Here is a 204,484-nt window from a genome sequence, read left to right as displayed (position 1 = left end):
TGGAAAATAGTACCATCCTGTGTGTGTTCGACTACGGATTTTTATTTTTGTTTGTAGTTTGACAGTTTAAACAGAAATTTTGTTGCTCTTTTATTTGGCAGATAAGATGCAGGTTCAGGAAAAGACAAAAGTAAATTAATAATATACTGCAAATAAACAGCTGTGACTAAGGAGTTTTAATAAAGGAACTCATGGACGTGAGTTTGCTTGCAGCTTTTCCCTGTAGCACAGAGAGAACTGGGACAGTGATTTTAAGTTCCTAACCCGTCTGCTTTGTTCTTGAGTTAAACCTGTTGACCAAAAAAGTTACTGAAAAAGTTTTTAACTGAATGTCTTGTCTCTAATGACTTCTTTTCATGTGTTCATTAATTTGTGTGAATATTATTTACGGTAATTCTTCATTACAAGACTGATGTCTTAATATTTAATAAAATATTAATAAAAACAGGAGTCATGTATTGTGTGGAGACTTCTTGTCTGCAAAAAAACTAAATTAATTTATCGAGACTGGGGTCTAAGGCTGACATTCTCTCAATCTGTTGATAACACTGAGAGCATGCAAACTATTCTTGTTACAAAGTCTGCTTCAATGTCCTTTCTGCTCATTTAATAGTTTATTTTGTTAATGTGCCAGGTGGGGGCAGTGTTTGTTGAATTGAATGAACACAGTACAACATCATTCTGTTTAGAACAGAGACGACTATTGTTAAAATTGACAAAGCGTTTTTATTTAGTTTAAGGTATAAATTCTAAAAGACCATTGATGTAGACATCAAGAGTGAAAATATTAGAATTAGATAAATAAGAACCTGCACTAAAACTACAAGGTACTTATGGTGGCATTATTGTTTTTCAGTATTTTTATTTTTGCAGCTGCACAGACAAGCACAAAACATTTCAGCCAGCCAATAGCAGACAGATAGTATTGAGTGTACTATTACACTCATCTGTCCATTTCTCATATCTTTTCTCTTCAGTTATTCTCTTTACAATTGCATGCAGTTGTGACTATCACTGTTATTCTCAGTCATTGTAAAGCACTGCTGTGTGGAACAGTGTTGCTAAATGAGCGAGTTTTCGTTAATTGTTTTGAGCTTCCAGCTTAACCCAACTGTGTTCCTCTAGGCATTTTTTTGGGTGACTGACCAAAGGATGCATGAGAGAGAACTTATATATTTCTCTCTCAACCAATGTCCTTGTGCTTTGTTTGCCAAGTTTGTATTGCAACCATTGGCATGCATAATTTTGCTCTTTTTAAAAATTTTCGATCTTCTTTTTGTCTACAGACACTTATTTTGTTCTTTTCCTCCAGGCTCAAGACATCCTTTTCTTCAGAGGTTTCAGCTAGATACTGCACAAGCCCTTTTTCTCTGATCTCCTACTATCCTATTACTGTTCCTTATGTGTTTTGACTTTGGATGCCTTTAGATTTTTTTTTTATATTTATATTAATGATAGGAGCTTTCTAAAATGAGCATCCTGTTTGTTAGCACTTGCTTTAATCTCAATCACACCATGAAGATATTCCATTTCTAAATATTTGACCTGTTTCGACTCATTGTGAGTGGATATTTACGTTACCATGAATCCATACTTTTCTCACTGAATGGTCTCTCTCGGCATGTACATTTTAACATTTTCAAATTATTGTTCACAGCCAGGAAATGCGGCGCATCAATGTAAGCCAATTTGTTCAATCTTTCCTATTCTTTTTCTATATGAAGCGTGGAACAGCCATTTGATTGCATGTTCTGATGCAATAATCGTCCAAAATACATGGGAACAAGACCATTGCTTTCTGTTGTGTGGTTGTGATAAGAGCATGAGACCACAGAGATGATGTGAAACCTGTGAAGGGACCAGTCCACAGTAAAAGTATCTTCCTGTAGAGTCAGTGGAAAGAGAGCTTTTCATTGGTGCTGATGGTACCGATTACCTCAGAAGGGATTCAGTTAGCACATTGACCTCAGATGGGTCCAGCTGTGTGATTTTGGTTCATGTTCTTTTTAAGCTCAACGGAGGAATTCACCAAGAATAACCTGCGTCAGTCGATGTCATTATTTCTAAAATAAGCATCAAATTCAGGTAATAGTGCACACAAGGCCAAACTGTTTACTGAATGGTGATTCTTAAGCTTCTGAGCACTAGAATGATCGGGATGTAGCTGGCTTTACACTGTACATTACTTGGACTGTACAGCACCGATCCTCTGTCATCCAGACACCCAAATTGGCTGTTTAAAATGACAAAAGTGCACCTGTCCATATCAAATGTCTTCCCATGTTTGAGTACAGCAAAGTGCTATTCAATGCAGATAGCATTGCTAGAGCTTTTTGCACTGACGCAGCTGTTTAGTGACTTTTTTCCAAAGTGCAGAATTGCCCGGTTACAATTATCCAAAGTAAATGACAAAATGTCACATTTATGTTTGTTTATAGTTTATGTAAGAAAAACGTTTAAACATGCCTGTCAGCTGTTCAGACAGCTTTCCCTTCCCTGTATGGTGCTAAATATTAAATAAAAACAATAGATAAGCGTTACTAAACTGCATCTTTTTTATAGTATTTTGTTGTTATTTGATAAAATGTTCTTTACATTGGTCTCATTATAATAACCTGGTTTAATCAAAAATATTTAATAATATTAATCAAAACAAAATCATCCATCTGACATCCAGTCTTAAAAAGGTTTTTCATATTGAAAATTCTAACTCATGCAAAGTTGTGTTCTCAGTAAAGGTCACTATGGTGTGTTACTGACACCCTTTGGTGTTACTTCTCCTCATCCTGGCATTTCATGTCAGACACATATATCACTTCTCAGTTGCAGATCACGTTGACGTCTGGTGCTTGATAGCTTAAGAGGAAAGTGTCTCGCATGTAAAAAATACAGGACTTGAAAAGCGAATTCTGTCAAACTGTGTGTTATTAAATACGTTTTATAGATTTTTGTGCAACACATAACGCTCTTGCTTTATTCATAATACTGTACTTACAGTGAGAAACTGTGTTTTTTTTTTTTGCCTCTTTCTCTCTTTGTTGAACAGGTGCCACTTTGAGCTTAACAATAGTGCTTTAAGTTTGTCGTTCAATTGCTCAGTGGGAAGTTTTCTGCTTCCGTTTGCCATTTGGAAGACGGGATGAGGACGGGGAAGAAGAGAGAGAGGCTATGTGGCACATAACTCTGGTTGCTTTGCTGTTAAAGAAGAGTTGAGTTTTTTGGTAAGTATGTAAATGATGCACTGTGAAGACATCCTGCCTGTCACGATTCTTAAGGAACATAAAGACGTGATTCAGAAATAACTGTCAAAGGAAATAAAAAACAAGGAAAAGAACCATGTTGAGGTTAGGCAGGCATTGTATGTTGTGTAAAACTGTGGCTGCACGTATATAGACAACAATTTCCTTCAGAATGTGGACAACATGACCCCCAGAATTTATTATCATTTGCTTCATATCAAATTTTAAAACATATCACCCTTTCCCCCAAAAAATATAATATTTTATTTATAAAAATAAACCCTTTCCCTTTCAATAGGATTATTATTAATTAATCATTTAATTCAGCTCTTCCTTTTTCAAAAGTTGCATAGCAACCAACAGAAAACAAAGTTTGTCCTCCGTTCATCAAGATATACAATTTTACTGAAGTTACATTAAAAATCCAAATCATTTTCTGTTCAGAACACAGATTTATGTAGTTAATATTAATATCAATCAGCAATATTGTATCGTTTGATTTGCCCTTTAATGTATATGCACAAAATGTGCTCATTGAGAAAGAAACTCATTATAAGTTAATAAAGGCTTGCAAAACTAATGTAAACCTTAACCAGGGCCGTTAAAAAAATTCTCGGTCTTTTCCAGAGTAGATGAAGGACATACATTAATTAAAGTCACGTTACCCACATGTGCCCTATTACTTGCATTGTTAATATACATACGTTGATAAATTAAATTTCAAAATATACTTTTAGCCCTTGGACATGCGATGTTTCTTTCTAAGCTATTTAGCTTTGGTATTTTTAATCGACAAGGAAAGACTGTAAATCGACATTTTATAGAACAGAGCAATTATTAAGGGTCATGATATTTGTCAGGATGGAAAGACTAAGACTTCCTAGATAAGAATCCAACTTACAATTAAGTATCTTGGTTTATTTAATTAAAAATATTGTCTAATCGTTACTTGAAGTTTAATTTTCTTTCTTTAATTTAATTTGCAGTGCCTTGAGCAAGATGTTTAAGAACAATTGAACATTGTTTCTCTTCATAAATTCGATCAAGTACCTGCGTCAATAAAATCACGTTGGAAAATGTATAATTATTCAATATAGGCTATACATTTATAATAGTTGTCGTACTCTTTAAACATTATGTGTTACAACGGCAACACGACTCTAGGATTTTCAAATTAAACATATCGTATGTTTTTGTTGCTAATTCTAGGCTATAAAACATGATTTAAGAAAGATGCCTTTTATGTTGGCATGTAAACATTGTCGTCTTTTTTTCAGCGGCACACTGGCTCCATTCTGGAGTTTCCGTGCGCGGATGGTTCGAGTGGCCCGCTATTGTCCCACATCGGGTCGGATGGGGTAAGCACTAGGCCTACTTTGGGTGGTCCGACAGGCCCCCTCGGTCCACAATAGCTTCGTGCCCAATTATGATGAGGACGTTTTTGTACTTGAGGTTGTTGATTTACGGCTTGCAGTTCAACTGCCTCCAATTATCATTCTGAGTGCATCCAAGGTGAAGCGCGCAGCTGTGCGCATGTAAATACATTCTGTAGGATGAAGAGTACACGTCCGTTTTGTTGTTCAGGTGAGAAATTACTTTTTTTAAATTATACATTAAAATAAATGGTTAAAAACCCTAAGTTAATATGAAGTTTGCTTTAGAGTTATGTAGGCCTCTGCAGGATGTTAGTTGTGAGACGATTCTGTAATGTAACGTTAAGCACGAATAATGTTTTTTTTGGTTTCTTAGCAAAATATATACACGTAAAGCTGATATACAGTTAAAAATGTTCATGGTGTTTGACTTCAACGTGAAATAAATGTTACAAGACTGATATAGACGTAAATTCAAGTCAGTGAAGCCTATAGGCTATTTTCTATTATTTTAAATTAGTTAGTCTGTAAAACTTGGAATCATTGAATTTGTATAATAATATCACTATTATTATATAAAATACATTACTCGATCTTTTCGTTCTTTTGAAATGTATATTAGAGAACATTTTAAATGTTCTGTGTTTGTTGGCAAAAGTTGTAGCCTAGTTCTTGGCCCATTTAGTCGGTAAGACTAATATATATATATATTTAGCAAAAATCCTAGTTTCTATTTGTTGTTCAATTTTAGAATTTCTTTGTTGGCTGTATAGCCATCCACATTTTTCAACAGTATGAAATAAAATAAAAACAGCGGCTTTCAAACATTAGCAGAGAATATTTTGCGGCAAAAAAATGTAAACTGTTTTCTGAATTGTAATGATGCGTTTTATGCCGTCATTAAACCGTTTTTAATTCATTTGCATGAAAGCGTTGCCTAAACATATAATTAATTATAATCATAATTATAATTGTTGACAATTGAATGTTGTCAACTTTTCCACAAATAGACTTTCAATTTTTTGTTTAGATTATTGAAGTCTATGAAAATCGTAATCGTTTTTGTGTACCTTGACGTTAAAGGTATTTGTTAAAATGTTATCTCGAGCATGATGCATTTTCCTCTGAAGATTATGGTACTCTGACAGGCTGACATTACCCGGGGGTGCTTTTGACACTGAAGGTTTGAAGGTCTCTAGCATCTCATCTTGTGTAAAAGTTGATATCTGTCTGTTTAACCATGAAACATAGCCTTAGTCCTCTGCACCTTTCTCTTGTATTATGGTTCTTATGTTTTCTTTCTTACTTTTTATAGTCTAAAGAACATTTTGTGAACCAGAAAGCTTCTTTGGATGCTTCGGAAGGTTTCACCATTCAGACAAAGATGGTTCTTATGGCATCATGAACCACATTCATGTTGTGTACGTTTCCATCCCTTTTTAAGTGTATATCACTTTTTTGGTATCAATAATTCTTTCTCATTTGTTCAAAACAGATGAATAGTCGGTTTAAAATCTGCAGCCATAGTAATAGCAAAAAGTCTAACAGTCATTGAGACACAGTAAAGACTCGCTCACCACACTGTCATTTATAGCTTTGCTGCACAGGTGGCCTTCACCTCTGAAATGTTCCTTTTATCATACGAGTTCCCGGTTTTGTAGTTCCATGATATGTATCTGCGTGGGTCACTGCTCAAAGTGACAGCATTTCTAAAATGAAATCTTATTCTGAAGCAAACAGTTGATGATAGCAGCCACAAAGAAGAGCTCTGAATATGTAAGTCAGAAAGGTTAGGGGTAACAGACAGTCAGTCATTATTGCACAGATTTACTTTTTTCCATATGGATTTTTTAAATGTGTTTCTGCTACAGTGAGACAGAAAAGGCCACAGAAATTCCTATGCAACATCGATCCTGTTATCTGTTAAGAGAGAAAGCGTGGGATCTCTAGATTCTCTACACTACTCTCAGCCTTTTCACCAGACTAAAAAAAGTTTTACTTTAAAGCAACTTGATTCAATTAAGTACAGTGGTTCCACATAACAGAAATATGTTATCTCTACTCAATTACTTAATGTATGAATAACTAAACTGAATAGAGTAAACTTGTCCAAATAACGTGAAATCAATTAAATTCATCCTACTAAAAGTATTTAAGTACAGATAACACGTTTCCATTATGTGGAAGGCTATACACTTTACTACAATGGTAACTCCCCAAAAACATTAATATACCAGAAACTCTTTTAAATACAAAGATTAAAAGGGAATTAAACATGAGCCAATATCCCCGTTTCATCATTTTGAAACAAAGATGCATAAAATTACAACTTTTACTCTCCCTATTGAAGCCAAAGCATAACTGTTTGAAGTCTGTTCATCAAAATGCAATTGTGTTTAAACATGTTAAAACAAAATGATTTGTTTAAACAAACGGTATCGTAAAATAACTTTTTGGAATGCAGAACTAAAGGGGACTCATTTTGAAGATACTTTTTTTCTAAGCGTGGCTGTTATTGTGATATATGAATTGAAATATGCTTAAAATACACTGCGCTGTCTCTTTTGTTTTATATGTTGTGAACTAAAAGTGTTGACTGCTCTCTTTACCTGTCTACATGGGCACATTGTTCAAGTTATACATCTTGTGATCCCATCACTATCCCATGCGGTCTACCGAGTTTCAGATGTGAGTGAGCAGCAACCTTCATGTGCATGCTAGAAATATGTGTGTTACCTTTTCTTCCATCTGATCTCAGGGTGTACGTATTTTTTGTCATTCTTCACAAAGTTGTCAAACACTTAAGCCAGAAAAGCATCGTGCGCACAAGGAAACCACCTCACAATGTTGTTCACTTCTGTGCAGGTTGGGGGGGTTAGGCTTAGAGAGACACGAAAGTGAAAGAGTCTGTGAGCCTTAACAAGCTCCAAATAGAAAAAGAACATCATTTTCATTAGGCTGCCAAACAATAGGAGAGGCCCCTGTGTTTTTGGGGAGGTCTTCTCTGTTTGTATGTGTGTGTTTTCTTGAGATATGCCACGTCTGTGAGTGTGTGTATGTGTGTGATTGTGAGAGACTGTGTGTGACTGTCCTCTTTCCTGGCTGCTTTGTCTGAGTTGGTATTGTGTTATTCTCACAGAAAGGACTTCCTGGTCAATAGGGAGTAGAGTACTGTGAACTCAACAGCCCCCCCAAATATACACTCAGACACCCCTCTCAGCAGGCCGGGGAGCTGAGAAAGAGACTGCAGGATGGACTTGTTGCTAGGTGACTGACTGGCAAGTGCTCAAGTCAGGGTCCGTTTTTAAAAGCTAAAACCTCTCTTTCAATATGTTTGACTGAGAGGTCAGAAAATGTGCTTGGCTAAATCAATGTAAACAATTAAAATAATCTCTTTGAAAGTGGGCTGATAGAAATATTTGTTATTCTTTCTTCCGAGGATTTCTGTATTGTTAAATATTTCTGAATCTCTAAAGAATACTTTTCTAATTGGCATATATTTTTTACTGTATTTAGTGTATATATTTGTAGACTGCATGATTGACCTTTTTCTCAAGCAAAAAAAACAGCTCTCATGTTACTTAGTGGTCTCTTTCTTCTCGCAAGATAAAATCTTGGATTCTGTGTTCTCATCACCCTGTGCAGGTTTATTTAGCTGCAATGACTCACTCCATTGCCTTATGTCTCACAAAATATATTTAATTTACTAGTCACTCTCAATGACTATTAAGGGATAGTTCCGTCCAAAAAAAAGAAACTGTGCTCATTTGTGGTCGAAATGTGACAAGAGTATGTGACTCTTTCTTTTGTGGAACAGAAAATAATTTATTGGGTTACCAAATTTTCGTTTTTGTGTTTTGAAGAAATTCATAGAGGTTTGGAATGACATGAGGGAGTTTAAATGATGAAATCATTTTCTGAACTATCCCTCTAGGTTTTTGGTAGCAAACTGTTAAAATCTGGATTTTGGGGTAATTTTTATATTATGATACTGATATTGTAAGATATTATTGTTTGCTTTGGATTTACAACCACATGGGAGTATAACAAAGGTCTCTTTCTTTTGTTCTTTTGTTCATGTATTTGTTTATTCTTTCTTTTCTTTTTTCATTTCAATCTGTTCCGCTAGTTTTGACAACTTTTTTCAATTCAAATGTGTGAAATGGACCACAAAACCAGTTTCAAGGGTCAATTTGTCAAAATTGAGATTTATGCATCATTTGAAAGCTGAATAAATTAGCTTTCCATTGATGGATGCTTTGTTAGGACAGCATTTAGCCAAAATATGGAATCTGAGGGCCATTTTTGTTCGCAATTTTACTGCATTCGCATTTGCTAATCTTCATGGAACATGATTTTTACTTAATATCCCAATGATTTTTAGCATAAAATACATTTGATAATTTTGACATATATAATGTTTTGTTGGCTACTGCTACATATATACCCATGTGACTTATGACTGTTTTTGTGGTCCAGGGTCACACACTCCGTGTGTGCAAGGAGTGTAATGGCAATGACAAGTGATCGCTGAACTTTAAAATAACCCTATAACAGATGGCATTGTCTGCTAGCTGATTGGCTAAAAGGATTAACTTGTATGTCTTTACGTGGATAAACTGTCTTGGACAAACCCACTCAACTACAGACCACCTCTCTCTCTCTCTCTCTCTCTCTCTCTCTCTCTCTCTCTCTCTCTCTCTCTCTCTCTCTCTCTCTTCTGTACACTAGAGATGCTGAGAGTGAACAAAGGCAGAGAAAAGCTAAATCCAGAACATTCCTCTATAGCTGAGGGCTTAAGGCTTGATCTCAGATTTATGAGTCCCTTACCACAAGAGTATCACAGCACAGCGCATTCCCTGACAGAGTAAGACCATCACAGAACCCAAAGTGACATGACACATTTTACTCACAACTGTGTGTGTGAAGTGAGCGGAGTCTCCACTGTCACTGGTTGTCAAACTCAATGCTGAAGAAACCACACACACACACACTTTTTTCTAAGATGACCCGTTCCTCGATGTCACTTTTCTTTGTCACTAGTGAGTGAATCAACTGCCTTAAGACATCAAATTTGTGATTCCCTCAACACACATACAGTTTCTAGATTTTCTCATAAAAATGAAAAGTGTCAGATTGGCATTTGACATATGCCCTGAATACACAAATAACTGCCAGCCGTAAACATCTTACTGACACACTCATTACTGACCTTGTCATCCATGCACACGCTCCTGCTCTCTTTCTGTAAGCCGTAGCTAAATTCATTCAGCAACTTTTATCCTCTATCAGATGGCATTCAACGTTCACACAAGCGGAGGCAGAGATTATTTCTCTGAAATGTGCAGCTCCAACAGATGTTAAGATGCCCTGTTTAAAGACAATTTTGTTACGATTATACAAGTACCTATGCACATGCAAGTTATTTTTACGCTTTGTCTGTCTTGAATTCTGATTTCCAATTAGTTGCCTTTAGGATTTCCTATGGGTTTCAGTCAAAATTAAAAACTGCAATTTTACAAACCTACAAGAATGTTTTGTAGAACATGGTAGTTATTCTGAACAAACATTTATTCTTGATATTGTAGCGAATGTCATTCAAATTAGATGAGATCGTAAACTGCCTCTAGACAACGATTGCATTGACTTTAACATTAATTTATTGTAATTTGTAAAACACCATTAATGTAAATAATAATCCTTGAAGTCAAATCATAATCCGTTACATGTGAGGAACACATAGGTCACCAGTAAGTCGTACCACCGTTTTGACTGATTTGTGGTTATCAGAACAGGGGTAAGTGGAGCTTATCCGGTCCTGGTGTGTCTCGTTGCTAAGTAACAGTTAATGTAGACCGAAATGGCTCATTTGTGTCTGGGATAGACATTGCATTCTCAGGTTTAAAGCTAAAGGTTTTTTTTTTGTTGTTTGATTCCTGTGATGCAAATGAAAATGCGAATCATCATGATAATTGAAATTCTCCATCAGATCTTTACCTCGTTCGTTCAAAGAATTTACGTGACTTGTTCATTGCATTGCAATCGTCTATCTTTAAGAAATTTTACAGTCTATTTACATCTGTAAAATACTAAAAACCTTTGAATGCACATTGGTACAGTCGAAATACAGTGGCAAACTAAACATTGGAAAGGGATGTTGCTTATTCATGTCCCGCTGTTGGATACCAGAGAGAGACAGAGAGCGAGAGATAGATAAGCCAGAAGGGTCAGAGGATAAGAGGTCTTCTCTGTTACCACAAATCCCAGATTACATCTAAACGGGACAAGGCCGTGGCTGGACACTGATCTATCAAGACACACCCACACGCACAGAGGTCTTTAACACATCTGGTGTGTCCACGTACTGAAGCAAATGCAGATTTTATTTAATCGAATCCCTCATTCATTTGCTATTATCTGGGCCAGTGAAGTATTAGTAAACCACTCCAGCTCTGACAGACATGATATCTTAATTAGAACGTAAATCCAGGGTCTATTTGCTTCTGCTTTAACTGAGATCTCAGATGAGAGGAGAAAAAGCTACTGTAGATCTTTGCAGAGAAGCATATGTCATTTCAGACTTTTTTTTCAATCCTTTTTTATAGTGGAAATTGTCAGACTGAGTTGTGATATACTTTCACTGGTCTAAATCTAGCATACGGTTGAAAATGATTTATTTGCTGCCTATGATCTTCATTCCAACACTTGTATTTGTGGCCACTCCACTGAAATAACAATGAGAGTTTACACACTGGTGAAATTGTCATATGTAGTTTGTTAAATAATTGGTCATAAAAAGAATGTGGGGATCATCATGTCTGATTTGTTTGTGTTGTAACTGCAAGTAGAAAACAGAACTCTTTGTGTGAGTGTCACTCCTTATCTTTCCTGTCTCGCTCTCTGTCATTCAGGGATAGCGGTGTCAGGCATTACATTATGTGTGTAATCCTTATTATTCAGTTTGTGCACGCTCCATCTCTGACTTGCTCTTTGGCATATACATGGAGCAGGATGTCATTTTGTCAGTGAGGTTAAAGAATGTAAGCAACTGTGAGAAATGGAACAAATGATTTTTCACATTTTATTTGCAGGATTACCGATTCGATTTGATTTTGTTTACAGCACGTATGTTGTTGTTGAGAACATTTTTTTTTAAAGACAGAAGATATTTTTATAAGTAGCCTATTGAATTTTTGTAAAATCTTTACATTTTTGCAGTATGGCAATGTGGAATCACAATCTCTGGTCATATACTTATGTACTTATAAGTATACCATAAGTATATCAACTAATGAACAATTAAATTATAATTTTGTATTAGATTATTATTATTCGATTTTGCATTGTGAAGATGCAGTTATTTTTTAATGAACACAATATTCTGCGTGTGACAAATCATGACATCAAATAACTTGTAAAGATGTCAAAAGAGGCTTCCATTGTGAAAAATGAAAAAACTGGCAACTGGTGGTTGGTTTTTGTTGAATAAATGTGTCTGAAAATAATTTAAAGCTTTTCCGTCAGAAGGAATTTTACCTCTATTGCAGACTTAATGGGCCCGTACTTTCAACCATCTGCACATCTATCTGGATTCCTACCAAGCGAACCAAATAAAGTGTGTTTGATACTCAATCAGGGAGAGAGAGAGATAGGGAGAGAGGGAGAGAGCGAATATGATCTATTTTGATAACATAAGGGTTATATATATATATATATATATCTGTATATAATAAATATCGTAATTTGTAAATACCACCTTCAAGTGTAAACCCAGGCTTTTCAAAACATTCATAAATGCATAAACTATAAAAAAAAATGATCATAATTGTGTTACAAATTTAACTGACGTCTGCTCTGTTTTAACGGTCATTTTATAGACGACTCGGGTGGAATTGCTTACACATTTCCACCAAATGACAACACTACGTTCAATGTGTCTGAGCAGAGCAAACGTAAAGGTCAGTATGACGCTTTCGCTGAAAGGCGCTGTTGCGCGCTGGGTGGTGCTGAAATCCAGTTCAGCTTCACGCGTGATTGGCAAACCTGACAGTGATTGACGTGTGTCCATGGCAACCACATAGCCAATCTGACAAGTCCAATGGAATATCGGCAGCAGGGGCTAAATGTTCTTTTATTTTTTTCCCTCAGAAAACACTTTGGCACCAGTTTTTATGCTTACACGCAATCAAAGAAGAGATTTTGCCGTTCCGGCTGCACGAGCCTGCCGCATGGCATCGCTCCTAAGCTTATTTTTTGAAACAGCTGTTAACTTTTGGCATTTTCTGTTTGTCTGGATTCTGCAGAGACACTAAACAAAAAGAAGGGCGAGACAGACGAGCAGCAACACCGAGCGGCAGGAGCGAAGAAGAGCGAGATTAGAGTCCGGAAGGATAGACAAGTCTCCATGTTCCAGCTGCCTATTCTGAATTTCAGCCCCCAGCAGGTCGCGGGGGTCTGCGAGACGCTAGAGGAAAGCGGCGACGTGGAGAGGCTCGGGCGCTTCCTCTGGTCGCTCCCGGTGGCGCCGTCCGCCTGTGAAGTCCTCGGGAAGAACGAGTCAGTCCTGCGCGCGCGCGCTGTCGTGGCCTTTCACGCGGGCAACTTCCGTGAGCTCTACCACATATTAGAAAACCACAAATTTAACAAAGACTCACACGCGAAGCTGCAAGCTTTGTGGCTCGAGGCGCATTACCAGGAAGCCGAGAAACTCCGCGGACGTCCGTTAGGACCCGTGGACAAGTATCGTGTCCGAAAGAAGTTTCCACTGCCTAGGACGATATGGGACGGCGAGCAAAAAACCCACTGTTTTAAGGAGAGGACACGGCATCTGTTGAGAGAGTGGTACCTGCAGGACCCTTACCCGAACCCCAACAAAAAGAGAGAGCTGGCGCAAGCGACTGGACTCACACCCACACAAGTGGGCAATTGGTTTAAAAATCGGAGGCAGAGAGACCGGGCGGCGGCGGCCAAGAACAGGTATAGACCCTTTATCAACGTGTGCAGTACGGTAAAAATGATCCATAATTTCCCATGTTTATATGACGCTTTTGATCACCTGCCCCATTGGGCACATATCAACTGCTGAGAATAAATTCAAAGATTAGGATTAAATATCCTTGCGTAAATATTTTAAAAAGTATCTTTTCTCTGGACTAGTACTCAACACAAAAGTCCTGTCGTCTCATAGCCTATCTGTCATTCTCATATCATTAGTCAAATGGTTAAATTGTGTAACTCCTGGTTTGCTTTTTTATACTGCAACTTGTTTGTCTTTTGTGGTATAAGTGTTGCCATGTACAGTGTTTAGAAAAACCTAAATTTGTGTCTATGATATTTGGTTTTATTGAAGTAAAAAATTGTAATAGACTGCATAACTTTGATTAGGGTTTCGTAAACAAAACGTATTTTTAAGTGTTAGTTTATCCTTTTTTAAAGAGCAAATAAAACATTTAAAACTAGGCCTTTATATAATAATAGACACATTTTCATTTGAGGCAATTCCTGCCCGAAAACCTTACTACAATAACATTTTGAAATAGAAGATTCGTTTGTCTTTGAATGGTGTGAGGGGGTGTCTATTAATAAATATCGTTTGACTTCATTGCAGTTGAATTGGATAAAAGCAAGACTTTCTAACTGCTATTACAATTATTCTGCGTAACAAAAGACATTCGTTTTCTATTATCATGTTCAAGTTTTGTCTCCATGAATGTTGATGCCAACGAAAATACATCTTACAACTGTTTTCTTCGTCCCTGAAGGCTACAGCAGCAGGTTCTGTCTGGTGTCTCGATCAGATCGCTGGGGGACGATGACACCACAGGAGACCGACTGGAACCCGCCTCAAGCCCAGAGGTCAGTCTCTCGAGCAAGGCCGCCCCCTCCGCCATCTCTATCACCTCCAGCGACAGCGAATGTGACATCTAACCTCACAAGCTTCAAAAGAGCAAACAGGAGAACTGTAAGACTGAGACAATCTAAAAAAACAAACTCCAGTGCCTATAACCGGCCCAAGGAGAGCACAGAGCCTAAAATGTGAAGGATTGAAGGGGCGCGCGAATATTGCATTCGTTCACATGATCGTGGAATAAATGATTCTTATCGAGAAAGCATGCTTCTCACTACAACAGCCAAAGGGATCTTTGGGGGGGGATATCGAAGGGCCGAATTTACTGTTGTATTTGTGTGTACTTCATTATGAAAAGACTAAATACTGTTTTTATGTTCACTTGTTTTTTTTCATATATATAGTGTTTATTTACATATTTAAAATGTCATTGGTCCATTATTTGTGATTATCTTTATTATTAGATTTTTTTGTGGGTCAGTACTGCGCGTTGTGACAGTTCTTGAAAACAGTTAACCGTGATTAAAAATAATAAAATCACTGTTGAGCTATAAGCCATGATTGAAAATTCATAACGGTAATTTATTTTCATGTGAGTACATCTGAGTTAACGTGTCTATTATAATGGACAAATCAAACTGAGAAGAGATATGCAATTGTTTATTTCATGTGAACGGTTAACGTGGCCCATTGTTTGCCCGAAAGTGAACGCATGCAAAGTGTGAACATAACATATTCCACAACAGATTTGGAACAGACGGGGATCAAATATGTTGGATGTTTTAATGCCTCCCTGCGAGCTCAATCTCTTACACACACGAGCAGTAATTGGCTTCTTGTGGTGTAATGCGCTTTGACAGCACAGGGTCAGCGAAAGGCCGAGGCGCTTTCCCGGATGTCAACACAAACTAAGCTGTTACGTGGTGTTTCTTTCAGATTTGTGGAGGTTTCCCTACACACAGAGCGGATAAAAATATATAGCCTGTATGGCCCAAGCTTTCGTAAAGACGGCTTGGCTGTGGGATTTGCTGAAAATAAGTGATTTGTTTGTTTTACATTTTAACTTTCTATTGCTTTATTGTTTATTTTAATAGAGCATCAATTGTATATGTACGCAATTTCATGTTTAATGGGGTGATTTTTTTTTTAAACGTGGTAAACCTTTAGCCTTTATCCAAACTATCATTTCGTTTTTGAATCGATATTTAACAATAATATTAACAATGTGATTTAATATTATGTGATATATTTTACCCGTTTTTATTACGCACAAGCGTTTTTATTCGTACAATTTCACAACTATAGAAATAATTTCTGTCAAGGATGAAGCAAAAAGACAGAATTTAATCTTAATATCTTTTATTGATCGTTTAAATGTTTTTCGTATTTGTAGTAAGAATGCATTTCCGTAGATATTCGGACGAACTTATAAGTTCATACAGTTTGACATACTCTTGATGTTGGAAAAACCCACTCTCAGGAATTGCGTATAATAACACGCGCTGTACAATATCATGTAATACGTACGCCAAAGTTCGATTTTGGGTGCATACAATACGCCTATTTTTGAGGGCATATGATACACCAATTTAGCGTGTGTGCATATTAAACAGCAAATTGTCTCATTTACCTGGCCCCCAACCCTAAACCTTAATGTTAGCGTGTCTGCATATAATAACCTCTACCCAAACCCTAAACCTAACAGTATTATTTTAATTCTCCTCTTCATGTACGTTTAAAAATGGTTGCTCTCCACCCAGGTGCACGCAAAATCGAACTTTGGCGTAAGTATTACACGATATGCAACAGCGTGTTATTTATACGCAATTGATGAGACCGAATTGCAGTAAACATACTCAAGGTGTTTGTGTCGTAAATGATTGAATTTACTAGCGCAAAAACACAGCGCCTCTGTTTCCCAACTGCCTGGAGAGTTCACGGTGTGCACCTGGGTTCAACCCACGCCTTTCATTGACGTTCAATATAAAAAGCACAAGCTTTATTTTTCAATCTTCTTTCAATCTAAACAACAGTGGGGCCAAACTAAGTGTTCCTAGCAAGAAAAAGGGGAGCCAAAGTAAGGGAGGGGAGAGGAGCACGGCTTTATTTACACACTGGATACAGAATGGTGGAAAATTTCCGTTTCTTTTGAGCTCCGGGGAGTGCAGGGTGGGACGATGAAAAAGTCTTTTTAGCAGTCAATAAGGTTGTCAAACTGGTCAACGGTAATCAGCGCTAATGACGAGCTGGAGAGCGCCGAGCTAACAAAGAAGCACCCGCCTTCCCCTCCTCAAAGCCTCGGCTTGAAAACTCTGAGATGGGGTTCCTAGAGGTAGAGAAATCTCAACTTTTTCCCCTCATTTATTTCAGCCGTTTGCTTGTTTGAAAGTATGGTGATATAAAAATGAAAGAAAATAAAAATGTGTAAATCAAAGTGCGTAATAGCTGTTTACAACAAAGAAAACGTTGTTTTAGAAAAAATACTTTTATTATACACTTAGAATAAAATTAAAAAAATCCATGCTCTCTTCAAATTTAAAAGAATGGTGTAATTATCAAGTAATTTTCAAGTTGGTTGAGTGTAGTTTGTTAATAAGCCTATATGTTAACTATGCCTCCCAGGTAGGCTACAGCAACAAATATTACCCAATGTTTACTTGAATCTGATAGTTTGTTGACATATATGTTTTAAGAAAGTAGCATCCTCTGTCAATTATATAATTTGTTTTTTGAGTTCCAGCTAAAACGCCATTTCTTCAAGCAAACACAGTATCTAAACGGTAACCTATACGAAACAATTGGAAATGTTTTAATATACGTGTTGAATGAGTCTAGGATGCCTTTGCATTTTAGACTTGTTTATTTATTTATTCACTGTTCCCACTGGATTACCGAATACTTTCTATGTTTCTTTGTTTGCGACCTCTGGTGGTCAAATATGGCGTGACACGAACCACAGATCATAGTCTTTTTACACTGAACAGAGCTCATCCTCTTTATGAAAAACGTATCACTCAACCTGAGTACTGCTTAATTGAAAATGTATATTTGTTTGATCCTTGCATGTTTTTTTCCGAAAATCTGTAACTCCTATTTGATAAGCACTTTTATTTAAAACAATTTACACTTTCAGAATTTGAGATGTACAACAATGCGTTAACAAATAGGCTACAACATTAAACAAAAAAATGCAAAGTTTCACAGTTTATTTTTAATGGTTTAAGAAGTATGTGATTTGTGAGTGAAATGCAAGGGAGTTAGGTCTCAGCATTACTTTAAGTAGGACTCCGGAGTTTAACAGGTCTTTACACCATAAGGGTGTACAGACAGACTTAATTGTAAGTATAATTTTTTAATGTTATACATTAATCTGTACGACGTTGTTTGAAGAACCGGGTTGTAGGTTTACATTGCGCCAACATTCAGCACCCTGGACAGCTACAGAACACAGCACACCACAGTAAATTAATTTCAACAATAATAGATAGCGAATCAATTCGCAGTTAATCAAAACTATAAAGACAATTTAAGAGATTGATTTTTAATTGTAAACAGAACACAATTGTCTTAAGGTTCACAAACAAAAACTGGAGCCCTTACTGGCTGTGCTGCAGAACTGCACACTCTAAAAAGGTTTGTGCAGCATGCGCTTCATGTGTATGAATGCTTTTATCAAAACTCTTAATATGAATTTGAAATCATTAGGTAAAAGCCGTGGAAGTCATTGCAAATTTCTGACCATGGTATTTAAACATCTAGGCATTTTCACTCAAACATTACACTGAAGCATAAATGTCTTGCTGTATGTCTTGCAGACGTTGGCGCGATCATGTGCATAAAAATAACCTCAGCATAGAAACTAATCTGTATTCAAATCCAGTGTCAATTGTCGAGACTCCGTTATCAGAAAAAACACTGCATTTGTTTTGACAAGTGGTTGTCGTCACTTGCAGTCAAAAAAATTACGGCAGTCGAGAGAGATCGAGAACTGGCAGGAGAGTAATTATTAAAGTTATTGAAAAGCGATCGGCAGCAAGCGACTGTGCGCGATTTAATCTCCATCCTTTTCTCTTCATTTAGCAAGTCAGGTCCCATCCTTGTGAAGCAACATGGGTAACGAGGCTTTCCTATTTAGGTAAAAAGCCACACTAGTGGCAACTCTGCATATCGCCTTCTGGGATTTGAATCTCCTTTGGATCACCAGTTTAACTCTTGAAACTCTTGACACGTTTCAGCTAAACTTGGGCGTTTTCCCAAACGCAAACTGCGATTATGCCTCATTTCAGATTTCAACTAAATACAGAGCTCAATACGCAAATGAAACGGCTCATGCTTGTATAACAGCTGTGATGTCGAGATATGTGGACAGTGATTTTATTAGAAGCATTATTATGATGTAATCCCTCTCGCAGTCGCTAGAGGGACACAAGTACCTTGCAAATGTTTATCAATGAGTGACTTCCGGGTAAAATGTTTCACTCTCTTGTATTCCTAATCTTTAATGTGTTGTAAGTACAGCGTAAAATGTTTTACACCACTTTTTGATACTCTTAGTGGTTTTTCTGAGTTTTTGTGTAAAAGTCTGTTAATAGCTGATACGCAGTAAGGGTTTTGAATTCATATTTGAATTCAGACACCGGCATTGGTAGGCTATTTCATCTTCTTACAAGACAAATAGTCCTACATTTAGTTGAATTCGTCCTGCCAGAAACAAACCTGCCTTTGTAGTGTAATAAGTAAATCTACGCCCCATCTATTCAATATTATTATTGTAGTTTACATTATTGAGTTATTGAATATTGAAGAATGTTCTTTTAACTATGTTTTATTCTTAACACACATTTAAATTAATTGAATTCTTAGATAGCTTTATTTTAGACATCTGCAGATTTTAGAATGTCAGGCATTAGAATATCATTATTGTGATACCTCATATTACCATGAGAGGGAGGAATTTGCAAGGGTCTACTGCTGATCCTACCACCTAATAATGAGATGATGGGTATCATGACCACAAAGAATACAGCTGTTTAAATCCCACAACGAAAAGTTTTTTAAATGTCAATACTTTACTTTACAAGGAGAACAATACAGTTTTTGCATTAAGTGTTGATTGTATTTGCACGTTGGATTTACATGAATTTAGTTAGTCAGTATTCACCACATATTATTGTTAGTGGAATAAAAAGAGAAAAGAGAAAGGGAAAATAAAAATAAAAGAGAGTACAATGCCTGCTGGGATACCTTTTGTAAATCTGTAGTCTGTGGTTCTCCTGCTGATGTCCATTTACCACAATTCCATAGTCACTGTGAATCCAGAATGTTTTGATTAAGACAGAACTGCTTATTCAATGCCAGGACATCATAGAGAAGACTATGAAATGAGTCTGTATCACACTGACCTCATTGTCATAATTATACCCCACATGAGAATGAGTCCCAAAGAAAAACAGAAAGCTATCCTATTTCTGTTTTCATTTCCTGAGTTTTTTTAATGGAGCCATCTAGAGTTTTATCCTGTTTTCTCTCTCCTTCTCCAGGGAGGGAAATTTTGGCTTTATACTTCCATGCAATTTTACATTCAGAGCAATAATGCAGACATACTTTCTATACATATATTAGATCTTCCAATTTGCTTATTTCTTTATGGGGTGGATATCTGCTATGATTTCATAAAATTCATTCCGAAAGTAATCTATCACCCATTTCCCTTTACCACAAACACATGTTGGTCTTCGTCGGGTTGGACAGTTGAAGTATATTGTCAGGTCATGTTGTATTGGTAATAGAATTCCCCTCTTCTGGCTCTCATGATATTTCCTTTAAAAGTTCTTTAAAAAAAAACTGAATGAGCAGCCCACGCTACTGTCACATTACAGATTGGCCAAACCAGCAAAAGTATTTCAGTATTTCAAAAAGCTACATTTTCTTTTTTATTAAAACCATGTGGGAGCAATAGCCATGTAAATTCTGTAATTATTTACTCACCTTCATGTCATTTCACATCTGTATAAATGACTTTGTTCTGATGAACACGAATTTGGAACAATGTTAGCGATTTTCAGTTCTGGAACATTACCGACTACAATAGGAAAAATTAAATGGAAGTCAAAGGTGCCCTAGAACTGTTTGTTTTCCAACGGAACAAAAAATCTACAATATTTTGTATTGAAAGACGTCACAGAACTGAACATTTCTGACATTCTTCCAAAAATCTATCTTGGTTTTCAACAGAACAAAGAAATTTATACAGGTTTGAAACACACCGAGGGTGAGTAAATGATCATTTTATAATTTTTGAGTCGAGGTGTAAGTTTGCATGGAGATAAGGGGTACCCCACTTGACCCGTATGTTGTGCACAATAAGGCGTTAGAATTTACGCGTTAAGGACATTTTCGTTAATTGACTTCAGCGGCAGGACTAAGCTTTAATATCACAGAAGTATCTCATATAACACCAGTCTGAGGTCCCGGGAGTTGGTCAGACAAAGAAAGTTTATAAAAATCTCCCGTTTTACTGATTAACTTTTGTTAGGCTATTTAGATTGATCTTGAGTATAGGAACTGCCAACATGATAATATCCTCATGTTGACGTTAAACAGTTTGCTAAAACGTTGAAATAAAGATTTTGTTTGTTGTTGAATAAAGGTGTATGTTCTTTATTTTGGTCTATAGCCTATATTCCTTCATAATATTCACGAAAAAATTCTGACAGACTGACTGAAGGAAATTCCTGGTGTGCACCACCCTTAGGATGGATGTAGAAGGGTGTCCCCTTCATTCCTGCAATCAAGCCCTTCTACACCCGGAGAATGGTTCTCATTAGTGCCCGGAAACCCTCTGCACTCTCTCTTCACAACCAGTTTCGGTGACAAGGCGATCGAGGTAAGTGAGACAGAACGAGTTGTGGTTGGGCGGAGAATATTGAAGTTTGGATATGTTTCCTACGTGGTCGAATTTCATTTTCCTTAAATAATCTGGAAGTACTACCGTTAGAATCATCCGGTTTAGTTTCTTATGGTTATTGTGTTTTAGTCTTCATTCAAAAACATAACATTTTAATAAAAGTTCACAATTGCTTGTTTTCAGCTGACACGAGTAAAAACTGTTTGGGAAAAATGTATTTTGTATTGGGTTTGAGAGGCCCAGAACTAAACAATTTTACTGACGGTCTTGGAATATTACCTGAAGATTTTTTTTATCAAAAGACTACAAGAAGAGTGATTAGATGTGTTTGTTGACATTTTACATTGAACCCAAAATTTTTTTTTGTAGTATGGCGCCTCTTGATCGTCTCTTTGGCGGCCAATTTTTCTTGTTGACGTTTTAAGGGTTCTCATTTTTCACGCGCTCATGACATTCCCTTCTGGCGTGTCACGCCGCGCGAATTGACATATTTATATTATTATCTTCCATTTTACTTTATTTACTTTCACGAAAAAAAGATTGATAGAATTTCAAGTCACATTAATTTTCACTGTTTTTGTGCAACCTGATTTAAAAATAATTAGGCCTATCAACATTTTGTAACACTAAACAAAACAAAACTGATATTGGAAGCCATTTTTATTAAACCTCATTCCTGAGGTTCTCATTCGTGCTTTCCCAAACAGAAAAAAACATCTATAAATTAATCTTTGAGTAACACAATATAAATAATTCATTTTTACCCAGTACCCAGCAATACTCTGAATATGTTTAAATGATGGCCTTGTTGGTTTCACACCTTTACTTGTCCAGTAAACTCTTTTTTAAAAAAGAAGCTCTTTTAATTTTCCCCGCCGTGCTAGATTTGATTCAGCAAACGTCCTCTGCTTCATGAATATGATATGGAGTAATACCGTAAATATGGGTTATTTGTGTTTTTTACTTGTTCCAGTAATGTCGTTCAAAATGTAAATGAAACATCCTAGGATCCTAAATCCACAAGGCTGGATGTCAGAGATCCCAATAGCGAATCCTGGATCTGGTGCGGATGTCCTTGCATACTGTGTATCGGATGCTGTGCTCCGAGGCCGGGCATTGGGTATGGATTAGGCCCAGTATTGCTCATGTTCCCCTGCAGCAGAAGAACGGAGTTGTGCTCGGGGCTTTGCGGCGGAGAAAACTCATCCTCCGAGCTGGACATGAGCGACTTTACTCCGTCGAGCGGGGACCGCTGGTTCTTATTACCACCAATGCCGTTGTTCTCACTGTTTTCTCTGTTGGATGAATATAACATATTTTACAATTGCATATTCGTACAGTTAGACTTAAAATAGCAAAGTGATTAACTTAGTCATTATGTTATGATAGGCTATATATAATACAAAAACAACTCAAAATGATTTCATTAGCTGACAGAAAAGGTGAAGGATAACGGTTTTAGAGAGAATAAAATTAACAACCCTTGATCCTTCTTTTCTCTTTTCAGAGAAACTGTGTTCGTGGCAAGATAATATTATAATCTTTGTGTGTATTAATTTTTTTCCACTGTCTCAGTCTCGCCTGTTTTGTAAGGACGAGTTTATTTTTTATCTATATGCCAATATGACAGAAAATAAAATCACATGCTCAGAATCTGTCACTAAATGACACTAATGTGGGCCTAAATCCTTACAAAACGTGTCACTTTAACAATCTGTTTCGTTCGTTAGTGCAAAAATAGAAATGCAAAATTAAACTAACGATTAATTTTGGATAAAATAAATAAATAAAATGTATTAAGAATATAAATACACATTTGTAAATACCTCCCTATAACATTAACGTTTATTAGATTCGTGCATTTAGCCAAACTATGAGGGGATATTTTTTTATCAAATCGTATATTTTGTCTCTAAGACTGTCTTCTACACAGAATTGTTTTTACTTTCAAGCACCTTAAAAACTGTAACAAATATTAAAGTTTGACAGCGAGATTTTTATCTGGATCTCACCTCTCTTTCGCCTCGGCTGCTCGGTCTCTTTGCCTCCTGTTTTTAAACCAGTTGCTGACTTGTGTGGTGGTCAATCCCGTTGCATCCGAGAGCTCCCTCTTCTCCCGTGGAGATGGATAGGGATTGTGAGTATACCATTCACGCAGCACGCCCCGAGACTTCTCTTTGAAGCAGTAACTGGTCTCCTCGCCGTCCCAGATCGTACGGGGTAAAGGAAATTTCCTGCGCACACGGTATTTCCCCACAGCTCCGAGCGGGCGGCCTCGCAACTTTTCCGCCTCCACATAGTGCGCCTTAAGCCACAGCTGCTGAAGTTTAGGATGGTTATGTGCGGAGAACTGGTGGCTCTCGAGAATCTTGTAGAGATCACGGAAGTTTCCCCGGTGGAAGGCAACCACGGCCTTCGCTTTAAGTACGGATTCGTTCTTGTGGAGGTGGTCGCAGGCTGGCAGGGACCAGAGGAAACGTCCGAGCCTCTCCAGATTCCCACCCTGCTGCAGCACCTCGCAGACGCATGCGACCTGCTCCTGCGTAAAGCCAAAGGAGGGCAAGATTGACATGATGCCCCGATCCGATCCACCACGTAATTTCACCTAATCCTAGGCTCTGTGCGCGTGCCCCAGGACAAAACGTCCCGTGTCAGTTTCAAAACTCCCCTTTAACGGGATCAATATCCAGGATCTGTTAATAAAGTTAAAATGTTGGTAACCGTGTGTTGTTTGGATTTTAAGGTCTACAGTCACCCTCCCAAGATCTACACGTGAGCTTCGGCCGTGGATTGTCCGTGTAGATATATGACAGAGAAATCCAGCACAGCGTCATTCCGTGATTAACTAGCCCGGTCTGTTCAGGAACCGGCCAGCAGAGCAGAACTGCATCTACAGATCCGTTCCGTTTCCTCCCCGGAGGGCGGACGTCAAGGCCTGAAACTGGAGACCCTGAAAACAGACACGCACGGGCGCGCGCACATACTCACACTGTCGCTGATAGGCCCCTAATAAATTATTAAATTCTCACAGAAGCCTACACGTGCACCTCCGCAACCTTGCATGTGGAATCTAAATGGCCTAAAAAAATTCTGAACAGTTTTAATATGTATTTTTATTTCAGTCGTATGAAACTAGCTGTTGCATATTATTCCACAGTATTATATTTGTATTTACGTTTCAAAATGATTTCAAAATTGCATTGACTTTTTAATAAAACTTCTAAATTCCAAAATTTGAATACGAGGAGATCTTTGAAGGACAACCTGTTTCGTCATAAACATAGATAGATGGATAGATAGATAGATAGATAGATAGATAGATAGATAGATAGATAGATAGATAGATAGATAGATGCATAGATGGATGGATATATATATATTAGATATTTTAGATAAATAGTATACTACTTTTTTATACCCATCTACTTTTTATTAACTTCGAAAAATGTTGACCTTGTGGTTTGTCTGAAACACTAAACCGATCCATTAGCGAATAACTTGTGAGCTCTCTCCCGGTCGCAGCTCTTTATCTCTCAAGATATCTGTAACACTACACCAGGACATCCAGCTGGACCTGCCTGAGGTTATTTTACTTTGTGGAAAAATATTCCCCTAATTTATTTCTATAAAGTTCTAGGACAGTGTGGGGATTGAGAACTGAAAATATCAAAATTCTAATTATTATCAGTGTAATCTTTAATTGGTCCCTGAACACCTGTAAAAACAATCATCATGTTTAGTTAAACAGGGAGCGTTTGTGGGCCCCCTCCCTTTCTCTTAATGGTTTATTAATGTAATTGAACAGACACGGTTTACACAGCATTACATGAAAGCGTTACACAAATTTATTAGAATTTAAATGTTCTAACAGAATTCATATAATCTGAGATCATTTGTATTGGCTGGTTTTATGTCAATGCTTTCTATTAGACAGGATTAAATAACAGTTTAAATATCAACATCGACATAAATGTAAAAAATGCGTTGCTTGTTTTACTCACTGAATTGTTCGATTATATTTACAATAGCTTTCCAAAAATGAACTCAAGTGGTGTTCATAAGTGTATAATGTTTGTGTTAAGTGTGCGTTATTTCAGGTCTATTTCTTACCATAAATTCAGAAAATTTATTGTAAAAAATCTCCAGGCGATTTCTTTGCGCATTTTGCATAAGCCTTTCTCTTCTGTTCCGAGACGTCAACAGGGGCTGCTCAGGTTACGGTAGTAGGTCAATCCACCCCCTCCATCCTCCATCAGAGCCTGTACCAGCCCCCCAGTCACAGCGACATGCCCGCTCTCAGATCATGATCATTTCAAGATGTTCTCATGGAACGAGAGAAGTGCGCATACTTGCCCCAACGTCACCAATAATCCCACTGTGATGAGAACACACAAACGTCATCATGGTTTATGTTCAGTAGCCCGTGTACCACCACTGTGAAGGTGTAAACTGTTTTTTCGCCTTTGGATGTGTGTTTATGAGTTTTCGGTATGTTGTAAATTAAAGTCTGAGCAGAGGAGAATCCACCGCTAATTAGTCGTAGTTGTAGCCGTTGGTGAAATGACAATAAAAACACTCAAGTAGCCTTTACTCAAATAGGCCTATGTGATATTGGAGCTTCAACCCGAATTTGAATATAGTTTAATAGATATATGAATTTAGGAAAGATAGCCAGTTGCATTCAAGACAGAGAATTTGGTCGCTCTTCTTGCTCTTATTAGGCCCTACCTTGTAACAAGCTATTATTTTATGTTAAACATACCAGTTATATACCAATTATTGAGTCAAGAGAAACAGAAATGAAAAATATTAAAATATATTTGGCTTTTGTTTAATAAAAAAATACTTAAAAAATAGACCAGGCAAAGGCTTTGTTTGCCTTGATTTTATACAAACATGTTTACTAAAATATTATAAATTAAACTAGGCCTATATAATGTTATAATATAAACATGATCATCAAAACCCTACTATCAAATTTGAATGGTGTTTTTTTTATTACAGGGGCCAGTTGCATAAACTTAGCCGCTAAGTAAAGACTGCATGCGTCTTAACAACTAGTTTCACTGACTATATGATTTAGGACCAATTAGTCTTAATTTTCAGATTTCAATTAGACCAATATACCTTTTTATGTAAATGACTTTAAGAAGTAATGACCAGTCTTGAATAAAGAAAAGGAGATGACTAACTTGTAAGACCAGTCTAAGTATTTGCAACCGGCCCCAGGAAGAGGGCGCCAGTCGACGAGATCTTCCGGCTATTGCCACAAATGTTAATATTGCATGACACGCCCTTCTGATTTTTTTATTTCTGTACTTAATTTTTTTATTTCACTCGTTTTCTGATGTATGGTGATGCAAATGTGGGCTTTTAAAGGTTTCTCCTCAGAAGCTGGCAACACTGATGCCCAGTTTCACGAACAAGGCTTAAGTCTAGTCCCAGACTAAAGGGCAAGTGTGAGTTGCCTTAACTAAAAATAACTTACTCTGACATATCTTAAAGGAATGGTTCAAAATGAAAAAGCGAAAATTGTGTCGTTATTTACACACCCTCTTGTCGGTTCAAACCTGTTAAACTTTCTTTCTTCTGCAAAACATAAAAGGAGATATTTTGAAAAAGGTTGAACAGAAAACCGTTGGTCCCCAATGACTTGCATTGGTGTTGTTTGCAATAAAAGTCAATGGAGACCAACGGCTTTTGCTTACCAGAATTTTTTCGAAATGTCGTCTTTTGTGTTTTGCAGAAGAAAGAAAATCAAACAGTTTTGAAATAACAATTTGGTGAGTAAATGATGACAGAATTTTCATTTTGAAGGTGAACTATTCTTTTAAAATATATTAGTGTTATTGCTTTGTCTCAAGATGCAAACAGTAATGTTTTAACTAAGGCATTTTTATATAATCCATTTACATATAATTTAACTGTGAAACTGGGCCCAATTATAGGATATTTAAGAGCCGATAAATTAATAAAAATAAAAATAATGATATCTTACATTCAGAAAAAATGGAGTGTATGTGTGGCCTGTTGAAAGTAACTAATAGAACAGTTGCTGTAGGTCTTTCGTTCTCTGTGGTCCAATTTCATTAGGGGGCATGGATTACCCTGGGCCATGTGCGGGTGTGAGAACATACCATACACTGCATTTTTATATTAAGCTATTTACAGACCAGTGTTTATTTCGTGTATTCCTTAAAAACATTTAAGACAAATCCATAATAGTGTAAATTAGACAAAAGCGGGCAGTTATTGTTTATTTCAGTTTACAAGCTTCGAGTAAAATACTTCTGACTTGTAACTGCATCTGTACCTCTCTCTCTCTCTCTCTCTCTCTCTCTCAGCAGGCATACCGCAGAAATTGTGTAAGGCTTGAGAGGTCAAAGTGCAGTAAAGATAATTGACAGAATGACAGCCTCGTATCCCAAAGGCAAAGTGAGTGTGATGTCAAAAAATCATAAGGAGGTTTATGACTCTACTTTAATCTCTGCTTTGTACTCTACAAAGTAAGCTATGCTAGTATAGACCATTAAAGTAATATGATTGAAAATCAAGATACACGCGTATTTGCATTTTCCTGTCAGCACTCATATCTGCCAATGTACATTTACACATTCACACTTACACAAAGCTGGTTATTTACCGTCAATCCTCACCAGTAAAATTCTCTCTCACAGGTATGAAGCACAGCTGAGGAAGCGAGGCATGGAGCTGCGTGTGCCCTTTCACCTCTCATTAGTGGGGGTGTGGGGTGGGGTTCAGGTTACAAATCCAGTTCTGTTTGCTATTCAGGGTTAAACCCCCCCTTCCTTTGAAAACCCTCAGAGGTGAGAGGTCATCGTTTTTAATAAGGCTCAGTTTGAGGGCTTCATATTTTTTTATTATAGGTTCTCTTTGCATTCCCGTTCTTGCACAGTGTGAGGTATGTGTGACATTTAAGTGCGGTTTCAATCACAAACTTTTTCTTTGCATGTTTTAAAAAAGTCTCAAATCACAGAAAAACAGGAGGTACAAGCATGTCTCTCGCTTCATCATTCATCAGCGAATTCATTGTTCAAGCTGGTTACCTGATACCTGGCCATCTCCCATGGCAACAGGGTCACCTGGGCTGTTTGGGAACAGGTGACAATGCTCCTGTTTCAATCACACAATCTGCTCCAATTATCTCTTTCTCTGTCGTCCTTTTTTTGTTCTCCTTGTAACTAAAATGCTGGAATATGCTCTATAGATTCTTCCTTTCCTTCAGTATGTGAAATGCTCATGATGTTCAACAATCAGCTAGACAGTCTGGCATCAACAATTATGTGGCTGGCTAGGCAGTGGTTTTGTGGCATCAAACTGTTTTGATGTGTTTGAAAGACGCATGTCTGTACACATTTACAAATCAGAAAGAATTTCTCTGCCTGTCTGTTTCCCTGCCTCTTTCTGGACCCCCTAACAGGAGACGACAGGGCCTCCAGAAATCGCCCTCCTGTTTATTTGAATTTAGGAGTCTGAGACAAGAGCAGCTTGCTAACAAGCTCCAGACCACCAGGCATGTGCAAACGATCACCATTGATTTTCCAGCACCCGGTCTGGCCTTTCTGTATCAGGTCTCCACTCTCTTCCCCTCCCTAACTACTTAAATCTTTATATTTGCGTGTTTCCTGTCCACTGGAATATTTAACATCCATTATAGAGTATAGAGTAGAACACAAACAAAATAAAGTGAAAACCAGGCACGCTTTTCTCACAGTCATGAACAAAGTGACTCAGGTGAGGCTACATGTAGGCCTATTAAAAATAAATATTTAATCACACACGTTTGTGCATTTTTTTTATAGAAAAATACATGTTTTGTTCAACTTTACTCATTTTGTTCATGCTAAAATAATAGTCACACGAGGCTGTTAAGTGTTCTTGATCATGTTCAACTTCACACATCCTTTTAATGTCTGATAATCCTGTTTGCAGTATATGATGCCACACAGCATTGCTATATCTGTCCAACCAATGGCTGCATAGATGTTGTCATGGAGTTAAATACTGCAGATATCACACCAGCCAAAAAAGTTGGCATTTAAGGTCGCAAACAATACCAACCTTAAAACTCACAGATGGACACACAACACTCTTGTATAAATATTTTTGCCCATTTACAACTGTGCAGTGTTTTTTTTGGGTTAAAAATATAAACAATTAGCTTAATTGTCTTTATATTGCTTTGAATTGACATTCCATTTGTTAGCAGTTTTTGCTCTTGGGAATTTGCTGGTTCACTGTAAAAACCAGATGGCGAGTTTATCACCACAGTTAATGTGGTGGAGCGATACATAACAGCCGGTTCTATGCTTATATGTTAAACCGTTGGAAATGTCTTTCGATCATATTTGAAAACTAAGAAATACCTAACTGTTGTATAATGCAAGTCTCTGACCGGTGTCCATCAAATTACCTAAAATATTATTTAAAATAATGTAATTGTATTAGTACTGATTTGTGTTTCTGTAATGGCTTCCTATTGTTCATAATTCAATGTTACAGTATGCGTAAAAAAACTGTTTGTGCGTAAGTGTTTGTTTGTGTGTGTGTGAATGTGACCTTTAACGTTCAGATGACACTGCAGAGCTGTAGAACATGGATTTCACATGACCAGACGCCCACCTGTCTGCTAAACTCAACTCTTCTTGGCAGAAACTAGCAGGTGACACCCATAAAATACACATATGTCCACACTCCCCACAGTGAGAGAGAGAGAGAGAGAGAGAGAGAGAGAGAGGAAGAGACAGAAAGAAAATGACATCTCTCTGACTTTGACGCTACATTTAGTATATGTAGTTCCAAAATTCACGTAAACACTTTTCAAAGAAACTAGAGCACGGAGAGACATGAAGAAATGCAAATTAAGAATTATCCACAACTAGAGTAGATCTTAAAAGGGTACCTCTGTGTAGAGATAAAAAGAGAAACAAACACTGTGGAAAAATGTTTCTTCCAAATTTGACTTTGCATAGATCATCCAAACCAAACTGGTTGCGCTATTAAATCTGGTGACAGGCTCACCAAAATAATTTAATACTTACATTAAAAACAAAACATTCATAGCCATAAAACAATCAAACTCGATCAACGTTCAAAAATAGTGTAACAGAACATTTTACCTCCTAGTAACAAGTTCATAGGTCATTCATCTCTTCTTCTATATGAACTGTTTTTAATTTAGTCAGTTGTTTTTCCCCTTCTTCCTCCATTACTCCTACCATCTCGCCTGTGACCTTCTCCCTCTCTGAATCCGCATACAGGAAGTCTCCATTTAGGCTCGAGGTCAAATGACCTCTGAACTCACCGGTAATGTCTGTTTGGGTGAGTAAGGGTGTGCTCACTGTGAGAGTGGTGTACCCTTGCTGGGTCGTTGTCACAGTGGTATTAAGTGAGGTTGCGGAATTGTGGGTGGGGTCAGGGGTGTTCGTGTATCCCAGGTGACCAGTCTGCTCCAGGTGAAGCACGGGATGATAAATGTACCCTTCAGCACTCTCCAGCGGTTCCTTCTTTACAGCGGACAGCATGTGTGCGGCAGCCAGGTCGTAGAGTGCTGGGCTGGGCTCGAGTGAGGTCAGTCGCAGCCTATCGTGCTCCTGGAGGTGGCACAGAGATGTTAAAGCTGAAGAGCTGAGAGTGCCATCACCTGATGACAAAAGAGAAAATAATGCTCTTTAATTCTCATAACACAAACACAACAGCCTGCGGTTCTCTGATTTAGCTCACAGGAACGATATCCTCCTTAACAATGTAACATCAGTTACTCACCTTGTGTAACTGATGATGGAGACGATGGTAGTCGCAAAGGAGGAATTACCAGCTTATCTGAAACCACCCCCATGCTGTAACCGTCGAGCTGCAAAGTTCCATCAGACACCGCAGCACTATACGCCAAGCTAATCGATGCATCCCTATCCCGTGCTGAAACGTCCGGGCTCACATTCTCCACTTTCACCTCTGTTTCCATCCCATTTACGCTGCAGTGAAATGAGGGGTATGACGAAGCAGCATCTGTCGCCCCTGACAACAAAGTTTCTCCTTTATCCTGCTCTGCACTGTTCATCTCCACACCTGCAGCAGACCTGCAAGCCAGAGGCTGGAGTCCAACATTCATGCCACTGAAGAGCAAATGTCCTGTGGAAGACAGGAAGGCCGGGGTGCCGTTGTGGTAAATGGAGGTGGGTGTGTTCACAGAGACTCCGTTAAAGATGACAGCAGGTGGGGAGATGGAGTTCCTGCTGTCTCCAACCTGCTGGATGATGACCCCGGCCTCCAGAGCTCCAGAGCAGAGAGGCACTGATGCATTACCCATGGTCCCATCGGCACAGGTCAACATCGGACACGGGGACAAAGACTCCTGACCTTTACTGCTCTCATCCTCTGTACTATGATTTCCATCTGACTCACTACGAGAGGGAGATATAGATCATTATTCACTGATACATTATAACGTATATTATTTTTTTCTTCCATCATAATGCATGAAGTCTCATACTTACAAGTTACTCAAAGGAATAGTTCACTCACAAATGAATAAATTCCTCTAATTTTCTCACCCTCATGCCAACACAAAGGTTTTTTAATACTTTCTATACATATATACTGTATGTTCCAAAATGTTAGTAAAAGTGACTGCCAGGGTTTAAAAAGGTTCTCTGAAGCTAAATGAAAACATTAACATTTTAAATGTGTTGCCATATTTCAATTAAACGCTTGGAACGTTTGTTTGGTTTCGATTTTGACAAATATTATCAAAATATTCATAGTTTTCTCACACAAACCTAATGTTTCAGAAAAAAAGTTGTCACCGAAGTTGTTTGGATTTCATCATTGTGAAAGATGTTGTTTAAGGTGGAGCTTCATCATATTAACTGATTTACTTCAAGTTATGTTACATAAGACAATTATTTTAAACAAAAAACAAAGTCATATCCATGATGACATGAGAATATTATGAGAGATGTTTAGGTGAACTAATCCTTCCCTTTATTTATTTGTATTATCTTGCACCACTTTATTGATTCTAGTATTCTAGTTAATACTATTGTCTTAATAATTAGCTATTGGAAGTGTATGTTTTAAAATAAACACATTGTTAAACGTTTATCCTCATCAAATCCATTCAGATTTACCAGTTACCAAAGATTAAATAAAACCATCAATTTAAATAAAATTAAGAGCATGTTTTCAAGCCTTTTTTCTTCATAATTTGTTCCAATGGGGTGATGTTAAATTTGAAATTGTTCATAAAATGTGAAAAGATTGGTCAACAAAGGACTCGTTGAAAAACCTTAACCGCTTTAATGTGCATGCGTTCAGGATGATGCAGCTGTATGAAGATAGAGACGGGTGTGCGCAGAGACAAATGGGGAGGTGAGTGTCCACTAAACACCGCGGGACCCCCCACAGCCTTAATTTGTGTCAACAGTAATCCTGTCTTTACTACAGACTCTTTCCAGGCACGCACACACCATTTGGCGCAATAAGTACTATGGCGACACAAATTCGGGATCACAGCGTGATTGAACAAATGGTCAGCTTTATTTCCGAAGTGTCCTCAGCCAAACGGGAACGGGTCACAAGTGAGGTTAATTTCACCTGGTATTTTAGAGTCGGTACAGTCCAATACAGCGCATTCCATCCAGTGATGAGGATCAGCTGTGACGATATTTCACAGTAACTTCAGCTGTTCAAACATAAATTCGTGTAGTTGAGAGGGAGAAAACAGCGCGCATCATGAATGACTGGAGCAGCTGCGCGACTCTGACTCCAGTGTGTCTAAACAATGTAATCTTAATAAAGACTCAGCATAATGTTATCATTTAGGGTTTTTTAGTGTCATTATGTGTGCTGACAGACGCATCAACGTGTGACATCAGCTTTCTGTGAATGGAAAGTTGTATGTATGTGTGTGTGTTTGAGGTAGGTCACCTCCGCCAGGTGTGCCTGAGCTTTGTTCACAAAAGAGAAACGCATTAAAGTAAATCCTGTATGCCCAGTCTGTATGTGTGTTTTTAAGTGTGTGTTAAAACAGAGTGCTGAAGATGAGGTTTTCCTATTCCCTCAAGCTATAAGAAATGTAAATAGTTCAGAGTGATTTATATGGTGAGACAAACCTTACGCGTCAATGGAGCCCAAGTACTCACTCAAAATAAACACACACACAAATAAATAGGAGATAGTGACTCGCGCGATATATCTATTCTATACACACATTTTATACGTTGAAAGTAGACTTTTAAAATAGTTTAAGAGTGTTTTAAGAGTGTTTTTTTGTATGATGAAAGGTAATTAGGCAAAAAACAAATGTTCAATGCATAATGATCGAAAGGGCACCATTTCTAAAAAAAAAACCGTATAAATGGTCATCAAATCTATTTAGAACCAATGTGCTAGCAGACAGATGAAGAAGCTGCCAGGTTGTAAATATGCGCGTCACGCAGCCAATATTTTGTGTCTACCTAAAAGATCTGAGAGTAAACCCTGATCTTAAAAGTAACATTATTTCATTGTTAATCTATCTCAAAACGAATGTTTTGTGAACTTGAAAACTTTGCTCACCTCTTGCACTGCGCCTCGGAGGGGTTTCTGTCTCTCTGCCTCCTGTTTTTGAACCAGTTGCTGACCTGTGTCAGGGAAAGTCCCGTGATCTTGGCCAGATTCCTCTTCTCGGCTGGGGACGGGTACCGGTTCTGCTTATACAGGTCCTTCAGCGCGTTCCTGGAGCGCTCTTTGAAGCAGTACACCGTCTCCTCTCCATCCCAGATGGTCCGGGGCAGGGGATACTTCCGTCGCAGGCGATATTTATCCACTGCGCCCAGCGGTCTACCGCGGGCCTTCTCCGCCTCTGTGTACCGGGCTTTGTACCATAAATCCTGCAGGACAGAGTGGCACGAAGGGTTGAAGCTGTGGCTCTCCAAGATACTGTAAAGCTCTTGGTAGCGCGCCTGATGGAAAGCCACCAGCGCCTGTGCGCGGAGGATACTCTCGTTACCGCGCAGTAAGTCGCTCTGGGGTAGAGACCACAGAAACCGGGCGAGCCGATCCACGTTGCCTCCTTGCTGAAGCGCCTCACAGACACAAGCAACCTGCTCCGGTGAGAAAGCCAAAGAGGTAGGAGCAGCTGTGGGTGAACAGTGCGCGGTCAAAGAGTCCATACTGGGCATCTTGCGATCCGATGGAGAGGGCTGCTGCTGCCCCAAAAGCATCACAGTGGACGCCGGAGAGTCTAGACTCAGGAGTTTGACTTGCTCCTGACCAAGAGGTTCCGTGCACTTCACATTTTCCTGTTTGATGTCGCCTGCCACTGTCACTTCACTACAGGAAACAGACATTGTTTTTTTTCTTCACCTCAGATTCCTTTAGTCTATCACCCCGCCTCGTTTTTGCCAAAGCTGATCAGGTTACCCGTGCGCCATGCGAGTGATATCGGGTGTCTCTGTAAGAGGATAGCTTTCGCCTTTCGCTCCTGTGTGTGTGACTTCTTCTAAGCCCGAGTTTGGGGGTGACACACGATTGGCTAAACGAAGATTCAGAGGGGGCGGGCGAGCGCGTTATATTAAAATTAATCTGTCACTCAAGCGTGACGCTTTACCGCGGCTCACCTGCGCTAGGTGAGCCCACATTCGAGTCTTTTGTGAGCTGCTGTATGTTTACTCTGGGCTCAACAGATTAAGACTGTTCATTCAGGTACTCCAAACGACACAAAAATATTGAAAACGACAAGCCCTACCCTTCAGCTGTTCTTCTGCACTGAAGCTGGAGGTGTGTAATGACCTTACAAAATGTGTCTCTCATTACAAAATGTATCGTATATAATGTAAATGTTAACTTATGGGTGTGCAGTAATGTATATATATATATATATATATATATATATATATATATATACAATACAAATATTAATCTTATTTTAACAATATTATACATCAAATTGAATTTATTTTAAATAAATTAATTCTATATGTAATTCATATAAATTATAAAACAAATATATAAATTGTTTATCAAAAAGCACTGGCTGTCTCAAGTTGGGATAGGAACGATATCTTACACCTGTTTGTTTCCTACAGGACACTTTTGAATGTAGCACCGCGGCATACATAGTCTGTAAAAGTGTTAAAGCCGAACCCTTGGTTTGATTATTGTATTTTAAGACGGACTCTTACAGATATTAATAATAATGGATGATCAAGGATGCCCGAGATGCAAGACGACCAAATACAGGAATCCATCTCTGAAGCTAATGGTCAATGTGTGTGGACACACGCTGTAAGTAAATTCGATCTCGTTTTTTAAAACTAACGTTACTTTTAATACTAAATTCAGGTGTGTACACAGAACAAGTGTTTATATGACATGTACATAAATCACTACTACTGCTAACATCTTCGTATGTGAAAAGGTTGTCACGCAGGTAAGGTTACAAAACGTTACCATGGTAAATTAACTATATTTTCGCAGATGATAATAGAAGTCTTACCACAGTTATTGTCGCTACTATAAAACCAAAATTAAGGATTATGTGAACTCTTCCAAACGGTTTTTGTGTCATGTTAATACCATTGTTGTAAGGTGGTTTTGTAAGACCAAACACAAGCAACCTCATGGGCCAATACTGTAGCTTTTCATTTAGTGCACGTGAGCAGTCTGATCTGTATTTTCAAAAGTTTAATAGACAGGTGTGTGTCTGGAAGATGTCTTATTTCATCCAGACATAGAGAAATTGTAACATGTGGAGCTCATGGGTCTAAAGTTATGTGACTCCTTGTTCTCCAGTGCCCTTGACTTGCAGAGAATGTAAGGACACACAGGGGACTGCAGTGCTGACCTGGGACCATATGAATATATTACACACCGATGACACACAGCTGGAGACAGTCCAACACGCATATCTCCCAGTCACTCTATTAGAGCTTACCTTTATGCAAAAAATCTCAAATGAAAGCGGCCTATGATTAAATGCAGTTGATGGAATGGGAGGGTGTGTGTATGTGTGTTTGAGAGAGAGAGAGAGAGAGAGAGAGAGACACAGAGACACACCTTTAAAGCTAGATGCTGACTGTGTCCCTGTGACCTGCAGAACTGAAGAGAGGACACAAGTAAATGTGTGTGTAAGATAGTTGATGAGAAGAAAACAGGTAGCTATTTGTGTGCGTGTCTGAAATGCAGGGGTTTGCAGATTTGGTGTGTGTATGATGGAGTAAGTTTTGCTGATTTAGAGGAGTTTAGTAACCTTTCAGGATGCTGACAAACACCGAATGGGGTTGGAGAGCAAGCGGGATGTGTCTAGCGTCTGTTTACCTGAGAATCTGTGTGCCTGCATGTGAGGTTTGCATGTATTTGTTCAGGTCATGGGGCAGGGAAAACTGTTGTTTAACATCTAAAGTTGAGATATAAAAGTGTAAGAAATCATGATTATGTATCTTATTTTTTCCGAACGTTTCAGAAACAATATATTTTCAATTTTCATTAAACGTTAAAACACAAACTGTTTACAGGAAATAATTGATTCCATTTTTTAAAGGAAGAATTGAAAGCAAACAGAAAGCTGCTCAGTGGAAAATGAAATGCTGTTTATTGTATTTTAGTTAAAAACATGCATAAACCCCACGCTAGATTGAATATTGCTCTGAATGACGCACACCCACGCACATAATGTTTTGTCAGCCCTTAATGTTCATGTCTGGTTTGCTTCAAACCTGAGCTCCCGTCATCACCCTACTATGATTGAATAAAACCACCACAGACCCACACACACATCAGACCTCTGTTATATCCATTAGTCTAACTTATTGCTCCGTTTGGAAAGTTTCTGGATCCAAATTTCACTCTCTGAAGCAGAGAGATGATTGAAATGTGAGTTTGCATGGAATGGCTTCTGAAGGTTTTTCCAGCAGATTTTACATTTCATTACTATTTATTTTCGTACTCTTTATGCAGAACTTCTGCCAGTATTAACAGTCCAGAAGTAACACATGCGTGTGTGTGTGTTTCAGGTGTGAGAGCTGTGTGGACATGCTGTTTGTTCGTGGCTCAGGTAGCTGTGTGCAGTGTAACACTCCTCTCAGAAAGAGTAATTTCCGTGTGCAGCTTTTTGAAGATCCAGCCATCGATAAAGAGGTGGAGATTCGCAAGAAGGTTCTTAAAATGTATGTGAGTGTATTACCATGTGTACATCCAAAGAAGTGATCTATAAAGATATGTCTTGAAACATGTTTTTTTCTTCATTTATTAGTTATAATAAGAGGGAATTTGATTTCCCCACTCTGAAAGAATATAATGACTACCTAGAGCAAATGGAAGACATTGGTGAGATTCTTTTATCAATTAATTAATTTCTTTATTACTATTTTTTTTCAGAGTTTTTTTCAGAGTTTTTATCTTTGTCTATGTGTGTGTCCAGTGTACAACTTGACTAATAACTCAGATGTTGAAAAGACAAAGCAGATGATGGAGCAGTACCAGCGAGAGAACCGGGACGTTATACAGAGAAACAAAGTCAAACTGGTGAGTGTGTGTGTGTTCCTGGTCATCTGGGCAGTTTTGTTTCGGCAAATACCTGATTTGACATGTGATATCCTCGTTCAAGAGGAAATAGATTGTAACACCAATCAGGTTGACATTTTGTCGGAGTCATGACTTGTGACCAAACGGTCAGTACATGTGCTCCAGATATGTTGAACATACTGCATTGTGAATCTCTTCCCTTGGGTGATGTGGTGTAGTGGTTAAAGCCTACACTGTGTCTACACCGGATGTGGCGCGATGCGACAAAAGACTTGATCCGTTTTGTTATTTCTCCCGTGACTCCAGTAGCCTATTTCAGTTTCTCAAGCGAACGCAATTGCGAACGGACCGACGGAGACTGCAAACAGCCCTGGGAAACCCTGTGTGTCTCCTGGATTTTAAATGTGGAAATATGGTCTTGCTTTTGGCACCTTGGCTAGAAAATCAGTACATAATATCCAGTTATCAAGCTGTTCCACAATCATCTGCTCATCTGCCAAACACTCTCTTTATATTCTGTCTTTGTGATCAGCAGTATGTTTCTCATACAGTACTTTGTGCTGTGAGACGAAGTGGACTCACACGCCATCCTGGATTTTGGCCCTTGCTTGTACACACTCTAATGTTCAAAACACCTCTCAAAATGCTTGCTACGGATGCAAAAAACGCAGAAATCGAACCCGGTACAAATTATTTTATGACGGACGAAATTATAAGAGGCAGTGTGTCAATGTAATTGACACAACTTGAGTTTGTATTTATTTTTTAAGGTGCAAAAATTTCGGATGCAAATTTCGGACTTAGAATCCTGTCGTATTCTGTTATACTCTACTCTATTCTAAACGTGTGTTACACCGAAGAAGCTTGTTTAAAAAGCTACATCTTCATGAATGCAGGTGAATAATCATCATTCCATCTCCCTTTGTTAGACGCGTGAGCAGGAAGAGTTGGAGGAGATATTGTTGCTGGAGCAGCAGAATATAGAGCAGAGGAGACTGGAGACCCTTCAGGAGGAACAGAGACAACTACAGGCCAAGAGGAAAAACAAACAGGCCCTGTTGGATGAACTGGTAAACAAAAACATGCATTGAAAATATCAGAGTTTGGTTCACTGGTTGTTCTTTTTCCCAGATTTTTAGCAGACATCTGACAGATGTACCTGAGCTATCGTAGTAGTTTCTTTGTTATTCCAACTGAATCTGTCTGTTCATAAATCTGTAGAGAAATTACAGTGGGACAAAATCTGATCTTGTTGGTTGTGTGACCCCCAAATCATCCTGTAGTCTTATATCCTGATCTGAATGTTGTGTGTGCGTACAGGAGAGCTCTCAGTTACCTGCGGCCTTGCTCTTGGCAAAACATAAAGATCGAGCCTCTCAACTGGAGACTCAGATAGAAAAACAGAAGCAGAACGTCAAACCGACAAACATCTTCTCTACTGGAATAATGATGGTGAGCGATCGTCACATGTACACACAGCAACATCTCATCTGTTTATGGACGTTGAAACCGTTTTCTGTGATAATAATGTGCTCAGTACACACAGACGCTCATGTTTCTAGTGTTTGAATATGTGGTGGGAGTTTGTGCGTGTCTGTGTTTATATAATTTTGTAGTGTGTGTGTTGCAAAACAGGCCTAACTGGTTTGTTCTTTAAAACCCTTCAGCGGTCACTTTAAAGGACACAGACCTGAATCAACATGTCGAATGTGCTGCAAAAGAGGAAGTGTGTGTGCCATTTGAGAGTAAAAACAGTGAAAGAAGCACATAACGTGTACACCTGTTTCAGGAATTGTGTGTGTGTTTGGCACAGTGAGGATAGCACTGAGGAAGAAGTATTTGTTGGCTTGGATTCCTTAACTCTATTACAATCTAGGAGTTATATTTAACACACACACAGCTAAGCAAAGTGTGTGTCAGTGTGGCTTTTAGAGAACTAGTAGAACAGTAGGTTGAGTCCTCAGTATGTAAGGGGCATTGAAAGGACACAGGCTCTCACACTTGTTACGTGAGATCACTCAGTGCCAGCTGGAGGGACCACAAAACCCACATTAATCTGACTGAACCTGTATTTGTGTTCACTAGTGTTACACAGTAAATTCAGGTCCTGAATGAGTGGCTATAATTTGGTCGGTTCATTTAAATGTATTTTATTGTGGTTGGAAATATGAATGTGTGAGGGTTTTTCTTTTGCTTGAATAATACAGGAGAGGGGTGTGCGTGTGTGATGATTTTAAAATGTGCTGATCTGAGGTGTGTGTGAAGGTCAGCAGAGGTGCTGATAGACAGTTTATATTTGTTGACCTTGGAGAGTCCTGAAGACCTGCATAGTCAGTGTCCCGACACTCTTTCCCGCGTGAACAATTTTGTCATTCTCTAATAATCTTGATTTAACAGAAAATGTCATTTTCTGGGTTTTTGTTGGTTTATCTTGGGAATGTATAGCAATGCTTACCAACAAAAGAATGTTGCAGCTGATGCCGTCTAAGGCCGTGTTCACACTTGACTTGATTTTTAAATATGTGATTGGTTATTGCAAAGAGCCTCTCTGTTTATAATTTAAATAGAATTCCGTTACGTTGCCTATAAAGCCTTCGTGCACAAATGCTATTTTTGAACATTGCCGGCTACTATTTGTTACCATAAAGCTGCGCAATTAACTTTTTCTTGTCGAAAATGAAGTCAAATGTGAACAAGGCCTTATATCTCTCTTTAGTTTTACAGTGTTGTTTCCCTACTTAAAGGATCCTATTTTGCCTATTTTTCAAAAGTCTTTATTATGTTTATGATGTGCTAAACAATGGCTATTCATGTTTCGAATTTCAAAAATTCTTTATATATTACATATTTCACATGTGTTTAACACTGTCATCTTGATAAAAAAACAGGCTGTTCAGATCCTGGTTCTATGAAGTCCCTCCTTCCGAAACGCTCTGATTGGTCAAGCTGAGCCAGTCTTTTGTGATTGGTCTACCGCTTAGATTTTGTTTTGAGATGTCCCTCCTGTGTTTCAGGGGACGGAGTCAATGAAAATTTTGGGATTCATGATGTCACTAACCCAGAAAAGTTTGATGTAGTCACCACGAGCCGGTCATTGTAGTTTTCAAAAAGGGTTTTTGTTGAAGAAAATATCTTTCTTTTCTATGTACTTTGAGCAATGCGTCTTGGCAGATGTAGTTTATGCACAAACAGCTATACTACTTACTAACTAAATTAAAAGAAGTGAAATTCCCTCGGATGAGCATATAGCCAGTTATAATTTATTTTTTACATATCACTTCAGTCCTTCTGAAACATTGTATCTCCATAATTCGGTAATTATTACTTTCTGCCATAAATCATACTTATTGGTCATCATTTTGTTTGTCACTGGGTTTGCGTATATTTAACCAATAAAAATATTAAAAAGTGCCCCTGTGAACTTCAATAACAAAGAATTAATCTTTTTAAAAGTACAGTGTCTTTTTCCATTTCCTGAAAAACAGCAAATTAGGATATCCGAGGAAGAACGGCAATATAGAAGTCTTAAAACTATAGTACTATAGCAAAACTGCATAATTGTATTTAAGCCTGTTTAAGGGTCAGAGAGACTGTGGAAAATTTATATAAAACTAAAGTCATTTTTGTAAGATTAATCTTGAGTTTTTGTGGATTTATTAAAGTGGATTTCAATCAAAATCCACAGATGTATAGAATATGGTCCCTTCAAAATACAGAAACTTTTTTGGTCTTTTTCCCAAAAACTAGAAAAAGACCTTGAAAAACATATTTTATAACAAAATCTCTCAAGCTTATTCATGCATTCTTGTCATAGATTTTTTGATTGTGTTAATTTGACGTTTTTGTAAATTTCTTTACCTTTAAGACTAAAGTGGATTAAATGTAATGCTTTTTTACATTTAAGTATCTTTACTCAAAAAAAATATTTAAAGTGTAATATTAATAAATCCACAAGTATTTATTTAATTAAGTGGAGTAAAAACTATGATATCCGTGTTATAATGTACTAAAGTAAAATTCTTAAAAATAAAAAACACTCTGATAAAGTATAGATATTTGTACTTAAATATGTACTCGAGAGTAAATATATTTAATTACTGTACACCTCTGATTCTTAATAGCTGGATGTTGGCAAGAAGCGAGTTAAATATACCTTACAAATGAAACTTGATGTTAGACGGTCTGTTGAGAAAAAAATGATTGGTGTGCAAAAGGAACAAATAAATGAGCCTTTGCATTGTAGAGCCATAACTTCTGTGTGCCAGGTGAAATGTAGTGTGGTTCCCAAGACATCGGTTCTAAATACAGAACCAGGGGAGACGGTTTATTTAAAAAATGTAAAATTTTAGTTCATGTCGTAAAAAGATGTTTACTATGTGTTAATGTTAAACATATGGAGCGATTCGCTGGCCAGGCAGGGGTGAGGTTAAACTGGCGGACGGTAATGATTGTCGAACCACAGCAGATATGATTGATTTGAACACAAGGCCCGTTAAACAGTGTGTAACTGGTTGGAGTGTAACTCTGAACGCACAGAGAACCATAGGGAAGGAGGGGTTCAGCTTAGGGATTTCCTTCCTTCTCCACCCCCGCGCTGTAATGAAGATGGATCGAGCTGGCAGCTCCGTTTCGGGGCGCTGGAGAGGGAATATGTATCTATAGTTCTATAGTCATTCAAGATGCACAGAATCAGCAGCATTTCTCTGAACACTCTCAACAACTTAAACTGATGTCAAGAGCAAGATGTTTATATTCGAGTTGGTAAAGATGGAGCAGTGGTTTATAATCTAGTGTGGGTATGTGCATAGGCTACTGGTGATTTGACAAGTTTTCCATTAGTTTTAGGATGTTGACAGGATAATCTCTGGAATATATAAAGAATGTTGTGTGCGAGATAGTTTGGGTTGTTCATCTTGAAAGAGAGAATTGAGGTACTTGAAATTATTTAAAACTTTCATGTGTACATAAACGGTTGCTTAAATTGAATTGGAAATGTGCGTTTGTAGGATTATAAATCTCCATCCGTACAGGTACTTGCAAATAAACAACAGTAAAAAAAGTTTGAGTGTAATATTATTATTAATAGTAATATATAGTAATAGTACTTTCCTTCAATGTTAAAATACAAATATTTTGACCCCCACAGATGAGCTAGATACATGAAATATTTTTATCTTGAATGTAAGTTGCTTTGGAAAAAAGCAACTTACGTGTCTGTCAAATGTATAAATGTAAAGTAAATTAACGCGTGGGAAAGGGTAAAACCATGACAGTTTCCGAAGGTCTTGTTATTCTGTGGAAGACACAATGACCAGGACTCAAATGTGCAAACTGTCAAATAATTCAGTTTTGTTTGGCCCAAAATTAATAATGTTGATGCAATATACAGTTTCATGGCCAGTAAATTTCCTTTTCATCCACCGTTGTAAAAAATGTAATTTTGCACCCTAGTTTTATCAGATTGGGTTGTTCTATTGCCGTCAGTTAACAGATTGTAAGACGTCTTTTTCAAACACTATTTTTCATTCTGTCCGTTTTGTATTTTTTTCCCACTTTTTTATTGCAGTTTTGGACTTTATTCTTCTTTGCTGTTTGGTTGCCATTTAAATGCATACAGTACAGTAGGCCAAAGTAAAGACAATGTCTCCCATGGAAATTCCCACTACAAACACACACACACACTCCTTCCTTGCTGTGGTTTCTGTCTGTCTCCAGTAAGTTCAGTCTCCCCTGTGTGTGTGTTGCCTTTGTATGTGCGTTGGCAGCAAGCTGTGTTGTCATACGTCTTTAGATCCCCTGCTTGGATCTGGAGGGGTTTGTGTGTTGGCGCTCATGCATCCGTGTGTGCGACTTGATCTCAATGTCTGTGCGCGTTGTTTAAATGAGGTCATCCGCATTAACTGTTCCGTTTAAACTAGCAGTGAGTGTTTGTTACATATGCCCACTTCATTTGTGTTCAATGACACAAAACTGAGAGTTGTTTACAAATATATCAGCAACGTTATAATGACAATTGCTTTTTTTTCATCTATTGTGAAACACAGACAAACAGATAATAAACATGATTGAAGTGATGGAGGTCCAATGCAGATCTCTCACTGTCTCTCTGTCTTTCTCACTGTCTCTCTGTCTTTCTCATTGTCTCAGGGTCAGACGGTGTCTTTGGCTCCTGTGACTCGTGTGGAAGAGGTGTTGTACGTCTATCAGCCTATTCACATCGATACATACGGCCCCCCCATTCCAGAACTGGAACAGCTGGGCCGACTGGGGTAAGAAACACTAAAAACCTAAATTTAAGGCTATTGGATGACAAAACTATATTTTGCAAACAAAGCATAACATGGAATTTCAAATTTGATCCAGATAGAAATAGTCTAAAACTGTGAATATTATATTAGAAGAAACCATATACATTTCATGCGTGTATTGTCCGTAGCTTTTAGAAAGGGAAGCATGGGAGTATCATGTCTTTACCCTCTGCCCTGATGGTGAGTGTGTGTTTGACAGAGATAAATGACCTTTTATTTAGACAAATAAACCACATCTCCCATGGTGCCCTGCTCCCAGGGTAAACAGGAAGTTTGCTGACATATGTGCTATGCTTGCAGTTTCATACTCTAAAAGGGATAGTTCACCCAAAAATGAATATTCTGTCATGAATTGCTCACTCTTGAGTTGTTTCAAACCTGTTTAAATTTCTTTGTGGTTAAAAACAGAGAACGATATTTGGAGGAACCAAACCGAACAGTCCTTGGAACACCATTCACTTAGTATGAACAATTACAATGGTAGCCGAAAGTGTCCCAGAACATTCTTCAAAATATCTTCTTTTGTGTTCAACAGAACAAATATAGTCAATGTGTTGTGATGTTATAAGCATTCTTTCATATACCTTTCCCTGTATTCATCAGAAAAAAAACATTTACACAGATTTGAACAACTCAAAGGAAAGTGAATGATATTCCCTCGGAAAAGAGAATATATATTTTTGGCTGAACTACCCCTTAAACTTGAATTTCTCCTTAAGACACAGAAACACACATGCACGGATCTTTGAGGGTGGAGAAGATTGAATCTTTATTAACAAAATATTGACATTAAATTAGAAACATAACATGATCTGGCCTTTGAGGCTCATATTTTGCCTATTTGCCTATAATAACATTTCTGGGCTCTCAAGAATAAGCCATATCTGTACACATGCACAAAATTATAGATTTTTGTCAATAATTATAGATTTTAACTTGTACTACACACACACACAAACATACTGCATGTTTTTCAGGGTTTCATATACAGCTAATTGTCATTGTGAAAGACGTGAGTGTAAATATCACCCTTGCACACCCTAACTGAAAACATTGGATGTTTAAAATGATTTTCTATAGGTTTATTTTATTTAACATGCTTTTGGAGATAGATGCTGCCAGAGTGTAGATATCTATACACACACACACACACACACACACACACCTACACGCACACACACACACACTGAAATCTTTAGCATTCTTATGATGTGGTTTGGGTTGAAAAGCAGAGTATAGGAGGAGAACAGCATTTGGTTTATGAAAAGAAAGGACGGGGTGGATCTCCGTCTCTTTGTTTTTTTTCCTCCTTCATTCTGGGATCTTTTTACTCTTCTGTATTTTTCATCAAAGAGTTTGACCAGCTTCAGTCTTTTTTGAACTGGAGAGCTACAGTGTGCGGAAGAGTCTCTAAGTGTTTGTGTGTATTTGTGTGTGTGAGGTTGACAGAGAGATTGATTGTTTTTTACTATTTGTCTTAGTGTGTTTTGACAGTGAGTTAGTGGAGATTTATGTTGGAACGGTTCGTGTTTTTGGAGGGTCGTGTATGTATTCACTTCCTTCTCACCCTTGGGGCCAACCTCTCTCTCTCTCTCGCGCGCTCTCTCTCTCTCGCTCTCTCACACTGTTCTGTACCTGAATAAATACAGATTGGGTGGGGCATTTTATTAAAGACAGCTGTGTGTGTGTGTGTGTGTCTTGAAAGGAGGTGATTGGGTTGAAATTTTCTCTTTTCCACATAGAACCGTCGGTGTGTGCTCAGTTGTGTGTGTTCAGTTGTGTGTGTTTGTGAGGGATATATGTAAAAAAAGAGATTTACACTCTCCAATTTAGAAATTTCTCGTTTCGTTTTCACACTTTTTGGGTGATCAGTACATAAATGTGTCGCCATGCACTTCCCCCCAACTCCCCCCCCCGTTTACACTTTTCATTGTTGGACTGTACAAGTCCTTTGATGAATTAATAATCTTGACATCAAACACTTTGAAGACACAAATTTACTCTGTGTTGAGTGATGTTGAATGAGTTTAAGGACATGTTTTCGATGTGTTGGGAAATTAAAGAAGCATTAGTTTTGGTCATGACACAGCTTGTGTGTGTGTGTGTGTGTGTGTTTATATTTTAACTTGATGCTTTGTAAAATGTTTTGAATAAAGTCAAATGCAGTGAGCGAGATTTCCCACAACCTAAGCCTGATGATTTTTGTTTTGGTTTCAAAATGTTTATCACCATCAAATTTTTAGTGAAAATTGAGGAATAATCTTATAGTGGATGGTATTCACTGGCTTTTTGGCATAGTCTCTCGTTTTTGCTTTAATGGTATCAAATGCTTGTTAATGCATCTTATCATTTCTTTTGGGAATGTCTTAAAGATCACTTTGCATATTTCAAAGGAATTAGAAACTCTTTATTTACTGTAAAAGAACAATAGCTCATGTGACTTCACAGATTTGCTTACATTTGGTTAGAGATCCGACAAAATTTCAAGTTTGAACGTTTATTAGTTTTTATGCATTTATTTTGCGTCTGGTGGCATGATTGCTCTTTATAAGCATTAGAAACACTGATGTCATTTATTGCGTCATTTTAGGTTTAGTCTTCTCCTTTAGGTTTCTCTCATTCTTGTTTGGGGGCGGTTGCAGAGGGCTAATTTTTCATAACTGTGGCAATGTTTAGGCTACAATGTCTAGAAAAACACACTTTGCCATACAGGAAGTCATTCTGTGCCAGGCAGGAAGTAATCCATCAGCAGGTCAGTTGAGGGAGTGTGAGTGTGGAAAGGGTCAGTAGCTTTATTGTGTTTTTCACCATAAATCTGTTGGGTAATTATTTAAAACATACTTTATCAAAGCAATTCAAGAGATTTTTCTAGTTGCCTATGATATAAAAGGTTTCAGTTATTAAGTGTATAAATAACAAACCCCATAATGTTGGCAAAGCGATTCTTGTTTTTAAACAACATTATGTTAAGTGCTGATTCTGAGATGGTTGGATAAAGGGATACACACACTAACATAATGCATCTGAAAGAGGTCAAGTACTGTTGACATTAAACTGTGAGTACTCTCTCTCTCCCTCTCCCTCCTTCCTGTCCGTGTTTGAGGTGAATGTTTTTAAAACTGCATTTTGATTCGAAGGGTAAGGGATAGATTGAAAATTTGCATATGCAAACCAGCTTAAAAAAAAGATTCTGGTCTGGGCATCAAGAATACATTTGGCTTGCAAATAGTTCACTGTTTCTGTACATAGAAGAAAGAGTTTTAAATTGTACCTTCGGGGTGCAGAATGGAAAATGAATGGACGTACTAAAGTTGTTTCTCCTGCGTCTCTCTAAATTTGTGAATTTGAGTGAATTTTGCATTTTGCACTGCTGTGGATTTTCCTTTTGAGCAAGGAATGTTCACACACAGCCCCCGGTGTTTTTGTGTAGTGTTTTAGTTTGCCTTGTTCAGACTGCACGTGTCTGTGGTGTTGTCGTTTCCCTTGACAACTGAAGTCGCACAAGCGATGTGATAAACCTTAGCCTCTTCATACACTACAGACACACGCTGCCTCTATAAACAGCAGTATATCTGTGGACCAGTAGGTTTTAATGATGCGTTATGTCCTGGTGGATCCCAAGCTGCCTCATGGCTCCTGCGTAGATGAGTTTGCTCCTTGACCTCTGATGAGAATATTTGTGTCATGGATGAGTTGTAGTTTGATATATGTGTGTGACATAGCAATGCAGGCAACCAGATCTGCTTGTGGAATCTGTGTATGTGTGTGAGGGAGACTGACGGCTAGCACTGACCCTGTTAAAATGACAGATTGTTCAACAGCTGCCCGTGTATCACTTGCGAGTTTCTTCAATTTTCGTCCTAAGGGAAACATTTCTAAGTTGAATTGTGGGCTTAAATGAGAGTAACGGGTAAACTCAGCAACTTTTGATATTACTAGAAGTTTTTGTTTTTTTAAACTTCAAATTTTAATAAACAGCTGCAGAAAAAATTAAGAGACTATTTCAGAGACATTTTTTTCTGGCTTTAAATGAAATATTATTGGGGCGTCTTTACCATAAATTATCATTTTTGTTTCATTCTGTGAACAACTAACAATATTTGAAACGAATTTCAAATAATATTATTGTTTGTATTTGCGTTTATTTGCAGAAAAGGAAGACTGGAGAAACAGGTCAAAATAACAGTAAAGATGCTCTGTATTTTTTTCAGACCTCACATACTGGAAAGAAAACAAGTTCATATTCACTTTTAAGTAACACTTTTCACAGTAATATTTGTATGTATTTAGGAAAAGTTTAGATTTTAGAAAGCTAGATTTTCTCAGTTTTAATGTGTCAATCTTTCACATTGCTGTTGGATGACTTTGTCACTCCTGAGGTTTGATTTGATTCAATCCAGACATTGGACTGAATTGGCCACAATATATCCAGAAATGTTGATTTGAGTGGTCTCATATTTTGTCCACGGCTATATATTAGGAGACACTTACAGGCAATATTAACAATGTGTGTATAGAATTAACATTCCATGAATATTATTTTTATGTTTAAGGTTCGTTATCGATCTTTAATGCTCGTTGACAGTGATTCATCTATGGAATTGGATATGTGTAAGTGTGTGGTTTGTGGATTAATGATTCAGAAGTGAAGCAGCATACTCTATGCATTAGCTCATGATCCAGCTCTACGTCAATCTCTGTTTGTTTAGAAAGTGTGTGAAGCTGAGAGCAGTTTAATTGTTTCTGATTATACCTGATACCCTCTTTCCTCTCCTTCTCTTTCTCGCTCTCTCTCCGTTCCCCTCTTTTCACTGTAGCATCAGTTTACATGTAATTCTCAGATTTCTCTTGATGAATGGCTGCTGTGGAGTCCGGCTGCTTAAGATTTTGTTTAAATGACACATTTTGGTGCTCTGTGACCTCGCAAGCATTAGGTTTTTACAGTGACAGCTTTACATGACGTTTTTATACATTTTTGTTTAATTATACTATGGATTTATTACCGAGTATGCCTTGTGTAAAATCGTGTGTATATGTATTTCCATATAAACACTCCCATATATTCACTATGGGTAAAAAAAATCAATATTTTCTTACGTTCTAATTCATATTTTTTCTAAATTTGAGAAAAACTGTTAGCTCGTCAAAACTGTGGAATAGTACAGAGGCAACTATGAGGATTATATTGTGACATAAAATAAATCTAAAAACGAATAAAAAACTAAAATAAAAGTTATATATTAGCATCTTCAATGTAATCATCTTTTGTCTAAAATTTGCAGGAATTTTCTCTTGGGATTGATTTTATCATTCCATTTTTGGGGATTTCACCCCAAAATGTCTTTTAACAGTTTTAAAGCAGTCCCCATCTATTCTGATCTCTTATTGGCTGCTCTTTTTTTCTTTAGTCAAAGTCATCCATTTCTAAGACTTTATATATATATATAAAATATTAGTTTAAAAATCCATGCACACTTATATTTTCTTAGATTTTAAATCAAATCATTGTACATGCCATGGTAAACAGGACAGCGAGTTGCTCCCTCTAGAGGATTAAATACACACCACACTTGCACACCAGTGATTTATTCCCAAGATTCTCAGTGGTCTATGTTATTCTCTAACTGTCCTCTTTCTGCCTACAGGTATTTGAATCATGTGCGCACAGCTTCTCTAATGGATCAGGCTGGTGGTTATACATCAGGGTTGGCCTGCCATCGTGCTGTCCAGGATGCATTCAGTGGCCTGTTTTTATGATATTGCTAAACTACAATCCCTTCTGGTCTGCTGTTCATCAGTCTCTGTTTATCTAAAGACACTTATTCAAGAAGAGAGAGATAGGTGGTGAATGGATGCACAAGGATTATGGAACTTTGTGAATATGACTGAATTCAGAATACACTGGCTCCAGGGGTTTACGCTGGGGACTAATGTGAACAAGCTTTAATAGTTGTACATATCTTTTTGTTGACAATTTGTCATATTTTTGTAATGCTGTTTCATTTAAATAAATGGAAAAAAAACATTTTCCTTGTGTCAGTGTATTTTGTCTCTTATAGAAATGAAATGCATCAGTACATATCGTCACCCACAAGCCATGATAGTTTATTAAAAATTAAGAAATGAAAAAACAAAACATTACAATATTAGAGAAACAATTTGTTTCTTTAGTCTGTCTGTTCCTCACACTTCTGTTTCTTAGGACACGGTTCCTCTGAGCTGTCTAGAAAGGAAGAAAGACAAACGTTTCAGATGTCTAATACAGCACATAGGCTATCGAGTTTCCCCCACTGTGACCTGACTGCCTGTCCATTTGAATGTCTGGTGTCCGTAATTAATAGTTAAACCAAAACGGAAAATTTCAACATCTACTCATCCTCATGTCGCCTAAAATGTGTTTTTTCCATGGAGAAGACAATATCTTCAGTGAATAATGTCTTAATTTTGGCCCGTTCCTCACACAAAGCTGATGTATGACCTCTGAAGATGTGGAATATAGTAAATCCCTTATGAAATGTAATAAATAATAGAAGAGGTTTCAATTCAAAATGTATTACCAAATGACATTTCAAAATGTGGGTCTCTTACCTCGGTCTTGCGTATGCTGTCTGTACAGAACTTCTTTAGGTAGAGTGAAACTCACACACATCATCTCCTTATTAGGTGACACGTTCCTCACCATGTGCACAGAACACTGGCCTTCAAGTGAATTCTTTAAACTGGCTTCTGCCCGCTCCACTATATCCCTCTGGGGGTCCTCTTCTTTGGAGAACCCGTAGCAATGCACTTGAGGCAGGTTATCCTGGCAGGAAAGGCTTTTGTCTGTTTCTAACAGATCTCTGAAAGCATCCAGGAATTCCAGTGCCAGCGCAGGAAGATTCATCACCACATGAATTTTTTGTGAGCCCTTCATTAGAGCAGGCAGGCGCTCCTTTACTGGTCCTCGGATGAAGTCCCGGCCATCCATATTAAAAGAAGTGATCTTCTTGTCAACCTTGTTGAGTTTACCATTGTGCTGGAGCCAGCGGAAAGAGTCTGGGTTCAAGTCATTAGCGAGGATGTTGCAGCCTCGACGGGCAGCTGGGATCGCAAATGGACCGACCCCTGCAAAAACGTCAATAACGATATCTCCACGTTGAAGGAAAGACACTATGCGCTCATGTTCCGTGCTGAGTCGAGGGTTCCAGTAAACTCGAGAGAAATCAAACTCATAAAACATGCCATTCTCGCGTACCTGAGAGAGATAAATCCAAATGTAAATAAAGATTATTGACTGAATGAAACGCATTATTTTTTATCATTTTGTTGCCTCAGGTGAGCTCACCTTTGCCACCATATTATCTTCTCCTGCCAAAACCTCCATCTGGAAGTTCCTGTAGGTGGAGTCTATGGTGTTGGTCTTGTTGACCACGCAGGTAATGCCAGGGTTCTTATCAATGATTACCTGACCTGAAAAAAAACAATTCAACGTTCATAAACAAACACAAAGGCTTATATTTATTATTTACTCCCTTCTTATGTCCCTCTTTTGCTATTACCGATCAGCTTCCCAAAGGGAATTTGATGGTCTCTCAGGTTCATGTGAGCGATGTGTCCCACTCTGCTAAATCCCGATGTCACATCCTGTCCTTCAGGAAGTACAGCTCGCAATATCTCATCGCTCTTTAGATTCTCATAGGTTAGTTTCAGTTCATATCTCTGGATCTCCTGAGGAACCCCAAATGCTTTTAAAGCTGCCGCCTCCTCATTGCCGAATGAATCTGTTGATGTTATGCTGCTTGGATCTAACAGCACTAGCCGATGCTCACACTTACTGCTTTCATCTTTATTATTTACTTCCAGAACACGTTTAATTCCAGGCCTCTGTAGCACCACTTTCTTCAGACTCTTCACTACTTTGTTGAGGACATTGGTTGGGACATGTATGGCAGGAACGTTGACCGTCTGGGTAAAAGCAGCTTTGTCAAGTTCTATCATGCCCCGGACTGCAGGTGGAGGATTGTATAGCCCAAGATCTGATAATATCTGAGGTTGGTCTGTCATGACTCTCTGAAAACTGACAAGAGTTGACAAATGGAGGGACTTTCTCACAATCTGGTTCAAATTCTCAGTATGCCAAATACTACGAGAAGAGATGCAACTTTGATGTTTCTGCCCCAGTAACAACAGTCTGTAGGTTCTGTCAAGGAGAATGTACAATAAAAAAAGAAGTCATATACAGAAAGGTGCATAAACTTCAATAGATACACACACCAGACACAAATTCATTAACTTTACCACGAATTCAATTTAAAGCAGAAGACTGTTAACTAAATTTAAAATACGGCAGGCAAAACTACGAGCTTTTTAGCAATCCAACGTAAGAACGTATTATTCCTAAACGATTACCTAAAACATAAGCGCAAGTTTTACACAATAAGTACAATATCTACAAATAAAAACTGTCACGCATTACCTTCTCCAGATAGCTGCCATGCGTTACGCGTTCACTTCATTTCTATGCGACGAGCTCTGCGAGATGTGATTGGTTGGCGGGACCTGTGACGCTTCAATAAGGGGACAGGGACGGATTTCTTTGATCACGTGAACGGGGATGTTATTGTTTGTGTAGAAACATTGAAGCCGGTGGAATGAGAGCGTATAATTCCGGGCACATATCCTGACAGCCCTGTTAATATATTTATGACAGAAGACTTTTTGCGAAGGGGAGTGAAAAAGCGGCAAAAGTTGGAAAATGGGGAAAAGCGGAGCAAACCGCAGCGTCCAGGCGGAGAGCGAGTATGAACCCATTGGTGGTGATGAGAGCAGACCGCTGTTGGTGCAGGTAAAACTACACATGCCAAAAACACACAAATGGACACATACGATTACTCGCATTATAAAATATAAATGAAAACAATAAAGATCATGTATAGGTTAAAGTTGTGTATTCGTTGTACCCGCATCCTTACTGCGGCTACATGTGAAAATCAAATAACTAAAAATAAGAAAATCAGATAAGGACAAATTTAATTGAAAAGTCGATTTAAAAATGATTAGTAAAGGCATCATGAAAAGTGTAATAGTTTTATATGACTGTATTTCCTGACGTTAGAAGCTAAACTGTTAGTTACACGTGACAGTAGGCAGTCTTCTAAATATAAAGCTGCACCCTAATACGTTAAATAGAAATGAGTGTTTCTGTATTTCACTTGACATAATGCTGCCTCTGTCGTTTGTTGTCACGTTGACATCATCACATGCTGATCTCATGCAATTTTATTGCTTCCTCATAGAGGTTTTGCTTCCTTATGCCATTCTTTTAGCTTACTTTGTCTTTTCATTTAGGATGCTGGTGCTGTTTTTGCCTTTACAATCTGAACCAGACTTTCCCTAATAATGAAGTCCAGCATTAAAGATGATCATGTTTGATATTTACGTTGTTCACGTGTAGGTTATACTTGTGGATAGTTAATATTTAAATTACATTTACATTTTTTATCCAAAGCGACTTGCATTGCGTTATATTACACATTTGTTTCTAAGTATGTGCAATCCCTGGGTTTGAACCCATGACCTTGGTTTTGCTAGAGCTATGCTCTAACCACTAAGCTACAGGAAAGCAAGAAAATGATTCTGTGTGATATTTATCTGCCTTACAGGATGTTCAGGATGTTCAGGTTAGAGGTGCTTCCTTTGCATCATCTGCCTTTAATCTGATGAACGCCATCATGGGGAGTGGGATCCTGGGTCTCGCATTTGTCATGGCCAATACGGGTATCGTTGGGTTCAGGTACACACTGACACAATGTTAAAGGGTTCAATAAACATGAAGACAGAACATTGACGGAACTTGTGGCATATTGTTAATAAGAGTAGAAAAAAAATGCATTAAAACATCTGCACCATAAATCTATTAATGATTTTGGAATAGAAAGAAGTGGTCAGTTTCTTTTTAAAGCTTCATTTACAATGCGTTTTGAAGTCGGTTTTGGCATGGTTAACATCTCGTATTTAACCCAGAACATTCTTGTAGGCTTGTAGAGTTGAAATTACACAGATCATGTTTTCTCAACCCCGCATGACTGTTTTTCAAAGTATTCTTTTGGTGGTGGTGTCCAGTTTGGCTGCATACTCGATCCATCTCCTGCTGCTCCTTTGTGACAAAACAGGTAACATCAACTCTCCCTTTTGACCCCTTTATTACCCTACTTACTTTTACTGTGTAACTACTTGCTAAATACTGTCTTAAAGAATATGGAATCGTGGGTCATTTTAAACACTCATTTCTAATAAATGCAAAATAAAACTCATCTTTTTGTGAGCCTCAGCATTTTATGTGTGTGTTAGGCATCAACTCATATGAAGTTCTCGGAGAGAAAGCCTTTAACAGACCTGGCAAGGTCAGTTACTATCACAGATCTAATGGCCTGCATATCCAAACAAGACAGTTTATATGATGATGAATTCTTCTAGGAATATGTCTTCATACTACCACTCCTGTTAAACATGTTTATATATATATATATATTTTTTTTTTTTCTTTTCTTTTTTTTCCCAGATCTTGGTGGCCTGTACCATTCTGATTCAGAATATTGGAGGTAAGGCTTTGATTTTTCTGTGTTTCATTGTTATGTGGTAAAATTCACATTAGCTATAATGTTCGTTTTATGAATTAATTTGATATTGGTATTAATGCATATTTTCTATTATCGGATAATAATGGCACATTTACGTATAGGGTGCGTGTGTGTGTGTGTGTGTGTGTGAGAGTAGAAGAAAGAAGGATGTGGAGTTAATAAAGTTGCAAGTTATCACGATGCATTTTCTGCCTGTCTCATCTCATCTGTCTGTCTCAGCTTGAGTCTTTCTTTGAAGGCAAAACCTATAAATCTTTGTTAAAAGTGAGTTTAAAGTTTTGAAGTGAGTTAAAGCATTTAGAGATGCTAGTTAGCTGCAAAAAATAACAGTGGGGTTAAATGAATAATCTCTCTTTTTCTCTTCTTTCTATCTGTCTTTCTCTCCATACTGCTGGCTGTATGAACGGTAGTGAGTATTATATATGTTGTGTGTTCAATAGCAGTAAAACAGGACCCGTCTCATTAATATACCTAAAAGTCGACTATGTACAGGACTGCATATATAATAAGTGCGCAGCTGTATGTGCTTCTTATTATGAGAACAAGTGTTTTGGCTGCATCATGTCATCACCTATGTTTTAATAATATGTAAACGGATGTCTCTCGTGGCTATAGGGCATATTGGTGTTAGTTCAGTGTGCGTATGGTGACCTCAACACTATTCTCTTTGTTATATTGGCTGTATTGCCTGTTGGTTTTTTCAGAGTGGATTGATTTGTGGGAATTTGTCTGAATCTCTATTGTGTGGACATCAGATTTTGCGTAACCTGCATGTGTAATGTTCTCTCTGTTTTTCTCTTTTTTTAGCCATGTCCTCCTACTTGTTCATCTTAAAGTCAGAAATGCCTGCCGCCATTGCCAGCTTCATGACCACAGAGCCTTCTGGGTAAATAATGCCATTGACCATGCCGCATTGTAACACCTCATCATAACTATGTTATATCTAACTATGTTAAATATGTCCCTTTAAATGAGAGACTGTCATACAACATGCATGATGGATGAATCTCTGAATTATTTTGCTGGAAGAAAAGGAGGAGGAGAGCTACAAAAACAGAAATACACTTTTGAACATTCTCTTTTCTCCGCCTTTGAGAAAATTTCTGAACAAGAGAAAAGTGAAAGTATTCAGGGGTAAAGAATGTAGCAGTCATTATTTTATTAGCCTCTGTGCTGAGTTGTGGTTCGCCTGTACCCTGTCCTCGCACAGCTGTTTTGCATTACAGGCCCGCTCGCGTAAACCTCACATACATGTTCCGCCCAATGAGAGTCATGCCTGCCCAGAATCCCCTTCACCAGCACAATTACTGCGACCAGACACACAAACATTGCAACTGAGAGCCGAAAAAATCACAACCCCGCCACAGTATAAACGCTAAAGTTTAGCCATTTACCGTAAAATAACATTTTTCTTTCAGTAAAGCCATTTATCTTCATTTCTGCAAGTGAATCAACTGGGCTGTCTAGTACCTCCCTGTTCCTGAGAGAAGAACCACAGGAGACTAGCTCTTGATCACACACAGACGCATGCACGCCAACCTGTTATAGTTTCAGATTATAAATGGAGGAAAAGCCACCGTGATTCAAACTGTTTGTGAAGAGTTAGAAAGAGAATCAGAGGAGCATTTGGCATTGAATGGGGGGATTTCCAGCACGGGAGTGTTTAAGGGGTAGATAAGGGTGACTGTGCATGAATGAATACGTGGATTTAAACACCACATGAAATCTCTTGTCCAAAATGTCTGTTCAACTTTTCCCTTAAAAAACAGCCAAGACAGTATTTACCTTTCGTCTTATTTGTTCTTGCACTCTAGAAAGTGGTATGAGGATGGAGTTACACTGTTGATTTTAATCACCATTTTTGTGGTCTTGCCGTTGGCTCTACTACCAAAGATTGGTGAGTGTAGTGTTGTTTTTAGGTGTGTGTTATTCTCAGTGTGTCTCTCCGGTATATTTGTAAGCATTGGTGTCTTTTTCCTTCTCAGGTTTCCTGGGATACACTAGCGGTCTCGCATTCCTCTTTATGTTGTTTTTTACTGTTGTGGTAAGTCCCTCTCTCTGTTTCTCTCTCTTTCTGTCACTCTCATGTTCATGTTTTGTTATCTCTCACAGGTGGTGATAAAAAAATGGTCCATTCCCTGCCCGCTGCCAGTCAACTCCACTGTGAGCCTGGTAAAGACCATATACACCTTCACTCAGATCTCAGTTCAGGAGTGTTTAAGAACTTCATTCCATGATATATCTAACATTACGTAAATGTGACCCTGCCTGTTATTATCCAACTACAGTATTATTTTGTGATTTATTGTTTTCTATATACATTTATTTTACACACATGCTGTGAAAATATTTTTTTTATATCTGTAGTATTGACTGAATAAGGACTGGAATCAATGTTTGGGAAGCCAACCTTCGTTTTTTTGTGTTCAAAATAAATACATGCAATGTCAATTAAAAAAATTGCTTCAGCCTTATAAATCTTAGTTTAAATTTATCACATATATTAACAGCGCTAAGCCCATAAAAGGGCTGTATAGTCTGTATAATATTTGAATGCTCTAAATCTAATAGTTACATTATGAGACTTAAGCCTGAATTTCACATGCAGGGTCACAAATATTCTATTCTGTCTAATTTTCATTCCTGATCCTGTTTTTGTGCCAATTAATCTTTTTTTTTGTCCCTAGAGCTTAAATACCTCTGAATGCACCCCACAGCTGTTTGTGATCTCTAGTAAGGTAAGTATATTTCAATGAGAAAGGAGAGATGTTTTGATTGAAAGACCGCCCTACAGGACTATTAGAAACACAAATATTAGTGGTAATAAGATCTGATAACCATACACACAGCAGGAGGGTGAGAAATGATTGTGTCTGTGCGTTGCAGAGTGCTTATGCCATCCCTACAATGGCTTTCTCCTTCCTGTGCCATACTGCGGTTTTACCTATTTACTGCGAGTTACACAGGTCAGTTATTCATGTTTTTTTTAATGTACATTAAACACAGTTTTCGTACTGTTTTAGTTCTGTTTTCTTACTGTATGTATGTGGGTTTTAGGCCGACTAAACGGAGAATGCAGAATGTGACAAATGTCAGCATCTTTCTTAGTTTCGTGCTTTACCTGATATCTGCACTTTTTGGCTACCTCACTTTCTATGGTAGGAACGTTGCACATAAAAGCTACATAAAAAAGGCAAAGCAGAAGTTCAAACATGAATGAATCCAAAGACCTAGATTTAAAAAAAGACATGCTAGTAGGCGTATTATTTTAGTAAGAATGTAGTATTTATACTGTATATACAAGGCATATTTTCCGTACACATAACGTTTTTGGAAGACATGAGTCTTTCGTTTGCCATAATGTTAAGTATATAACAGATACAAAGTCCCAGAATGCAATGGGCTTGCCCTGCTCCTACATTTTTCCTGTCAAAATATAACCACATGTAAGATGATCTCCAATGCAATCTGAAAATGGCCTCAATAAATGTCTTGATGTCTTATTCACAGCCTATGTGGATTCAGAGTTGCTGCTAGGATACGATACCTACCTACCACGGGATGTTTTGGTGATGTCAGTGCGTCTTGCAATCCTATTGGCTGTTCTGCTCACTGTGCCTCTAATTCACTTCCCAGTAAGTTTATCACCAGGCTTTAAAAAAAAATGTGGTTCTGAATTTTTCCAATGCTCAGCTCAACACAGGCTGTCTGTCTCTTTCTCATAGGCACGTAAGTCGGTGTTGATGTTATTCAGAGGAGAGAGAGAGTTCTCTTGGCTCTCTCACTGTCTTTCCTGTTTTTTCATCCTTACTCTTGTGCTGCTGCTCGCCATCTTCGTCCCTGACATCAGGAATGTCTTCGGTGTGGTGGGTGAGTGCGTGTCCATTCTTTGCATACTTCACTCTGAAATTCACAACTGTTCAGAACTTTAACAAGTGTGCATCTGTGTGTTTTCAGGTTCAACAACCTCCACGTGTTTGTTGTTTGTGTATCCAGGAATGTTTTATTTGAGAATCAGCTCTGAACCAATCAAATCTTTCAATTCAGTAGGGGTATGTAAATTCCTTTGCGCTGCTAATGCAAGATCTATCAACTGAGCTACATCTGAATGTTCATTTCTTTACCTAAGCGTCATTACCAAGATTCCACACCTTCTTTATCTCTTTTTCTAGGCTGTTTCTCTGTTGGTGATTGGCCTGGTTGTTGGTGTTCTGAGTCTGTGTGTCATCATCGTCTCGTGGGTTCAAGGTTCATGACTTGTGATTTCATCATTGTGCGCCACATTTCGTGAGCAATAGATTCAACACATCCTGGCTTGAAGAGGCACCTTATTTTTATAGCTTGCACTCCAGGTGAGACTTTGTACAGTATCAAACTCTGCTTGAAGAAGACTCAATGAGAGAATCTTATTGAAATGACATGACTATCAAATGCACTAAAATACTTAACTGAGACAGAGACACAACTCAATGGTTCATGTGAAAATGTCCAGCAGAGCACTGAAATGCCTCATAATGTATGTTTTTTTTGTGAGTCTCTAGAAAAACAAAAACCGATCAGACCAAAGAATTAAAGAATTTAAATGCTGCTGCTAACTGATAATGCAGAATATATCATTTGCACAAATGTTCATCTATGGTTCTAAATATGTTGCATTGAAAAACATTTGAAAAGTTTGCCACTGCATTTATGTGTTATTGTACATTCCATTTTTCCGTGTAACATTTCGAAGACTTTATTAGATATACATTTGAAAAGCATTTTTCTTGGATTGTTTTGATCAAGAACACTGATGTGATGTTGTTTTAACATTGCTACACTAATTATCACAGTGGTGTACTTTTATATCAAATTAAATAAATAAAGGGAAGAAACTATTAGATCTGGTTCTTCAATTGATTTTTTGGTCTCATTACATCACGTGATGGGACATCTGGAAAAGAAGAGTGTGTGATGCATGTTTAGACTAACAGATCCAGGTTTTTGTGTTTTTACTGTTTTATGTGCAAGTAAGATTGATGGGCGGGCTGATTTTTCTTCATTGATTTGGACAGAGGGCTCTCTGTATGTCAGATAATGGAAAACAAATGCTCCGTGTTATGAGAGTGTATATGTGTGAGTGTGTGTGTGTAGTCTTTGACCTTTGCTCTCTCCTGCTGTTTCTAATACGCTGCATTAGCTTGAGAGACCGCCCAAAGTAATGCAGTTGAAAACACATACACACTCTTACATACTTAAATACTTAAATGTGGTAGTTGTTTTATCCCTGAACTGTGCAACTGAAACCGACACCCGTTGCAACACAAAACCAATCCAAACGAATGGATGCCGGTTAACATCATTCTTCAAAATAACTTATTTTGCTTTCTGCTGAAGAAATAAAGTCATACAGGTTTGAAATGACAAGACGGTGAGTAAATGATGATATCATTTTCATTTTTGGGTTACTTTAAGGCTTTATTTAAATCGAAAACTGGAATAACTTAATATTTGCAATGCACTTTAGATTTACTTCAAAATGTTTGTGGGTGAGTAAGGGGGAAAAGTGGGAGATGAGAAAATATTTAAAAAGTCATAACTGGGAATTCTGGCTGAACTTGGATGAGATTGCCCTGGGGGAAAATGGCTTTAAACAACATTTCACGCCGAGTTTAAATGAAAGGAAAATTAGATACACTGTGCCTTTGGGCAACAGGTTTGAATTAATGATTCTGTCTTTTTCTGGCCTCATTTCAGTCCTGATTTCAGATTGCTTTACCTTCCATTCACACACACTCTTTCCAGCAGAAACATCTGCTGACTGTTATCCGCCGCCTACAGGAGGTGATTTTGCCGTATGCCTTTCTGATTTCTTTTCATACTGATTGGTTCTTCCATGGTAACATCTGCTTTTCTCTCTTTCTTCCTGCTCCTCTTTTCTTCTTTCTCCTCAATCGATTTTCATGCTCCATCAGTATCATGCTCGCTGTGTCACAGACATTTAGTAAATCATTCTGAAGACTCAGTTAAGAGGAGTGAGGTTTGCAATAAACACACACAATCCAGGGTCTTCCTCAGAAGGAGAAAATTATCATCATGGGTCCTGTAAAGTGGGCCACTAAAGTATAGTCTACTTATCAGCCCTAGGGAAAGAGGGGCAGACCCCAAATATTTTATCCCAGGCCCCTTGGAATTAATAGTGACAGCCCTGACATAATCACACACTCTCTTACCTCATTTTATTCTTTCTTTATCTGCCTTCAAAAACTTGTAATTTTGTTCTTATGACTGATTTGAACTGAGTCCACATCACATCTGGAGTTCATTTGACCCTCTCACCCTGCCCTGTGTCACACACTTTTGCCTCAGCTTTAAAACCCGTCTGTTCTGTCCTCTCTGCTGTCTCCCCCTGTCACTCTTTTTCAGTTCAGCTCCCTAAACACTCATTCCATCATTCACTCTCTCCTTTTACTCTAAATTTTGTTTTTCTTTTTTTAAGTTCTCTTACCGCAGCTGTTGCCATACCAGTCAGTACACACACACACACACACACACACACTTATGGCCTTTCACCCATAAATACCTCACCCCCATCTCAACAGGGCACACACCCTGTCATGGTGAAAAAAACGGTACTTTAAGGGTTATGGTGTGTTTGTGAAAATGGGAGTTTCAGAGCAGTTTAACGCCATGCTATGTGGATAAGATTCACTTGATGTTTAAGGGTTTGCACCCAGGCTTTTGTGTGAATTTTTATGGTGATGTGACCGGGCACAAAAACACTAGAGAGCCATTATTAACATGAAATGTACATTTGTTCTGTCCTGACAACCAGATATCAATAACAACTCTATGGCTAGTTTTGCTCTCTAAGAAAGAAAACAAGTTCTGCTTGCACAGTGGTCCAAATTAAGCTCACTTTACAATGCTCTCTAGTGGAAAGGGCAGTTCTTTAACGAAGACTCGAGAGGGGGTTAAATTAGGAACACTAATAGAGGTGATTTTTCTTGTGAATATGCATTTTGAATGCTGTTTTAAACTCTAGAGAGGTACATATGTGATGAGATATACAGTTATAACACAACTTTAAAAAAACTGCACTAAATGTTTGCATTTGTAAAATACAGGAAGGCCTTAGAATTTAAAAAAGTTAAACCCTTTAGGAAAGTGAAGCATGACTGCCCCCTGCTGGAATTTCCTGGTGTCATCCAAAAAAGTCAACACCAATGGAGAGGATCTACAAAGTCTTCATTACAACACTACCATAAACTCTTATCTCTGTTTCATCACTTTCTTTGTCCTGTCAGGACACTTACACCAGACACGAGTGTTTGGAGAATTCATTTTGAATTTACACCAGCTGGGAAAGCAATAGAGAGAGGTCAAAGGTCACTTCTGACACTGGTGAGCCATTGATCCCTTGGCTTTATGGATCAAATGGTCCGACTTAGTCAGAGCCCACACACACAACAAATAATTGTGTAAAACGGAGGACCAAGCCTAGAGATACTCTCTTTCCAGATTCCAATTAGTTCGCATATAGTACATACAGTGTGAGATTAAACACACAGTATATAAACGCATATATAAGCACAGTTTCTATGTGTGTACAAAATTAATTCGAGGACTTTTTTTAAAGATAATAGGAAATGAATCCCATGTCATTTATAGCTCTTTACTAAACCTCCTTACGTATAAAATAATAAGAAATTGTTAACTTTAATTATACTTTTTTACATTTTCAATTTGTTGGTTTTATTTAAAACTGGATCATTCTTGTCAACATGAATAAAAACAATCTGCCGAAAGGTGGCGCTGTTGGTCACCTTTTCAAAATTCAAGCGACAGGTTCAATTCAACGTGGAGCACGTTTGTGTTTGTTTGCTTGAGGATCTGCGGCTTCTGTAACACTCTTGAAATCAATTTGTGAGATTGAATCATCCTCGATTTATATGCAGAGACCAATGTATGATCTTACATTACGTACAAGTCCAAACTCCACGACTTTTGAATGGATTGTGAAAACAGTATGAGAGTGCATCTAAAAGAAACACTTAAAGCCGATCTCTACCATTCATTAACAGTTAAAACAGATGTAGTTCTCAGAGAACAAGAGACTATCTTTATATTTTAAGATCGTGCCCCTTGGGGTAAAAGCGCATTGAGGCGAAAACTCCTCCACTTCCCCATTCTGCGCACTCGCTTTACTTCTTCCGCAAACAGGTGATTAATAACAGCGCCTTGTATATCTCAACGATAGCAGGGCCTGTCCAGCACGTCCGTCTATCGCCTCTGGTGGGTTAGTTTTAGTTTTTCACAAAGAGAAGTGCCGGTCTCTTACGAGAGCATCTGTCATCCTACCCTACAACACCTGCGGTGAAGCGCAGAACGAAAGCGACTGAACAAAGCGCGGCTCTAGGCGTTTAATAACAATAATAATAACAATACGGGTTATTTATACAATAAGTTCGTTTTATAGACCGGATATATTTTGCATGTACGCTTTTACATTTTCTCTATTGATACGATGTTAGATTCATAACGCTCGACTTCAAAAGACACAATGAAGTTTAACGGGTATCTGAAGTTGCGCATCGGCGAAGCGGTGGACCTAAAACCAACGACCACCTCAATGCGCCATGCCGTGATGTTCAACAAGGCGAACCAGACTCTGGACCCGTACATCTTGGTGAAAGTGGACGAGTATAAGATCGGACAGACGCACACCAAGCTGAAAACCAACATGCCCACTTATAACGAGGAGTTCTGCGTTAACGTGAACGACGGAAATCACTTAGAGTTGGCCGTCTTTCATGACGCACCGATCGGGTATGATGACTTCGTGGCCAATTGCACCATCCAGTTTGATGATCTGATGAAGAACACAAACACAGAGGAGTCTTTTGAAGGATGGGTGAGAAAAGTTTGTTTGTGATGTATATGTATTTCCCATCTTTCTTCCCCCTTCTCTTACATTGGGATATGACACAAATCGCATCTTTACCCAAGCTTGTGAGAACTGCTTTTAGTTGGTGTAGATTTGATCCAATAGGCCTACCAAATATGGTTTGCTCTGATATGTCAGATGGAAATGTTTGTTAATATGCAGCTGGTTGCATGTGTGTTTGCAGAAGTCTTGCACGTTGAGATCAGACACATAATATAAATTGTCTAATGACTAAGACAAACACTTAAGTGTTCATATTCAGATGCATACCAAACATGTTTCTTTCCTTTGCATTGCATTCTGTTGTTTTGCATGTCCTGAGCATTTCCTCCAACTTTGACCAGAAGAATTGCAGTAAACGAATGTGTTATCATTTCAATGTGGCTTCACACTTACACCCACGAGTCCAGCAGTCATTGCTCACTGGTCGAGAATCAGGTTTTGACTTTAGACACACATGAAACACTAGATATAGTGAAGCTGATGCACAAAGTCAGTGGTTTGGCAGAGGAAGTTGGGGCTATAGTGCAATGTCAGTCATTAGAGCCTGGACGTAGAGTTTCCGTTTTAAAGAGATAGTTCATCAATCATCAAATTCTGTCATAATTTACTCACCCTCTAGTCATTTTAAAACTGTATGACTTCCATAGATCACAAAAGAAGATGTTTTCACTTCTATTGCATGGACACAAACAGATGCTAGTGAATGGGTTCTTGGCTCAGTTCGGTTAAATATATTTGTGTTCTGTGGATGAAAGTAAGTTAAACAGGTTTGAAATGTCAAGGGGGTGAATGATGATAGAATTTTCATTTTAATTTCTCTCTTTATGTGGAGAGGGGTGACAGCTTGGACCAGCGGGTGGCTTTAGGATCCTCTGTGGTCCGAATGCAGAATGCAATTCCTCTGTTCGAAATAAACTTATCAGTGAACAGGAAATAATTGACAGATTGTTTTCTCTTTATGGAGGCATATGCTTTTTAACTATGTAGTGTAGATGTGTCACATCTGTTAGTCTCAAAATTTTAAGGAACTGATCTTAATTAAGAATTGATTTATCTTTAGCCTTAAAATGTATCAACATCAAGCTGTTTTTTCTATATGTATAGATGTATATATACACAATTCTAGGCTTAGAAATAATATTGAAGTATATATATATATATATATATATATTTTTTTTTTAATGTTATAGGAAATGATTGTGTATAGGAAATGAGTTATCCGTAATCTGAGCCTATTTATCTATCTAAATGGGGACATCTGGTAGATTTCAATTGTTTTTGTACACATCAGGTAATAAACACTTTTGTGTATAAATTAAAACGCATATATCAAACGGTATCATTTTAACTGTGTTTATCCAATCCGGTCCTTATCGATTCTCTGTTCCGATTCCAATATTTTTTGGGGAAATAATTTTGTTTTCAAATATGTTAAGAAAAAAGTTTTAACCTTTTATTCTTGCCATATTTAGGCCATAACCTAACCAGTAGTCTAACTGTTAACTGTGACTATTAGTCAAATAATTACAACACTTCCATTAAGGATTAATCGGAAGCAATTACAAACCAAAACTAGTTTCACACAAAAACACAACATAAGAAGTGTTTAATTTTTTTTTAATTGATTAATTCATTCAAGAGTCATTCAAAACGGTAGATCATCCATTATCCGAACAATTACTTGTTAATAAAACACCAAATTAATTTATTTTTAAAAAGTGATTGAATGAATAATTCAAATTAATGTAATTTAAATAAACTACAACATGTTGTCTTGTAGCTTCCCGAATGTATTGAGTTGTTATCACTATTTAAAAAATTAAGTAACTTAAACAAACCAGGGTTTTTCCTGGCTCAAAATAAGAGTGAGGTGGTGCCAACCTGATCTTGTACACATACACACGCACGTGTAGGCCTACAGTACCTTGCCTTAACCAAACACTTTACATATTAAACGTTTAATAAATTAGATGAAAATGACAATTATTAAGTTATATAAAATTTCCTGTACAGTAAAACACTGATTCAATGAACCATCTGCACAGCTGAATGTCTTTTCATCTCTATCTGTATTTTGTACCTGAGTGTGAGACGCTGCTATCGCTGCTATATATGCGGTTTCTCATGCGTTGTAGCATCTTTTTTCATAAAGTTTAACCAAACTTTTGAACGTCAGTCATTTTGAGCGGTCGGTCATAGTCATAGTGACGATTGTAAAGAACTGCGCATGTGCGTAATGAGATAAGGTCCTTGTCGCAGGTCCTCCTGAGTCCTGGCAGACAGATACAACTGTAAAACAGTCACTAACCGTTTCTTCAGAGTGACTGAAAAAGATAAACAGAACCGAAATGCACGCATCCTATCGAATCCCCGGTTCTTTGACATTTGGAACCATTGAGAAAAATGGAACCGGCTCCCGAGACCCGAGACCCAATCCTTGTCGTCATCTCAGTGACGGGGCCTCTGTCTCACACACGTTCCTGTTTTGACTGAGCAGCAGTAGTGAACATCTTCCCATAACCTATTTAGCCCAAGTGTTATTAGTTCCCATTTCCGAGAACGTCTCGAACTTCATTTGCAGGGTAACAATTGTCTGTTTCACTTTCCCAACAAATTTAAACATTTGTGAATATTTGTGAATAATGCAGACATTTTAAGGTATTTTTAAAATAAATGTAATCACCTTTGAGCGTTTGTGTTTCATTTCCATTGTTCTGTGGCGTGTCAGTTAAAAGTGCAAATATTCCACTTATATTCTTTATATTCAAAAGATTCCCGTCTCCATTTATAGACCGTTCATCTTAAATCCATAAACAAATGTTACTGTGCATGCACACTTTTGTGACCCCAAATGAACTTTAGAATCAAAAGAAACCGAGAAGAACAACTTCTTGGCTAAACTTGTCTCTACAATATTTTGAATTTAAACAAATTTTATCGCTTGTTTTGATGCAATGCAGTGCACCCGATATGGTTAAAAAAATTGTATTTTCCACATAATGTGCATGTTTTTATCTCCTCTTTGCTCCGCCTGTCTCAAACGTGCAGATATTTTACAAAGCTCATCGTTCTGAAAAGTGAGATGTGCTTTGATTGGCCAGTTAACCAGTGCGTAGTGATTGTTCAAATACTGCAAGCATGTGACAGAAATGTAAATCCTCTTACCATATTTGGAACATCAGGTTCCAAAGCAATTTTACTGCCTGGTACGCCCACCTTACTTGTGTATACATTTAGGCGGTCTAAGTCAAATCATACCACGAACTGAAGTAGATATGTCGTGGTGTGGTTACACAAGGCGTTTCAGGCATGTCTGGGTGAGCATCAATTTAAGATAGAATGCATCCAATGTTCTGACACTTTCATTTTTGCAATTTTTAGGTGTCTAATACATGCATGGGTAACTTATAACACACAAAAACCACAGAAAAACACATATTTGCTTTATATGACCCCTTTAAATGGAACTGAACTACAGGACACATTAAACAAATAGTTTATTTAATAAAATTAACATGGAACAAAATTCTACAAATCGTTTATTTATTTTAATTAATTAATTATCATACAGGAAAATCATGCTTCAAATTAATATTTACATAAATTAAATGAAATACTATCTCCCCGTGCCTCAGGGGTTTCCTCCGGGTACTCCGGTTTCCTCCCCTGGTCCAAAGACATGCATGGTAGGTTGATTGGCATCTCTGGAAAAATTGTCCGTAGGGTGTGAGTGCGTGAGTGAGTGAGTGAGTGTGTGTGCCCTGTGATGGGTTGGCACTCCATCCAGGGTGTATCCTGCCTTGATGCCCAAAGACTCCTGAGATAGGCACAGGCTCCCCGTGACCCGAGGTAGTTCGGATAAGCGGTAGAAAATGGATGGATGGAAATGAAATACTTTAATACAAACACAAACCGGAAGTTAATTTGGGGTCGGTCAGTCACGTGTCCGACGAAACGGTCTATATGAGGTAATACAAACCATAGATATAGATAACTAGATGCTGCATAGCATCTGTTTCTATGGGCCGCTATACGTAGGTCGTCCGCCAAATTGGAACGGTGCAAGCCTGTCCTTTTACACTCAAAATCAAGCTGACTTTTATAATTATGAAAACATATTTATTGTTGTGAAAACTCAAACATTATATCTGCTACACTAACACATGACAACAGTGAAAGGTGTCCCATTTTTGAGGAATTTAGATGCCCCTGGTTTTCACAGCGCAGTGTTGGGGCATTCAAGTCAACTTTGAGTGAAGTCAGTGGACCGTTTCAAGATGGGGGACACATCTATGTGCCTGGAGCGCTTGGATTCGGGATCATTCTAGTTATATATATATCTATGATAAAAACAACATTATATATATCGATGCATTATACAAAAGTAGATTTTTTTTTTATATAGTAGTAGGTAACATCAAAATAGACCATATTTATTTTGCTAGAATACATGACTAATTTTGTGAAAATGTCTATTTCTGAATGAAACACCTTACATTTAGATCCAATCTAATAGTGGTAGAACAAGCCACACCCTATATTTTTTTGTCTAATATTTAATTCCACTTCTGGTTCATGCAGACTTTCAAAGTTGTGTGGGGGGAAATGCTCTCACCTCATAAAATGTAATTTACTGTAAACTGCCCATCTGCTTCTAAAATAAACGTAGATAAATTTGAATGGACTTCCTCCTTTTATTTCTCCATTAAAGCACCAGAGATTCTTAACCTTGGTATCACCACAGATGGAGATAACGCTCCATACAGTTTTAGATCTAGATACCTGCACACAGATGGATTATAGACAATAGACATATCCTTGTATTCAATATAATTATATATTGCAATGCAGTAAATTCTGTTAACATGGACTTTTTTTAATTCTTTTTGAATAAATGACTTATTGGAAATGTTTAGATTTTTTTCAAAGCACCACTTTCTCATCCACAGATTAAGGACTAATTAAAAAAATTGTCGTTATAAATAAAAGCTGAGATAATAGATAATAGAAAATACATCAAACTTATTTCAATTATGCATAACTTTTGACACAAATTAAAAACATACTCTGAATATGATATTTATTGTAAGACAATTAAATATGTTTCATTAACATTAAAATGCACTAAAATATGCCAGTATCTACATTATTTCTAGATACTGTTTAAATAAAGTTACGATTTTTTATTTATATTTTCTACCATTGTTTTTTTACATTTGATTTGATTGAAACAGTTTGTAGTTCCATTTAGTTTAAAGTGAAAAACATTTATTACAGTTAGAGTTGTTGTAATGATATCCGATAAATATTTAGCTGTGGCAGCCTTTTGGAAAGGATCTCAACAATTCGTAGGAGACCTGGAGTCTGTCTTTCTTGATCCTGCGTTCACATTGTCGACATTTCTTTCTGAGTATCCGAATGTCCCTGTTCATCCAAGGCTGTACCTTTGGTTTTACCTTAAAAAGTCTGTGAGGTGCAATGAGGTCTAAAATATTGTTGAATAATTGCACCTGGTCTTAAACATTCTTATTAAAATTGAGATCAAGAGCAAGAGGTTGGTAAGCCTCCAAATTTAAATTAGAGAAATCGTAACTGGACTGATTGGTAAAAACACAGGACCAGCCGGGTTTTGTAGATATAATACCCGGAGGAGAGGGCAGAAGAGTAGTAAACAAAATCGGTAGATGATCGGAAAAATACACAACTAGTCTCAATATTGGCAATAGACAAACCATTGGTCAATAAAGTATGAACTCGACAATGAGAAGGGCCGTTTTCCCACTGCACGAAGCCCAATGAAGACATAAGGTTTACAATATCTTTGGCAATTGTACTAACATTACAACAGAAATGAATAGTGAAAATCCCCAACATTGTAACGTGATCGTATTTAGTCAGAATGTCACGTATATGTGACCCAAGATATACAACCACGTATATCCAAATTATTAAATACATTTCTTTACCATTGATATCAAACATCAACATAACTTTAGGTTTCCTTATGCTGGACTTCTATGTGGGAAAACGTTGCGTGCTACAGTCAAAACTGTGTATGAAATGTATTAATTTAAATTGTTAAGACATACTAGTCTTTTATATCATATCTTAAATAAACATGTGATAAAATATAAACTGTTAAATGCACGGAGTCTACCACCCAATACGGCTTTTTTACTCTGTTGAACAGAAAAGGTGTTTTTATGTAGACCATACTGGCTAACGCCATACAACGATGGGGAAAAGAACGTTTTCCCCGATGCCTACTCCACCCCAGGCCTTGTCCCCTGCTATGACACGAGACCGAATAAGTCTATTGACTACCATAGTGCGAAAAATGACAATGGCAGTCAAAAGATGCTTTCAACATCACCCCTTCAGATTACTCCAACTAATGTGGTTTGTATTTGCACAGCGGAATGTATATTAAAATAAAATATGCTTAGAGCTAGAACATGCATGCAGATCTACACACGCCCACAACATTGTCGTTCCACAAACTAAAGTTAACCACAGGTTCGTAAACGCCCACCCCCTTAGCCCCTTGCTTTCCATTTCTGACTTTTTTGCTCTGTATCAAACCTCTATGAAGTCTATCTATTTTATTTAACTTCTTCCTGACTTTGTTTTAATTTTCAGCTGTAAGGAAGTGTTTAGCTTGGACCAGCAAGTTCTTGTATGATTGGTTGTCACAGATGAGTCTTTTGAGCTGAAAGCAGACGTCATCAGACGTTCACCAACAGTAGCATCTTTTAAATCCAGATTAAAAACACTCTTGTTTAGCTGTGCATTTACAACCTGAGCACTGTGCCGGTCTACATCAACTGCACTTCTATTTCTAATTTCTTTTTATATATATACACTCACACTTTTTATAATTTCTTTTGCGGTTTTATTGTTCCCTTAAAATCTAAAGTATTTCTGATCTTAAATCATTTGCATTTTAAAGATACGTCCTATTTCTCTCTGTCAATCATTTTATTTAAAACACTGTGAATTGCCCGCGTGTATGACATGTGCTATATAAATAAACTTTTGCTTTGCCTTGATAAGTTAGTTAAAGTGGCACGCATACATACAGTAGGAACTCATTCAATACTGTTTAGGAAGCATGTTAGTGAAGCTTGAATGAAGTGTAACTTTATAATCTGTATTATTCTTAACGTCATTATTATTTTAAAAGCACAAGTTTTTGCCACCTGCAGGGATTTATCAGAAATCTAACTATTTGTCAGATACCAAATATGATTCTAAGGGGAAAACAGCAAGGATTTTAAATAATTCGATGACTCATTGTCGCATTCATTACTAAAAAAAAGTTTTTTGATGTGTATTTCAGGTTGACCTTGAACCTGAGGGCAAAGTTTATATCCTGGTGACTCTCACAGGCACATTTACAAGTGGTAAGCACTTTTATTTTCTCTTAACCTCCCTTTCTCTCTGTATATCATCCCTAAACTACCTAGTCTGAGCAAAATAGAAATCTTCCACTGTGTGGTTTAAAAGCATTATTCAAACCATCTATTTGGATGGGGTCAGATATGAAGATAGACACTTTATTTAAAAGCACAAGTTCTGCAAAATGACAAAATTACAGTAAAAACCATCTCTCGGTTTGTCTGCGCCAACGTGGTAGAAAGCCACATTGCACTGTATCTGTTTTTGTGTGAAAAGAAGTTACGTAGTGTTAATTATTTCCCATTGCCATTGAGATGACTTTTTTATGTTGGCAAAATAACATTGAAGTGGCAGACTAACACACAAGGTGAACTTTAGTCACAAATGTTTGGTGTGCACCTGTCGCAGTATTTATGCGTGAATGATGAGCTGTTTGCAGATGACACCTTCTTTGCGGGGGTTGTAGTCAGCTTCCTTCAAAGGCCTGTGGTTAGACCTGCAGAGAAAAGACCAGGCTTTATTAAACCAGCAAACAGGGGCTCACTCGTTCACACTTTCTCACACACAGACACAAAAGTTGTCTTTGCCCTTACCCTGACACAACCCTGTAGATATTAGTAGGTTCACTAAAAATGTTTACCAGTTTTTGCATTGCTCAAACATTGTTATCTATCTTTGTGATCAGATGATGCTGAAGTGAAGACGCGCCCCTTCAAGGAATTTAATCGAAAGCGACAACAAGCAGTTCGACGTAAAATTCATCAAGTTAATGGACACAAGTTCATGTCAACTTTCCTAAAGCAGCCAACATTCTGTTTCCACTGCAAAGAGTTTATATGGTAGTGCATGTTTAACACATACACCTCTTTAACACTCCAGCTTAAAGTGATAGTTCACCCAAAAAGGAAAATTCTGTCATCATTTACTCACCTCTTGTCATGTTCTTCCGCAGAAAACAAAAGAATATATTTTGAAAGATGTGTTTGACTGAACAGCGATGGCAGCCATTCACTTGCATTGGTTTTGTGTCCATACAATAGAAGTCAATGACTGCCACCACTGTTCGGTTTTCATCTTTCTTTAAAACATCTTCTTTTGTGTTCTCCGGAAGAAAAAAAGTCATAAAGGTTTGAAATGACAAGAGGGTTAGTAAATGATGACCGAATTTTCATTTTTGGATGAACTAACCATTTAACTTGTGTTTTGTTTTTTAATTAAATGAACACATTTCTTTGAACATGCAGTCTTGTGAAAATCTTGCAGATTCTCGTTGCATATTGCGTGTAAAAGTGTGATGTTTCTATGTGCTTGTGTGTTTTTTAGGGGTGTGTTTGGCAAGCAGGGCTACCAATGTCAAGGTACGTAGACATACTTTATCTGTATTATTAAAGAGTATTTATATTTATACTTATTAATAAGATTAAGTAAGATTACAACATTTTAAGATTAAGTTAATATATTCCTTTGTGTGTCTGTTTTAGTTTGCACCTGTGTAGTACACAAGCGATGTCATCAGTTTGTGGTTACTGTCTGTCCGCGCATGAAGAAACCTGCCAAAGAGCAGGTAACACACAAATGTCTATAACGAACCGTAATTAATTCATAATTCTGGGGATTTCCACAAGGTGGTTTGACCAGGTTTGGCTGTTTAGGGCCATCTGGAGACATTTTTAGAAACGTTGCCCCCGCAATTTCATACAAACCTACGTGGGCACAGAATCATTTTCCCTTAAACCTGTCCGAGAAATGTTGTGAAGTGACTTATTACTTTGTATTAAAGCGGACATAACGCACAGTTTCTGCCAATCTCATATTAAAGGGATATTTCACCGGCAAATAAAAATGTTTTACTCACCCTCAAGGCATCCTGACTCAATATGACTTTCTTATTGAAGAATATTGGAGTCAAAGTTATAATACAACGTAATATAATTACTCCCAAGCGGTAAAATGGGAGTGAATGGGTGTCGACTTTGTGAAGCACCAAAAAGTGCAAACATAGATCAAAGAACTGCTCGACACGCCTCTGTAGACTTGACAAAGGTTTACTGAAGAGAATCGATGCGTTTGTTTAAGAGAAATATCCAACGGTATTAACGGTGATGTCTAGCTTCTGTTATCCTTCGACTGCACGTGAACCCGAGGCTTGTCTTTCCGGCAAATGACGCAAGCGTGTCGTAAGTTCCCGTGACGAACACAGCATTTTCCGTTTTATTTAGGATGCTATGCGGCAGCTTTCGTCACCATCCTTTGCTTGTAAAAACAGATTTCACTTCTCAGTTCACGGGGATGGGGAGAGTTGTGAAGGTAACATTTTTTTGAATGAGCAGAGCTCAGAATTAATGTTTTACCTGTTGGATCATGGTGATTACCTCCTGAAGACATACCTGGAACGTACCATATTCGTCGCAGCGCCATACTAAATATTTGCTTGGTTGATTTAATATTATGATCAGTTTGAACTTTCTAATGGTAAAAAGGTTGTTTCTGAAACGAATGATAAGAATCATGAGGCGTAAAACAAAGAAAGAAAGAAAGATTTTTTTCAATATTTAATTTAGCCCGCGGTTCCCGTGGCCATATCAGATAGCACAGGTACATCTGTAAGATTTCTGCTAAAGATCTGGAGATCTGGAAAACATCTGCTGTGTAAAAACATCTGCTAAACATCTTAGAAAGAGCTTTTGTACATCCATTCTAAATCATACACATCTTACAGACGTCTTCTAGAGGTCTAAATGACATCTGACAGTAGACATCTCAGAGATGTAGGCCAGATGAGCAAACAGCATGTACGTGTGCTTTCAGGATCCACAGATCTCATCAGAACCTGTTTAATGCATGCATTTCACAACATGCTTTCATTTGATAAACTGGATCAATAGTTTCATTTTTAATGTTTTGATATGTTTTGACAGACTACGCTTTCACGGCAATGCAATTTAAAAAGAAAGGGGCTTGGCTCTGAAAGCACACTTGCTCCGGGTGCCACATTTAAAAGATGTCAAAAGCCTGACAATATGAAAAATCCTACTGTAGAGATATTTCTTGATTTATGACAACATATCCCCAATATATGTGAATGTAGCCTACCAATATGTATACCTGAATGTTTAAACCTCAATCCTGGTTAACATCAGTGAAAAATGCAGCTGTGTTTGCAGTGGTATTTATTCTTTATGGGGGATATATGCTGATAATCCAACGATGCTATAGAGCATAATCGGTTTTAAATGAAATAAAGAAAAATAATTTATGAATGACGCATAGCAATCCACACAAGCAAACACCAGTTTTGCACAGGCACTTTCTGAAACCAATACGAACGCTGGGGGAGTGTATCGGGCGCAGAAATATTATGTCATATATCCATTTTTGACAAGAGGACCATGTCAAGCATGAGAAGCCAGGATGTTTAACACTATAAAGAAATCAGAATGCATGAAACATTAGCACCCCACCTTTAATACACACAAATGCCACCTGCTGGTCAGAAAAAATAACTGTTTAAATGCTCATTCATCTTTTATTTCTTTGCAGACTACAAATCAGGGGTTCAGTATAAATGTTCCACATAAATTCAACATTCACAACTTTAAAGTTCCTACTTTCTGTGATCACTGTGGCTCTTTGCTGTGGGGCCTCGTACGACAAGGACTACACTGCAAAAGTACTTTTCTTTCTTTTGCTTATGAGTCATCCATTTATATTTCTACTGTCTTTTGTTGCTCATCTTGTGTGTTATGCTTGCAGTTTGTAAGATGAATGTCCATATCCGGTGTAAGGGAAACGTTGCACCGAACTGTGGAGTCAACAATGTGGAACTGGCCAATAAATTGGCAGAGATGGGCCTTCAGCCAGGAGGAATGACCAAACGCAACTCACTGGTACATTGAGAGTAGTATACCCGTTTAAAAGTATAAAAATCTCTTTTTATGTCTATTTGATGTGCTTACTGGTGAGGTATTATATATAAATGTTCACATTTCTGAGCCTTTGGCGCTTGGCTGCATGCAGTTAATGTGAAACAATAAAGTATCAAAAGAAAATATACTTAACAACCAAAAGAAAAGGAGTAAATGTAAATGATAATAGTACTCATAATAAGCGACAATAGTAATAATGAATGAAAAATATTTAGGATAACTCTAAATGGAAAATGCTTTCTTCTCAGGGTATTTCAGGTATGGACACTCGGGTGTTGAGTATGAAAGGAGATCGAAGGGCATCAAGGAAAGAACAGAGTCGAAAGCTGGGAGTCTCAGACTTCTCACTTCTGCAGGTGCTGGGGAAAGGAAGCTTCGGCAAGGTCTGCATGAGAGAACTCACAATTTTTCCAATATTCTTGCACAAAAATATCAAAAATTTGGCATTATTTAGAAAGTTACAGAAATAGAAAACAAACCTAATTCAGTAACTGTAATGCAACATTGACTATTATTAAAAACATAAAAATGACCTACTTGCATTAATTTGGACTTGGTGTCACCAGGACAGTAATGTCTCATAAAATAAATGTTGCTGCATCAATAGTTGACAGGACTGTTTTTATGATGTGTGTTCATAGGTAATGTTAGTCCGGTTGAATGGTTCTGATCGGGTGTTTGCTGTAAAAGTCCTGAAAAAAGACATCATTCTCCAAGACGATGATGTGGAGTGCACCATGACAGAAAAACGAGTGTTATCCCTCGCTTCCTCTCATCCGTACCTCACTCAGCTCTACTGCTGTTTCCAGACACCGGTGAGACAGACATTTACATTTTTACTGGATCAGATGTGGAATTTCACATGTCAGGATATTTGTGCACAGGATGTACTGAAACCACAGCACAGATTTACATGATTTATGTAAAGCAGCAAACATGCACACCGGTGTGCAGGTTTGTGTGACATGTAGTTTAAAAAACGATCAGTAGAGGGGGGTAGAGAATAGACATTAATTGCTGATGCTCAATCTTGGTTTAACATGGTTTACATTTAACATTAGTTTTTTCTGTGTGCGTGTGTGTGTGTTTTAATCTGGGTTGTGTTTTACATTTGTATTTTCTGTGTTTATATTTTCTCTCGTATTTTGTAAGAGGTTTGAGGTCAGCCGTAATCTTGTTTTTTAATTTAGTTCAGAATAGCTCAAATCAGACATCAGCACTGAATCCCATTAAATTAAATAGTGGAGAGCTTTTTTAATCATACAAGCCCCTTAACACTGTAGTGTATACTTATTTCAAAAGGACTGATCTGGAATGATGACATCCGGATTTATTACTGCGGGTCTGTGCTATGACATATGTGCATGAACACCCTCAAGGTCTCGCTGTCATGTGTGCATGTGTGTGTAATGAGAAAAAGAATTCATTAACCAGTTTGTCTCTGGTCCTTCGTGGCTCTGACACACACAATCAATCTCTTAAAGCATCCACACGGTAGCGAGATACAAAAGCACCTTCATGACCCTCCGGGTCCAGGTTATATCAGATAAGATCACATTGTGCCCTGCCCTTGAAGATCAATGGTCTTAGAGGTCTTGTGCTATGTGGGATTGTTGTGTTTGTATGTATTAATGTTTAATGGATTTGGTCATTAGTGGATGTGCAGTTGGTTTTAATTGAAACAAATCTATAATTTTGTGCTGAGGCCTTTCTTTCTGACTTGAGGCATGAAGTCTGGTCTCCTTTTCTGAGGGACCACCACCTTTACGCAGAATGAAACCATCTGATTGATGTGAAAAGCAACCAACCCGTGTTTGTTTTGTATTTGTGAGTTGTCTAGTGTTGGAAAATCTGAAATAGACACAGTAGACCACAGTAATAGATAGAAAAAAATGTGTGGTACCACGTCTCTTAAAACACAAAATTACTGGAAATATATATATACTTTATGATCAGATATCCTGTAGCAAGTAACAAGTATTGATTATTTCATAGACAGAAAATGAAGTGGACTGTATAGTTTATAGTGCCACAAACACATTTTGTTTCCCAGCGGACTGATAAGAAACAATGGAACCAGACTCTCTCATTTATCTAAATGGCTTTCACATACCTTTTTCTGTAGTTACTCTCTATAAAGAGCTGAATTTCCTTATGTTGGAGGTGATCATCTTTATTATTGTTATTGTCTTTTACTGTTTTTGAAAATCTTTTTTTCTCTTTTCGTCTTTCACAGGAGCGTCTGTTTTTTGTGATGGAGTTTGTCAATGGAGGGGATTTGATGTTTCATATCCAGAAATCCAGAAAGTTTGATGAGAACAGAGCGAGGTTTTACACAGCGGAAATCACATCTGCTCTCACATTCCTCCACAGCAAGGGGATTATATATAGGTTAGACACACTTGCATACGCATACACATACACACACAAAGCAAAGAAATTAAAATAAAAACATGAACGTGACAGCAAAGGACCCTGTTCTTTATCCTTATTAATAGTTGTAAAAAGAGAAGATTAAACAAAATGCTGAATATCTCTTTTCGCGTTCCATGAAAGAGAGAGCGGTACAGGTTTTTAAAATAAACTGTGAAAATTAGGACAGAATTTGACAAACATTTCTGTGGTTTTTTAACGCTACCTGACTTTACTCTACTTGAGCAGGTCTGATATGCGTTACTCACAAGCTAATATAAATAAATAGTCATACTCGAAAAATAGTTTAACAATAATCTCTGTTCTACAGGGACATTGTGTGTCTCGGTCATTCTTTTCTGGGATACTATTTGTTAAAATTGCCTTTCATTTATTCTGCACATAGAGTTACTATGAAAAAGATACACATAAATTAAGATTTACATTAAGGTAATTTATCACAGTATGACAATGTATCACAATGTTTTATACATTTCCTTTAGATTCCTATTTATATGACCTTAAAAGGACAAAACATTGTGTTGTACATCCAGCAACCCTTTTGACATGCAGTGCTATTTTGGTGCCATATCTACTGTACCCAACCCCCATATCCCTGTTAATATGCATTATTGCCAATATGCCATATTAAAGCACACTTATAATATACTAAATTAAATAAAATATCCTTCATATACTAGGTAGCTTTCAAAATGAGATTTTTAAGGCACTGCACGAATTGGCAGTGTATTTGTACTCTCCTCTACTCCCTCCAGGTCACTTAGGTCATCAAATCAACTGCTCTTTTCTCCGCTGCACTCACAGTTTCAGTCATAAGTCTCTCTGTTGCTGGCCTTAGGCTCTGAAATAGTCTCTCTCTTTTCTGAAAATAGTCGTCCTTTCCGCTGCTGCTTACCTAGTCTAAATGCCTTCTTCTTTCTATACTTATAATATGTATTTAAATATATAGAAACTGAAACAAAAGGTTATTTTAAAATGTATGTTCTTCGAATGTGCTTCATTAATGAAATCATTTCATTTTACTTGACTAAGCATTTCAACCATTGTTAGGATGCAAATTTTGCATCTTTCGCACGCGCAAGTTCTTTATTTTAAATGTACACACTCAGCAGGCACCCGCAAATAGGGAGCGATGCGGTAGCGACGTGCAAATGGTGCCCGAATCGAGATGGAGATAGTTCTACTTTTCATAGTGCTCGCATTTTATGCGCGGAATGTGAATGTCAGTCGCCCCTTAGATGGCATGATGATGTAGATTATATGTGTGTTTCAGGGATCTGAAGCTGGATAATGTTCTTCTGGACAAGGAAGGTCATTGCAAACTTGCTGACTTTGGCATGTGTAAGGAGGATATGTTTGAGGGTCTTGTCACAGGAACGTTTTGTGGAACCCCAGATTACATTGCTCCAGAGGTGATTCAAACATTCAATTTATTCTGTGATATTCCTAAACACACGAAACATACATTACAGAATTCTAGTACAGTCATTCTAGAACATTCTGGACACAAAAATAATCACTCATAATCTAGAAAGCAAACTCATAAATTTAATTTCCATTGTAACAGGAATTCATTTTTATTTCAGAATACTGCAAGTGATAAAAATATCTATACATTTTTTGGAAGTGTGTGTAATTTATATGTTTATGTGTGTTTATAGATTCTCCAGGAGATGCTTTATGGGCCATCAGTTGATTGGTGGGCTCTTGGTGTGCTTCTGTATGAGATGCTATCTGGCCACGCCCCCTTTGAGGCAGAGAATGAAGATGACCTCTTTGAGGCCATACTGAACGAAGAGATAATCTATGCTTCCTGGCTCAGCGCCAGCGCCGTGGACATACTTAAAGGGGTGAGCTGCCCAGTGAATGTGCAAGAGGGTCTTGAAGGGCAATTTATGTTCACATCTACTGATAAGTGGGAGACATATGGTGCCAATTAAATGCATGCAACCAAAAAACAACAAACTGTAAAAACCATCTGATCTCATTCTGTGTCTCTATCTATTACATAACTATATTAAGCCTCGGTCCACAATGCACCGCTCTCACATGACTGGAGCTAAAAATAAAGAGCCATCACATCAGCTGTACACACCAGAAAACACTTGATCTTTCTCGCTTGTTATTGTCCTGAGTGTGAAGCACAGTGAGGGAACCTATAATATGGCTGGAGCTATTTACCCCTCAGATTGACTCGCAATTACTGAAAGACCAAAAATTCCCAGTTGAATCCGAAAATTCTATAACAGAATGTCATGATCTGCCTGTGATGAAAAATACTCAACTTTGTGTCATCCAACATGACATTGACCACAGAGACCGAACACGGCAATCTAGCAGATCAATAGAGTTGCTCAAACAGGCTTTTATTTTTAGAACGACAGACCTCAAACGCAGTGGTGTAATCCGATGTATGCATAGCATGTAGACATGAACTGTTTTGAATAGACGAGGCACTTTTCAGATCTGTATAGAACTGAAACGAGTCACCTGTGAGGGCCGCATAATTTTCCATTAGTGACCTTCAGTAGACCTTTAGTTTAGAAAACGTATGAAAATGTGAAATGCAGCTGTAGAAAACATATGTTTGTTATATAACACAATTTATTGCTTCGAATTAGATATATTAAATCCTATCCACGCTATAAATGTTTTTTTTTACGTTTTGCTCAGTAAAAGCGGATTATACCTATAAACTGTTTGTTATTGTCTAGAGATGAGGTATTGTACCCAGCTGGGCTTCCTAATGAATGTCCGGTTACAATGAGTGTGTGTAAAATTGTGTGCCTGTGTTATTGGACAGCTGTAGGAGGAGGGCAGAATTTGATTAGATTTAATCTAATTTGGCTATACTTGAAACCATACTTTAATACATTTTGCATGCTATGTTGTGCACATCCTTATAGTCACAATATGATTACTGGTTTGATAGAGGGTTTAATATTACCGTATCGCTTATGATAGGAATTGGATGAGAGGAGGATTACATGCAGTATTCATATTTGATTTACTTGAAATTTACTTTTGGAAAGACGTGAAACTTGTGTATTCAACAACATTAAAAAAATCACATTTATGTTGAGATCAACATCTGACATATTTGTGATGCTGTTTTTACTCAGTTTTTGATAAAAAATCCATCTCGCCGTCTGGGTTGTGTGGCCGTGGAGGGCGGAGAGACCGCCGTAACCAGTCACCCATTTTTTGCCGGTATTGACTGGGACAAACTTAACCGTCGTGAGCTTGAACCACCTTTCAAGCCCAGAATTGTGAGTGCAATATTTTAATTTACTCTTCATTTGACCTTAAATATACATTTAAATGCATCTAAAGGATATGGTTGTTTGTGTCACAGAAAACTTCAGAAGATGTGAATAACTTTGATCCAGACTTTACCCAGGAGGATCCCACTCTCACACCCATTGATGAATCCCTCATTCCCTCCACAAGTCAGGATGAGTTCCAGAACTTCTCTTTCACCTCTTCTGAAATCTTAAAAATGGTTTCTGAGATGCCGGGTAGAGGTGAAGAAGTGTGTGACATCATGACGAAAGAACTGAGTGCAGGAGAATTTTGTGATGTCATTGAACCAAACAAATGGTCATGTCACATTGACGGTCATGTCTAAAAGAACTCAGGAAATGTTAGTTTGCTTCGCTTTTTGCTTTGCTCCCACGCTAATTTACTACTGCTTTAACATGATTTTGTGCCATTTGTATCATAAGTGATGCTGGGAAATCTCCATGAAAGATTTTACAGACACTTTACCTGCAAGACACCTCTTTAAGTGAAAATTTTCCAAAAACTTGTGTCAACATTCACTCGCCCTCTTGTCATTTCAAACCGTTATGAAATTTTTCTTCCTCAGAAAACAAAAGAAGATATTTTGAAGTATGTTTTTAACCGGCACCTATTTACTTGCATTGGTTTTGTGGCCATACAATATAAATGAATGGTTGCTGGCGCTGTTTGGTTATCAACTTTATTCAAAATATCTTCTTTTGTGTTTGAAGGAAGAAAGAAAATCATACAGGTTTTAAATGACAAAAGGGTTACTAAATGATGACAGAATTTTCATTTTTGGTAGAACTATGCCTTCAAAGTCACATTTCTCCACTTAAGCAGAAGTTCATGTCACAGCAACATGTGAGAGTTGATGTTGTAAGTTTGCTTCAGTATTAATTTCAATATGTTGTGATTACTTCATTTGATCACTCGTTCTTCTGTGAGCACTCTTTTGGTGCAAATGGAAATTTGATTTGAAAGTATTTTAAATGAAAGCTCTAGTTTTGTAAAATATCAATAATTTTTTTGTTCTTATGTGCAATTTGTTTTGTTTGTGTATTTGAGACATTTCTGGTCAAAGTTCATCATAATGTAGCAGAAAATGTCTGTTGATGTTTTTAGTGTTGTTTGTAGATAAAGGTTACAGTATTGAATTTTCTGCATTAAGAACTTCCGTGGTCTTGACTCCATCTCCTCATTGGTGTCTCTTTGTTCTGAAAGGTTAGAAGGCCAACACTTTCCGCTGACATGCTGACTGGTTTAAATTCTTTAAATTAGGATCAGCGACACTTCTTCCTCATCCTCATCATTCTTTAATGTTGCTTATTTGGACAGTCTCAGTCTAAGCAGGGCAAAATATCTGTTAATATGTTTCTGTGTCTGCACATACAAGTCTCTGGTTGTTCAGATTTTGTGCAGTAGTTTCACGATGCAAGAGTCAGTAAAAGATGTACAGCACAAGATAAATGTATGGTAGTGACTACAGGGATTCTTTGGGGAAACGAAGTATGACGTAGTTACTCTGTTTAATCAAATACTCTGGGGTAATTTAGCCACAAAGTGTTGCCATGCTACATTTTTGCATTATCATCCTAAAATAAGAAAAAAGTAATATCTAACTATAGAAATGGACAGTTCTCTCAATGAAGCATCAGAGAAATAATACTAATGAGAATTGCAGTATATTTCTAGTTCAGAGTATTAGGCAGCAAGTAATAAGAAAGTAAGTATTTTTCTTTACAACATTTTCTGTGTATTTTTGGTATGTAACATGCTTCCATTTGCTAGTGGTTGAGTAATGGTAATATTAGCAACAGATCTTTGATCCTGAGAGAGAAAAACAATGATGTCATGGGAGATCAGTTCAAGCAACTTGCCCATACAAGTCTGGCCCAACCCCAATTACACCAGAGGAGGGTTTCCTTGAAAATTGGTATCAGCACCCACCTTTCTGTTGGAGACTGCAACCCTGAAGACCAACATATGCTGACAGCTCTTATATTTTAAGATTCGTTAGCCCCAGGTGAGATAAAGCAAACAGGAATATGGTAATGGTGTTCTCATGTGGCCCTTGGATGACTTTGCTTTCTTCCCTACCAATTGTCAAGGATATTATATGTTTTCGGGATCTTCTGATTCTTATAGGCCCATTGGATGCAGAATGCAACGGTTCTCATCTTGGAAAGCTAAATAAACTCATCATCTTAAACTGTTCATGCTGAGATATTATTCTGTTCCCTGGATGGCTTGTGGTTTTCTCAATGGAATGATTTTTGTCATACAGCGTCTAGGGTTTAGAAAGGCTCTTTCTTGATTGCCTTTGCATAATGCCTCGGTCCGTTGTATTGCATGTGACATTTTTAAAAGACCGATATGAGGTAGAAACATTTTAGCATTTCATATCATACTGGATTGGAAAACAAGAGTTTCACGTCTTAAAGTTTAATTCTAAAATGCATGGTTTTCCTTGGCGGATTCAATCTGAGCAAACATGTTACGTGTTGGTTTAGAATGAATGTCAATATAAATGCACTGTGGTCGTGATTTAATGGTCAGTTTGTGTGTTGGCGACAGACTTCTGTCCTCTTGGCTTGTGTCTAAACTCATTCCAGTTGTTATAAAATTAGCCTTCAGTAATGCATCTCCTAAAGGGCTTGGTGACAGATCAGTTTGCGGCCATTCTCAGGCCCAATGGGCCATAATTACATTTTATTGATTTCTGGCCCATACGGATCTACTATATTGGATGCCCCAAATCCATTTCACTCTTAGCAGCACTTCATGTCTAAACCCTCGTCGTTGACCGATTGTGTTTATTCTATTGATTTTTGTCCTGATGAATGAAAGTACGATTTTAACGATTAGAGCAGGAGTCCCTGTAGGTAAAAAAAGACATCATAAGACTCTTAGACTGGTGAACTCTGTATCTCTACATATACCATAGCCACATCTTCCCCTTGTGTTTGAAGATATACCTCTAGGCTCAATTTTGAGTATTCTCCAAGCTTTCTATTTGCTGCCTAACGAGGCTTGACAGAGCAATAATTTTGTGTGTATTCGGCTCCATGGTTTGTGCTACATCGCCCAAAAGCTGCATGAAAGATCTTTACATCTTTCTATGATCCCTGTGTTCAAAGTCCCTTTTGTATCTATCCAGCCTCTGCAGGGAGATCATCTCTAAATAGGAGGATACAGGAGATTTCTGCAGATTAGACTTGGCACGTGTCCATCTGCCTTCCTCATTCATATACGTCAGCGTTACAGTTCTTTACCGCATTCAAGCAGTGGCTCTGGTAATAAATTGAAAATGGAAAAAGTAATTTTGCAAAGACCCTTTCATCCAAAACAAACGTAATATGCCTGGCATGAATGGTTTCCCGGTCTGAAACTGCATGGAATTGAATGTTTCCCTCAAGGACATAGTAGAGATGGAGAATGGCCGTATAGTCATTTAACCCTATTAATGTCCTCATGTTAAAGTTCGCCCCCTTGATTCAAATTTGAAAAAACTAAGCTAATTCGAAGCCTGGGGTTTCCTGTACAGATCCCAGAAGTGTCCTTATGCTTTATTTAACAGAACTTTAAGGGAACTCAAAGAACATTATAGACGAGCCTTTATAAAGGGATACATTTCTTTTTGGGGAGACATTTAAAGTTACTGAAAGTGTTGACACTATACTCATTATTGGGAATTAAATTCACCCCAAGTGTTTGCATGAGGCTGAATGGTTTTAGGGAAATGTCCTCTGGATTTTCCATTTGCATGGGAAAGGATGACATGGATGATGTCTGCTTGTCTGCACGTTTCACGGTCGGAAAGCTGGAATTTGTGGAAAGAATAATCTTCCAGATTTCGTAGGGGCAGGAAAACGCTTGCTCAACATGGAAAAAGTTTTGTAAATGACAGGTTACACCAAGAGCTGTCTGCCCCTAGCGTGGAAAGCATGGGATCTGCTAAAATATGAACGAGAAATTACAAAGACAAAGGCTTCCTACAGACAGTAGACCGTTGACAATTTTAGGTCAATTCAAGCTTCTCTGAATAAGACATATTTATTGTTTAATTAATATTTATCATTCATAATAAGCTGATGAACCGTTGTCGGTTATATAAACTAATATAACTCAATTTTTATAAGTAATTAATATTGAGAACTATTAGGTAGACTTTATCTAATTTCTTTTAGTATGTCATGACTCATATCTGATAAATTTAGGTACTCTTTACTTAAAAACATAGAATAAATGATCCTCAATCTAATTGAGTGGAAATCCTTACCTCAATTTTATTGAGTAGAGTCAGGAAATTTACATGTTAACTTTGCTTCCTAGTATATGTAAGTACAATGTAACTGATTTGCATGGTTAATATTTACTAATCCTCAAGATTTTTTTTGGGGGGGTATGCTATTTGTTAAAAACTTGAAATGTACAGGGCAGCCTCAACGGGAACATTATTCCTGTAATGGCTATGAAGGTTCAGGTGCCAAAAATATCCGAGCTGGAGCACGGCGCGTTCACGACGACTGTGAGGCATGTGACTGCGCGCCTTCGAGAACCATCAGGCAGATGCGGAGAAAGCGAGAGATGAAACGGCGAAGCATCACTGGAAGTTAATGTAACTTTAGCAGCCGAATACGGGAACTTTGACGGACGTAGGCCTACTGCATTGCTGATTTAGGATTGCCCGCGCGTAAATAAACGCGAATTAACAGCCGTGCATTTTTAAAGGCTTCGACCATGGATGCAGGCGCACCTGGGAAAAAGAGGTAAACACGTCTTTTTTTGCGGGGTTCAAATTCGGCGACATGTTTTGATCTGTTTCCAACGTTTAGATATAAGCTTGTTTTGTCAAACAAATGTTTTGTTGTTGTTTTTGCCCTTTGCTGTCGTATCTCGGCATTGCGCGCGCTCTATCAGCTCGCAATAACTTCAGCCTGATAACCTGTTGTCACATTCAAAATTCATAACACTTTATGATTTGAGAATAAAAACGCAAGATGCTGTTTAATGTTGTATGTGAATGCTCTAAATACAAACTAAAAATGTGGGTGTGTGGAATAGAAAGCTGACAACCTGTTAAAACATAGTGGTCCAAAAAGAGTTATCAATTCACTTTCAAGGATACACAAGTGTAAATGCTTAAACGAACTGCACTCTTTCTCACTAGCTTTACCATTTGCTTCTTCCCAATCTCTAGTCAAGAGATTTTCTGCGCATGCGCGATGCTTGGGATTTCTGATGAACCCAGCTAACCATGTCAGTGCGTTTGATTGATGTTGCGGGGTCCTAGTATATTAGTGTCGTAAAGAGGCACTATAAAGATAATTGTATCTATTCAAGAGCCTGGGATATTAAAGAAGTTCTATTAAACTAGCAATAAAAATAGAAAATAACATAAAACATTTATATTTACATTATATTTACATTTTATGTTTACCTTTATCCAAAGCGACTAGTAGGAGTAGGAGAGCAAATACCATTTTGTCAAATAAATAAGACATTAAATAATTAAAAATAGAATATTTAATTATACTTATACTGATAGTATTTAGTTATTTTAGTAATCATACTTATTATATTGTTTAACATCAAATAAATTATCAATTCCTAAAATCTGTACATTTGTAATTCAACATGTACTGTGTTGTAAAGGGTCAAAATGTGGACACAATGCTGTCCTCTCTTGTCACTGGTGTTTTGTACTGGATCAGTTAGCACCTCTCCTATTGGCTCTATGGTAAAGGTCCCCTGTGTGCTATCAGCTTGTGGCCTGTCTATGCTGCCATTCTTGGGGGTGTAAAATGAAGCTGAGAAAGGTTAGACTGTTTCTGCTCTCATCAAACCAGACATTTGTCCTCGTAGAAATGGTATTCTTAAGCAAGAAAGGACTTTATACCGGAAGAAGGATGTTGACCTTTTGTTAATTAAAGCCACTTGTCATGGGACCCAATTAGGACCCTTCAACCAGGTGATTTTTTGGTATGGATACCATTAACAGGGTAACACGTTATCAGTTTATTGGACACTTTGCCAAAATGCGAAATTATTAAAAGGCTCTGAGAAGTTTCCGTAGTGGTGTGAACGCTTTATGCGCTGCAATAATAGCATTAGCCTATATTCCATTGAAAAGCTGGTGTGATCTAATATCACGACCTGGTAAACACACACACACTCGCAGAGCAGGCCTCGTCTGATGATGCCAAGTGGTTCAAAGAGAGAGAATATCAAAACATCATGTTACGAAGGAGTAAAGATCCATTATAAACCCATCGGTGGTGTTCATACTAATGGTCGTGCTTGTAAAGGCAGTGGAGACACATTAGAGATTTTTGTCCTGTCGCTCCCGCAAGGGTGTCCTTGTTGAAATATTTAGACCATAGTAAGTGTCTTATATGTGTGTTATGAATAATTAATCATATATTCCCCTACAGGGAGCTGTTCATAGTGGTCAAAAGGGGGAAACGGAGCAGGTGACTGATAGAAAGCTTATTGGCTTATTATTATTATCACTACACGCTGAGGTACGGCTTGACTCACACAGGGTGCTGTGATCGTGCTAAAGGCTCCGTCTGTGTTCTCTACACTGGCTCAGCACATCTGAGATGTCTGGTCTAGATGATTACTTCAGCATCCATGCTGTATAAATGTAAATTAGTGTCTTATGAACGGTTATAGTTAAAAACAGCTCTTTAGCCAGGTTTTAAAGCTTGAAATTGTTGTGTAATAGCTCTTGGGATCTCTATGTTGTTGATTATGCTGCATGATGGCCTTAATGTTCTCTCAGCAGGAGTTTTTGGTTCGTTCACTGTTTCACAATGAGTATTATCACAAATGTTCCTATAGGAGCCTGATTCGACTACCAATCTCCCTGTCGAATATGAGCAGAGGTGTTCATGCCATTTTGGTTATATGGGCAGTGGCGTAGCAGATGGGCACGTACCAAAAATATTATTTATGTTTTTAAGAAATGGGTAATGTTTTTACGGTTGGGTACCGAAATACCCAGTCTCTCGCCTCTTTTGTGCTGTGAGAACGGTAAAGAGAAGCAGCATGTTCTGCACGCACCTGCGAATGATTCGGAAATGAATATGTACACCGTTTCCAAACATTTCTGAATGTTTGGGCATATAGATTTGAATTAACACTTTGTCTGTGAATGCATGTGGTTCGTTACTTAGTCTGAACTTTGCGCAGCATGATACAAAATAGAAAAAAACAATAAAGGAGCCTTATATAACCAAAATCAACACATACTGTATAGCAAGCACGACGAACTTGTCATTCGGAGAAAAGGTGTACAGGAAAAAAGGTGAAATGGACTTTAAATGGTATGCTTTATTGCTTTCCTCCTTTACATGCAGTAAAAAAAGTAACTTTAGTTGGTTATTCATTGGTAATGAATGTGCTGTATTCCCGTTTTTTTTTAAAATAGAAAAATATTATCGAGTAGTTTTGAAAATAGTTTTGTGGCAAGATCTGGTCTATTAAGTCCAAATCATGTGAACTGACAAATTTTTGTGGGGTTGTGGTCACATGAGGCGTTTCAGGCAGGTCTGGGTTAGCATTCGCTTTAGATAGAATGCAACTTTTGTTCCAACACTTTAATTTTTCAATTTAACTTGTCTAATACATGCAAAGGCTACACACCAAAGACACAGAAAAACACGTATTCTCACCATATGACCCCTTTAAGAAATCATGTTTGACATCTTGAAACCTAGATTTCGGGAAAATCACCCTTTGACAACTGAAACATTTATTTTAGTTTAGGACTTAAGGCCTTAAGCCTTGTCTGTGAAACTGGGCATTAGGGTGAAAGATGTCAACAGATCACCTATATTTAATATCAAACACTGAGCTATCAGTTAATTCAGATTCTTGGTTCTACAAAGCTCCAGAATTTTGCAAAAGAAAAGATCTAGCACCAGTTAATGAGAGAAAGAGATGTAAAAGTTCATAAAGAACCCTAATTCCGGCAAGGCAAAAAAAGCCTTTTTTATTTCCGTTAAACAATCCTGACCCATTTACCCACGACCACACGCACCAAGCTAAACTAGAGACTTGCATAATGTTCCTATGAAACACGGTTACTTACTGCGGTGGTCATTGTGGTGTGAAGGTTACCCAGATATGCTAATGATAGAAATGTATTAAAAGCGGTCCTTTGTAATAGTGTACTGCTTAGCAACATACAACATGTTTGCTACAGCAAATGATAAAAGATGGGGTCTATGAATCCAAATTTGCCTTAATTGTATCATTTTAATTAATATGTCAGATGGAAGTGGCAGGAACGTGTGTATGTGTGGGTTTTCTGTAGATATATAACAATGTCCTTTTCTTTCATTGCTTGGTGCGCTGTTGTATTGAAGTATTCAGATGAAGCAAAGGTAGGGTGATAGAGAAAAACAGGAAGAGGTTTGGGGCGGGTGGTGATTTGTGTAGCTCTTTGCTATTAGTGTGATTGGCTGGCCTGGATGCAAACACTCCAAATGCACTGTATCAGTAAATTGTGGAGACCTCTCAATGCACCTCCCAAGAGTTCAGGTGTGTGCAGCGTTTTTGGGTGTAAAGCGTTTTATCCTCTTTATCGTTACCATATCATATCGAATGAGGGAGACAGAACATACACACAGGCACACATACATACAATACAGGTTGTTTTCTAAAACCAAATCTGCTGCATCACGTATAGATCCTGATTAATCCAACCTAGGAGAATCATTAGATGTAAACCATTACCAGCAAGTGGGTAGTCGACAAATATAGCGTACATGTGTCTATGATGTGACATATTATATATTGTAACAAATCGTTAATATATTCTTTTATAGTATTATTTCTTTATATTATATTTATAATATAAAATATATATCTTCATTGTTATCCCCCCCCAATTTTTTGCTGTCACACCATAGGACAGTGGTTCTCAACAGGGGGGCTGTGGCTCACAAGGTGACTCCAGCTGACTTCGAAAGGGGTCTCGGGATGACAAATAGTTAAAATTAGACAAAATGAGTATTGAAATACATTTTTAAAATAGTATAATTCTTATTATTTGTCCACATTGAATAAGCACTTTTCCAATTAATATCAAGCTCTGAGAATATTTATTGGAAAGACAATTTATTTGTCAGCTACCCCAGTACAGTCATACCTGCAAAAATGTATTTACATATAAAATTATTATTAACTTAACTATTAAGCATGTCAAATGTTGAAATGATATTTCATGCATTATGCAATGTACAGTTAATACAGGTTAACCTTAATCCACATCATGAATTCTGAGGCAGCGTGGGATGGGGATATAAATCAACAAGAGTTCATTCAATTCTGTTGCTGTCTCTGGCAGAGCTTTACCTAGCCGTGTCTATGGATGTTTTATGAGCACTGGGTTTTCCATCTTTGCCTATTGACAGCTCACAGCAAACATAATGATGTCAGGAACTGTACAGTGGGATCTTTGTGTGCGAAAGTGGCTTTACCTTGTGTGTCTCCAGTGACTCTGTGTTAATAAGGTGACTGTCAAGATGAGCTTAGTGATTCAGCTGGAGCCAAAATGCCCCCTATGACCCCAGACAACAGACCATTACACAACCCTACACAATACAGCTCCACACAACACAAAATTATACACCTCTATACATCACACTATAGTGTGGGCTGATCTGTGATCAGCGTTACTGAGTGCAATATTACACCCCATCTGCTCATATAGACCAACGTGTTGCTAACGCCTAGTTTAATTCAGTTGTCTTCACATCCCCTTGATCGGTGAGAAATAAACCAGTGCTGGTTGGAAAAAAAGGTGATAATTAAGGCTCCATTCATTTGTTATTATATGTCAGGGTCTGTTGGTGTTACTGTGTTACATAACGTCTCATATGGCACTGATTTTCTGTGTTGCTTGACAAATATCCAATTTTGCCTAAATGAAACTGTCAAAACCATCTAAGCGCAACAGAGTGGTAATTCAAACAGATGTGTGGATGAATTATGACTTTCTCTAGCTCAGATTATGAGATCAGATAACACGATCTGATCTCACAGAAGAAATTCCTAGCTTTTCTTTTATCTTAATATGAATATTTGCAGGTTTTTATTATTTGACATTCAGCAAATCCACGCACCTGTGTGTGTTACACACAGTGTTTAAATACACAATATTCATAGAACAATGGGCAGGAAACAAGCAGATGACCTACTGCGTCCTCTGAGATTCTGAAGTACACATCCATTTGATACGTTATATCCCATGAGGCCACAGGATTGGCACGCAGGAATTCACAGAATGGAAAATGGGGGATGTAGCGTGTCTGGAATGTATTCACACAACCAACCTGAATACTGATCAGGTTGTGCTGCATTATTGGTCAAACGTGTTGAATGTAGTATATACTGTTACAGAGGTTTCAGATGCAGCACACGGATGTGTGTTTTTTGAAGCCTTTGACAGCATAGGCCTCTGATGTCTGTGTTGGTCGCAGGGTGAGTTCAGAGCGAAGGAAGGAGAAATCTCGGGATGCGGCGCGTTCTCGGAGAGGAAAGGAGTCAGAGGTGTTTTACGAGCTGGCCAAAGAACTGCCCCTCCCCCACAGTTTGACCTCCAACCTGGACAAGGCTTCAGTCATGAGACTCGCGCTTAGTTACCTGCGCCTGCGTAAACTACTAGGCACAGGTGGGCAAATCTAACACAAATACCAGATGTGTGAAGAGAAATTATTAAATTAATTTATTTGCAAAATGTGCTGTGTATTTGAGCTGTTTGTGTTTTTGTGTATGTTAATTTCATTCAGAGCTGCATTTGTTTTCTCTCCAATCATGTCTCTGTTTCTCTCTGTAGGTGTATTGAGTGTTGAAACTGAATTGGAATCTCAGTTGAACAGTTCGGTTCTGAAAGCTCTGGATGGGTTTCTCATGGTTCTGTCTGTTGATGGTGACATGGTTTACTTGTCAGAGAATGTGACCAAGTGTCTTGGCCTTCCTCAGGTGAGTCGAGCTTGCAAAAACATGAATGAATAATTAAAGAGAGTCCTAAATAAATGGAAAATGCTGTTTTAAATGCAGTTCAAGGTTGATAAAATACCTAAAGGTACTAAACATGCTAAAATATCCAAATAATTATATTTATTTACATAAAGAATATGTTATTATGACACCATAACACTCGTTATGTCACCATAATGCTTTTTATGACATCACAATGGCCTTTATTATGAGATCATAATGCTCTTTATGACATCACAATGGCCTTTATTATGACACCATAATACTCTTTATGACACCATAATGCTCTTAATGACATCACAATGGCCTTTATTATAAGATCATAATGCTCTTTATGACATCCCAATGGAAATCCAATAGGACATCAATCTTTATGACATCATAATGGTCGTCTTTTTGACATCATATTCTCTCCATGACATAATATTGGCGACCATTGTGCCATCTTAAAGAGGATTGTGATGTCATGCATTGGGTTTTTATTTTTAGATTCAGTGGTCCTGAATGTTTTGCTGCTGTATATGAACAATAACATGAATTTTGTGAGTGTGGAAATGAAACCACTTGTTTCTGGTGTAGGTTGACCTTACTGGACACAGTGTGTTTGAGTTTACTCATCCCTGTGATCATGAGGAGCTCAGAGAGATGCTAGCTCACAGGATAGGTAATGTCTCTCTCTTTCTATCTCTCACTATATATCTCTCTATCTCTCTCTTCTCTCTCTCTCTCTCTCTCTCTCTCTCGCTCGCTCACACAAACACAATCCCTCACACTAATCATTCTCTCTTTTCAGGTTTATCTAAGAAAGGGAAAGAGCATCAAACAGATAGAAATTTTCTACTCAGGATGAAATGTACACTGACTAGCAGAGGGCGTACCGTCAATGTCAAATCTGCCTCCTGGAAGGTACCACCCCTCATTCAGTCACTCTATCTAAAAAGACATCCAAAACACATCAATCTATAACAACTATCATGAATCTGGATCAATATTTATCCCTATCAGCCTCTCTTCTCTCTAGGTTCTGCGCTGCTCGGGCCACGTCCACATAGCTGACACACTCGAGAAGGTTGTGTGTGAGGAAATAAGTCTGTGTTCGACATACCTGGTGGTGATCTGTGAGTCTATTCCTCACCCGGGCAACATTGAGGCACCGCTGGATTCTAGAACATTCCTCAGCCGCCACACTTTGGATATGCGCTTCACCTACTGCGATGATAGGTAAAGGACCTGCCCGATATCACTTGCTAAGCAAAGGTTCAATGACTTTGCTGGCTGCTGCAAAATTTGACTCTTAATACTTAATCTACACCAAGGCATATAATGTCTGAGGCCACTGCAGTTGTGAAATGTATGAATGTCATGGGTTTGATCCTGGCAGGACATTTTGTCAGGACTTTCAGCGACCTTTAGTAAACAGATCCAAAGCATTATAATCACTGGGACAAAACTGTATACCCAGTAGGGAGTCATTGGAGTCAAGGTCTAGTTTAATGCCTTTGGTTACTTCGCCATCTAGGGGTGACATCTGAGAGTTGCAGGGTCACTGATCTCTGGGTTTTTTTTTTGCAGGATCACAGATTTGTTGGGTTTCGATCCAGGGGATCTATTGGAGCATTCTGTCTACGAGTACTATCACGCCCTGGATTCCGATCAAATGACCAAAACGCATCAAAACCGTAAGATTGTATAAACACCCACACAGACGCATCTGGCTTCTCTTAAAGGATGATGCGAATTTAAATAAAGGTATGCATTATGTTATAGTTGATGTCTCTCTGCAGTGTTTGTGAAGGGACAGGTATGTACCGGGCAATACCGTCTGTTGGCTAAAGCTGGAGGCTTCGCCTGGGCAGAAACTCAGGCCACAGTGATTTATAACAATAAAAACAACCAGCCACAGTGTGTGGTCTGTGTCAACTATATCCTCAGGTAAGACCTCATGCGGGATACGTCTTAATGTGTGTTTATATATTATATAGGCGTTTTGTGCCCCTAATAGCTTGTGTTCATCTGTTCATCCTTTCTTATTTTGCAGTGGCATTGAACAGCCCAAAGAAATTCTGTCCCTCCAACAGATCAACAGCACAAAAGTAAAACAGGAAGAGGAGGAAGTCAATGCAGAAGTGACCCTGGTGGTACGGAAAATGGAGAGTAAAAAGGGCGATGAGGAAAATAAGTCTTTGAACCATATTGATCTGCAGCCTACAGTGCTATATGAGAACCTGAAGGGGGAGCCAGAGATACTGACAACTGTACACCCTGCAACAGCATGCGCTGTGCTCACGCTGGATATCAACAGCACAGGTCTGAAGACCACATAAACACATTTAAACCAGATCTTTCAAGCCTGTTATATGCTCATACTTAAAGACTGATGTCATTTTTAAAGATTATGTTTTATTATGTTTCTTTCAGATTCAGCAACCTCTGTGCTGAAAGACATTCCGCTCTACAATGATGTCATGTTACCCTCATCCAGTGTCATGCTGCCCCTCTCACCTCTGTCTCCGTCCACTGATGCACTGTGTTCCACCCTAGATGACACCGACTCCTCAACTGGCCATCTGGAGCCTGACTGTTTCCCTGTCCCACAGTCACCTGATCTCCTCTTCGATTCAGAATTAAGAGACCAGCTAAAACCGGATCAAGTGGAGAGACTCTTTTCCATGGATTTGGATCCCAAGACAACCTTTAATATACAGGTAGAGCAGTGACCTTCAAAGAGCAGCCATTGCTATTGATTTGCTTGAGGTGTTCAGAGATTGGTTCAAACTCTTGTGACCCTGTCTGTGAAAACCAGGCTAAAGTCTCAAAATCTATTGAGGAGAATGCTTTTTATGTTTTAATTAAATCACTAATAAATGACTTTTTCACAGACCGAGTCACATTTCATTTCTGAAAGTGCATGGTTGCTTTGTGGTAAAACATTGGGGTAACTGTTTCAGTAAGATCTGTGTATCATTGGGATCCCCAAACATAACAAAAGAACATGACGGTTTGGTTTGTTAACTAATTGTTTGCTGAACTAACAAACGTTTTTTTTTTGTCAAAGCAATGACCTGATGATGCATTAGTACTAATTATGATATTACAGCCAGTGGGTTTGGATCTGGATATGTTGGCACCATACATTCCCATGGATGATGACTTCCAGCTGCGGACTACAAAGTCATTGTGTTCCAGCCCAAGTTTAGGGTTCGAGCTGCCCACCTTCAGCAGCACACAAACTGCCCCTTCTGTCCCAGAAGCCCTTGCAGAGCCAGTGTTCTCAGACACATCTCAGCAGAACACTGGAACCTCCGAGAAGTACGGCAGCAGGTGAGTGACTCGATCTGTGCTGCCAATCAATCCTTCTACAAATAAATGGTTGTTGAAGAAAAATCATTTTTCTTTTCCCTTCCCTGTTCTCTCTTCCTTCCTATCGCTTTCTCTATCTCCCTAGAGTAATTATTCAAGACAGTGATATTTCTTCTAAATGTCAAACCAGCCAAAAGCTCAAGAGGAATCTTGAGGCAATAACTCTCTCTGAAGCAATAAGACTGGTATGTATGAGCGTTAGTGTATTGCGTAGGTGTCTTGTTTGTGTGTCAGTGAACCTTTTTCCTTTTATCCGGTTTTTGGAATCAAGATATTCTGACAGTATAGATTATAATACAGGTGTAAATTATAATGATCTGTAGAGTTATAAGAGATTATGAGTGACTGCTGTGTGTTTTCTCTCAGGGGTCTGTGATGCAGGTTATGGCTGATATACCTGAGAAAAAGATCAAACTGTCAGACATCTCACCATCAGAGGGGCTCCATCACACCACTATACTGCTGCTGCCATCTGGTGTGTCACCATGGATACCACACTTCAACTTCGGCTTTTTGTCACTATGAAGTATCCTTGTGAATGTTGTCAAGGCTGTGTTTGTTGTACACAGATTAATTGCTGTTTTTTTCTCAGATGTTACATGTTGGATAATGAGCAGATCATCAGAGGGCGGGGCCATATATATGCCCCTCCCACAGCTTAACCGTTATGACTGTGAGGTTAATGTACCTGTGAAGGCGACACCTGCTTACAGGGGGAGGAGCTTTTGTGTGCCTTGGACCTAGTTATATGAATAGCCATACTTCTTTACATGATATATTTTGAAGCAAGCTTAATCGTAAGTTTATGTTTCTCATAGACCAAACGTTTTCCCATGATGCGGGAGAAATCAGTGGCATTTATGATTGTATCCGTTATCAATACAGTGATGAGCCATCAAAAGCACTGGGATGATTTCGCTTTTGAGTAGACCGAAAGACATGCTGGACATCGATAAGAGACTTATTGATGCATATTAATAATTGAGGAAACAGGAAACACTTCTAAAGCAAATATTAGCTGCGCTCTGATAGGTTAGAGCTAAACGCACAAAGAGAATATATTGTACGTTGTATAAGGTATGTTGTATTGTCACACATCTTTGCGCACAAATCACATGGATTACCAGCAGCTTCTTCAGAAATGTTATTTTATTAGCCCTGCTGTTTTGATAATTCATTTCAAGAATGTCTAAATGTGTCTTGTTTCTTCATCCAGAGCTCTATGTGTTCCTTATAATGCACATGTATTTGTGTGTATATGTTGTGAATTGTCTAAAGTGGCATTTAGTGTTATTTGTTGTGTTAAATATACAGAGTTTAAAAATGTGTGTGAAAGTAATCTGCATTTCAAGAGAGTGAACACAATCATATGACAACTACCTTGATGTTGAAACTATTACTCATTATTATTTTTGTTATTGTTACTAGAGGTTCTATGAAGATAAATCTATAAAAATATCTAGGGCTTTATATGTAAAATGTTCTTTTCTGTATACTATCGCTTTTCTGTGTTTATAGTGATTTTAGAGAAACAAGATATAGTGCAGCCTCTAGTGTCTGAGCTTTGTAACTATTCTCGGTTTCTCACATTTTTTTCAGTGCAGTGTCACGTTGTCTTCAGGAATTTGTAATGTCTATAGAAAATAAATACAAATTAAAATGCTAATTTGGGTCTTTCCTACTTGTAAGAAAGTTTCTTGTGTGGTACATTTACATTTTTACATTTTTACATTTACATTTTTACATTTACATTTTTGTAGCATTTTGGACTCGCAGCCCGGACTCGTTGAGTTATTCCAAACTACCATAGTAGGATCTTTTTTTTTTTTAAGAATGTAGGACAGCAAACAATTCTGGGGCACTTTTGACTACCATAGTGTTTTTTTTTCAGTTTGTTGGTGAAAGGTATCTTTCTCTCTGTTCAACCAAACAAAAACGTCTTTACCCTTACTCCCTAAAGTCTTGAATCTTATGCTTTAGTCTTGCACTTAATTTAACATTTTAAATTGTTTAATTCTCTATATATAACTTTAATATTTTGATGCTTAATATAGTAAGTCAAAACTCATGTTCATACTGTATGTGTGTGTGTTCATGAGCCACACCACAGAACAAGCCCAGTATTCAATTACTAGTGGCTTTGCCAAAACAGTTACTTCATCGCTGAGGACCCTGAGCTCTTTATGTGCCGTGCGAGACACACACACACACACACACACACACACACTGAGAAAACCTCAGGAGGTCCTCTTCTCATTTCTGTGGGAAAATACTTACTCATGGCAAATGGCTTTATTCATTGGTAACTTTATACACACTATTTTGTATCTTTGTCTTTCATCCATTGAGTGAATGGCCCTCATTGAATTAGGGGGAAAATCCCATGATTCTTGGTTTTGTTGCTATGGTGAGGGCTGTCCTCAGTCTCCATGCACTGCCGCACCTCAATCAAATGCAGACAAGTTTTCTGAACACTTTTGGAACTTAAAGATGGTTTTTTTCATCGGTTGAACTGTTTTCTCATAAACCCGTCAGGCAATGCTGATAATTCAATAGCAATCTACAGTAGTTTACCTTTGTAATTGAGAGCATCAGTTTGCAGGTGTCTGGTGGTTGTTCAGTTGACCTGAACATGCAATGATGATGCTTATGAAATCTTTTATGTTGTATCAGTTTCGGAGTTGTGATGGTTTAGAGTAGATAATGTCTGTAGTAAGCTGTAATGTCTATTGTTTTTTGTATTCTGTCATTACTTTGGAACGACATAGCACTCTGGCATATGATAACCACATACGCACCCACACACAAATGCGTTTCCTGCAGTTGATGAGAGTGCACATGGTATATCGATCAAACGCTAAGCGAACGCATGTGTAATGGTCTGAATATGGCCATGTATATACTCCACAGCTCTCACAGAACTCAAACACATATCCAGCAGGCCTGTTTTCACTTATGGCTGTTAAACACATTTACCCACACATCATTCTTTCTCCACGAGTGCATGCACGCACAAATATTCACACACTCGTTTGTATTCACACATGCACACAACTATTTGTCCTCAGAGGACCTGGTGAGTTCACTTGGCAAGTTGGCATGTAAAAACTTCACGGTTTTCTACACTGGACACTGAAATAAAAAACAGATTTTTCATTGCTATCTGTCCTACATGGAAAACAGAGAAAAAACATCAGCACACGCAGAAAAACACTCTTTTAGAAGAACGTTGGTAACCAAACAACCAAAACAGCTAAAACAATTCTCAAGATATCTACTTTTGTATTCCACATAAGACAATTAATATATAAGTTTTGAAGAACATGACGGTGAATAAATGATGACGTTATTTTTATTGTAATACATTTATTTTATTATTAAGTATCTTTGTTGGTGTGTGTGTTTTCCTGTAGATAACATTTTTCTGGCTTTTGCAGGATTCCTCCAGAACAGCAGGGAGCGCCATATCACTGTAGTTTCTTGTATAAGGATTAAAGAAGAATTAAGAGGTGGGAACTTGGAATGGGAACAGAAGAGTAAGCAGTTTTCTTTTTCACAGTCTATGGTTTTTACAGGTAGTACTATCACTGGACAGTCTGCAAAAGTAAAGTCTAGATCTGGTAAGCAGAGTTTAAGCAGGCCTCGCTGGCCACAATGTTGTCTAGGCAACAAGGCGACTTCAGCTTCCTGTTAGTCCCAGTGTGTGCAATCTCTTTTGCCATGCTCTCAAAAGTACCTACTTTTCCAACACAAAAACAGTAAGCTACATAGGGCTAGTATAAGTATGCGAATTGGAACCCATGTTTAGCGTCTGTTCAAGGTAAACTTACATTAAATCATAGCTATAAACAACCTTCTTGAAGACATTTCAGACTGTTCAAGACATCAGCATCCAACAAATGATTTTGGTTATTAATACCTATGTTTGTATTGTTTCTGACCAATAAAATCTTTGCTATAAAGTAAACAAACAAACATACAAACAATATTTTATGTTAAAAGTCTATTTTACGATGTCTTGAAGAATAAGATGCAAGTTCAACTGTAAACAAATTGCCTTAATTCTGCGCATACATATTGCTGTTAATCCCAGGGTACATTTTATGATACCCTTTGTGTCATTTCCCTGCTAAGAGATTACAATATTTCCAAAACTTTTTTTTACAGAAATATAATTTTGATAAGACTAAAATGTCTTCAACCATTAGAGCATAAGCAGCCCCTGATATTATATGCCATACTGTAACATCATCATTTTCAGTTTGTACTTAGGTTGAAGGGTCCATCGAGAAAGTTGAGGTCTCTCACGATTTAACTATTTTCACCTGTGTTATTCACAGAGTCACAGTTACAGCGTTCATTTTGCCAATTGTGCCATACAGGTTTCATTAAAAATGAAAATAAATCTGGCATTTTTTGCATTTTAGGTTTTCATGCAATTTGGAAAAGATACCTTGATCTTTTTTCAGTGGTCAACTGAATGATAGAAGCAGTCTGATGAACTGTGACAAACAGTTTTCAAGTTTTCAGGAAACGTTTCCTCATAGATATCAATAAATATGCCGCATTCAAGCACTCCAGGCAGATAGACGTGTCCGCCATCTTGGAACGGTCCACTGTCAGTTTAACTTTTCGCGAAAAACTAATTGTGAGAGTGCGTGCGTCTGGTGCTAGTTAACTGCATAATGTTTATTTATTTTGTTTTAAAACACTGTTTTAACATTTGTAGTTTACCTTCTATTTTACTTGTTTAGGTTATGCACAACATCTTTTTAAAAATAAAGTCATTAGTGTATCTGTAGTCCTGTAGCCTATGTAGAGAGACACACCACTAATGATTTTATTTTGGATTTTAGATTCAAGACAGAACGTAGATATTAAGTTGTTTACAGAATGTTCTTTACATAATGATACTACATCAGGTTAAGAACATTCTGTGAAAACAACAGATAGTCTGTAACTACAGGTAATCTGAACTGTGTGGAAGGTTTGCGAGAAAAATTATTAAACGAAAATGTCTTAGTGTGGATAGGGCCTTAAGTTTAAGTTTAATTTATCTTAGATAAAGAATTATAAGTACAGGGACAATACACATTAATCGTAATTAAAAAAAGAAAGTAAAATGTGGTAGATTAAGCCAGAATTTGCTCATTTTCATCCATATTCCCGCACTACAGGTTTATGTTAACAAACAAGCCCAAAATTCACACAGCTACATACGCATAACAAATTCTCTAATATGATCACATTTTTAATTTAACACAGTTTTTACGTTTTAGAGAAGCCACGCATACCTATTTTTTTCTTTTGTTTAATTGCAGTGGAAGTCTATTCCAGTCACGTGTTCCTTTAAAAACAAACAGAAGGTCAAAGTCCTGTTATTCAATATACTGTAAGCTTTAAGAACTTGTGGAGCAAAGTAATTTAAAATCTGTTAACTAAATCCGTATTTGTTGACAGAAATGCAACATATATATATAACTGCACATAACTATGTGTTCAGAGGTGTATAAACCTTACATCGTGGAGCGTTGGAGTTTTTTATTAATTTAGAATGAGTTTTCTATCTATACACTGAAGTCCCCTTGCATGGAATTCGCAAAGTTGTTTCTGCGGCACAAACTATACGTTTCATAAATACGTAATCTCCTTCGGCAAAAAAACCCCAAAAACACTTTGACATCGTAGTTCTGTGTCAGCCACCGGAGTGCTTCGAAAGAGAGGGGAAGGGGTGGAATGAGCCATTGGTTGGAATTCGCAAAATCACTGCTAGATGCCGCTAAAGTCTCCACATTGCTTCTTTAATCACGTTTCCAACTAAAAAGTGAATACTTAAATAGTGCAATGATGAAAACTATTTCCTTTTTACCGGTTTTGCATCAGAAAAATGGTCGAACGAGTTGAGACAGGTTTTAAGCAACCTGTAAGGTTTTCGAATAAATTAAGGAATGCGGTAGGGCTATAAGCTATTTAAAAAAGGAAGATTTACATTGTTTAAACATATCGTTTTAATGATGAAAAATGACTTTTAAGGAATTCATGTATCGATTAGGGGAACTTTAAATGCAGGGTACTTGTTATTTTTGTTAAAACAATATCAAGGGTAACAGTGTGAGATTAGCTATAGTTTGACTTCAGAAATTCAGAATTCTCATTTAATTTTCACTGTTGATAAATACTATACATAAATGTGCAAAAAAAATCTTTCTTTAGTGGTGCTCGAGCTCCGATGCTGTTCTCGCACTGTTCACTATGAAAGAATGCAGCAAATGTTTCTAGTTAATTTTCATTTCCATTTACTAGTTTCATTTCTCAAAATTTGAAAGAGAAGAGAGAGAGAAGCAGGGGAACACATGGAGTGCGTTGTGTATTTTGGTAGGTTTTATTGTGATCTTTATAACAGTAATGCTAGTATACAGTACAGTACATCATATTTATACTTTTCCCTATCATTAACAATTAACAGTGAAATATAAATGTTGTGTTCAGTGGTGCAGAATGCTATTATTTTCTGCATAAGTATACATTGCTTAAAATACAGTATGAGAAAATATTAAACATTATAACTTTTTTCTAAAACAGAACAGAATATTATTTCTGATTATTATGGTTCTGTCCTCTCTGTGGGTGTGTTATAAACTTAGACAGAAACAGTAACGCTGCAAATGCCAAAGAACACAAACAACAAATGAATAAGAATGATAATTTTGTTGCATTTATCCTTTTAGTGACCTATTTTATCTTAATACTGTTTTTAGGTAAGCAGAAAGGAGCAGGATGCAGAAATACAGTAATGACACACATAATTCACAATGTTATGAATCTATAATTAGAATAACTTTGAGTTTAGTCTCATGACCACATGCAGATTTTGATGTAATTCAAATGTTTTCATATTGCTAAGATTAAACTGGTTTTATTTGTCTGTTGTGCTGAAATAAAAAACCCGCTCTTGGCAATACAATTTCGTGCACAACAATAGTTACCATATTAGAAGATAAAGTATTTACATTCTTGAGCTCTGTTATAGCTACTGCCATGTTGGAGGAAACATTGAGACCTCTGTGTCATCACATAACAAAACATACTCTTGGTTAAGTAGATTGCCCAAAGAAACAATTCTAATTATTTCTTTGTCTGCGTGTAGAATGAATCTACCGCTATCTGGAGCATCAGATGTAGTGAGGTATAGCTTGATCAGATGATCTATACATGCTATCAAACCATGACAAGTGGCCTTCTCTTTCTGCAGCCAGATTTTTTTCTCTAGCAAACCTTCAACAGTGATGGTCTTAAGCTGAAGCTGACACTTAGTTTCCACAGTTTTATGGTTATATAACTTGTCATCGTTATAAACGATTGTAAACCTGTTACATTTGATTGTTAGTCTTTCCAAAGCACTTTCACAAACTGCTTCTCTAGCTCGGGAAAAACAGCATTGGATCTCATCCTGACAAGAGTGGCCAAAAAAGTGACTTTCCAAAATGTTCTTGCTACTTATTTTAAAAATGTTGTTAATATGGAGGTTGATATAGGTGTTGTGTTGACTGTCTGAACTCACCATGAAAACATATTGGCTTGCGCCAATTTGAACACATGAACCATTGCCCTTAACCAATAACATTGAACATCTACGTAGAGGATGTTCTCTCAGGAAACATTCAGCAAAGTCCAGGTTGGAAAGAAGGGTGCTGTCCGTAACTTTCTTCTCTTTTAGCTCATGCATCACATACGTAATTCCTGCTGTGTCAAGAACTAAATCTTTGTAACATCTAGAAATAAGTTTTAGTCATAAGAAGAAAGTTTAAGCTAAAAGAAAACAACAGTTTCAATGTGTTTGTTATTCAAAGAAACTTCTATACATCATTGTCATTTTTAGCATGTACTTACATTGAGGTCTCCATCGAGAAGTTGTTTCTCACAGGTTTAATATATTTCCACCTGTATGAGCGACATTGACATTAGTAACATTCTGTCTTTTCAATAACTGAAAGTATAATTTATTTTGATGTGAAAGAGTTACACGGAAAATATTATCTGCATTTTGACATTTCAATTCTATATCTTATATAAAAGAAAATTAATGATAGTTTAATGCATGTACAGCGAATCAAAACAATTTTAAAATCATCATTTATTTTAGTTGATCCTGTTGTTATAAGAGAAAAAAGCTATAATTTGACATAAAAAATTATGAATTCTGTCAATTTAATGTCATTTTAGCGCATGCATTTTGCTTTACAAGTGGGAAAAGTCATACCTTGATCCTTGTTCAGTGGTAAGGTAGTCGACCTAGTAGAATAGTCCGACAGAAAAATGTGACAAACAATAATAAGGTTTTTAGAAAATGCTACTCCGCATGGTTCATTGATGCTTCAGTTCTGAGTGTGGTCTGTATGGATGAATGCAGCAGATCTTTCCGGTTAAGTTTCACTTACGAACAAGTCAGTTTCATTTCCGAGGAAACAGGAAGGAGGGAGGCACAATGACTTCTGTGTGTCTGTAAAATAGTATGTGTGACATGAGTAATATTGGTACCCTCATATGTAACATATTTACTAATAATTAATTTCATTTTTTTATTCTGTTTAATTTTTGTTAATATTGTTAAGGCCTCATAAAAATTAATCACCTGGAGTTTTTTTATAGTTTTACAGCACACCATGAGTGAATATAGTTTTGTTTATTGTTTGCTTTTGATATCAAAGCATTAGGACTTAAGACATGTGACATCAACAACAGAATAGGAACAACAGTGCTACATGTTGTAAGATACATAAACACACATTTATAGGTAAATATACATTTTTATGGACATCGGTGTGGATGAAATGCTCAGTTGTTTGTGTGGTTCATCATCTCCCCTTTTTTAACAAATATTTGGGTGTTTCCCACTGAACTGAGGGAACTTTTCAATGTGGTTCTCAGTGGTTCTTATTATTTAGTAATTCATTAAAAGTTTACAAATACATGACATGGAAGAAACAGAATAAAGGGAGAAGAAGAAGGAATGAGAGGAAGTGTTGCATGCCTTTTGATCTAAAACCTCTGAGTGGTGAAGGGCAGTTGCCATGGTAACAACGAGCAGCCAAAGTTATAGGCTGATGGATGACAGTGAGCCAGTGGCATTAGACTGATTCCATGGCTGGAAGAACAGAGAGAGAGAGAGGCATCATGCTTCTCTGCATGTCTATTAGAGCTGACAATGACATGATGCTTGTCATACAGTACAACACACCCACAAACAATTCACCAAAATCATACGATGCCCCAGGAAAGGTTAGATGAACAATGAGACGGACTGTTATGGTTTAAATGAAACCCATGTGACAGTAGTGCATTATACTGAATAAATATATATTTTTTGTCCTATTTTTGTAACTGCGTGAATGCTGCGGTCAGACAATGCTAAAGATATCCAAAAATAACCACATGCCATATGTCCCCATCGCTCCCAATTCAAGGAACATCTTGACCTGTCATGACAGAGATTTGAAAAAGACAAAACATCTAAAAAAGGTCTCAAACTGATTTCAATGTGTACTTACACATTTTGCATCAAATTGCACCCAAAACCAAATGATCTGAAATATGCTTTTAACATAATTTTTAATGTCATTATTTGTTATTGTCTACAAAAAGATTAAGACAACAAAGACACAAATTAGTAATATTTTATGACAACTCCAATAAACAGTGACATGCCATACCGCAGATTTCCATCTCCACATTTACTACAACTATAAATGGAACCGTGTTCTTCATCTAAAAGCATCTCCTCGCTGAGCGTGCGTTCACAATAACCAAAGGATATATTGTGTGGCATGTGTGTTTGTCATGAACCTCTTTTTTCCTCAGGGGATTCCAGACGGTTCATCCAGTAAACATTGTTTCCATAGTGACGCGAAAAGGTGACAGCAGGAGTAATAAGAGAAAGAGAATAAGTGTGGTGGAGGTGGGGGTGTAGAAAAAGAAATAATCTGTGTGCCAGCTATAATCACATCACAAGGAGGAAAGGAACATTGTGAGCTCAGGATCATTCTTTTATTCTCAAAACATTTCACGAACACACACACGCACACAGACACACACACACACACAGAACAGTTAAGATTGGTGGTGAAGCAACCCGTCTCTGTTTTATTTATATTCCAACACTGTTGTTTGTATGTTCCACTCTTGTCTGAGTGTCTCATATCTTGTCTTGAAAAACAAAATGTGAAAATACATAAACACTATAAAAGTGCATGAAAAAACAGATTTTATAATAAAAACCTCAGATTTATATCATGCCAAAAATCACTTGCATCAGAAAGGACCTCTATACAACAGACTAAAAGCCTGTCTGTAGTTTGAAATATCTGAACGGAGTTGATGTTTGGATTTGTTTCCTGAATGTTTAAATGCTCAGAGGTTCAGTCTATTGAAAGTACATCTATTGTTTTAAACATTTTGGCCTTCGTGCATTTGGGACAATGTATGACAATCGTCAAGGACAGGAAGCCATGTCATGCTTTTTTTGTGTGTGCTAGCAAATCACTTTTAAACCGTTTTATGTTTGAAAAACACTTAGTACCTTCTTAGTAGACTTAGTACCTTCTCTGTGGATAAAACAGCTTTATGTACGAATATCCACAAACACAGCAAACATATTAAACAAGAAAACATTTAAGGCACAATATGGTGGTTTTCTCAAGAGGCAATTTATAAACTCGCTGTCCCTTGTTACTTGTTGAGTAATCCAGAAATACAAAAGTACCTAAACATTGAAAACATCACATTGCACTGATGTTCATTTTTTGAAAACAGATCTAAAAAGCTGTTGGAAAGCAGTTTTTCCTTGTTTCCACAGCAGAAGTTCTGTTGTTATTTCCCTCTCAAGTGAGCTCTCGTCAGGCCCTCCTGATGTCCGGTACCCACTGTATCTGAAAGCCATCTCTGTGAAACGCCTACTCTAAGCTCCCCTCCTCTAACCCTCTCTCTGCCTCTTTCTTTGCCTTTCTCTCGCTCTTTCTCCAGATTCCTGTGGCTCTGTTCCCTGAGACCCTCACACATTCTGTTCTGCTCCCTGGTTTCATCTTGACACAGACCCAACACGGGACAGACTGAGTGCAGCTCCTCTTCCTCATCGCTGTCCTCTTCCTCCTCTAACAGCTGCGGAAATCGAACTACTGATGATGATGATGTGGATGAAGTTGATGACAGATGAGAGCTGGAGTATACATCCCGTTCATACACAGAAAGGGGGAGCTGGAGGTAACGCCCGGCTGCATACAAGCAGCAGCATGCGGGGACGCATTCAGGACTATCCCTCCTCAGCAGCCTCAGCCGTTTGCGGTACGTCCCGGCCGGTGCCAGGCAGGGCTGCAGGGTGGGAGTGGGAAGAGGTGTGTTGGGGGCTGGGGTTTGCAGGGGGCAGGCTGTTGGCGCAGGGCCTGATGGGAAACACCAGTCACTCTGAAGGAGAATTTCATTTCGGAGATGTCTGAGGAGGTTGTTGATGAGGACAGAACGCCGCAAGAAGGACTCAGGGTCATCCATGTAACGCAGCTTCTCAAGAGAGAGACGGAGAACGTGAGCACGTTCCTCTAGCACTGGTGACACCTGCTTGACCAGAGGAAAAAATCATGTGAAGAAAATGTTGTTGAAATGAAATGCACAAGCTTTCATCCAGAGTAAATGACAGTGCATTCAACATATATTTTCTATATCGTCGCTGTTGTTTTGAAACATCATGTGCCCAAATTTTAATTTTTCAGGAAATGGAAAAAAACACTGCACTATTTATATGATTCATTTTTATACTGTGCTACCAAAGTTTTTTTCTAACTTTTTATTGGTTAGATAATTGCAAAACCCACTAACAATTTTTTTTTAATTATTTACGCCAAAAAATAAATAAATATGGAGATGGAAGGTTTTAGAAGGACAGCAACGATCTACAGTATGAAACATCAGAGATTTGTAAGTAGACTCACAGTGTGACAGTAACCTCTGAAGTTCACTACAGGTTCTTCATCTTCCACAAACTTCCTTTTAAAATAAGAGATCCTTGACACGGCCACATGATCCATCACATGATCCGGGCCTCGTCTACGAAGGTGCTCTGGGAAAATATATTTATTTATTAGGCAGCATCTTTCAGAACAAAGACTTTCAAAAATAGATTTTGAAAAATGAACTACTGAGCATATTTTAATTATTAGCTAACACTGTGATTATAGTCAAACCTTCTATAAGCCCTTGGGTGTCATCTCCTGGTGGTGAGCGGGTGGAGACGCAGCTCTTGCTGCAACGCTCAGACTCCCAGATCGGCTGGTAGATTGACGGTGGGGCTTCGGCATCAGGTTCACAAAAAGGGCTCATAGAGAGGACCAAAGCCATTGTTTTACCTCACAGTTCTAAAGATAAAAACACACAAATATAAAATAAAAAACAATGTACATAACCATTCTTTGCAGATTTACAAAAGAGTAACTGATGGTAGTCATTACGGGGGTAATATCTTTTATATTTTTAGTTTGATGCTTTAAAAAAGCTATAACCTGCGGTAAAAAAAGATATTGTTACAAGTTACAGAATGTTTTAAAACAAACTTTTATGTGATAAAAGATCAAAACATACAGCTACAGGCGCTGAAAATGTTTTTCTATTTGCATTTATTTGCAGAGAATGAAAACTCGAGAAACATCTCAAAATAACAGAAAATAATCAGCTGTGGTTTTTCGGACCTCAAATCCTGCAAAGAAAACAAGTTTATATTCACTTTAAAGCAATGCAACAGTAATATTTGTATAGGAATTTAGGAATCCAAAATATTTTTTGCTACGATAACCTTTCTTTTTATCACAGTTTTCATGTGTCTTACCATGCTGTCCGTCTATCACATTGCTATTGGATGACTTTATGTCACTCCTGAGGTTTGATTTTGTTGATATTCATCAGACACTGGACTTGAGTGGCCACAATACTCCAGAAATGCTAATTAAATGAAAATTTGATTTGTTCCCACAGCAGCTGTATATTTATGTGACCTCATTAAAGATATCAAAATCATTCTTATTGCTGTGTAGTGTACACTAACAAGACATTTCTATCAAACCCATTTAAAACAGCCGATAGAGTACACATACAGTAGTCGGATAAAAAGATACACGCATAATACAATCCAACAGAAGCTACCAAGAAAGGGAGCATATCTGTTTGTATTATCGCTCTTAAATCATTTCGTTCTCTGTTCTGCCACACACACGGTGACTGGAGAGAAAGAAGTTCTGGATGATTGCCTCTACAAAGGTCATTAATCTTCACTGACAATTGTGCACACCATCGCTCTGATGTCGTGTTCGCCAAGCACATATTGAACCGCTGTTATGCCTGCCTGTCCTGAATCAAGTCTCACAATATAATAAGGAACTATAAATAAGGCAGCGAAAATAATCACGTAGAACTGTAAAAACATCCCAGATGCACATTCGCACACAGTGACACAAATAACGCAAGTGTAATAATCTGCCCTCTTTACAGTCTGTGTCCGCAGGGTTTGGATCACACTGAGCTCATGCGAACGAGACATGTTTAATCAGAGCAGATCCCGCTCTCCTCCTTTTCCTTGTACTGTCATTACCTGTTTATTATTCCACCCACAACTCTGCTTTGAATTTACGCTTTAGAAGACAGAGCTGACACAGACACACACACACACACACAAGCTGTCTGTCTTTGTCTCTTTGCTCACTTCGTGCTTTTATGCACTCTCTCTCTGCATCTCTCGACTCTTCGTGTGAAGAAAACATAAAAAGGTGCTGGATCTCTTGGATTTGCACCTCATCAGTCACACGCACATACACAAATATCACAGGACGCACACAGCAGCCCCGTAGATGCTAAAACTACAAATTACAAAACACAGATGATGCTAAAACCAGACCGAAAGAAAGACACGAACCATGGAATCATGTTAGGGATAAGGTTTCATTTGTGCAGTTGTGGTTTTTCCTATGCGAAAACCACAATTGCAGGTTTCCATTGAGGTAATGTAGGTTTTGGCTTTGCTTACTGCAATCAAAACATCCAAAGCTCCTGGTGCTCCTCACTGGATCATAAAAGAAGCTAAAACAAGCTCAAACACATCTCATTCGCGTCTTATTAAAAATGAGTATAGCTCAGGAATTTGTTTTTTGAACAATCTCCAAAATGATTTGCTCTTAAAATAAAAAAAGTAAACAATGGTATAAAATGTTAATTTACTCCCCATCATGTCTGTTGAAAAGCCATTCAACTTTCTCTGAAAGAAGTTATTTACAGAAGCTGCTCTTTTCCATACAATAATAGTGAATGGGGACAACTGCTGATGACATGAGGATGAGTTCATGGATTTTGGGTAACTCTCCCTTTAAGGAACGTCTTCATTTGGTTGTTCTAAATCTGTGTACATTTGTGAAGAAAGACTTTAACCAAACAGTCATTTACTGTCATAGAAGGAATAAGGAAAAATAACAAAGGTAGTCAAAAGTGTTTGCTGTCCTACATTCTTCAAAATATCGTCTTTTGTGTTCAACAGAACAAAGAAGTTTATAGTCAATGGTGGCCAAGAACTGTTTGGTTACAACATTTCTCTCGAGAGAATTTTCATTTTTGGGTGAAGTCAGAAAAAAGAGAAACAGACAGACTGCATAATTAGTCTGGTTACAAGAAGAGCTTTGGGCATCAGCTCCAAATGAAACACCATTCCAAAATTTCAGCATAACATTTGTAAAACCACAGATTTGTTCGTAGTTTAAGTGGCAGAAGTATAGTGGCACATGCACAGAGCTAAAAAATCATCATTAGTGCCATAGTCTGCCCACACGCACTGACCCAGAAACAGCTACATGATTTTTTAGTAACTTAATAAACTGATATAAACGACAAATTAAATGTTATTGTTTAATGAAAATATGTATGTGCAGTGCACATTGTTCACAGTGGGGCAACAATACCAGATAACAACCTTTTTATGACCAACCAGAAACATACGATGTGAGGTATCTAAAAAAACCTTTTACATTTCTCAAAAAATAAATCATGTATTAGTAAAAAACAGATGTTTTGTTTCACTCATGAAAGAATGTAAGTCACATGGGTTTTGAAGAATACAAGGGTAAATAATAACAGATTTCAACACACACACATACATACCGAACCCACACAGACTACAAAGAGTGCTAACATTGCAACATGTGTGAAACACACGCCGTTGCAGCATAAGGTTAAAAGAGCACAACAGACTTTGTAGAAAACGTGAGGCTATTACACACACGCTTACACACCTCACATATGATCCATCTGCTCAAAGAGCTGTTTCTGCCTGGGTGCTGGAAGCATTTAAACCATGCGTATCCTCAGGGTGCGGGACGTCCGTACAACCGTTTCCATGACCCTGAATCTATCAGCGAGACAGAGGAGGTTTATTTAAGAATCTAAATGTTGCACAAGGGATCTGAACACATCCTGCAGACAGTAATCTAGGTCATTAGGTGGTCTCTTATTTTCTCTCTCTCTTTCTCTAACACACATGTAGGCAACACCCAGTCAAGGAGGTAAAGCATTTATCCAAACATGTCCAACACACACACAAAGGAATAAAAACTAAAGGAAAAAAGGAAAAATAAAAGGAACACCCTTTCCCGCCTGCCAAAGATTTTGCGGCTGCTCGGCTTGTTTAGGTTCAGAGGAGGGGAAAAATAAAATGCAGGAAAAAAAGAAGTTGCACAGTGTCTACGAAGAAATCACGCACAGTTCGGCAAGTACACAATGTGTGTGAGAGAGGTTCGAGCCGTAATGCGATCGTGTTGACACAACGCCACATCAGTGCTGAAGGAATGTTCTGGCTACCCATGGATCCCTGCTGTTAGGAGTCAGAGACCGAGGCGATGTATGTGCGTGTGTTTGAGACACAGGGAGTGCAGCACGTGCGCTGTGTATACTCAAAGGGGAAGTGTAATCACATCATTCGTGCTATTGTTCAGATGACTGTGATTTTTACACCACGGGCTCCCAAGCAATACAGCTGTGATGAATTACCCGTGTTCAGATGGCAAGTGAACGCTTACTCAAAATGTGATCGATGGTTTACAGATTGTGTAGTGTGTATTTGCACAAAGTTTGATTACAATATAACATACACGGTAAAGATTATGAGGGCTACAGTTTATGTTATGGCCGATTGCATGAGGCGAGATGAAGAGCTGAAAAGGAATCAGTCCTAAATGTGATTGAAAGGAGATAAAATTCAGACTTCAAAATATTAGATAAATCATAAATCTATTTCTATAACACACCTATTATAATTAATAGATTAAGCTATTGGTCTAGAGCCAGACAGATTTCGCTACTTTGATATTTTACTCATCTAAAAAAAGGTTGTCTGTTTGTCCCGAGAACTGTCAAACAAACTCATGCTTCTTGCTTGAGAATATTTTATTAACATCTGGGGGTCCCTAAGAAGAAAAAGATTGAGAAACATGTCCATCATTCCCAAACCGCAGTTTTATAAAACAGCCCTGACTGTAGATCAGAGTGGGTTACATTTCCAGACTTCAAAAAAATGATGAGCATTCCCTCACTGCCCGCAGACTCTGTAATCTATTGAAGTTAACCCTCACCGTGCCCAGACGTAACTCATTGGAAAAGACTAACGAGAACCATAGGCAGTAAATGACTGTGTGGGCTTTCCTTTGTGCACGCTGTAGATCGAGGGATCAATGTGTGGCGGAATGCCAGACACTCTTGAACTAGCACAGTGATCTCAGGGGAATACCCACATACCCACAAACACACACACTTTTGCCCCTCGGCACCAGGAACAGATGCCACAGCCACGAACCCCTTGCTGATAATGAAGCAAGAAATAATCTCTCACTCTCTCTTTCTCACATATGCACATCATCTCAGCTATGCACAATAGCGTCTCTCTCTTACACAACAATAACTATAGTCTCACACAAATAAAAAATACTGGCGTGTGAGATTGCCTACAGTTTTCCCCGTGAACAGACATTGCACATTCATGAACACAAATACACACACGCATACTGCATTCATCTATAAAATGATTATGCTTTCATCTAGAACAATTATTTTCCTTGTAAGGAAATCAAGCAGTAACAGAATTCTGGAGCCCTGCCCTTAAAACACACACAGAGCTGAAGTATTTTAATGTCTGAAAGGAACATTGTTTGTGTTTGTGTGACCTCACTGTGTTATTACCTTTTTTTTAGATTCAAAGCACAAGAAATATTTTACCAACCACAAGAAAAACACAAACCTCTCATTTCTTAAGACTGAAACCCATATGCATGCATTTGATTATCCAAAATATTATATTATATTATAAAAACAAACAAGACAACATTTGATCAGGGTTTATGCAATTGTTCTCTCTCTCTCTCTCTCTCTCTCTCTCTCTCTCATATGATTGAAAAATCCAAATTCATTAGATCAGATAAATACAAAAGCAGCATACTAAATTAATTTGCAGAACTACATTACGTTTCGACAGGTAACTAGATAAATATTTGCTTTGTAATTAAATAACCGATTGCAAGTCACACAGCAGTCTGTGTGAGTTTAAACCAAATTTGTTGAAACAAACATCAAAGATTTTTAATAGTTCCTCTGTCTTGGCAATGTGCCATACCCCACTGGCCCGTTACAGTGAGTGTGTCTTCCTCTGATAACCGTGCAGTCAATTACACAAATACATCACTACTTCTTACCTTACACTAGTGATTACTGGACTCGACGTATTGTTTTAAATAAAAAGCGTTCTCAGATCTGTCGTCATGAACCTGCTCTCGTTTTCTCTGCTGTGGTCCCGTTGGGTTCGTCAATAACAACTTATCCTCGATCCATCAGTGCAAGTCCCCCGATAAACGTTGTTAGCACCTGCGCGTGTCGACTTGATATAATCGATCGGGTGTAACGCTAATAATATCATCCAACTCAAGACAGCGCGCCTTCACATCAATCACCGCGCCAACAAAGCCACTGTAATGTCACGGAATGTGCGCCGCGCGTCCGCGCTGGTCGCTTTGCGCCACAGTGACCTCACCGGCAGACGGTTGCGGCGTTTGCTTTGAACTTGTGTCAACGTCTGCATACACCACCAGAATCTCCCCATTCATCGAAATAAACAGCAACACCGTTCAGCTCAGGGTCGGTCTCGTCCCGTCCCAGCAGCAGTGTTTCCCCTGTGGTTTGTGTGTGGGAGTGAGTGTGTCTGCTTTTGGTCAGAGGAGCTGCGTTTAACTTGCGCCGGGAGCGAGCGGCAGAAGCGGAGCGGGGCGGGCACGCTGCCAATCATCTGTTAGACATTTCCCTTTTCAGGGGCGGCGGGTTGCATTTTCCAGCCGCGCTCCTGAGCGCTTTTCTTCGGCGTTTCCTAGTATAGATGACGTATAGAGTTAACGCCGAGCCTGGTGATTTTGACATTTTGCCTGTGATCAGGTTCTGTCATTTTTTTCCCATCCACACACGCTTACTTGAGAAGCATTCAACCAATTCATGATTTCAACCGTCCATAGTAAAAATGCATGCATAACTATTTTTACATGTTTTTATTTTGAGTTTTTTTGTCATCTGTATTTAGTTGACCTACTTTATACGCTTAAGGACAACCCCCACAAGACAAGCGTGTTTTGAAAAGGTTTTTTATAAATGTGTCCCTCAAGCATGCCTTTAACGAAACACACGCACACACAGGCTTTTTTCTCGCTGTTTCCTTCTCTAACTGACTCCAGGTTCCAAAAAACACACCCTGCCTCTAGTTAAAAGCAGACACTCACTTCTGTGCCAGAGTCCGTAATTTATTTTCTTGTTTGAAATGTAACCCTGTGCTGAAGTACTTTTCCAGGTGACTTGGGCCTTAAAAGCCAAAGAATGACTTTAATAATTGGGAACCATTGTGGTTGCATGGTGAAACTCTCGCCTTTAACTCTTGGAGTAAAGAATTCCGACCGAAAAATCACTTTGACATCTTATCATATGTTTGTACAGTTTTTAAAGAACACTGAACAATGTTCAATCAATTCAATATTGATAACGTGAACCATTCTGCATGTGGTCATTTACTGTTAAAATGTGTTGTGCACTCGACAAATCAAACAATAAACTTCAAATTTAGTAAAGAACTACATGCCGGTTGTATTGACCATTGACAATGACCATAAACAACTGCGCCATCTATTGACCAGAAGAAAGTATATCGTGTGTTCAGCAGTAGAGGAAACATTTTGCAAAGATCTTTGCATACACACCCTAATTTTGATGGACATGTCATTTTTACGTTTGATCTGACTGCATGTTTTCTGCTATAGTATGGTAGCTGGGTTGCATAGTACAATCCTATAACTTACTTCATTTCTTCCAGAAATCACTAGGAAAAAAGGACTTTGGTGGTGCTGTCTGTGTCTAGCACTTTGAAGAGAGCATATTCCCTCGGGATAAAACTGAAAGTTTAATGAGCCTTCTGGTACAAACTGTTTATACCTCACACACACACTCAAATACACACACACACTTGGGTGGGCTGAATGAAAGTAGAATTTAGGTATTGATAAGACACCAAATTGTATGAGAGATGTGCGCATTAGAGCGCTATGCTTTAGTATGCGTCAAGATCTGTATGTGTGAGATAGAGATTCAAAAGATTCCCTATGAAAACTGCTTTGCTCAAAACTCACTTTTCAAAAGCTCACAGACAGGTGTACACTTCAATTTCTAGTGAACAGCTACAGTATTGCATGTTTTACTCATGTTTGCATTTCGTTTGTCCCTTTTTTCCTTCAACGAAGTAGCAGATTTTTTTACTGAAGTTTTTCTCTAGACAGCGGAATTTGTTTGGATGTTGAATTATGATGACTGTACACTACCATCATAATTCATAAGACATTCTCATTCAAGAGCCAATGTCAATGGTCAGACAAGAAAAATGTCAAGAAAGACAAAGGCAATTTTAGAATAGCAGACGTGTTTCTTTTCAAAACAGAATCACATACGAATGCATCTTTGTGTAAGACTTCATTTACAAATCAAACTACAGCGATTGTACAGAAATATGAATACACAAGGTGGCACAACATGGCTGTAGGAACATTGCAACAACATTTCAAAAACGCAATAAAAACGCTCTCCAGAGAAAAGTAAGGCACCGACTGAATCGGTGGGTATAGGCAAGAAATTTAAAGCATTTTCAGAATCAAATTAAAGAGCAAAAATAACTGACAATATAACCACGCACATTGTTCAGAACATGTATAAAAGGTTTAAAACTGGTTTAAGTTGGAACACACCTTGTGAAAGTTGAAGGTTCAATGGCATGCTAGACCTGAATCATGATGGGACACAGAGAGAGAACAGGTAGGGTGTGCTATAATTCCTGTGCAAAACATGCTGGTGTTTATTTGTAAACTGAACAGAATCTATATTGCCCATCAGTTCAGAATATGACAGGTTGACCATCACTGGTCCAGCTTTAAAATATTCACATCTTCACCTTAACAAAGCAGTAGAAAAACCTTACGTGAGAAGATCTTTGAGAGCTCTGAGGGGTTCTTTCCAGGCACTGGTTCTTAAGGGATCATTCACACACATTAAATTCATTTTCATCTGTTACATTTGCATGGCATACTGGGAACAAACATATGTGATTCGCACCTATTTGCTAAGAGCTCTAGAACATTCAGAGGGTTTAAAGAATTTTCATTAAAATGAAGTTACTCAACTTCATGTCATTCCAACCCTGTATTTTTCTTTGAACCGTGAAGCACCAAGTTAGATATTAGGCAGAATGTTCAAAACTATCTCTACTAACCAACAAAAGCTGGTGATTTACATTGCCAATTCCAGAGAAAAAGCACCATATAAAAAATTTGATCAACTTTGTCTGCCAAGAAGCTGTTATTCACCGCATTTCCCCTGTCAATTTCATCTTGCTTATTAACTAGAAAAGAAATACAGAGTCAGAACTACATGCTGTTGAATATAGATGATTTTCATTTTCGTGTGAACTATCAGAGCATCAAAACCCTTATTGCATACAGATGGATGGACAAATGTGCTAGGCTTTTGGGATTATAGACTGGAGGGGTAATATAACCAGCATATTTAACAGAGTTAGCTAGAGTCAGATTCTCATTTATAGTGGGAAAATAATTTGGAAGCCATATCGGTACGAGTCAACAGTACACCAAGCCTCTCATAAAACTGTCAGATGTGAGACATAACAGCCCTTCGATGTCATTTTGTGACAGCTGTTTTCTGGTCATAATGCATTTAACATCCTAGATTTCAACATTGTGCTGTATTATGTCACTGTTATTATGACAGCTGTGGCAATATTTAATGCCTGAATGCTGACAGGGTGGTAAAATACGATTTCTGAACTGTTTAACTGTGTTTGCCAAGATGAAACCGAGAGCATCTTCCAACATAACTCAACCCAGCGAGGAGTTTTGTGGGAGAAGAGTGATTGTGATCGTGTCTTTTTCGTTGAGATATTGTCCAGTGGCAACTTTCTGAATACAATCAAAGCCTGAGAATCTTTCACAAGATGTGTTTCATAATTCTATTATGTGCCCTAAAATGTGCTTCATTTCTTTCTTACAAAACAAACCACCTTAAACATTTGAGCTACCTGCAATTTTCTTTCTTTTTAACTAACAGAGTAAACAGAACAACACACATCATCACCTGAAATTATGACATCAGCAGAGCCAAGAATACAGATATCATTATGTAACAATATACACCCTTCACTTACAACTTTTCTTTTTCACCTCAGGGAAGCGAACGTGGGGTGGTTTTAACATTTATACTTTGAAACAGCACACTGACCGAGACACATTCACAAATACATTTTTTCTAACAGAAATAAAAAAAATCATTGACGAAACTGTGAAAGTAGAACAAACTCTACAACTCCATACTGCTCACAGAGCTTCAGACATTTACCAAGAAAGTGTTTTTGAGTCCAGTTTCTCAGATATAGATACAAAAATAGATCAGCAAAATCTATGTGCTGTGTACAGTACATGACAATCAAAAGAAACTATCGGACAGATTTCACAGGTTGACCGCACAGAGATCAAAGACACTTTGAAGACAGAGCAAAAGCATTGAGAAGCCTTGTTGCCATCACGTACTCAAAACATCCTCACAGTTTGTCAGAATCTACATCTCTAGCCCTCCACTGGACATTCAGACAGAACACTGGCGTGAATCTCCAGTGTGACAGCAATGAGTGGTGGGTCCCAGCTACTAAACTTGAGCATTCAAGATCAAAGAATGCAATATGTAAGAAAAGCCTTATGCAAACAGTCAGCTGTTATATAATGATGGCTAATACACACCTTACAAACTAGTGACTCAACAATGTAGCATCACTTAACCGATTAACAGAAATGTTAAAGAAGGGTTTATATAAAGGTCATTATTTAGAACAGTCCCATGATTCCACAAGTTCAAGGATGAGCTGATGACACATGTGCTCAATGTTTTTCAGGACTTGATGTGAAAGTCATACCTCATAGTTAGAACTGGGACGGAAACATTGTTCTAGACACACCAAAGTGGAGCATTTGAAATAATATTTGAAGTGAGACCGTGGTATGGTAGGCTATTTGAAGCGAGACCATGGTGACAACAGTCAATGTGGTCATGTTCTACTGTATAGTTTTTATAATTCTGTTTAACTCATGAAATCATCAAGTTAGTTTTATTCACACTCTATGGAATTAACAGCAATGTCCTGTTCTGTCTTCCAGATGTCCACCACAGTATATACATTAAAGGTATTATATTATTATTAGTATTTTATTAATACAAAGATATACATTGGATATAATAAACGCATTAAAGTCATGAAATATCCATTAAAAGTACTGTACTGTACTTTACTGTACAGTGCTGTATACTGTATGTAGCTTTTTATTAAGGGTTTCTTCTATAGTAAGTAAAGTTAAAATATGTAAATAAACGTAACATATTTCACACATTTTCCTATTTGTATTCTCTCCAAAATATTACTGACGAACAATAGAAAGATCCCATATAATCTGATCATATGTTGAGGCCGCTTATTGAGGCCATATACTGTAGATGCATCTGTCAAACTTTCCTTTAGCCTTCAAAAGTTATTCTTAGACATTTTAATGACAGTTAATCCCTGTCCTGTCCCAGAGTAAAACGTAATCTTTGAACATGAGTTATAATCTGAGCCAAGACATTTTAACTTGTCTAATTTTGTCTCTGGAGATCATGTATGCCTAAACTTCTGGCCTGCTTACTGATCCACACATACATTTCTCTCTCACAACCATCTCAAAGAAAACCAAAAGTTTAAGTCAAAAAATATACAATAACATTTCTCATTAATGATTCTTCCATTAACAGTTTAACATTTCTAGCCCTGTTCTCGCTATGACCTCTAACCCTTTTCCCAGAATTAAATTCCAAGAACTAGACACATATCCCATAATTCACAGCAGTGGGGGCCAGCTCTGTCGTTTTGGGGCTATTTGAGGGCTTGACATGCTCTCCGTCCCCACCCCATCTTCATATTACACACATCATCCCTGTCGCCAAATAACCTTCTAGGACTCCAAAAGACTGTGCCATCGACACACCTGTTGTCCCTTTGATTCTTTCATCTGAGTCCAGTGCGTTAGCTCCTCCTCCCCAGAGCTGTTCAGCCCTAGGGAGATCCAGCCAATCATCTCCTTCCGTTTCATGCTGCGTTTGTTGTAGACCGACAGGATGATAGTGACGTCAGATAGCTGGAACAAGGCTACCTGGAATACAAATGTCTCCTTGTAGGTGGGGTTGGGTTGGCCGCGTCTTATGGACGTCTTACATTTGGACATCTCTTGACCCATTGAGTTTAGCAGAGTGAGCTTGACATATGTGTCTGAAACAGAATGAAGCATCTAGTTAGAGCATGCAAATAATGCACATTAACTAAAGACTAAATCTCCATTTATCTAAAGATACAAAAAAGCTTAAAAGGTGCGATATGTGAGCTGTTATGAATTTAACTGCGGAAGTTGTTCAATTAAATGACAGAATATTGTCCTTGAGTAGTTCCTCTGCCATCACAGAGGTGTTCAACACTACGTCTCCCGCCTTGTAACACTTCAAATCTCTTCATTTCACTGAAAAGCAATTGATCATTTTATTCAATAAGATGAAATTCATTGGCTGAAAATGGGCCATTCAGTACCTTGTCGGCACTAATGCTCAGCACGAATCAATGCACACTGATTAATAACCCAGTTCCGCATCACTCCTCTGTTTCTTCCTTTCTGGATCTTTTGAGCTTCGATTCTACAGATGCATTGAGAGCAGTCTCAGCAGCGGCTCTTTCAACAGATTTAATTCAGAGCGCAGTTGTAAATCTTCAAGCGTGCTTTCTTCTGCCCTGCCCGCCAGCTTACGCTAGAATACAACAGACGTTTGTATTCTCTCCGTGTCTTTGTGCCAGCGCCACGCTTGTGTTCCTCGAGCCATTGAGTGCGGGCTTCCTGCGGAGTCTTCCCGCTGCGTTTCGTAGAAAATGTTTCTCATTTCTCTATTTTTCAGAGTAATAGGACAGGCCAAGCTAAAGGAGTGCTGATTTCAGATATGGAAATACAGTGGCGTACCTGCTGCTGCGGAAATCATCTCCAGCTACTCAAGCTGAATGTGAAAGGATTTCAATAGCATTCAAGAGTGCTGATTGGCTGATTGTGTTGCAGGAAATCAAAACACTTCCTGCTGGAGCTACGGAAATCAACCTCCAGTGTTTTTGGTCAGCTGCATTGCTGTGTTGGTCCTCCAGGATTTAATTTTTGCACTCGTTTGGTGTGTGACTGTCTAACCTTTAAATCATGTTGTGGTTCCCAGACAGCATTTACTGACTTGCCAAAGCCACTTGCTGAGTTTTAATTTTGGACCCCGTGAGCAACACGTCAGTCTTGAGAAGGTTCATTGTATAATGGTTTTCCTTCCAGCTGAGTAAATGAGTTTTCCACAAACACTTCTGCAATCATAAATGAAACACTCACATGGCTACTAGTCTACAGACCTTAACGTTTCATGAGACATTCTTTGCACAAGACAGCCAACTTGGTCTAAAACATAACAGGAAGGAGTCACATGATCCAAGCAAATGATCTTATGTATGTGTATCAAATACAGGGTTATGAGGTGCATGCAAACATCACAACAAAGGAAAACATGAAAAAAGTACAATGCAACATAATTTGAACCTTCTCCATGGATGAACAACACATAAGTAGGCTGTGGGGTTTCTTCATATTCTTTCTCTATTGAATGATCAAACATTTAGCATCCATGTAGAAACGTTCTCAAGTCTTATCGCCAACATTCAGTGTTGGAATTATAAAGAAGGATGTACAAAAATGGAAAACTGGATGAACAGCATCCAGCGCTGATAAAGGCGTTCACAGAAAACTCACCTCGAATAATGTACACCTGGCCACCTATCAAGTGCTTTAGACAACAGAACAAACCGTCTGTAAGTGGTAGAGGATTGACAGCAAGAGCAGAGGGGATCATCGGGCATCGGGGAGAAATAGATATACAAACAACAGCAGGAGAAAAAAGAGCAGGTCAACAGGTTGAAGGTTCAGAGACATCATGATAAAGCACAATGCAGCACTTCAGGTTAAGGGCCAATGAATAAGAGTGACATACAGCCTTCATCACCATTTCAAAACATTATCTGAAGTTGAAAACAGACTAAATATAGGTAATTTTAATTAATTGACAAATTCATATTTGTATATCTTGTAATACAACTGACAGCATATTTATATCTAATTGACAGTATATTTCTAACAGTTGACAAAGTTAAGAATTACACTTTCAATTCTGGGAAAATCGACCAAAAATTTTAATGACTCATCATGCACTACACAGAGTTATGTCCAATCAAATATTGTCTAGCCTGATAATGCCCCCCAACTTCATACCACATGCAACTTTCTATGTTGACCGTGATGTCTCTAAAGATATCTAATATTTACAAAAATAAGCTCTTTAATGTCTGATCTTTTCATTTTGTTTTTTAATATGGTAGTTATCACAAAAAAACTGTACTTGTCAACCACAAGCACATTCGGAACTTAATTAATATTCAGTGATACTGGAAGCTGTGAGATTTTTCTGAAGGCTTATAAGGCTCTTACATTGTGCTCTTCGACTTAAGTGTGACAAATGCTCTGGGAATGTAAAGGAGTAAAGGTGTGAGAAGAGTCAGACTGAAAGAAATAGAGAAAGAGAGAGGAAGCACAATGTTGATAGCACCTTTGGGGTCAAAGGTGAGAGGTTACATGTGTTAAAGGAACACTCCACTTTTTTTGGAAATATGCTCATTTTCCAGCTCCCCAAGAGTTAATAAATTGAGTTTTCCGTTTTCTGCCGATCTCTGGATAGCACTTTTAGCATAGATCATTGAATCCGATTAGACCAGTAGCTCGACCAGCAGCATCAACAGGTTGCACAGTAAATCAAATCATAGGTTAGCATAGATAACACTGCGCCTGCTGCGTCTTATTTCACGATTTAACTACAGATGAGTCAAGATTCAAATAGGAAAAATATTGAAACTCATTGGTCAGTTTTGAACGCGATGCTACTGGTCTAATTGGATTCAATGATCTATGCTAAGCTATGCTAAAACGGCTATCGCCAGACTCAGAGATCGGCAGAATATATTCCTAAACGGTAAAACTCAATTTATTATCTCTTGGGGAGTGGAAAATGAACAAATTTCCAAAAAAAGTGGAGTGTTCCTTTAAGGTATGATTTAGAAAAATAAAATGATACGGCACTGATCAGATAAGGTGCACTGCAAAACCTAAAAACTCTGATAGTGGTTGTGAAGGCTCATGTTGTGTTCTTTTAAAGACTGTAAAATAATCACTCACTAGGAGGTTTATTTGCAGCCACGTTTTTAAAGTGACTTCCTTTGATGACCTCTACAGAGAGCCGTCCTGTAGTGGCATTGTACACAAGCCCAAGCAGGATCTCCGGAGCTGACCCCTGAACTGCAGATGGGAACGACGAGGCCGTCTCACTGCACGACACGTCTGACACGCTGGCTTGTGAGTCACTGCCCTGAGACACAACAACTGTGATATTAATAACAGTGATTGTTAATCTTGTGTTGAAATGACACACGTGATAATATCGCAAATAACCACGCAATTTTGGCTTAAGAGTCACAATGGTTAACCACTCTCCCTCTGGCTCCATGGTGTAATTTAAGGCTACAAAATATATAAAATTAAAATAAAAATTAAATATGAATTTGACTGATACCATTTTATGGTACGGAAAGAATAATCAGATCTTGCAATAATATTGTTACCATAAACTCTTTAGGCCCTGATCATCGTTTTGTGAAAATACATAATTATAGTGCATTGAAAATTTACTTTCAAATTGCATTCATGAACTAAAACCTCACAGGTATGTTGCAGCTGGGGTCCAGAATGATGGGCACAGACATCTTGCCCTGCAGGTTGAGTTTGGTGAGGTAGAAGACCTTCTCTCCAAGAGCCTTCTCCTTCTTCATCCTGCGCACGCTGTACAAACGGAACCGGACGGCATAGTTCCCGATCATCTCCGACTCGATATGGCTAAAGTGAAAAGTCTCTGTAAATATGGGGCAGGGGCCTCGCTGAATAATGGTTTTGGCCCTTTGTTTCTTGGTGGGCAGCAGCACCAGATGCACCTGCCACGAGATGTTACCCGTTCGTTTGAGACGGGGAATGTCCGTCAGTGCTGTTATCGTGACGGACAGCCGCTGGTCGGATGAATCGTGGTCAAAGATGACATCGAGAGTTCCATACTGGGCGAGGGGCTCGGGGTCGTAACCTTTGGGAAGCTGAGCCGCCGAACCACGAGCAGAAAGATCCTACAGAGATCGATAGAGACGGCCAGAGACTTAGAGAAGGTCAGAGAGTATCAGTTATAACGTTTGACTTACTCTGAACGTGTGCAGATAATAGTTTTTATACAGAATTTTTAACGATTCATAAATTATTGTTACCTAAAGGAACAGTTCACCCGAACATAAAAAATTGGGTGATCATTCATTCACCCTCGAGTTCTGTTGAACACAGAGAAAGATATTTGGAAGAATGCCTTAACCAAACAGTTCTTGTTCACCATTGACTATAGTAGGAAAAAAATAAAATGGTAGTCAAAAGTGCCACAGAACTGTTTGCTTTCCTACATTCTTCAAAATATCTTCTTTCGTGTTCAACAGAACAAAACAATTAAGTACATTATTCTAATATAGTCAATGGTGGCCAAGAACTGTTTGGTTAAAAGCATTCCTCCAAATATCTTTCTCTGTGTTCATCAGAACAAATACATTCATTCAGATTTACTCGAGGGTGAGTAAATGACGACAGAAGTTGTATGTTTGGGTGAACTGTTTCTTTAAGATGAATGAAGATAATTCAATAACTGATGGATAAACCAAAGTTAAAACTTTTGGATGTTTTAGGTACAGTATGATCCACATTACTGTTTTCACTGTAGCACATGCATGATGAATAATGAAGGCCTTTGTGCCTGTATTCTCATTGTATGCATGTGACAGCAGTGTTCTGAAAACAGAAAAGTGTTAAAAAGGTATCAATCAAAGATTTTACATCTATCTAGACAATTTCTGATGCATGCAACACACCTCTGGGCTGAGTACAGCAGTGCTATCGCTTGGTACATCTTCTTCATAGCCTTTATTGAGGAAGCTTTCGGTTTCCTGTGTTCCGCTGAGCTCACTCGGACATTTCCCATAACTGTGTCTGGGGCTCTCGCTCCCGTGGGAAAGGTCACATTTGGCATCACCCAGGTCGGAGGGCGTGCAGGACATACGTGGCGACCCATTCTCATCCTGATAGGGTGGAGGCTGCAGCTCATCCAATGGCGGCGTTCGTCTCATCCGCTGAATACAGTTCACTGAAGTGCGGAAAAATGGAAGAAGTGCATTTAGTTCTTTTTATTCCACAGTTCTGAAGCAACTGTGGAATATTTCAAGAAAAATCATGTAAAATTTAGTAGGCTGCCATTTAGATGACATCCTACAGTAAGTGGCTTTCAGGGTCCATTAATAGGAGTTAAGCTTCTCGCTCAAGAACAAAATAGAGCAGGATTGTGAGCTCAGTGACTGTAATTTGTGTATCATCCTTACATGAAACTGAAAAGTACATGTTAAGATTTTTTTATGCATTTGGCAGACACTTTTATACAGTGCATTACAATGCAAGACACGTTCACTATATTATACAAGTTTGCTGTTCCATGGGATTCAAATCTATCATCTAGGAACTCCTAGCCAAGACAATAAATACTGAGACAGGTTATAACTCTCATATTAGATCAAGAGAAAAACTTGAGAAGTCCTCTTAAACGCATTTTTATGTTTGCGCTTTGACTTCCAGAAGCTGCGTAAGTCGAGTCTGCTTACGCCGCTTAAATAACTCATCAGGACACTATCTGAGCTTTTAAACACAGTGTACTAAGGCATATCCCTTACACCAACACCTTAATAAATCATTCAGTCGTCCTTCAACATATTCCACAGCTCAAAATCAATTAAAGATCCGGAAAGAGTTTGTGTCTGATGAGAAATTAAATCAGAATATATCATAGGTGAAGATCTGAGGAAACAATGACACTCATAGCTGCTCTGAAGAACTGGATAAATCAAAATATCATGAGGACATTAAATTGACATGAATGACAAGAAAATGGCCATACATGGCCATATTACCTGATTTCAACTATATATGAAAGTAAACGGCGCTGTAAAGAGAATTTACCTAGTGGCTGTTGCCATGGAAACGCAGTGCTGGTCAGGACAGGAAGATTTAGTGAAGTCATAAATACAACATTTACTTGTGCGCAAACACACACGAGCGCACACACACACATCTGCTTATGGCCATGAAAAGATAGCAAGAAATTTACGCGTGCTGATGTTGTAAATGTTGTTAATAAACTCCTTGACTTTTTATTTACATAATTGTTCAATTATTTTCTCTACAAGATATTTTAATACCAATGTACCAAATCAACACATCGTTATTCCAAACTCTTAATTGAACACATTAAAAAAATCTGAGGCAATATTTTTTCTGTCATTACAGGTCATCAGAAACAGACAATATTTTATTCTAATCCATGATGTTAATGTACAAAATGTAGGATATTTAAAAGATTCTGAACAGGAGGAAGGCATGGCAATACAGAACCTTTCCTTCAAGCATCAAAGTTCACTTTCATTGAAGGTGAAGGAAATAGATGCTGTTGTGATGAATAAAGAGCACTTATTTCTGCACAATGCTGAATGACGTCTTTGATCATAAACACACCATTTTTACCCCAGGCTATAAACAAAAGCTGAAGAAAATGTGTGTGAGTGTGTGTGCACATTTTTATGTGACAGCAGTAATGATTCTACAATGGAGAATAATAAGACATTTCATGTCCAAAACACAAAGCAAAATCCTGCTATGTACAACAGCCGGCCCTAACCCAAGAAAAACATCTGCACTGTTTGGTCTCATTGTGTCTTCTTGAAGTATTGAAGAGCGTTATAAAACATTCATGCATTTGTGCCATACCTGCATCTCTCTCACACACACGCAGAGAGCATCTTTCAGACAGACCTGTCACTAACTGTTATGTTTGTGTTTAAGTGTGTTTGTGAGTACCCAAGCAATATAATGTGTGTATATGTAAATGTACGTGTGCCTGTGTGTATTTTTGCTCTACATGTAGGCTATTATAAAAACGGCCTGAGGCTAAAGTCTCTAATGCCTCTAGGAAAACAGCTCATGAGAAAAGCATCTCATTCTCTCTCTTTCTCATGGCAGTAATTCAGAGGGGGAAATCAGAGCGATATATCTAACAGCTTTCTTCATTTTTATTCTCTCTGTGGTCTGTTATCTTCCTGATCTGTTCTCTGAGCATCTGCAATGACTCCTGAAGTGATTTCAACACATATTCCATGTCCTTTTCTCGGAAATGGAAAAACAAACAGAAAAGAACACGCTAATCCTTACTAGTTCTGTACTGGAGACTATTTCAAATACTGATGATTATTTATCATCATGCAGGCATGTGCTCCTCCGTGATAAACAGAGAAAACACAACCATCTGCTTTCCCGTGAGGAGCAGTGAACATTTTTACACCATGCAGGAGCAAAGCCAAGAACTCTCTCACCTTCCTTTACAGCTGTGTGTTTGTGTTGTGAGTGTGAACATTCCAAGGGTTATTTTTGTGAGAATGAAAAAGTAAGTTCTTGATTTTTATGCAAAAAAGGTATCGTTCTGATTTACTCGATATTTGATACACTGGGGTCCAAAAATATGAGAGAGAGTTGAAAAATTGGGAGAATCTCAATTTATATAAACAAATGAATAAAAAAGTAGTAAGACTAGAATTTTTTTTTAAAGAAAGAAACATTATGATGTACATATAAATTTGACACTAAGCAAATTTGTGACATTTGTGACAAGTCTCCTATTCTCTGGTGCCAGTGAAACAGCAATTCCCAGCCAGTTTTATTGAAAGCAGGTGTCATTCAGATTTCTCTGCTGTGTCTGTTACTGGCTGTTCTTAAACAATAATAAAAAAAACATTCAGGTCAGAGTCCTGCCAAAATTCCAATGAAAACATAGAACATCCCTTAGCTGGAAGAGAATTCATGGTGGTATTTCGCCATCTAGTGTTACATTACATGAACATCATTGCTTTGCCCTGCTTTAAGTCATTTGGGGAATAGGAGATAAAATACACATTGTTAGTATAAAAAAGCACTGACAGCCCATTTTATAATAATGTGACTTCTATATGAAAAAAGATACACAAAAATAGATTTTATCTATTAAGAACTGTGACAGGTGGTTGGAATGAAATGTATCATGTCAAACAAAAAACAATGTTTTGAGGTTAAAGGCACTTTTTTATTTACTGTGCACAAGATGACAAACCCTGTTAATCAGATATCAACTGTCTTACCATCATCTGCAGAGGCCTCACTACTGTAGCCGTCATACTCAGCCGCCAGGGGGCAGTATTTCTGTCTCGTGTCCCAGCCATAGGCCTTCTGGTGGCTCGAGTTAGTCCCTGCTGAGCCCCCCCGGAGACCCTGTGATCTAGACACTGCCTCCTGGTACTGTCCAATCACCTCATCATCGCTGTCTGAGGACGAGCAGTGATAGTCTGTATTAACATAATTCTTATCTGAGAGAAAGAAAGAGAGAAAGTGAAAATTAAAGATGATCCGTAGCACAACCAGCAGAGGGCGATATAGTTAAACAACAAAACATTCTCTCACACACAGCGAGGAGATTTTAATATGAAATAACACCTGCAGAAATTCAGTGAGAGGACCAGAATGACAGTGACATTATTTTTTTATCCTGACAAAGAATCACCAAAATCGTGTTCACAGAGGGAAAATATAGAAACATTGAGACCCAATATATATCATTTTCACGGCATAAAGATATTAAACAGATCAGATCGGTTTCATACAGCCCCTGTCATTTTAATAAAAGAGAAGAGAGACAATGAAACGTAGCAGAAAGGATCAGCTCATCCATCCCTCTCCTGCTGGAAGATTTTTTCCTCTCACCTCCACTTTCTTGATCCTTATTAAACATTTTTTGCCAATTTCTTTCTTTACCATTGTGGTGTAGTTGTAGTACAGATGTGCCATCAACTGAGAATGAATCAGCATCATGTTGCCCCTTGGACTATTTTTCTCTCCCTGTGTCAGGGAGAAAAGGTCTCCGTGGACTGCAATGAGGACGGCAATGAACCAGTATCATTGCCTGTAATCTGATGCTCAGGGCTCTTTCTCTAATCTAGACGTGAGCTCGCCGCTCACCATGTAAATTACGTCGCTCACTGCATAAGCCAAATCATCAACTTTCCCTGTCACTGAATCCAGCAAGGCAGACATGGAGGGGGGACGTTGTTGCAAGCTCTTTGAAAATGCCACATTGCCAGAAACAATGAGCAGGAGATTTGATTGGTCGGTTTATTCTCCCAAATGTTCTAGTGTTCAGTCTCTGGAAAAATAATTCAGTTTTTGTTTCTTCCTAAAATCCTCATGCATGGAATTGAATTTCTATACAATACGCTGCCTTGGAATTATAAATATAAAATAATAACAATAAGATTATAGGAGCACCTAAAAAAATTACCTTAAAAATATACAGTTTATATTCTTGTAAATCCATAACCCATTTATCTAAATTAAAGTACACAGAAGACTCCCGGGAACTGAACAACTGCTAGACAGGTGAAGCAGGTCAAATATAACCATGACTGTAATCTATTAATTTGCAAAAGCCACTACACACAGACGAAACCAAGAATGATCAGAATGAGGAATTTACCTTAGGCCACAATAAGATGTATGTAACCATGTTTCATTTTAATGAAGTGTAATGATAATTCTAGTTCATCAAACTAGGGGTCAAACACAAGGATCAGAATTTCATGTATAACAGATCAGCGTCTGGTCATTTTTGTTAGAAAATTTAATAATCATATTTTTTGCCGAATGTAAGGTTACATCTTTTTTCGACGAATGTTTTTTCTGTCCTGTGTACAATAATATTATTTTCTTATTTAGCCTTGTTTTGATTTCTCTTCATAACCATATCAGAAACCTAAGAGCTGATCCACTGCACAATTTAACATATGAAATATTACCAATTTAATAGTTATTATAATTTCTTGTTTATTACAAAGTCACATTTACTGCACAGTGTCACCACATCAGATCATTCAGGTGAAAACTCATCCAGTAAATGTCATTTCAATTATTGCACTGATTTTGATAATATGCAGAGTTATGTAAAGCACTGAGTGTGGGCAACCCACTGATGCCTGGATCCAGAACCTGTCAGGATGTGTGTGTGGGCTTAAAGTGCCCCTGTCAACAGCACTGTGTAGGTGTGATTGAGTGCTTCATGGTTAAAAACAAAAGTTAGCTGTGTGTACAAATGAGTACGGTTCAATAAGTCCATTCAAGACAGTTTTATAGTAGTATACTCTGTGTTTATTGACACCGCGGATGTTTGGGTCTGATTGATGTGTAACATGATTCTTACATGATCTCCTTTATTTTTATGGATGCACCCCTACCACAAATAAACTATTGATCCGATCTGATTGACCAATAGTATCCGTCTCATAACTCCTTATGAGGATCAGACGCCAATCATTTCAGCATGTCACTGACATACTAAACGACAAATAGGAAAGAGGCGTGGCCCATTCTTTTTGTCTCTATGAAATGATGACTTCTTAATCTTTGCAAGATCGTTTTTTTTAAATCTGTATACGGTTTGTTGCGCATTTAAATACATTTATAAAAAGTGTTACCATGATGCCTACATACAATAATTACAATAACTAGAATCGACCTAGAACGCTCTGGAAGAGGCTATCGCTAATAAACAACCTCTTTAAAGGGCTAGTTCACTCAAAATTGAAAATTCTGTCATCATTTACTCACCCTCAGGTTGTTTCAAACCTATATAAATGTCTTTTTTTCTGATATACACAAGATATTTGTAAGAATGTTAGCCATTTTCAGTTCTGTGACGTCATCCACAACCATAGTAGGAAAAAATATTGTATCTTTATTTTCTGAAGAATATTTTGAAGAATTTAGGAAAACAAACAGTTCTGAGGCACCTTTGACAACCTTAAATTTTCACTACTATGGCAGTCAATGATGTCACTGAATTGAAAATTCTTTCTCTGTGTAATTTATACAGGTATGAAATGACATGAGGCTGAGTCGATGATGACAGAAATTTCATTTTTAGATGAACTATCACTTAAAGGCCTAAGCGCTGCTAATTAAACTCTCTTAATAATTCTCACAGACTCTGATCAGAATCTTAGCAGATACCTCTCAAGAGGGTGTTAGTCAGGGTTTGGGATTTTGGGCTCATGTTATTCTCGATAGAGCAATATGCTCTAATCTATTACATAACGTTATTAAGTTATTCTGTCTAAATTAAACCATAACCGCCCCCCTAACAACAGCAATTTAATAACTCTTTACCTATAGTCTTGGAAATAAGCAGTATGTTGTCTAGAACCAATAGAAGACGCAATACAAAAGAACAAATACAAAAAAGCAAAAACTTTTGTAACCAATGAAAACAAACACAAACCTGTTGCCTCTTTACTCTTTCTGAACTGGTCAAGGCTGGGCAGTTGGTTGGCACTCTCAAGAGATAATTTGTTATTGAGGTAAAGAAAGAGTACAATCACAAGAAAGATGAAGACACCAATGCCAGACAAGAACCCAAGAGCCTCAGGAGACACTGTGGAAGAGAAGAGATAGGTTTATCTATTAAACAATTTAAAGAATAAAGTATCCTTACAAAATAGACTAAATCACAGTCTAGAACTTGCAGTCAAACGCATTTTTCACAAGACAGCAGTGAGAGAGAGACAGAGAGAGGAAGAGCAAATATCAAGCGTTTGGCATAACCCTCTTTAGTTCTTTACTTTGTGTGGTCAAAAACACTACTCGAGAAGGAAAAATAATGCAACTGAAATAGTATGGTACATCTGCTTGTGTTTTCCTCTGTGTGGCCAAAATGTTCAGACGACAGAGGAAAATTAGTTGAATCAAGATGTTTGGTCTCTCATACAGAGCAGGGCCATAGCCAGCCTTGTGGAAGGGGTGGTTCTTTCTCTCAAAAAGTTGACATTTTTTGTTGTTTTCCCTCACATTTATTATTTAATTTTGAGGTTCAAATATTTGTATGCCCCACTCTCTGTAAACGGTAAATTTTGTAATCGGAGGACCACTACGAATCCAGCTGCTCATTGCAAATACTTAGAAGAACTCCTTTTTTTTGTTAAGGGTCCATTTGGTAAGTTTACTTTGAGGTGTTAACTAATACATTAACTTACAAACATGCACTAATATATAGTTAACCGGGGCAGTTTTTATACATCAATCCTCATGACTCTAGTATTACCTAAGGTCAGCCCTTTCATAGCTGTAGCCAGGGTTTGAAAATTGTGGTGGGGTGTCAATAATTATACCTAATATTACCAGTAAATGCTATAAATCATTCAATTCATTTTCAAGTTAACAAATGATAAACTTATTACGATGTTATTAACAGGGCTTGTTACTGTGCCTAGTGGTTTTCAAAAATGACTAATTGCTCCAAGCGGGTCTCGAACCAGCGTCTGTATGGTATGGGAAACGACCGCTATAAGGAGGCTACGATGAAACAATCTTTGAAGTCGGGGAGTCAGGTTTACTTGCCCAGCTCTCTATCAGTGGTCTCTGTTACACTGTCCACCCAGCATTTTCACTGTCAACAATTTTGTTTTGGGGAAAATATTTTATATGACTAAACTTGACAATGGCATGGTGTGAGATCATGCGTCGAAAAACATGCCCAAAATAATAACAAAATACATCATAATAATAAATACATCATTGCTGATTCTGCAGGGCTCTAAACTGCTACTTTACAGACAAGCCCGTGAGTGTGAATGTGGATATGGCTCGAAACTTCCATATAGCCATTTTACTAGACTACTGTATTGTGATTTATTCACAGAATTTATGCACGGTGATCCTGGATGGCCGTTTAGGTGCTCCTGGCAAGGAAGCACAGGGATAAATATAATAAATGAGACATCATCCCTTTTGGCCATTTTTAATTACATATATGTTTTAAACTCTCATAAACCACTCAACAATTCAACTACACTTATGCTGTTTTAATAGTTATCTCATACTTATTGCATTAAGTTCAGAGTTTTGGGTTCAAGATGTTAATGTAAAACACCTCCCTATCCCAGCTTAATGTAACTACTGTATAATTGATTTGAACTGTGCAAACTCCTCAGAGTTCTCGCACTATCCCATAGTGAGAAAATCTGATTAAGTCTAAAAAGGACTGTGAATATGTCTGAGACATCATCCCCTCTGCTCTATATAAAAGAAATTACTGTCTGAGAGTACTGAAATAAAACGGAGCCAATTACAAATAAAGACCAGCCTTTCACAGCAATTATTATTTCTAAATCAGATCCATGCACATCTTCTGTCTTACTCTAACACCACAACGCAGGTACCTGTAGAACAGAATTTAATGCTTTATTAAATTAGTTATTAAAAATGCATTTACATAGAATGATGATAAAATATTAACCATGCTGGAATATCAACAAACCAATACATTCTATTATTGAAATATCGACAGGGGTCATGATTTACTTATTCAAATGTGTAATCAGTAGTAAGAAGGTAAGAAGAGGTCAAAAGTAATTTAATGACACTGTTATGGCAGAGTTCACAGAATCCATAATGTTCCATTACAGAGTGTGGAAAAAAAGAATGTTCGATACAATGATCTTATTACTAAACAAATGCTCCTGTACATGACCGTCAGTGATCCTGTTAGCTGCTAACTGCGTGATCTCTCTCTGACACCAGCTTGCTATTGCTGTTTTTAGCACTCAGACTATAACAGGCTAGACACGAGTACATGGGAGGACATCACAACACAGGACAAAGCAATCGGCCAATCAAATGATGACCCTAAGAGGTTCTTCCTGAGGATTCTGCAATTGTGGTTCAGTTAGGCTAGATATGATTAACCTTAATTTAGCTCCATAAAAAAACCTTTAACCAAACCGTTTAAAACAAAGAAATTATAAGATTGTAATGATAGGAATTTCAAACCCAATTTCCCTCAACGTTTGCTGAAGTGCTTTTGTGACAATAATCACTATACCAATAGTGGTATTTTTATTAAAGACATTTGCATCCTCACTGTTGCCAAGTTACAACAGCCTAATTAGAAAAGAATTGATGACATAGAGCACAAAATGCTGTTCATTCATTGAGAACATATCACTGACGGGGCTTTGCTGAGAAACCCCACATGGAACTATGAGCAAACAATTAGTTTTGCCATTATTGAAGCCATCAATTAAATGGATTATATGTGCATTCCATAAATATGATAAATTACAGTTTATAAAAAGATTTTTCTAATTCTACGTAAATTGAAGTGTTGACAGCATCTCACCTATTATTAAATCTAACACGATTATGCAAAGTTTTGTAAGAAAAAAGATAATCACAAAAGAAGATATTTTGAGAAATGTGTACTATTCCTGTGGTGAACTGTCCTTTAACATTGCCAGTCTAGTGTTATGACCATCGTCACACACACTTATGAAACAGCCCTACCACCATCTGCTATTTTTAGTGTCACTAATTGATTTACGTCCTGTGTATATCCTGATCAATGTTATGAAAACATTACTCTCCTCTCCCTCCCTTGCTCTTCCCATTCTGTTATTTTCCATTATTTCTTGTTTCTCTCCTGTCATGTTCTATTTGAAATCTATTTAGCCATTGTTAGATGTACATTAGCCATACAGGAGAAGAAAACTAAAATCTATCACAGACAAGACATTCTCTAATTCTACAGCCAGATGCCAATTTAGTCAAACAGGCCCGGTGTTCTAGCTGTCAATAACCAGACAAAATAATCTACAGTTGACAATCGTTACCGCAAAAACAACAGCTTTCATCAGACTTTCCAAACTGCTCATTTTTTAAAATTGAGTATAGCTCAGGTAAAGTTTCTTAAGATTCATAAAGATGATTATGCAATCATGCAATCATCTGCAATCATACTCTCTGGTAAACCAGAGAGATGAAAGTGGAACTCAATGACACATCTTATGAAACGTGTAGGAAAGAAAAAGAACAGACAGGAAAGAAAAAGAACAGACAGCAAAGAAAAGAAAAGAAAAAAAGTGAAGATGAATGGACACAAATGGGATGTTTTTTTGCAGTCCATAATGTGTTTAGAAGAGATGTTGTTGCAGATTGCAGAACTGCATCGCTGATGTAAATCCAGGTTCTGAGATGACACAGAAATCATCTCATAGAAAATGGGCCACCGAGGAGCAGTCAGAGAACAGCTGGACAGACCAGGTGCATCTGAAGTAAAAATACCGCTGATATACTTAAACAGCAGAAAGAAGGCCAAAGAGGAAACAGACTACACAAACTTATTCTTAAGCCATAAAAACAAGCCTGTTTTGACCAACTCTGTCCTTAACAAACCACACTGAAACTAGTCTACACCAACCAAATCCAACACAAAACTAATCTACACTAATCAAATCTATTTAAAACAAGCTCACCTCAAACAAACCCAATTTCCTGCAATTCCAGCAAACATGCAAAAGCTAGTTCACAGAATGTAGCAAGTGAGAAACTGACAGTTCCCTTTCTGTCGGTCTCTCGACGTTGTGTCGAGAACGACAGATGGGGTTCGCCCTTGAGAACCAATCAACTCTGACTACTATAGAAAAGGCCAATGAAATTTGGCGAATGCAATTTGCATGCCGGGCTCCGCCCCCGGAAATCCGGTATAAAAGGAGGCCGGCGTGCAGCATTCACTTACCTTTTGTTCTTCAGAGCCATCGCTCATGAGTACAACTCAGGATTCAATCCTCTACAACTACACGCTGGTGCTACGACGTGTTACAGCGGATCGTCCCTTCCTGCAGCGACCTTCCCCTGGGCGTCTCGGCGGTTCCGGAGGTGTTAGAGATTTTTTCTAAAAGTCCTTTTCAGGACTGACTGAGCATTCTCCAGCGCGGCATGTCCCGCTGTTCTCTTGGGTGCGGCACCCTCATCGAGGAGGGGGATGGACACGATCGCTGCATTAGGTGTCTGGGCGTCCAGCACACTGAAGCAGCGTTCGTTGACACATCTGCCTGCACTGCGGGCAGATTGTCATTCAGAAGTTGCGGTCACGGGTGGCTGTCTTCCTACGGGAACCAGCCACCATTTCGTCTGCTACCCGGGCTGTGACATCTGTGGCTACGGCCCCGATGACCACCCACGTTAGCAGCGTTAGTGATACGGGGAACTCTGCGAACGTAAACCCGCCAGCCAAGTGCTCACGGGCCGATCGCACCCCGATTCGCTCTTCTGAACGTTCCCCAACCGGCGGTGGCATACCGTCCGGATCCTCACGCACACACTCGGAAACGATGTGTGACGTAGATGAGATGTCGCTCGCAGCATCGGAGGGAGACTGGCATCCGACTCTGCCGAATCCAAACTCCACCCCCAGCGGTCGAGTTCAGGAGGAAGCAGAAGTGATGTCATCCGTGCTAACCCGGGGATACGTGGTTCCCGAGGTCGGTGCGCGGTGCAAACCGCGCCCACCCCGGGTGCCATGTTTTTCCCGGAGGTGCATGAGGAGCTGTGTAAAACTTGGAACGCTCCTCTCACGGACCGTTCCAGTGAAACCAGCTCCGGCTCCCTTACTTCCCTCGATGGTGAGGCAGCCAAGGACTGCGTCGAGATCCCCCGGGTGGAACGTCCGCCTGCGGTGCACCTGTGCCGCGGACGGCTACCACCTGGGGGGGGATCGACCACTCCTACCGTCCAAAGCACGTAAGACTTCGGCATCACTGGTGTCGAAAGCTTGCGATGTTGCGGGCCAGGCTGCCTCCTCTCTCTATGCCTTGGCCATCCTGCAGGTCCGCCAGGCCAGGGCGTTGAGAGGGCTCCACGAGGGTAAGGCCGACCCGGGTATAATGCAGGATCTCCGTGCCACCGCTGACAGCGCTCTACGGGCGACTAAGGCGGCGGCACGGGCCCTGGGTCGGACGATGTCCACGGTAGTGGTCCAGGAGAGACACCCCCGGCTATACCTTGTGCAGAAGAGTGACAGCAAGGAAGTCCGCTTTCTTGATGCACTCATCTCGCAGGGTGGGTTGTTGGTAACACCGTCGAGGACTGCGCTCAGCAGTTTTTTGACGGCGAAGCAGACAGTGGCAATTAACCACATTTTTTTCACGCCGCGACTCGGCCGCCTACAGGCCTCCGAGATCTCACGTGACGTCTGCTTCCCTGCAACCCAGGACCCTTTCGACATCGGCTCCGGTTCCTGTGCCCCCACAGGCGGCACCCCGGAAGCAGAGGTCGAGGGGGAAACCTCCACCCCGTCAGCAACCTCCTCGCGAGAAGGGAGACTGACGGGAAGACCCCAGGGAGAACAACATCGGGCCCGAACCTTCACAGCCACGGCTCTGATCGGTCGGTACGGGACGACTCCTGCCTCGTCACCAAAGCCGGGCCCTTGTTAGGGCTTGGCGCCCACTTACTCACTGAGTTTTCTGTTCTCCCCGGGTTTACTTGCAGCCGATCGCACACTCCACTGGACTGTGCTCGGCGAACCGACCTCACACCCTGGCGAGGCGTGAGGTCGTACACATATACGACAGCCGTCACCACTCTCAAACCGACAGTGCGTGCCGTTGTCCCGCCAGGCAGGTAAGCAGGCGGAGCAAAAACCTTCCCTCCGGGGACTCCCCGCGACATGGTTAGCTCCGCCAGCCGACGAACCACCCCCCGTGGGAATGATGAAGCAGACCGTCCCCTTGGTCACCCTGTCACAGTCCCTGGGAGCTCGAGAGCTGCCCACACTGTCTCGCTGGCTAATGAGGGCGGTCCGTCTTGGTTACTCGATCCAGTTCGCCAGAGACTCACCCAAGTTTCGGGGCATCATCTCTCCCTCTGTCAGAGGCAGGGACGCCTCCGTACTTCGGGTAGAGGTCACCACCCTTCTGGCAAAACAGGCATCGAGTTCGTCCCTCAAAACCAAGATGTTCAGTGGGTCACCACCCGCACTTCATCGTTCCCAAGAAAGACGGCGGGTTGCCCCCAAAGGCTGCGTACCCAGAACAGAGCACCTTCACAAGCTGCCATTCAGGGTGCTCACACAGAGGCGCGTCCTGACATCTATGAGGTGTCAGGATTGGTTCGTGGCAATCGACCTGAAGGACGCTTACTTTCATGTCTCGATCCTCCTCGACACCGGCCGTTCCCACGGTTCGCGTGCGAGAGGCGGGCATATCAGTACAGAGTCCTCCCTTTCGGTCTGTCCCTGACCGCCCTTTCTCCCTGAGAGGAGGAAGGCGAGCGGGTACTAAACTATCTCAGCGACTGGCCTATCTTGGCACACTCGCGAGATCTGTTATGTACACAAAGGGACCTGGTGCTCCGGCACCTAGGTCGATTGGGACTCCAGGTCAACCAAGAGAGGGGCAAGCTCTCCCCAGTGCAGAGCATCCTCTTTCTCGGTATGGAACTCAGCTCTGTCACCATGTCGGCACACCTGTCCGCAGTTGTGCCCAACCAGTGTTGAACTGTCTGAAATGAACATTTTTAGGCAGACAGCGGTCCCCCATAAACAATTCAGAGGCTCCTGGGACACATGGCGTCCTCGCGGGCTAATACCCCTCGAGTTGATGCACATGACACCGCTCCAACACTGGTTTCAGAGTCGAGTTCCGAGGAGAGCGTGGCACACCGGCAGCAGGCGCATGGTGATGCCGCCCTGCTGCCGACGCACCATAACCCCTAGTCTTTATGACTTTTTCGACGGACTCAGGTCCCTCTGAGCAGGTTATGAGGCAGGTCGTGGTGACGACTGAAGTCTCCCTGCAGGGGTGCGGTGTAGTGTGCAACGGGCACGCAGGTGGGGTGTTGGACGAACCCCCGCCTGCGCTGGCATATCAATTGCCAAGAGTTGTGGGCTATGCTACTTGCACTGAGCAGGCTACGGCCTCTCGTGCGAGACATGCACGTGCTGTTCCGAGGACAGCACTATAGCTGTAGCGAATACAGATCGTCAGGGTGGCGTTCGCACACAGCAGCTAAACACAACTTGCTCGACGCCTCCTCCGGTGGAGTCAACAGGTGACTCGTTCCCTGTAGGCCACACACCCCGGGCAAACTGAACTAGACAGCCGACGTGCTTTCTCGCCAGTTTATGCCTCGTGGAGAGTGGCGACTCCACCCCCGTGCAGTCCAGCTCATTTGGAGGCTGTTCGGGTAGGCCCAGGTAAAACCTGTTCACCTCCCGTAACACCACCATTTGCCCGCTTGATAGTCCCTGCCCTCGGCACGGATATCCTTGCGCACAGCTGGCCGCGGGATGGGCGGAAGCACACCTTCCCCCCCCCAGGAGCCTTCTTGTACAGACTCTGTGCAAGGTCAGGGAGCAGGAGCACCAAGTGTTATTGGTTACACCACACCGGTCTAACCGCACTTGGCCTCAGAGCCGATGCTCTGGACAGCGACTCCCCCTGAACCATTCCCCTGACAGAGGACCTGCTCTCTCAGGGGAAGGACACGTTCTGGCATCCCAGATCAGACCTCTGGAACACCCATGTCTGGTCTCTAGACGGGACGAGAAGATCCTAAGATGGCTACTCCCCCTATACGGCTGAGACCATCACCCAGGCTAGGGCCCCATCTACTAGGCGGTTACACGCCTCTAGACGGTGCCTCTTCTCGTCCTGGTGTCTTTCTCAACGAGAAAGACCCACTGAGGTGCTTGATCAGGATTGTGTTCCCCTCCTCACGAGACTGGAGACTAACATCTCCCTTCCACACTGAAAGTGTATGTAGTCGCTATTGCCACTCATCACGACTCAGTCGGTGGAAAGTTTCTAGGGCAACACGACCTGGTCACCAGGTTCCTAAGCAGCGAGAGGGCGGAATCCGCCTCATCTCCGCTCCATACCCTCTTGGGACCCTAAGTGGTCCTGGGGAGCCTCAGGGCCCCCCAAAGAGCCCCTCGGAGGTTCCGATCTTCCTCATAGAGTAAGACGGCCCTCCTGACGGCGCTCACTTCTTTCAAGAGGGTAGGGGACCACCGAGCATCCTCCGTGTCCCTGGATTGCCTTAAACTCGGCCCTGGAAACTCTCACGTTATCTTGAGACCCAGGCCCGGATGCGTGCCCAAGAAGTTCCCACTACTCCCTCCGGGGCCAAGTGGTGAACTTGCAGGCGCTCCCCATAGGGGAGGAAGACCCAACCCGATTAGTGTTGTGTCCAGTACGTACTGGACCGCACGCAGAGCTCTGAAGCTCTGACCAGCTCCGTGTCTGTTGGAGGACAGCAGAAGGGGAAGGCTGTCTCCAAACAGAGGCTGGCGCACTGGGTCGTGGACGCCGTTACGACGGCATTCCGATCTCAGAATCTCCCATGCCCATTGGCAGTGAGGGCTCACTCCACACGGAGTTTAGCCACCTCCTGGACACTGGCAGAAGCGCCTCTCTAGCAGACATCTGTAGAGCTGCGGGTTGGGCTATGCCCAAACACCTTCGCAAGGGTTAACAACCTTCGCGTAAACCCGGTGTCAGCCCACGTCCTGCGTGGCGACATGTAGGACTGGCATCCGGGGGGGCGTATGCCTGCGAAAGCACCTTTCCACCCTCTAACAGGTTGGGTCAGTGTGCTATTTACCTTTTCTTCTTACCCGAACACATCGCTAAGAAACTGGTACCTCACCAGCCTCCCTTCTTACCCAGACACTGGTTAAGAATAGGCATTCCATCCATCACCAAACAAGCACCCCCTGGGGGCTGGCTGGGCAGAGCAGCCTTCCCCCTTAGGCCGGGATACCATGTGAGCTATCACAGATAGCTCTAACCGGACCTAGTGCTACCGGACGTCTGTAACACCCCCTCCGTGGGCTGTTCCGTCTGATGTATCCTCATGAGAATGGTTCCCACTCCTGGTAACCCATGAGCTTCCCCAGGTGGGCCTCCACCTCGCGGTTAACTACTCAGTCCGCACGTTCCATGCGTTCTCCTCCAAGGACGAGACCATACCTATATCCACCATATTCCTCCCCACGGGTAGGAGGTGGCCTCTGTAGCGCTTCTCTGATTAAGAGTCGCGCTTACCCGGTGTAAACTGATCTGGATGGCCTCTCGCCTATAGAGAGCTAAGGCCCCGTCCGTGAAAGTTACCGGTCAGGGCTGTACCCATCTTTCTCCAAGAAAGCTCTGGAACCCCCCGACCACCACACTGGAAGGTTACAGTCTCACGAAAGCTTCGAGATGACACGCCCAGGCTTGTTACCGTCGCTTCGCTAGAGATTGTGACGCGATACAGCGTTGTGGCGTTTTCCATAGGCAACCCCATCTGTTGTTCTCGACACAACGTCGAGAGACCGACAGAAAGGGAACGTCTTGGTTACGTATGTAACCTCAGTTCCCTGATGGAGGGAACGAGACGTTGTGTCCCTTATGCCACGAACACGTATCGTATTCTGCTGCAGTTTGAGAGGTCTCAGGCTCTTCAGAACAAAGGTAAGTGAATGCTGCACGCCGGCCTCCTTTTATACCGGATTTCCGGGGGCGGAGCCCGGCATGCAAATTGCATTCGCCAAATTTCATTGGCCTTTTCTATAGTAGTCAGAGTTGATTGGTTCTCAAGGGCGAACCCCATCTGTCGTTCTCGACACAACGTCTCGTTCCCTCCATCAGGGAACTGAGGTTACATACGTAACCAAGACGTTCTCCAATACAGAGTAAACTTCCACATGGACACATTTAAGTACTTAATGTCAGATTAACCTAAATGTAGCATCTGATGCCACCATTAGTTTCTGTGAGACGGTCTATCTCAATATCTGCACAAAAATCTCCCACCCACAAAAAGTTATGCATACAAAAATGCATAATTGCAAAATTACATCCTTAGTGTGAAGTCCCTGTGGTGTTCTATGAGGTCATAAAAATAATAATCGCTTTTATGATAAACCGTTATCACGCTATTAATCACTGAAAGTGCCTTCCGGCTCCTTGGAAACTGTTGGTTGGTTCTGTTGTCATAGAAACAGGTAAAAAGCATGTCAGGATGCTCAGACACCTCTGAATTACAAAATACTACAGACACAAACACGCTCACAAAACACACTGCACCGTTGTAAACTCCCACATAACAGATCAGAAGTCCTCTTATGGGCCCACGCACACGCCCTCAGTCATAATGCTCTCACAAATAAATGTTAAAATATAATCTAAAGAAACAAACATACAGTATAGCACTGAGACTTTTCCCGTTGGGCTGGTCAACTACTAGGCTAGCTGATAAAACCAAACCAAGTATTCCAGAGAAATTCACAGTATAAAGATTTAAAGGGGGATAGATTTCGACATTCTCATGGGTGCTGGCAACAGTTTTGAAGGGGCAGCATTGGCAGCCTCTCTAAACAAAACTCTCGGACACATAGCAACTAATGGTGACTTTAAAGGTGTAGTCAAATACTTAAATGTACAATACAATACATGATTTGTTGTGAACCTGAATTGTCATATAGCTTGAACCGTGGTTTAAGTAAATATTTCTATTTGTTTTACAACAACATAGTTTAACTGTGATATCTGTAGTAAAATTATAATAAATGGTAATCAATATATGTAAGATACATTATTACTACACTTTGAAATGTCCAGTGTATGAAATTTAGCGGCATCTATGGGTGAGATTGCAAATAGCAACCAATGGTTCACTCCACCCTCCCTTTAGAAGCACAACGGTGGCTGACACAGAACTAAGTTGTCGTCACGTTTTTGCTTCTTTGCCAAAGGAGATAACATATATGCGCTTTATAGAGCAGTTTGTCCATTTAGGGCTACTGTAGAAACAACAAGACCCGCAGCTTATGTAGATAGAAGTAGCTCATTCTAAGTTAAAAAAACATATCGCTTCATTATGTAAGTTCTTAATACAACTCTAAAGACATAGTTAGCCTACACTGTAAAAAATGCCTTTGAAATTAACAGTAAAATTCTGTTGTTTTCACACAAAAAACCTGTTATCAGAAAACATCCATAGAAATACGGATAACATTGTCAAATTCTCTGGGAAATGAACAGTGAAATTCCAAAGTTTTCACAAGGAGTTTTTTTTCAACTCCACAAACACTTTTATCACCTTCACTTACAGAAACCACTGTCACTTTATTTCTGTTGCACGTCTACAAAAGTTCTAATTGAAAATTAACACAAGTTTACATGTTGATGGTTTTGTTGAGTCACCATTATGGTGATTAGTGTTTGCTTTAGTTGTGGTCTTGACCCTTTGCTTTCATGGGAAGAAGTCTTTGCCCAGTATTGACATCTATGAGTTGAAACACACTGACTTACATGAGTAAGTACATGTTCAAGAGTTTAGGTAGTGCTTTAAAGTTACTTGTTGTCCTCATTTTATGATATTGAATGAAATTAATTAATATACTGAATGTCTTTAACAGCACATCTAACATAAATGTTCTAGCAGATATCTAGAATATAACAGTTTGTCTCAACAATGGAGACAACAGAAAAAAAACCTCTAAAGATAAACGCAATGCATTCTGGGTATCATCAAAGCACAAAACTCTTCAATGACTCCCAGCATGCATTGCGGCTGTAAGATTTTCATTTGTTAGTCACCACTGTTGAGATTCATACACTGATTCCTGATGTCTGAGTCAAAAACCAAATGCCAGCTTTTTAATGGTTCAAAAATAAGATTGATTGTTGCATGAAATGTGAATTTTAAAAGTAAATTCATTGAGGCGTTTGTAACAAAAAAATACAATAAGTAATAAAACAACATCACAGATAAAGATTTAGTAAATACCTAATCACACTTTCATTTGATTTGCTACAAAACTATGCTTTATATAAAACAATGTCATAGCAGGACAAAGAAAACTGGAAACTTATTTATGGCGGCTGAAAGATGGCAACTAAAGCAAACCCTGATCACAAAAACGGTGACTTTAAATAAACCAATAAATCATCAAGTCATGGCTGTTATGCTGCAGTCCCTGTGAAGCAGAAGTGATGATCGTCTTCAGTATTATGACGTATTGACAAGATGAATAGTGGGTGTGGCTCATGTTTTCCACTGTGAATTGATTGGATGAATAAAAACAGGATGTTCCCGTAATTTTACGGTAGTTTGCTGGCAACCACAGCTGCCGGTATTTTTCCGTAAAAACTACGGAATTTGTATTTTCTCTTTTCTTTTCTGATATTAAATGTTTGTGTGTCACCACTAAGCTGAAGAGTGGAGTCTGTGTTTAACTCACGGTCAGGTAAAGATATTCTGATGTCATGCTGCATGTTGCTTTGTTTAAAAGTGACTTTAATAATGAATTACAAAGAAATAAATTAAGTTAATGTAATGTTATCACTTTTATGCATTTGGACCAAGTTTTCATTTTCTATAAAGAAATGCTGTTGATATAAAATACTAAAATGTATTAAGTTCATTCACAGCTTGAAGTTTGTGCCCTGAAGTTTTAAACTGCAAGACTGTTTACATTCTTCTCCTGTATTTTTTACGGAATTTTACTGGCAACCACAGCTGCCGGTATTTTTCCATAAAAATTAAACAGTTTGATTGTCTGATTTCATCTCATGCCTTTATCTCAGTTTTGTTTTGAGACAGAGCTGCTATTTTCTATCACAGACATGAGCTATAGCAAGAAACGTTCTGTCAGCAAATGTGTATGAGTTTGACTGACAGTGGACAGACCGTGCCTGAAGAATGTGAAATAAAGTGCACACACGCACACAGGCCGTGGCTAGCTCAGAAAGACTGTTAAGCTTCACTTACTCAACAATCTTACTTGAATCGGTTCACTCAAATATTTACTTACTCAACAAACACACAAGCTATATCCTATACTATTCACAGAGCTTTTCACAGCGCGTTATGGAATTGCACTCTTTCAGCCCTTTGAAAAAGCTAGTTCAACAACTTACTAAGTTTTGTCTTTTTGAAATGACATATCCCACGCCCAATTTCACAAAAAGAGACTGTGAGAGTTACACTGTGATACAAACATAAAAAACACATTTAGACACTAAAAGAACATATGGCAAAATGATGAGTGAGAGTTAAACTAACAGATAAGAACATACAAGACGACACACAAACACACTAAACTGAAGACTAATAGACCTGAACAATCATGAACATGCTGAACGATGATCAAAATAGTATCTTTCAGAATGGAAGGCATAAAAGGCCAAGATGTCTTGGCCTCAAAGCATCAGTGCCAGACAGGTGGCAGCCATTTTACGTTTAAACTGGCCGCTTACCTTTTCTGATGCAGATAAGCTCATGTACTCCACAATTCCGCTCTCCACCTGGAAAAACAAAGCAACCTTTAATGACAAACAATACAGTAGTCACACAAAACAAGGCATTAAACACAGAGACGCAAATGCACTGATGCACATGACACAGACACATCAGTTGGAGACTCCATCACAGGATTTTATATATCAAGCAAATGATTTAAAAGAAGAATGATGTAACATTGAAACAGCATTGTAGAGATGTTGTAATATTGTGTGATGTGGAATTAGGATATGCGGGCCACAGCGTTTTATATAAACATACCTTGCACAAATAAAAATACACTTGGCTACCCAAAGAATTATATAAAGAAGAGAAACAAACAACAGATATGAATGCTTGAAAATGTGTTCGCCAATGCCTCCTGCATAGCTGTGCCAATACTTGAGACTAAAATATACATAATTAAAATGTATTGAAATCAACAAATTACATCAAATGTTAAGGTTTTAATGTAGCACTTGAAATACTATCACCCTGCACTCATCAAACACAGCTGCACCTGGCATCTTTCCTTAAACAAACCTCCAATGTCTACTCCAGTATTTGATTTACATCACCCCACTGGAAATCTACCAGCTTCCTTCTCCTGTGCTCTCCTAAATCACATTTCAAAGGTTAATCTGAACTGAATACAGTCGAAACTCAGAGATCGCCTCAACGCGACAGCTCACTTTACACTTCATAGCTACTGTGAAGTGCTCAGGTGTGTGCTAGAGTCATTCAGGTTAGAAATATCGTCAAAGCTGAAACACACTAATGCAATAGAAAGCAGCAAATAGAAGTTTTTTGCAATCAATGAAATGCTCAAAATAGGGGTGCTTTATAAGAGGTTCATATTATTAATACTGTTTGAAGATATGAACCGTGATCTGGAATTTTTGACCTCCTTAGACTAAAGGCGGGCACACACGGTGCATTTTTCGCCATCATATGAGATTTTTTCCAATCGTGAGAAGATCTTTGATATTCGTATGGTCGCGGCTCGTATCTTGTGCTAGGAATTACGAGCCGAGCAGAGTGCCTTAAGATCACTTCCCGACCTCCCGATCATTTTAAACATGTTTAAAAAGTTCTGGAGCTGTTGCATTGAAAGCGCGACATGTATGCTGTTGAACGAGCAGATTTGTTGATCTATCTGAAATCATCCAATCAGGAGTTACTATTTGCGCAAATTAGCATGACACGCAACGATTGATATGTTATCTTCAATGACCACATCAAAACATGCACGAACCGATACGTTATTACCTCAAGTTGTCTTTGAAAAACAGAAAGTCCATGCTGTTCTCTGCTTTTCAACCAAATTCATTGCCATGCCGTTTTTTTCTTAACTTTTTTATTCTTTCGCAAGCCATTGCTGCCACAAAGAAAGCAATCTCTTCTTCTGACTCCGTGTTTTTGGCGAGGAACTTCGTGCGATTTCTTGGGAAATCGGCAGGTCGTACAATCGTGTCATGTATCACTGCCTCCGTACACTTCTCAGTGATCTTCCGATCATCAGATTTCGCACCGTGTACTCCCTCCTTAAATTGCCCCATTCGAGCCCATTATAACTCATGTGCATCTCAAACAAACAAACGTACAGCAGATTACGAGGTCCTTCAATTCAAGAGTCTTGACTGAACGTCATGCCTCTTATCACCCAACATGTTTTTTCAAATAATGTAAAACAAAGCATTTTAATGTGTATGGTCGGTATGCAACATGCATCCTGTGGTAGCATATAAAGTAATAATAATGAATAAAGATAATAAGATGCTTTAAATCTGATTAGAGTGGAAAATGGGAATCTTTGATTAATCAAACACCTTTGACCTTTAGCATGTGTGGGGGTTCCCTGCTGAGGTTGTTTGGGAAGATGAATGAAGGTCATTCTGAAGGAGAGAGACATGAGCAGCCAAGAATGTCAGTTTATGCATTCTTAATGTGTGCTGTCAACCTGTAACCCCAGAGAACCATAGCCATCGGTGATGTGGAGACGGTCAAATTACATCTTGGACCAAATTTCAGAATAGGGATCTCTCTATGGTAATGAAAAAGCATGTTTACAGTAATCCATTAAAATGATTCTAACAGTAATTAGCATCTAGATTACTGCTCACTGCATAGCTGAGAACTTCTGAGGTCAGACAGAGTGCCCATAACTGATTTCAATCACAGTAAGTTACAGTAAAACATTCATCCTGTTCAACCACTACCCTTGAATATAAAATTATTCAATATTCTAGACACTAACTAGACACAAGAATGATAAAATTACCAGCCTGTTGATATTTAAATGAAGTCTTTAAAAACGTACTTTAAACCAAGACGCAGCCTACAGAGAATGAGTCAGAGAGTTATAGTTGAAGCAGAATTGTGTATAAAGCAGAATGAAATGACATTACTAAGATCTAACAGCTCCTTAAGTCTCTCCCACACACAATTTAAGATATCATAGAAAAAATATGTTTATACTGCGTTGTGCACAAAGGATAGCAAGAGAGGCTTAAAAATCACAAGCTTCAATCCGACCTTATTAACTTCTTCGCAGTTTTTAGATATTTATTCCAGAGCATGTTTACATTCTAATGTGCATTTGTCAATGTCTGTAATTGTTAGACAACCTACAGTACCTTAAATTTTGCTCCAGCGGTTCGTTCTGATTCAGTCATGAGGGACCTGTGTGACTGATGGGGAGTCTGTAAATAAAGTAAGTAAACTAAGTCAAGGTGAGGATTCAGGGCAAAGCCCTTTGTTTTCCTTCCTTCCCTGTCTTTTGTTCACTCAGCATCCCCTCCAAGGCTGTTTTGTATTTATTAAGATGTCCTAGATTTATAAAGGTTTATTCTCGGGAATTTATAAAGCTTATTTCTAATTTAGGAGATGATTTCAGGCATCTGTTATTAGCAGTAATTGACAAGCCGGACAATTAGAAGACACTACACTGCTTTTCAAATTTGAACAGATTTTTAAAACTAGACATCACACGCTTGCAGACTTTTTGAAAGTTTGCGGAGAAAAACAGGGCATCACACACTACACGATAAAATCTGCAGACTAGCGCAGACTTTCTGTAACAAGTCCAGACTGAAAATCTCAGCAAAAGTCTTGTAGTGAATTCCAGCCATTACAAACATGTGCTAACCTCATTTAAAGGTCTGAGTGTGATTATCACATGTACAGTGAGTATAGGAGCGTGTGTGTGTGTGTGTTAGTAAAAGACTAAATCTATTATCTCTGGGAATGTGATGTAGAGTTCAATAGATGTCCACTCAACACATTATTTTTAGGGTTTACAAAGCGTTGCATGTGTGGCGAACAAGCCTAGCCATTATTACCCACAGAATACTGTGTGAGATAACTGTAACACCTCAAGACAGAAAAGAACCTGCAACAATTTATTTTACAGTCATTAAAGATTCGATTTTGGGCATTAAAATGCTATTAATCATTACTAAACAAGTATTTAATGTAAATGCTTTGTAAACTACTAAACACACATGCATTGGAAGTGGGGGTTTGGCACACTGCAATTTAATATGAACTCCATCAGCCAACAGTTAAAATCTCAGCCAACTCCATTAAAGAATCATTAGGGCTGATTCATAAGGACAATTACCATTCTTCCAGATCCCATTTTTCAGAGTGATCACAGCTTTCAGAGTATAAGAAACTGCCATAGATGTACATGGGTCATATGTTGTTATTGTTTTGCAGCCATAATGACATCTAAAGGGGAAGTTTGACTATTATCGATGTCTGTATTTGTTAGACAACCTACAGTATCTTACGTTTTGGTCCAGTGGTTCGTTCTGATTCAGTCATGAGGTTTCTGTGTGACTGACAAGGAGTCTGTAAATAAAGTAAGTAGAATAAGTCAAGGTGAGGATTCAGGGCCAAAGCCCTTTGTTTTTCCTTCCTTCCATTCCATTCCGTATTTATTAAGATGTCCTAGTTTTATTAAGGAATTTTCCCTCTCTTCAGAAAATATTCTGAGGAATTTATGAAGTTCATTTATAGTTTAGAAGATGATTTCAGGCACCTGTTATCAACAGATATTACTAAAATAGGCAAGCCGGTCAATTAGAATGGGACATCCACATGCTGTAGTGTACTGTATATCAGTGTAATCCTGACAGGGTTAGGTCGGGAGGGATTATACAATACTTGAGCAACAACAGAAATGTGAAGCCACAACTGGCAATTGTTTCTGGATAGCGGACATGTCTACCACTAAAATGATTTAATACAGAAAGAAACAAGGAGAAGAAAAAGGTCAAAGATGACAAAATACAATGCTGAAATATTTAAAACGTAAGAAAGAAGAAGAAACTTTACCTCTAAATCGTGAATAACACTTAAGGCTGGAATACTCTACATGACTCAACAGATTTTTAAAAAACTAGACATCGAACATTTGCAGACTTGCATAGAAAAACAGGGCATCACACACAACGCCACAAAATCTGCAGACTAGCGTAAACTTTCTGCAACAGGTCCAGACTGAAAATCTAGGCAAAATCCGAGCAAAAGTGTTGTAGTTCAATAGATGATAGACACCAATCAACACATCATTTTTAGGGTTTACAAAGTGTTTGATGTGTGGCGAACAAGCTGAGCCATTATAACCCACAGAATACTGTGTGACATAACTGTAACACCTCGAGACAGAAATAACCTGCAACTATTTATTTAACAGTCGTTAAAGATTCATTTTAGGGCATTTAAATGCTACTAATCATTACTAAACAAGCCTTTGTAAATGCTTCGTAAAAAATACTAAACACACATGCATTGGAAAGACAATGGCTGAGGGTTTGGCACAGTGTAATTTAATATGAACTCCATCAGCCAACAGTTAAAATCTCAGCCAACTCCATTAAAGAATCATTAGGGCTGATTCATAAGGACAATTACCGTTCTTCCAGACCCCATTTTTCAGTGTGATCACAGCTTTCAGAGAATCAGAAACTGCCATATATGTACATGGGTCAAGTGTTGCTATTGTTCTGTAGCCTTAATGGCATCTAAAGGGGACGTTTGATTATTATTCATTTCTTGATGTAATAAATTGAACAATTTAGGCTTTTACAGAACATCTTTCAGCACACTTAAAACAAAAGCAACCATGTAAATCCATACATTTAACGCCTTTTGATTGCCTGAGATTGTGCATAGAGCCAAGATTTACAACCATTTGGCCACACCACTCCACAATATTTTGTTCTTCTCTGGGTGTTGAGCTTAGGGTTCTAGAGCAGGTTCTGCAACCAGTCTGGTTTTGTATCAGTTACATGTAACTGTTTTGACTAACTGTGACCCAGACTGATACCAGACTGAAGAGACAACTTAACCCAAGAGAGATTTGTTCTCTCTCTCCCGCACACACATTATCAGTCTGACACACAACGCTGCAATTAACAGTTTGGCCCTCTAAGGGGGATCCTGTTCACTACAGTCTACATTTCTCTCTTTTACTCTGCCAGCTCACTCGCTCACTTACTCTAGGGACATGTGGGGAGAGTGAAAGAAGCAATTTAAGTCAAGGCACATCAAAGCTAATGGGCATTTGCAAACAAGTTTCAAAATCTGCACTAGATCACAAGTCCCAAAGCAATTACAGAGAAGATTCTGATTGCTGGCATATGCTTTATTTCAACGGCTCCTCCAGGCTGCTAACGTTCTTAAGGAGACTTTTAAATCAGATGTCAAGCACAGCTGGATTGAATAACACTGAAATCAACTTGTTGTCACACAGATTTTGAAATCAGAACTTAGCCAATCTGGAGAATAAAGCAGTAATACTTAAATTCCTTGTGTTTGTTTTCTTCATAACAAAATGTGTATAGAGCTAACTCTTCCAGCGCCCAGAAGATAAACATGCTACGCACAGCAATTACGACCCTGTACCTCTACTGCCTGGAGTCGCCCACAGCCTCTGGGAGAGAGTGGGCTCTGTGGGTGTGTTTTGGTGACTAGACTCTGTTGGGACTTCGTCGACTCTGTATTCAGGCGCTTGGGGTGGCTGTTGCTGTTTTTTGCAGTCTAAACTGAGTCTTGAAAACTTAACTGATCTGAGTCACGAATACATTCTGCATATCTGCATGTGGGTTGCATGTAAATGTTTGTTTACAGTCAAAAGTTGAAGATGAACAACACAGCAGGCCATGGCGTCATTATCTTTTAAGAGGTTTCTCGGTTGTCATTTTTTTTTAGATACTTCCAATTCCACAATAGATCTTTCTTTGTGACATCATATCCTGTAAATGGTTGGGGTTAAGTATGTTGTATGCTGCAAAGTGCTGCTACTGCTATTCCCATCACATGCAATGCTGATCCACTCATCCATCCTCATTACTTTTAGTCAAGGGGTATTGACACGGTGCTCTTTCGTGAGTAATCGGTGCAATGACTAATTTTGCAGACCTTTGATCTAAAGACATCATTCCTTCTCCTGGACTGGATCTACTGACTTTAAAGTTCAGAGATCAACCATCCAGTGAATCAGCTCCCCTGTGAGAAAACAGTAACCCAGAAAGTAAATCGAAAGAAGTGAATGGAAGTAACTCTATTATTAATGCTTCGGTTACTTATGGGACCAGCATCACTGCACATTCAACAATAGATTAAACAGCAAAATATGAGAAAGCCTCTGCAGAAGAGACGATACCAGAAAATCTTGGGAATCTTCAAATACGCATCTTTTAATAAATAAATCGCGTTTGGGTTGACGTACTTACTCTGGTGTTAGGAAAGCAAATGGCAGCCGTTTAATGTGATTATCCATTGAGCTAAAGAGTCTCAGCTGTTGCCACTGCTCTAAAACAGCATCTCTGGTAAACATGCTTGTTTTTTCATTTACAGGTCAAATAAGGCAACACACAAAATGCAAAACCAAATACTTTGAAACAACAGATGCCAATCCTCTCAATCTTTTCTAAGCTGTCCCTTTTCTAGATACAAAATATGCATAAAAAAGATAACAAATAATTTCCACGTGACCTAAAAGTCTATTACCAAAATCCAGATTTGAAATTCACCTGACAGCACTTGCATGGATTTCTATGGCCGATTTTTTAAGTGATGATTTCAACCAAATTCTTTATTTCAGACCCATGGCCCAGGTGGTGTTTTAACATAATACACCATGCTTTCAATATCTATCACCCTGTCCATCAAGTTCTCTTCATTAGACAACATTTATTCAGTAAAGTACTTGACAAGCACTTACTCAGCTCATACAGCCTCACAGTCTGTAACTAAACACACTAAACACCTATATCTCGACTGAACACCAGATGTTTGCCACATAAGAGTAAAAAACCAAACAGCTCGGTTGTTCTTTAAAGAGTTTCACAGGAACCAAACAGAAAGGATGTGACATTTTAGGACAAATACACTGAAGTGACAGCAGATGAAAAGACAAACAGCCTCTTATTCATCTTTTTATCTTATCTGCAATTCACAACCTATTTGATATGCCACTCTTTTGTGTAGAACACTTATTTTTTGTCATGACAAAATAATTTCAGGTTTCATTCTTTGCAAAACAGTAGTAAAGTGCTTTAAACAGTAGATGTGGAATCATTGTGCCCAAAGCTGAAAGGGGGAGAGGAGGGGAGATAAGGACTGTCTGTGTCAGTAAACCAAAAACTAAACAGTACCTTTCAAATTAAATTCTGTGATCAATGTGACACACTTGTACAGTTTTTCTAAGAAATACGACCAAAGAGTCTGTGTAGGTTGCTAAATGCATTTATAAAATAAACAGACTTTTCACTTGAAAATGTTCTAAACCGGTTCCTTAATAATGGCAACGGATACACACCCTAGAAAGAATATTTATTATTGAGACCTGTCAAACATAATTGTTTTATATTTTATATTGAAGATGCTTTGCCATTTTGATTGTTTTAACAGTTTAAATAGCATGGTTGATGTGTGACATGTTTACAAATATACAAGCTCACCTCATTATTTTATGAAAACAAAATCTCCTCTCTCCTAAGCGGTTCATTGCAAAAGAACTAAACTAAGATATTGTCAGTTTTTAATTCTAGTTTTTTTTTTTGCATGGAGGCTGTGTGTGGGTGGCTGTGTTAGAGCTGGCCTACAGTGATGGTTTGAAAAAACAGAACGGTTCTCCAGATCAGTGATAATATAAAATACAACAAAAAAGTCTTACACAACAAAATACAACTATATCACACATATATATACTCTTCACATCTTTGAAGGAAAATAATAGTCTTTTATTTTTCATGAAGGATAAGGCAAATTAACCAAGAAGAGGCGAGGATATCTTTGCTAAATATAATGCGAGCGGTATGGGAGACAATTGTAACGGGGGGCAATTGTAACACACTCAATCACTCCAATCAGAAACAATCTACAGTAATGACACTTAATCTGCACATGCACAGTAGGATTCTCTCTCTGCCTGTGGAAAAAATGCAAGATCTTTATACCTCACCAGAATATTTTCTGATATTTGATCTCTAGGTTATTGATAAAAAATGATTATGAACAATCTATGGTACAATAGGTGCAGCTGGCTAGCACACACAATTTTATTATGGCTGCAACATCGGGGGCAATTGTAACATTGTGTTACGAGGGCCCCCGTGCCACATGGTCCAATGTGAAGAAGTTCTGTCATGACAACTCTGGTAGGGTTTAGAAAAGTAGTGTACATGACACATAAATGTATTTGATCCTGATTGGAATAGAGCTGCAATGCTGCTGCTACAATTGCCCCCAAATACTGTTACGATCGCCCCCACCAAGGGCGCTATTGTAACACTCTTGACTTCTTGCATTTGGTTTAATATTAAAGTCTTGTCCTTATTAGTGAAAATATAAACATTGTTTTATTAATAAGTGCACCTATGTTCAATCAGTGTATTTCAAGTAGTCTGTGAGTTATGAAGGAAAATGGAACAAAAATACTATTGTACTCCCCTACTTTAAGCACCTGTATGAGTAGGCTATCCCAAAATAACACACCAGGAACAAACATTTGATTATTTTTCTTCCATTGAGTAACCTGTGGAACAGTCTAATGGAAAAGACAAACTACCGGATTTCTCAATGAATCGTCTCGACCCTGCTGCAAGCGGCGATAATGTCTCACTCCGTGAACCTTACATATACATCCCAAGCCTCCTCACCATGCCACAGCCCAAATGCAGTTCACTATAAACACAACAAATGCAACAGATGCAGTGATTTACTGCGAGAAGAATTTCTTTCTAACTGGATAGGCTTAGCATTCAGTTACTGTGATTGACGCGCAAGTTGAAGTAATTCTGACATCAGTTCTTAGGGAAACGTCAGTACGGGAGCTGTTCTTTCAGCACCACAATCACTCCTCTTAATACTACACTACACACCAGAAAAACTTTACCTCCACTGTGTGTCATCATCACAAAAACATTCCACGCCACAGACAGCGAAATAACACTCACATTTAAGCAAGTACAGCTAAGCGATGGGGGTCTGAAAAGAGAAGTGAGTTTGCGAAAGCAGGAGAGCGTTATTGGCCTACTCACCATCTATCGCCATGATGTTCTGGTCTGGACTGAACCATGCCGAGCGCTTAAGACGGGGTGGGCTCGACCGCTCCGGCGCGCAGGGGGATGAGAGGGGCCGGCCAACAGATGGTACGATCCAGCATTCAAGAAAACTCAGCGGCGGATTCCTGCTGTTTGATTAGCAGGATGCTGATTAACTTTTATCAAATAACAACGAGGGCTGTGGGTAACATATAAGACAGCTGTCAAAGGTGCATTGTAACTAGTGCAAATTACCAAGTCATTTATGCTGCACAATAATGTTGTAGTTGTTAACAATTAGTGAATGCATTTGCTAAAATTAACTAAAGGCGAAGAATACTTTCGCATCATTTATCAATCCCTGTTCATGTTTATTTCATCATTTACTATGAAATGATTATTAAAATATAACGTTAACATCAGTTAAAGGACCATGAGCTAACATGAAGAACTGTATTGACATTTAGAAGGATTAATAAATTGTCAAAAATTACTCATTGTTAACACATGCAGTCTTATTGTAGTGTTACCATCCACTGAATGAAAATGGTTTTGAATAAAAATGAATAGATTTTGATTGTTTTATAAAAAATATACATTTAACAACATAACATTTATTTTTAATATGAAAAGTAGCATACATAACAACTGGGAAGTTTAATTAAATGTCACAAACCTTATAGACTTTAAAGGGACTTATTAATAAATAGACTTATTTTAAAATAGTTTAATAACTGTGTATCATTTGGATGCAACATACAGTATATAACTTTAGAACTACAATACAATTTTGCTTTGGGCATGGACCAAATAGCTATAATTTGGAAGAAATATCAGCAGTATCAATAGTTTAAATCATTTTACAAACAGTTCTACCATGGCTATTTAAAAATTAATAACTACCGCAGGCATCACAGCTAATGAGAGTAACCTTTTGAGAGCCCACATTCAAAAGGAATTCAATAATAGTGGCTCACATACACTGAACAAGCTTTCTGGAGTTCTGAAAATTGTAGATTTGATTTCATCACATCCACCTCAGAGACAATATTGAGCTTAGCTTTGATATATTATCATATTATCACATGATGCAATTTCAACACTGATAATTGCACAATGTGCAATACTCAGCCTCCCACTATTCTGCGTGAATTGCCTGTGTGCTTCCTGTCAATTGGGATTTGTCATTAGTTCATGAGTAAGTACCGGAAGCCATATAGTGCACAGGCGAGAGACAGAGAGAGCTTGAAACATTTGGAAAATCATGTGGCCTTTCAGTGTCAAACATAAAAAGCACGAAACACAAACAAGTACATCATCAGACATTATGCGCTATATTTGACTGTTATTAGAACTGTTGCCATTATCGTCTAAAGCTATGGTTACAGCAGTTGCCATGCATCAATTGTGCTGAATAGAAACACATGCCATTATACTACAAATAACAGTTTGTATATCAATCTCTCTCTCCATCTAAGGATATTTAATTTCCTGGTCTATGTCTGCTATATGGAGCCATTATCCTTTCTATGGCATTTAACAACAGCATAAAAAAGAAAAAATATATGTTACCTAAACAAAACTGGTCCAGAAGTACTTTCTGTTTCATTTTTCTTTCACACATAAAGTTTTGAATGTTTTCATAACATTGTAATCGAGTACTAAATGCGCTGTTTGTGCATAGTGTGAAAAAAACAAAAAAAGGAAGTGCTTGTGTCAAGGGACACTATAGTTGCTAAAATAGAAAGAAATCAGTTTGAATTCAAAAATATTTAAGGGTTTGATCTTTGCTCCTAAAGAAAATATTACTGTTTAGATCTATTTTAGTCAGAATCTAGCACTTCAGTGAGAGGTTATCTGACCGTGACATCTTAGATGTCTGTGCAGAATTCACTTTATCAATAATTGACCTCTTCTCTTCTCTTTTGGTTTATCTTGTGTGTGGTTATTTATGGATTCTGATTTGAGAAGCTCTTCCAAACTGTTGTGCTCATCAGTCTTATCTGTGTTGTCATAGAAACACTCAGACATCAATTAACCCTTTCGATTCTACTGTATCTGGAGGAAGAGATGAAGAGGAAAACTGATTGGATGTCAGATAATACAGATAATGAGATTAGGTAAACATTTAAAGATGTCATACTAAAATAATCTTGAGTGTTTGTGCACAGCCATATTCTATATGCACTTTTGAATACAGGAAACATCTAGTCTTCACTTTCTGGACAAAAAACACAAGGCTTGTATGATGAATGTGTGAAATAGAGAACATATGATCTGACATGCCTAAATACCAAGACATGACAAATAAATTTTCCTTTTTCAGTTTATCTACTATTTGGCCTGAAAATGTAGACATGCTTGGCAAAAATAATTTCAGTCAAATTAAAGCTAAAAACAAAAGGTGCTCTAGATACCTATACCATCTGACGAGCAGAGTTATAAAATCAGTTCAGAGCTCTCACAATCTCTCTTCCTCTCCAGACACGCACACACAATGGAGTCAGGAAGAGAGCACAGAGGGGTTTCCAAGGCAACAGACTACCCACACTCCAATAGACACAAGTGTTGGACACACAGAGTAGGATGTGAGAGAAAGTGAGAAAGAGAGGTCACCTTTACTGGTCCGATCAATGTATTTGCATATATGGCCTTTAGTAACAGATCATCTATTTACTCTCATAAACAGTCTATAATTGAAATAACATGCAATAATATGCAAAGTAATCACAATGGAATGGATTATAAATCATGACTGATGTCAAATGTGACAAGGAACACAAAGACCGCCATTTTCTAAAACAATGTTGTGGTTGCATTTCATGATATAAATGCAATACGGATCATAACACAAACAGAAACCTAAAGGCTATAAAATCCAGACCGGAACAAATGGTCCTAGGGGGCTCTGATGCTGAGAGGGAGGTGTGTACATATAAATCAAACTAACACAAGGATATGCAGACTTCTCTTGCACGTCACACACCCGGCAACACAGCCTCTGGTAAAACAACTAAGCACAAGCTGAAAACCATTTAATATTTCATAACATACAACTAGATGAAATTGGTACACAAAGCACTTCGAGTTGCCATGAAGCCCTTGCCCAAATATATATATATATGTATGTAACAAAAATAAAAGATGTCCTCAGGTATGTAGTTTTAGACAAATTGACCAGGTGGATATTAGCACGCAATGGTAACATGGTTATTGCTTTGTGATATTGCCAATATAGAGGTCCGCAGACAAAAGAACTTTCCCAAATATTTGATTACCAGATTTGGGAATTCACAGAAGAGATCTATCAGATTAAGAGTTTTGATAAAGTCAGATGATCTTGGTCTAACCGAACACACATACAGCTTCATTTATTTCATTATTTATGACATGTGAATGCAGTGTGTGTTAAAGACAGAGACAGTGCACATCTGTGTGTTTGTCAGACAGCTGCTCCATTTTCCTGCTAACAGAAAATCGGAGGGGAAAATCTCTATTCATCACTTGGGACATACAAGATACATTTTTTAAATGCTTCAAACTAAATTTTCATACAGATTAGGTCTGTTACAGCCTGTGCTTTCCTGATAACAAAGATGCAGTTGAATGATTAGAAGGGATCTTATGCGCACTTATTAAAACAAGTGATTATTGAAGTATAAAATCAAATGAATCCAATTCCTATATAACACTGCATTAGCAGTGCAAAGATTGTGGGTTCTATTCCCAGGGAACAGACAAACTGATTACATGTCTAGCCTCGAAAATCATATATATTACTAATTTAAACATTAGGCAGCAGGATTGAAATTGTCTTCTGTAAACTGCATTTATCATACATCAAACAAAGGAAAAAATGCATTCTGTCAAAACACTGGCTTTACTTTAATAGTTGTATATACTATAAATGTGCAAAATTCTGGTTGCTTTTTCATGTAAACAGCACCTTAGTTTGGAACGACACAAAGGAAGGTGAGCGGATAATAAGAAAAAACATTTAAAAAAACAATTGGGTTTTTCCATTCAGCCACACTGCATTTTAATTGAATTTCAAAAAGATTTCAGGTTCAATGTTTCCTGTACAATAAAAGATTGAGTTCAGAGAGGCAAAGTGTCACATTTGTTCAGATTTTAGGCATTTTTAGGTGTTGTTCTCCTCGCCTGTGATGAAAAGGTGGACTGGCTTCTTGGAGTGCAGCATCTGAGCAGCACGATCAGCTCCTGTGATGGCAGCCAGCCGATGTGTGTCGTATCGCGAGTACAAGGCTGTGCAGGTAAAGCTGGGAGAACTGCCACTCTCTCTAACACCAGCCTGAAGCATATTACACACCTCACTGTAGAAATTAGGGTATGTAGGCAACCCATAGAAGATCAGGTTAAGGATTCCCTTAATAGTGTACCTGAGGAAATTAAGATAAAAAATGCACAAATGTAAATTAAACAAATTTTAAAACACACACATAAACAATCAGCATTAATTATGACGGTGCCATTTCAAGAACACAACTGCAAACACATTAGCAAAAACATACCTTTTGTAGAAGTGAAATCTTTCTGAGAAAAGCAGAAACTGTTTTTCTCCTTTTTGAAAGTAATGGCGTGCACGATTGACCTCTGATCTCTGCGAGTACTCGCTAATACTCGCAAAACTGACGTCCTTTTTCTTCAGATAGTTCCGCAGACGAACAAAATCGAAGTATGATGGCACATAGATGAGAGTGTGGGACATTACAGAGTCTTTGTACTGTGGCAGAATCTTATCCACAAAGAACTGGAACCTAAAGGATCATGGATAGTTTAAATGCATCTTCAATAATTTAGATAGGCATTACAAAATTATCTAAACTATATTCTTTGATAATGCTGGATATGTTCTAAATTTCGAACGCGCAGTAGTGGAAAGGGTTCCCGTGGGAACGTATATTGTATTTTTAAACCAAACTACATTTAAGTATGAAATTTGCTGTACATGGCATTTGGTGGCTATGTAATACGTAAATAAAAAATAGAAATTCTCTGAATTTATAATCTGGAACTCCACCAACCACTGGTTGAAATTTACTGTGACAGATGACTGTTGCCCTCTAGTGTCAAAACATGAAAACAGCAGTAGTCTGACCTGGCATCCTGATCCATGAAGCTGTCAGAGTGGAACATCTGGAACACATGTGGTAACTGCACCAGAACCTGACAGATTGAGCCCACCTTTGGAATGGCTTTACAATGCACCTGAGAAAGATAAGAATATTAGAACACATCCACTACATGTTTAAATATGATGTCCATCTGAAAATACTAGTCATTCTATAATGTAAAAAAATTAGAAACCTTTTCAATCCTACACAGAATTTCCAGTAAATAAAAAATGCTTGATCTAAATAAAATGGGCAACATTGGAGTTAAGTCAATCTGCTGTGTACCTGACCCCTGTAGTTGTGGCAGTGTTTGGTAAGAATGTTGGTGATCTGGGGTTCTTGTATGGCACTGAACACCAGTGTCTGTCTGTAGTGTGCTGCCCAGTTGTTTAGGTTCCACATACGCACACGGGAAAAATCGACTCCATGCGAGTCCAGAGGCTGCCGATTCACATGGTTCAAAACATGCTGCCACAAAAATAATATAGAAAAGATAACGTGAATCTGAGCAAATGATTTGACCTCAATTTATTGTAAAATGTAAATATCAAATTATTATTATAATAGCTTTAACTTTGGCCATTTGTTTCTCTGACTAACAGAAACTGTTTTTTTGAGAGACTCACCAGCACATGTTCCCAATTCTGCATAAGGAACACATCTGCCTGATCCACAATAAGCAGCTCAATGGAGGAAAGAAAGTCAAAATCTCTCTTGCTCTCACCAGCGGCACCCAGAACGGTTCGAAGACCCAGTGGAGATGCAATGATGATGTCCGAGGAGTAGAATGGAGAATAGAGACACATGCTGCGTTTCATAACAGACACACCTGTCAAAACAAAGAGAGAAAAAAATCCAATGTTACATGTCAAATCAAAAGTAGTGTTTTGGTAGTACCATTTGGCCAAAAATTTCATCGTACCTATCCTAAAGTGGTCGTCCACATTTCCAGAGAAGATGGCATGATAATCATCAGGTCTCTGCAGTTTGGATGGTGTGTTGTCTGGCTCTTCCCCAAACTCTTCCTTGAATCTCTTCTTGTTACTCACGTCCATTTTCTTCCCTTTGGGTTCCATTAGAGTTATGAAGGTCTGCACCACACGCAATGCTCCATCTCTGATTGGCACTAGAATCAACACCTTGAGGAGGATGGGTAAAATTAAATGATGAAGACAATGCAATCCCAGGTGTATGTGGCTATTCCTTAAAAACAAGTTCATTGTTGTCCATTTCAAATGTAAACATAATAGTGATTTTCATTTAATTTGATTGGTTAACATCTTCACGTTACAGTCATCAACATCAAGGCCATGACAAACAAGGATTAACCCATTCGGCATTTAAAATCAATAAATATATCATTATACACTGGGTATTAAAGAGTACATAACAGGAGATCATGAAAATGACATTTCATGCAGTGCGTAATGTTGCCTTTTTGAAAGTAAGCAGTCTGCAAAGTTCTAAATCCGAAGGTGAATGAATAAAATTATTGGCCACTCTGAATAACTCAAACGAATCATCCCTAGTACGATTCACGAACTGCTGCAGATTTACGTCACTATATATAGTCCCCAACTACATTTTGCTAGTAATGCCCACGAAAACTTCACTCTTCTCCCCCAAACACTGTAGCTCGTGAGCGTCATTCGCAGTAGACCAATCAAAGCAGATTAGACCAACTGATCAATCACATCAGACTAGGCTAGCGGAAAGGAGGGGATTAGACAGATGAATTGCGGAATGAATCATTTGAGAGTCAGTCAAGAAATATGCTAAGAATAACCACATATTACAAAAAATAGTGTGTTTACACCTATGTACATAAACATGTTGCTGGACACTCCATAAACCAAAGTAGGACCTTAAAAATCCCTAGTCATGTACTCTTTAAAGTCAGGTTTCATTTATGGATTATTTTCTATAAAAATAAATCACAATGAAAGCCACTTGTACCTTTGGTCTGGTAATGCCCTGGTCCCGAAAATCTTCTTCGGGATGTTTATTTTCCTTCAAGTTGGCATTATTTATGAGCACACGAGAGTTGGCCTTTAACACGTGGTTCAGGACATGAAGACAGTAGGCACTCCGCACTTCCTTAGTCTCCATCAAGGGGGTGGTATTTGCAAAATACACATCCCTGTACGTACCTGCAAAAACAAATTATGCAAAAGCATGAAAGACACTATCTGAGACAAAACACACAAAAACAACAGCTAAATGTCCTTTTAAATTATCTAGGCACACATGACATTTAAAGTTTATTGACATACCCATGAGCCCAAGCAGTTCCTTCTGTAACTCTGTGACATTCGGCACAGCCCCACTTCCAGACTGGGAGGACTGGTTTAGCAAGTGCCAATTGGCCTGGATGGTTTTGTGAATAGGTGGCACAGGAGCAGAGGAGGGCTGTCCCAAAGCAGGGAAACGTTCCAGCGGATGCACACACTGCAGAGTGCCCAGTTTTGGCCACTGGAGAAAGTAAGAGTTTGTCTCTCCTTATATGTGAACTACAATATATGATTTTAACAAATATATGTAATAACTGGCAAAATCAATTGAAAACAATGTGTTTTGAATTTGACAACATACCTTAACCTGAGTCTTGACCTTTGACCCCCCTGAGATTTGACTCACTTCTACTTCACTGAGTTCTATCTCCTGGTGCTCCACAAACATGTCTACAAGAACAAATGAGTTTGAAAGCAGAAAAAAACATTTTCTATACATCAGTTGAGACTATTAACAGTCTCAGACCTCAAGGGATACTTCACCTTCGAGTTTTACCCATAGTAGGTTGAATAGAAAAGAAGACATTTTGAAGAATGTAGGACAGTTAACAGTTCTGGAGCACTTTTGACTACCATTGTATTTTTTTTCCTACTATGGTAGTCAATGAGGGGGTGCAAAATCTGTCTGGTTATAAGCATTCTTCCAAATATCTTTATCTGTGTTCATCAGAACAAAGATATGTATACAGATTTGGAACAACTCTTAGGTGAGTAAATGCTGACAGAATATTCATTTTAAGGTAAAGTATCCCTTCAAGTTATTTTGAGATGGTTGCTCCAGACTGTGCCCTTTGTGGCTGTTACGTCCTCTTAATGTGCCTGAAGTACTTATTAGTGATGAATTTGGAATAAGTTTGAGAACACAATTTAAATAGACGGTACACATTCATTAATAATTTCAGGTAAGAATTCAAGTTCACTGGTAAATTATAACTTATATAACATAAATAATGTCTCACCCTCTTTCAGCTCTTCCAAATTCTCTCCCTCTGCAGGCAAGTTTTTCTCTAAACAGAATGCAGCTTCATTCTTCTTATCTGTAAACTCTCCCTCTGTAATTTCCTCTGTGTCTTCTTCATCTTTTTGTCCAGGTTGTTCTATATTTTCTGGATCATCGGGTAAGTCTTTATCCTCTTCCTCTAAATCTTCTTCATCCTCCTCTTCCTCTAAATCTTCTTCATCCTCCTCTTCCCCTAAATCTTCTTCATCCTCCTCTTCTTCCTCTAAATCTTCTTCATCACCTTCTTCGTTCTCGTCTTCTTCCACATCTCCTTCAGCTAGAACCAAAAAGAGGCATTTAAAATCAGCACAACAACTCTGCAAGTACTTACAACAACAAACACCACTTTGTAACTTTTTTTAAACTACCATCAAAATTGGACTGGATTGCTAAATGAAAATAATTCGAAAGGTTCCCAGCGCACTTGGAAATCCTTCATTTGCTCACATGACTTTTCATTCCAAACCTTTCCTACATAGAAAACTACATCATGCCTTATTTTGTATCCAGCAGAAGAAAAGAAAATCAGGTTTGGAATAACAAACAGGGGCTAGTAAATAATAAAAGAATATTCGTTTTTGGGATTCTCATTTTTGATAGAAATGGGACTGTAGACTTACGTTCATCAACTTCTAGAACTTCATCCTCTTCCTCTTCCTCATCCTCATCCACTTCACTTTCTTCACCTTCACTGTTGTCATCAACACCCTGGATCATCGTGGACAACAGTTTCTGATACGCAGACTGCTGTTCTTCATCACTGCCTTCCTCATACTCGGGTCCCGGGTGTTGTGCATGGCTCTTGGGCTGGTCAGAGTAAAGAAAATTATTTAACACATGGAAGGTTCCTAAAGATGGCAAAACTAAAAACAGCAAAAACAAGCTGTTCAAATGCATGTAAAACCGTACAGAAGGAGGTTGCTGGGGCCGCTATGTGAACTGCACCTCACTTCTCCACCTCACTTCTCCATAACTAATGTCACGACTGAACATACTGTAACATACTGCTCTCCTGTTACTACTTACCAAGCGCAAAATCTGAGTTTCCTCGGGCCTGTCCACAACACTATGAACGACAGAAGAATATTAATTTAACGTTAGCTGTTGAATTGGAAGCTCACATGTAAGGCTAACTGCTCCTCTTATTGTTCTAAACAACGGTTCGTAATACTTACTTATCATGAAAAGGATGCTGTTCTCCATACTCCTTAAGATGTTTCTTCTGTTTCTTATTTAAATTGCTAACCTCTACGTTTCCTCTCTTTCTTCTGCCCATTTTTGTACACACGTGTGTACTCCACACTAATCTTTTCTTCGTGGATAAAAATCCACGCCTGCTAAACCTCTTGCGCCACCTATCGGCCAGGAGTAAGTGAAGCAGAGACGCAGGGAAAGGGTTTTGACTAGACGGGATACAGATACTTCCACTGGGCAAGCGCATTTCAATACCACATCATTTTTGTCACGCTGAAAACAGTTAATTCATATATTTTTAAATATCGTAAGGTTAGGTTTAGGGCTTGTGTAGGTGTTAGCTAATGTAATTTATTGTAATTATATGGCGAGATTTTGCACCACTTCCGGGCGTTACTCCCTTCTAGCAACAACCGGGAAACAGCGACAGGGACAGCAATTGTATTCGTCAAAACTGTCCCGATATATTTTTACAATTGAAAGTTAAACTACTTATGTAAACAAAGATTAAACTTTTAACACATATACACCACTGCCGTTTAAAACAATCTTGATCTGATTTTTTTCGCATATAATGTTAAAAATGTTATATAGATAAATAGGAAAGAAAAAGCCACCATGAATGGATGGGAGAAATGAGCCCAGAATAGCTTCTTTAATTCTCTTACAAAAAGCAGGTTCCCATAGTTACATCTATTTTTCTTAGCTTTGAGCTATTCTATAAATTAGGGTGTGTACATTTTGGAAAATACTGGCAAATATATACACTGAATGCACCTCGGTTTCAGCACCTGTCAAAGCAGAAAGAGTCATGTCATCAGTTTACCTTTCAACGGACCTCATTTAGAGGTGTTCATTTTGTTCCATTAGTAGATTCCCCTGCCATAGGATATGAGCAGGGCCTTTGACATGCTCTATCATTCCCCTGTGAGCCGAAGAGTCAGCTTTAAGTAATTACATACACCGCAGGCGTGTAGGAATGGATCTCACCGGCCCTTCAGGTGCAGCGGACGTATCGGTTGTTCATCAAAATCACAGAAGAACCGGTGTTTGATGTGCACTTACTGGACTGTACTCGAAAATATCTTGGCTGGAGCGCAGTGTAAGAATGTATGTAATTGATTTGATCATTGAAAATTGTTCCATAACGTTCAATGAAAACAGATGTGTGGTTACCAAATACGGAGACAGTTTTTAAAAGTTATTTATATATTTATTCATTTAATTCTCCCAGAGAGCACCCCCACCACCCCAGCCTCTGAGAACATGTGGTCTATGATTATAAAGCATATTCCCCACTGGTGATTAGGGTGCCTATGAATAACAGCGGGGCTGGAGGCCAGAAAAAACAAGGGGAGCTGAAACAAATGAACCACACACATCTCAGCTCAGGGGTGAGTCATAAACACACCAAAGGTTAGAAAAACACGGTTGGGTGCCAGCGTGAAGACAAGGTAAGTGTCCCTGAACGCCACTGAACGCCATCCCAAGGAGCCGAAGTGGAGATGATGGATTGAACGCCGCCTGTGGTCTGTTGCCCACTTATTGTGATAAAGCATTCTCTGTGTGTATGTGTGTGTAAATAAGAGGCAAATTCATCCACTTGACAGAGTTTATGTCCTTTTCTTATTTCCCTCTGTTGTGTTGCGCTGGCATTTCATTGCTGTACGGTTTGATCTTCCCACCTCTGCTGGAGAGAAAAATGATAAGGAAAAAAGATTTTTAAGTACAATATGCCATTGTTGCCTTAAATGCATCTCATGTTCTGTATTTTGAATAGTGGTTAGTTTCACCATTGCAGTAGGTATTGGTGCAAAAAAATCCACCTATTTCAACTTGAAAGCTTTGGTTTAAATGCTAACATTTTTTTTTCAAATTGGCTTTACAAGTCTCTATTATTTTTAATACTGTTTTTTAATACTAAGATGCCTTTAATAAAACAAGTTACATTTCGTATTCTGTAGCTTATAAAATGACGTTGAAATTGGTTAAAATGGTTAAAAGTAATGGAAAAGGTGTTAACTTATTGAGCAAGTCATTTTTTACCATGTAATGGAGACTGTAAAGAGTTCCTCTCCATAACACTAGAGGGCACACTGTTCCTCTCACTGTCAATCAGATGTGCATCTGTTTAACCTCTTAATAAAAAACACACATCAGCTTAATGATTTTGATGGCGGGACAGGAGAATAAACCAGCATTCATTTTCATTAGAGGTGCAAGAGCAGTGTTCTGAATATTCTCTGCCTGTTTCAAAATTGGCATCAAATAAAGTGAGTAATTATTGGAACCTTCTCTGATGACGATAATTATGCACCTATCAATTGAATTTACTGAACCAAATTGCATTTAATTGACCAAATATTTATCCAATTTTCAACTCAACGGAGTTGCTTTACTGGGGCACCCATGTTTGAAACAGAAAAATCTTTATTCTGTTTAGTAAGAGATCCAACATGCTCAAATCCTGTTGTTGATCATTTGTGTTGACCTGTTGCAGCTGGTTTGCATGTGTTGGAGTCTGATGCCTCTTGAAGTGTTTTCCAGCTTGTTAAAGAAATGAGAGACAAAACTACAGCACTCTGAAAGAAAAATGCAGACGTTTATGGGACTCTTGTTAAATTACCCACATCAAAATGAAACAGCCTCTCGCCAATAATTGGCAGCAGAGTTAGTCTTACAGAAACATTTAGCCTGAGGCTGATAGTGGGGTATGTATAGCGAAGGGGCAGATAGTAATTTATAAGTATGATTTAAGGTAGATTTGGGCCAGGCATCCACAAACAGGCACTAGATTGAAACATAAGCACAGAGTGATATATAAAATATTTAAGTGTTTTTGTTGGACGTTGGCGCTTGTGCAAAAGTGGGCCTATAGACCTACATGTGTTCAAGAAAGTCATGTTTGGGACTGTGCCTATATGTCCGTTAGATTGAGCTCTCACACCTGGGGTTTCAGTAAACAGTGACTGAATCCATGAACCCTGGGCTAAAGCTAATCCACGAATTCAGTCAATCAAGATATATGAATCCTTAAAACCCTTTATACATCCCTTCCCTGAAGTGTGAGAGAGTGTGTGTATTTGATTAAAACACTTCACCTGGTAGTATTTGTTTAGATAGGCTGTTAAACCACAGATGGAATGTAATCTGTCTAAAAGAGTGAAGGTTCACACTCATTGCCCACAGCAACTCTGAACATTCCAGCCCTGCCGATGACAACTTTATGATTAGAACTAATTCACTCCTTTGTGTTGTGGCTTCATAGAAATGTCCTAAGACTTTAATTAAATGATTCTCAAAGGCATGAGAATGGTCTTTAGAGAGTTCATCTGAGTAAATGTTAACTGTCTCTGGAGTCCAAAAAGATAAACTGAACTAATGAGTGCTTTTACAGAGGTATAATGGGAATTAAAACCATGTCGGTTCATTGTCTGAACAAAATCTCATAAAAGAACGCAGGTATTAAGAACATAAACAGATATAGCTTTCCAACAGGAAAGAATCCTTTGTATAATGTTTCATTTGAACAGTGCCAAGTGTTGCAATAACAGACAGATAACTGAACGAGAGAAGGTGCCAATGGGATCGAAAAAAATACCTGCAGAGGCGTGCCCGCCTGTCAGCAAATATGTGCACATACTACACACACACATTGTTTGTTGATGAAAAGAGTATTGTCTGGTTTTTGGAACACAGTGGTGTCTGATGGTTTATGTTTCCAGCACTCCGTGGAATTTGGCTTGTAGCTTCCTGATACACCACACCTAATTACACAAATGCTTATCTGTAATGTCACCTTAATACACCTGTTTGAAAGACAAACAAAAAACGTTGAGGCGAAACGTTAATACAGAAAAGGTATTTCTTAATGTTAAAAACTCTCTTAAGACTGAACTTACATTATTTAACACAGTTGATGTGAAGAAAGCTTACATTGATTAAAGGTCAAGTGTATGAAATTAAGCGGCATCTAGTGATGAGATTGCAAATTGCAATCAACGGCTCACTCCACTGCTCCCCTCTCCCTTTCGAAGCACTGCGGTGGCTGACACAGAACTATGTAGTCACATTTTTGCTTCTTAGCCAAAGGAGGTTATGTATTTATGAAATGCGCTCTAGGGCAGTTTGTCCATTTATGGCTACCGTAGAAAGAACATGGCGAATTCCATGTAAGGGGACCCGTGGTGTATGTAGGCCTATAAGATAGAAATAGGTCATTCTAAGAAAATAAAAACATAACATGTCATTATGTAAGGTCTTTATACACCTTTGAAAACAAAGTTATGTAGGCCTATCACTCTAAGAAACGTTGGGTTATTTTTGTCACCCAATAGTTGGGTTGGAGACATTGGGTCATTTTTGGGGGATTTTTCCGGCGTTCATTGGGTAATTTCTGTAAGAAGCCATCAACTTCTGTAACAAGTTGGGTTTGTGTCACATATGTTCCTATGCCGTGTTTTTTCATAGCAACACAATCGTAATGTCACATCTCTGTCGACTGTTTTTATAAACTGCGTGACTGAGACTTACTCTCTATGCCCACACTTGCTTTAATAACCAACCTGTTTCAAACGTTAACAAAAATAATTGTTTGGGACGCCCCCTCCGTTTGTTTTCCTTTTACATTGACTTTTGTGTTTAGATATTAGGACGGAAGCATTTCATTACATCTTCTACTTCTACTTATCATATTTTTAAATCAAATTGCAGCAAAAACATTTTTGGGGGGCATTCATTGAGCAAAACAAAAGGGGGCATGTCTCAGAAGCAGTTTCGTTTTCTGGTAATAACAGATTTGAAGAGATGGCCTTCATTGACAAGCTTTCAATATATTGATCTTTCTTTTAGAGAGATTACATGCAAATTAAATCTTCAGAAGTGGGAGCCTGAATCCTTAACTGACAAATTTGCAGATTAAGAGATTAAGTCTGAAAATTAAAGTCTGAAAACTTTAGTACAGTCATGTGAAAAAGGACCTTAAATGTTTCATTTACATATAAACAAATATGTAATGAAATGTTTACATAATAACAAATTAATATGACGCATTAAAATTAATATTGTGTACTAATTTTCACGATAAAGGTCTATAGGAAAAATGTAACCCCTACAGGTCATCAGGCTAAACTGTAAAGATGTGCTTCATCAAATTGAAGTGTGCTTGTACTTTTTTCCACATGACTGTTTATCATTTTTGACACTACAGTTTTAATTATAAATAAAAATTGTAATAATAATAATGTGTATGTGTGTATATTTACAAAAGAGAATATCTGTTTATAGGTTGCAACAAACATCACTCATGTATCAGGAGGAGCAATGGAAGACTTTCATGTTCTGCAGCTTGGGGATAAAACCAGTTCCTCTTAAAGGGTAAATTCATCCCAAGATCAATTTTATATGATTTTTTTACTCACCCACATGACGTTAAAATTGTTTTGAGACCTCCCGGTGTCTTTGGAGCTCAAATAAAGATATTTAGGTGACATATATCTTTGGCCTCCTCGTAGACATGATGGTTAAAGTTGTTGTCAAGGTCCAGAAAAGTACTTAAGACATTGTTAAATTGGTCCATCCGCTCCTAGTGGCTCAATTTAATAATTTTTTTAGAGAAGACAATATTTTATGTGCGAAAAACAAACCAAAATAACGACTTTAATCTATTTTTTCTCCTCTGGCTTGTGAGTCTATATGGTGTGTGTTCACGAGTGCACTTGATACATAAATTATTATCTTATATAAATGATAATTATAAATTATTATTTATGTTTTGCATTATTTGTTTACAGTGCAATAAATTCGTAATAAATATGATGGCCAAAAATAATAAGTAACAAATGAAGAGTCAAAATTAGATAACTAAAGAATTTAAAAAATCATGTTTTTTATTGTGCATTCCAATTAATATCAATCAAACTGGAGTTGGTTAATTTTGATTTAAGCCACAATAACTACAAATATACAGCTAATTATCACAATAAAAAACATGAACAATTAAAAACATGATAACATATTAAAAAACATGATTTTTGAAAAATGTAATTAAGTTATCTCATTTTGTAAACAAACTCATAACATAGCAAATATAACAATAATAATAAAATGATAAAAAAACACGTTGGCAATATTACCAAAAAATTAGTTATTTCATAACCCAATAATTAGGTTAATCTTTTAACCCAAATATATTGGGTTAAAATAACCCAATAATGGGTGGGTGCTATGCTGTAGTAACCCAGAATTTGGTTTTTTGTTGGATAAATTTTAACCCAACTGTTTTTAGTGAGTACATTATATTGTATTACACACTGGCCTTTAAACAGTTTTTCCCTTTTTTATAGTAGGAGCCACTTCAGAAGTCACACGTTGTTTTTTTAACATGTTTTACCATTATGAAGAATTTCAGCCCTCACAAGTATAACCAAACCTGTACACACATACACACAGTATCATTTCACTACATCAATAAAAGCTCTGCTTCTGGTCTCTCCCTCCTTTTCTTTCTTCATCCCCTCTTTATTTCTATATCAATGTTTCTCTCTTGTTGAGTAAAAAGTCAACACTCTACCTAAATTCTTCATTTATTTTCCCTGCAGGAGCTCTGTCATCCAATCTCTCACTCGCTTTTCTTTCTTTCACCATTCTTTTCTCTTGGGTGGAACCGGCGTGTCCTCGTTGGGGTCTCTTCCATTCCACTTTCTAGCTCTCGCTGTGTCTCTGAGGTGGTAGAACAGTAGACTGTGTAGCAGCACAGTAGGAACAGTTTGCGTTGAGCCCTTCGGCTGTAGTTCTTTTATTCATATGTTTTTTTTACTTCAATATATATTTTCATTCCCTTTATCCCTTGATCGTTTTTCTCTGGGAAAACTGGCCTGAGGGAACAGATGGAAGAACATACTAATGAAAAATCTTTCATTCTTTTTGAGGATGCAAAGTACCAAAGCACATCTGATCTCTCTATTGAGTGTACGAATAATGTATTTTTTATCTTCAAGAAGGTATTTAGAAAACAACGTCTGCATCAGATTCTTAAAACTGAAAGATCATTCTTGCGGTTGCTTGATAGGTAAAAAAAAAATGTGGATTAAAAAGTAAAATGCCAAAATGGAGGATATAGCATGAAGAATATATTCACAGCACATACCTATTTCATTTCTTCTTCATTAAATTCAGTACACGCTCTGAAAACCAACGTAATCAATTTTCATTCCCAGCTAAATTCCTCGCAGCATTTGGCACAACCCCTGAAGTAAAACTCAAAATGGAAAAAAAACCCAGACATCAAATCTGTGTTTAAACGTATAGATTGTTTAAAGTGTTTACTACACGCTACAAACAGAAACCTTACGGTATAATGTTAATTTTCACTGTAACATCATACCACATTCTGGAAAGTTTGACTGCTAGTCTTGTAGCATTCAGGCACGAGTGTGCAAATGTCCACATGCATGTCCAAAGCGTTCATATGTTTCCAATCGCACGTACATGATTATGTGTCTGACATATCTCTGCTGCTGTCTGTGTTTCATTCCCACCTATTTATCAAATATCAGGTCCTGGTAACCTGGTATCCATGACCACCCGATTGTCACGGCGATTGCATCTGTCCAATTAGTTTTGGTTCGTTACCAGAGGATCTCAGCCACAGAACTGATTAGAGCTGGGAAAGAAGGGCCAGCACTTTTCTTTACAGGGGGAGATAAGTAGGGTCTCTAGAAGCAGAGAGACACACTCCGTCAGGGCCCAGGGGTAAGGAGAGGTCAGCAGGAAGCTCCCGCCTTGCATGGGCTGTCATCTCCACTGATTGTCACTGGTGTAATCAGTGAGAGCAGCATTGAACTATCCTCACAGTATATAGGGAGAATCCAGAGAGGCAGGACAGCCATTTTGTAAATGAATACCCAGAAGGCCGACCTTAATTTTGGCCTTTTAACCCATAATGTGGGTGCATGGGCAAGTTTCAGTGCACATCATCGACAGTCATGATCTCTGATTATGAAGCTCAAGACAGGCTAACCGCAGCCGACTCCTTCCTCTACACACACACAGATTGTCCAACAGCTGTAAAATTCTTGCAAGATGCACATAGAGTACAGCTACATCTTAATCACTTAATATTCTTTTTACTAAGATGATTGGTTGATTTTCATGGCAGTGTAGATGGATCCTTTCCTGCCTATGATGTCGCACAATCTTGTGTGTGTGGTTTGACACTTGAAATCAAAATGACACATTTAGGGAAGCCTGAAAAGAGTTTAAGGGATAGTTCACCCAATAATTAAATTACTGTCATGAATTACTCACTCTCTAGTTGTTCCAAACCTGTATAAATGTCTTTGTTTGGTCGAACAAAGAGAAAGATATTTGGGCGAATGCTTGAAACATAACAGTTCTTGGGACCCATTGACTACAGTAGGGAAAATTACAATGGTAGTTAAAAGTGCCAAAGAACTGTTTGCTGTCCTAGATTTTTCAAAATATCTTCTTTTATGTTCAACAGAACAAAGAAAGTTATAAAGTTCAAATTTTGTAGTCAATGGGTCCAAGAACTGTTTGGTTACAGGAATTCTTCCAAATGTCCTTCTCTGTGTTCATCAGAACAAAGAAATGTATACAGATATGGAACATGGGTGACCAATCCCTTTAAGAATATATGTAACAATGAGTGACTTGCAGACAGTTTCAGGCCTAAGTTTGTGGAGTTCCTTATACACTGTATTTTTTCTTATGAGGAACACTAATTTGCACTTGAATCTTCTTAATTTTTTTCCCAGTCTATTGTCATTGTTTTTGATCAAATCTCTGTAAAGGTTCTTATACCCTCCAACCACACACACAGTAATTGTTGAAAGACTTTCTAATCCAGGATCTACATTAATTGGAATTGACACGGAAAAACAATGTGCGTGTTATTGGCATTGCATGTGAACTCTTAGCTGTGAACTCTGAGATGTGCATGTACAAACACAGAATGAGATGGAATCCAACATCACGCTTTTGACAAACTCTTGACAAATCAATGTCTGCTTTGCAAAAGCAATATTGACAGTTCTCACATTTACACTCATCGCCACTGCGCTGTGTGTGTGTGATCACTGGGTACGTTTCAGCTCCCTGTGGTAGAGCTTCAGAAAAACAATAATAAGATCTGAAACAAAGGCTCTACTGTACCGGAGTGAAACCTGCTCCTCTGCCACGCTGTACATTAAATCCTGAGCCGATCTGAACACACTCACTGTTTCTCTGGCCTGAATAATGGCAAAAATATCAACAGCTTTTAATAATTATTGATTATTTTGTTAAGCAACCAATCCTAATTTACAGTCCAAAAAGACCATATTGAAAATACGGGATTCCAAATCTGATTTATAATAAACCAGGGAATATGACAGAATAAAAAACAATTATGTGTGAAATAAGGAATATTTATTTGTTTTTATTTAAAAAATGGATGCATTGTCACTAGTGGTAGTGGTCATATAACAAGTCAAATGTATTGTAAATTACTTGCTTATTCCACCAGATGTCCTCGTATCCATACTAACTTTAGAAGAGTGAACATGATGACAAGCATACCTACAACATTACATCTTTTCAGTAGGTCATATTTTTCCTTTTAAACTTCTTTTTCCCTATCTCTCCCTTTAGCCTTGTTTTCTATTCTCTTCCATGCCACTCGCCCTCTTGGCTTGTTCTTTCTTTATGTCTGTCTTTCCATCTTTCTTTTGTTTGCTTCTCCTGCCAGATTGGGATTACTGTGCGATTTTATCTGAGTACTTGGGGCCTGTTCAGTTGTAATCTGGTTCTTTGTAGGAAGGTATAGAGCAGACATTTTTTCCCATAAATCAAAAATAGCATCCATATGGATCTTTCTCTCTCTCTGGCTTTCCCTCCCACATACGCGCACAGAACATATCGCATTTTTTGCGGATAAAATCTCAAAACAAAAATCAAAACAAATCAAAACAAATCTCAATGAAATTAGTATTGCACAGCAGGCTAAGCTTGAGATGACTCCGAGGCTTCTGATTAGAGCTCCATCTGAAACTACATGTTCACATTTTCCATGATCCTATCAACAAAAACAACTTATGCCTCATGATGTCTGCGTCTCTTGTGACCAGAGATGAGATTGCTCAATCACCTACACCCTTCAGCTATGCCAAAACTGCGGAAGACATCAAAAGTTCAGCGCAAGATTTCCAGAAGTTGAGGGCGCCCAGGGAACAGGAAGTCAAAGGCTTCCACTGTGATGTCAGCGATAGAGAGATAGATAGAGAAAAAGATGGAGAAAGAGGAGCAGAGGTCGCAAGCTTCCTCCCTGTTGTCTGAGAGAAAACAATGAGAGAGTTTGGATCCGGCTGAAGTCAGTCATTTGTTTCTCCGAGGGATTCCGCTAATCTCACAAATGAGTCTGATTAATATGGCAATCTGAATGTTTAAATCCTCAGAAAATCATATTTCCCAGCCTCTCAGGAAAACAAGCCATGACTGAACTTTCTCTTGTGGCACAGAATAGTCAGCGGAGATCACGATAATGAGAAGAGGAAAAAATTTAACAAGATTACAACGTCGTTAAAGGTTCAGCTGTGACACCGAAAGCGGGATCAGTAACATGTTCGGTTTCTTCTCATTAGCTTTCACGAGAGGACGCCAAGTAGATGGAGGTCTCCGGTTCATCTGTGCATGCCAATCTGTTTAAGTTCAAGTCAGAGCTTTTTGATCAAAATCATTGTCTTCGACAGTTTTGCAGGGTTCGAAGCCTAAAAACCCAAAGATCAGGCCAAATACGACAGCAAGGAAAAACTCCCTTGGTGAAAGAAATCTTGGTAAACAGTATCTAGACAGCTTAGTAACAGTAACTGTTTTACTGTTTGTTCTTATAGACGGTTTAATCTTAACTCCATAAACAAACGCTACAACGCATGCGCACTTTTGTGACCCCAACTGAACTTCCAGGACACACCCACAAACAATAGAGTGCCTGTAGATTATTTCTGATAACAATCAAAAGAAACCGAGAAAAATGGTTTCTTGGCTAAACTTGTCTCTCCGATTTTTTGAATTTAGACTGTGATACCACGCTCAACCTATAGATGTCATTAAACCATATAGTTTCTTTAATTGACCCATTCAACAAATGATTTATTTAATAAAATGAACATGCAACAAAATTCAACAAATCTTTCATTTAATACAATTATTAGACGGTAAAATAAACATACAAATTAATATTACCATTTATAAAATATAAATAACCGGAAGTTAACTGGGGGTCAGGTGCGTGCGCGTCCAATGAAACGGTCTATACTGCAGTCTCTATACTTTGTACTAACAGTCTGAAAAATAGCTCTGTCTATAAAAAGGGTTATTACAACTAGACATGATAAAGCGCTCTTATCTGCTTTTTAAGGCATGTGTGTATATATGAGTATAGGTTTCTCTGTATCTACCAGACTTATTCATTGTGTGCTGTAAAAATTTTCTACTGATAACCATATGAAGATAAGTAATGAGCTTTCCCACACTGCAGCGCATTATCCCAAACCTTAGCCAACTGGGTCTTCGCTCCTCTGTGTTTGTGGGTGGGTGGGTGTGAGTCTCTGGCCAAACAAGACCTCATTTCTCTCTCTGTTGCCTGTCATTTTTCTTTTTCTCTCACTAGGGATCGTTTGGGTTGCCAAACCATCCCGCTGAGAAAACATCTCTAGCCCGTCTACATAAATACAAACAGAAAATAGTTTACTTTATGATTTAGAAAGGTAACAAGATACAAAAACGTATCTTTCTGAAACGTTGTGCGCTGATAGCAGTTGGTGTGCACGTATCTCTTTGTCCATTGTAGGGTAATCAAGAAAATGTTTAGAAACTTGTGCTGCTGAAGTTAACATATTTCAAAGCGGCAGCTAAAATGATTCTGGGCGAGAGAGAGAGAGCAAGAGAGAGGGAAAGGAAGAGGGAGCATAGTCTAAGATAAAGAAAGGCAGAATGTAAGAAAGAAGAAAGTTAGAAATGTGGTGACGGCACTCTCGTTGATCTGTCCAATTAGACGGCTAAATTGTTCCCACATTGAGACTGAAATGCAAATGGTTTGCCTTTCAGGGACAGAGCTAATGAGCTTCGCTGGGTTAACCACAGTGTTACAACTGAGGCGGCAGCTATTACTGTACAGCTCTCCTCTAATCTGACCCATTAACTTTGTGTACACACAGATCAGCGGGCCCGTTCCTGTGAGCTGTGGACTGTAATGATCCACCGAGTGTGTGCTTGTGTGATGTGGCCGCCGTTACTGATTTGACCGAGGCTTGGCGAGCAACTCCGTACACCTCGAAAACTCTTCCAAACAAACAACTGCGAAATTCGCCTTGACTTGATTGACCACAAAAACGCTACGAAAAACCACAGTAAAACTTGACAATAGGGTAAGAGATGACTTGTAGAGAACCTTCTTTTAAGAAGTCATCATGTAGCAAGAGCGTTATCCTCAGCAAACACACGCTGATGTGCACATACATAGATCATACAAAGATAAATAAGGTAAAAAAAAAGAAAATTCTGTCATCATTTACTCACAACCTTGTCATTTCAAACCTGCATGACTTTCTTCTGCAGAACACAAAGAAGATATTTTGAAGAACGTTGGTAACCAAACAACATTGACTTGGATTGGTTTTGTGTCCATACAATAGAAGTGAATGGTAGAGTCATTGTTCGGTTGCCAACATTCTTCCTAATGCCTTCTTTGGTCTTTTGCAAAAGAAAGTAAAGCATACAGGTTTGAAAGGGCAAGAGAGTGACTAAATGATGAAATAATGTATAAGGTGCATTAAAAGATGGAAACCAACAACTGGAGCTATTACCTTACTTGGGAAAGTATACAACATTCTATCATACGTGTTAGATTTAGCTATTTTAAAGGCAGTTCTGCTGTTTTGGTAAATTACATGTTGCTTCAGAAATGCACAAGCTCCCCCCACGTGTGGAGGGAAAAATCAGATTAGTCCAATCAGAGAGTGATTGGAGCGTTTGGCACTGATTTGTTTAACACTTAACACGGCCACCTAAACTCAGTCACCCGTCCTCTTGAACAAGGACCCTGTGCGTTTACCTGATGAGAATTCCTCCCTCACCCGTCACTGGGCAGCTTGTAGCTCTTGGTTGCGCTCCAAAGAGGCGAGGAGTGATAACGCGGTCGCAACAAGCCTCTGTTTATTTCCTGTAAAAACAGAGTGAAGTGGGGGGTCAGTGGAATGCAGACCAGTGTCCGAGCTCGCACCAGTAAAGCAAACATGCTCCAGATTTGACCGCCAGCATACTTGAGGCCGGGGCTGGTGTTTTTCTTTGCCCCTTAACCAAGCAGCAAATCAATCTAGAGCTACTGCTAGCAGCTGCAATCTGCGGTCTTTTATCAGCCAGAATGATCAGGCCGTCTGGGGCTCTGAGGTGCACACTAACACAAAGTGTACGCCAGTCTTGGTGCTTGTGGCTCCTCCCCCGACTGACCTCATGTGACCATTTGCTAATTGCACGTTATTGGCTAGCATGTTTCTTATCTCATGTCTAAACAGTCAGTCAATTATCAAGGCATACAGTAATTTGATACGTTTGTGTGTTTGTTGCATGAATTGAACCAAGATTGGGACGAAATTTAACATTCAATTTAAAAGGCACATATCTTATTGCCACAAATTGTGATGTCACTCTTTTAAAATGTCTGAAAGTTAAGTCAACTGTGTTTCTTTGTGTTGCCAAACAAATCACGAAGGCCTGTAAATTTGACATGTATTCTTTCTAACTCTTACATAGTGGCTACAGGACATTTGGGACCTCATATCCTGAAGTGAAATACAGTAACATTAACATACATGTTAACACAGTTTACAAGGCAATAACATCCCTCAGGGGAACCAGTGACCCTATGCCCACAGACTAAATCTATTAAAGCTCAGGAGCAAACTGCTTTGGAACACATCACAGACACATAAAATAGACCACAGCTTTTTAGCTAATGCAATCAGGTTTTGACATCCAAATTGTGTTTGAGAACGTTCATTTCAACCTTTTCTTCTTACTCTGCAAATAGAAAATAAAGGTTCTTCACAGAGATGCAATAGAATAATGTTTTTTGTCCATATGGCTCCATAAACCATTTGGACATACAATTTGGATCTAACATCCAAAAAATTATGAAATATAGAACTTTATTATAGATTTTATGCATTCCAACATCAGAAAAATAAGACCAACAACCAACTGAAAGAATTGTTGTCCAGCATTGTATCATGAAATGTGATACAAAGTGTGAGATTATAAGTATTTTTTGGAGGGGTAACAATGCACAGAGGGGGCCTTAGAATGAAAGCGTTTGAGAACCACTGCTTTACTGTACCTTAGATTGAATGGTCTTTAGTGGTCTTCTATGGCATCGCTGTGAAGAACCTTTTGAGCATCTTAATTTTTGAAGAATGTAACCTAAAAATATATTTGTGAGAGCATCAAATACCACGTGTCTATCTCAAATATGACTCAATTTTCCTTTGGACGTGAGTTTAGTGTTTATCTAGAGTGAAGGAACAGAGAACGAGGAATACTGTTCACACATATCGCAACGAAACTGAAATGGGAGTCGTGGGGAAATTCGGTCACAGGTACAAAACTTCAGAAAAACCAAATCTGCAAATATTACAATTTGTGAGAATGTAAAAAGATAGCCCCAAACAGCTAAAATGAAAAAAAAATCACAAGTGGCAGAAAGCAGCTGGTTCGGAGCTTTGATAATTCAGGCCTTATGTTGGATGTGGAGATGATTATCCACAAAGGAAATTACAAGCGTAGGAAGATTCTGGCTTTGTCATCCTTCCCCGTGTGGCCTGGACAACACAGCTAGGTAACCAAATAAAACAACACGGCATTCGGGATCAACATTATGTCATACGAAAAGACAGCGACCCTCCTATAGCTAGCCCTTAACTGAAATGAAATCTTTCATTAGTGGTGCCTGGGTGCCAAAACCTGCCTAAGACTTACACGGGAGGGCAGATCCTGTGTTCACACAGGGACATGCCTTTCCAATGTCTCAAATCCCCCACATGCCATGAGCCAAACCCAAACCACAGCAGTGAGGGTAGAAATGCTGTCTGGCAAAATCAAGACCCTTTCTTTGCCAAACTCTGCCATTACGCTCGGCTACCGTCGGCAAAGGCGAGACCTCGTCAAGACGGCGTGGGTGGAAGGTAAAGTAGATCAAAATCACATGAGGTTCAGTACATTGGCTATGTCTCCACACACACACCAGCGCCTGTGTAATGTCGGGCCAAATTTAGGTCTCCGACTTACAGTGCAAGCAGAGTTCTGTAAAGGCACTTAACATCTCCATAGCCTCTAATCCCAAAAACCAACGGGAGTGAGGGGGAAACAATTTTGCTTATACGTCAAGCCAAAATCATCATATTAGTGCAGTCAGAGTCACAGGAGAACTGTTATCCTGAAGGCCGAAGGTGACTTGGTGATGTCAAGTCTAATTTGTAGTCGTACATTTGTCGTGTTTTCAGCTATAGTGTCACCTCCTCTAACCTCAAGTCATGAGTCTAAGAATAAGGCAGTACAAGCACTGTAGGCTACTTTCATCTGCAATCATTTGCGGTGGTGTTGAGCTACTCTACTTATATGCTAGGAACCGCACTGTAGATCCAAACATGGAGATTTAGTACATCTGTTTGGCACGCTCGTCTAAGTAAAAAAGTAACGGACAGAAAGAACATTTACTGCCCAACATCAGCTTTCTTGTCTTGAGGCAGGGAATTTTATGTCTTCTGACTAGGTCAATAATGTTGGAATTTATTAATGCGGTCTACAGAGAGTGGACTTTACAAAAGTCGAGCTGCTCATATCAGCGTCAACACTTGTCTAAGCCCGGGTCCAGAATAAGCGTTCCTTGAGAAACCAGCATGTGATACTCAACACCTGACCATAAAAATTACACGGGAAGCATCAAAACTCTGGGAACACATCTCTTAAAGCCTCCAAGATGTGAAATAATAATAATCACCAAAACATATCTTTCAAAGCCACAAGGTGAAAATTCATTACCTGTTAGGAACACCTGTTCTCCAGTCCTTCTCTTCTAGTTTTTGCTCTCTTCTCCCTCCTCCTGCAACAGGTCCTTGTAAACAAAGTGCTGAAATCTCTCAGGGGGTTGAGTATTTTTACGAGCCAGCACATTGTGATGAATATATCAAAGCCCTACTGGAGGCTGCTCAGGCTTTTATGGGCTAATAAATTAGACTGAGTCCTGCTGGAGAACACACTGCTGCCCAGGGCCTAACCACAGAAGAGGCCTGGCACAATAAGATAAGCTAAGGGAAAACAGAATTGTGGGGAGTATTGGCCAGGTGGGATAACGTTTGGGCTGCACAGGTAGGCCAAGGGCTGCTAAGAGCTGTTTGAAGGTACTTTTGTTTGACATTAAAACTTTACATGGTTCGAACTACAGGTGAACCCTTCAGGAACATCACCGAGATGTCTGTTTCCAAGACGTCTATTCAGTGTTAGGGGTTGCGCAATGCACATTATGTAAACAGATTGTTGGCTCTGCGTAATGTTACATATTTTATAGCTTTTTTATAGGATTTTTTTATTTTTGTTTTGCCTTTTTGTACGTCTACAAGTATACAAAACATAAAATGTTGTACCTTTTGCGTACATTATTGTATAGATGTTAGCAGTAAAAAACATTTAACTAAACTTCTAAATGTACACAATAGTTCTTAGGGTACCCAAATTCTATGTACCACCCCAGGTGGTAAAAGTGAAAATTTAATTTATTTGGGGCATATTATATAATTTTGTTCATTATTTAAAGGTTCAGTGTGTGAAATTTAGCGCCATCTAGCAGCGAGGTTGCGAATTGCTACCAACTGCTCACGACACCCCCCCTCTTTCAAAGCACTACAGTGGCTGACACAGAACTAAGGTGTTGTCACATTTTCGCGTTTTTGCCAAAAGAGATAATGTATTAACGAAGTGCATTCTGAAGACAAGTTTGTCCATTTAGGGCTACTTTAGAAACTACATGGTGAATTCCATGCAAGGGGACCCGTTGTGTATGTAAATCGAAATAATATTATAATATTATATACGATTTTTATACACCTCGGAACACACAGCCTAATCTGGTCATTTTCTTCGGGCAGCTTTGCATTTGCTATCAAGAAAGCAAATCTTCCACTGCTCAAAGGAAATTCAGATGTTGCTTAACAAAAAAACATTATGCGCAACTTTCAAGTTCCATTCCCCAGCACTGCATTGCTCTATCAACATATGGGCAGTAAATCTTATTCACGCTGATAATAAGCTGTGTTTTAGGCAAATGTACATGTGTACCCAAGCAGTTGTTGTGTAGTATCTCATTTAAAGTGAGCACTTTGAACAGAGCATACTCTACTGATGAAACACCAGCTCATTTGGCCGACAGATGTTTGTAAGTTTCTCTCTCACATAAACCAACGCAAACAAAGCCGAACAATTAAACACAATGTACTTTCTGTTGGTCAGAAAATGGGTCAGCACTTCTCTAAACACATAATCTCCTCCTTTTAAAATGTGGCATGTGTGTTCCGCATCAGAGGGAATATATCAGTTTTGCCTTAATTAATGTATTTTGACATCAACCAACTGTCCTACTCCACTTTTTGTTTGCATTCTCCAGATGTTGTTTTTTTATAGATAGACAGCCATTTATAAACTTATGGAAACTAAGGATATATAAAAGGCCATCCAATAGGGTATAAAGTTGACGAATTATATATCTTTACTGTCTTGTTTGTGTCTCCTAGACCGCAAGGAGATTAAATCGAGAGCAACTGAACGTTTGCTTGAGTCACCTGTTTATCTTTAAATCTCAAACTGTGCTCAAATTTGCCAAGAGAGAAAGTCAGCAACTGGTTTTGTATTAATATTATGATACTGTACATCATTGATACATAATGAACAATTCCTCAATTTATGCAAAATCAATTATCTAAACTATCATATCCAAATGCATTTTATAACTGTATTCTATTTGCTGATAATGCTAAAATGTTGAGGCATTTAAATAGTTGACAACCAAACTTCATAAAATGTTTAAAATTCCAGAGCAACTTGAAAAGCAAAATGCATTTATATGTGGGATTATATAGAGCTAAAGAGAATCCGCTTTAACAATACACCACATTGCTTTTAACTACATACTGAATTATCTGGACACCAAAATGGAGTCCAAAACAAATTTTTTCCTTGATACTCGTCATAAACAAACAGAGACATATTAGAAGATGACTCACTGTGAATCACCAGACAGAAGGATTGTTTTCTTTTTTCCAAAAATCTGGATGAGTTCCATTCTTAGAAAAGTAGGTGTGTTTTAAATTGTCATGTTAGACAGCAAAAAAATATTTTCATTTGTTAGATGTTAAAGCAAACGTACGAATCAAGCAACTAAAAACATTCAATTCCTAATCTCAGCTGTAAGCCATCTGCTGTCCTTGTAAATGATTGGAAAATCAAGTCATTCACTTATAGACTGGTACCCTGTGTAGACCCGCTGCTGGCTTACCAGGCAGTGATTTAGATCCCTACATAAAAAATACACAATGGAAAATGTTATGTTTACCTTTCAGCCAGCAGGTGCAGGGGTACAAAATCCCTCCTGTTAAACAACTGCAGTGAGACTTAAGTTTCCATCGTAACTGACTGTTATTAACTGCAAATCACTCCTTATTGCATACGCACACTATCACACACACCTCTACCTAATGGAATCCACCTTTAATCAATCACAGATGCAAATCATATTAAAATCCGCACAACATGATGTGACTCATAAGCTGTTTAGTGCTGCCTGGCTCCCAATCGCACGCCCAGTACGGGCCCCATCGGCCCTGGTGCCAGCCCACCTCCTCATCGGAGAACAGATCAACACACGGACAGATGCACCTGGTTTTCTTGAAGACCTACAGAAGGTGTTAAAGCCACGGGAGTCTCTGTCTCAAGAGGAAAAAAAGTGGAGTGGAAGAATTATTCAAAAAGCAAAGAAAGACAACAACGTTAATGAACAGGTGCACATGAAAATTAAAGAGAGGTGTGCAGTTGCCCTTGTAAAATGTTTTTATAGTTGATCGTCTGCTGAATATGTCCCAGCTTCAGATACACAGGGGAGATAAAAGATTTTGGGGTCAATAAATACAGCAACGTGTTTTGGACTTCCTACATTAGTCCAAGTATGACTTTAAATGTTAAACTAATTCTACATTAATACTCAATTCAACGTGAAATTAAACTCTTTTTGCAGTATGTTTATACAAGTCCAGTCCTAAACTTTAACTTTTAAAATTCAACTTTTGCTTACTGTATCTAATAGTATAAAGTGTGATATTTGACTTTATTCGATTTATATAAATCGATGTATGATATTGTGTGCATAAAACAGTAGACATATGTGATATAGACAATATTCTTTAGTCTACCATATGGTCAGGGTTTTATCATTTTAAAGTTGGAAATGTCTTAGGCCTCATCTGTCACTGTCTTTGTCTGCGGTCTATTCAGGAATGTAAGAAAAATGTTTATGAATTAAACAGGAAAAAATCAGGATGTTCAGTTGAAACACTGCATTTGCTTTCTGTTGCACTGTAAAAGTCCTCAGAGAAGCTGAAGGTGTTTTTACATGGTCATAAACTTCAACTTAAACACATGGTCTTAACAAATATTCCAACATGCAACACTATACTCAGTCAATCAACAATAATACTAAATCCTGTCCTTAAAGAATTCAATCTCCGTTTACAATTGATTTTTACAAAAAGGTCTGTTACGAATTTGAAATTTCAATAACCCCAACAGATGGTTCTGTAGAAGCAACAGGAAAATGCTTTTGCTGGAAATACAATAAGAAGTGAAGCTGTTTTCTGTGAAACGATGACAAGAGGTTTACCTGTGTCACCACCCGCTGAGAGCTGAGGAAGCCAGGACCCTCAACCCGACTCTCTCGCTCTCCCTGCAGCTCTGCTTGTGGAAAATGGACCATTCGTCATGCTCATTGCTGCATTTGGAAATAATGGGGCATTTTCCCTCTTGTTGCTACTGTTGGATGAAATCTCTTGGACATGTTGAACATTGGCTGCACCCCGTGGGTGTATGGATTTCTTCATGCCTTTCTTAAATTCTGGAGATTGACTGATTTTAAGAGACTGGAAAATGTAAAAGCAGAAAATGTGCAGGGACGGGGGAAAACATCTAAAAAGAAATAGATTTCTTCCAAATGCGAAATATTAAATAAATATTTAAAAAATATCTTTTAAAACTTAATTCAAACCATTTTATTATTTGTACACAAAGACAACAACATAATTGTTGCAGTGTTGTAGTGTAGTCTGTTGTAGTCCACATAAAGTCGGAATACAAAAATAATACATTTTTCATTGGTTTTACTGTTAAGGATAATTCTAAAATAGAAATAGTTTTAAACACTTTTTGCTCCGAAATATTTTTTATCTAACATTTGTGTAAAATCAATATCACATTTTCAAGTGTGCTCATATTCATGAAAACAGCTGGCTTGCTGTTGTCATATTGTTTATTTATATAAGATGTTAATAAGATCTAATACAAATACTTATGTAGGCATTTGTATTGATCTCGAAATCAAATTAGGAATAAATTATTAATTGCTCTTAAGCAGAAAGTTTTACATAAAAGTTGATGCTAGCAAATAAATCAGATAATGCACAGTCACAAAAAAGTGATATTCCTATTAGTGACAGCAGTTGAGAACCTATCCAGTCTTGAAATAAGACAGAGACAAGACTGAGACCTTTTTAAAATGGTTACAACACTGGAACATTTACAGAACAGTCCAAAACATAACAGTAAAAAAACACCCATATCAAATAACTATTCTGTTAAGCCACTGACACACAACCAGAGCTCTGGCAAGACTACAAATCAGCTGTCATTAAATCCGAGCCATTCGGAATTCTGATCGAATCCCTCAAGTATGTTTTGGAAAAGATGATGTTCTGTCACACAATATCAGATAAATTAAAGACTGAGTCATCTGACTAACTCCGAGCAGATACTAACTGACCAGCTGGCATGAGTGATTTACCACAGGATATTTATCTGATTTGGACACGTGTATTGAATCAAGTCATTTATTACCTCAAACTAATATCGATCGCTGGGCAACTTGAGCAAGAGCACCTGGCCCGCTCCTCTCTCCTGATTCAATATTGTACGAAACTATAATGTGTAGGCATTGCCAGGTTGAGATGAGATACCGAGGCAAAAAAGGAGATGTGCCAGAGATGTTCTTCACCCGTGCCAATCAACATTCAGGACTTCCACAAAACACTCCAAACCGTGTCAATGTGTGTCCAGAACCCAAGTAGATGTTCCAACACACATACATGTCACAGCTCAAAATGTAATCCTGATTTAATCCTACTGGATTAAAAGATTAATTCAAGCCACCGGGTGGCGCTATGATATTACAGAGGCCTCAGAACATCTGTATGCCCATCACTACAACACAATCCATTTTCACAAAACCTTCTGCTGTAGACCGAGGGAGCGTAGCAGACTGAGGGAGTGAGCAAGATGTCTCTGAAAGCCATAAACGCAACACTGCACGCAAAAATGCAAAACACCTGCGAGCAACATGCTTAGCACTGCGAACTGCCAGGATGTGATCAAACATGGCAGAGCGCTATGAGCTAACTGTAAAATATAAGAGGGCGAGCAAATCCCCCCCAAACCTTCTCTCTCTCTTTTTACAAGAGCAGCAATGAGGGGTGTCCAAAAACATTAAACCGGCAGAATTACTTTCGCAGCGAGCAGGTTATTTATATGTCTGTTGTGATGTCATGAATGAGCATCACTCTCGCTCTTTCTTTCAGTTTATACTGTAATCCGTTTCCCCTGGGATGGGAATTACGTGCCAGAATTGTTTAAAAGTAGCTCTCAAACCTGCTCCAGCTGAAGGATAGTAATAATAATCACATGCTATTTGGAAGTTATAAGCATAAATAAATTTGATCCCTTCCAAAAGGTTCTGAAGGATGTTGAATTCATATTTCTTCTGTCTCACCTCAAGAAACCCTCCCATTGTTAGTGACTTCAATGCAAGAAAGAGAAAGAGAGAAAGCTCGTAACTCACAGAGAGAGACGACGAGATTATTCTAACATGTGTCTTTCCTTCATCTCTCCATTCCTCGGAATACTGCTGTTTCCCATCCAAGCACAGCTGCACATATTTACAGTTCTAGAGAGTGAGAAAAAAGGAGAGATGGGGAAGTACCACACTCGTTCGGCGGATCTGCTCGTTCTGCTGTGCCTTCTCGGGTGAGCGACTTCCCAAAAGGATTTTAAAGAGAGTGGACACATGACGGCCAACAGTGTCGAGCAAAACATCTAGCTTGCTTTAGATTTTTGTATGTTTGTAAAATGATCGATCACACATGCTTAGCACATACGATGGCATTTGATCCGTGTAAGCAAGTGTGTGTGACACTAAACTTCTTTTTGTCTATGTGCATCTGCAGCCAATATGTAGCTCTCACAGAGACTTGTTTTAGATTAAAAAAAAATCTTTTGAAGGAATAATTTACTCAAAAATGACAATTCTGTCATTGTTTACTCTATTATGATGGACGCAGAACTTTAATATAAAATGACTACAGTGATCAAGGGCTATTTCAAATAATACAATAAAAAGCATAATAAAAGTCCTTACACTTTGTGTTATATTCTACTGTTTATTCAAATACTTCCAAATCCAGATATTCCTCCACTGAGGCTCACACCTTATATATTGTATAATATTATTCACATTAAGTTACCATTTGGCTGTACAAGACTAAATATACCTGATAAGTAGCTTGGACTTTACTCTTATGCTGCTTGTACTGTTGTACTTTCTGTCAACCCTTGGAAATGTGAACTCTCATGGCTAGAACGGCAAAAAAAAAGGATTCAAGTTCTGAAAGGGGTTAATACATAATGATAGAAATAGAATTTTCATTTTGGGTTTACTATTCCTTCAAGTACATGGTTTTCATCTCTATCATTTGCTTACCATAACAACCCAATAACACGAGCTTCACCTCCTCTCATATCGGTCTTTAACTGGAGGTGAGATCATGGCAGTGTGCGGCTCAGGGTCTCTGTTGTGGGTGATAACACACTGACTCATCACTGTCCCCTGCAGTTCCCCTGCAGTGATTTCTGTCTCTGTGACAGCACTGTGCTGCTCTCCACTCGACTACAGAGGAGAATGAGATCATGTTTGTTTTATGAAGGTGTCACAGTGTGTGTGTATGTAATAGGGTAGGCGATAAAAACCTTTTAAATGTTTCTGGTTGGTATGACAAAACCAACTCAGTGGACTGACATTAAAATATGTACCTTTGCTGGCTCTTATTAAATCCACATTTCTGATATAGTTTCTATTATTTCAAATGGATGAAAAGGGCTTGAAATTACTTCATGCACATTAATCTTAATTCACAGGACAATCACGGACATTTCATATATGAGAGCAAGCACTAGTCAATTTATAAAAAGTGTAAACATTAAGGGGTGGTCTGAAGAAGATTAATTTAATTCATTTGATAAGACAGTCTTAAAAGAATATCTAGAAACATCAGCACAAGCTAATTAATATTAATGGACTCAGTCTTCTCTGTATAGTTACATGATAAACTGTTTATTTACACCTGTCGGCATGTGTGAAACTACACCAGCAGTCTTTGTGAGTGTGTGTATGTGTGTGATCACGACTCATCTCAAAACTACTTTTTCGAATCCCTGCTACATGTGTCTTGTGGAAACTATTGTTAGAGTTTATATGCAGACCTAAAGCTTTGAATCTCTAATGCACAACAGATTCTTCAGCTGCACGCATGCTTTTGTTGTTTGGGGCTGTGAGTTTTACTACGATTTGCTTACATGTTACTGCACGTTTGAATGTGCGACAGTCTGTCAAAACATTGGGTAAAGAAGTTAAATGTTATCTGTATGGGCCAGTTCTCAGAGTTTATGAAACTTCTAATAATGCGCTCATCGCTGGTGCTTTTTAGACAATCTATTGACAGAAATGCAATATAATTGTCTTTAGAGGTGAAGATGTTACGTAATGAAAGGTTATGTTTTTATGAACTTAAAATGAGCTGTTTCTGTCTACATACACCACCGGTCCCCATACATGGAATTCGCCATGTTGTTTCTACAGTAGCCATAAATGGACAAACTGCTCTACAGAGCACGTTTTGTAAATACGTTATCTCCTTCGGGAAAGAAGCGTAAACGTGACGACAGTTTAGTCCTGTTTCAGCTTCCGTAGTGCTTTGAAAGAGAAGGGTGGAGTGAGCCTTTGGTTGCAATTTGCAACCTCACCACTAGATGGCCCGTAAATTTCATACTCCACGTTTATAATTATGTGAAGGCCCATCTTTTACTTTTCATTATTTCATTTTCTTTCACTTCTTCAGAATACTTAATCTGAAGATTAAAATGGTTTCAAAAAGTCCATCCAGTACAGCTCTAGAGAAAAATGCTCATGTGCAGGGTTTTGCAGGTAAAATGCTCGCTCAAATATCCTGCCGCCTTAAAATCTTGCCAAAATTATATCGGGTGTCTTCACAAGAGATCATGTATGCATTTAACAGACTGTCATTTCTGTCATTTGTAACTGCAGTTGTAGTATTACGCCACAGTGAAAGACGCTGTTTCGTTAACAGCAAACTGAGGCGCTACAAAGAGTTGCAGAACAAGAGCTAGGCTAGATGTTTCACAGCTGTTTGTTTTGCATCTGAGTAAGTTTCATTCCTTGAAATTTCTTAAATTAACAAGACGTTCATCATTGTAATTTCTTTAGCTGTGCTGTTGAAAATCGTTGAATCAGCGATATAAAAGCTTTATCTGATAAAAACATAATATTTCTGTTTGGTTGAATAAAAGTAATGTTTTATATAACCTTATAATTGTCATTTTCATCTAATTTTATTATAACTTTTAATATGTCAAAGTCATGTTGATACGATAGGCCTACGTGTGTGTGTGTGCAAGATCAAGATGGCACCACCTCCGCCTCATTTTGTGTTTTGGGTTACTTGGTCATGTTAATGTCAGACATACCTATAGTCTTTGTACTGATACACTTGTAAGAGGGCTTCAGTACTGATGAAGCACCAATGGACCCCGTTCGTTCAGACATCTGCACTTAAAGGATCAGCTCTAATCTCGGTATAAACTCTTTTCTCTCCTATACGCAGCCTGACACAACACAAACGTCAGTCCTTATTAGCACTGAAAAGCCAAGCCTTGTTTTACAAGGTGAGCAAAAAGATTATCTGAATTTTCCTACAGCTTAGAACAACTCTACTGAGGCATTTCACAGCCTATTTACCCAGATTTCTGGTTCAAGATCCGGGTATCCGCAAATTCGGTCGCTCCCTGGAGATTTGTGGGCGATTCCAAACTGTTATTTCACTCACTCCACAAACAGCGGGGAACACAGGGCGGCCGTAACCACTTGGGCTCTGGTCGGAGGCCTGGGTGGGATAGAAATGTCAGGACAGGAGATGCAGAGCAGTCCAGGGACCTGCTTGTTCCTGCGGTTTCGGGAAGTGAAGTGAATTGCCTGGCTCTACTGCTTGTGGATTTGGCAAATTGATTGTTGAAATATTTCGAACGGCAAAGCGTCACATATGATGTTATCGTTTCACATGAGAAGTTTAGCAGAAGGTTAGAACCTTGCATGACCAATTGTGGCTTTTTGGGACTATTTATTTTCTGTTGAAAAAGTGGGTGACATTAAAGAACTGTGAATTAAATATTTCATAAATTATCAACACCTACTGTCAGTCGGTACCGTATGTGTGTGATAGAGAGTTTGTGAATGACACACTCTTGTATGATGCCTCTTGTTTTGACCATTAGTTGTTGTTTAAAGCCTACAAATTCTTCCAAAACACAGTAATCATAGACACACAAGCACTTCAACACACACACAAACCCTACCACAACACAGCAGTTGTAAACTTTAAAGATGTCTTACTATTCTAATGCACAGTAAAAACAGATGATCGTTGAGCCTAAGGGTTTATGACAACAGCGCATAATGATGTCATGTTAAAGATTTCCTGCCTTCTTAGAATTAATGATTAGGCTAATTTTTCTAAGCTTGAATCACACTAATAATCATTATTCTACATGGTTTACATTACTTTTTTGACATATTTAATCCCTCTCTTTCTCTCTCTCTCTCTCTCTCTCTCTCTCTCTCTCAGAAGTTAAATTGCTCTGAGAAGCCACTTTCACGCTGATACAAAACAACAACAGCGGTCTTATGTTAGACCCCAGAGGCCCGTGCCAGAGACTCTCGTAAACGTGAACGCTTCTTTGAGGCTCTGCCCGAATAATTCCACCAAAATGAATGCAGAAATCTACTGCACCTCAAGCCTTCTCATTACACTGCAATTTAGACACTTAATACCACAATCATTATACCAGGTGGAGGAGTGAGACGGATTTAAACAAGACGAAAGGAAAGGTTACAAAGGGGCTGCTAAGCCGGAGTCAAGTGCATCAGTTCTAGAAGATTGCGCATTTTATAGGCATGAGTGATGCACATTTAAGCATCAACCCCCGCGTTTCACTTCTACGCATCTGCCTGGGGTCTTACGAGGCCCTAAACGCTCACAGCAAGCGAATATATCACAGAGTACAATCGCACATTGCAGTTTTGATCTCACAGAGGCAATCCATTCCGCCTCCATGCAAACGAACTGACGCTTTTAATGTGGGAATGCTCAGCTTAGCCGCTGTCATTTCATACTTTTGTGCTCTTGGCAGGGCTGCGTTTTTCCCCACAGGTCAGAGCTGGAGCACTCTCAGTTCTACGCCCATTCACAGTTCACTTTGCCCTGACGTCTCCTTGCAGGATTTCTAATTTGAAATGAAAACACTTAAGAGTAGCTTATGGCTCACCCAGGGCCCTCTGTTGTGTCACATGAAAACAATTGCCTGGTGTCCCAGCAGGATTTTCTATTACATGTTTTTTTGCAGTTTCTGGAAAATAACGGCCAAACAAAAACATAAAAGAGATGGCAGCTATTAAAAGAGCTGGATGTAAAAGTTTATGTGCATCAGAGCTGCTGTGATGACATTAATATAGGCAGAAGAAAAGAGGAGAAAAAAATCAAGAAGAGAGAATTCCGCTGTTGGGGTCTGTGTTAAATGTCAGACTGTGAAAAAAATTAAAAAATAAAAGAGTTGTGTTGAAAGAGCCTCTAGCTGATTTTGAATGGTTCTTTAGGTGTAAATTGGACCTGGACCCGAACCCTAAGAGACCTGTGATTGTGCTTCACAGAACCAGACCCGTCCAATATTTTTAAAGTTGGACCCGAACCCGTTAAGACCAAAGAAATGCCATAAATTGAATACCCGGACCCGACTATTATTTGAAGGTTACAAAACACAAACGGTGCTGAATTTGAATAGACTTGTGTATTAAACAAATTATTAAATAGACCCGGAACCCGAATGAATCGGATTTGGACCCGGGTCCTCCGTGAAGACCACTAAGCTGTATCTGTAATGTATTTCTGGTGATCACAATTTTATTTATTGTCAATCGCATTTTTTATGAGAATACGTACATTTTCAATCAAATTACAGGCTACAATTTATTCGATAAAATATAATTTTATTAAATAATTATTAAAATTAAATAATTTCATGACTATCGTAATTGAACTTGAAATAAAAAAAAAATCAGTTGACAAAACTATACAAAAATATAAATAATAAAAAAGATACTCTTGTGTGATAATTGTCTTATTAAACCCAAATAATTGTCGGAGCTGATAGCTTAGTAGGCAGTGCTCTGACATATAGGGTGGTTGCTCTTCGGTTGACCCGTGTTCAATTCCCGTCTCATGGTCCTTTCCTTATCCCACCCCCTTCTCTCTCCCGCTTTGATTCCTCTCACTGTTCTGTACAAATAAAGGCAAAACGCCCAAAAAGAAATCTTTAAAAACAAATAAATTCAGATAATTGCTCATCTTGTCATCACAGTTTCACATCCTGTGGGGTATAGCCAATGCAATTCTAATTCTCTCATAAATTACACAGAACGCCACTCAAACTTCAAAATTTTAATATGTGCTGTTCTCAACCAGATGAAGTCACAAATATATTTTGTGATAACAGAGTTCATCCATCAGATGTCATTGATGCCTTAAAATGTCCACGCAGACGTTTTACCATGCGCATATACAGACCAGTGACCCATATGCTCTGCACTTCTGATGTGTATCACTGCGGTGACACTCCAAGATGACATCATGAAGAGTGATGGGTTTAAATACATCTTGTCATCACACTCCACCCTACTATATCTGTCCCCATGGCGACCGCAAGTTCAGTTAAGGCAGGTTAGCAACACTCATCTCTGGCTAAGACATTGTGTACATACTTGCGTGATTACTGAACATTACAGAGATTTAAACCAGGGTTCAAAACCAAACTTTAGGAACTCCCCCAAAGGGTGAAAGAATAACACCTCGCACACACACACACACACACACACACACACGCACGACACACCTTCTGTCTGTGAGCACTAAGGAATAACAGCTCAAGGTTTCTTCACTCAAAATTCCCAGCAGAGGATCAGAGTTCATCACCATGGTTACACACATACACACAGAAGGACGACCCTCCAGAGTGCTGCTATGAGGTTTTAACCACAACCAGGCATCTGGCACTGATATCAGATCAGATGAAACCAGAGCGTTACATTGGTGATAAGAATTGATCCTCTGTAATGCAATACAGTCATCCAGAGAGATACACACATGCAGCATGCCACTGATGCGTTTACAGAAACAGGGTCTTTATACTCAGAGATGATTATTTGGTCATTGAGAGAGAAACGCTGCAGGGTCTCAGGTGGATATATGTAAATACACATGAAGAAATGTACCATACCAACAAGTGTTCTTGACTTATAAGGGATTCATCCCCCCCTCAGGAATGTATCACTTCCATTGACAATTAAATACTTCATTGGTCTGTCAATCGATCATGCAAAACATCCATCTCCGCAATACCTATCATCACTGTGAGCAAAGATGTGAAAGAGAGTGAGTTGGCCGAATACAAAATGTTGCATCACGATCTATTCAATTGTTTGCGAATGCATTATGAGTCTTTATGCTTTAAGAACCTGGTTAGTTTCAGGCACAGTTTCTCTGTCAGCACATGTTGGTGGTAAGTCCTAGTCCCCAAACGCTGTCTTTGCCAGCACATGTGAATCTTTAGTGCAGTTGGAGCGGTAGTCTCAGGCCCCACACCACTTCAGTCAGAAATAATCAAGCCATTTTAATAGCATTCATATCTAATGAATTAATCACATCCCCTCGCTCCACTTCCTGCCTTCGGCTTTCCTTGAATGCAAATCAGTTTCGAACGACTCCACACTTTGCCCTACAGATGTAGTGAAAAGGCGTGGGGAACTCTGTTTGGTCAAAACATTGTGCAGGATGTTATCAGGAGATTTGGGTTGCATTGCTCAGCTCTGGTTCACTGCAGAGTGATTGTGGTGTAACAAAAGTTTGATTGGGACTTTAATCATGTTTCCGCAGGCTGAGAGCGATTTTGCGGTGTATTAGGAGTTGCTTTGGTGAGAAAGCATCTCCTGAGCATCTAAATGTATTGTAAGAGTAACAAATGTTACACAGGTTGGTTTGGCTGTGCAATGAACTTTTTTTAAAGTTCTGCTGTCGTTTAACTCAATTTTGTAGTGACCAGTGACATCAGATTTCCGTCTACTTAAAACGCTTAATTCAAAATACTACAACAATCAATTGAGAATATTTATTTATTTGAGATTATTTATTTTCAATATATGCGTCACACTGTATTCTCAAAGAAAAGAAAAACTCTCAAACGTTTTTGTAAACTTTTTCAGTTACACAATGCTGGAATATCAATTCATTTGGTTAGTGGTCTTATTTTTCTGATCTTTGATAGCATAACATTTATGAAAAATCTGTCTTCCCCTGGATCAATCTTTTGGCCCCCCGTTTTGAGAATCACTGCTCTATTGAATAAATTAAAAATCATCAGTTTTCTTCTTGGGAAATTTTCTCTCTGTAGAAATGTTTTGCCAAATTGCCAAATCCAGAACTTTCAGAATGATCTTACAATCTACATTCTTACCTGTAAAATGTTTTGAAAATTACTTCATTTAAAATGTTTATTTCTTCAAGCAAATTTAGGAGAAACACCTCTGATAAGGAACACAGGTTACAATTAAATCTAATTAATTCAATGACTTTGGGCACAGCTTACTCTGCGTCTCCCTGCGACCGTTCGACCTGGGTGTTCTTGCTTATCGCCAGATAAACAAATGTGTCTTTTGAGAGAAGAACATTTCAACGCTTTTCTAATTTAAGCACCGTACTGTAAATTGCAGTTTATAAGGAGACTGAATCAGGGTGAAAAACTACAGCCTTATCTTCTAGACATTTTGAAATACTATCAGAAGCAGGTCCAGAGTATTGTTCTCATGGTAGGTGAATCCCTCAGAGGGATGCAGCTCCACGCCTGGAGAGCCAGCGCGGTGCACAGATTGTTCAAGATCCCTGAATAAAAACAGATGTGCGTCTGCTCCGTGGCCTGACGGGCAATCCAAATAATTCTCCATAATCTGTACGTCCAACATCCTTCACGCGGGCCTTGACATCTGGCTTGGCAGCAGAGCAACTGACTCCGTTCAAATGCACAGACACACAGCTTTCCAGCACAGATTAGCTTTACGTCGAAAGCATAAACTTTTATTTGTCTATTTGTCTTTCGGGATATCCCCGATGTGTCATTACTTTAGTTGTAAAGTTCCGCTTGACATGTTCTTCTTTTCCAGATAGAAATGGGGAAAACGGTTCTTGAATGGGAATTATCAAAATGAGCCTTCTAGGGCATTTGGGCGCAGACTCAAGATGCTTGTTTGCCCTCGGAGAGCAAACTCCCTGCCGTACACACAGCCCAGCATGAGAGAAGAGCGGGGGAAAGGAAAGTACATAGCATACGTTTCTCCCGTTCCCCCGGGGGATAATTATCCAACAGCAGTGGTATTACCAGTATGATTGGCTTGTGATTTGTGCAAAAACAGCCACCATGGGTGGATTGGGTCAGCCAGGAGACAAATGTCTTAGATTAACTCTTGCTATGCACAACAAAATGAGGCCACAAGTTCATCAAATTGTGTCCCTTGTTCATAATGAGACTTGTTGCAAGTGTTGTTCGGTTAGGCCCACATATGGTGCTCTTGGAATGTCACTTAAAGGGATAGTTCACCCAAAAATGAAATTCGGTGATCATTTATTCACCCTCTTGTCATTTTGAACCTGTATAACTTTCTTTTTTCTGCAAAACACAAAATAACCACCATTGTTTGGTTACCAACATCCAGTAAATTATTTGTGATAAGTGAAACCATTTATATTTTTATAAAGTGAAAATCATTTATATTTTTGGGTGAACAAAAAAGAATGATCATACCAAATACCAGGCCTAAATTTAACCACACGGGACACGACAAAGGGACAAAATAAAAAATTATAATGAGTTCTAATGCTTTTCTGATGTCTTTTGTCGTGTCGCATTGTGTCATGCCGATTGCATGGGGTGTAGACAGGGTGAAAGAGATCGAAACAATCAATTCAGAAATGCATCGATTCAATGCATGTGTTAAATCTTTCCGTCTATGACACCTTCCGGTAGCCATCGCCTCAGGCTGCACACAAAGAAAAGGTTTATTACTCAAAAGTTGCACAGTCGTGTTTCACTGAAGTATAACAATACATAACAATAGCATGGAATATACATTTTCTAGCTAAAATAATCTGCTCTTGGATAAAATTTTTGTTTTGATTGCCGAGACTGCAAAAGTGAGCTCTGATTGTGAATTTTTTTTATCTTTTCTGAAACTACAGGGAAGATCCAAAACTTCTTGTCTCTCTCTCTCTCTCTCTCTCTCTCTCTTTTTTTATTTTTATATTTGAGATACAGGACACATAAGCAAAAGTTCCTGCGTGTTCTATTTGGATAAGTAATACAGTTATAAAGAGATCTCATTTGTCATTTTCTTCTCTCTCATGAGCATCTGCGTGTCAGTGTTTTGTCTCTGAAAAGCAGGTTATGAGCAAACAATTTTATCACTATACCTGAATCCTATCAAACCGCAAAGCAGCGGCGTCATTTGTTGGTCAAAGTGAGTCATCAAGCGACCTGAAGTCAGCGGTGTAGTTTTGGAGCGGACAGGCCGAGCGCGGGGAGCTCGTGTGAGAGGTCCGTTCCACCCTTGGCAGGCCACGGTGCGCCACCACAGAGCTGGCTATAACTCCAGCTCATTTCCTCATAACTGAACTACATTAATACACATTTCAACACCTTCCCTCTGCCTGTCATGGCTGATGAATTACTTACGCTAGCTTATCAGATAACATGAAAAAGGAAAAACAGTCACATTAACCGTGTTTTCTTTGAGATTAAAACATTTTCGCAGACCCCGAAAAGTTACGCTGTAATGAGCCATTATGAGCGATTTCCCCACAGGAGAAAAGCAATACCGTATTGGGATCCAGCTATAGTGAATAACTGAAGTTTAAAGAACTACGTGCAAAAAAGGCACAAAATCAATAAGAAACAACGTCATTGTGTTGAAGCTACAATACATAGTTTGTTTTTGTGATAAAATTTGACATGTATTTTCTGTTCTGCATGATCTACAGAAAAACACGCACCGCGAGTTGACCCCTGTGTAGCATTTTAGGGCAACACTTGGCTGCTGTACGAATCAGGTGGATGGTAAACCGTCGGGCTGACTGATTGGATGAGACAGGTGGCATCTGCTACAAATTTTCCCAGCTTGAAAATGCACATGCAAAGGTAGCCTGGAAGTGTAGACTCTGACAGAATGGGCTATGTGTTTTGAATGTGGGCCAAAGAAACAAAAAGTGCGCGTTCTGGCTTTGGGGTTAAAACTGTACGTGGTATAATTTGCCCCACAGCTGAGCACAAAAAAACGTCCATATCCTGATCATTAAAGAGCCAAGTCACATTCTGGCTAATACACAAACTTGTGTTTTTCTGAAATTGCACTGCAAATTGCATCTAAAATGCGGTTAGGATGCACTAAAGGCTATTTGTCTGAAACGGAACATTGCAGAAGTGTACTTGTTTTACAGAAAAAGTGTGAAATGTTTAGAAATCAGAAAGCTATTTTTTAAACGTCTGCAGGTGTCTCATTTTAACCAGCCACACCTGACCTAAACCGGACCCTGAATGTCTGCCAGAAGCCACCTGATTTACAATTCATGGCCGCAGAGCGCTAACTGAAGTCAAACAGCGGAGAGTTTCCATGGAAATGTGGGAGTTTAACAACTCTCTGTGAGAAATCCAGGTGGCTGGTCTCTATATGTCCACACAGTGCCTACTGTATATTAGGGAAGCAGCACATGGAACAGGGGCCACAGGAAACACAGCGACATGGCTGAGGGACACACTGAACTGCGTGTGTATTCAAACTAACTGACACAGTTCACTATGTCATTGTGTGCAGTCCAGAAAAAAATATTTTATAGGGCAATGCAATTTTTCTATTATATGTTTTACACTGTATATTTCTTCCGGCTTTGGCTGCATTCAGCATCCTTCTTCGACCATTTAGAATGTAGACTTATTAAAAGGCATAGTTCACCCAAAGTGAAAATTCTGTCATCATTTATTCACCCTCATGTCATTTAAAACTGGTAAATTACTCTTTCTTCTGTGGCACAGGAAAGAAGATATTTGGAGAAATGGCTTAGAGGTTTTTGGTCCAACTAATGGAAGTCAATGGGGCTCCAACATTTAAATAATATTTATAAATTTATACATTACATTTAACATAGGTGGCTTTCTTTCTCCTGAGGAACACAAAAGAACATATTTGAATTTTGCATTCACTTGCAATGGTTTTGTGTCCATACAATAGAAGTGAATGGATGCCGGTGCTGTTTGGGTTACCAAGTTTTTTGTGTGTTCTGCGGAAGAAAGTCTTACAGGTTCAAAATGACAGGAGTGATGAAGTAAATGATCACATAATTTGATTTTTTTGGTGAACTTTCCCTTTAATGTTAATTCCAATCGTTATAAATCCATTCACGTCATACAGCGCCATAAAACAACTCTTTTAAAAAAGTCCCCTATCCTTACAAACAAATATACAAATATTTTTATAATGCGTCCAGCAAATGCACATTGCGAAACAAGAGATTTGCTGTACATTGCAAAAGACAACAGGAAATCACCTGCGAGGTAGGTCATGCTGTATGACAGTAGTGTGTGTGCATTCCTCCCTGTGAAATTGAGCATAACCGCACACTGTTCTCCTCAGTAAAACTGTTCCCTGGACTCGACTAATTTCCTAATTGGTGGAAATGATGCATGTCACAAGATGTATTTTTTCTTCCTTTTACATAAAGCCTTTAACATAAACATAAATTGCTGATGAACTCCCCTTGATTTTTTTGTAATGCAGAGTTCATGTGATCTCAGTTGTCGGCACTTTGCAAAAGCTGAACTCAGGTAATCGAATCATCCTTTTTATATTCATACGCTTTATCTAATAGCAAAAGCATGCTTTTAGAATAAATGGCCTACCGAGTATGGAATGACGCCATACATTAAAATGATAAAAATCATTGAAGAGTGTCTGAAATTGGGCCACATTCAGATCACAAAAACTCAAAAAAGAGCTTTTTTCATCTTTAACATATATACCGTGTGTCGATCTGATAACAATTGACTAAAAAATCCAAGATATATGTTCATGGCAGTCTGTATCTTTACCCAGAAGTCCTGAGAGTCATGCGCATTTAAAAACTAAAAATACCTATCATGGTAAATTTACCATCCCCAAAAAAACCTCACCCCCTTCATAACCTGATCACTTCAAACATCCATTCACGTATGGGCTGAGGTACAGGGTCTGATTGGGGACGGTATACAGTGTTTAAAAATGGTGTGGATTCACCTACGCTCAATTACCTGGGCTTCTTCCCCTCTCGAACTGATTCAGTCGGCCAAATCTGCAATCAATTTCAGTCCGGCGTGATTGGCATGCGCGTAGAGTAGCTGGAATTAGGCCCCAGTTTAAATGATTAATGTTTTTCTAAGGCCCTGTGTGTATCTGTGCGAACGTATTTGTGCATATGCGTGTGTAACACGGCCAGGCAAAGTGGGAGGCATCTGCTCCGATATTGGAAATGTCCACATTACACAAAGACGCCCAGAGAGTCTCAATGAACTCTAATAATGTCTCGAGAGAGACTCATTATTACCTGCATTCACCCTGAACTGCTCCGCACCAGAGAATGAGAAGAGTCAGTTACAGCGGAACGAGACACACACACACACACACATGCAAATACACTTTAAATTTACCTCTCACAAGTGGGATGCACGTCATTATATGCCTGGGAGCATTTTAACATTGTGATTTAGGAGGTGTGGTTCCTTGCTGGGTTTGTCCAAATACATGTGCTCCAAGCTCTGATTGTTTGCTATTTGTGCAGAACTGTACACAAAAAAAACAGATGTGAACAAAGATGTATGAGGCATTATATAAGCGATGGCAGCATGTGACATTTTCTTCCACGTGTGAACATTAATCTCATCAGCTCCTGCCCACAGGTGCAACCGGACAGTTTCCTGGCCTGGGAAGGAATAAGGTAATGTCCCTGCGGAGAGTGTTGAGATGACAACGGCAAGCAGTAAAACATTTACGCTCGGTTAGCTTTTCTAACTGGATAACTGGAAATCCGATACAACAGTTTCCTTTTCTCTGGAGCTGCTTGTTTACAAAAACATTTATGCGAATCCGAGCTCCCAAATGTACTGTTATTCAAATGAAGGCCCTGTCCAGCAGGACTGTCGCTCGAATCACATACACATTATCTGCCTGAAGGCTTGTCTGTAGATGAGGGGTCTAGTTTAGGTTGCCCTTTGACCTGTAGAGCCATCTATAACACTTTCAGTTCTCTTGTTGGGAAATTGTAGCTATACTTTTTAAATGTAGCCGGCCATCCTAGATAAAAAAGTGCTCTTTTGTCACACATTAATTTTCTACTTTAATATACTAATAATATTACCTTTTTTCTCTCAAAATAACACAGTTTTGTACACTTAGATCTTCTTACATGTAAGTTTGTCTTAAGAAGTACTAAAGATCTTTTTACATTAAGTACAAAATTTGTGCGAAAATAGATCACTTTAAAGGGATAGTTCACCCAAAAATTCATATTCTGTCATCATTTACTTAATTGTCATTTCAATCCTCTGTGACTTTTTACTGCAAACACTAAAGAAGAAATTTTGAAGAGTATTGGTAACCAAACAATGGCGACACCCATTCGCTTGCATTGGTTTTGTGTCCATACAACAAAAGTGATGTTACCGCCGCTGTTCGGTTATCAATATTCTTCAAAATATCTTCTTTTGTGTTCTGGAAAAAAGTGTCATACAGGTTTGAAATCACAAAATGGTGAGTAAATGATAAAAAACATTATCTTAAGGATGAATTATAACTCTTAGTATATTAAAGTGTATTATAGTTCACTTTTTTCCACCTTTTAGAAATATTAAAAATGTAAAATGGAATAGATGTCCCTGCACCAGGTCAAATAGAAAGTTATGTCAAACCGGAACGACAATACAGTGTGGTAAGAAATTTATGACAGTGAGCAGGTTGCCAAACAAAATATATTGTCCATTACCTAATATACTCAATGCATACTGTAAACTGAACATTCACAATAAATTGTCTGTGCACTGTACATCAAACATCGCCTATGTACTGTGCAGGTTAACAGATGTCTGCAAAGGAAAGGCATGCCGTTTTTTCATGGTCAATCCATGATTGTCTAAGCAAGAAATCAGTGTTGATTCTTGCTATTTGAGGCCAGAGCTGGCATGCTTTAATGGGAAATGAGGTCACACTTAGGTCATGTGGTGGGACAGAGATTCAGTCTCTCTCTCCTTCTGTTTCGTTGTTGGTTACTTTGTGCAATACAGAAGCCTATGGCTTCAAAGTGGCCACTTTATAAGCCTAATAAAGTTTTATACTGTATGTATTTACAGACCACAACCTATTTAAAAAAAAACTGCTTACCAACGAACAAATCAGTAATCAGCAGGCTTCTCTGAGCTGCAGGCTATGTAGGACATTGTCCCTGTGAGGTTCATTTATCATGTGAACATTTGTTGCTCAGATCTAACGGAGGCCTGAAATCAATTACAGAGCGCTCCACAACATTGACTTTTAAAGCTCGTATCACTGTTCCCGACTGTATTTCATATCTTAAATTGCTGCCATGATATATACGGCAGAGAGCAGGCCAGCAGTTATTTTATTAACATCATTATTTGCGAAACTGAAATTCGTCCCAGTTTCTGATCTTATTTTACTATGCTGATTGTGTTTCAGCCCCTGCAGACATAATGCCCTTCATTCCTTTAATCCAACCAAGTTAAAATACATTCGGTAATTTACATGGTTCAAAGTTAAAATACTACAGGACAAAACATTTTTTTACAGTTTACTGAGAAATTTCAGCACTTATAGTGAGCCTGCTAAAGTCGTCTGCTTGAGAAGGAAACAAGGAACCGTACAATTGTAACTATGTGTTTTCAAGTCTGAAATAATATAAAGCATTCTATGATAATACATTAATGTTTACATATAACATGCTTTATAGACGGTTTCATTGGACACTGACCCGAAGTGATAGTCCACAGAAATAAAAAAATCCTGTCATCGTTTACTCACCCTCAAGTTATTCCAAATCTCTATAAATTTCTTTGTTCTGATGAACACAGAGAAATATATTTGGACAAATACTTGTAACTAAACAGGTCTTGGACCCTATTGACTACCATTGTAGGAAAAATGACAATGATAGTCTAAAGTGCCACAGAAACATTTTATGTTAATATTAATTAATATACTTTTTTATTAAAAATCAAAACTACACAACAGTTATTGATTCTTTGCAGAGGACTACCGGAAGTTAAGTTTGGGCCACATAACGTTTGTTTATGATATTGCAGCAAAGACATCAATACATTTGCTTGTTGACATCAAGTTTAAAAAACATCTGCCAGCAGAGGCAAGCAGTGTAAAAACTTGAAAACCTTGACACATTCAACTATAGTATGTGGCCATACTACCATATGGCCAGTCAAATCTATTTACCAAACAAGGGAATTCTGGGAAGAGCAATAAAAAATATAGTTACATAATAAAAGCATTAACTTCAATCTTATTTTAAACCTGAACAAATGTAACTATTGGAGTTATATTCTTGTCTCTCAATTTGCAGCAGGCAAAACAACCCAACTGGAGACAGACCATGTTGATATTATGATAACTAGGCTGTTAATTATATGACCTCACCGGTTCATGAATTCGGGAGGGGTTTTTCAAGCAAGTCCCTCCATTTTTCTGTTATCATAGTCTTAGATTGCACTGAAACAGGATAGGATCTTATCGGGAATACATTACCAAACCGGTACGTGGTCTCCCAGGTCAAAGGAGATGTGTCTGTAGCCCAGGAGTGCATGTGGTTTGATTTGGGTCCACTGGTCAGTGCATCTGGTTGTAATCCCGCACTCGGATATACGTTGCACTCTTCACAGGTTACAGTGAAAGCTGTGTTTCACCTCATAAAATGTTATGGTCTTTCAAACACAAAATACCACTCGGCTCATAAAAGCCTACAGGGTCTCGCAAGGACACCTTTCTGCCCAGCGCTCATTTTTCAAACCCTGCCTCCCCCTCTCTATGCCCATCTCGTCTTTCGAAGAGCAAGACCTGGGGATCAGAGAGCTAGGAAAAGGGTACTGAAAGAGCAAGCGAGAACGGCTATCAATCAGGGGTTTGGAAATCAGGAAATAAGGTTGGTTCTTTTATGAGAGAAACACAAACCACATGTGGCAGCAGAAGCCATGCAGCTGAATTAATGCTGCTGGTGAAAATGAGATCAGATCACTCACACAAAGCTTCTGGTTCAATGAGGAACATCTCTCCAGAATGAACTTGTAGCTGGTATGCTCTAAGCCCAACACACAAATAACACATTCAAATCAACACAATGTCAAAGGTTTTCCAGCACACACATGTACGCTAACCAAAGATCAGTCACTGTCGCTAACACGGACACGCACATAAACACACGCACATAATGTTCCGAGTGACCTTCTGGTCCAGTTGTCCTTCTTGGCAATATTTATTAGGTGCTCACGCTTGAATGTACGTGTAGAGCTGATAAAAGAATCTGGACTCATATTGGGGTTAAGACCTGTGGGAGGGAAGTGGGTGTTTTCACCCGGACTGCTCCGTATTGTTCTTCTAGCATCTTTGCAAGCACGCTGCAGCTCCCCACCCAACTGCACTTCGGCCGGCCAAACTACTGTCTTGTGAAATGTGTAGCATACTTGGTGAGCTTACGTAAACCATAGGAGAGATACTTTTTGGAAATAACATGCAATTTACTGCAGGTGAAAAAAAAGAACCAAAAATGTTAGAATTCCAGATTTTATCTGCCAAGCTCCGGGGAATGCAGTCATTTGGAAAGCAAGATCAGCTTCCAGCTCACACACCATTCTGATGAACTGACAAACACGACACTGGGAGCTTTGCGGGAAGACATAGATCCGGCCGCTGTGAATTCTCTAACAGGATTGAAACACTCTTAGTTCTGCTCATTGACAGCCTAGAGCACAGTGGCACAAATCAGCGTTATCTCCTCACAAAACAACGGTCCTGTTTGTTTTACATGCATCTGTGTTTGTTTAGCGAGTTTGTGTTTTAAGTGTGGACAGAGGGACAGTTAGCTGAGAGCAGAATTATGCCAGATTTCTCTCTCTCCCTCTATCGCTATTCTCTCTTTTTCTCAAATGAAATCAGGAGCCAAGATTATTAAACAACTGGGTTAGAAAAACTCAGAAACCGAGCTGCAGCATCAACGGCTCTTTAACTGGAAATATACTTTCTCTGTTCGCTACATAGGATAACAATTTAATTTTTGTTAAAAAAAAGAAACTTAATTGCATTTACTATGTTAAGATAATTTCACTGGTTAAGCCTCAAACTACATTACTGGTTTTGTTTAATGAATGTGCCATTTTTTTACATAAATTTCTTGACGTGTCTCTTACAGAGACAGGTCACCATAAATAAAATTGTGTGAAAACCAAAGGAGAATTTTATAATTAATCAAATTAATTTATGCACTCTTTATTCCAAACCCATGAAGTCATAAGTTTTGTTAGATGATAGAAACCTCACCATTGACTTTCATTGTATGAAAACGAAGTCGTAAGCATTTGGACCGGCGTAAGGAAGAACAAACATACTATTTTAATTTTGAGAAACTGCGCTTTTTCTAATAAATGTAAGCATACATTACACTGCCTATATTGCATACATTTAAATAACTATTAAGAAGTAAGAACACAATAGCATTTTATCAATGCCTACACATACATACAGTAATTTAACCTGATGTGTCTACTTCATATGCCATTGCAGAAAGCAATTGTGGTAATTCAATTATGGTGTTAAACAGAATGAGTGGTTCCCTAATGCAATTTCCTAAAAATAACCATCATAACTATTTGTTCTATCAGAGAGAGCTCCCTCGCATTCCTATCCAGTTCAAGTTCACCTAAAATAGCTAAAATGATTTGTTACATCATCTAAGCTACAGCTCAATTTGTACCGCACTGTGTTATCAGTGGAAAGGTCATAGGTTCAAACTCCAGGAAACACAAACTAATGTATAGATTAAACACATAGAACCGCTTTGGATAAAGGTGTCTGTGAAATGTAAAGTCCGAAGAAAACCTGCTTTAGGAGATAGAGAGTCAACACACTGTGGTTTTGAAAATCTGTATTCACAATTG

General features: G+C 38.6%; 11 protein-coding genes and 1 long non-coding RNA gene across 15 annotated transcripts; 5 read left to right on the top strand and 7 right to left on the bottom strand.

The window, feature by feature from the left end:
- Positions 1–4,524: 4,524 nt before the first annotated feature.
- Positions 4,525–14,898, top strand: six6a (SIX homeobox 6a). Of its 2 annotated transcripts, none has more exons than XM_056761496.1 (3): positions 4,525–4,597; positions 12,916–13,588; positions 14,374–14,898. In XM_056761496.1, the coding sequence occupies exons 2-3, from the start codon at positions 13,017–13,019 to the stop codon at positions 14,537–14,539; spliced, it is 738 nt and encodes a 245-aa protein (XP_056617474.1). In that variant the 5' UTR covers positions 4,525–4,597; positions 12,916–13,016; the 3' UTR covers positions 14,540–14,898. The 2 variants fall into 2 exon arrangements, with proteins under 2 accessions (XP_056617474.1, XP_056617473.1); XM_056761495.1 differs by lacking the exon at positions 4,525–4,597 and adding an exon at positions 4,774–4,823.
- A 7,110-nt stretch (positions 14,899–22,008) lies between these two features.
- Positions 22,009–25,609, bottom strand: six1a (SIX homeobox 1a). Of its 2 annotated transcripts, XM_056761493.1 has the most exons (3): positions 25,477–25,609; positions 23,379–23,905; positions 22,009–22,661 (listed from the first exon to the last, which is right to left on the bottom strand). In XM_056761493.1, the coding sequence occupies exons 1-3, from the start codon at positions 25,534–25,536 to the stop codon at positions 22,370–22,372; spliced, it is 879 nt and encodes a 292-aa protein (XP_056617471.1). In that variant the 5' UTR covers positions 25,537–25,609; the 3' UTR covers positions 22,009–22,369. The 2 variants fall into 2 exon arrangements, with proteins under 2 accessions (XP_056617471.1, XP_056617472.1); XM_056761494.1 differs by lacking the exon at positions 25,477–25,609 and having other exon boundaries at positions 23,379–24,246.
- Positions 25,610–28,194: 2,585 nt separating this feature from the next.
- Positions 28,195–34,727, bottom strand: six4a (SIX homeobox 4a). The gene is made up of 3 exons (XM_056760662.1): positions 33,946–34,727; positions 31,153–31,790; positions 28,195–31,030 (listed from the first exon to the last, which is right to left on the bottom strand). The coding sequence occupies exons 1-3, from the start codon at positions 34,716–34,718 to the stop codon at positions 30,522–30,524; spliced, it is 1,920 nt and encodes a 639-aa protein (XP_056616640.1). The 5' UTR covers positions 34,719–34,727; the 3' UTR covers positions 28,195–30,521.
- Positions 34,728–35,013: 286 nt separating this feature from the next.
- Positions 35,014–50,226, top strand: mnat1 (MNAT1 component of CDK activating kinase). The gene is made up of 9 exons (XM_056760664.1): positions 35,014–35,148; positions 35,457–35,655; positions 37,383–37,535; positions 37,622–37,695; positions 37,790–37,893; positions 38,823–38,963; positions 39,214–39,345; positions 44,041–44,162; positions 49,847–50,226. Exons 2-9 carry the CDS (start codon positions 35,567–35,569, stop codon positions 49,956–49,958), a joined length of 927 nt encoding a protein of 308 aa, XP_056616642.1. The 5' UTR covers positions 35,014–35,148; positions 35,457–35,566; the 3' UTR covers positions 49,959–50,226.
- A 62-nt stretch (positions 50,227–50,288) lies between these two features.
- Positions 50,289–52,715, bottom strand: trmt5 (tRNA methyltransferase 5). The gene is made up of 5 exons (XM_056760663.1): positions 52,657–52,715; positions 51,740–52,380; positions 51,526–51,650; positions 50,790–51,435; positions 50,289–50,424 (listed from the first exon to the last, which is right to left on the bottom strand). The coding sequence occupies exons 1-5, from the start codon at positions 52,674–52,676 to the stop codon at positions 50,369–50,371; spliced, it is 1,488 nt and encodes a 495-aa protein (XP_056616641.1). The 5' UTR covers positions 52,677–52,715; the 3' UTR covers positions 50,289–50,368.
- Positions 52,716–52,776: 61 nt separating this feature from the next.
- On the top strand, positions 52,777–59,700 carry slc38a6 (solute carrier family 38 member 6). The gene is made up of 16 exons (XM_056761454.1): positions 52,777–53,025; positions 53,843–53,973; positions 54,279–54,352; positions 54,531–54,583; positions 54,742–54,781; positions 55,628–55,706; positions 56,635–56,717; positions 56,806–56,864; positions 56,933–56,992; positions 57,508–57,558; positions 57,707–57,786; positions 57,878–57,978; positions 58,331–58,455; positions 58,546–58,690; positions 58,778–58,872; positions 58,993–59,700. The coding sequence occupies exons 1-16, from the start codon at positions 52,936–52,938 to the stop codon at positions 59,074–59,076; spliced, it is 1,350 nt and encodes a 449-aa protein (XP_056617432.1). The 5' UTR covers positions 52,777–52,935; the 3' UTR covers positions 59,077–59,700.
- A 3,300-nt stretch (positions 59,701–63,000) lies between these two features.
- On the top strand, positions 63,001–81,981 carry prkcha (protein kinase C, eta, a). The gene is made up of 14 exons (XM_056761358.1): positions 63,001–63,713; positions 71,089–71,152; positions 71,833–71,986; positions 72,471–72,505; positions 72,629–72,711; positions 74,688–74,817; positions 74,901–75,034; positions 75,322–75,456; positions 75,715–75,888; positions 77,310–77,464; positions 78,780–78,918; positions 79,168–79,356; positions 80,629–80,775; positions 80,862–81,981. The coding sequence occupies exons 1-14, from the start codon at positions 63,363–63,365 to the stop codon at positions 81,132–81,134; spliced, it is 2,163 nt and encodes a 720-aa protein (XP_056617336.1). The 5' UTR covers positions 63,001–63,362; the 3' UTR covers positions 81,135–81,981.
- A 3,341-nt stretch (positions 81,982–85,322) lies between these two features.
- Positions 85,323–96,830, top strand: hif1aa (hypoxia inducible factor 1 subunit alpha a). The gene is given in 15 exon segments (XM_056760736.1): positions 85,323–85,560; positions 91,285–91,475; positions 91,641–91,786; positions 92,384–92,468; positions 92,598–92,710; positions 92,826–93,025; positions 93,377–93,483; positions 93,589–93,736; positions 93,843–94,111; positions 94,223–94,509; positions 94,902–95,125; positions 95,250–95,349; positions 95,531–95,639; positions 95,757–95,864; positions 95,867–96,830. Coding segments are annotated over 15 exon segments (2,166 nt in total). The 5' UTR covers positions 85,323–85,531; the 3' UTR covers positions 95,917–96,830.
- Positions 96,831–101,549: 4,719 nt separating this feature from the next.
- On the bottom strand, positions 101,550–103,558 carry LOC130431987 (uncharacterized). The gene is made up of 3 exons (XR_008908383.1): positions 103,425–103,558; positions 103,055–103,105; positions 101,550–102,936 (listed from the first exon to the last, which is right to left on the bottom strand). It is a non-coding gene; the product is annotated as an uncharacterized LOC130431987 (long non-coding RNA).
- A 274-nt stretch (positions 103,559–103,832) lies between these two features.
- sertad4 (SERTA domain containing 4) lies at positions 103,833–113,450 on the bottom strand. 2 transcript variants are annotated; one of them, XM_056760019.1, is made up of 5 exons: positions 112,924–113,450; positions 110,476–110,591; positions 107,395–107,565; positions 107,143–107,270; positions 103,833–106,768 (listed from the first exon to the last, which is right to left on the bottom strand). In XM_056760019.1, the coding sequence occupies exons 3-5, from the start codon at positions 107,546–107,548 to the stop codon at positions 106,031–106,033; spliced, it is 1,020 nt and encodes a 339-aa protein (XP_056615997.1). In that variant the 5' UTR covers positions 107,549–107,565; positions 110,476–110,591; positions 112,924–113,450; the 3' UTR covers positions 103,833–106,030. The 2 variants fall into 2 exon arrangements, with proteins under 2 accessions (XP_056615997.1, XP_056615996.1); XM_056760018.1 differs by lacking the exon at positions 110,476–110,591.
- A 1,793-nt stretch (positions 113,451–115,243) lies between these two features.
- On the bottom strand, positions 115,244–153,819 carry syt14a (synaptotagmin XIVa). Its single transcript, XM_056761181.1, has 9 exons — positions 153,807–153,819; positions 144,231–144,278; positions 130,430–130,582; positions 127,245–127,469; positions 123,906–124,177; positions 122,676–123,125; positions 122,134–122,323; positions 120,661–120,717; positions 115,244–119,111 (listed from the first exon to the last, which is right to left on the bottom strand). Exons 1-9 carry the CDS (start codon positions 153,817–153,819, stop codon positions 118,798–118,800), a joined length of 1,722 nt encoding a protein of 573 aa, XP_056617159.1. The 3' UTR covers positions 115,244–118,797.
- Positions 153,820–157,153: 3,334 nt separating this feature from the next.
- utp25 (UTP25 small subunit processor component) lies at positions 157,154–163,542 on the bottom strand. The gene is made up of 13 exons (XM_056760011.1): positions 163,411–163,542; positions 163,262–163,301; positions 162,856–163,042; positions 162,195–162,512; positions 161,537–161,625; positions 161,218–161,416; positions 160,901–161,094; positions 159,867–160,083; positions 159,571–159,773; positions 159,230–159,412; positions 158,929–159,038; positions 158,342–158,587; positions 157,154–158,209 (listed from the first exon to the last, which is right to left on the bottom strand). Exons 1-13 carry the CDS (start codon positions 163,509–163,511, stop codon positions 157,951–157,953), a joined length of 2,346 nt encoding a protein of 781 aa, XP_056615989.1. The 5' UTR covers positions 163,512–163,542; the 3' UTR covers positions 157,154–157,950.
- Between the last annotated feature and the right edge of the window lie 40,942 nt (positions 163,543–204,484).

Source organism: Triplophysa dalaica, chromosome 11 (assembly GCF_015846415.1).
Source record: "Triplophysa dalaica isolate WHDGS20190420 chromosome 11, ASM1584641v1, whole genome shotgun sequence".
Taxonomy (NCBI): domain Eukaryota; kingdom Metazoa; phylum Chordata; class Actinopteri; order Cypriniformes; family Nemacheilidae; genus Triplophysa; species Triplophysa dalaica.
This window is presented reverse-complemented; position numbering and strand designations above follow the sequence as displayed.

Excerpts from the sequence above, each read along its gene's own strand:
- six1a (XM_056761493.1), bottom strand. The coding sequence starts at position 25,536 with ATGCAAAATGCGCAAAGAAATCGCCTGGAGATTTTTTACAATAAATTT. Across the intron at positions 23,906-25,476 it reads ATAAATTTTCTGAATTTATG|GAGCAGGTCGCATGCGTCTG; the intron begins GTAAGAAATAGA and ends GGCTTTACGCAG. Across the intron at positions 22,662-23,378 it reads GCAGCCGAGGCGAAAGAGAG|AGAAAACAGTGAGAACAACG; the intron begins GTGAGATCCAGA and ends TTCATCCAACAG.
- prkcha (XM_056761358.1), top strand. The coding sequence starts at position 63,363 with ATGAAGTTTAACGGGTATCTGAAGTTGCGCATCGGCGAAGCGGTGGAC. Across the intron at positions 77,465-78,779 it reads AGCAAGGGGATTATATATAG|GGATCTGAAGCTGGATAATG; the intron begins GTTAGACACACT and ends TGTGTGTTTCAG. Across the intron at positions 80,776-80,861 it reads CACCTTTCAAGCCCAGAATT|AAAACTTCAGAAGATGTGAA; the intron begins GTGAGTGCAATA and ends TTTGTGTCACAG.
- utp25 (XM_056760011.1), bottom strand. The coding sequence starts at position 163,511 with ATGGGCAGAAGAAAGAGAGGAAACGTAGAGGTTAGCAATTTAAATAAG. Across the intron at positions 162,513-162,855 it reads AGTTCTAGAAGTTGATGAAC|CTGAAGGAGATGTGGAAGAA; the intron begins GTAAGTCTACAG and ends TTTTGGTTCTAG. Across the intron at positions 159,413-159,570 it reads AGAATTGGGAACATGTGCTG|CATGTTTTGAACCATGTGAA; the intron begins GTGAGTCTCTCA and ends TTTTTGTGGCAG.
- six6a (XM_056761495.1), top strand. The coding sequence starts at position 4,793 with ATGAAGAGTACACGTCCGTTTTGTTGTTCAG. Across the intron at positions 4,824-12,915 it reads ACGTCCGTTTTGTTGTTCAG|AGACACTAAACAAAAAGAAG; the intron begins GTGAGAAATTAC and ends TGGATTCTGCAG. Across the intron at positions 13,589-14,373 it reads GCGGCGGCGGCCAAGAACAG|GCTACAGCAGCAGGTTCTGT; the intron begins GTATAGACCCTT and ends TCGTCCCTGAAG.
- six4a (XM_056760662.1), bottom strand. The coding sequence starts at position 34,718 with ATGTCTGTTTCCTGTAGTGAAGTGACAGTGGCAGGCGACATCAAACAG. Across the intron at positions 31,791-33,945 it reads TCCGAGGCGCAGTGCAAGAG|TGAGTCAGATGGAAATCATA; the intron begins GTGAGCAAAGTT and ends TCCCTCTCGTAG. Across the intron at positions 31,031-31,152 it reads TCCATCATCAGTTACACAAG|GTGATGGCACTCTCAGCTCT; the intron begins GTGAGTAACTGA and ends TTTTGTCATCAG.
- syt14a (XM_056761181.1), bottom strand. Across the intron at positions 130,583-144,230 it reads GCTTATCTGCATCAGAAAAG|TGTCTCCTGAGGCTCTTGGG; the intron begins GTAAGCGGCCAG and ends TCTCTTCCACAG. Across the intron at positions 120,718-122,133 it reads GGCTGCAAATAAACCTCCTA|ACGGTTTGTTCTGTTGTCTA; the intron begins GTGAGTGATTAT and ends TACCACTTACAG.
- trmt5 (XM_056760663.1), bottom strand. The coding sequence starts at position 52,676 with ATGGCAGCTATCTGGAGAAG. Across the intron at positions 52,381-52,656 it reads ATGGCAGCTATCTGGAGAAG|AACCTACAGACTGTTGTTAC; the intron begins GTAATGCGTGAC and ends TCTCCTTGACAG. Across the intron at positions 51,436-51,525 it reads AAGATAATATGGTGGCAAAG|GTACGCGAGAATGGCATGTT; the intron begins GTGAGCTCACCT and ends TATCTCTCTCAG.
- slc38a6 (XM_056761454.1), top strand. The coding sequence starts at position 52,936 with ATGGGGAAAAGCGGAGCAAACCGCAGCGTCCAGGCGGAGAGCGAGTAT. Across the intron at positions 54,353-54,530 it reads GCTCCTTTGTGACAAAACAG|GCATCAACTCATATGAAGTT; the intron begins GTAACATCAACT and ends TGTGTGTGTTAG. Across the intron at positions 58,456-58,545 it reads TGCCTCTAATTCACTTCCCA|GCACGTAAGTCGGTGTTGAT; the intron begins GTAAGTTTATCA and ends TCTTTCTCATAG.
- sertad4 (XM_056760019.1), bottom strand. The coding sequence starts at position 107,548 with ATGGCTTTGGTCCTCTCTATGAGCCCTTTTTGTGAACCTGATGCCGAA. Across the intron at positions 107,271-107,394 it reads CACCCAAGGGCTTATAGAAG|AGCACCTTCGTAGACGAGGC; the intron begins GTTTGACTATAA and ends ATATTTTCCCAG. Across the intron at positions 106,769-107,142 it reads TCAGAGGTTACTGTCACACT|GTGTCACCAGTGCTAGAGGA; the intron begins GTGAGTCTACTT and ends CTGGTCAAGCAG.
- mnat1 (XM_056760664.1), top strand. The coding sequence starts at position 35,567 with ATGGATGATCAAGGATGCCCGAGATGCAAGACGACCAAATACAGGAAT. Across the intron at positions 37,696-37,789 it reads AGAGCAAATGGAAGACATTG|TGTACAACTTGACTAATAAC; the intron begins GTGAGATTCTTT and ends GTGTGTGTCCAG. Across the intron at positions 38,964-39,213 it reads AGGCCCTGTTGGATGAACTG|GAGAGCTCTCAGTTACCTGC; the intron begins GTAAACAAAAAC and ends GTGTGCGTACAG.